At 36.8% G+C, this 288358-nt stretch overlaps 3 protein-coding genes and 1 long non-coding RNA gene across 7 annotated transcripts; 1 reads left to right on the top strand and 3 right to left on the bottom strand.

Annotated features, from left to right (window-relative positions):
- Positions 1–59693: 59693 nt before the first annotated feature.
- LOC149772551 (uncharacterized) lies at positions 59694–75367 on the bottom strand. The gene is made up of 2 exons (XR_016417667.1): positions 75121–75367; positions 59694–60221 (listed from the first exon to the last, which is right to left on the bottom strand). It is a non-coding gene; the product is annotated as an uncharacterized LOC149772551 (long non-coding RNA).
- Positions 75368–106370: 31003 nt separating this feature from the next.
- On the top strand, positions 106371–266519 carry LOC149772548 (uncharacterized). The gene is made up of 15 exons (XM_089947648.1): positions 106371–106383; positions 107742–108518; positions 114589–114666; positions 122705–122793; positions 146540–146618; positions 157071–157337; positions 199420–199998; positions 201125–201231; positions 202443–202691; positions 209796–209917; positions 230214–230374; positions 239820–239944; positions 262822–263385; positions 264341–264371; positions 265707–266519. The coding sequence occupies exons 1-15, from the start codon at positions 106371–106373 to the stop codon at positions 266387–266389; spliced, it is 3924 nt and encodes a 1307-aa protein (XP_089803774.1). The 3' UTR covers positions 266390–266519.
- LOC149772549 (uncharacterized) lies at positions 217148–224693 on the bottom strand. 4 transcript variants are annotated; one of them, XM_089947668.1, is made up of 4 exons: positions 224044–224693; positions 222503–222905; positions 220844–220935; positions 217148–218966 (listed from the first exon to the last, which is right to left on the bottom strand). In XM_089947668.1, the coding sequence occupies exons 1-4, from the start codon at positions 224293–224295 to the stop codon at positions 218961–218963; spliced, it is 753 nt and encodes a 250-aa protein (XP_089803794.1). In that variant the 5' UTR covers positions 224296–224693; the 3' UTR covers positions 217148–218960. The 4 variants fall into 4 exon arrangements, with proteins under 4 accessions (XP_089803794.1, XP_089803795.1, XP_089803793.1 ...); XM_089947669.1 differs by lacking the exon at positions 220844–220935 and having other exon boundaries at positions 224044–224691; XM_089947665.1 differs by lacking the exon at positions 217148–218966 and having other exon boundaries at positions 219879–220935; positions 224044–224310.
- On the bottom strand, positions 217798–220052 carry LOC149772550 (uncharacterized). Its single transcript, XM_089947670.1, is given in 2 exon segments — positions 217798–219523; positions 219525–220052. Coding segments are annotated over 2 exon segments (867 nt in total). The 3' UTR covers positions 217798–219184.
- Positions 266520–288358: the final 21839 nt, after the last annotated feature.

Genomic DNA, 288358 nt, shown 5'->3' with positions numbered 1-288358 from the left:
ATTATACTATATTCTTTCATTTAAATACTTGTTTTAATTATATGGATGAGTTCGAGAGATTAGCAGCAATTAAGCCCTGGAAAAATATTAAGTTCAATCTCGATAGAGTCCTCAGGGACACACCAAAAGCGTTAATAAACGATAGAACCCTGTTGAGTAAAATACGCGATTGTATCAATGAATTCAAGCGTGATGGCGCATCTCATAGTTGGTCAACATTTCGAATTGATGGCGTTGTTGATGCTACCATGAACGACAACCGCGCAGCAACGATAATATCACAACTTGACGGTAAAAAGTATTTCTTCAGAGTAAAATTCATTGTCCGGGTGGAATCAGGTAATTGGATCATACGTGATAAATTTGAACCAGTTCTCAGCGACAAGAAAACAGTCATTGTTAGCCGCGACTCCAAGCCCGGGCTGTTAACCGGAATTGACAGACCATACTATGAACGAGCGTATCCTGAAACAGCAGTTGTTTATGGAATATACCCGTTAAATAAGAAACCTGATATCGGAAAACTAGCGCCGATGAAACAGTCAACGGGGATAAATTGTGTAGCAGAACGAGTAACAGAGCATTTTACAAATGCGTGTCGAGGAAACAAATTAACTGATTTACGACGTAGCAAAATCAACCAGTGGGAGGAGACAGTGCGCGAGCGTGGAGCAACCATCAGCGACATAGCGAGATTAGAAACGTCGTTGAGATTTCCAATAACCGTTACAACGATAACCGGTGAAGTATTATACGAATCAAAGTACAAATCAAATGGGGCCCCAATCAAAATTATTGATCATAACGAACACGCATGGACGCCCGCGATCACAGTGTTTCCACGGGATAGAACGGTAAAGTATATACCCGAAGAATTCTCCCGGGATGGTTTTCTCGCGGAGAGGAAACTATTTGATGCTATCGCTTATTTGTGTAAAAACGACCCTGTATCAGTGTGGTTACTTCGCAGCGCTGATACCTTTGATCAGTTTGTAAGACCAAACGGTGAATTATATCGCACTGAAGCATTTCACAACAGGATGAAAAAAACCGCCATAGAATTTGAGGAGCATGATGAACAACTGCTAACAAATTGTTTTACGATTCCATCGGTTGCGGCTCATGTTGCAGCGAGGAAAAATGCGTGGAGTCCAACGCGCAAGGAATTTCTACCGGATGTACAATCCAGTTGTTTGGAATACTATCACGGTGGACTATGGAACACTGAATACAACCGCGACGCTATGATTTCCGTTGATATGGTTGCCTGTTATACAGCGAGTTTTCTCGGGTATGGATCCGCCGCTGAGTACTTTAGACGATTTGGACACCCCAGACATGAAATGACTCGTGTTGCTATTAATGGACCACTGCCCGATTTTGATTTAACCGGATTCGCTCGCGTAGTATCATTTGAGTTCGCGGCAGGACTTCATCGCTGTTGCTATATTTGGATCGGTAGACACATGGCTGAAAAGAAGTGGCTGCCAATAGCGCTGCTACGGTACATGATTGATTGTAGCATGCTTGTATCGTTGATTGTCAGTGACGCGATTATATCATACCGAGCGCAGACTGAAGTCTGGTTACCAGAACCGGAGCGTCTAGATAGCATAATTGACGAATCCAGAAAACACATCGATGCCGACGAGGAATATATCGTCGAATGGTCCAGGAGGATATTCAACCAACGAAACCACGAGGCAAAAGATCTCGGTAGAAGAATAATTGGTAAGTTCACACAAGGTGGAAAAAACTGCGACTACAAACGATATTGCTCACGGCTGATTATAGATGACGCAGAATATGATTTCGTAATCAAGGACGCAGTGGCGAAAAATAGATACGTGAACTGCGAAACAGCTTTCTTGTCCAATGGAACAAGGTTGGGTACAGTTGTTACCTACAGCGATGGAGACAGCCCGGCATACCCGCATTTGAGGGCGTCTATGCTGGGTTACGCCGCTATCAATTTATTCTCGATGATAAATAGATTCCCCGGCACCGCGGTTAGAGTAGCCGTTGATTCGTTTTATGTTGACGTAGCGTATAAGGAAAACGTAGCCGAGTTTACTAGTCCGGACGAGAGTTGGGGTACATGGAGAATTAAAAATGAAATACGACGCGATTATTCCCCGTCAGCAGATGTCACCGTTGAGAACAACTACTTACGCGGTGATAAATTATCGGAATGGTCTAATGCACCACCGTGTTCTGATCCAATTTGTAGACACAAGACGGTTTATTTAAGCGGCTGTGGCGGGTCGGGAAAAACGACTCGGGCAATTGAATTATTTCGAACGCGGGCAAGTATAATCGTGCTTACACCGACCCATAGACTAGCGCGAGAGATAAAACAACGAAATGTTGACGCCGTTACTTATCACAGCTTTTTTCGATACAGCGGCGGCGAGTGGACTCCTGATCGAATGGGTGAAAAATTTATTCCTGGGGTTATCATTTGGGATGAGATATGTACTGTTTCGTTAGATGTTTTACGAATGTTTCTTGATTGGTTGCTGCTCGCGAATACAGCGGTAATCATGTGTGGGGATCATGGCCAACCACCACCATTTGTCGGCGAGGGTCCACATGATTGGTTAAGGGGTTTTGTGGACTATTATGAAGAAACCGATACTGATTACCGGGCACTTGATGAACAACTGCGCGGGGTTAAAAAATTAATCAGATTACAGCCGGATAGAATTCAGTGTGAAATAATCCGCGAGGTGATTCCGGAAACGCCGTTAAATGAATTCTGGGAAACATGGAGACCAAACGATTTAATTGTAGCGAGTAGAAAGATAGTCAGGGACACACTTCAGCGGAAGTTGTTTACGTTGCATAAGGAAAAGTTTCCAACGCGTCCAGTGCCGTTATGTTATAGACCCGCGGACACACGGCGGCAGAACATTGAAGTTGAGATTCCAGGCCGGACAGAAAAACAAATTCTCGTGCTGAATGATATTGTGCTCGTTGATATCAGCGTCGTCGAGGACGCGCTACGTGCTGATAAATCCCCGTGGACGCTAGGATACGCAACAACAATACATTCCTCGCAGGGACTAACCATCACGGACACAATTGTTTGGATGGTTGATAATCGCATCGAATGGTCGAATCTAGTCTATCTTGCAGTGTCCAGAGTACGAAGGATAAATCAGCTTCGAAGAATTGTTATTGACGGAGTCAGTGACGGAGTCATTGACGGAGTCACCGACGGGGTCATCGATGCAAGCGTCATTGATAGAAAACTCTCGGGTTACCGCCAACAGGATAAAAAAAACAGCGGCGTTTCGATATTGATGCCGAATTAATAATTGCGTTACGACAACAACAGAATAATCACTGCGCGAGTTGCAATTGTATAATGAGTTGGCGTTATTCGGATAAAGACGCTCGCCAATTTACCGTGGACAGGATCGATAACAGTCTCGGTCATGTCAAAAACAATGTGAGGTTGACTTGTCTTGAGTGCAATAGACGCAAAGGCGCTAGTTAAGACCACGTGGGGGCAATTGAGTATCGTCAGGTATCACTTGTAGTTGCTCGCGTGTAAACCCGCGCTGAGGAGCAGTTGAATCCAGTCTATAGATCGGTGGTCTACCAGTTGATCGTGTTATCGTTGATATGTTGTGTGCGGTAACACTCCAAATAGGATCAGTAGCTCTTTTTTTACCGCCTTCAAGCTCTCCTGGTTCATATAGATATCTGACAGTGACATCGCCGAGAATCGGCTTGGAAACGCTATCTATTTTTGATCTTCCGGGTATATACTCGTATTTAATCGCGTCGCTGGGCTTCATGTTAATTGCTCGGGTAATCTCGTTATTTAACGCTGCAATTACGCCTGGTAACCTTTTGACCCATTCACGAGATCGTTTTTCTTGGATGAATTCCTTCGCGTATTGATATCCAAATAACCGTTCAGCAACAGTCCGATTGAATCGCTCAACAATTGCCTGATCACGATGTAGCGCAGTATGACCTCGTCGTATCGCGACGCTATGATGTTTCAGCGTTGATAAAACAGCGCCGCGAAATTCACTACCAGGATCAACTTGTAATAGATTTGGCCAGCGCAGAGGACCTCTTCGATAAATCCGCTCAAACGCATCAGCCACTTCAGTTGCTGACTTTGTTTTTAACGGCTCCGCTTGTTTGTATCGACTCGCAACATCAACTACGGTTAGCGCGTATTTGTAACCGTTGTCATGCGGCAGAAATAGTATATCAGCCTGATGAACTTCATTAGGTACGCTGACATCAAAGCGCGAGAAGTTGATTTGTTTAGGCGGTGGTAGATAGATTTGCCATATAGCCTGTTTGGATAACCAATTAGCCGCAACGGCCCTCGTTACTTTTGCAGCGCTTGCAAGCTTACCAATTGCGGCCTTCCCCTTCCAGTATCCTCTCGGAGAATAATAGATGGATTCCATGTTGTTATTATAAACGCTAGCGTTTTCAATTACCAGCGCGAGAAGCTCCGCTTCCAATCATTAATTTACCTTTCATAGCCGATTTTACCAACCATGAGGCCAATTTTTCTTTGACGGATTTATCAGGAATAGCATTTAACGCGTGAATTAATTTTACGTCCGCGATATGACGCTGTTGCAGATCGCTACTTTTGTAGTAGGCAACATCATGAGCATGACACGCCTTATCGATAGCGTTTATTGGATACTCACCGGGTTTGGGCTGATTTTGATCATCGAGTCTGATATCTAATCGTGTTCCGGGGCCACAGTAGTTATATCCTGGGAGGTGTTTTTCTCCTGGATACTTTGCCCACGGGGTTCCGGGGAGTTTTGATAACTTGGCTGCAATATCACCTCCTCGCGTTTTTTTAAAACATCCCCGGGTTTAATAGAAATAAATTTAAATTTCTTTATACCGCATTGTACACACTTGCCAGTAAGCGCCGATCTGTTATTTCTTGTTGTAACGGTTGTCATATCATTTGTGCCAGTACGCACTCTACACTTTACACAATATAGATCCATAATTTATGTATAGAGACATGAATATAATTGACTTTTCAGCGACTAAAACAAGAGAACCAGTTAAGCATGTTGCAGAGTTACCAAACTCGATCCGGATGATTATCATCGGACCATCTGGATCCGGCAAGACGCAATTGTTACTCAATTTAATAATGAGATGGATGAAGTGGGATAAGTTGTATTTAATCGCCCCTAGCGTAGATGATCAACGATGCTACGAGGTGTTGAAAGATTTCAACGAGAATGCATCAGCGATCGCTAAAAAAAGTGTCATTGAGTTTATTACAGATATCAATGATGCACCAGGTATCGATGATATTGATGGCGACGTTAACAATCTAGTCGTGTACGATGATGTTATGTTAGACAATCAAAAAAACCCAGCTAGGCTATTTTCCAGAGGCAGGCATAAAAACACTGACGTGATATATGTCACTCAACGATACACTCAGATTCCAAAAGTAATCAGAGACAACTGTAATATTCTTGCTGTATTCAACGGCGTTGATACACACACGCTACGAAATATTTGGCAGACATGGTGCGGCGGTGACATGGACTTTAATGTTTTTCGAAACTTTTTTAGTCATGCTCAGTCGACCCCACATGGATTTATAACGATAAATTTACATGATCCTCGGACACGATATCGTATCGGACTTGACCAAATATTTGGTTAAATTGTAAATAGCCCCTTAGCAGCAGGGGGGGGGGGCGATGACATCGACGCGGTCGTCGATGTGCTTACCGGACGCTGACGACGCTGGGGATCGGCGCGCAGAAGGTATTAATTAAACCAAATGACGTCCGGACGATCCCCTCGACGACGACGTCGTTTTTTTTTTACCAGGCGCTGACGACACCGGATCATTGAGTTGCAGAAAGTACTAATTAAGCCAAATGACGTTTGGACAAAATGTCGGATTCGCCCCCCCCTGCTGCTTGTTGACGGTACATGCCATTTATTCGTGTACATATCATGTGCTTTTCTGTTGAAATAACAGTGCATATCAGTTATGATTTGGTGACACTTTTCATTATTGTGATAACTAGTTATTTATATATTTTGTGTATGACATTTGAATCCTGGATAAATCAGGTTTTGTCGTTGTACAGTGCAGTCATTAGCAAGTAATTTGGTGATTAAGAAACCAGGATACAAGGAGTCAGTTTAGTGTGGCTGGCGGTCTACATAAAAGGACAATATTAGACTAATATCTTGAATTTTGCCTTGAACCCAATATTAGGATGCCAAGAAATTGGTCAGAGATTTTATCTCAAAGATTCAATAATTGCTAAAGTTTAGAAAACTGAATTATAAATTGTAGTACGATAGATAGTTCAGCATGTACAGAAAGGCGTGTGAGCAGAATATTCCAGACTCTTGATTTCGGGGAACATAAAAATGTTCCGACTAAAATTATGTCATTTTTTATGATCTCGAAAAGACAATGAAATTGTGTTATTGTCTTCTTCATAATACGTTTCTTATGGCCAATACATGCAATCGTTCACTTTTTAGGAACTACTGTAAAGGTTAACAACTGACTAGATCCCATTTTATTTGCAAGCAATATGTGAAGAAATCAGCTCATGTTCAGTGTATCCAAAACCACTTCTGCTTGTCACTGAATGAATTAGTCATAGGTGTCAATGGCATTTCATTTTCGTTATATACCGACTCCATGTTGCTATGCATTATATCAATGTCTTTGGAACAAACGTATGGAACAATTTGTATAAGTTGTTAGTGTATACTTATAAATGGTGCCTTTTATATGAGTGGAAAGAATAGGATATCACGATTGCAATTTCCTGATGACATTTCTCAAAAACAGAGTACAAGCCTCCACCAACCTGTACTGAACTGTGTATTACCAAAAGCTATTAAATCGATCACAATTCAACTGACAGCGACACTGCTTCATTGACAACATCACATAAAATAAACGAAAACAGTATGCGGTGATCTTTACATTCTCTGTGACATAATAGAACTAAACACAGTATGCTGTCATCTTCAGGTTCTCATTCACATATTATAAATGGAAACATTATGCTATCATATTCAATTTCTCATTGACACATTATAAATGGAAATAGACTGCTGTCATCTATACTTTCTCATTGACATAATATAAACGAAAATAGTATCATGCCATATTCGCGTTCCCATTGCCATAATATCATTGGGATCAGACTGATAATGAATATAATATGGCAGATCGAGATTCAGGAATGAGATGACAACAATAGTTAGGACCCACTCAATGTGTCTAAGCTGGATAGATGAGATGGCAATAACTTTTAGGACCTATAAAATGCGTCTGCATCAAATTGACAGAATAGAGAATCCATTAGAGGTACAAATTTTCACCTTTCTGTCATAATGTAAGTTGTGATAATAAAGTCGTTTAATTACAACTTTATTTTTGTATCATCTTTTTTATATCCCCACGTCACATGTAAATCGCGAGTGCACATTTTTTAAAAGTATATTTAGGAAAGAGTACATTGTCAGCAAATACTAGTTCTGTATTGAGTACAATGAACAGGTGAAAAGATGCTTCATGAGATTAAAGAGATTAAAAATATTTGCTGTTTGAATTTGCTAAATAATTAATTATGCCATTAATAATTATATGTTATATTATGCCAAAGATTTACCTTTCAATATGCACTCTAAGTACGAAACGATAATCTGATTAACAATTTGTCGTGCAAGGATACCGCCCCTTACTGAAATGGCATCATTCTTCTCTTAAATGCTGTGGGTATGTGAGAAAGGTCGTTGGGAGTATCCCCTTGGTGTGGTTCTTCCCGAGGTTTTCCCAGCTTCTTCCTCCAAAATATACTGGCCGTGATGTATAGTCTATCATTTGCTGAAAATGGTATTAAACCCACAACAAATTAAGTAGCTTATTTCAAAGACAAGCCATGGGATGGTGCGTGGATGTGACAATCATATTGTATAGATCAAGAGATACAATTGTAAAAAATTACGAATCACGGAAAAAGTGGGGTGGAGTGGACACGTTGAAGGTAGGATAGTGAACAAGACACATAAGTTCAAATAGGTGTTGCGGATGTCAGCTACCCTTATCTATCAGAAAAGGCATTTAGTGGATGGGTTGATGGTTGGATAACGATCAAAAGATAAAGTTATAAATATATGTTGTGGATGGAAGCTACCGTTTTCATGACCATTGGAGGACAAATAATCCATGCCGTCTAACGGGGATTCAACATTATGCCGCCATCTGGGAATGAATACGGGACGTATAATTCAATGCTGGTTTATAGTTGCTTTTCATTTTTGTATTACCCACGGGATTAGATGGTCTGATTGTAACAGTGTAGAAATATATTTTGGCTTGAAATCTGTGTTTGTCTGCCTATCTGTCGCATTTTTATCGTTCACAAAACTCAGACTGAATGGAGGTAGAGAGAAAGTTAATTGATTTACTGTTAGACCTTCTCTTTTGTCATAAGGCTGGAATATCTTTCTTTTATCAGTTTCTGACGACCAGTTTAATGCTGATACATTTACGAATTATGATTTGGTATGCTCACAAAAATTATATCATATCTGTGATATTTTTTTCACACTTGCGATAACTGTATCCTTACTGACTAAGGGTGGACAGTCAGCAATTACATTGTTACAGTCCATGATACTGACTGTAAATCTACGTTACGCATGGAACAAAATTAATGCTTCCCACAACTCTCTCTCTCGCTCTCTCTCTCTCTCTCTCTCTCTCACACACACACACACACACACACACATAATCTTATGTAACAGAAAAAAGCAAAGCCAGCAAGTTTTGTAAACTTAACAAACAATTTAATTATCAAAGTGATAAATGAAAAATATGAGAGGAACTTACAGAATAATGAAGTGAATCCAAAAATTCTCCATATAAAGGTCTTTCAAAGACAAACGAATGAAAAGTCTTTTATTATATCAATACCGGAAATTTACTGGTCCTCCAAGAAACGTCACATTGTCAATATAGGGTTGTCCAAAGTTTTATCGAATAAGGTATAACAGTTCCAGAATAATATTATTGTCCAAACAATGAGCACTTTGTCTCACCATTGAACAGTTCAAACAAATGCTTTTCCTCTCGAAAAACAGCTAAGTACAACATGAAACACGTCTGCAGCCAAAACGTGTGAACGACTCCTTAAATCTGAATGAAACTGTTTGATTGACTTTCTACCTATATACCCAGTGTAGAGGTACTATACTTCGCAATAGACTAAACGTGACTTAGTACACTATTGATTGTGAATCAATAAAGACTATGCATGTGACCTCACGCAACCAATGGAAAACCATTTAATTATTCTCGAGCCGTCCATATCCCATCAGTCACATGAGAAACTGAGTCCTGTGCGCTATTTTAAGTTTAATTCTTGCGATTATTATTGCTAATTTTCAACACGTGCGTAAACATCTATTTTATAAATCCTACGCAATTTTGCGCTCCTCACAAATGAAATTTACGTACACAATTTGTAAGAAATGTTATTCTATACACATTGCATCCACAAATAGGAATTATACTAATTAAATAAAATTATGTAATAGGAGTTGCAAAATATATATATTTACAGAACTCTCTCTCTGTCTCTCTCTCTCTCTCTCTTTCTCTCTCCTCCCAATCGGCTCTAGTATAATGCCCGACTTTATTATCCATGTCTACGCCACGTGATACAAAAATAATATTTTGCTCTACATTAACACAAGTAATGCAAAATATTATCTCACTTGTTTTTGAGAGAAGAAATATTTTTTAACCAAATTATTCTAAAATTCGGAGTAAATATACAAAGATTTGTGGATTCACACATAACCGACAAGATTTTATGACATATTAGATATAACTATTTTCTTCAAGTTAAGTCACAATCAATGTGACGTCTTATTTGACGTTACCTTTTACAATAAACAATGCATTTAATATCATAGTTTGAAATGTACCCTATTACGAAACATCTATCGTTTGTTATGTCTGGTACATTTGTTTTGTACATTTGAAGATATTGACTTTTATCTAGATTTAAGTCTTGACTTTTCTATGTCCCTCCAGTCTATATGAACCAAACATACCAACTAGATTTAAGTCTTGACTTTTCTATGTCCCTCCAGTCTATATGAACCAAACATACCAACTAGATTTAAGTCTTGACTTTTCTATGTCCCTCCAGTCTATATGAACCAAACATACCAACTAGATTTAGGTCTTGATTTTTCTATGTCCTTCCAGTCTATATGGACCAAACATACCAACTAGACTTATGTTTTGATTTCTGTGGAACATATATTCAATATTAAACAACCATGCCATATTTTTGTCTTTATTTATATGGACCTTTTATAGACAACAAACATACCAACTAAATTTATGTCTTGATTTATATGGACCCAACAGTCAATACGCACCAAACATAACAACTAAATTTATGTCTTGATTTCTATGGACCCAACATTCAATACGCACCAAATATACAAACTAAATTTGTCTTGATTTTTATGGACCCAACAGTCAATATTCACCAAATATACCAACTAAATTTATGTCTTGATGTATATGGACCCAACAGTCAATACGCACCAATATACCAACTAAAGTTATGTCTTGATTTCTATGGACCCAACACTCAATACTCACCAAATATACAAACTAAATTTATGTCTTTATTTCTATGGACCCAACAGTCAATACGAACCAAATATATAAACTAAATTTATGTCTTGATTTATATGGACCCAACAGTCAATATGCACCAAATATACAAACTAAATTTATATATATATATTTATGTATCAGTCTTCATCTGATGGACAAGGTATATCAATGTGGCCGTATACTTGTATCAGTATTCATCTGATGGATTGTGTAATATCAAACAGCCACACTGAAGTGAAAGCTCTTTATATATAGTGCGTAATATCAAACAGCCACACTGAAGTGAAAGCTCATAATACATAGTGTGTAATATCAAACAGCCACCCTGAAGTGAAAGGTCTTATTGCATAGTGTGTAATATCAAATACCACACTGAAGTGAAAGCTCTTATTATCTTTTGTGTAATATCAAACAGCCACATTGAAGTGAAAGCTCTTAATATATAGTGTCATATCAAACATCCACACTGAAGTGAAAGCTCTTAATATATAGTGTGTAATATCAAACAGCCACACTGAAGTGAAAGCTCTTAATATATAGTGTCATATAAAACAGCTACACTGAAGTGAAAGCTCTTAATACGTAGTGTGTAATATCAAACAGCCACACTGAAGTGAAATCTCTTAATACATAGTGTGTAATATCAAACAGCCACACTGAAGTGAAAGCTCTTAATACGTTGTGTGTAATATCAAACACCCACACCGAAGTGAAAGCTCTTAATGCATAGTAATATCAAACAGCCACAATAAATTGTATATCAAACATTGGTTTTGTTAAAGTTTGATATGACAGTCTGCCTGCATGCATACATACATACTTACATACATACATACATACATACATACATACATACATACATACATAATCACACGCATGCATACATACACTAGGGCCCCGAGTGGCCGAGTGGTCTGAAGCGCTATCCGTTATGGATCACTGCTATTTTACCTATGTCTGCGTGGGTTTGAGTCTCGGATTCAGACAATGCGGGTATGTGAGAAAGCTTGCCAGTAGCTTATCTTGGGTCAATCTTTCTTTCCGCGGGCTTTCTCTGGTTCTTCCTCCACCATTAATACTGGCCGCCATGTATAGCCTATCGTGTGCTAAATAATGGCGTTAAACTCTACAACAACAACAGTCAAGACACTTTGACTTATGACAATACCTGTTAAGACCGACCTATGTCAATGCACTTTTACACTGACCTATAACAAGACTATTTTGCACTGACCTGTACCAAGATTTTTTTCTCATCCATGCGACGGATAAATCTGCCTGTTTTGCTAACCTTACTTGTTCCATCTCAGTTTGGTTATCTCAGACCAGTCGCCTCAGTCATGGTGTCCACGCTCTAATAACTACTTTATCAAGGGACGCAAGCATTGTTGTCTTCTACTTGGCCTGAAGGAGTTGTTTTCCGATCAAACGCCGACACTTAAGGATATTTACCAAAATAGTTTTTGGAGGAATATAAGAAATAACTTTCAAAAATAAGAATGTTTTAAAAAACGATAAAAATAAAGCAAAAAGAAAATGGATTACAAGCTAGAAAGCATCTTGACTCTTAATGGTTACAGAGAAAAAATCGCAATTGTTTCCCCATTGTGCCCCAACTGAATCAAACTTGCACATGCAACCGATGATAACAAATAATGCACTTATCAGTCCGAAGAAATTATTTATCCGTCCACACGTTAATCCATAAGCAGATTTCCGTGTAGCATATGCCTCCACCACCAATAGCAACACTTGCCATATTTTCAAGACAGAAAAATAAATTTTCCAAGAAACCCGTGAACTTAATAAGCTCAATACATGGTTATCCGCCAGGGATTTATTTGGAGGGTGTTTCATAAACGGAGGTAATTTTACAATCAATATTATTTACAATAACAATATGTCACAAACCGTTTCACCTCCTGAAAAGAAAAGGAGAATTATATACGATAGTGACACAGATCTCTAATTACCCATGAATAATCAAATCATGGTCACTCATGCTATATGTAACTCTTCGTTATGGTCTATATAGAGCTGTGTACCCAGTGTCATTTCTTTATTTACAAACTGTTATACATTAGAACTGATGAAAATGATACATTTTCTTGCAATAACTTGAATTATGTATTGTTAATATCATAAAACATCCATTTATTAAATGTGATACTACCTCAATACTATCAAACGTTTTATGTAGGTATACTTTTGGGTCACGCGTACAAATTATGTACTTCGGATGGAACGTCAAATCACAGCCCTCATTAACGTATTTGTGCTGCTTTAAAACAGTTGCACGTGAACTATATTTCAAACGTGACGAATTCTTTTCACTTTATGGGAAAGTATTGGGTGAGCTAAACAATATACGTTGTGGTTTGCACAGAGACTAGTAAATCAACGTCGCGGGGTTACATTAAAGGCCTCCCCATAATGCTTTCCTAGTGGTGAGACAAATAATATAACCCCATGACTGGGATTTCTTTGTCTTGGTGCAAATCGCATCATAGATTATATTAACACTGACTTATACCAAAACTGTTTTATACTTACTTATACGAAGACTATTTTACGCTGACTTATACCAAGAATATTTTACACTGACGTATACCAAGAATATTTTACACTGACCTTTAACAAACTATGTTACACTGACCTATACCAAGATTATTTTACACTGACATATACTAAGAATATTTTATACTGACATATATCAAGAAAATTTTATACTGACCTATACTAAACTATTTTACACCGACTTATTCCAAGAATATTTTACACTGACATATACCAAGAATATTTTACACTGACTTATACCAATAATATTTTACACTGACCTATACCAAGAATATTTGACACTGACCTATACCAAGACTATTTGACACTGACATATCCAAAAAATATTTTACGTTGACCTATACCAAATTGTTTTACACTGACATATACCAAGATAAACTAAGACCAACGTATAACAAGACACTTTTAGACTGACCTATACCGAGACGTACTAAGACCGACCTATGACAGTAAACCTTTAGACCGACTTACATTAATACAATTTTAGGCAAGCCCATGCCAAGACACTTTTAGACCGACCTATGACAATACACTTTTAAACCAACCTGTCATGAGACTTTTAGACCGACCTGTCAAGGCACTTTTAGACTGACCTGTCAAGGCACTTTTAGACTGACCTGTCATGACACTATTACATTGACCTATACCAGACACTTTTACATTGACCTATACCAGACACTTTTACACTGAACATTTTATACAAAGAGCAAGGTTAGTTAAATTAAATGACTAATAAATATTCTTTTTTGGAAAAGGGCATACTCTCTTCGACGGAAGAGTTACCACTTTAGTTTCTTTTTCGTAAAATTTTAACGATTGTCTAGGAAAGAAAGCTCGTTTTCAACGAATACAAATAACCTACAAATTCATTACGATGTTCACGTTTAGTGAATGAATTTTCATAGTTTACATACACACACAGACACAGATATATATATATATATATATATATATATATATATATATATATATATATATATATATATGCCTTTCTGGCAATAAATGCGTGTAGTTTCATTGAAACTTGACGCGTGTTCAGACTATGTAGTCATTAATTGCCAGACAGGCTTCAAATATTCCCATTGAAAAATATTTGATGAATAATTACTGAGAAAAAATATTCGTCAAACTGTTTGACTTACACCTACAGAATAAAAGACGTAATGAACTATGGACTGTAAACCACATATACTGTCTTATATAGGTAGTACGTGTGTAATGCACTATGGAATGTAAATCACATATGCTAAGTGTGTAATGAACTTTGGATTGTAAACCAAATATGATGTCTTATACGTGTGCAATGAATTATGAATCGTGAACCACAGATACTGTCTTATATAGGTAATACATGTGTAATGAACTATGGATTGTAAATCGCATATATTGCCTTATATAGGTAATACGTTCCAATGAACTAAACAAACAACTCAAATATTGATCTTAACGAATTCCGACCGTATCGTAAAAGTTCCATTTTATTAATTTCAATATTCGACTCTTTTCACCCCCACCGCACCCAGCAGTGGAAGTATGAATGTGCCATGCAAAATGCATTCTATCTTTATAGTTTTAAATGTGATTGAGATTAATATCTTTGTTCCTTCTTTGATGGTGGTAATAAATTAAATTTATTTCACTTACTATCAAATAAACAGTAATTGATGATTGGACTTAGACGGCTGCCGATTGGATTATCACCATCTTGTCAGCCAGTACCAACCACAGTGGTGGTCCATGGGCAACAAAAAGTCTACTATGACCATCATATGTGGCTGTGTCATTAACTATACCGAATCAAGTATATTTGTATTGTGCTGACAGGGATATAGGAAAGGGGAAAATATAAAAATGCCATAAATATGGATTCATGTAAACCTTTTTTCATCTGCCAGGTCCAGACTTAAAAGACAAACAAAACCACGACAAAGCAGACAGGAACACAGAAAGAAAATACGATTGTTTATGGCACCATGTCCCTGTTAAGATTATCACGTGTTTGGCAGCCGATCCGGCTGTTTTAAGTCCTAATAAATATGTCGTGCAAAGATTTTGGATTGAAGTGTTTTGTTTACCAGAAGAGTATCATCATCAAATTGTAAATCATGTTTCGGAGATCCATCAAACTCAAGTTAACGTTATAAAGAAACCTCTACCATATTATGCCAACGTTACCAACGCTACTCAATCTTTGTACCTGAATAACTTAATTTTATATCCCCCATATAATGGCCTTATTGCTTTATACGACTAGACATGTTATCCCTCCCACCTCAGCGTTTGTATTTTGTGAACGACCACTTCAATTGTGGTGACATTGTATGGAATGTTTCCAAGTCCTAAATTTAAATAATACATGTGTGCATGTGTATGTATATAAGGAAAAATCAATTCGAACAAGTGCAGCAATTGAATAATCTGTTAAAGTGGACCGAAATAACATATTTAGCTTGACTGATTCAAATTCTAAGCCCTTCGAAAACTAGATTTACAACACATGTGTTACTACCTCCCTTAGAGAAGATTAAGTGGATTCAATATCAAATATTTACAACAATGATAAATTACAACTTTAACTGGCTTTTCCTGCAAACAGTGTTATGTTCGTTTGTGTTAAGATCAAAAGGGCTATTCTATTCCATACCGTCGACGTAATGGTTCGATACTGACAGACTACGATGACAATGCCGAATTATTTAATGATTTTGTTTTACAGAAGAAGAAACAAAAAAGTTTTAAATTAAACAAATGTTAACCGTCTAGCTATACCTGTACGTACCAATGCGAGTTTAAGTTCTATAGAACTAACGCCTAACAAAATATCCTTAATCAAAAGCCTTCCTCTTAGTAAGTCTTCTGTTCCTCATGGTCTGAATAACTGTATTCTGCGTCAACTGTATAATACACTCTCATATCACACTCTCATAGCACAAAGTCTCCATGGTCTGAATAACTGTATTCTGCGTGAACTTTGTAATGAACTCTCACATCACACGGTCCCCATGGTCTAAACAACTGTATTATGAGTGCACTGTGTAATGAACTCTCATATCACACAGCTTATATGGTCCAAATAACTGTATTCTGCGTGAACTGTGTAATAAACGCTTATATCACACAATCCCCGTGGTCTAAATAACTGTATTCTGAGTGAACTGTATAATGAACTCTCACATCACACGGTCCCCACGGTCTAAATAACTGTGTTATGGGTGAACTGTGTAATGAACTCTCCCATCACACGGTCCCCACGGTCTAAATAACTGTATTGTGGGTAAACTGTGCAATGAACTCTGACATCACACGGTCCACATAGTCTAAATAACTGTATTCTGCGTGAACTGATTATGGAATTTTCACACCTGCTTTCTTTACATTTTCATATGTTTTTAAAACATTTGGAAAAAACCCAAACCTTTGTCCATTTTGTTCAAATTGAGAACCTCATATTGTATCTAATTCCAGACCAATATCTCTTTTCATTACCGTTGGCAAAGGTTTTAAGGTAACGTTTTACATACATCTGAGATACGACATGACTCTTATTCAACTATAAAAGAGTTTATATAATGCTGTACATTCATCTGACGTATACAATATCAATGTACGGTGTAAAGTAACTCTTTAGATACATCTGACCTACGCAATGTCAGTTTATAGCTTACAGCAACGCTTTGCATATATTGGCATATGAAAGGTCAGCTTAAAGCGTATAGTCACACTATAGTCACACTTTACATACATCTGACGTACGAAATAGTTCTTATTCGGCTACAAATAGTGTCCGTGTAACGCTTCACATACATTTGACGTACAAAATGTCAGCTCATAACCGGTGGCGTAACTACCATGGTAGCAAGTAGAGCCATACCTGCTAACCTGGTCGTCTTGGGGGCCAGACCCAACCAGAAAAACATAAACGACAGTAAATGGGCTGGAGATACAAATCATTGCTGTTTGGCCCTTGGTGAGATAGTTACGCCAGTCCTAACAACGTAAACTAACACTTTACCTACGTCCGACGAATGAACATATTCTTATTATAGATTTAAATGATCATGTTTACATTTGCATTAGAAAGATCAGCTTAAAGCGTATAGTCACACTATAGTCACACATTACATAAATCTGACGTACAAAATAGCTCTTATTCGGCTGCAAAAAGTATCCGTGTAATGGGTCACATTCATTTTAAGTACGAAATGTCAGCTCATAACCGGTGGCTTAAAAATCATGTCAGCAGGTAGAGCCTTGCAAAGTCGTCTTGGGGGCCCGACACAACCATAAAAATATAAATGACAGTAATGGGGAGGGCGATACAAATCTTTGCTGCTAGGCCCTTGGTGAGACAGTTACGCCACTCATCACAACATAAACTAACACTTTACTTACATCCGACGAATGAAAATGTTCTTATTATAGATTGAAATGATGATGTTTGGGTGTTTATTGAGGTGAACATTGTACCTGAGCACTCACATTGTAAATACAATTCGAGGTACGAAACCAATCACATTCAGCTACAAAATTATCCATTTAACATACATCAGATGCCCCAAATCTCACTGTAGTGCTCTTATGCTTTACGTATATATTATGTACGGAATCTCATCTATAAAAGTGTCCATGTAACATACATCAGACGCACCAAAGTCTCACCTAATTGCGTACTGGTATGCTTTACGTGTATGTTATGTAAGGAAACTCAGCTGTATAGTATAAATTATCATATTAAATATTAAATGTAAGGCACAATCACCTACACACAATCCGGTTATTATAATGGGGTGTAGACATATACGTGTATCTATATTTCCCTAATGATCCAGTCTCCAAACCCGTTCGTCTGATTTTATTGATTTATAGATATTTATAAAGATTTATATATATATATATATATATATATATATATATATATATATATATAAAGAGAGAGAGAGAAATTAATAAAATCCTCTCTATGCAGATGCTAATGATGAATGTTTTCTGTCATAATTTTTACGGTAAAGTATAATGGACATTTTTCTACCGTCATGCCACCCTTAGTTACACCCTCTGTTAAATAAATCATGTTGAAATATTTGTTTGTGAAGATTAGGTATTATCTCTGCCATTTCCTTTAGATACATAATAGTAAAACGTGTCTTGTGATTTACGTTTCATATTGGCTGAAAAATCAAGCAGACGTGTTCTTTACTTTTATGAGGCCAAACGGTCACGAGTCATGCATGTAATGATGTAAAATCGTAAAGACTGTTTTTGTACGAGTCCCATCGGTCAACAATCCATTTCCTTATAAGACCCAACCTTTAAGAGTTCTTTACCTTAAGAGGCCGAAATAGTCATGAGTATTTCAACTAAGAGGCTCAACGGTTGAATGTCGTATACCTTTTCAGACCCAAACGGTCAAGATTTCTTCATCGTATAAGGTATGACGATCGCGATTGTTAGATGAATCCAAACGGTCTGGAGCCCTGTGTAGCATGAGGCCCAAACGGTCCATTTTCGTATGAGTCTCAAGGGTTAAGTGCCATTTATCGTATCAGGTCAAACAGTCAAGAATTCTCTATTGTATGATGTTCAAAGGTCAAAAGTCATTTGTAATATGAGACCCATTGTTCACGTGCCTTTCATCTTATGCCACCCAACGATCAGAAGTCCTTTATCGAATGAGTCTCAAGTTAACAAAAATTATTCAGCAACTTTATATATTCACCTCACCTGAAAGTTTCAGAGGACAACGTTGGAATGTCATGTCTCATTTTAAACGTTACAAGTGACCAGCTTGGTTTTGAAAAGAGTAATTTATTTTATTACTTCATTTGTCCTGTAATATAAAATCGATAGTGGTATGAACGTTCACATCCTGAGACAATTTATGATATTGACTTTTCTTTCAAAACGGATAACCACTTCATCCACGAGATTGACAAATTACTTTTTACACCGTAGCTATCTCAGTGAGCTATGAAGTCCTGTATTTGTGTATGCCATTATAAAGGTTTAGTATACTTATGGTTCTAACTGTATCCTTTTATGTGTGATTGTTCGGAATTTATTAAAGACGTTTGCTGGTTGCATTCCCACTGTCTGACTTGCCAGGATCAGCTATGGTGTTAGTATTCGTACAAGGAACCTTATCTGCTTCGTGCAGTGTAAAATTCACATGCATGTAGTCCTATTAAACACGCCACCAAATTAATGGAAATCAAATATATTTGTAGGCCAACGACGGGGATTTAGCTCAAGATAAAAAAGAATTACGTCTTACTGTAAACCTTACCACCTGCCAGGAACAGATTTAAAAATTAGCCAAAAATAACAAAAAACCTGATCAATTTGTAATTGACTGGGGTGTTTAATGTAGAAAAAGTGACAACTGCATGTTGAGCCATTTAGTTCAAATATTGCAATAAGTAAATTAGTCTTGATAAATATGTCAGCCAAAGATTTCTGACTGAGGTTAATGTTTGCCAGAAGATTAACAACGCTAGGCTGTAAATACAGTTTTGGAGAGATTTCAGACTGAAGTCAACTTTGGAAAGGTTAATCCGCCATACCGATTGAAATTTTAGTAAGTGTTATTTATACCCAACTCTGTATTCGTACATAACTCCTTGGCTCACTGCATAGTTAACTGGATATATTGTTGCTATAGTGCGCATTAACATCGTACTTTATCCATACGTGTTAAATAGTAGGACTTTAGTATTATCAAATATTGAACACCTAGAGGAAGGTGAAAACTTACTGACATCAGTCTATTCTGACATCTGGGCAACATGGTCATGAGATCATGAACTTAAGCTAGGCAGCAAACTCATTCGGAGATTTCGTCAGTTCTACAAGAGGCAGTGTTTGCAGGCATGATCTCTACCATACCAAACTTCTGCCAAATTAAGGATATATTCAATGTCAACTCAGAATTGACTTTGATGAATAATTTACTCCATGAAAGACCAATCAATGTCGACTTCATTGAATAATTAATCCGTTTCGTTATTAATGTATTTATGCATTTATGTGATCAACCCACTGTGCTTATTCATGGTAACTAAGAGATCACTATCTATCAATCAAAATGGAGACAGCTAATAGATAATTATGTATATAATATCATTACTAGCAAATCAACCTTGGAGCTTAGGAACTATTCTGTATTTGGGGCACTAGATGTTATTGTTTAGATTCACGATAAATCAGTCAAGACCTACATTTACGTGCTCATTTCACCTGCAGTGATTATGTTAATTTCTCTAACTGTTTTGAACTGAAACACTAACTACAATCCTCTGGCCCAACCCTAACTCATTATATGGCATACGCACGTTACAAACAAAGTTATCCGGTCATCGGCTTAACTGTCATAGGGGCTACTCATTCAGCATTCGGCCTCTGTTTTAATAGCTCTTTCACCTATCAATTTATTAAATACTTCATGATAGAAGATCACCCTCAATGTCCAACCTCTGGGAACAGCCCATGTCTCGGTAGGGATTATGCTGGCGTCACTCGAGTACAGACCACGGTATCATCCCAGGTCTGCAGAATATTAGAATAATGGGTTTCGGAAGGCTAGGAACAACAATCCTTATGCAGTTTCTTGGAGCACCGCAGCTCTAAAGTAGGGATAATACTATGATCTCCACAGTACAGATCTTGGGATCACACCAAGTCATTTGAATTGGAGCTTTCAGCTCTTAAGTAGGGGTCATTACCCCAGTACAGGCCTTTGTATCACCCAAGTACAGGTATTTGTATCACCCCAGTACAGTCCTTTCTATCAACCCAGTACAGGACTTTGTATCACCACAGTACAGGACTTTGTATCACCCTAGTACAAGTCTTTGCATCACTCCAGTACAGGTCTTTATATCACCCCAGTACAAGTCTTTGTATCACCCCACGATAATATAATAGTAATTAGATTAAGGGGTACAAGTACATTTGGGATTGACCTGCCTTAGATCAATTTCTTTACCTAAGTAGGTCCCAGAGAGAGAGAGAGAGAGAATACATTTTGCTGTAAGTAGAGATTATACTGGCATCACCCCAGTACAAGTCTTTTTTTATCACCCAACGATAATATAATATTAATTAGATTAAGGGGTACAAGTACAATAGTAAACGACCTGCCTTAGGCCAATTTCTTTACGTAAGCTGGTACAGAGAGAGAGAGAGAGAGCCAGAGACAGAGACAGAGAATATGTTTTGATGTAGTTAATAACAGTGTACCCGGTTGAACATACGCGTGGTCTTGAGTTGTGTATAAAGCACATCTTATCTTTGTACCACCCGAAAACAGCTTTAGTTCCTCCGTAAATATTAAAGAGGACCCACCAATCTTCAAGTATATTATTTGTATAGAGTGAGTTATGACTGCTTCAGTTGTTATCGCTATTTAAACAAAGCCACCAAAGCTGAAATCCACTATGCCGATATGTAAATGCAAGTTCCAGCTCTTATAATCAATAAGGTCCCGATGAGAATTTGCCCATTCGGAAATGCGTAAATGGTGATGGCCATGTCCCACAATTATCACGCCATTCTGTTTAAAGGACCATACACAAGTGCCACCTACATTTGCAAATGGAAATGTGCTACGTTATGCCATAAGGACAGGATACGCAGGATCTTGGAAAAGATTTCCAATAGACCCCCAGGAGTAGTAAATGGGGTCACCCTAGGGACAATGGGACTTAGCATTAAAAACACCCCTGGGTCACTCTAGGGACAATGGAAATTTAACATGGAGAAAAATCGTGGGTCACTCTAGGGACAATGGGAATATAACATAGAGTTTGGGTTTGTCTAGGGACAAGGGAAATTAACATGAGGAATAGAGTTTGGGCTTGTCTAGGGACAAGGGGAATGGAACAGGGGACTATAGTGTGGGTCTGTCTAGGGACAATGGGAATTTAACATGGGGAATAGATCGTGGGACTGTCTAGGGACAATGGGAAATTTAACATGGGGAATAGATCGTGGGACTGTCTAGGGACAATGGGAAATTTAACATTACGGAAACCCCTGGGGGATATAGCCTCAAGGGAATTTAACATATGGAAATTCAACATGGTGGATCTGTATAGCGTCAAGGGGAATTGAACATGGTGGGACTATCTAGGGACAATGATGGTAGAGGGTCAAACACAACAGAGACAGAAACATACATACACTAGTACAAGCGTGGGATTTATATATAAAGCATTACCAAGACCTGAAATCTTGCTGGGGTGTTCAAAAATTTGCATAATTGTAATGATGCTATAAATAGCTATAATCAAGGAAATGCTCAACGACAAAATGGATGTGACTAAAAGTAACGTTAAAATGACGAAATTGTCCCAGAATTTAAAGGAAAATAAACATATCCCCGAAAATTAAGTTACAATGGTTTAGACTAAAATGGATAAAATTAGTAACTACTTACAGTATCAACTTCTGTGACGATCGTGGATAAATACCTATGTATCTATAATCAGCTGAAATTCCTATGAAATCCCACTATCTATTTATAGCTCCAACTTGTGGGTTTTTCCTTTGGAAAATCCCACTATCTTTTTATAGCCTCAGCTTGAGTGACGTTCCTGTTTATGAATTCTAGTATATATGTATAGCTACAAAATGTGGGAATCCCCAAGTTGATATTTATAGTCTCAAAATTTCCAGCGTCAGTGACGTCACTGTACTGAACACTAGGGGATAAATGGCAACAGTGTTGCAAGTGGCTGACCTGAATACGCGCTACTGTAGGTAGGTAGGTAGAGTGTATCTGATAGGGATAAAGTGAGTTTTATAGGGACAAACAGAGACCAATACACACACACACACACACACGCACACACACACACGCACACACACACACAACGTACGCGCGCAGACTCACACACACACACACACACACACACACACACACACGCGCACGCACACACAGAGGGAAGAGAAAAAAACAAACCCCAAATATACTATCCACACTCGGGAGGAAGAAAAAAAAAACAAATATACGATCTACACAACGTACGCGAACAAACACACACACATACACACACACACACACGCACACACACACTATTAAATGGATAAAATTAGTAACTACTTACAATATCAACTTCTGTGACGATCGTGGATAAATACCTATGTATCTATAATCAGCTGAAATTCCTATGAAATCCCACTATCTATTTATAGCTCCAACTTGTGGGTTTTTCTTTGGAAAATCCCACTATCTTTATATAGCCTCAGCTTGAGTGACGTTCATGTTTATGAATTCTAGTATATATGAATAGCTGCAAAATGTGGAAATCCCCAAGTCGATATTTATAGTCTCAAAATTTCCAGCGTCAGTGACGTCACTGTACTGAACACTAGGGGATAAATGGCAACAGTGTTGCAAGTGGCTGACCTGAATACGCGCTACTGTAGGTAGGTAGGTAGAGTGTATCTGATAGGGATAAAGTGAGTTTTATAGGGACAAACAGAGACCAATACACACAACATACGCGTGCAGACACACGCACACACACACACACACACACACACACACAGAGGGAAGAGGAAAAAACAAACCCCAAATATACTATCAACACAGAGGGGAGATAATGCAAACCCCAAATAAACTATCCACACAAACGTACGCGAACGCATACAAACCCCAAATATACTATCCACACAAGGTCGCTAACGCATACAAACCCCAAATATACTATCCACACTCGGGAGGAAGAAAAAAAAAACAACCAAATATACGATCTACACAACGTACGCTAACACACACACACACACACACCACACACACACACACACACACACGCACACCACAGAGGGAAGAAGAAAACCATTATACACTATCCACACGGAGTGAAGAAATAACCCTTTATATATATACTATCAACGGAGAGTGAAGAAAATAACCCATTATATTCCATCAACACAGAGTGAAGAAGAAAAAGTTTTTGAAAGCACCTAAGCCCTCACCTGCAATGACCAACTCTGCCAAACACCTACACTCCACCCCCACCCCAACTCCCAACACTACAAAACCCATTTAACCCGTTATTTTATGGCATCAGTGTGTGCTTTAGGAAACATCAAGACACAAAATGATGGATGAATAGACTGACTATTGTTTACGGACTTGCATTCCTAAAGAGCGTGCGTGAAGGAAAACATCCTTCCATTTCAATTCTAACTAAAACATGATCCAGAGGGATAGAGAGAGGTGAAAGAGCACAATTTCATAAAGTGTGAGTAAAAACAAAACACGCCATCCTTATTATACAATGTCAAGACCAAGAGACACTTACGTTTTCTTTCTGGTCTATTCTCTTTTAGAAGGTAGTATGAAATTTCACATCAGGGCCAACGCATCGGCTCACATTGTCAATTTTTCCATTTCCATGTCTTTACTGGCACAAGTTCTTCATCATCTTCAATTTCTTCTTCTTCTTCTTCTTCTGAATCCCTCTTCTCTGTTTCGTCTTGTTTCTGTTTCTTCTCTTTTCTCGTAGGGCACACTGAATTCCAGTGTCCTTTCTCCTGACAACGATATTAGGTATCTTGACTTTTGTCTCTCTTTCTTAGACGAAGCAGGTATTTTGGAGACAAATACCCATTTACCTTTGCAGATATAGCAAACTTCATTAGCACACACTTTCGTATGACTCTCATCAAATCAACGACCAAAAGAGTAAGTTTTGTTGCCACTTTCGCCTGTGAATTATGCTTTCGTATGAATTTTAGCAAATATTTGACCAGCAGGTCGATCTCTGCTGACTCTTCCATCTTCTTGATCGTTTGAGAGTGGAATGAATACTCTGACGCTAAGACACTCTCCTTATATACAGGGACCTGCTGCGTATGAAACCTAGTCAAATCTAATTTTGCAATAAGATGAAACGATTTCATTGAGGAAGTAAAAGGCAATGATGTACCGTATCGCCTCACACAGAACCTGAAGTGTTAGCTCAGATCCGTGTCAGCGATTTCGAAGACGACATAACTGAGCTTTCATCAATGCTCTCCATTTATGCCACAAAACCACGAGTCCTGATTCACGCCAAAAGAAATTTCGTTCGGTCCATAAAAAAGAGTGCTGCATCTGAGAAACGCAAAAACGAACTTCCAGGAAACTGAGAATGACGGCTTACACCTACAACGTGAAATGTATGAGTTCAAGTAGTGCGTAAAACTTAGTCAAATTAAATTTTTATAGTCTAGACGAAACGATCTCTTTTCGAAGAAGAAAGCAGACACCAAGCGACAATGGCGATTCGTGTCACACAACACTTTTCAAAATGTATATGATCAGAGGTTTGTTCTAGCGATCTGCACGGTTAAATTAAATGTTGATGTATTTTGTAATAAGACGGACACAATTTCCATGGGATCGCCCATGGAACCATTGTTCGTGCATTAGTTTAATTTTTTAAAATTTTTTTTTATATAAATCGCCTATAGGATAGACCCAGTAAAGCATGGTCATTCTCGTCACTGTGTGAATAGCTACTCAAGTCAATTCGAAGTGAACGCGGTAAAAAAATAAGTATAGCCAATGAAATGGGTTACAACGGGTGATGCATTGTTTTGTTCTAGGACTGTGTGACATAATAATCCCTATGTTCTTGCGTTGTTACCATTACAGTGCAGACAGACTGAAATGTGAACTTACAAACCCCTATTTGTGTGTGTTGTACCATTTCTTCTTACCACATCAAAATACTGAGCGTCACAGTATGGGTTCGCGTTTTCAAGCTGACCATTTTTTTTTATATCTCACTTAAACATTTTAACATAAACACTCACACTCACATCGGTAAAGTCAGAACAGATGTGTTACAGTATTGAGGGGTATGTTATCTTTTTTTTTCAAACTAATAAATTTGGGGTTTGTATGAAGTAAAGAACCGAAAGTACAGTGAAACTCAAGGATGATGACCCAATCTGTCTGTCTATTGATGCGTGTATTTACTTAGGAAGAAATATGACCTCTAAAACACAAAGAGATACGGCAAGCATGATTAATATGAACATAACGATGTTTTCCTTCACGCCCGTGTAATTTAGAGCTTCAATCCTCTTTGAAGACAAACTTGGCCTCCTTTTGTAGGGCTTGAAATAATAAAAAACCTGAAAAAATCTTAAGCACTTTGCTATAGATAATTTCATCAACAGACTAAACAACATAAATACCGTTACAACACTAGAAAGCCTTAAATCTTCTATCAAAAAGAAATGCATAAAAAAAATTAAAGATTAACGATAACTAACCAATGAAACCGAATTTAACAAAGGCAGTGACATGTGAAGAAATGGCTCTCACTTTGGAAAGGTAGGCGAACGTACTCTGTCATGCACCATCAACTTGAAAAAAAATTATAAACAGAGAGAAACCTGAATTCAAAATTCAGTTTTTTTTTTCTTCAAAATTGTTACGTTTCTTTTTTCTTTTTTTTTTTTTGGAACAAATCTAAGCACTAATATAGAGTGGAAAAGGGAAAATGCACATACAAGCTTTGATATTTCTGAAAAAAATGAGGGGATATTCCTAACGTTCATAATCACCTATATATGCTTGGACTTGTCTGTGACTTATCCACAAAACAAGATGTACATATTTCCGGTCAAGCTGCAAGTGTGTGCGTGTTTTTGAAAATGGTAAAAATTGGATATACAATTTTCTCGTGACACTTATAAAGTGAAGAGTCTGTGCAAGTGTCAAAAACCAAAGTCATATAAGTTTTGTATTTTGTACGGCTTGTAAAGATTTCCACTTTAGAAAATGTGAAGTATCACAAGTTATTATCACAAACAGAAGTGGAACATTTCCGCCCATCATGGCTACGCATTTCCTGATATCAAGAATCATGAGACTAGGAGTGCGAGAAGGAACGTGAAAGCAAAAGAGAGACGTGTTACCTTCTAACAGAAAAAACAGCCTTTTTTAGGGCTCCAAAAGATTGCTTTTCATTAACTAGGGAACCATATTTGGCTTGATATCCCCTCTTGACTAAACTATTCTCGAAACAAACTTGACCCATTGGAACACCGCAACAAACTTAACTTTTTAAACCTAACAGTGACCAAACTGGTATATGTCTCTTAGACATAATAATTTAAATAAGATCAGTATGGCTATTTTTATGTACACTACACTAAGTACTAATATTAGATAGATATGTTAGGAAGTAGGAAATTTAACAGACTCGTTAGATTTGAACTAATTGCACAAGTGGTTAACACATTATTGGTACTTTTTACTGTCTACTAGCAAAAACGGGACTTGATTTGAAATAAGTACTGGCTAGCGTTCTGTTGAGTACTTAACACCCATGGCTGTCTTTTTGAGCACCTTTTTTCCTCCTTTACCGCGCTCGGACAGAAAAATGAGTGTGTGGTGAGACTATTCCCACTCATGTTTAAAGCCTTTCAGTCAGGTTGTTAAGGACTAGTTAGTCCTACACCTGAGTGGCTAAATTTAAAAGTAGTCTGTGAGTACATAAAAGTCTGGGGATGAGGCTCTCTTTCCTTCCCCAGGAGTAATTAAAAATCACGCGGTGCGTTATTAAACCAGTGATATATGCGAAAATCACTTTAATTCAAGTAAGCAATCAAGCAAGTTCGGGAACCATCTCTAGCACTCTTGATGACACCAACTGTCTGGGTTATTTTCTTTCTTGAAAGCCCCTATGTTCCACTTCTGTTTGTGATAATAACTTGTGATACTTCACATTTTCTAAAGTGGAAATCTTTACAAGCCGTACAAAATACAAAACTTATATGACTTTGGCTTTTGACACTTGCACAGACTCTTCACTTTATAAGTGTCACGAGAAAATTGTATATCCAATTTTTACCATTTTCAAAAACACGCACACACTTGCAGCTTGACCAGAAATATGTACATCTTGTTTTGTGGATAAGTCACAGACAAGTCCAAGCATATATAGGTGATTATGAACGTTAGGAATATCCCCTCATTTTTTTTCAGAAATATCAAAGCTTGTATGTGCATTTTCCCTTTTCCACTCTATATCAGTGCTTAGATTTGTTCCAAAAGAAAAAGAAAAAAGAAGCGAAACAATTTTGAAGAAAAAAAAAACTGAATTTTGAATTCAGGTTTCTCTCTGTTTATAATTTTTTTTCAAGTTGATTGTGCATGACAGAGTACGTTCGCCTACCTTTCCAAAGTGAGAGCCATTTCTTCACATGTCACTGCCTTTGTTAAATTCGGTTTCATTGGTTAGTTATCGTTAATCTTTAATTTTTTTTATGCATTTCTTTTTGATAGAAGATTTAAGGCTTTCTAGTGTTGTAACGGTATTTATGTTGTTTAGTCTGTTGATGAAATTATCTATAGCAAAGTGCTTAAGATTTTTTCAGGTTTTTTATTATTTCAAGCCCTACAAAAGGAGGCCAAGTTTGTCTTCAAAGAGGATTGAAGCTCTAAATTACACGGGCGTGAAGGAAAACATCGTTATGTTCATATTAATCATGCTTGCCGTATCTCTTTGTGTTTTAGAGGTCATATTTCTTCCTAAGTAAATACACGCATCAATAGACAGACAGATTGGGTCATCATCCTTGAGTTTCACTGTACTTTCGGTTCTTTACTTCATACAAACCCCAAATTTATTAGTTTGAAAAAAAAAAGATAACATACCCCTCAATACTGTAACACATCTGTTCTGACTTTACCGATGTGAGTGTGAGTGTTTATGTTAAAATGTTTAAGTGAGATATAAAAAAAATGGTCAGCTTGAAAACGCGAACCCATACTGTGACGCTCAGTATTTTGATGTGGTAAGAAGAAATGGTACAACACACACAAAGAGGGCTTGTAAGTTCACATTTCAGTCTGTCTGCACTGTAATGGTAACAACGCAAGAACATAGGGATTATTATGTCACACAGTCCTAGAACAAAACAATGCATCACCCGTTGTAAGCCATTTCATTGGCTATACTTATTTTCTTACCGCGTTCACTTCGAATTGACTTGAGTAGCTATTCACACAGTGACGAGAATGACCATGCTTTACTGGGTCTATCCTATAGGCGATTTATATAAAAAAAAATATTTTAAAAAATTAAACTAATGCACGAACAATGGTTCCATGGGCGATCCCATGGAAATTGTGTCCGTCTTATTACAAAATACATCAACATTTAATTTAACCGTGCAGATCGCTAGAACAAACCTCTGATCATATACATTTTGAAAAGTGTTGTGTGACACGAATCGCCATTGTCGCTTGGTGTCTGCTTTCTTCTTCGAAAAGAGATCGTTTCGTCTAGACTATAAAAATTTAATTTGACTAAGTTTTACGCACTACTTGAACTCATACATTTCACGTTGTAGGTGTAAGCCGTCATTCTCAGTTTCCTGGAAGTTCGTTTTTGCGTTTCTCAGATGCAGCACTCTTTTTTATGGACCGAACGAAATTTCTTTTGGCGTGAATCAGGACTCGTGGTTTTGTGGCATAAATGGAGAGCATTGATGAAAGCTCAGTTATGTCGTCTTCGAAATCGCTGACACGGATCTGAGCTAACACTTCAGGTTCTGTGTGAGGCGATACGGTACATCATTGCCTTTTACTTCCTCAATGAAATCGTTTCATCTTATTGCAAAATTAGATTTGACTAGGTTTCATACGCAGCAGGTCCCTGTATATAAGGAGAGTGTCTTAGCGTCAGAGTATTCATTCCACTCTCAAACGATCAAGAAGATGGAAGAGTCAGCAGAGATCGACCTGCTGGTCAAATATTTGCTAAAATTCATACGAAAGCATAATTCACAGGCGAAAGTGGCAACAAAACTTACTCTTTTGGTCGTTGATTTGATGAGAGTCATACGAAAGTGTGTGCTAATGAAGTTTGCTATATCTGCAAAGGTAAATGGGTATTTGTCTCCAAAATACCTGCTTCGTCTAAGAAAGAGAGACAAAAGTCAAGATACCTAATATCGTTGTCAGGAGAAAGGACACTGGAATTCAGAGTGCCCTACGAGAAAAGAGAAGAAACAGAAACAAGACGAAACAGAGAAGAGGGATTCAGAAGAAGAAGAAGAAGAAGAAATTGAAGATGATGAAGAACTTGTGCCAGTAAAGACATGGAAATGGAAAAATTGACAATGTGAGCCGATGCGTTGGCCCTGATGTGAAATTTCATACTACCTTCTAAAAGAGAATAGACCAGAAAGAAAACGTAAGTGTCTCTTGGTCTTGACATTGTATAATAAGGATGGCGTGTTTTGTTTTTACTCACACTTTATGAAATTGTGCTCTTTCACCTCTCTCTATCCCTCTGGATCATGTTTTAGTTAGAATTGAAATGGAAGGATGTTTTCCTTCACGCACGCTCTTTAGGAATGCAAGTCCGTAAACAATAGTCAGTCTATTCATCCATCATTTTGTGTCTTGATGTTTCCTAAAGCACACACTGATGCCATAAAATAACGTGTTAAATGGGTTTTGTAGTGTTGGGAGTGGGGGTGGGGGTGGAGTGTAGGTGTTTGGCAGAGTTGGTCATTGCAGGTGAGGGCTTAGGTGCTTTCAAAAAACTTTTTCTTCTTCACTCTGTGTTGATGGAATATAATGGGTTACTTTCTTCACTCTCTGTTGATAGTATATATATAAAGGGTTATTTCTTCACTCCGTGTGGATAGTGTATAATGGTTTTCTTCTTCCCTCTGTGGTGTGCGTGTGTGTGTGTGTGTGTGTGTGTGTGTGGTGTGTGTGTGTGTGTTAGCGTACGTTGTGTAGATCGTATATTTGGTTGTTTTTTTTATCTTCCTCCCGAGTGTGGATAGTATATTTGGGGTTTGTATGCGTTAGCGACCTTGCGTAGATAGTATATTTGGGGTTTGTATGCGTTCGCGTACGTTTGTGTGGATAGTTTATTTGGGGTTTGTATTTTCTCCCCTCTGTGTTGATAGTATATTTGGGGTTTGTTTTTTCCTCTTCCCTCTGTGTGTGTGTGTGTGTGTGTGTGTGTGTGTGTGTGTGTGTCTGCACGCGTATGTTGTGTGTATTGGTCTCTGTTTGTCCCTATAAAACTCACTTTATCCCTATCAGATACACTCTACCTACCTACCTACAGTAGCGCGTATTCAGGTCAGCCACTTGCAACACTGTTGCCATTTATCCCCTAGTGTTCAGTACAGTGACGTCACTGACGCTGGAAATTTTGAGACTATAAATATCGACTTGGGGATTTCCACATTTTGTAGCTATACATATATACTAGAATTCATAAACATGAACGTCACTCAAGCTGAGGCTATAAAAAGATAGTGGGATTTTCCAAAGGAAAAACCCACAAGTTGGAGCTATAAATAGATAGTGGGATTTCATAGGAATTTCAGCTGATTATAGATACATAGGTATTTATCCACGATCGTCACAGAAGTTGATATTGTAAGTAGTTACTAATTTTATCCATTTTAGTCTAAACCATTGTAACTTAATTTTCGGGGATCTGTTTATTTTCCTTTAAATTCTGGGACAATTTCGTCATTTTAACGTTACTTTTAGTCACATCCATTTTGTCGTTGAGCATTTCCTTGATTATAGCTATTTATAGCATCATTACAATTATGCAAATTTTTGAACACCCCAGCAAGATTTCAGGTCTTGGTAATGCTTTATATATAAATCCCACGCTTGTACTAGTGTATGTATGTTTCTGTCTCTGTTGTGTTTGACCCTCTACCATCATTGTCCCTAGATAGTCCCACCATGTTCAATTCCCCTTGACGCTATACAGATCCACCATGTTCAATTTCCATATGTTAAATTCCCTTGAGGCTATATCCCCCAGGGGTTTCCGTAATGTTAAATTTCCCATTGTCCCTAGACAGTCCCACGCTATAGTCCCCTGTTCCATTCCACTTGTCCCTAGACAAGCCCAAACTCTATTCCTCATGTTAATTTCCCTTGTCCCTAGACAAACCCAAACTCTATGTTAAATTCCGATTGTCCCTAGAGTGACCCACGATTTTTCTCCATGTTAAATTTCCATTGTCCCTAGAGTGACCCAGGGGTGTTTTTAATGCTAAGTCCCATTGTCCCTAGGGTGACCCCATTTACTACTCCCAGGTGTTGCAAATTGTTAAATCGGTGAACCCTCTGACCGTTGTGGGCCCCCTGAATTTGTCCTACCCTGTTCGTGGTCCTGGTTAGGCTTACAAAGTTCTATGATCCATTTCTGAAAAGAGAAAGGGATAGGTGCAATATATTCATGTGGCCAGAATTACAACTTTAAAATTTCATATCAGATTCATAAAATATAGTATATTTTATCAAGGTCAAATCATCCACTAATTAGCAAATAAAATATAATCCTTGTCATGGGGTTTACGTACAGCAAGTGCATACATCTTATCGTATTCCCTGCAACAAAACCAACCAAAAGTGAGCATTTTAAGTCAGTGTATTTATTGAATAACACTCCGGTAATTGCATGTTTTGGGGGCTTAATTCTTGAAACAGTCGCTACTGAATATAACCAGAGTTCTTGAGGCGTAATTTACATATGTGTGTGGTACATAAAATGACAGTTATGGGAAATGTGTGTGGTACATAAAAGGACAGTTTAGGGAAATGTGTGTTACATAAAATGACAGTTTAGGGAAATGTGTGTGGTACATAAAATGACAGTTTAGGAAAATTTGTGTGGTACTTAACAGGACAGTTTAGGGAAATGTGTGTGATACATAAAAGGACAGTTTAAGGAAATGTGTGTGGTACATAAAAGGACAGTTAAGGGAAATGTGTGTGGTAGATAAAATGACAGTTTAGGGAAATGTGTGTGGTACATAAAAGGACATCTTAGGGAAATGTGTGTGGCACGTGAAAGGACAGCTTAGAAAAATATGTGTGGTACATAAAAGGACAGTTTGGGAAATGTGTGTGGTACATAAAATTACCGTTTAGGGAAATGTGCGTGGTACATAAAATGAACGTTTAGGAAATGTTTGTGGTACATAAAATGACAGTTTAGGGAAATGTGTGTGGTGCATAAAAGGACAGTTTAGGGAAGTGTGTATGGTGCATAAAAGGACAGTTTAGGGAAATGTGTGTGGTACATAAATGGACAGTTTAGGGAAATGTGTGTGGTACATGAAAGGACAGTTTATATAAATGTGTGTGGTACATAAAAGGACAGCTTAGGGAAATGTGTGTGGTACATAAAAGGACAGTTTATTGAAATTTGCCTCGGCTTATCCAGATTGTGCAATGACTAATGATTAATGACTCAAAATGTATAAGTGTATGTTTAATCCAAAAGTAAAATGATATGAAAAGTTTATCTGTATTCATATTTTATTCATGTGAACCTGAAAAACAAATCGGATTGGTAATTGTCACCTAATTTCTCTTCCAGTAAAATCTAAGGACGATGTAACGACAGTACTGTAGATCATTTTTATTATTTATTTGTTTGCTTATTTTTTGTTTTATTGCACGGTTGTATCGTGCTTCCATTTGTGGTGTCATAACGATAATACTTATTTTTAAATATGGTAAAATGATGTTAAAATCACAAACAAATTAAAATGGTTATAGGGAGGGATTGATGCTACAAACGATTGCAATGTCGATAGCTTTACAAATATTTTAAATTTTTAAAAATATATTAATTTCATATTCAAATGTATCAAATGCTTGTGATACTGTGTTGTAACATTAATAAAAACAACGGAGCTGGTTGCAGGTAGCGATATCAACGATATTTATATTCATGCGTATATAACTGTTACCAATGGAGTCTGACGTTTTATCAGTGAAGTACCTTAAAATAAATCACCTTTTCTGTACTATAACAATAACTATATATATATATATATATATATATATATATATATATATATATATATATATATATATATATATATATATATATTATTTCGATAATGTGATTTCGTGTTGTCACAGATTTCGTTGTGCTTTATTGATAAAATGTCAGACTCTATAGCTATTACCGCTACGGGATACTCAAGGGAGAGAAATGAAACGATTTTCCAGTTACAGATGAGACTGAGGGTATGTTGGAATACTCGGCGAGACTGAAGCTCCCCCTAGTTCAGTTGTCATCACTACAATTTGGACAAAACTAAGTGTATTTAGTTGACTCATTAGGACAATATACAATATAAAACTTGTAGCTTACAAATATTTTGAAGCATATTATTAATTGCAGAGTGGATGGATGTATACTTGTTGCGTCAAAAACACGGATGAATACAGCATCATCAAAGCCAACGTGAACAGATCCCAAACCGTATCCGAGAAGCTACACGATGTTTGGGTAGTTTTACACACAGCTGATATACTACAATAACTGTCCGTTGCAGCTGTGTGACATGATAGGTTATCTCATCAGTATTATCCATGTTTATTCAAACGTTTAGCAACATGACAGAGGAGGGAGGGGAAGAGAGAGTAAATTAAATTGGTTACAGTCACTCCTGTGTATTATGTGCATGTTGTTTGATTCACATTCATTCCATTTACTGTTTACATCCAATTCAAATTTTTGAAGAATCTGATTGTTTGATACGTGATGTGCCTTTTTTGGTGTTCATTGTTAGCTGTTAGTCAGACAAGTTGATTATTATCGGCTATCTCACTACTATGCAGTCGTAGGGGACAGGAGTTAAGGCCAGAGTCAGTATGCAGCAACATAAAACAATAGATACCCATTTATTATTAAAGTACTTGAGGAAAACGTATAGATGAATTCAAGTACTCGTGTGATGGCATATTACTTTTTAAATCTAGCTGCATCAATAATGACAAACTCTATATTCATATAAGTCGTGTAGGACACTCGATTTGCCTTACGTCAAATGTGCATAACCGTACCGGATGAGACCACGGATAGAATGGAAAGCGAATATCGATCACTTATGTGCAATGGTAGTCAAAAGAATAACTCTTTTAAAATTGCTTTCAAAATTTCTACCTCCACAATCACTTGAAATTTATTTTTCGTTTTATATACTACCACTGATATATTACGGCTGTACCATATGGGGAAACACATCAAATTATAATATGTCCAGAATTGATAGACTCCAGAAAAGGGCAGCCCGAATAATACTGAAACTTCATGTTATGACTCCCTCAAATGTTTTGTTTTCACGTCTGAAATGGCTACCTATACAAAAACGTATTCTTTATTTTAAAGGAATCATGACATACAAGTCTTTAAACGGTCTTTCTCCATAGCATATCTCTTACATAATTGAACTAAGGTCATCAGATGCTGAGAGTAATCTCCGATCGACGACAAACAGCGATCTCCAGATTCCTTGGTCGAAAACCAATCATTACAAAAGCTCATTTTCTGTATCAGCACCTACTGTATGGAATTCCTTACCAATGAAGATACGTAATTCAACATCCCTTGCTTCTTTTAAATTATCATTAAAGAAATTCTTTCTAGACCAGCTGGAATGATATATTAAAAGCTCTGAATAGAAAACTTTAAAATCATATCCATAATTGATATATATTTGTATGTTTCCCAGTATAGTCACACATAGTCATTCATGTCAATTATGTACGAATGAGTGTGCGACGATATATGGTTATGTGCATGAACTTCTATTTTTATGGTTTTATTTCAAAAACTGAGGACCTCATGGCAGATGGGTCAGTCATGACCAAATATGTTATCCTCGTTAAAGATAGCTTATTATTATTATTATTATTATTATAGGCTTGGCCACCTAGGTTCACTCTGGATGATAAACCTATGTGTACATTACTACGAGATTTGTGTAGTTAGTATGTTTTATGTACAAGTGGTGAGGATATATTTAAACGTTTTTTTACGTCGATTTCACCGCAACATCGGACTTGTAATCCACTCGTAGTGGGTTCGTTAAGCGCAGCCGTGTCCTTGCTAAAGCTTCTTAACTCCATTTCCACCGTTTGGCATAACCAAACGATATGGTTGTTGTTGTTGTTATATGGTTTAACGCCAACTTTCAGCATAATATAGGTTATGCATGGCGGCCAGTATAAATGATGGAGGAAGAACGACCGACTCACGAAAGCTACCAGCAAGCCTTCCCACCTACCCACGTATCCAGTCAGGGTGGCCCATCGCTCTAAACTTCTGTTGGATTTTTATCCAGTTATTGTTCAGTCTCTCATATTCTTCCTTTTTCTTTCAATTCTCTTGTTCTTTCCTATCTTTTGCCCACCTGTCCTTGATTTTCTGCACTTCTTCGTCTATTACCTTTTCCATCTGTTCCTCCGCTTTCTTTAATTGTTCACTGCCCCTTTTCACAAACTTCCACTCTGACCATTTATCTAGCTCTTATAAATATTATCTCACTGCTTTTACCTTCTCCATAGACTCTTGTATTGTCCCCACTCTGACATACTCTTGTTGAATCAATCCTCTCATTCTCTTAACTTCTTCCTCTATCATCTCCTCTATCATCTTCCTTGCTAATTTTAGTTCATTTATATTGTCAAGACTTTTTCTTAACTTCCATTCTCTTTCTATCCTTTCAATAGCATATTCTCCATCCATCATCCAAAAGTAAACATTTCTTAAATCATTAAACAACGCTGACACTTCCATCTTGTATCGGTTGTTCCGTAAAATGGTGTGAATGACGAAATTTGGGGGTTCTTATATAAAAAGCGCGGACGTGAAGGAAAACATCCCCTAAAGCTCAAAACTTATATTACCTAGATCATCACTTAAAACGCGTGGACGTGAAGGAAAACATCCCCTACTTTTCTCATCTCATATTATCTAATATCCACATACGCGAAGCAGCAATAAACAAACCCAAACTATACCATCCACACACGCCAATGAGCAAAAATCAAACCCAATAATCTACTATCCACACAAACGTACGTTAGCGCTTACAAACACACAATCATATACATAAACACAAACAATCTTAACAGGAAAGAGTGAGTGTTTATAAATACACTACTTCACATACACACTCTCACACACACACACACACTCACACATTGGCAAATTGATTACTCTTTTCAATTTATTTGGCTAGCTCTGAAAAGTTCTGTTTATTTGAACTCCAGATGCACCTCCCTAATGCTGGCACCTTCCTGGTCTGGCACCGCACACGCATCTCCAACTCCAGTCTCCTTGCCAATTCAGCCTTGTCGCTGGAAGCGCAGAGGAGGGTTGAGTGGCTTCACTATTCCAATCTTCTGTCTCTGGAATAGTGAATACTTCCCTTTTTCTTCTTCTATTTCTAATTCTAGGATGAATTGGCATCCTTACCTCCTGTTGTGGTTGTGGCTGTGGTGCAGCTACAGGCTGTGAATATGTCCTTGCCTCAGGTGTCACCTTGCACACAAGGTTCATCATAGGATGACACCTGATCTCTCTCTTTTTTCTTCCTCTTCTTTCTTTCTTCTCTCTTCTTCCTCCTATTTCATCCTTCCCTCTTCGACGATGGCCTCCGCGGCCAGTTCATTAAGTAAGCGCCTGGCATATTCCAGGTGCATCTGGAGTTCTAACAGTTTAGCTAGTCTGGTGTTCATTTTCTAGTGTTGATCAATCAACAAGGGTAGCTAGACTGCAGAGCGATTTTCTATTTATACGAAAAGCGCGGACGTGAAGGAAAACATCCCTCGTAAGTTAGTATGATTATAGTGGTTTTCGTTCTTTTGAACATGTACCACCTGTTTATTCACGCACTGCGTGATTTTTCATTACTCATGGGGGAAGGAAAAGGAGCCTCATCCCCCAGGCTTTTATGGACTCACAGAGTACTTTTTAATTTAGCCACTCAAGTGTAGGACTAACTAGTCCTTAACAACCTGACTAAAAGCCTAATAAACATGAGTGGGCATAGTCACACCACACACTCAAGTTTCTTAGTTGGATTGAAATGCCCCAGGTGTCAAGCCAAGCAGTATGTGACGACCGCTACGATTGGTTGGCAGCGATGACGTCACATTAGGACGCCTGGTCTTGTTCCAAATCATATCCAGTTTTACTAATGGACAAAATATACTTATAATGTGTTAGCCACGTCTGCAATTAATCAAATCATAACAGTTAAAAATTTTGAATAAAATTTTCCGAACAAGTTTGAATTTAGTGTACACAGTGTACATACTTATTGAAATTAAAAACCAATCGGTCAAGTCTAAACGACTTACAGCAACTGAGTAACGCGTGGTAAAAGAGTAAGTGTGAGAATCAAAAGTTGTCCATATAGAGTTCTCGGATTTACAGCAAAATAAGACCATGTTATATCCAGTATGTCATTAATAAAATTATCTTGAGATAAATGAAAATAAAATAACTCAACACTAAAGAATATCTCCAATAGAAAAGAATTTCAGTATCATATAGTAGATGAATTTCCTGTGTGTATGCTAATGTTTGTATAAGTTGTAATATAAAAGTTGTAGCTAATGTAAGTCGATTAAGCTTACACTATAACGTACACTCTGTAACTAATGTGACTTGATTAAGCTTACACTGTAACGTACACCCTGTAACTAATGTGACTTAATTAAGCTTACATTATAACTTACACCCTGTAACTAATGTGACCTGATTAATATTACACTGTAACTTACACCTCTAACTTGACTTGATTAAGCTTACAATATAACTTACACCCTGTAACTAACGTGACTTGATTAATCTTACGCTATATCCTACACCATGTAACTAATGTGACTTGATTAATCTTACATTATAACTTATACCCTGTAACTAACGTGACTTGATTAATCTTACATAATAACTTACACCCTGTAACTAACGTGACTTGATTAAGCTTACGCTATAACTTACACCATGTAACTAATGTGATTTGATTAAGCTTCCACTATAACTTACACCCTGTAACTAATGCGACTCTAATAAGATTACACTATAACTTACACCCTGTAACTAATGTGACTTGATTAAGCTTACACTATAACTTACACCCTGTAACTAATGCGACACTATTAAGATTACACTATAACTTACACTCTGTAACTAATGTGACTTGATTACGCTTACACTATAACTTAAACCCTGTAACTAATGCGACTCTATCAAGATTACACTATAACTTACACCCTGTAACTAATGTGACTTGATTAAACTTACACTATAACATAGATCCTGTAACGAATGTGACTTGATTATGCTTACACTGTAACTTACACCTGTAACTAATTTGACTTGATTAAGCATACAATATAATTTACACCCTGTAACTAATGTGGCTTGATTAAGCTCACACTATAACTTACACCCTGTAACTAATGTGACTTGATTAAGCTTACGCTATAACGTACACCCTGTAACTAATGAGACTTGATTAATATTACACTGTACCTTACACACTGCAACTAATGTGACTTGATTAAGCTTACACTGTAACTTACACCCTGTAACTAATGTGACTTGATTAATATTACGCTGTAGCTTACACACTGTAACTAATGTGACTTGATTAAGCTTACACTGTAACTTACACCCTGTAACTAATGTGACTTGATTAAGCTTACAATATAACTTGCACCCTGTAACTAATGTGACTTGATTAAGCTTACACTATAACTTACACACTGTACACGACATTATGCTGACATTAGAGAGTTGGTTCATGAAAATAGGACGTGTTGACTCTGACATATTCCTTGCTATCCCGCTTAATATAATAGGCGGGCAAACATTGAGTGGGGTATCCCACCAACACAAGGGCAATAATTGTGTTAGAGAGTTCTAGTACCTTTGAGTGAGGTGCCAGCATCAGGGCAAGAAATGTATCAGAGAGGACAAGTAAACATAAACACATTTTCGTTAACAGACGAGAAAATATTTGGCGGCCTTGCGAAATTACGTAAAATTCAAACATAAAAGTACTTCTTCCTGAAACTCTTAAAAGTAATTATACAATTATCTGTTGTTTTAACCGATATTTTTCCAAGACCTGGATTTGGACCAAGTACTTTTTACATCGTCTTATTTGGCCACCACATTAGCTTACATGATATTTGTCAAACATATGATTAAAGGATCATAAATATTGCTATACTTGTAGTCTGAAAAAATAATTTTGGGACAAATACAATTGTTGGGTAAATAAAACTATACAAGAAAATTGGAATTGCTTTGTCATGATGCATAAAAACATGTTGTTATTATTACTTTAGTACATTCGTTATCGGCGTACCTGTACAGTTTAATAGTACTATGTTACGTCCACCGGAAAAGAATGCCCCAGTAACAGTTATATTGCTAAAGCCACACACCTGTAATACATTACACGTGTCTGTAGTGTAGTGATCTCCACAGTGTCATCTCTCTCTCTCTCTCTCTCTCTCTCTGTCTCTCTTTCTCTCTCTCTCTCTCTCTCTGTGTTTGTGTGTGTGTGTGTGTGTGTCTCTCATTTCGATTTCTATCGTAGCTGTAAAAAAATTCAGTCATATCGCTACGATGTCTGCAGTGTGGCAGTTTGAAGTGATGTCTAGCACTGGGGCATCATGCCGCAGACATGTAGCATGATGTCCCACCCAGTCACATTATCCTGACACCAGGCCGACCAGTCATAACATTAACCTCTTAATGCTGAGCGCCAAGCGAAGCAGCTGTTAATACCATTTTTGTAAGTCTTTGGTATGACTCGTGGATAGAACCCACGACCTCCCGCATCCGAGGCGGACGCTCTAACCACTGGGCCACCGGAGCGGTCATCATCTTAATGATGTAGGTACGTACAAGATTTTTGACAGATTTTGGCAGAAGGATTACGGAAATAAACTTTCCAACTGACAAACTTCTATTAAAACAGTTATACGCTAATTAAGACGCAAAACAGATTCCCGAATGTGGGTCAATCTTCTAGAAAAAAATAGAAGCTTGTAACAATTGAAAGCATGCTATTTGACACGTAATCCAGGTATGGCCTTGATTACTCTTAATGAATCTTACCCTGATAAAGAATGTTTGCAAAATGTTGTTTACCAAAACGGTCAGTGATTTTGAACGAGGTCAGAAACTAGATACAATATTTATATTAATTGTTGGTTCTCAACAACAACAAAAAATAAGTCGAACAGAACTGAACTGAACTGATGGACAATGTCAAATCCAGTGACAACGTTACGTTATAATAGCATGTAATGAAATTTTAAAAACATTAAAACTAACAAACAAATAATTAAATTAAATATACATAACACAATTTTATTTTGATTTAGGCTATGTGTACTTTAGGCATAAATGAAGACAGAGAAGAAGCGTGATATTAGATGTTGAGCATTGTTGAATTAAAATATTGTTTGTAATATTAATCTTTGGCAAAGTCAGTATTTTACCGTGGACTGAAGCATTCCCAGACGGTGATCAATCTGACAGTATGTTAAGCAAACTACTTCATGTAATTATTATCAGAACAATGGATATGTCAATGTGCCCACACAGTAGAAATATGCTATATCAAATCACTGGCTTCATTATATAGCATTTATTATAAAGAGATATGAGATAAGAGATATCACGTGACACATATTAAAGACTTATCGATTAAGACTAAACTGGGATAATATTTTTCATGTCTAAGCACCTTTATGCTGAAGTTTGTATAAAAATGCGCATGTATAAAAATAACCTTGATCTATTTCATTCAGTAAACACAAACTCACACACACTGCTGCTTTAAATTTAGGTCATGCATAGGCATGTTGGCATACGCGCTCCCTTAATTTGTGCGCATTTGTGCACTGATTATTTTTTTCGATGATCCGTCTATCGTTAATGCTGCCAAAGCAAGACACTAGACGAAAGGGAGCCAAATAGGTGACACACGTCCATCGGGTTCCGCCTTCTCCACTCATCGGATCCGTGGTCCTTGTCTTTCCTCCGTCCACCCATCCTCTCTTTCGCCTTTCAGTTGCTACAATTGTTGTGTTATGTCGACTCTACGTCCAGTTTTCTATCTATGTGGACACTCCATACCCTAACGCCAAAAAAATGCATTGATTTCATACCGGATAAAATATTTCTGAGTTGTCGATTTTCCTAAAAGGTTGTTTGTTTCGATTTTGTATTGACAATACTTGTTTTTCGAATAGATACTAATGAAGTTGTCTTATGGTATCACGGTACCAATTGTTTTTCCATATACCTCAATGCTAATGTTTTGTGAAATAAATATACTTTCTGTCCTACTTGGGCATGCATGTCACACGCTGTCATATAGAACAATGCTAGATTGTCAATTTGACAATGACATAACCAGGTACTCCATTGCATTTAAGAGAGATAACTCTACTGGAACTAGACAGGGGTAAGAGTTATCTAGTCACAACAAGCACATTTTCAGTCATGTGTACCATATTTTAAAAAAATTATAAAAAATACAAAATATGATCTAGATAGAAATTAACACAAACTCACATGTTGCCAAGAGGCTCAACTTTTTTTTAAGCCAAACAGAAAGTACAAGTCTTACATAATGCACCAATCACAGCTAGTTTTGTTCTTTAATTCTGAATACAATGTTCCATACACCTTAAGCTCCGCCCACCTGGACTTGCGCAATTGGTACCGTTATACCTTATGGTGGCCGTATGATTTTAATATCTTCATTTATTTAGTTTTCGCATCGCCGTTTGGTGATATCACCAGCAGTATATCATGCGCTTTAGTTTTCAGGGCCACTTAGGTTTCTCCTAAAAGAGGGCTTTATTGGGCTGGAATGAAAGCCGTATTTAATAATTGTGTTGTGCGTGCTATATTTTGTATCTTCCCTTTTCTTTAGGGTGGATTTGAAATGCTTTGTTTTGCATGTGAGTGCTATGATGGGTGTAAGCTATAGATTGCATGCTTCCCTTATATTATAGTTTGGGCGGGGTGGGGTGTGGATATTTTCCTTGTTTGGGGGTTTGTGAATTGATTTTATTTATTTGGGGTGGCAAATTCTTTTATGTTTTAGTCTGCAGGTGGACTATTGGGTTTTCTTCTTTCTTGATGCTGTCTTTCCAGATGAAATCGTCTTTTTATTGGTTGTCTCTCGTTGTCTTTCCTGGTGGGTTTCTTTTGTTTCTCCTTCCTACTTAGCATCTTCGTTATTCTCTGTCAGGTTGTCTATCGTCTTTTGCTTCTTACTTCCTGATCTTCTTTATTTCTGCACCTTGTTCACCGTGTTCCTTTTTTAAGGTACTGATTGTTCATATGGTACTGATGTTGTCTATATTGCCTTTACATGATTGTTTATTTGGTACTGATGTTGCCTATGTTGCCTGTACAGGATTGTTCTTTTGGTATTGATGTTGTCTATGTTGCCTTTACAGGATTGTTCCTTTGGTACTGATGATGCCTATTTTGCCTTGACAGGATTGTTCATTTGGTACTGATGTTGCCTATGTTGCCTTTACAGGATTGTTTATTTGGTACTGATGTTGCCTATTTTGCTTTTACATGATTGTTCATTTTGTTATTTAAAGTGAAATGTTTATTTTGATTTGCTAATCATTTCTTCCTGTTACCTATTTTGTTATTCTTTGTTATATAAAGGTGAGATTATTATATATGATCTTGTCTTTAATTTCTAATTTTTATTGTGTTATCTTTCTTTGTATATTTCTCTTGTTAACCTTTATTATTATTATTATTATCATTATTATTATTATTATTTTATCCATGACCATTTTCGTTTGTTCTTTAGTCATCTCCTCGACATAGCGAACTTATCATTATTATTATTATTATTACGATTATTATTATTGATAGTATCATTATTATTATTATTATTATTATTATTGATAGTATCATTATTATTATTATTATTATTATTGATAGTATCATTATTAGTATTATTATTATTATTATTATTATTGATATCGTACCCTTGCCCATCTCCTCGACATAGCGAACTTTGTGCTGGAACTGGGTAGCTGACATCTTACTTAAGTACTACTTCTCACCCTGTCGGGGTTAGTATTACACGGCCCTTCTCCCTAGGATTTGCGTTGATTGTGTGAGTTATCGTCATTATGTTTTATTGTTAGTTTTATATGTTTATATTTACTTTTTTCCCTGTTCACTTTCCTTTCGATCCGTCTCTTACACAAATCAAATTGTAGGATCATTTGGTTAAGTATGGTTTGGGTTGTTATGTTTAAGTTGATGTTATTGTTTTATCTTTTGTTTACATGATTGTGTACATTATTTCCCCCAGCTGGGCCGCGGGTGGCCAAGTGGCTGACGCGCTCTTCTTTACCTATCTCTGCCATCTCACTTGTGCCCGCGTGGGTTCGAGTCCCAGACGCGGCCACTGTGGATATGTGAGGAAGATGCCCGCAGGTCGGTGGTTCTTAACGGGTTTCCACGGAATGTTCATCCACCAAGTTATAATGGCCGCTATCTATAGCCTATCTTGCGCTGGGAAGTGGCATTAAATCCACACAAACACACAAAAACACATTTCTCAAAGTTCGTTTAACATTCTCTCTCTCTCTCTCTTCGACACATCGAGATGTTGGTGGGTGTGTTGGCGGTATGTTGTCGAAGAAATAGTTCTTAACATGGCGGGTATAATATTCATAGTCTCCTTAGGGTTGATGTTTCTTTCAAATGTATCCTCTTTGTCCGATGTTTTTGTATTTGGCTTGTAGTAACTCCGGGTATGTGCCTCGTTCTTCAAAGTTTTTTTTGTCTGTTGTTTGTGTAATTCTACCATTTCCTGACCGTACTAGGGGCAAATGTTTACCACATGTTCGAGCGTTTCCGGAGTCCGACAGTGAGAGCAATTTGCACTTGTTACCCTTCTTCTGTATTTTCATACGCATACTGCCAATATTTATTAAAACCTGTAGGTTGTCCATTACCGTAAATGTACTAAATCAAGACCATCTATGTTTTATCAGTAAGGTGTCTATTACCGTAAAGGTACTAAAGCAAGTTCATATACGTTTTATCAATAAGGTGTCCATTACTGCAATCATACTAAATCAAGATCATATATATTTTATAAGTTGAGTGTTCATTAACGTATAGGTACTAAAGCAAGCTCGTATCTGTTATGAAATCCGAGTTAAGTGGAACTTGTAACTTTATGAGACCTAGTGTGAAATGGTAATTATCCACTGTGTAGTTAACTGTCAAAACCATATTGGCTTGTAGGAGTCTGTGTAGCTAACTCTCAAAACAAGATGGGCTTTTCCTAATCCATTAGGATTAAATAACACCTGTGGCGAGATTCGAGATTCAGCCATGGCAGTTCCAAACACATTTTTGGTCATGACGCTATGTGTAACTTTGATGACACAATAAACGAAAAGTCACTGTCAGCCATCAATTTTCTACAGATGTTCCGCATTATAAAGACCCATTGAAGTAAGATTTTCATTTGGGTTCCTCAGAAATGTCCGTTATAAACGAGTATTTGCTATATGGATGCGACACTGTACATTCAAGATAGTGATCAATTAAGAACAATGTCTTACTTGGAAAAAGCCAGAAACAAATCACAGCTTGTAAAGACCAAACATTTCTCATTTATGTTGCCATGAGCCAGCCCTTTTCAGCATTAATGTGATGTGATGTGATTTATATTTTTAACGTAGCTTTAACAATTTTTCAGTCATATCGCTAAGATGTCTGCAATGTGGCAACACAAGCAAAAGATAAAACGTTTAGGTCATTTTGTATTCTGGAATCGGACATTTAAAGGTCAAAGTTGAAAGATAGATAATTGTCACTCATCAGAAGTGCGTCTACACCGGCCTGAAGAATAGCAGTATACACAAATTTATATATATATATATATATACATTTAAATTTGTGTATACTGCTATTCTTCATATATATAATTCCTAGTGCTCACTCTACTTAAAACACAGTCACATAAAATGTTTTTATATATCGAATACAATACCAATAACGTTTAAATATGACACATGTGCTGTCGAAGTACTCAGTGTTCTGTCTGTGGATATAAAGCCTTGTATGTGTCCAAACTGTATTCTTTGTAGGGGAGGAGGTTATTTAAATCATGTAACGTGATGTGTTTTGGATTTTTAAAGTAGCTTTAACAATTGTTCAGTCATATCGCTACGATGTCCGCAGTGTGACAGTGTGACATGTAGCATGATGTCCCACCCAGTTACATTATCCTGACACAAGGCCGACCAGTCCTAACACTAACCTCTTAATGCTGGGCGCCAAGCGAGGCAGCTGTTTGTACCATTTTTGTAAGTCTTTGGTATGACTCGGCCAGGGATCGAACCCACGACCTCCCGCATCCGATTCGTACGCTCTAACCACTAGGCCACCGGAGCGGTCATTTAAATCGTAGTGGAAATTATGCTTTTTGTCAGTCCAGCGTAGTTTTAGCATAGTTGCCAACTAGGCTCCGTATGTGAGTCTTTCAAAAAATGTTTTAAGTTATATCATAGTTATGTCCAATGTAAGAAGAGAAAATAAAACAGCATAGCATTATACCATTATACAATTGTATTTCGTTTCAAATACTGTTTAGATAACAGAAAGACAATAGACCATAGAGGAATGGTGAATTATGTCAAATTCTGGAAATATTTCAAATCAGTGTATGATTTACATGACGAGTCTTATCACCCCCACCCCTCCTTGCCCTTTGGAATAATCGACGTGAGGGATGTACAAGGTGATGTTTTATGGGATTACCTTTTGGCGGAGTGTATACTACTATGACCTGGTTTGTCCATCTGTCCATTAACGTTTCCGTGTCTGTACCAAACTTAGTGGATGGCTAGAACTTGTGGTGCGAAACAACCGATTTTTTGAACCGAAAAGTAAATTAACACGGCCTCTTTGACTGAAAGAATTAACTGATTTCTGGAAAATAAAACTAGTTCAATATAACATATCAAGACTAAACTTTGAATGCACCTTCAAGAGATAACTTGGAGCGATAACTTACGAACCTGTATTCAACTGGTCAAAGGTTTTATTAGTTTTCACTGAAAGAAGACAAATGAATTCCGTACAATACATTTAGTTGTTTCCCATTCCATAACAAACGTAAACGTTATGCATGCCTTGCACTTGGCTAAGAAAGAAACATATCGATCTGAGGGTCACAGAGTGAAGGGACAAAGTGAATGTGATAGCAAAACATGGTTTCTGTACAAAAATGCATTCCTTGACCGCGCATAATCACCAAGTTTTAAATTACTTGCACTTTGACTTTCTAGTTATCAGGTCAAATTTCAAAATCACATTCACCGAAAACTAAAGATGTTTTTTGCATATCAATTTTAGTTATGAGGCTCGTAAAAATTGCATGTAAGAGGCCTGCTGCATTTGGTGTATAAGTGTAAAAAATGAATGGTGTTATGATTAAGAAGAACTGGTTATGTAAAATAGCTTTTGTGCTTGAATAAGGTTCGTGATCGAAATATGTGTGGATGGTTTATACATAGGGTGGTAAACATTCTGTATATTATGGGTATAGAAGTCAAAGGTCAAGTTTAAAATTTATGCACGCTAACTTGCGTTCGAAAACAGCATACACAGACCACTAATTAAAACCCCATGGTCAAGTGATCCAAAAATTAACCATGCCATACAAATGATCCAAGACAAGAGATAAAATTAGCACTTGATTATTACCATGATCCAAGAAAATACATACAATTAGCACTTAGAATGTACCCTGATCCAAGGTAAGGCCTTCAATTAGCACTTATATATTACCCTGATCCAAGATAAAGCATTCAATTAGCAATTAATATCATGATCCAAGATCAGACAATCAATGAGCACTTACATGGTACACTTAAACAAGACGAGACACTCGGTTACCACTTAAATAGTATACTGATACAAGACAAGACATTCAATTAGCAACAGAATGTACCATGATCCAAGATAAGCCATGTAACTTGCACTTTGATAATACCCTGGTACAAGATCAGACATTAAATGAGCACTTATTACAATGATCCAGGATATGATATTCAGTGTGCAATTAGTATCACGTTCCATGATAATATATTATATTACATTTAGATGGTGCCGCGATCCATGATAAGACATACAAATAACACTTAGATAGTACACTGATCCAAGACAAGACATGCAATTAGCCCCTAGTATCCTTATCCAAGATAATACATTCAATTAACACTTAGATAGTACCTTGATGCAAGATAAGACATTCAATTAGCACTTAGCACACTGATCCAAGATAAGACATTCAATTAGCACTTAGTTAGTACCCTGATCCAATACAACACGTTCAGTGAGTACTTAGATTGTACACTGATCCAAAATAAGACGTACAATTGGCACTTTGCTAATTTCCTGGTCCAAGATAAGACATTCAATGAGCAGTTAGTACCCTGATCCTAGATATGACATTCCGTGTCAAATTAGATAGTACCCTGACCCAAGATCAGACATTCAATTAGCACTTATTGCCCTGATCCAAGATAAGACATTAAATTAGTACTTCGTGTCCTGATCCAAGACATTCGATTAGCACTTAGTACCATAATCCAAAATAAGACATACAATTGGCACTTTGATAATGCCCTGGTCCAAGATAAGACATTCAATAAGCACTCAGAACCCTGATCCAAGATATGATATATGTAATTATATAGTATCCTGATCCATGATTAAGTATTAAATTAGCACTTGGATAGTGCCGTGATCCATAAGACATAAAATTAACACTCAGATATTACCCTGATCCAAGATAAGACATTCAATTTGAATTATTGCCCTGATCCAAGATAAGACATTCAATTAGTACTTAGTTAGTACCCTGATCCAATATAAGACATTCAATTAGCACTTAGTACCCCGATCCAAGTAAGGACATTCAGTTAGGACGTAGATAGTACCCTGATCCAAGATAAGACATTCAATTATTATCACTAATGTTTCAAGATAGGACATTTAATGAGCACTTAGTACCCTGATCCAAGATAAGGCGTTCAATGAGCACTTAGATAGTACCCTGATCCAAGATAAGGCGTTCAATGAGCACTTTGATAGTATGCTGATCCAAGATAAGGTGTTCAATAAGCACTTTGATAGTACCCTGATCCAAGACCGGACATTCGGTAAGCACTTTCATAGTATGCTGATCCAAGATAAGACATTCAATTAGCACTGAGATAGTACCCTGATCAAAAATAAGACATTAAATTAGCACTTAGATTGTACGCTGATCCAATATGAGACATTTGCCCTGCACTTAGGTTGACACGTTTGTTAAGCGCAGCTATAAAGTCATGCATAAGCTATAAATCTACTGTCTTCAAAGTATTACCACGGTCATCTGTTTGATGTCTAAAGACTGCCGCGGGCTAGTGTTAATCTCTTACGTAAGGTGACATGACCGGCCAGAGACCCGTAATATTTAATCGGCACAGGTTATTGATCGTGCCAACTGGACAAATGTTTGCCGTATCACACCTACATGTGAATGGGCGTGCTTTTATCCGTCCCCACGTGAACAGAAAGCAAGAAGGACGTTTTCTGCTAAATTTGATTGGAACGGGTCACAGCGACATCCAGTCAGAACTGAGATAGAGGGTGTGCTTGCAATTTAGATCTGAATTATAACTTTCATAACTCGTAAGCAGATGGTTTCTCATTGGTGATTGTTGAGCAAATAGGGTTACTCCGAGAAAATTTGCATCATTACCTATTGAATTGTTATTAAATTGTTTTTCATTGAATTTCAAACTTGTTGTATATTTAACTATCTAACCGTCACCAGTGCTGACTGGAGCCTCGGAGATTTACATCTTTCACTAATTTAACTTCCATCCAAACTTTAATTAAACATCCCGAGCACCCCAAAAAAAAACATAACTACAAAATCCTCACATAGATAGTACACTGATACAATATACGACATTCAATTAGCACATAGATAGTACCCTAATCCAAGATAAGAAATTGAATTATCACTTAGACAGTACCCTGATCCAAGATAAGACATTCAGCTAGCACTTGGATAGAATCCAAGATATTACATTTAATTAACACTTATACGGAAACCTGATCCATGATGTGACATTCAACTAGCACTTAAGACTGTATCCTGACCAATGATATGACGTTCAATTATCGCTTAGAGTACCCTGATCCAAAATAAGAAATTTAATTATCACTTAAACTGTACCCTGAACCAAGAAAAGACATTCAATTAACATTTAGTATTACCTTTGACCAAATATATGACATCGAATTAGCACTTAGATTGTACCCTGATCCAATATATAACATTCAATCAGTACTTGGATAGAACCCTGATCTATCAATTAGCACAAAATACCCTGATCCAAGTTAAGACATAAAAATGGCATTTAGTAACATGATCCAAGATAAGAAATACAATTAGCACTTGAGTAGTACCCTGATCCAAGATCATAAATTCAATTACTACTCAGATATTACCCTGATCCAATATAACATATTCAATTCGCACTTGAGTAGTACCTTGGTCAAAGATATGTAATAAATATTTAGATAGTATACTGATCCAAAGGAAGACATACGATTAGCACTTAGAGAGTATCCTGATCCATGATATGACATTCAATTAGCACTTATACAGTACCCTGATCCAAGATCCGACATCCAATTAGCACTAAGATAGTACCCTGATCAAAGATAGAACATTCAATTAGCATTTAGATAGTGCCCTGATCCAAGATAAGATATTCAGCTAGCACTTAGATATTAACCTGATCCAAGATAAAACATTCCATTAGCACTTAGTACCCTGAGCCAAGATAAGACATTAAGTAATCACTTAGATAGTACCATGATCCAAGATAAGACATTACGTTAGTACATAGATAGTACCCAGATCAAAGAAGAGACATTCAATTAGCACTTAGATAGTACCCTGATTAAAGATATCACATTAAATTAGCACTTACTTAGTGCCCAAGATATCCACGATAAGACATTCAGTTAGCACTAAGATAGTACCCTAATCCGAGACAGGAAATTCATTTAGCAGTTAGATAGTACCCTGATCCAAGAAAAGACATTCAGTTAGCACTTAGGTAGTACCTTATCCAGGACAGGACATTCACTTAGCACTTAACAAGTATCATGATCCAAGACACGACATTCAATTAACACTTAGATAGTACCCTAATCCAAGATAAGAGTTTCATTTATGACCAAAGTATGTGACTGATCCAATACATGACATTCAATTAGTCCTTAGATAGTACCCTGATACAAGATAAGACACTCAGTTAGCACTTAGATAGTAACCTGATCCACGATATGAGATTGAAATATCACTAAGGTAGGTCCCCGAGGCAAGTAATAACATTCAATTAGCTCTTATATAGTACCCTGATCGAAGATAAGCCATTCAGTCAACACTTACATATTACCCAGATCCAAGATAAGACATTCAATTAGTACTTAGATAGCACCCTGATCCAAGATATAAAATTAAATTAGAACTTAGATAGTACGCTGATCCAAGATAGGACATTCAATTAGCACTTAGACAGTATCCTAATACAGGATAAGACATTCAATAACCATTTAGTTAGTACCCTAATCCAAGATAAGACATTCAATTAGCGCTTAGTGCCATAATCCAAGATAGGACATTCAGTTAGCACTTAGACAGTCCCAAAATCCAAGATAAATCGTTCAATTATCACTAAGATATCTCCTTGATCCAGGACATGACATTCAATTTGATCATAGTACCCTGATCCAAGATAGGACTTTCAAATAGCACATAGATAGTACCCTGATGCAAGACGTCCAGTTAGCACTTATTTGGTACCAAGATCCAAGATAATTCATTCAATTAGCACTTAGTACCCTGATCAAAGATAAGACATTCAATTAGCACGTAGAGACTACCCTGATCCAAGATAACACGTTTGAGTATCACTATAATATGTCGCCGATCCAAAAATAGACATTCAATTAGCACGTAGTACCCTTATCCAAGGTAAGACTTTCAATTATCACTAAGGTATGTCCATGATCCAAGACATGACATTCATTTAGCACTTAGTATTTCCTGGATCCAAAATAAGACATTCAATTAGCACTTAGATAGTACCTTGATATAAGATAAGACATTCAATTAGCACTTAGATAGTACCTTGATATAAGATTAGACATTCACTTAGCTCTTAGATAGTACCTTGATATAAGATAAGACTTTCAATTAGCACTTAGATAGTACCTTGATATAAGATAAGACTATCAATTAGTACTTAGATAGTACCTTGATATAAGATAAGACTTTCAATTAGTACTTAGATAGTACCATCATATAAGATAAGACTTTCAATTAGTACTTAGATAGTACCTTGATATAAGATAAGATTTTCAATTAGCACTTAGTACCTTGATATAAGATAAGACTTTCAATTAGTACTTAGATAGTACCTTGATATAAGATAAGACATTCACTTAGCTCTTAGATAGTACCTTGATATAAGATAAGACTTTCAATTAGCACTTAGATAGTACCTTGATGTAAGATAAGACATTCACTTAGCTCTTAGATAGTACCTTGATATAAGATAAGACTTTCAATTAGCACTTAGATAGTACCTTGATATAAGATAAGACATTCACTTAGCTCTTAGATAGTACCTTGATATAAGATAAGACTTTCAATTAGCTCTTAGATAGTACCTTGATGTAAGATAAGACATTCACTTAGCACTTAGTACCATGATATAAGATAAGACATTCACTGAGCTCTTAGATAGTACCTTGATATAAGATAAGACTTTCAATTAGCTCTTAGATAGTACCTTGATATAAGATAAGACATTCAATTAGCACTTAGATAGTACCTTGATATAAGATAAGACATTCACTTAGCTCTTAGATAGTACCTTGATATAAGATAAGATATTTACTTAGCTCTTAGATAGTACCTTGATATAAGATAAGACTTTCAATTAGCACTTAGATAGTACCTTGATGTAAGATAAGACATTCACTTAGCTCTTAGATAGTACCTTGATATAAGATAAGACTTTCAATTAGCACTTAGATAGTACCTTGATGTAAGATAAGACATTCACTTAGCACTTAGTACCATGATATAAGATAAGACATTCACTGAGCTCTTAGATAGTACCTTGATATAAGATAAGACTTTCAATTAGCTCTTAGATAGTACCTTGATATAAGATAGACTTTCAATTAGCACTTAGATAGTACCTTGATATAAGATAAGACATTCAATTAGCACTTAGATAGTACCTTGATATAAGATAAGACATTCACTTAGCTCTTAGATAGTACCTTGATATAAGATAAGACATTTACTTAGCTCTTAGATAGTACCTTGATATAAGATAAGACATTCAATTATCACTTAGATAGTACCATGATATAAGATAAGACATTCACTTAGCTCTTAGATAGTACCTTGATATAAGATAAGACTTTCAATTAGTACTTAGATAGTACCTTGATATAAGATAAGACATTTACTTAGCTCTTAGATAGTACCATGATATAAGATAAGACATTCAATTAGCACTTAGATAGTACCATGATATAAGATAAGATTTTCACTTAGCTCTTAGATAGTACCTTGATATAAGATAAGACTTTCAATTAGCACTTAGATAGAACCTTGATATAAGATAAGACATTCACTTAGCTCTTAGATAGTACCTTGATATAAGATAAGACATTCACTTAGCTCTTAGATAATACCTTGATATAAGATAAGACTTTCAATTAGTACTTAGATAGTACCTTGATATAAGATAAGACATTCAATTAGTACTTAGATAGTACCTTGATATAAGATAAGACATTCACTTAGCTCTTAGATAGTACCATGATATAAGATAAGACATTCACTGAGCTCTTAGATAGTACCTTGATATAAGATAAGACATTCACATAGCACTTAGATAGTACCTTGATATAAGATAAGACATTCACTTAGCTCTTAGATAGTACCTTGATATAAGATAAGACTTTCAATTAGCACTTAGATAGAACCTTGATATAAGATAAGACATTCACTTAGCTCTTAGATAGTACCTTGATATAAGATAAGACATTCACTTAGCTCTTAGATAATACCTTGATATAAGATAAGACTTTCAATTAGTACTTAGATAGTACCTTGATGTAAGATAAGACATTCACTTAGCTCTTAGATAGTACCATGATATAAGATAAGACATTCACTTAGCTCTTAGATAGTACCATGATATAAGATAGACTTTCAATTAGCTCTTAGATAGTACCTTGATATAAGATAAGACATTCACTTAGCACTTAGTACCATGATATAAGATAAGACATTCACTTAGCTCTTAGATAGCACCATGATATAAGATAGACTTTCAATTAGCTCTTAGATAGTACCTTGATATAAGATAGACTTTCAATTAGCACTTAGATAGTACCTTGATATAAGATAAGATTTTCACTTAGCTCTTAGATAGTACCTTGATATAAGATAAGACATTCAATTAGCACTTAGATAGTACCTTGATATAAGATAAGACATTCACTTAGCTCTTAGATAGTACCTTGATATAAGATAAGACATTTACTTAGCTCTTAGATAGTACCTTGATATAAGACATTCAATTAGCACTTAGATAGTACCTTGATATAAGATAAGACATTCAATTAGCACTTAGATAGTACCTTGATATAAGATTAGACATTCACTTAGCTCTTAGATAGTACCTTGATATAAGATAAGACTTTCAATTAGCACTTAGATAGTACCTTGATATAAGATAAGACTATCAATTAGTACTTAGATAGTACCTTGATATAAGATAAGACTTTCAATTAGTACTTAGATAGTACCATCATATAAGATAAGACTTTCAATTAGTACTTAGATAGTACCTTGATATAAGATAAGATTTTCAATTAGCACTTAGTACCTTGATATAAGATAAGACTTTCAATTAGTACTTAGATAGTACCTTGATATAAGATAAGACATTCACTTAGCTCTTAGATAGTACCTTGATATAAGATAAGACTTTCAATTAGCACTTAGATAGTACCTTGATGTAAGATAAGACATTCACTTAGCTCTTAGATAGTACCTTGATATAAGATAAGACTTTCAATTAGCACTTAGATAGTACCTTGATATAAGATAAGACATTCACTTAGCTCTTAGATAGTACCTTGATATAAGATAAGACTTTCAATTAGCTCTTAGATAGTACCTTGATGTAAGATAAGACATTCACTTAGCACTTAGTACCATGATATAAGATAAGACATTCACTGAGCTCTTAGATAGTACCTTGATATAAGATAAGACTTTCAATTAGCTCTTAGATAGTACCTTGATATAAGATAAGACATTCAATTAGCACTTAGATAGTACCTTGATATAAGATAAGACATTCACTTAGCTCTTAGATAGTACCTTGATATAAGATAAGATATTTACTTAGCTCTTAGATAGTACCTTGATATAAGATAAGACTTTCAATTAGCACTTAGATAGTACCTTGATGTAAGATAAGACATTCACTTAGCTCTTAGATAGTACCTTGATATAAGATAAGACTTTCAATTAGCACTTAGATAGTACCTTGATGTAAGATAAGACATTCACTTAGCACTTAGTACCATGATATAAGATAAGACATTCACTGAGCTCTTAGATAGTACCTTGATATAAGATAAGACTTTCAATTAGCTCTTAGATAGTACCTTGATATAAGATAGACTTTCAATTAGCACTTAGATAGTACCTTGATATAAGATAAGACATTCAATTAGCACTTAGATAGTACCTTGATATAAGATAAGACATTCACTTAGCTCTTAGATAGTACCTTGATATAAGATAAGACATTTACTTAGCTCTTAGATAGTACCTTGATATAAGATAAGACATTCAATTATCACTTAGATAGTACCATGATATAAGATAAGACATTCACTTAGCTCTTAGATAGTACCTTGATATAAGATAAGACTTTCAATTAGTACTTAGATAGTACCTTGATATAAGATAAGACATTTACTTAGCTCTTAGATAGTACCATGATATAAGATAAGACATTCAATTAGCACTTAGATAGTACCATGATATAAGATAAGATTTTCACTTAGCTCTTAGATAGTACCTTGATATAAGATAAGACTTTCAATTAGCACTTAGATAGAACCTTGATATAAGATAAGACATTCACTTAGCTCTTAGATAGTACCTTGATATAAGATAAGACATTCACTTAGCTCTTAGATAATACCTTGATATAAGATAAGACTTTCAATTAGTACTTAGATAGTACCTTGATATAAGATAAGACATTCAATTAGTACTTAGATAGTACCTTGATATAAGATAAGACATTCACTTAGCTCTTAGATAGTACCATGATATAAGATAAGACATTCACTGAGCTCTTAGATAGTACCTTGATATAAGATAAGACATTCACATAGCACTTAGATAGTACCTTGATATAAGATAAGACATTCACTTAGCTCTTAGATAGTACCTTGATATAAGATAAGACTTTCAATTAGCACTTAGATAGAACCTTGATATAAGATAAGACATTCACTTAGCTCTTAGATAGTACCTTGATATAAGATAAGACATTCACTTAGCTCTTAGATAATACCTTGATATAAGATAAGACTTTCAATTAGTACTTAGATAGTACCTTGATGTAAGATAAGACATTCACTTAGCTCTTAGATAGTACCATGATATAAGATAAGACATTCACTTAGCTCTTAGATAGTACCATGATATAAGATAGACTTTCAATTAGCTCTTAGATAGTACCTTGATATAAGATAAGACATTCACTTAGCACTTAGTACCATGATATAAGATAAGACATTCACTTAGCTCTTAGATAGCACCATGATATAAGATAGACTTTCAATTAGCTCTTAGATAGTACCTTGATATAAGATAGACTTTCAATTAGCACTTAGATAGTACCTTGATATAAGATAAGATTTTCACTTAGCTCTTAGATAGTACCTTGATATAAGATAAGACATTCAATTAGCACTTAGATAGTACCTTGATATAAGATAAGACATTCACTTAGCTCTTAGATAGTACCTTGATATAAGATAAGACATTTACTTAGCTCTTAGATAGTACCTTGATATAAGACATTCAATTAGCACTTAGATAGTACCTTGATATAAGATAAGACATTCACTTAGCTCTTAGATAGTACCTTGATATAAGATAAGACATTCACTTAGCTCTTAGATAGTACCTTGATATAAGATAAGACATTCACTTAGCTCTTAGATAGTACCTTGATATAAGATAAGACATTCACTTAGCTCTTAGATAGTACCTTGATATAAGATAAGACTTTCAATTAGTACTTAGATAGTACCTTGATATAAGATAAGACATTCACTTAGCTCTTAGATAGTACCTTGATATAAGATAAGACTTTCAATTAGTACTTAGATAGTACCTTGATATAAGATAAGACATTCACTTAGCTCCTAGATAGTACCTTGATATAAGATAAGGCATTATATTAGCAGTTAGACAGTACCCTGATCCAAGATAAGACATTCAGTTAGCACTTAGATAGTACATGTACTCTGATCCAAGATAGGACATTCAATTAACACTTTGACAGTACCATGGTCCAAGATGAAACTTTCAATCATCACTATGGTATGTCCCCACTGCAAGCCATGTCATTCAATTGGCACTTTGGTAACACAATGAGCAATAAGACATTCAATTGGCACCTATACATCACCCTGATACATGGGAAGTAGCATACTAATTGGGCTGGACATAAGGAAATAATTGTTTCATTGTCCAGGTGAGCACACAGTGTACAATAGTTAATAACCTGCATCACTATTTACTTCCAATTGCCGATTCATAGGTATTGAGTACAATATTTGTATACACATAATATTAATGTAGTTTCAAATAATGTTCAGTGTTGTTGCTGCAACACAATACAAATGATGAAATCAAACATGAACATGCATCTGCAAACAAAATAATTCAAGCCGGCACAAGAATGCAATGAATCCCACAACAAGGGCAGTGTCACAGAAGCAAGTCACAGTGGTGTGGAGAAACATGATGTAATGAACATAGAACAGGGGCAATGTCATGTAAGCAATTGAAAGTGGTCTGGGGTAGTATAATGGAATGTACCTCACAACCACTGTAGCATCACCGATGCAAGTCACAGTGATCAAGAGTAGTATAATGCAATGAACCTCACAACAACTGTAGTGTCACAGAAGCAAGTCACAATGGTCTAGAGTGGCATAATGGAATGAAAAACAACAAGAACTGTAATGTTACAGAAGCAAGTCACAGTGGTCTAGATTAGTAAAATGGAATAACTGTAATGTCACAGAGGCAAATCACAGTGATCTAAAGTAGTATAATGGAACGAACAACACAACAACTGCAATGTCACAGAAGCAAGTAACAGTGATCTAGAGTAGTATAATGGAATGAACCTCACAGCCACTGCAGCATCACAGGCACAAGTCACAGTGATCTACAGTATTATAATGCAATGAACCTCACAACAACTGTAGCATCACCGACGCAAGTCAGTGATCTAGAGAAGTATAATGGAATGAACCTCACAACAACTATAGTGTCACAGAAGCAAGTCACAGTGGTCTAGAGTGGCATAATGGAATGAAAAACAACAACAACTGTAATGTCACAGAAGCAAGTCACAGTGGTCTAGATTAGTGTAATGGAACAGCAACTGTAATGTCACAGAAGCAAATCACAGTGATCTAGAGTAGTATAATGGAACGAACAACACAAGAACTGTAATGTCACAGAAGCAAGTCACAGTGATCTAGAGTAGTATATTGGAACGAACAACACAACAACTGTAGTGTCACATAAGCAAGCCACAGTGAGCTAGAGTAGTATAATGGAATGAACCATGCAACAACTGCAATGTCACAGAAGCAAGTCACAGTAATCTAGAGTAGTATAAGGTAATGAACCTCACAACAACAGTAGTGTCACAGATGCAAGTCACTGTGATCTAGACTAGTGTAATGGAATGAACCTCACAACAACTGTAGTGTCACAGAAGCAAGTCACAGTGGTGTAAAGTAGTATAATGTAATAAACTTCACAAGGTTAGTGTCAAAGAAGCAAGTTACAATGGTCTAGAGTAGTATAATGGAATGAACCTCACAGCAACTGTGGTGTCACAAAAGCAAGTCACAGTGGTCTAAAGTAGTATAATGTAATAAACCTCACAACGAGGGTGGTGTGACAGCAGGAAGTCACAGTGATCTGGAGCAGCATAATGCATTCTGTCATATGACAAAGAAATGGCCATTAATCCATAAACATGAATTCATTTGTCAATAGAGAAAATTTGTTGACAATTCCTTTGTTGAAATTTAACGTAAAAAAAAAAACAAGCAATAAAACAACAACTGAAAATATTTATTCAAATAAAGCATCTCTGACACAGCTAAACCATGACCAAACAGTTCCACACTCTCACTGTACCAACTCGCTCGCACAAAATGGTTTAAAATGACAATACTGCATAGTGATACTTTAAACAAAGATTGAGAACCTTTTTAATTAACACAGTTTTGACTAATGCAATGAAAAAGGTGGTGGTGACACAACTGACAAAATAGTTTAATCCTATTTCTTTATTGCGAATGCATTGTTTTGATTTATTCTACAAAATTGTAATTAGTCCTAAGATATTGGCCCTTCATAGGTCATGCCTGGCCTTGAGTGCAGTGCAACACAGGAGGCTAGGGTACCAGACAAATATTTGTCATATTTTTTTAGCTAAAGTGAGACAACAGAACAAATGTCTCATACCAAACTTATCACAAATAACCAGTCTCTGGATGGATCGCCTACAGCCACACTGTCTCATACCAAACTTATCACAGTAGCCAGTCTCTGGATGGATCACCTTCAGCCACATCATGTATAACTGCCAAATATATTATAAAGTGTTTAGAAGACTGCAATCATATGATAGATAGATAGATAGATAGATAGATAGATAGATAGATAGATAGGGCTAAAGTTTAACTACATGTGTTAACTGTTATTTATCATTTGGGATCAAAACATAAAATATGTCAACATTCCTTATGTTGTATTTTCTGAACTTATGGTCTCTCAAACTGACAAGCCATCCTCCATCTCACCACAGTCAATGGCTTCAAGGCTACATAGTACCATTCTGAGAAAGAGTACTACACCATAGCTGATTGAGAAAGACTACTATACCATAGCTGACTGATAAAGACTACTACACCATAGCTCACTGGGAGAGACTTCTACACCACATCTGAATGGGAAAGACTACTACACCACAGCTGAATGGGAAAGACTACTACACCACAGCTGACTGGGAAAGACTACTACACCACAGCTGACTGGGAAAGACTACTATACCACAGCTGACTGGGAAAGACTACTACACCACAGCTGACTGGGAAAGACAACTACACCACATCTGACTGGGAAAGACAACTACACTACAGCTGACTGGGAAAGACTACTATACCACATCTGACTGGGAAAGACTACTACACCACATCTGACTGGGAAAGACTACTATACCACAGCTGACTGGGAAAGACTACTACACCACAGCTGACTGGGAAAGACTACTACACCACAGCTGACTGGGAAAGACTACTACACCACAGCTGACTGGGAAAGACAACTACACCACATCTGACTGGGAAAGACAACTACACCACAGCTGACTGGGAAAGACTACTATACCACATCTGACTGGGAAAGACTACTACACCACAGCTGACTGGGAAAGACTACTATACCACAGCTGACTGGGAAAGACAACTACACCACAGCTGACTGGGAAAGACTACTATACCACAGCTGACTGGGAAAGACTACTACACCACAGCTGACTGGGAAAGACTACTACACCACAGCTGACTGGGAAAGACTACTATACCACAGCTGACTGGGAAAGACTACTACACCACAGCTGACTGGGAAAGACTACTACACCACAGCTGACTGGGAAAGACAACTACACCACATCTGACTGGGAAAGACTACTACACCACAGCTGACTGGGAAAGACTACTACACCACAGCTGACTGGGAAAGACTACTACACCACAGCTGACTGGGAATGACTACTACACCACAGCTGACTGGGAAAGACTACTACACCACAGCTGACTGGGAAAGACTACTACACCACAGCTGAGAAATACTACACATGGATGACTGAGAAAGATGACTATACCATAACTGACTGGGAATCACTACAATACCATAGCTGAGAAAGACTACTACACGACAGCTGACTGGGAAAGGCTACTACACCATAGCTGACAGGGAAATACTACTACACCACAGCTGACTGGGAAAGACAACTACACCACATCTGACTGGGAAAGACAACTACACCGCATCTGACTGGGAAAGACTACTATACCACAGCTTACTTGGAAAGACTACTACACCACATCTGACTGGGAGAGACTACTACACCATAGTGACTGGGAAAGACTACTATACCACAGCTGACTGGGAAAGACTAATACACCACATCTGACTGGGAAAGACTACTACACCACAGCTGACTGGGAAAGACTACTATACCACAGCTGACTGGGAAAGACTACTACACCACAGCTGACTGGGAAAGACTACTATACCACAGCTGACTGGGAAAGACTACTACATCACAGCTGACTGGGAAAGACTACTACACCACAGCTGACTGGGAAAGACTACTATACCACAGCTGACTGGGAAAGACTACTACACCACAGCTGACTGGGAAAGACTACTACACCACAGCTGACTGGGAAAGACAACTACACTACATCTGACTGGGAAAGACTACTATACCACAGCTGACTGGGAAAGACTACTACACCACAGCTGACTGGGAAAGACTACTACACCACAGCTGACTGGGAAAGACTACTACACCACAGCTGACTGGGAAAGACTACTACACCACAGCTGACTGGGAATGACTACTACACCACAGCTGACTGGGAAAGACTACTATATCACAGCTGACTGGGAAAGACTACTATACCACAGCTGACTGGGAAAGACTACTACACCACAGCTGACTGGGAAAGACTACTGTACCATATCTGACTGGGAAAGACTACTACACCACAGCTGACTGGGAAAGACTACTATACCACAGCTGACTGGGAAAGACTACTACACCACAGCTGACTGGGAAAGACTACTATACCACAGCTGACTGGGAAAGACTACTACACCACAGCTGACTGGGAAAGACTACTACACCACAGCTGACTGGGAAAGACTACTATACCACATCTGACTGGGAAAGACTACTACACCATAGCTCACTGGGAGAGACTTCTACACCACATCTGACTGGGAAAGACTACTACACCACAGCTGACTGGGAAAGACTACTACACCACAGCTGACTGGGAAAGAATACTACACCATAGTTGACTAAGAAAGACTAATACAACATAGCTTACTGGGAAAGACTACAACACCATAGCTGACTGCGAAAGACTACTACACCATAGCTGACTGTGAAAAACTACTACACCACAGCTGATTGAGAGAGACTAATACACCAAAGCTGACTGACAAGCCTGAAAAAACAAAATTTGTTTTTGTATACAACTGAACATCATATACAAAAAGGCACATGATATTAGGAACAGTTGTTGATACTTGGTACAGTTACTGATACTTGGTACAGTTGCTGATACTAGGTACACTTGCTGATACTAGGTACACTTGCTGATACTAGGTACAATTAAAATACTAGTTACAGTTACTCAGGAAGACAAAAGAAAATTTGCAAGATTTAATCATTAATGACTGCAATTTGATGCAATAGAAGCTGATTGGCTCAAATAAATCTGTAATTAATCAAATTTAACTAACAGGAATTTGGGACAAGAGGATTGGCTCAAATAGATCTGTGATACTTCGAGTGTATTTAACTGGCATATGGGACAAGCTGATTGGCTCAAATAGATCTGTGATACTTCAAGTGTAGTTAACAGGCATTTGGGACAAGCAGATTGGCTCAAATAGATCTGTGATACTTCTAGTGTATTTAACTGGCATTTGGGACAAGCTGATTGTCTCAAATAGATCTGTGATACTTCAAGTGTAGTTAACAGGCATCTGGGACAAGAGGATTGGCTCAAATAGATCTGTGGTACTTTTAGTGTAGTTACCTGACATTTGGGACAAGCTGAATAGCCTAACATTAACATAATAATATGACCACAAAGTTATGACATTTCCAAATCGAAATTCCATGTCTAACAGAAAAATCGGTATTCCTGATGTCGTAGTCATGACACTTCCAAACAGTGTGACTATGGCAATCGGTAACACAACTAATTACCTTATAGTCATGACACTTCCAAATTGAGTATCTATGGCTAACACCAAAACAGTACTCCTAACCACATAGTCATGACACTTCCAAATCGAGTATCTATGGCTAACAGCAAAACAGTACTCCTAACCACATAGTCATGACACTTCCAAATCGAGTATCTATGGCTAACAGCAAAACAGTACTCCTAACCACATAGTCATGACACTTCCAAATCGAGTATCTATGGCTAACAGCAAAACAGTACTCCTAACCACATAGTCATGACACTTCCAAATCGAGTATCTATGGCTAACAGCAAAACAGTACTCCTAACCACATAGTCATGACACTTCCAAATCGAGTATATATGGCTAACAGCAAAACAGTACTCCTAACCACATAGTCATGACACTTCCAAATCGAGTATCTATGGCTAACAGCAAAACAGTACTCCTAACCACATAGTCATGACACTTCCAAATCGAGTATCTATGGCTAACAGCAAAACAGTACTTCTAACCACATAGTCATGACACTTCCAAATTGAGTATCTATGGCTAAGAGCAAAACAGTACTCCTAACCACATAGTCATGACACTTCCAAATTGAGTATATATGGCTAACAGCAAAACAGTACTCCTAACCACATAGTCATGACACTTCCAAATTGAGTATCTATGGCTAATAGCAAAACAGTACTCCTAACCACATAGTCAAGACACTTCCAAATCAAGTATATTTGGCTAACTAATCACATAGTCATGACACTTCCAAATCGAGTATCTATGGCTAACAGCAAAACAGTACTCCTAACCACATAGTCATGACACTTCCAAATTGAGTGTCCTTGTGTTAAGACAAAGTAATACTATAACCTTCTGGTCATGACACTTCCAATGCCTGGGTTAACAGTAAAAGAGTAATCCTGCAATAAGAATAACTGTACTTCTATATGGACTGTCCATGCCAAACAACAAAACAGTATTCCTGACCCCCAGTCAAGACACTCCCAAAATAAGTGTGAATGCCAAAAGTACAGTAATATTCATCACTCCCAAAATAAGCATCCTTACCAACAGTACAGTAGTATTCTTGACACCCAAAATAAGTGTCCATGCCAACAGAACAGTAGAATTCATGACACCCAAAATAAGTGTCCATGCCAACAGAACAGTAGAATTCATGACAACCAAAACAAGTGTCCATGCCAACATCACAGTAGTATTCATTACCCCATAGTCATGATACTTCCAAAATGAATTCCCATTACAAGCACTTAAACAATACTCATGATTGCATAATAATGACACTTTGAAAAGGAGTGTTGATGCCTAACAGTAAAACAATATTCCGCCTCATGAATCATGACACTTCAAAATGGAGTGTCTGCGATTAACATTAGAACAGTATTCCTGACACTTATTCCCTTGTCAAGCATTAAAACAGTGCTCAGCCCCAGTATTTGTGAAACTAATACATTTCCAAATGTATTGTTCTTACAAAACAGTAAAACATGACTTGGACCACATAGATGTGACAAGTCTAAATGGAGTACCCTTGCACAACAGTACTCTGCAAGATGACTGCAGAGCAAACAATACTCCTTTTAATGTACTCTGCAAGGAGAATACAGAGCATGTAAATGGTATGCATGTAAAAGGTTTGCATGTAAAAGGTATGCATGTAAATGGTTTGTATATAAATGTATGCATGTAAATCGTCTGCAAATAAATGACATGCATGTAAATGGTATACATATAAATGACTGCAGGTAAATGGGATGGATGTAAATGTTATACATGCAAATGGTATACATGTAAATGGTATACATGTAAATGGTATACATGTATATGGTATACATGTAAATGTTATGCATGTAAATGGTATGTTTATAAATGGTATACATGTAAATGGTATACATGTAAATGGTATACATGTATATAGTATGCATGTAAATGATATGCATGTAAATGGGATGTTTGTAAATGGTATACATGTAATTTGTATGCATGTAAATGGCATGCATTTAAACAGCTGGTAAAATAGATCTAGCAAGCTAATGTCTCTTTAAATAAGATCTGTCATAGCCATTAGTTGTACACTCTTGTGATGTCATCTCACTTAGCCACTGGTTGCACATTCTTGTGTTGTCATCTCACTTAGCCATTGGTTGTACAGACTTATGCTGTCATTTCAATTAACGATTGGTTGTACCCTCTTGTGATGTCATCTCACTTAATTACTGGTTGCACACTCTTGTGATGTCATCTCACTTTGCCATTGATTGTACACTCTTGTGATGTCATCTCATTTAGCTGTTGGAAGTACTCTTTCTCATGATGTCATCTCATTTAGTCATTGGTTCTACACTCTTGTGATGTCATCTCATTTTGCGGTTGGTTGTACACTCTTGTGATGTCACCTCACTTAACCATTGGTTGTACACTCTTGTGATGTCATCTCACTTAACCATTGGTTGTACACTCTTGTGATGTCATCTCACTTAATCATTGGTTGTACACTCTTGTGATATCATCTCATTTAATCATTGGCTGTACACTATTGTGATGTCATCTCACTTAGCCATTGGTTTTACACTCGTGATGTCATCTCACTTAGTCATTTTGCTTAATCATTTCTTGTACACTCTTGTAATCTAATCTCTCTTAATCATTGGGTGTACACTCTTGTAATGTCATCTCACTTAATCATTGGTTCTACACTCTTCTGATGTCATCTCATTTTGCCATTGCTTGTACTCTCTTGTAATGTCATCTCACTTAACCATTGGTTGTACACTCTTGTGATGTCATCTCACTTAATCATTGCTTGTACACTCTTGTGATGTCATCTCACTTAATCATTGGTTGTACACTCTTGTTATGTCATCGCACTTAACCATAGGTTGTACACTCTTGTGATGTCATCCCACTTAGCAATTGGTTGTACAGTTTTGTGATGTCATCTCACTTAGCTGTTGGTTGTACTCTCTCGTGATGTCATCTCGCTTAATCATTTCTTGTACACTCTTGTAATCTAATCACACTTAATCATTGGTTGTACACTCTTGTGATGTCATCTCATTTAATAACTGGTTGTACGCTCTTGTGATGTTATCTCACTTAACCATTGGTTGAAAACAATTGTGATGTCATCTCACTTAACCATTGGTTGTACACTCTTGTGATGTCATCTCACTTAATCATTGGTTGTACACTCTTGTGATATCATCTCATTTAATCATTGGCTGTACACTATTGAGATGTCATCTCACTTAGCCATTGGTTGTACACTCGTGATGTCATCTCACTTAGCAATTGTTTGTACACTCTTGTGATGTCATCTCAGTTAGCCATTGGCTGTACACACTTGTGATGACACATTACTTAACCATTGGTTGTACACTATTGTGATGTCATCTCACTTAGCCATTGCTTGTACACTCTTGTAATGTCATCTCACTTAGCCATTGCTTGTACACTCTGTGATGGCATCTGAAATTATCATCAGGAACCAACAATCAAATAACAGCTGTTTAAATATCCTTGTCTGCTAAAGTGTTCAACAAAAGATAAAGACGACAGACATGGAAAATGTGCCATTCATACATACAGATATGGAAATTGACCATAAGCATATACAGACATAGAACACATGCCATAGGTACATACAGATAAGGAACTTGACCATAAGCATATACAGACATAGAAAACATGCCATAGGTACATACAGATATGGAACTTGACCATAAGCATATACAGACATAGAAAACATGCCATAGGTACATACAGATATGGAACTTGACCATAAGCATACACAGACATAGAACTAAGCCATCAGCAAATACACAGAACCATGCCACAACCACAAACAGATATTGAATATGCTTTAAGCACAAACATACAATTTACCATGCCACAACCACAGACGTTGTTGTTGTAGGGTTTGCTGCCATTTTTCAGCACAAAATAGGCTATACATGGCAGCCAGTATTAATAGTGGAGGAAGAACCCGCGAAATCCCCGGAAAGAACTGACCCTCGAGAAGCAACTGGCAAGCTTTCTCACATACTCACATTGGCCGAATCTGAGACTCCAACCCACACAGACAGAGGTCAGATGGCATTGATCCATAATGGAGAGTGCTTTAGACCACTCTGCCACTCGGGGTCCCCAAACAGACATTGCACATGCTTTAAGCACACACATACAGTTAACCATGCCACAAGCACAAACAGACATTGCACATGCTTTAAGCACACATACAATTAACCATGCCACCACCACAAACAGACACTGAACATGCTTTAAGCACACATACAATTGACCATGTCACAACTACAATCAGACATTGCACATGCTTTAAGCACACACATACAATTAACCATGCCACAAGCACAAACAGACATTGCACATGCTTTAAGCACATATACAATTAACCATGCCACCACCACAAACAGACATTGAACATGCTTTAAGCACACATATAATTGACCATGTCACAACTACAATCAGACATTGCACATGCTTTAAGCACACACATACAATTAACCATGCCACAACTACAGACATTGCACATGCTTTAAGCACACACATACAATTAACCATGCAACAACAAAATAGACAATGAACATGTGTTAAGCACACACATACAATTAACCATGCCACAACTACAGACATTGCACATGCTTTAAGCACACATACAATTAACCATGCCACAAGCACAAACAGACATTGCACATGCTTTAAGCACACACATACAATTAACCATGCCACAAGCACAAACAGACATTGCACATGCTTTAAGCACACACATACAATTAACCATGCCAGAACTACAAACAGACATTACACATGCTTTAAGCACAAACATGCAATTAACCATGCCACAAGCACAAACAGACATTGTACATGCTTTAAGCACACACATACAATTAAACATGCCACAATCACAAACAGACATTGCACATGCTTTAAGCACACACATACAATTAACCATACCAAAACTACAATCAGATATTGCACATGCTTTAAGCACACATACAATTAACCATGCCACAAGCACAAACAGACATTGCACATGCTTTAAGCACACACATACAATTAACCATGCCACAAGCACAAACAGACATTGCACATGCTTTAAGCACACACATACAATTAACCATGCCAGAACTACAAACAGACATTACACATGCTTTAAGCACAAACATGCAATTAACCATGCCACAAGCACAAACAGACATTGTACATGCTTTAAGCACACACATACAATTAACCATGCCACAATCACAAACAGACATTGCACATGCTTTAAGCACACACATACAAGTAACCATACCAGAACTACAATCAGATATTGCACATGCTTTAAGCACACATACAATTAACCATGCCACAAGCACAAACAGACATTGCACATGCTTTAAACACACACCTACAATTAACCATGCCACAAGCACAAACAGACATTGCACATGCTTTAAGCACACACATACGATTAACCATACCACAACTACAAACAGACATTGCACATGCTTTAAGCACACACATACTATTAACCATGTCACAAGTACAAACAGACATTGCACGTGCTTTAGGTGGTGCTCACCAATTAAAATGGGGGCCCCCGAGTGGCCGAGTGGTCTAAGGCGCTCACCGTTACGGATCACTGCCATCTCACCTCTGTCTGCGTCGGTTCGAGTCTCAGATTCGGCTAATGTGGTTATGTGAGAAAGCTTGCCAGTAGCTTCTCGTGGGTCGGTGGTTCTTTCAGGGGGTTTTCCGGGTTCTTCCTCCACCATTAATACTGGCCTATCTTGTGCTGAAAAATGGCGTTAAGCCCTACAACAACAACAACAACCAATTAAAATGTACTTCAGAGAGAGTGACGTATGCAAGGTGAAGTAGTTTACATTTAAAACATGCACAATGGAGAGAATGTTCACATACCTATATGCTACAGTAATGTAATGTGGATGATATTTCTTTGGCTATTGTACTTTTGGAAAGTTTACATGATTTAAGCACACTGCTAACTAAAATGACTGCTCCCTTGTGTTAAAAGATCAGCCTGAATTAGTCTAAATTACACTATACATAGCAGCTATTAAAATAGGGAAAATGAATTTTGCCAGACTAGACAATACCAGCTTCTGAAAGTGCAATGAATGAATTACCAAATATATCAAATGTAAAAAAAAGTTATTGGCTCTTTTTCATACAATTTACCTCTGAAGATCAGGAAGTGAAAAAGACCAAGTAGAGCTAGCACTTTTTTGAAAGGTTCACATTTGAAGTAAGGCCAAGCTGTACACTCTATAACCCATAGTACACCCATCAATCATACACCAAAATAAAGGGAATTAAAGGTTCTTTGCATTATACCTAAGATATACAAGGTCTTTTTTAAATAACCAGTATAACCAGTGAGGAAAACCGGGGAAATACTTTTTCTTTAAAATCTTAACCCAATGGAAAATGCGAAAGTGTATAGCTCCACCTTAAGCACACACATACAATTAACCATGCCAGAAGCACAAATAAACAATGAACATGCTTTAAGCACACACATACAATTAACCATGCCACAAGCACAAACAGACATTGAACATGCTTTAAACACACATGCAATTAACCATGCCACAAACACAGACATTACACATGCTTTAAGCACACACATACAATTAACCATGTCACAAGCACAAACAGACATTGCACATGCTTTAAGCACACACATACAATTAACCATGTCACAAGCACAAACAGACATTGCACATGCTTTAAGCACACACATACAATTAACCATGTCACAAGCACAGACAGACATTGAACATGCTTTAAGCTGCCAAAAGCACAGAAAGATACTGAACCATGCCATAAACACACAATGACTTGGAAACCAAGCCATCAGCACACAGAGAAATAGAAACCATGCCATAAACACACAGACACTGAGCCATGCCATAAGCACACACATACACTGAGCCATGTCATAAGCACACAGAGCCATCAAGACATGCCATACACGCAGAGACATTTAGCCATAATATAAACCCATTCAGACATTTAGCCATGCCATAAGCACACACAATGAATGATACCATATACACACACAGACACTGAGCCATGTCATAAGCACACAGAGACATCAAGAAATGCAATACACACACAGACATTCAGCCATGATATAAAAATATTCAGACATTGAGCCATGCCATAAACACACATAAAACATTGAGCCATGCCATAAGCACACACAGGCATTGACCCATGACATGAGCACACACATATACTGAACATGCCATAAGCACACACATATACTGAGCCATGCATAAGCACAGACACTGAACAATATCATATGCACACACACAGATATTGAGCCATGCCATAGGCACCATCATTGAGTGATGTCATAAGCACACACATACATTGAGCCATGCCATAAGCACACCCATTGAATTAGGCATTGAGGCATGCCATAAGCACCCACAGGCATAGAACCATGCCATAAGAACACACAGACATTAAGCCATGTCATAAGCACACACAGGCAATGTGCCATGCCTTAAGTACACACAGGCATTGAGCCATGCCATAATCACACACATCGAACCATGCCAGAAGCAGAAATACTGAGCAATGATACAAGCACACAAATACATGGAACCATGCCATAAGCACACACAGGCATTGAGCCATGCCATAAGCACACACAGGCATTGAGCCATGCCATAAGCACACAGGCATTGAACAATGCCACAAGCACACACAGGTATTAAGCCATGCAATAAACACATACATACAAGGAAACCATGCCACAAGAACACACAGACAGGGAAAGGAACCATGCCCTAAGCACACACAGGCATTTAGCCATGTCATAAACACACACAGGTACTGAAGATGACATAAGCACACACATGCAATGAGCCATTCCATAAACACATACATACATGGAAACCATGCCACAAGCACACAAAAACATTGAACCATGCTATGTGGATACAAAGACATGGAAACTATGACATCAGCACACACAGGCAATGAACCTTGCCAGAAGCACAAACAGATACTGAACATGCCATCAGCTCAACGACAATGAAACATGCCATAAGCAGGCTCAGACATAGAGTGTGTGTGATTTGGATTTTTAGCTATGATTTTGCAGTGTGGCAGTTTATAGTGATGTCTAGCACCAGAGCTTCATGCAGTAGACATGTGGCATCATGTTCCATCCAGTCACCAAGTTATCCATACACCAGGCCGTCCAGTCCTAACTTTAACTTCTTAATGCTGCACGCTAAGCAAGGCAACTGCCAGTCCCATTTGTATAAATCAACTCATGATCTTCATCCAAGGCAGACACTTTTACCACTTAGCCCACTGGAGTGGTTTCACACAAACAGGGAACCATGCCATAAATAACACACAGACATGGAATGGAACCATGTCATAAGCACACACATACATGGGAAACCATGCCATAAGAACATACAGACATGGAATGGAACCATGTCATAAGCACACATATATATGGTGTGATATGATTTTGATTTTTAACGTAGCTTTAAAAAAATTTCAGTCATATCGCTATGATGTCTGCAATGTGGCAGTTTATAGTGATGTCTAGCACTGGGGCATCATGTCGCAGACATGTAGCATGATGTCCCACCCAGTCACATTATCCTGACACCGGGTCGCCCAGTCCTAACACTAACCTCTTAATGCTGATCGCCAAGCAAGGCAGCTGTTAGTACCATTTTTGTAAGTCTTTGGTATGACTCAGCCGGGGATCGAACCCACAACCTACTGCATCCGATGCGGACGCTCTAACCACTAGGCCACCGGAGCGGTCACACATACATGGAAACCATGCCATATGAACACTGACATGGAAAGGAACCATGCCATAAGCACATAAAGACATACATGGAACCTTGCCATAAGAACACACCAACATGGACAGGAACCATGTGACAAGCACACACATACATGGAACCATGCCATAAGCACATAAAGACATTAAATCAAGCAATAAGCACACACATACATTAAATTCTGCCATAAGTATTATCAACCTTCAGCCTGGAAAATAGTTCCTATAATTAACACTGGAATAAATCAAAATATTTTGACATATCATACCACACTGATAAAAGATATCTATTGACTCATCAAATCTGAATTATCCATCAATGCCATATGAACGGTTTCCAGGTCATATTTCTCAGAGGTGATAATCAATGCTGTCCACTCATCTTAGAATTTAGTATAATGGTGCTGAATACTTGCAAGCCCAAAATAAAATCCATATAAAATTATGAAATTCTATATCGGTCTTTTCTTTCACTGCTAATTAAACCATGATATTTCCATGAAAACCATAACAATTTACATAAATGCATCATCATTGTTATTGGTTAATGAATGAGAACTACAACATAGTTATTACTGGTTAATGAATGGGACCACATCATCATTATTACTGGTTCATGAATGGGGACTATGGGTCATGTGCCTTGTACCCAATGTCTGACTAATTCCTGACATCAGTACAATAATCATACAGTCCTATACCTAAATATTTTCTAAAATCAGCAAAATAATTATACAGACATTTGCCTAACTAATTTCTAATATCAGCTAAATAATCAAACAGTCCTTGGCCTAACTATTTTCAAATATCACCAAAATAATTGGAAAGCCTTATTTCTAATTCCTAACATCAGCAAAATAATCATAATGCCCTATGCATCAGTAATTTTTAACATCAGTAAAATAATGATACAGTCCTAGGTCTAATTAATTCCTAACATTAGCAAAATAATTATACAAACCTATGCCTAATTAACTACATCAGCAAAGAAATTATTCTTTAACTTGTTTATGATTTTAGCTGAAATATTAAAATTATTATTACTCTGAGATGAACATATTTACTGAGGTTAAAGTCTATTTGTTTTAGAAATCAACTAATTCCTAACATCAGCAAATAATTATACAGCCCTATGCCCAATTAACAACATCAGTAAAGTAATTATTCTTTAACGTGTTTATGATTTTAACTTACATATTAAAATAATTATTACTTTGAGATGAACATTTTCACTGAGGTTAAAGTCTATTTGTGTTAGAAATCAAGTATATTCTAGAAGCAAGTTAGTTATGAATTTGACGAAAAACTGGACATTACTCTGGTTCTGTTGTTGTGTATTAGCTTTTTATAAAAAGTTGTTTACTTCAGAATTACTCATTCCATATCTTAATATCTGTTGCTAAATTATACTCTTGGAATTATTGTGATTTCATTCATGAACATTTTACATTTTATCACTGTGATACATCAAGACTGTTAGCAAATCAACACTATTCCAGGATAATGGCATATAACACATACAAGACTGAAATTTATTTGGAACACCAATGAAATTCATTCAGAATGATCTAAATTTTTGTACTGTGACATAATATTTTAGGACTACTTGAGATTTAAATCACAATATTCTAAGTTGCTTTTTAAATTTTCACTTTGTATTGTATGGAAATAAATCATTTGCTAAATCTAATAACACTTTATTGGTTTTACTGTTTTCTGTTACTTAGTTTAGGACCATTCACTCATAAAATGATGGATTTTTTTCATTAATTAGTTTAAGACTAAAGACTCATAACAGGAATTAGTGCCATCAATGACATTTACTACATATTAACTTCTATGCAGCTTGTTAAATTGAGGAGTCACAAGAAGGCTGGCTGCACTCCATGAATATCCAAATTAAATATAATTGGGTGATTTGATAATAATTCTTCTCTTTAATAATTAATTCAATTCCACATCAACCTGTGCCACACTTAATGATGTACTTTAAGCTAGTATTTACCTTTTGAAATGAATACATTATTACAAGTCATTATTTTTTAACACGAGTATTATGCACAAATCATGAGAATATTGGAGACAGAAATAGTTTGTAATGATTTCCTTTTAGCTGCCATATTATGATAAGAAACTATTACACACTGTTCAGTAAAAGATATAAATAAATTAAAAAAAAATAAAAGGTAGATGCATCTGCTTAATCTGAGTTAAGCTTTTGCAAGGACCCTGCACACAACATAGAAAGTAATGAAACAGGCAGTTTTCTAGTCTTTACGGTAATTGCATCCTTCAAAATCAGGACCAAGTCTCTTTGTCAATTACTACAATCAATGACTTGCAAGATCACCATACACCACTATATACAAGCGATTTGGAAATAGCATGAATCCGTCGCCAAACCCGGTATAATACGGTCAGCAAAACCTGAGTCAACCGATACCGTAATCATGAGAATGACCTAATTGATTCAAAATGAATACGTTGATAATAATTACGGAATCAAGTAGATCTGACTTCACTTGTGTGTATAACGGGAATGGGGAAGGCTAAACTGGTTTTTGTTTTTTTAAACGATATACAATTTTCTGATGGGAAGAAAAACAGTTAAAATTACCCTAATAAAGGCTGCCGGAAGCAAAGATCAGCTGATTACAGATGCGTATACATGTACGTGTAGCCTCCTGATGATCTCGAAAGACACAAGTTTGACATGATAAGGAGACATTTTCTAGATGGGAGCGGAGATAACGTGTGATCACTAGAGATGATATTTAATAGATGTCACAGCTTCTTATACAACATACTGGACTTCGTCATATCGATCACTGAATGAACCCGTCCTAAGTCGCTTTCATCGCTGTTAAAACTCAATGGGCATGCGCAGGACTGGTCGAGACTAATAAGCCTGTATCGAAGGCGGCACGAGTTACCAAATTCTGGTTAAGCAGCAAATTGTGGATAAATTGTGAATAAAGTATTTTCCCTGGTATCAATTTCATATCCATTTTGTTGTATACATTTCTGTTTACATACGTTTATCCTCTTATTGTTCACATATTCCAAAAGACATCCAAATTCCAAGCCTTAGCTAAGTTCTGACTGTAGAATATTTAAGGCCTGGGAATTTTCGATTTTGCATCGAACAAATCGATTCACAAGCGACGAGACCCCTAAATTCCCTTCTCAAGGAGATGTAATCCACCCGGCTTTACCTAGTCGGTAACACCCTAACTAGCCTTCGATTACGAATCGGAATGAATGCTTTATATAAAAGATAACCTAGCTAACCGTCGATTACTAATCCAGATTAATGATTTATATAAAGATAAGCCAGCTGACCTGTGATTAAGAATCCGAATAAATACTTTATATAAAGATACCGTCATCAAAATTAGGATGATATAACACAGAGTGGATATTTAAAAAATTCCTTACAATTACAGCCTGATGCCGTCATATGTGATTTTTGCCTTATTCGCTCCATCATCACAGTAGGGGAAGGCCATATTTCCTTTTATATGGATGTGAGGCTTTAGCGGTCGACAAGTAATTGGAACCATTGTTTTGGGGTAACGCTGGATCATTAAGGCACGAGAGAATAATAATAATAATTGTATGTATGTATGTATGTATGTGTTGGTAACTTCTATATGTTATTGTTCGTCGTGTCGTCATAATTCTCCACACCTTCTCTTTATTAGTATTAAAATAGAATAAGTATATATCTAGTATGCATTTACCAGTCGGCAATTTCTATATGTAACTCGTACTAGTAACAGTATGCATGTACCAGTCGGTAATTTCTATATGTAACTCGTAGTGATAACAGTATGCATGTACTAGTTGGTAATGTCTATATTTTAACTCGTACTAGTAGCATTATGCATATACCAGTCGGTAATTTATATATGTAATTCGTAGTGGTAACATTATGCATGAACCAGAGTGTAATTTCTATATGTAACTCGTACTGGTAACGGTATGCATGTACCAGTTGTTAATTTATATATGTCACACGTACTAGTACCAGCTGCAACAGCATCTCAGTATCAATAAATTAATAATAGTAGTAGTAATAGTTCTCACGTAAGGGTAGCAATACGGTAGCAGTAGTAGCAGTAGTAGTAGTAATAGTTCTGACGTAATGGTAGCAGTACGGTAGTTGTAGTAGCAATAAGATAGTAGTAGTAGTATTAGTATTAGTAGTAGTAGTATTAGTAGTAATATTATTTTTAAAAAAGTTATCGGCTCTTCTTCATACAGTTTACCTCTGAAGTTCAGGAAGGGAAAATGACCAAGTGGAGCTAGCACCTTTTTTGAAAGGTACGCATCTGGAGTAAGGCCAAGCTGTATACTCTGTAACCTCATATTACACCAATAAATCATACACCGAAACAAAGGGAAGTAAAGGTTTATACCTAAGATACACAAGGTCTTTTTTAAATAGCCAGTAGACCTAGTGAGGAAAGCCGGGGAAATTATTTTCTTTACAATTCTACACACACACACCCAGCAAAATACGAAACTGTAGGGCACCACCATAAGTAGGAATACGGTAGTAGTAGTAGTGGTGGTGGTTAGTAGTAAACAGATGATTGTGAGCTAGCTAGATGGCTATAGTACCTCGATGCTAGTGGTCGCGGGTTTGAACCCAGCAGATTCATACAATTGGTTTATAAAAGTGGTACTTAGCAGCTGCCTCTCACTAGCACCTGCTACATGTCTGCGGCGTAATGCCCCAGTGCTAAACGTCACATATAAACTGCCACACTGCTGACATCGATATGACTAAAATCGATAAATCTACATTAAAATCCCACAACACAAAACACACTCCCCTGAGCTACCTACCTGTATAACTAACTTGACGGAAACCTAGACTTAGGTAACTACTATTACACACTGATACTTGCATGCCAGCACTACACATTTCCGTTATTATTAGAATTTATTCATTTTTTCAGAGTTATTCTCTCTATCAGCCATGTTGTTCACTCAAGTAAACCTGAAGAAATAGATACGCATGTTGTAACTAAGTCAGTTGAATATCCATTGTAGTATTTGTCTGTACACGCCAATAGCTTGCCAGATACGGTAAACACTTAATAACATGGCTTGTTGTCATGTAATGATTGGTTGGTTTTGTGTATGATAACAAGAATTTGCTTGGAGACAAGTACAATCATTACAGAGAACACCGACTGGTGAACTTCGGAAAGTTGCATTTTAAGGGATTTATATATATTCTGTAAGTATCAGTCTACTATTTATTTTTATGAAACATTTTTTATTGAGTCAATGCATGAAAATGGAATAACGTTGTACTGAATGTGCAGAGTCCTATATTTACTCAAATCAAGGTCAACGACACTAGTCTCTCCAAGAGTTGTTCAGTTAATGATACATTATCAATTAAATTCACAGAGTTTTTGTTTTCAAACAGATGTTACTGATAATACAGAGAGCTGAACAGTCTCAGTGAGTCAGATTTCACATACTAAATTCCCTTTAACTCACACGTAGGTTATTTAATGCACAAAAAGTTGTTTATTTTTAGTGAGTGCGATCATAAGGTAAAAATATCATGTGCACGTCATTTCCTGTAACAATGAGGTCAATAAGAGCAGATGAAGATTCTTTAAAAGAAATCATTACTGGTATTGACACGGATTGCTAACCACCACTATTATTATACTCACCACTAACACCCCATCTACATTATTTACACACACCACTAACTCTGCATCTACACTATTTACACACAACACAAACTCCCCCAAACTATTTACACACTCCACTAACTCTCCATATACATTATTTACAATCACAACTAACTCCCCATCTATACTATTAACACACTTCAATAACTCTCCATCTACACTATATACACACACCACTAACTTCACATCTCCACTATTTACACACTCCACTAGCTCTCCATCTACACTATTTACACACACCACTAGCAACTCCTCTACACTATTTACGAGCACCACTAACACCCCATCTATACTATTTATATACCACTAACGCCCCTTCTACACTATTTACATCACTCACTCCTCCTCTACACAATATGCACACTCCACTAGCTCTCCATCTACACTATTCACACACAAACGACTAATTATCCATCTACACTATTTCAGTGCACCACTAACTCCCCATATACACTATTTACATCCTCCATAACTCAGTCTACATTATTTACACACCACACGAACTCCCCATCTACAGTATTTACACACTCCACGAACTCTCCACTTACACCACTTGCACACACCCCTAACTCTCCATCTACACTATTTAAGCACACAATTAACTCCCCATCTACACTATTTACACACATCACTAACTCCCTTCTACACTATTGACACACACCACTAAATCCCCATCAGCACTATTTACAAACAACACTAACCCCCTTCTACAGTATTGACACACACCACTAAATCCCCATCAGCACTATTTACACACTACACTAACCATCCATCGACATATTTGCACACACCACTAACTCCCCATGTATATTATTTACACACACCACTAACCTCCATCAACACTATTTACACGCTCCACTAACTCTCCATCTACACTATTTACACACACCACTAACTCACCCTCTAACTATTTACAGACTCCACTCTCTGTCTATCTACGCATTGTACACACAATACTAACTCCCCATCTACGCTATTTACACACTCTACTAACTATCCATCTACACTATTTACACACACCACGAAATCCCCATCTACACTATTTACACACATTACTAACTCCCCATCTACACTATTTACACACACCACTAATCCCCCTCAACACTATTTACACACTCCACAAACTCCCCATCTACATTATTTGAACAGACCACTAACTCCCCATCTACACTATTTACACACACCATTCTAAAGTGCCACACAGCAGACATCGTAGCAATATGACTGAAAAATTGTTAAAGCTACGTTAAAATCCAAATCACCCACCCACACACACCACCATCATTAGCTCCATATTCTACCTACCGCTAATTAACTCATATAATTCAGTATTTATCCCTTAAACTGATCTCCCCATCCACATTATTTACACCCACTAACTCAAAATCTATAGTATTTTCCCACCTCTAATTCTCCGTCAACAGTATTTATACTCACCAATAACTCCACACTTACATTACTAACACTAACCAATAACTCCCCAAACACAAAGGTACAATGTTTCGTCCAGTCATTTTTACAATTAGCTGCTCTAATATGTACAATATCACATAGATCACACAACACAGCTAAGATCACACAAAACCACAAGATCACACTATACCTCTAGGATCACATAAAACCACTAAGATCACACACCACCTCTAAGACCACATAAAACTACTAACATAACACAAAACTACTAAGATCACACAACTACCCTAAAATCACACACCAGCTCTAACACATTAGGATAACACAACACCTTTAAGATCACATAAAAACATTAAGATCACACAACAAAAGATCACACAACACATCAAAAATCACACAAGCCTATTAAAATCACACACCACCTCTAAGATAACACAAAACCAATAAGATCACACAACACCTCTAAGACCACACAACACCTCTAAGATGGCACAAGATCACTAAGATCACATAAAACCACTAAGATCACACAACACCTGTATAATCACATACATCAACTAAGATCACACAACACCTCTAACATCACATAAAACCACTAAGATAACACAACTTCAATATGGTTCTAGATCACTAAGATCAAACAACACCTCTAAGATCACATAAATCCACCAAGATCACACAACACCTCTAGAATCACACAATACCACTAGGATCACAGAACACTTCTAAGATCACGTAACACCTCTAAGATGCCACACGATAACTAAGATGACATAAACCACTAAGATAACACAACACCTCTCTGATTACATGAATTAACTAAGATCACACAACACCTCTAAGATCATATAAATTAATTAAGATCACACAACACCCCTATGACAACATACATTAACTAAGATCACACAAAACCTTGTAGATCACATAAAACCAGTAAGATAACGCAACTTGAATATGGCATAAGATCACTAAGATGAAACAACACCTCTAAGATCACACAACATCTCTAAGATCACATAAACCAATAAAATCTCATAAACCAATACAATCATACAACACATCAGAGATGGCACAAGATCACTAGGATCACACAACACCACTAATATCGCTCAAATCCACTAAGGTCACAAAACACCTCCAAGACCACACAATACCACGAAGATCACATAAGAACTCTAAGAATGCACAAGATCACTAACATCACACAACACCTCAAAAATCACACAAAACCACTATAATCACACAACACCTCTAAGATCACACAAAACCATTAAGATCACACAACACCTCTAAAATCACACATCACCTGTAAGATGGCACAGTATCATTAGGATCAGACACAACCTCTAAGATCACAAAACACCTAAGAACACACAAAACCTCTAAAATCACACAACACCTCCGGGGTGGCAGAAGATCAGTAAGATCACCAAACACCTCTAAGATCGCACAACACCTATAAGATCACACAAAACAACTAAGATCATACAACACCTCTAAGATGGCACACTATCACAGATCACACAACATCTCTCAGATCAAGCAACACTTCTAAGATCACAAAACACCTCTAAAATCATACAAAACCACTAAGATCACACAACCTCTATAAGATCAGGCAAAACCAATAAGATCACAGTACACCTCTAAGATCACACATAACCACTAAGATCACAGTACACCTCTAAGATCACACAAAACCACTAAATCACAGTACACCTCTAAGATCACACAAAACCACTAAGATCACACAAAACCATTAAAATCACAGTACACCTCTAAGATCACACAAAACCACTAAGATCACACAAAACCATTAAAATCACAGTACATCTCTAAGATCACACAAAACCTCTAAGATCACACATAACCACTAAGATCACGGTACACCTCTAAGATCACACAAAACCACCAAGATTACACAACACCTTTAAGATAGCACAATATCAATAAATATCAATATCACAAAACACTAAGATGACTAGGGAACTTAAAGATGATTACATTTTGCGTGTAAAAATTAGTATATGTAATTGCAGCTTCAATTAGCTCTTTACACACCAAAATGTTTACGCGATTTCATTTGTATAGATATTTCATGTCACAAGCAAGTTGATCTCTGTACTAAATATTAGTTATTTATATTACATCTATACGGCTAGAATAGTCCTGTCTATATATTTTGCAGCCCAGTCATCGTGTCAGCATTGTTAGGTTGAAAACTCCTTTCACTTGGAGTCAATAACCCTGAGGCACAATCATATAAAAAGATAAAATGGCTACAGGAGGAGAGGAAAAAGTTCGTTACAGCCTTGCCAAAGTTGGGACTCTGACACTTGAAACCAGTAAGTGATCCATAAGTTACATATAAAAATCCAGTGGAGTTTGTCAATGAATATTTTCATTATCTGCATATGGATACTTGTACTATATTCATTACATGGTGGAAAATGTCAGTTTCTATTTTAAACTCATTTGTTTCCTAAGGTCTGACATACCTAATGGAATATGACAGTTAATAATTTCATATTTTTATAGTCTGTGTTACTTAAGTGTGGCATATGTAATATAATATGACAGTTAATAATTTCATATTTTCGTAGTCTTTGTTACATAAGTCTGGCATATTTATTCGAATATTTCAGTAAATACTTTGAATTTCGATCTTAGTTTCATACTCTATTATTACCTATTGTCGGGAACACGTAATGAAATTTGTCAGTAAATATTTTCATACCCTGCATACAGATGCTTTTAATACATTTATTAGAAAGGAAAGACAGGAATGACTGTGTGTACTAGCAATACAACAGCCAGTGGGAACCACATCAGAGTTGCCTAAGCCTAAATATGGAATTACTAAGTAACCTTAAAACTATAATGTAAAACCATAATCTCATTGTTTGGTAATTCGATATTCCAACTGGCTGCAATGCAAGTCTTTTCATTGGTCATGCGTGTAAGCTTTCACCATGACACCTATTACACTGGCTTTCTGTATGATGACATAGTCTGGTGGCTATACATACACATATAAAAGAGATGAATAACTGAACACTCTCTTTCTTCAGTGTAGTGTGTTCCTAAATAATGTTTATTCATATGCAATATGAACCGACCGATAGCGATTGTGACTGCGTGTTGACAGGTATGAACATGTTCTTGTCACTGTTCGTAGGTAATCTTACCACCGCGAAGATAGGTTTTGTTCTTAACAAGCTTAAAGAATTATTTACCTTTATGTATAGCGCCAAAATATCTGCCCTTTGGAGATTTTTGTAAGAAAAGGGTCAACTATCTATGTATTCTTTTTATCGCACGGACGAAGTTCAGACTACCTTTCTTGGGATGATCTCGATCTAGAAGCTGTTCTTACGGAGTATAGATATTATGAACACAAAGAAGACTGCGGTAACGATATCGACGATTTTGTTGATAAAGCATCCCCAAACAGATGTATTGTTTGTCTCTGGCACAAAATAGATTCAAGAAAACATACAAATTTTATGCATGCGCGTTATAAACATGTTGGAAATTAGACGTCACAAAAATAAAACTTTGTATTTGTATGTTTCCAACTAACAAATATCTAAACCAAAGAGTCTCATTTTGTTCCTATTTGAGTAGAATTACGTTGAGGAATAATGTTCTAGTTAAGGTCTTCAAGAACATATTTTGCAAGATCGTTCGTAAAAGAAATCCTGTCTTCCAAATCCAGCATAATTTAGTCTATAGTCTACTGTGTTGGCATAAATCTCAAAACTGTATTGTTATTAATATTTGTATTTATCACAAGCATGAGTCCGGAAGAGGGCAACATAAGGCTGCATTGATCGTGTAATCATATGAGGTGCCGTTTTATTATTGTATGCTGTAAAATACATTCGGTGTATTATATACATAGTCTCGTGTATAATAGCATAACTTTAAATTCATTATATTAATATTTCTTTCAATGTATTGTTTTATTAATCAGATGCATATCTTAAATTTGTCTAATGAATGATTTACATTGACGTCCGAACTGAGTGAAATGTGTTGGATATAGGCGATATTTCCCAATATTTAAAAGAGAATTCAAGTGTGAAGAAATAACTCGCGACTAAAACTTAAATTTGGGAATTTCATGTACACTAATTAATTAAGATTTTATACTCGTCAATATTAATTACTAATTCAGTTAATCGATATAATAAAATGAAATGATATCACAAGATAAATATAATATCATACAATAAGGGAAAAGGGTAAAATGGCGCCTCATATTACTAGGTCTGATATGGTTCGATGATCAAAATATTTCGATTTATCTATGAATATTATAAAAACGACATTAGTCTGACAATGGTTCGGTAATTGCCCTACCCACCCCACCGTCAACAAGGGTTATTATCCAGTACAAGAATATGCTTTTATTTTGACATGTGTAGAATTAGAGGTTGAATAATCTCCCACACAACAAACCGTCACTCGTGGGTTGTATCCAGCATATTATATGTTATTATTTGGACATTTGAAGGAAGTTAGCGATTTAATAATCACCCCACTCGCGCAACCATCAAACAGGGTTACAATCCGTCAGTGTGGACTGGTCAAGCACACTCTGAATCGTGCAATCAGAGGCTTATAAACGCATTTAACACCTTGACCTCCAGCCAGTTCGATGTCGCTTGGACCACAGAAGTCACGTTTTATCGTCAGCCAGAACGTCAGACTCCTGTGGTTGGACCATATCACACACACACACACACACACACACACACGTGTGTAAGGTATTGTTTATTAAATTTTAATCCGCCTATGGCATTTATAAACATTGTTTCGACCCTGTCATCAATTCTATAGATCGGTCACGAATTTCCATTGATCACCGACTAATCACTAGTGACGTACGAAAATAACGATACAAATATCAAGAATTTCCAGCATCCCACCTTATTCATAAAGGACAGAGTACGCAGGAATCTGGAGTGAGAGAGAAAACTTATTTGAAACTGAACCTTAACCAAGTAGCTTACTATAACTTGGATAGTTGTAACGGTATGTGTACACTTTCCGTGGGATTTATCTACAGTGTTCATAATATCAGTGACACAAATTCGCAATAATCTGTAGAATAATCTGTAGAAATTATAAGGTCATTTTCTTGTTTATGAGGCACACACATACTGTAATTTATTTAATGCTTGCTTTTGTTGCTGTTGTTTTTTTTTCTCTTAAACCTATAATTAGGTTGTAAAACAAAATTATTTTTAAATATCAAAATATCCGAAAGGTGCCCACTACCTACTCTCTCTATTTTGGTGAGTCAGGCAAGATCCTTTTCTGGGTGGTTGGTGGGTGGCACCAGACAGATGCCCCCATTCCAAAAAAATATAGAACGTATTTTATGTTTGTATGTTTCCCCCTTAGATATATTGTATGTTTAATTTAAAAAGAATTTTATTATAACAAATTTATTGTTACAGGTCCCCTAAGTCTCAGTGTTTGCTATTTGTGTTAATGCTATATTGTGTGTATGCTATATTTTCTGCATGTTTGAGACAGCAAGTATAAGTCAGAATTTTCCCCCAGTTATCTTATTTCAATTCTTTGGGTATAGAATACATTATAATATATTTTATATTATTTATCCGTTAATTTATTTTCAATTTAGACTTTTAGCGATCGGAACAGTGTGCTATATTAGTTTAAGAAAAAAATTCTATGTTTTATTCAAGTGTTAATCTGTGTCGTTTCTCGTAATATGTTCCTTAAATGTATAGGTAGGCTGTGCTCGATTCACATTTCTTTATTCTCCTTGTATTTCTCCTGATTCGAGTTAGACCTCCTTTAGTTATTTAAACTATTTCTTATAGCCTTCGTTATCTTCAAAGAAGTAAACTCACTTGGCCATTTGTTTGGAAAGAAATGATAATTTTTTGGGCCATATTTGTGTTATAAAAGATTACTCAGTTAATATTCCTGGCTGCAAAATAAATAAAAACATAAAAAAATTTAAAAATTATTTTAAATTTTTTTTTTCGCCGACAAGTAATTGACTCAAAGTCATATGTCAACGTCGGTGCGATTAGCAATTATAAGTATTGAATATCTCAGGCAATATATTGATCTTTCTCAAAAGGATGAAACCCTATTGACGGTTGTGCACAATTATTGACAACCCATATTATTCGATTTATCGACACATTATGTTTTGATAGAACGATATTGTTTGATTTCATACATACTAATAATTCCATTAAACAAGATATGTCGTTTTTCGATTTAGTACTTCTTTATAATGTATATCACTTAAAGGGCACCGTAGTTTTGCAAACATATTGATAAGAAAGATTTCGTATGCATAAGAAAATAATCCGTGTCAGTTACCCTTTGTCGAGGGGATACGGTACAGTGGGTATAACTGTGTGCAACGTATTCACGGATTGACTGTTATGTAAAGCCGTATAATAGTGTTTCGTAAGCTGTGAAACAGATGACGTTTGCATGTGTTTATTTCTCACGGGTTGATCTACCTGAAACCGTAGCTTCCACTTCTGTTGATCGGTTTTACCATTTAATGTATTGATGGAATCGGGGGATTAAGATTGGCTGCTATATGGAGTAGCTCTTTACTCGAGACTGGCAAAGAAACGAAATAACAGACACACAGAAGTCGGAACGAACTTTAAGTTCAATATTATTTAGTAATATTTGAAGACTTGTCAGCAATATGGAAGGCAGGCGAACAAGTCTCATCCAATATGTACTTAACTTCTTAAGCTGGAAATCTGTTGTGTCAAAGACTAGTTTTTTTATTTTTTTATAATTATGTTTTGCTTCTTCTATTACGGCGATATGACCTATGACGAATTAAGAGAAAAACGTAACAGAATGCGATTTCATACCCGGCTAAAATAATTTTGAAATAGAAGGGTCATTTGAACTTTATTTTAAAAGACAAGTCTAAAATGTATAAGGGATGAATATTATACTGGAATTGTTAAACGAGTAAAATTTTTGCTTGTACTATCGTTAACATATAAAGAGAAATAATCATAAAATGTATGTATGTATGTATGTATGTATGTATGTATGTATGTATGATTCTAAAGTGCATTTGTTTATGATTTGGACATTTAACGCAGCTTAAAACAATTTTTCAATCATATCGCTACGATGTCTGCAATGAGGCAGTTAATAGTCAGTTTATAGTGAGGTCTAGCACTGGGGCATCATGTCGCAGACATGCAGCATGATGTCCCTCCCAGTCAAATTATCCTGACAGCAGGCCCCAGTCCTAACACTAATCTCATAATGCTTGGCACCTAGCAAAGCAGCTGTTAGAATAATTTTTATAAAAAAAAAAAAAGTCTTGGGTATGACTCGGACAGGGTTCGAACCTACGACTTCACGCATCCGAGGCGGACACTCTAACCAGTACACCACCAGAGCGATTTTAACGATATGATTCCGTAACAATATGTGATGCATTATGACAGCGGTTGTTTTATACGCTCAAACACCGCAGTGATAGGCATGACGCTGTATTAGGACGTCGTAATATCAATATTATTCATCATTATTTGTACTTTCTGAGTTATGGGACGTGGTGGTAAGCATGATGCAGTAATAGGCATGACGCGGTAATAGGACGTCGTAATATCAATATTATTCATCATTACTTGTACTTTCTGAGTTATGGGACGTGGTGGTAAGCATGATGCAGTAATAGGCATGACGCGGTAATAGGACGTCGTAGACTCAATCGAATCAGCTTTTATCATTACCTATAGTTTCTGAGTTATGGGATTGGACATTACACATTCATTTCAAATGACGACAACAATGACAAAATGTGTTGGCTTCGCTGTACATTTCCTTCGCTGTTCCAAGTGTCTGGGAGAGGCTTTTGCCTAAACTTGGACATTTTTATTTTAATTTGCAATTTAATTTGTTTAAGTCTAAGTTTTGTAATATGTATTATGCAATATATTGCCAAACTATGTATGTATAATAAAATAAATTATGATTTGCTGTAACAATAGTTTGCTCAGTTATAAAGTTTAATTTAGAATGAACAATGCCAGTATAAAGTTTGTTAATCACAATGTTTGTAATTTTTTTGAATTATTGTAAAGATTTGGACTTTATCGAAGTGAGAATGCTATCTTCTCAATTGGATAATTATGTTCAAATAAAATATTGTGTAATATCCAAGTGGAATTTATAAATGGCATATACATGTATATATATATATATATATATATATATATATATATATATATATATATATATATATATATATATATATATGTGTGTGTGTGTGTGTGTGTGTGTGTTAATTACATATATGAATGTTTACGGTTTTTCTAAAAGAGGTTGTGTAAAGCTATATGTAAAAATATATACAATGTAACATTGCTGCAGAACATTCCACTGGGAAACGGTATTTTGTAATGTCAGGGGGCATCTAAAAAATGCCCCCCCCCCCAAATTACCGACACTGCTTTTAGCTTGTCAGAAATTTGCTGTGAAGTTACGTAAAGAGATAAGGGAAACTCGAAGAAAAAGTATATAAATTGTGTTAGTAAAACACACGTCATCAGATATGAAAGTGTATTTCTCATGGAAGACCAGTGATTTATTTTCGTGAATATACGGAAGTAGTAAATGGGGTCACCCTAGCGACAATGGGAATTAGCATTACAGAGACCCCTGGGTCACTCTAGCGACAATGGAAATTTAACATGGAGAAAAATCGTGGGTCACTCTGGCGACAACGGAAATTTAACATAGAGAAAAATCGTGGGTCACTCTGGCGACAAGGGGAATTGAACATGGAGAAAAATCGTGGGTCACTCTAGGGACAAGGGGAATTGAACATGGGGAATAGAGTCTGGGTCTGTCTAGGGACAAGGGGAATTGAATATGGGATTTTTTTTTAAAAATTTTTTTAAATTTAAATTTAAATTTAAATTTACAAAAAGGGGTAGGCAATGGAAAGGCTATCTCTTTTCGAGAAATATGGCTGGCCCTGAAAAGGGCCTTTGGGTTTTCTTCTTCTTCTGCTTCTAATTTCTTCTTTTTCTCCACCAAGTTCTTATTTTATCTCCAACACTCTTTCTCTTCTTCTCTTTCTTTTTCTCCTGCTCTTCTTTCTTCTTCTTCTCTTCCTCCTCTTCTTTCTTCCTCTTCTCATTTTCTTCTTCTTTTTCAATCTTTTCGTTCCATTTGCTTATTCTTATTCTTTTCTCTTCATCCTCCTTCTCCTCCTTTATCTCTTTCATGACACCACTAATCTTGTCCTTTACCTTTTTTAAGTTATTAATTTCCATCTTTACACGATGGGGACTATAGGAATAATGGTCTTCAACCAGTCTTATTAACATCTGCTCCATCATTCCTAAGTTGTCTAAAACGTCTTGTAATGTTTGTATTTTGTCCATTTGGTTAGAAGCCATCTTCTTTTTTTATTCTTTGCAGAATGGTTTGAACGACGAATACTGTGGGTTCTTATACTTAAAGCGCGTACGTGAAGGAAAACATCCCCCTAAAACGTAAAATTGATCTTACCTAGATCATGACCAAACAACGCGCGAACGTGAAGGAAAACATCCCCCTACTTTTTTCATTTCATATAACAAAACCCAAACTATACTTTCTCATTTCATATAATAAAAACCCAAACTATACTCTCCACATACGCTAAGAAACAATAAACAAAATCCATAATCTACTATCCACACAATCTTACGTGAGCGCTTACAAAACCCAAACTATACTCTTCACATACGCTAAGAACAATAAACAAATCCATAATCTGCTATTCACACAATCGTACGTGAGCGGGTACAAACACAAACACACAAACACAAACACACAAACACATACGCTAAGAAACAATAAACAAATCCATAATCTACTATCCACACAATCGTACGTGAGCGGGTACAAACACAAACACACAAACACAAACACACAAACACAAACACACAAACACATACGCTAAGAAACAATAAACAAATCCATAATCTACTATCCACACAATCGTACGTGAGCGGGTACAAACACAAACACACAAACACAAACACACAAACACATACCCTCACACTATCTTAAAAAAGAGTTAGTGTTTATATTCACACTACTCTACCTACACATTGGCAAATTGATGGTTATTTCTTTTCTAGAGTATTGGGTAGCCCTGAAAAGGGCTGTTTTTTTTAACTTCATGGACACCTGGTTAATGGTGGCACCTTCCAGGCCTGGCGCCACATACACATCTTATCCCCCAGTTACTTTTTACTTTTTTGGGGGAGAGAGCAGAGGCAGGATATGTCGCTTCAGAATCCCAATTTTCGCTCTCTGGGATTCTGAAATTTATTCTTCTTCTCTTCTTTTCCTTCTCCTCCTCCTCTTCTTTGTTTCTTCTCTCCTCCTCTTTGTATCTTCTTTCCTCTTCTTCTTTATATCTTCTCTCCTCCTCTTCTTTTTTTCTTCTTTCCTCCTCCTCTCTTATCCTTCCCACCTCCACAATGGCTTCCGCGGCCAGTTCATTCAACAGGCGCCTGGCATATTCCAGATGCACATGAAGTTCCAACAGTTTAGACAGTCTCGTGTTCATTTTTGGTGTTGATCAATCAACAAGGGTAGCTAGACTGCCCAGCGAGTTTCAATTTATAGTGAAAGCGCGGACGTGAAGGAAAACATCCCCCTAAAAAAACATAAAATTGATGTTACCTACATCATGACCAAAAACAACAACGCGCGGACCTAAAAGAAACACTCACTCACTTTTTTATGCTACCCATCACTATTTTAAAATTTTTTATAAATCACTTCATTAGACTATCCACATACGCAAAGCAATCCAATCTAACTCCAAATATACACCTCAAACACCAAAAAAACATGATTTTAATCTACTATCCATACCAACTTACTTAACCACTTACAAACACAAACACACAAACACATACACTCTCACTATCAGTAAAGAGTTAGTGTTTATTTTCACACTACTCTACCTACACACATTGGCAAATCGATTGTTATTTCTTTTCTAGAGTATTGGGTAGCCCTGAAAAGGGCTGTTTTTTTTTGTTTGCTATGGCATTCTTTTTAGTTTCTAAGAATGCGATGTCCTCTGAGGATAGACTTTCTGGCGATAGGTCTGCTTCTTCGGAAAGAGAAGAAGAACTCTTTGGTGTCGATACGACAATCGACAAAGCCTCTGTCAGCTTCAGGTTGCTGCTGCTGCTCTTGTTGTTGTTGTTGCTGCTGTCTCTGAAGTCTGTACTTCTCTGTCCATTCTTCTTTTTCCCTGTTCATTTCTTCTCTGAAGAGCTCTTCTATCAGGTCTTCAGTGATTTTTAACATTCTCACATTCTCTATTTCTTCTGGCTTCGGTATCAGACTGTGTCTGACCCTATGCAAATTCACGTAGGCTTCGTTGAGTTTAGCTAGTTTGGAGCACATCTTCTTAGGAGGATGAGTCGACAATGGATGGTTAGACTGGAAACAACCCGGTTCTTAAAGTCAAAGCGCGGACGTGAAGGAAAACATCCCCCACACGGTTTTTGAGTCGCAACGTTTAGTGAGTGTCATGAGAGGGATAGTAAGAAATGAAAGAGCATCAATCCAACATTCTTATAGCTAAACAAAAGACAAAGGCATTTTTTTCAAAACACAACATTTTTTATTCAAAAATCACTTAACACTAAACAACAACTCTAACATTTTTAACAATAATCCAACAATATAACATCAAACAATTTTTTTCAAAACACAACATTTTTTTATTCAAAAATCACTTAACACTAAACAACAACAACTCTAACATTTTTAACAATAATCCAACACTAAAAGTTTCTCCACTAGGTAAAGAGGGATAACAGTCTTCCATGGTTTCTAGTAATCTAGGATGACTTCTCTCAAACTGTTGATTTATATGGTATTATCGAATTCTGCATACAGGATGACGTTCACCGTTTCATCAGGGTCTCGGTCTTTAAACTGAATTTCCACACGAATCTGGCCGGATTTTGTAGGGTGGAAATGTCCCTCGTCGCTGCCTTGGTCTGGAGTGAAATCGAAAGCCCACAAAGCGTAGCCTCCTGCATAATCCTCGTACGTAATACCGTGACTGGTATTGGTTCCTAACTGTCCGGTGGCTTCGTACAGGGACAAGTACGATCTCAAGTAATTCTTCTTGGTAAAGTCAGGTTCGAAAGGTCGGGTACACAAGGTCTTGCCATCGCGACTGACTTCGATTTTGGACACGCCAAAGTGTTGAAAGTAGAAAGGATTTTTTTCGGCAGCTCCGTTGAAAGCTGTATTCTCGACGATACCAACGATCAAACGTTTGGGTAACTGTCCTTGGAACAGATGATCTTCGATCATGGATCGCTGTCCCTTGGGAATGGTGAAGGTTTTCACTTCCACGCGTCGTATGGGATACTTGGCAGTCGTTCTGCTCAACGTCTGACTGATGTCGTTTCCCACTTTAGGTAACACTTCCACACGGCGTACGTAGAGTCTGGCTTCTAGGATTTTGGTTTTGTAACCGTCACTATCAGCCATCAAATGGAAAGCGGCACTGCTACGATTCAGTCTCAGGCGGACATCCACCCCGTTCAGCAAATACTTTTCTTGCAACCACATGTCCAAATGCAAACGATCCATCAGTTCTAAACTTGTGTCGGCTCCCGTGATTCTCTTTCTTCGTTCTACAAATCCATCATTGTTGTCTTTCTTTTCATCAGTTTCCAATATTTCAAACTTGGTAGGTTCGTCAGCTTCCCATACCACACAGGCATTGAGATGAGTGTTCTTGGCATCTATTCCGTACGTCAAGAGATTTTCCAGGTAGGCACGATAAGGGTAAGTATCCATGCTGCTACTGACCAGTTTGTTATTCAAGTACAAGTCCACTCCACTGAACAAGGAATGCATGAAATTGTTGACGGGAGCTACTGCTTCATCGTCTATAGCACCTCCAGTCTTATCTAGAATTTTGACTTTCAGGTACAAGTAACTGCTATTCAGATCGATGTAATCTTCGGGCTGTCCTTTGATTTCAAACTCGATGGGAGCGGAATCGGTCAGTGAGGAGACGGGGTGAAATTCCACCCACTGGGATTCTTGCATCGTCATCATGGTGGGGGGCATCGCAAACAGATCCAGTTCGCTCTTGGAACAAGCGCAAGATTCTCGGTGCATCATTTTTTTGTCTCTTTTCTCAATAATCGAAAACGTCTAAGTCTCGAACGGTTCTTCTTTTCTTGGCCTTTCTCGCTTGAAGTCTGGTGAAAGGGTGTTTTCTTCGTCGTCTCTTTCTGCCTTGTCCTTGCTGAATGCCTGACTCGGTAGCGTGCAGGGCATTTATAGGTGTTTCTCGTTGGCCTAAAATGTCTTTGCCCGTTTGCAGCAAGACATTTTTGCCTGCCCTCATGAAGGCTTCTTTAGGGTTTTGTTTGTCGATGATGACATTTTGGAGAAATTCTTTGCCTTGCGTCAGTGCCGCATCTTTCAAGGCGTGCAATCCGCGTGTCACCATCGGTTTCAACACCGGGGCCACCGAACGAAAGGCCGATTTTAACATATCTCCTAAACCGTGTCCTCGCTGTCGAGCAACCCCTCGGTACACTGGATACATGACTTAAGAGTCGTGAGAGAACCGTTTTCGAAAATGGAGTTTCACCGTGACTTTTCCTTTGGTGAATGGAATATTTTGTCCCAGATCTCCTTTTATAGCAATGTTGACCGTGTCCAAATACGACTTACTGACAGGCAAATAGTGAGGATGGACAAATTCGCGGTGGACGTGGTAAGTGTTTCCACCTTCCTCGTCAGCGTTCGTGGCAGAATCCACTTTGAAAGGAATGACACGCAGTAACGGTACGGAGGTGTGTCCCACCACGTTGTACTCCACCACATCGGAATACACGAACATCAAATTCAGTCCTTGGTTCAGTTCTACCGGGGCACGAAATAACTTGCTAAAAGACTCGTTGTCGTAAACGATGGGTAATTCGTTTTTCTTGAGCATGGCCTTTCTCATGTCCATGTCTCCGCCCAACATGTCAAACAATTCAGGACAAAATAAAATGGACATGGTTTTACTTCGTTCAAATTTCATCAAGAAGCGACGAGCTGCTTTGTGGTACTCCATGGTGACACTTTTGTTGACATGCTCCAAAGCTTTCAGAAACACGACATTAAACCTGGAGGCTATGGTGCTGACCAAATGTTGACCACTAAAATAATAGCCTGGGGGAATGAACAAGTGATAGGTGGTGTACTTTTGTGTACGGGTTTTCTTGTCATATTTGACATTGCTATCCATCCACTGTTGCATTTGCTCGTCATGAACTTCCACATCAAAAAAATTTTGATTGGGAAGGACATTGAGGACTTGGGTCGGGTGAATCATTTCTACTAAAGCCACTTCCCAATGGGCTTCGTGATCTAAGGGGATGGCCTGAGGTAATTTGGCCGTGTAACAGCACAACGTGTTCTTGGGAAACACCTCCATGGAACTGTCACTGGGTAAAGTTAAGTAAAATTGGCTTTGGTGACTCATAATTCCAGAGTTCTGTGGCTGTCCGAGGGGTTAGTGGACGTCAGAGGCGTGTCTCCGTCTAAAATGGGGTTCTGGTTGTGGTTGAAGTGGTGACTGGCACTGGCACTGGACACAAGGTTCCCGGGGTTCCCGTTCGAGGTGAATTTCAGGGAGGGATTAGGAAGCAGGTAACCGATGCAACTGCTGAATAAAATGGTCCACAATTGTTTGTCTCCTTGTTGCAAACTCAAATTGGCAATGGCTGCCCCGATGACACAATACAACACGAAGATTTGGCAGAAAAAGACGATTTGCGTTTTAGGCACACGTTCTCCACACCACACCCACAAGGGTTGTTTTTGTAAATCTTGCACAGAAGAACTGGGTGAAGGAGGAGTGGTCGACGTAGCTGCGTCTGTGTGAAAAGGCATGATGGTCACTTCTTTTTATAGTCGATGACTTGCGAAGCGTCGATCCAAGAATCAAAACTGGGCGGATATCCTTTCCAACGTACTTTGACTTCTTTGACACGTCCTTTGCCCACTTTACGGGTTCTGCGTTCGAGAATGCTTTCGATGTCGTACACGTCGTCTTCTTTTTTGGTCACACGTTGTAACTCGGGCAAATAAAACGTTCCTTTGAGCACTTCTCCGTTCATGTCTTCCAATTTATAGACGGCAGGATGACGGCCATGCACTCGTCCAGTGACGCGAAACAGTTCGGTCGTCCAGTTAGGTAAGTAACCTTTGTCAAAAGTGCGTTTGGTTTTGCCAATGCGCACCCAATCTCCTACGGCCAACTCTCCACTTTTCTTGGGGACAGCCCTCGTCGGGGACGTACCAAACAGACGCTCAAACACCAGCACTTCGTTGTCGGGAGTCACGTCTTGCGGGGCACGTCCGATGCTTCGATGGTAAGATTGGTTGTACGCTTGCACCAGGTGCGGTAAGATGTCGATGTACTTCAGAGTGTGGTGATGCGTAAAATATTTCCACATGCGTTCTTTCAAAGTGCGTTGAAAACGTTCCACGATGCTGGCTTTGGTTTCGGGATTCTCGGTGGTAAAAAAATGAATGTCACGTTTCTTTAATTCTTTTTGGAAAGCTTGGTTCAGAAATTCGGTGCCTTTGTCCGTTTGCCATCGAAGAGGGTGACGACCGCTTTGTTTCAACACCCGTTGCAGGGCTCGCACTAACTCGCTGCTCGATTTGGAAGTCAAGGGCACGACCCAGGCAAATTTGGAAAAGACGTCGATGACACAAAGCAAATATTTGTAGCCACGATTGTAGCTGGCCAAATGAGAGACATCGGCTAAATCGGCTTGCCATTGATGATCGATGCCTTCCACTCGGGTGCGACTTCTGGCAAACTTGCGTCGAATGGGTTTGTGTAAAGTGTAGGTAGCTTGTTCTTGTAACCATCGTTGCACTTGAGGTAAACGGAGACTTTTCAGTCGCGTTTTGGCAGCACGATACAATTTTTGAACTCCTGCGTAACCTGCAGGATGGGAGGGATCGTAGTAAATGCTGGCTAAGACTTTTTCCATTTTTTGTGTTGGTTGGTGTGTTAATAAGACACCCACTCTTGGAGGATGCTACTCTTTTTCTCTTGGGGTATTTTCTTGGATTGCAATGCTTTGCGTGTGCGGCCAGCAATAGGTGTCGAAGAGGAGAAGGATGTCTGAGCGGGGGATATCGGTTCTTGTTTCACTTCTGTCTTCACTTCTGTCTTCACTTTCTTTTTCTCTTGTGAGGAAGAAGGGGTGGCCATCATCTTTTTAATCCATCCAATTCTGGAGGTAGGTGGTGTTGTTAACTTGCGTACTTTTTCTGGTGGAGTTTGAAACCCTTCCTCTTCTTCTCCTTTCTCTGTCTTGGTCACGGGTACTGGTGGTACTGGTACTGGTACTGGTGCTGGACGTTTCATCAAGGTCTTAAAATCTTTCAGAGTGGGTAGAGCTGTTTCGTCTAAAGCTTTCTGGTGAAAGAGTTGCAGTCGTTGCAAGAGCTGACCGTACTTTTGCGATTTTTCTGTTTCGGACAAATCTTGGCGATCCATCAAGGATTGCAATTCGTGTTGTAACTGGGACATCTCGCTCAAATGGGGATTGGGAGGTAAATGCGGGGTGTGTTGTTCTTGCCACCGATGGTATTCCATCCATCGTTTGTAAGGCACTAAAGCTAGTTTTCGTCCTTCCATGGGGTTGTCAGGGGTCGATTCTGAGATCTTGGGACTTCCGAGGCCTTTTTATCTTGCTCCCATCAGTCCTCCCAACATGGTTCCCAAGACTCCTTTCAGTATGGGGCCTAACAAGAGAGGTAAAATACCTCCACGTTGCACTAACATCTTCTTTTTTTGACGAATGGGAATTTTCTTTTGAACCATTTGGCGAAGAACGTGACGATGTTTGCCTAAGCATTGTTTCTGGTGTTTGGACAAAGGGATCGTGCCTTTCAAAACGTTCAAACAACATTCGCACACGGTATCGATGACCTCTTTTGGAGGCTGTTTGAATGAGTTTTTTTCGTAGGGGTGGAGAAGCTTTGGACAGGACAGATAACATGTCCCCATGTTTGGCTAAACGTGGTGGCAGTCCTTTCCTTTTCTTTCCTTGGGGTTTTCTGGAGGGTGACATCTTTGAGTCTTCAGGAGCACCAAAAAAACACTGATACCCGACTTGGTCACAGGCCTTTTATATACTGGAACGCGTCGCCACTGATTGTCTTTACGTCGTATTAGTTTGAGGACAGGCATGACACGTCGTGCAGGGGTACGTAACGGACTAAATCGAGCCAGTTCTTGCTTGGACAAATCCAGTAAACTTTGTAACATGCCCGATCTTTCTTGAACTTTGATTTTGGGAGAAGGTACTTTGTGAGCAGCAGCCACTGCCACTAAATTGGAAGGTCCTGCCACTGGGGAAGTTCTTTTGGGGGTCATCAACGGAGAAGTTCTTGGTGTGATCAACGTCTCCAAGTACTCTTCAGTTCTGGGTGTCATTAACGGAGAAGTGGACAAACGTGAAGCTGCCGGAGACGCAGTCACCGCCGTGGCAGGTCGTGGTTTGCGAGTGTAAGGTTGCGTCCTGGCCGAAGTGCCTCTCTTGCGACTAGTTTTCTGTGGACTTTTCTTTTTCTGGGGGCTTCTTTTCTTTTGCCGGGGTGGTGGTGGTGTCTGGTCAGAGGAGGGTCCTGCCACTGGAGAAGTTCTCCTTGGGGACCTGGTCTTTTTCTTCTTGGGGCTTCGTTGGACTTTTGTCTTGGGTATAACTTTGGGGGCATTAGGATCCCATCTTAAGAGTGAGCGAATGATGACCCCTCCTAGAGTACCGCTCCCTCCAGGTTTCAAAATGATTTGTTTTTTGGTTTGAGTGTCGATGCGGGGATCGGCCAGTTGGACCAAAGCGACTTTGTTTCGATCGAAAAAGCGTTTGGTTTGATGAGGAATCTGAATGATTCCTTGGAGTAATTGACGTGCCGTCACCGTGAACCATCGTAAGACTTCTTTGAGACTAGCTTCTAAGACACGAGCTCGTGTTTGTGGATCTTTTTCTCGACTGATGCCATACAAGGCACGAATCAATTTGACGGGAAGATGCGACTGAAGGGACGTCATGTTCGCACTGAGAGTGAGACAGACGAAAAAGGGTCTGAGGTTTTTATAGATTTTTTATGGGGAGTGAAATGAAGTCGAGGACGGAGACGTGTACAGGACAGGCCCTCCGTCTTGGCACCAGTGGTGAAACAAGTGGGTACGAAATCGCAAATCCTCGGGAGTCGTAGGTTTCAAATCGACGAGTAAATAGGCGTGTGGCGTTTGAGTGGCATCGTCGTACGCCTGAGTCAGCCAAGGCGTTCCTAACTGTTTGGCTAAGACTTGCACTTGCGATTTATCTCGAGGGCTTTTAAACAAGACCACGTAATGCGCATTGAGACTGATGGTGCGATGGGCTTTACTTTGTTGAAACAAATTTTGGGTGATGTAAACGACACTGGCATTACGGTGATGCCCTTTGCGCGTGAACCACAGTTTAATTTCTTCTTCGTCTTCTCCTAACATGTCGTCGAAAATGACCAAATGGGTTAGACGGGAGTCAGAGACGATGCCGTCGTCTTCTTTAGGAATGCCTTCCACAAACACGACGGAATCGCCTTGACTTTCTCGCAAGAGGCTGTACGCCGATTGCCACTCTTTGTAACACCACACGATTCGTTGAGGGGGTCGATCGATCAAATGATGTTTATGTTCGATCAAACGTTTGACGAATTCGGTTTTGCCTGAACCGCTAGGTCCAGCAATGAGCATGTTAAAGGGATGGCGAAGATACAAAGCCTCCCAACTGGCACGATCTAAGTGTTCGTCGATGACTTTGACAGTAGAGGAAGAGGGAGCAGAGACAGCAGAGGTAGCCATGGTGTGAGAAATGTCACTTGTGACACGAAAAACAAACAAGACAAGAGTTTATATACTTTTTCAGAACACGTTTATTGAATGTTTCAAACATGAATACGAAAGACAAAAATAGATAAAAGCCAAAGGCTTAAGTACAAGAATAAAAGGCACATGATAACCATGAACGTGGAATAAACACAAGTGTCTGTACAACATGTTTTGGGTAAAGTTAGAACCAGTTCTATAGTAGGGGTAAGGTCACACAAGTGTCCTCCCGAAAGGGTCTTTCAGGCCTGTCCACGACAGTCCTGTCCTGGGTGACGGGTTCTTCTGGCACCGTCACTAACACGGGTTGAAAAGTAACTTTTTTCCTTGAATAACTCTCGTGCATACTGGGTCGCCTCTTGTGTCCAAGCCTCAAAACCCTGGTCTCGGTGATGTCCAACATTTGACTCCTAACCAATCTGGTTTCTTCTTCGTCAACGACATGGTAAGTTACTTCAATGAACAATGAACTATCGATCTTGCCTAGGGTTCCTTTTTATATACAGACCAATACCGACGTGACCGTACGGTAAGGTGAAGTGATTGGGAAGTCGCACTCGCTTCTGGTATACAATTTGATAGACTTTTTCCAAGGGTCGACTGACGATGTGGTGAGTGGGTAAACGTACAATCTTGTTCGGTTGATAGGTGGTCACTTTAAAGTTTCCATCCTCTCCCGATTGCAAGGCTTCTTTCAATACCCCAAAGTTGACCACTCGACTGGTACGATGATTCAGAGTCAGTCCTTTCACTTTGCACGTCGTGTGCACTTCTCCTTGTTTGTCCCGGTATTCGTAGCCGTAATTTTTGGGACCACCACTGACGAAACTTAGAATCTTGTCGTCGGGATGCTCGTCTGTCCAGGCTCCTAAACGGTCTCCTTCGATGTCAGGGTGCTGTTGAATCGGGTGATGGATGTAAATGCAACTGTCCGTGTCAAAGTACAGGACGCGTTCTTCTAACAGTTCTAAAGCTTCGTACAATTTTAAGCGAGCATGAGCTGTCACGTAAGCCGCAATGATGACATTTCCAAAAGGGTCGTCTTGTACAAAGTCCAGATCTTCTTCGTAATTGACCAAGATCAAATCCTCTCGAACGACGTCCACGTGTTTCATGTATTTGGTTTTGTCGTGAATCATCTGGAAGTAGATGGAAGGTTCTGTCAAATATTCCGTCTTGGGTAAACACGGTCGTTGTGCCATTTTACCCCACAAGCAATTTAACATCACTTTGGCAAACGATCGCCTGCCTTCGTTTTTTTCGATGTGGTCTAAAGAGATGCCTTCTTGTGCGTAGTATTTCTCTTTGAATTGTATTTGGTCTTCGGGAGTGTGACACCAGGAAGGATAGCCGCTGGCTTCTTGTTTCAGTTTCAAAAAGGCATCCACGTAGTCGGCGAAAATGCCTTTCTGAGTAGGGTCACCCTTGTGGTACTGTTGTGTCTTGGGAAAGTGGCAAATTTCGTACACTTCTAACAGTTGGTATCCCATGTCCAGAGCTTTGAACAATTCCACGCTGACCCAGGTTCCCGTCAAGGCACGTTCTTCCTGGCTGTGATGGCAAGGTTGGTCCTGGTTGCACGTTTCGGCACAAGTACGGCACAAAGGAAACATCAGTTTGCCTTGACAATGGTGAGGTAAGACGGGATGGTATAGGTTCGTGGGAGGCAAAACTTTACACTTGATCAAGCCTTCGTATTGTCGAATGTTTTTCAGGTCGATGTGTTCCGTGAACAATTGCGGGTGCCCTACAGGAAAGCGACAATATTTGCACACGTAGGGATACAGCGAACACACGTCCAAGTATTTGATTTCTTCTCCTTTCTCTTCGTCGGCTTGGTACAGCAAACAGGTGGCATTGGTCCTTCCTCCGTACAAACTATCCCTCGGGTTCAGCGGGTCCATGAACTGGTAACTTTCCACGAGGCGTTTAAACTCGGGATCGGTTTTCAAACGGTGATCGTACTCGTGTTCCCACATTTCCACCACTTGGTATCCTTGCTGTTCTAACTTTAGGCGTCGCTGACAAGTGTCCTGGTACAAGTCTTCCATGGTTCGTTGCAAAAACTGATTTTTAGTGTCACGGTCAGGGTAACAGACGGGACATCCGTGAAATAAGCAACCGTTAAACTCGTACACGATCTTGGGGTTTTCTAAGTCCCAGCCATCTACCGAATACGTTCCGATGGTCTTTTCGCCTCCTCCGTTGCGGGCATGCTGAATCCATTTGTCTTCCTTGTCGCACAAGTAATGTAACCAACGTAGGGCTTTGACCGAGTATTGACGCTTGACATAGTGGGTCGTTTGAGGACTGATGACAGCCACGGTCTTTTCAGGCATGAATCGTTGGCGGTACACTAAGGAACACGCTTTGGCAATGGTGCAAGCTTCTTTCAAAGGATCGACCCCTCCGTGTTCCATGAACAGTTCTCGAAATTTTCCACAGCAACGTCGTAAAATGTCCACGTCGGAACGACAATACTTTAACATTTCTTCCTGAAAGTCGAAGGGGTCAGAGGCATGAGCCTGGTACCAAGCGTAGAAAGCTTCTCGTTGTTCGGTACGCATGTTGTCGGGGTCGTAATAGTGAGCCTCAGGTAAATGGGGTAGAACGGCATGTTGATTGGCTTCCGTATTGAAAAAGTGTGGAAAGTACCCTTTAGCCATTTCTGTCATTCCAAACGTTTTAGGCATTCGACTCAAAGGCATGGCCAAGTAACTCATCGAATCTTTAAACTGTACTTGTCCCACTTGCATGAAAATGATTTTGGCTCCGTTCAATGTGACTTTAGGACGTTCGGTGCCTTGTTCCGTATAGTATCTGAGAAGAAACTGTCCATCGTATCCGGAGAAATTGTGAGCCATCACCGTGGCATGACGATGACAATCTCCGTAACGTTCGATGTCCTCTTGGCTCCACGTCTTGTCGATGGGGTCTAAGACCCATTGGGCAAAATCGGCTAACGTGTTTGGTCCCCGAAAGATTTTTTCACGTCCTCCAGGAATCTTGCTGCAGTGAGGGCAATGACTGAAGATAGGTTCTTGAATGCACTTCTCGCACGCTCGATGAGCCACGCAGAAATTAGGAATGTGAATGCCAGTCTCTTGCATGCATTCGAAATCGAAAAAGATGAAATTGCCTTTCTTCTTGTGACCGTCCTCTTTCTCTGGTGGGGGTTGGTATTTTTGCACGTAGCATTCGTGTTCCAAGTCCACGATGTGGTGACAAATGTGACATTTTTTCTTTCCTCGACATACGTGTGCCTTGGTACTATTGGTACGTATGCCTTGTCCACAGGTAGGGCACATTCTCAGCAGTTGACAAGCACATTTCTTCTGTGAACCTTGTGTTTTCAAATGTTGTTGGTAACAGGTAGGACTGACAAACGTGCGCAGACAAGTTGAACAAGGCACTGGTTCTTCGCTCAGACAGGGTGGAGAGGCTAAACATCCTGGGCATTTCCATCCACAATGTTTGTGTTGCTCTCGATTGTTATAACCATAGTCACATTTCTCACAATAATAAACATATCCCAGGAATCCGGTGATACTGGTAATGGTATCGAAATGTTCATCGTGATGATAGACATGAATGTATTTTCCGTCCTTAAAATCTTGGCCTCGAAACAACAGAGACCCACGCATTTCTTGAGGGTGCACTTTCAAGGTGTAGCGTGGAGCTAGGGCATCTTGCAATTTTTGCATCTCAGGAATGCCACAGGGTGTGTCTTTGGACAGTCCGGCTTGTTGTAACAGGAGTTCTGCTTCGTTTCGTTGTTTGGCTCGGTCCGATCGTTGAATAGTTTTCCAGGTTCTTTTCCATTCTACCGTGTCGTTCTTGTTGGCATAGGTTCGTCCCACCACGATGGCACGGGCTAAACACATCTGGTCTTGAGGGTTGTGAATTCGGACGAGACTTGTTTTGGTGTTGCGAAGGTCGTCCACCAATAACATCTTTTTGCGTCCTGTCCCTTGAGGAAGAGAGACGTGGGCCATTTTCAGTGTGGCTTTACCATCGGTGATGTCAAACTGGTCATTAGATTGTTGTACGTGTTGAATCTTGTCCATGATTTTGGAAGGGGTTAGTTCTGCGGGTCTGCTAAACTCGATCCAAACAAGGGATTTCAAACCGTCGTGATCTATGGATAGTGTCAAGCGATCGTCTTCTTTGGGTTGACATTGTCGCTTGAGTGCGGTGAGCAAAGAATCCCACATCTCGGTGATAAACCCTTCTGCTTTCTCCAAGGGTACGTCGGCCTTGAAATCTTTAAACTTCACCGTGTAGGTGTAAGCCGTGGTTCTAAATTTTCTAGAGGAGCGCTTTTCCGTCTCTCGAATGGAATAGTACTTTTCAGGGTTGACTAAGGGTGGTGAACTTGGTTTAGAGGGTTCGGATTCTGGTTCACTCATGTCCTCTTCAAAATCACTGGCATGAATTTGTGCCAAGATTTCAGCCCTGGTACGAGGCGATAGATCACGTTTCTGCCTCTTACTTTCTTCTTCTTCTTTCTTCTCGAATGAATAGGATCGTTTCATCTTGAGTGCAAAACGTCAAATGACTCAAGTTCAAACACCATAGACTAATTTATAGTCATGGCAAACCAGCGTATATAAAAAGGGTGTGTCTTGTCCTTTCACTATTCATTTCACTCTCAAACCGAGGAGAACGATGGAAGAGACTACCCAGATGGAACGTTTCGTCAGAGCTTTGCGAGGGGTCATTAGAAAATTCTCTTCAGACCAGCCGACGGACTATTCTCCTTCCTTTCGAGATAAAAGTCAAGATACTTGCTATATCTGTCAGAAGAAAGGGCATTGGTCTTCAGAGTGTCCAGACCGTCAAAAAAGAAAAAAAACAGGGGCTAAAAAAGACAAAAGTCAAGATACCTGTTATTATTGTAAAGAAAAAGGACATTGGTCTCCAGATTGCCCAAAAAAGAAACAAGAGGAGTCAGAAGAAAAGAAGGATTCTTCAGAAGAAGAGAGGGATTCTTCGAAAGAAGAGAGGGATTCTTCAGAGGAAGAAGAGGAAGAAAGAAGACAATTCTATTTACAAGAGGCAAAGAAACAGGAGAAGAAAAGAAGAAGGGAAGAAAATGAGGAGAAAGAAGAGGAAAAGACGGTGAAGAAATTCAAAAAACAGAGAGACTAAATAAGGAGAAAGAAGAAGTCAATGAACTTTTTATTAAAGTGTTGTGTTGTGAATTGTGGATTGGATTGTAAAAAATGGAGAGAAGAATACATGAATGATATAAGGTAAGTGTCTTTGAGTTTTGATTTTAAAATAAGAAGCTACACTCACGCACTCATACACAGACACGTACTATAAGGGTGAAATGGGTGGGGATTATTTTTGAGTTATTGGCAAATTGAAATTGTATTTCTTTTGGAGAAATGTGGGTGGCCCTGAAAAGGGCCTTTTTTGGTGTAGGGGTGAGTTTAACCAATCAACTTTAACTGCCTTAAGCCTTTGCCACGGCCAAGGCCTACTTCTGATGATTGGGTTGAAATCACTAAGGGTGGTACGATAGGCTTAGTCACAGGGTTGGCGTGTTTAGCTCGGGAAGGTCGTATTCTCTTCGGTCGTGATAAAGAAGTCTGATACATTTGTTTCAGACTCCTTAACTCCGCTAAAATGTCCAACAGTACCGTAGTCGTTTGATTTTCACCCTCTTGTTTCTTTGCTGCTACTTCTTCTTGCTGTTGTTGCTGTTGTTTTTTTCTTACCTCTTCTTGTTGCTGTTGCTGTTGCTGTAGGAGAAAAGCTTGTTCCGCTTCCTTTTGTCGTTGCATAAATTTCTCCAATTCTTCTTTCTGTCTCTGTCTAAAATTCTCCACTTGCGGTAATGAAGAAGGTAACGAAGGTTCCGGAACAAATTCTTGCGAGGTAAGAAAATCCACAAAATCCCAATGTACCTCTTCTGAAAGTAAGTCCGGGTTCCCTTGGGCAGTCTCCCCTGCTGGTGCACCCCAATGGATCGTTTTCTGAGTTTCCGTCATGTTGAATCACTGTCGCATAGATTGACTGCACACAAGCGCTAAGGAATCTATATAGACCACGTGACGTCACAGACTGCTCTCTTCGGATTGGATGCGAGCTGACTGAATTTTGTAACGCGTGTTCGGATTGGTGAATGAATTCAATCCGTTTCAATCCTTCCTGTACCTACAAATAAGCGCAGTTCACTGCATTGATTCACCTATTCTCGTCGCTTCAAGATGTGGACCACAGTTGAGTCATCCACCCTTGTGTCTTCCATGATGTTTAGGACGGACATGCTCATGTATGTCAGGTCCAAGTGGACTGTTGTTGATAGGACAGATACTAGTCAATGGATGAGGAGAGTTTACATAGAAAGACAAGGATGTCTCAAGAGGGTACTTGTGTATGGACCGGCAGTTAGAAGGAGTTTAAGAAGAAGAAGAAGAAGATGTGACAGATGCCATCTATGTTAATATTAACATAAACCCAAAGGCCCTTTTCAGGGCCAGCCATATTTCTCGAAAAGAGATAGCCTTTCCATTGCCTACCCCTTTTTGTAAATTTAAATTTAAATTTAAATTTAAAAAAAGTTAAAAAAAAAAAAAAAAAAAAAAAAAAAAAATCCCATATTCTATTCCCCTTGTCCCTAGACAGACCCAGACTCTATTCCCCATGTTCAATTCCCCTTGTCCCTAGAGTGACCCACGATTTTTCTCCATGTTCAATTCCCCTTGTCGCCAGAGTGACCCACGATTTTTCTCTATGTTAAATTTCCCTTGTCGCCAGAGTGACCCACGATTTTTCTCCATGTTAAATTTCCATTGTCGCTAGAGTGACCCAGGGGTCTCTGTAATGCTAATTCCCATTGTCGCTAGGGTGACCCCATTTACTACTTACGGAACTCGTCATAATAATTTATCCATGAGAATATATATATATATATATATATATATATATATATATATATATATATATATATATATATATACGGCCATGATACACGCGTTTAAAATTAAAAATGCCTTTACTTTCCTCCTGAAAATAGCCACTTTCTTCGCAAACAGTTGTCTTCGTGAAAAATCATAACGGAAATTACATGCACGACATTTGACATGATTAATTCTCTACTATTCTTGAACATGATGAAATGGTGCAAGACCCTTTAGGGAAATAAAACTCGACACATCGATAATTATATATATGGAGTTCGGAACTTCAGGCCTGGTAAATATTTCTCTTGAAAAAGATGATAAATTAACATCAGAACTACTATACAAAAAAGTGATAACCCCAGACACATTTACACTGCCCATGTTTAAACATCTTACAAAATTATTACTTCGATAGCTGCAAATGTTTGCCAGGAGTTTGCACTTAACACCATTAACAACCATGATAACCACTTGGTTAAAAGCTGACGATGTATATTTTGTAATATTAAAAGTAGCCTAATTTACCAATAAATGCAATCTTGAAAACATAAACTTGTGTATAATCTGTTTTCCGTTATGTTTGTCTGACTTTTTTTATTTTTCCCAGAGAGTTATTTTGCAATCGGAGTTTGTGTGACAGTTGAAGACACGCACTCTGTCAAACATCGATACTAAAACTCTACCGCTGTTTTGACCCCTGTGTCATGTAAACTTTAGTACATCGGGCTTCGCGGATTTGTAAATAAGTACGTTTCTCCATGTTGCATGTTTCCGTCAGCGTTCTTTTCAGTGCAGACGTCATAATTCAAGGCAGGCATACCAATGTAAGAAAATGCAGCAGACAAGTAAATGAATGAAGATGTTTATTAACAGGGACTTTCACTGAAATACTCAGGATAGTACATACATATAGGGTAACGACTAAATGTTGAGTATGACAGGGAAATGTTAGATGAATGATTTATTATTATTATTATTATTATGATGTTATTATTATGTTATTATTATTATTATCTAGCGAGTTTCGTTCACCTGCCCTTCTCCGCGATTCCCCGTTTGCATGGCCAACTCCAATAATATGGTTAAACAACTTTTCAAAGAATGAAAAAATTGGCATTCATCAGGTTAAATTCTTTATATTTTCTCTATTTTTTCGGCTTTTAATGGAATTTGAAACAGAATTGAAATTTTTAAGTGTTACTATTATAGTTGTAAACTAACGAAGTGTTTCTAATTTTGTTTTGGTTTTATTAACAAATGTAAGTTTAGTTGGCTAAATTTAATATAGTGTGCTATCATGCTTTCTTATTGTTGTACTCGTTAAAATCGACAGCCGTTATTCTGTTTGCAAAACTGGTCTATCCGTTTTATTCCTAGTTTTGACTAAAATCCCTTTTTTTATTTTAAAAATGTACCCCCCCCCCCCCTCATTTTGGTGTATGTCCCTGTTTTGTGATCAGTTATTACGTGGTAGTGGGATGACGACCTTCACTCTATAGCTTTCAATGAATGATGCAGAGTTATTTAATGTAAGGATGGACTCCGTGTCTGAATTTGTCTTGTCCATTTTTTGGAGGAGTATAAGATTAATACACACGTACGAATGCACGTACGTAACATGATTAAAAATGAGAGACGATAGCAGTTTCCACACAGAACCTGTTAACACACTATTATTGGTATCTTCAGTTTACTAAAATACTGTACAGAACTATAATAGTGTGATTACTGGGTCTGTGTGATGTCTGCTGTAAATCTCTCTTGTAATAATAATAAAATGATGACGCCATTACGACGATTGTAATGGTCAGTTATTTAGTATTTAAATTATACATGTATAGTATTTTTGTGTAGATGTGTATCAACGTTTATATTATGCATTATTTTAATGTATATATCACGTAAATATACAAGTTATTTTAGTATTTTAATATAAATATACATATGCAAATTTAGTAATATATACGACGACAACCACCATGACCATCGCATTTTTGTGAGAGCTAAATTTAGAACAATAGAATAAGTATAATAAATTTAACAGGAATTAATTTTTAAAGTCATAAATATAATTAATTAAATTATTATTAATGTATTAGTACCTACACACTGCAAATATACAAGTTATTTTAATATAATTATATATGTTTAATATTTTTGTGTTTAGATGTGTATTCATGTTTATATCACTTTATTTCCACAGCCGACAAGTCCCCCATCTACAGCTCTATTGTCGTCTGCCAAGACAAGATATTCGTCCTAGACATCAATACGTGTAAAGTCAAGATACATCGACTCCATGATGGAAAATTCCTGGCATCGTCAGACAGACTGAAGTCAGGACCACGTGACATGTGTCTGATAGACGCCATGACAATTTGTGTCCTTCAACAAGACGGTCTGATAAAAATGATGGCCATTAATACTACAGACATGTCACGTGATATTAAAACGACCAGGACTTTACGTCTGGAGGGAGTAATGGATAAATATGATGGTGTTGTCAGATTGAATGACAGTCTTGTTGTCAGTGGTGTAAGACAGGACACGATGTACTGGTGTGTTGTGTCACTTGATGACGGACATGTTGACACAATTAACCGGATTTGTGAAGGGGTCGGATTGAGTAGAGTGACAACAAAAGACAACATTATTTATGTCTCGTGTCGTGCTGGTTATAAATTCCCTGATAACGGTGTATATGGATTCGGCATTTTGAATCCCAGTCAATGTAAATATACATACAAACATCAACGTCTACAAAGTCCGACATCAATCGTTATAAATGAAGACGGGAATATTTTCGTATGTAACTTTGGATACCCTGATTCCTGTATTCATCAACTTACAGCTTCATGTCAACTTGTCGCCATTTTCACACAGGAAATTCCACTCTATGCCATATTCTGGGACAATGGACGTCTATATGCCACACGCTGGGGGAGTAGTGACATTACTGTATTCCGTCACGAGTATCAAGGTAATTCATATTTCTTATATTTTATTGACATAAAAAACTTTTAATGACGTCATAAATAAAATTACAAACTTCATTTATTGAAAATTCTCAAAGATTTCATTTTAAATTTAGAAAACAAAATGTCAACATGAAAATTTAGTCATGTTGATATGAAGTTACATATAAATAAAACAGTTTTTTGTTGTTATAACATTTATATTAAGTTCATTTTAATATTGTTAAGTGATTTACATTTATTTATGCTATTTATTTATAATATATTTATTTATATGTAAATAATAATAATATACATTTTATAGACATAATTTATCAACGACTGAAAAGGACGACGAAATTTTATACCGAGTTTGTCCACCAGGTGTCGCTTTCATTCCAAGCGCGTGTCATTCAGTCTGGCTAAATATAGATTACAAAGATGGCCGTTGGATGTATTCACTTGTTCTGTATAAGGTTTTATGATTTTTTTTTTTTTTGTTGTTTTTTTTTTTTTTTTTAAATTATTACGTGTTGCTTTTATTGCATTTATAAGGCTCCAAATTGGAATAAAGCAACAATTCGGAAATTACACGATTGTGTCTAGCAATATAAATAGACAGAGCGGCTGGTTTGTGTAATTCTACGAATTCTCGCACACGTCGGAAATTAAAGATAAGTAAGTGGTTTTGTATCACTTCCATTAGTGCCTTTTCAGTGATGCATGTTAATAGATACATTTTTTAAATTATTTTCTGCAGGGAAAAATACGTGAATAATAAAACAAATAAATTTCTCACAAGTGATTTTGACAATATCACATTATATACTGTAAGGTGGGAAACCTAAAGAAGTGTCAGGTTTTTGCAGCTATTGGCGAAGTTAGCAAAATTAAAGGACAATTTCATCAGTTTCGAGTGAACTCTTAGACAGATGGTGAAGTTTAGTTTTATAAAATGTTTTCTAAGTACAATATACATGTAGTAAATTGTATAAACTGTATTAATGATTTCATATGATTTTTCTGTCTTTCCTAATTATTACAGTAGTGCCGAAATACTAAAACTTTATATTGGTTCAATCTGGAAATATTTTTAAAAAATAAATTCATTTTGATTTACACGAATAAATAATAAACTTGTTTAGATACTGCTCATGATTTTATCTAATAAATGAATTATTTGTTTGAAATGAAGATACTAAATGAATTATTCCGCTGCTTAAAGAATAGATGTAACAACTGCATAGTCCTATGGTATTGTAATACACAATCTGCTCTCTTAGAGAAATTATAACAAACTTAAAAGTTCATTTACAACAGACTGAACCATTTTACAGAATTTAACATTGTAAGAGATATTCAGTATAACACATGACAACTTTAACCTGTAAATGAATATAGCATACAACAGTTACAACTAAATAGAACTCATACAATGTGTCCCTTTAGATTTTTAATATGTTCAGAATATTCATCTTGTGCTACATCTCCAGTCAAGACCTTTCCTACCTTTAAACCAATCTTTTAGGTTTCATGGTCTTTCACACTGCTATTTTTGTATCAAGATTGTCAGGTAAATGTACTTTACACACTCAATGAATCAGGAAAATCATTACCTATATGAGGATTGTCAGGTAAATGGACTTACATACTTCAGTGTATTAGGGAAATCATTACCTATATCAAGATTGTCAGGTAGTCAGGTAAATGTACCTTACACACTCCAATGTATTAGGAAAATCATTACCTATATCAAGATGAACTAGATATTTTTATTTTAGGAGTGAAAATGTGTCAGTAGTAAAATAGAAAATTACATCAGCTGTCTGAGAAAGATAAATACATTATATTTCACAGGGATGGAATTTAATGTATATCTAGATAACATACATAAACATTCACACAGATATTAGGGATTTGCATCCAATTAGGTAAAATAATAGAGATGTTAAGGATTTGCATCAAATTAGGTAAAATAACATAGATATTAAGGATTTGCATCAAATTAGGTAAAATAATACAGATGTTAAGGATTTGCATCAAATTAGGTAAAATAACATAGATATTAAGGATTTGCATCAAATTAGGTAAAATAATACAGATGTTAAGGATTTGCATCAAATTAGGTAAAATAACATAGATATTAAGGATTTGCATCAAATTAGGTAAAATAATACAGATATTAAGGATTTGCATCAAATTAGGTAAAATAATATAGATCTTAAGGATTTGCATCAAATTAGGTAAAATAACATAGATATTAAGGATTTGCATCAAATTAGGTAAAATAATACAGATGTTAAGGATCTGCATCAAATTAGGTAAAATAATATAGATCTTAAGATTTGCATCAAATTAGGTAAAATAGCATAGATATTAAGGATTTGCATCAAATTAGGTAAAATAATACAGATATTAAGGATTTGCATCAAATTAGGTAAAATAATACAGATGTTAAGGATTTGCATCAAATTAGGTAAAATAATACAGATATTAAAGATTTGCATCAAATTAGGTAAAATAAAACAGATGTTAAGGATTTGCATCAAATTAGGTAAAATAACATAGATATTAAGGATTTGCATCAAATTAGGTAAAATAATACAGATGTTAAGGATTTGCATCAAATTAGGTAAAATAACATAGATATTAAGGATTTGCATCAAATTAGGTAAAATAATACAGATGTTAAGGATTTGCATCAAATTAGGTAAAATAATATAGATCTTAAGGATTTGCATCAAATTAGGTAAAATAGCATAGATATTAAGGATTTGCATCAAATTAGGTAAAATAATACAGATATTAAAGATTTGCATCAAATTAGGTAAAATAATACAGATGTTAAGAATTTGCATCAAATTAGGTAAAATAATACAGATGTTAAGGATTTGCATCAAATTAGGTAAAATAATACAGATGTTAAGGATTTGCGTCAAATTAGGTAAAATAATACAGATGTTAAGGATTTGCATCAAATTAGGTAAAATAATACAGATGTTAAGGATTTGCATCAAATTAGGTAAAATAATACAGATATTAAAGATTTGCATCAAATTAGGTAAAATAAAACAGATGTTAAGGATTTGCATCAAATTAGGTAAAATAACATAGATATTAAGGATTTGCATCAAATTAGGTAAAATAATACAGATGTTAAGGATTTGCATCAAATTAGGTAAAATAACATAGATATTAAGGATTTGCATCAAATTAGGTAAAATAATACAGATGTTAAGGATTTGCATCAAATTAGGTAAAATAATATAGATCTTAAGGATTTGCATCAAATTAGGTAAAATAGCATAGATATTAAGGATTTGCATCAAATTAGGTAAAATAATACAGATATTAAAGATTTGCATCAAATTAGGTAAAATAAAACAGATGTTAAGGATTTGCATCAAATTAGGTAAAATAACATAGATATTAAGGATTTGCATCAAATTAGGTAAAATAATACAGATGTTAAGGATTTGCATCAAATTAGGTAAAATAACATAGATATTAAGGATTTGCATCAAATTAGGTAAAATAATACAGATGTTAAGGATTTGCATCAAATTAGGTAAAATAATATAGATCTTAAGGATTTGCATCAAATTAGGTAAAATAACATAGATATTAAGGATTTGCATCAAATTAGGTAAAATAATACAGATGTTAAGGATTTGCATCAAATTAGGTAAAATAGCATAGATCTTAAGGATTTGCATCAAATTAGGTAAAATAATACAGATATTAAGGATTTGCATCAAATTAGGTAAAATAATACAGATGTTAAGGATTTGCATCAAATTATGTAAAATAATACAGATCTTAAGGATTTGCATCAAATTAGGTAAAATAAAACAGATGTTAAGGATTTGCATCAAATTAGGTAAAATAACATAGATATTAAGGATTTGCATCAAATTAGGTAAAATAATACAGATGTTAAGGATTTGCATCAAATTAGGTAAAATAACATAGATATTAAGGATTTGCATCAAATTAGGTAAAATAATACAGATGTTAAGGATTTGCATCAAATTAGGTAAAATAATATAGATCTTAAGGATTTGCATCAAATTAGGTAAAATAACATAGATATTAAGGATTTGCATCAAATTAGGTAAAATAATACAGATGTTAAGGATTTGCATCAAATTAGGTAAAATAGCATAGATATTAAGGATTTGCATCAAATTAGGTAAAATAATACAGATGTTAAGGATTTGCATCAAATTAGGTAAAATAATACAGATGTTAAGGATTTGCATCAAATTAGGTAAAATAATACAGATGTTAAGAATTTGCATCAAATTAGGTAAAATAATACAGATGTTAAGGATTTGCATCAAATTAGGTAAAATAATACAGATGTTAAGGATTTGCGTCAAATTAGGTAAAATAATACAGATGTTAAGGATTTGCATCAAATTAGGTAAAATAATACAGACGTTAAGGATTTGCATCAAATTAGGTAAAATAATACAGATGTTAAGAATTTGCATCAAATTAGGTAAAATAATATAGATCTTAAGGATTTGCATCAAATTAGGTAAAATAATACAGATGTTAAGGATTTGCATCAAATTAGGTAAAATAATACAGATGTTAAGGATTTGCGTCAAATTAGGTAAAATAATACAGATGTTAAGGATTTGCATCAAATTAGGTAAAATAATATAGATATTAAGGATTTGCATCAAATTAGGTAAAATAATATAGATCTTAAGGATTTGCATCAAATTAGGTAAAATAGCATAGATATTAAGGATTTGCATCAAATTAGGTAAAATAATACAGATGTTAAGGATTTGCATCAAATTAGGTAAAATAATACAGATGTTAAGGATTTGCATCAAATTATGTAAAATAATACAGATGTTAAAGATTTGCATCAAATTAGGTAAAATAAAACAGATGTTAAGGATTTGCATCAAATTATGTAAAATAATACAGATGTTAAAGATTTGCATCAAATTAGGTAAAATAATACAGATGTTAAGGATTTGCATCAAATTAGGTAAAATAGCATAGATATTAAGGATTTGCGTCAAATTAGGTAAAATAATACAGATGTTAAGGATTTGCATCAAATTAGGTAAAATAATACAGATGTTAAGGATTTGCATCAAATTATGTAAAATAATACAGATGTTAAAGATTTGCATCAAATTAGGTAAAATAATACAGATGTTAAGAATTTGCATCAAATTAGGTAAAATAATACAGATGTTAAGAATTTGCATCAAATTAGGTAAAATAATAGAGATATTAAGGATTTGCATCAAATTAGGTAAAATAATACAGATGTTAAGGATTTGCATCAAATTAGGTAAAATAATACAGATGTTAAGGATCTGCATCAAATTAGGTAAAATAATATAGATATTAAGGATTTGCATCAAATTTTGTAAAATAATACAGATGTTAAGGATTTGCATCAAATTAGGTAAAATAATACAGATGTTAAGGATTTGCATCAAATTAGGTAAAATAATATAGATATTAAGGATTTGCATCAAATTAGGTAAAATAATACAGATATTAAGGATTTGCATCAAATTAGGTAAAATAATACAGATGTTAAGGATTTGCATCAAATTATGTAAAATAATACAGATGTTAAGGATCTGCATCAAATTAGGTAAAATAATACAGATGTTAAGGATCTGCATCAAATTAGGTAAAATAATACAGATGTTAAGGATTTGCATCAAATTAGGTAAAATAATACAGATGTTCACTCAAGAAAATGGGGAATTTTACAGCTGACTAAAACACCTGTACGTAGCTGCATGTCTCCATGGCACAGTCTGTCCCGTCTTTGAGAGACTTATCTATTTCTGTTTCCCATACAAAATGTGTGTTTGTATATAGATGTCTAAAATTAACTTGTTATATGAGTTATTCTTATTTTCTTTTAATCGGTTAAGGATATTTGAAAATTGTTTATATATTTTGTCATGGCCAGAAATTGTTTCGGTATCTATCTCTGGCAGCAATCAACTGCATATACTAAGTCTAGTTAAGTTTTGTATTTAAGAGACAGTCCAATCTAGTTGTGTTTAAGAAACAGTCCAACCTAATTGTGTTTAATTTTTTCAGAAGGGTTGATACGTAGGTTGATGCATTCTTTGGGTCTTGGTCGCTCCCAAAAGAAACTTGACAAACAGAACAGTCAAGGTAAGGGTTGCATGAGATAGCAGTTTTGTTTTAAAAGCTTTTTTTAACCAAAGATCACCTTGCTAAAGGCCAGTCAAGCTTATGTTCTGACCATGCGTCCTTTGTGTATTGTACTCTGCCTATCATCCATTCATCAATATTTGTTATGTCAAAACTACATGTATAACAATGCCCATATATGTTGTACTGTCCATTTGAATTTAAGTGGGAGCATTGTCCATACTATGTTGTGATGTCCACTTGAATTTCAGTGAAAGTTTTGTGAATATTACTATTAGATTGGATATAAGTGGGGTGGGGGTTGGGTAAAATATTGCTGAGCTATTTTTATCAATGTGGTTCTTGTGAAAACTCCTTGGAGGATTTATCAAAATGCCAATTGATAACATTACTAAAGCACATGTATGCTGATCTATGTTTTCATATTAGGATATTAGCTGTGTTAATCATAAATGGAAATTTAGGGAATCAAGATTTGCTTTTGATTGATAGAACTTTATGAAGAAATAAAGATAAATAGTTTGATTACTTTATATTATTATGTATAATGTATTTATTTATATTTTTAATTGTTAAAATAATAAAGATAATCATGTAAATTTCAAAGTTTTTAATTGTTTAATTGCTGCGTCAGTATCCAGTTTTTAAATACAAAATGTGTTTCTACAAACCACCCGGGGCCATGAGTGGCCAAGTGATCTAAAGCACTTGTCATTACAAACCACTGTCTGCAATGGTTCAAGTCTCACATTGAACCAGTGTGGGTATGCAAGAAAGCTTGTCAGTAACTTCTTGTGAGTCAGTGGTTGTTTCTGGGGCTTTCTTGGTTTTTTCCACTACCATTGATAATGGCCACCATGTATTGCCTATCTTGTGCTGAACAATGGCGTTAAACCCTAAAACACTAACAACCCTCAAAAATAAAGCTAGAGTGAAATTTGAGTTATGTCCCTTGGTACCATTATTTAAAAAGAATTAAATATTATTCAAACTTATATAATAAACATAAAGGATGAAAAAGTGATAAAATCATTATCATAATACTTTTAATAACTTGGTTATAAATAGTTATATATAATGAAATTATATTATAACAATTATTTATTGTATAACTACTTATTTATTTCTATTAATGTCAGTATTATGCAAATAATTTTTGAATATAATTTGTGTTACAGAGGCAAGGCATGTTATTCTTATTATAAACAAGAACACATGAATACAGATATAAAAACAGCCTAAAAGTCTTACACTTCTGAAACTCATTCTTGTTACATAGGCAAAACAACTACATTTTTGGAATATTTGTGCAACAATCTGATGAATATTTGAAGAAAAAAATACTACAAATAATATATAACCAAAATAATCCAAAGAAGAAAAGTGAACGAGCTCACAAGCTGAAAGAAGAAAATCAAAATGGCTGCTGCACACAAAAAATCAGAGTTAGAAAAATATTTCAAGACAAGGAAAATAGAGACAGAGGAAGGATCCTTTCTTGAATGTGCCTACAAGGAAGATACACAAGAAATGGAAAGAAGACTGGGAATGGCCTCAGTGATGACATCACTACAAATAATGAATAAAGATTTTGTAAGCCTAACTCAATCCCTCAAGAGGAAGTGCTTTCAAGGCTAGATACTACGACCTAAAGGGAACCAGCCATTCAGAAAATTAATCATTGGAAGAGAGACAGTAAACATCAAGAAACTGTCACCAGCATTAAGAAAAATAAAAAAAAAAACAGACCAACGAGCTACATTTATCAGATAAACCTCTAGAAATACCTCTGCAAACAATAGTGGAGAGATTTGATAGAAAATTTTACATAAAGGTGACCAAAGCCAGAATGGGCACCCACCCATTAGGCCCAGTTCTAAATGGGATAAGAATACTGGAGACTGAGAAGACAGAGCTACAGAAAATAAAGGCAGCCATCTTTTTGTATCGATTTTTAACAAAATAATGGTACAAAGGCTGTATCCACCACAGAAGTGCAATGGATGTGGGAACCCATATGAAATTTTCCACATGGATTGGATATGGAATCCACACGTACTTTTGCAGAAATATCCATTTGGACATTTTTATTCTGTTGCTGAAGCACTCTTATGGATTTCAGTGTATCCATATGGAAATGTTATGGATTCCTTCCGTACTCCATATGGAAAATCTCATGGAATATGCAAATTAGTTCACAAGATATATAGGTTGTCCATAAGGAATAAAATTAAAATTCCATATGGAATTTGTGAATAATCCATATGGAATTTGTGAATAGCTCATCCCGTACAAAATTTTCATGTGCTTGTAAATGCCTTATACCGACAATGTATGCACCATCAACTAGTTTTTCTGTAGTTTTGTAATGATTACTTAAGTTTTTGAAAGAATGGATCTATATCTGTTTCAATAACAGTCTGCTGCCAGAAGAAAACAAATAATTTTGTCAGTTATTTAGATACTACATAAAAATTAAAATACGTACAGTTGTGTATAGATCCATCCCATTCTGCCAGCATTCAATAAAGAATTGATCTTTGTGAATTTTGATATTTTTTGTAGAAAGAATTCATGTAATAAAAGGCATGCAAGATTTAATGCGATTTTCCGTGACAGAGACTTGATTCAGTATTGAGGCCTAATGGCAGTTACTTCCCTTTTTTAGTCAGGAGACTGGTTTACGAATTTGCAGATATGTACACAAAATATTTGAGGCACAAGAAACCACAAAATGACCATGGTAGTCTTGTGTTTAAATTAGGTGGAATTTTCAAGATTGAACCGTCTTAAATGTAGCTCATTAATTTGGGAAATTTCATTGTAAGCAGAACCAATATATATGCAGGAACCTATTCTAGGACCAAAAATAATTTGAAATCATGGAGTTATCATGTTGGTGAGTAAACTTAAAGAGTGTGTTGTATTTTGCATTTACGATCTCGTGCTAATTAAGCTACGCGGCGGTGGGGCGGAAGTGCAGTTTCACGTTTACAATTTAAATGCGTCCAATAATGACTTTATAATGTATCTTTAACAATCCTTGAGATGACAACTATAAAGATCATTATTATTTACTGATGTGGTTGCCAAACTGCAGTACCGTAATCAGTGCAGTGCTGTCACTTATCGACAATAGGGTTACGAGATTATAAAATTACACATGCTTGTTAATCATATTTACATTATTCTTGTGATCATTTTATTCCTCTCACATATCAGATTGAACCATTGTACATCTAACTTCTTTCATTCCCAAAGAAAATGGCAGTTATTAGATTTCAAAATGCACTATAGTACTAAGTTTCAATGCATTTTGTGTGTTTAAACCTCGAAAGTACCAGACATTAATTTGACGTTTGTCTTAACCATTTCAAAATGGATGGCAAAGCCAAAACGTATGATCTCCTTAAATGATGATCTTGAATAACACAGATGTTTCTTAGACATGTTAAGTGATTTTTGAATGTTGAACTAAAAACGAAATATCTTTTGCCAAGGAGGTAAATAGTCAATATTTTTCCTGGTTACATAGTACAATGTGGCTGTAATCATTTTCAATGGATGATACCTGAATCATACTAGAAGCAGAGGAGGATGCATAAGTTTTTGCTGAAAGGATTTTGCTTAGAAGAAGTTATTCAGTGTACTGGTAATTCAAATGGCTAACATTCTTGTTCTTCAGCTAATAGTGTATGATTTTGACAGATGAGAGAGAGAGATGATTTTGACAGATGAGAGAGAGAGAGAGATGATTTTGAGAGATGAGAGAGAGCGAGAGATCCTAACCATTTGACACTATCCTTCCCCCAAATGGATTTCTATATGGAAGTGAATTAGTAAAGACATTTAAAATGCCATACAGAACAAAACTGTAGAGAGTTTCCCCACACATCCCATTCACATGTTCTTATTTTTCTCTGATTAAATATTAAATGATTTGATGATGACTGTATTCTTTCTTTCATTGTGACAGAAAGATCTCTTGCCAATTAATGTAAACCATATATTAACATTTTCATTTTAATATGGGATATTACTGATACTTTTCGGACATCAAGAGTTAGAAAATGGACGTATGTGACTATGTATAGAATAATTAAATTGATGTCATATTAGTTCTTCTGATGCATCTAGATAGGCCAGCTTTGTTTGCAAGATTGCGTAAGGTTGTAATTAGTAAGATTAGGCAAGCTTGTAATTAGTAAGATTGTGCAAGCTTGTAATTATTAAAATTGTGCAAGCTTGTAATAATTAAGATTGTGTAAGCTTGTAATTAGTAAGATTATGCAAGCTTTTAATTAATAAGATTATGCAAGCTTAAAATGAACAAATTAAGCTTCTGCAAGCTTGCTGCAGTTTCAAGTCTGAGTTTGCAGTACAGTTGTATTGCATGCTTACCACTATCTTAAAAATAAGCTTGCCATTTTGGTTTGGCTAACCTGACATTTTAGCAAGTTATTTTGTTGATACAAATCTAGACTGGTGTAAGCAACTGAAGCACATTTGCTCTTGTAGTAAACTCCACAATTTACTTTTTGCAGAGAATTATATGTTATCTATCACTCAACCATTGAAAATTATTTTACAGTGCATTATTTTACAGTGCAAGGTTGGGACAAACTTTATGGAAAGAAATGCTGCAAAATCTTTCTTTATGTACTTTCCTAAATAGTTTGACTTGATTTTTGTCGGCCAATATGATAGACTTGTTGGTATTTAAAACATGTATTCATTTTGCTTTATTAAAAGCTAAGTGTGTGTTTTATGGTAAATATATCATTGTTTGTACACGTAGTTAGCAGATCTCACAATGTATACTATAAATTGGGTTTTGTTTGCATCATATTCATTTTTTTAACCACTTCTGCATCAAAAATAAACACCATGCTAATTATATGCAATTTACAACACGCTCTTTTTTGCTTTCTTATGCACCTTTTGGCTTTTAATCACCCTCTGTCTCATGCTAACCTGCTTTGTAACATAACTGCATGGTGAGTGGTATCTGTTCCATATAAGCCATTAGCCAGGAAACCTAGAACAGGACCTGGGGGTTCGGGTTAGAGGAAGACATGATTAGTTTGGCTTGTGGGTTTTAACACTGTTTTTCAGTAATGATAGCATATACTTGCTGGCCAGTATATTTGGTGGAGGAATAACCTGGTATGCTACCAACAAGCTTTTTCACACACCTAAATTGGCCGAGCTGAGACCAGTTCATGCAGAGTCATCTATAAAGGTGAGAGCATTAGACCACTCGGCCACCAGTGTGGCTCCAGGAGTGGGTTAAATGTGGAACTGATTACATAGATGTACAGCGAATGAAATTGAGAATACAAAAACTACAGTTATCTTTTTTTATTGTCAGTCACTGCATCTTATGTTTATCATGTTTGTCATGTTGCCACACAGTAAAATGCACCGACACTAATATCCAATAAATATCCATTAGCCCAGACTTGATGTTATACTTTTACACCAGGTACACATGCAGGTGACATATATCCCATGAATAAAGGAACCAGTCATAGATACATGTAGCAGACTTGGGTTCAGATATAATGTAATTGTATAATTAAGTAATTAATTACAATTATACTGTATTTGCATCTGTAATTGAATATCAGCATTATTGTGATGTCCTTCAGTAGCATGTGTATAGCTTTCATGTCCAGCATCATGCCCAGTCAGATTAACTTATAGGAGAGGGGGTGTTTATATGCCTAACCCATTGCTCAGTGTTTGTGTCGTGCAGACAGAGCATAAATATATATATATATATATATATATATATATATATATATATATATATATATATCATCCTAGTGTCATGCATGTAGGTGAGGGAGTGTTTATATGCCTACCTGTTGCCCAGTCCTAATTGTCCTGTGCTGGCATAGCATATTTATATTCATAGCACTCTAGATTCGTATATAGGATGGAGTGTATATATGCTTACCTGTTGTCCAGTCTTAGTGTCATATGCAGGCATAGGGTATTGATATGCCTAGTATGTTTCATATTTTAGTATCATGTGTATATACAGGATATGTATAATGCCAAACCTGTTGTCCAATCATCATGGTACATGTAGAGAGTGGGGTGTTTATGTGCCTACCCAGTTGCCCAATCCTAAAATCATGTGCATTCAAGAGGTATTCATATGCATAGCATATCGCTTGATTCTAGTGTCATGTGCATATATATATATATATATATATATATATATATATATATATATATATATATATATATATATATATACTGGTATATATACATGTTCCTGATCTTAGTGTCCTTAGTATGGAGGGGATAATTATATACCTGCCTGTTGCCCAATTTCAGACTTAGTCAAAATAAACATATAAATGATGACAGGGAAAACTGAAAATCACTTTCAAGTTTCGACTGATATAAAAGAAATGTAGAATTTGTTTTAAAGAACCTCCCAAAATTGATTAAGCCACGTAAAGCGATTTGTTGATGTACAAATGGACATAATTATTAGAATGCTCCAATCACATGACTGACTTTGCAATTAACAAAATTATTCTGGAAATTCTATACAATATTTATAGGTTACTGCATTTTTATGGGAAAATATGAACAAGGTTTTCATATATAAATACTGCACAACCTTGGGAGTGTATTATATCCATCCAACAAAACAAATTTATATTTTCCCATACAAACACAGTAATAATTATGTACAATATACACAGCATATACAACATGATGTGAAGAATCTGGCTTGACATTAAATAATTAAGGAATTTTAAAATTCAAATTATCAGGCTTGGAACACATACACAGGGATCTGTGAAAACATAATATCATCCTGCATTGAAAAATTCAACTATGAAAATGATGTAAAATTACAGAAAAGCAGGCGGTACATTTTGTATTAGAACTGTTCAATTTTCTAAAGATTTCATCCATTGAAGATGTTGATTAGGAAAAGACGAAATGATAGGAGCCTGCCTTATGTCACTGGGAGTGTCGTTCCATACTGGTGGACCAGTATATTGAAAACTTTTTTAAACAATTTCTTCTTTGGCCTTGGTATAATGTAATTCTTACTTCTTACGGACCTTAAATTTGGAGTACCATCAGCATCACTTTGGTGAAAGATATTGCTTAGATAGACAGGAATTACTTTTTCTAGATACTTTATACATTTATTTGGCCTTTCTAAGAAATATTTTTTCATGTATTGTTAAAGTTCCCTTTATATTATTCACTGCATCCTGAAAATTGTCTATAAGTTGATCTAGAATTAAATGGCAAGCCCTCTTTTTGGAGTCATAAGAGTGTTGTTATGTTTGAATTAGAGGTATTACCCCAAATTACATTACAGTAGTCCAGATATGGCTGAATATAACTTTTATAAAAGATGGCCACATACTGAAGAGGAATGTATGTTTTTTTATTTTCCACAGTAGCCAAAGATAAGAATTAACCTTTTTTGAACAAGTGAATAGACCAAGTAAGATTGTTATCTATGAATACACCAAGAATTATATCTTGAGAGGTCATATTAAGGCTGACACTGTCAAATAGGACATGGAGTTTGTCCCTCTCTAGCCTTGCTCATTTTTGTTGTGTTGTAACTAGTAAAGCTTTCGGTTTTTTTCTTCTGTATTTATTATCATATTGTTTTTCTTGCACCATACTTGAAGTCTGTTGAGAGCATTTTGTAAGTTATTTTGAAGTATCATTTTGGTTTTACCCATCCCAGACAGTGTAGTATCATTTGCATAGAAGTCAGTCGAAGAAATTGAAATTCCAATCCTAAGAGGTAAATCATTGATAAATAGAATGAATAACAGAGGTCCAAGGATAGAGCCCTGTGGTACTCCACAATTATTACGTGCATGAGGAAACTTTGATTTGATATTCCATTAGAAAGGAACATATTTGAAATATTCATATTTCACAAACTAATTTGACTGCAGACTTGTTTATTCATATTTTAATATCTTCATTTAAATTGTCCCTATCAGTAAAGCTGACAGCTTGTTCTGTTTTTGTGTAGGAGAGCACAGAGTTCCTAAAGTTCTGGTGAGTGATGAAAGAAAACAGCCTGTTACTGAGAAAACCTCAGCTGTCAAAGAACAGGGAGATGTAAGTACTCCTTATCATGGACCATGTACAGATTTTCACCCACTCAATATTTGTAATGTTGTCATAGTAACAATTTTAAGCATTAAGATATCAAACAGGATTCCTGGATATATCATAGTGTTGCAGATTCTCATGATGGAAGAAAATGAAACATTTATGTTGGGTTATTGTTTTTCCTGAACAAACATTTTTGACAACAGACAAAAATCATGAACCAAATATTGCTTCTATTTTCATTCAGATGCTAGCAAGCTGTATTCATCTGAATATTTGTGGTTTGCTTTATATAAACAGTGTTTGATACATTACAAGTTTTGTATTTTTTTCTTTCCCATATGTTAGATTTAATTGCCAAGTGATATTTTCCAAGTTTTCTTCCAGAGCACATGGCTTGATAAGCTCATGGCTTGTAAAGGCAGAACTCTGTTTTCAGTTTCACAATACTTTTGATTGAGTCACAAATTCAAAACATGAACTTGATTAGTGCCAAGTAGAGTTCCACAGCTTCCTGAGAATGTTTGACTTTACTCCTTTGACTTGTAAAGACAGAACCCTCTTTTTATCTCATGTGACAACATTTGGATTGAGTTTTATCCTTGCTCTGTTGACACTCCTAAGCTCCATCCCAGCATATATAGTTGGTTAGAACTTTGAAGTGACACCCTATTAATCTCTAAAAGTGTGTTTTGGTATGGATTTCCCCTGTCACCCTTAGAGGTCTGCAGGTGTTATTGTTTAAAAACAGTAATGTGATATAAAATTTTGCAGGGTTCATTTCTTTTTTATCCATCAGATTATTAGAGTTTTTTATTTATCCCAAGAAGAAGCAGACATTGGTATAATTTATTTCCCTTTGTCTGTGCTGACAGTGGGCCTGATTTCTACAATTGTTGCTTCAGATTTAGGGTTGTAGTATTACTCCAAAGGCTAGTTACAGCCCTGGAATAGTTTTCCTTCCCTCTCCCTATAATAATTTAAATGTGACTTTGCTAGAGTCGTTTTGTTGGAGTATGTGTTTTTCTTTCTTCTTTTGTTTGTGTAATGTATGCGTGCATTATTTTTTGGATAGCATAGCTAGGTCAAATCTAAGATTTGTTTATATCCTATCTAAAACTTCCCAAGAAGAATAAATGTCTAAAAGCAGTTTTTCTATTTGGTGAGTGTATGTTAATGCATATATATAATAAATTATGCCTTAGCATAGAAAAGAGGGGTAGGATACTTTTTCTATATTTGTATAGGTATAACTCTGTCTTAATTAAGTTTTACTTGTATATGCCTTAGCATGTTATTTTGTCCATTTGGATTTGGAATTTTCCATTACAATGCTAAATTTCAGACATTTTAAGTTTTACTTGATTGTGCTATAGCACGTAAATATGTTAAATTGGTTGTTCAGTTGTTATAAAATTTTAAATCATATTGCACCTTGGTGCGTAACCGATAATGAGATGTATCCTTGCTTTTGATTGGTGGGTTTAAATCCAGTCGTATTTTGGACATTCAGTTGTGTTCATTACAAAGAGAATGTATGTTCATGTTATTGGACAGTTTCATTGCCCGATTGAATCGGTATTCAAATCTGTCTTTGTTATGTCGCCAGCCAAGTAATATTTTGGTCACCATGGATGGACGCCCCCGGGGCAAGAGTGGTGAACTTTATTTCATGGCCAACAACTTTGGATCCGTTGCCGGATATTATTTTTATCAAACTGGGTGAAAATGGTATAGGGGCCCTTGAGCCCAACATAGTGGTGAATCAGTTATTGCAATTGAGTAGACAGTTTTTGGCTCGTGTTGTCCAGTTTGTTTTAATTGGAGCGTTATTGCCTCGGTTCCATCCATGAGGGATGACCTGTTCTCAGTATGGATGGAGGATCCACCAAGTGAATTTGGAGTTATGTCAAGTTTTGTCGGCCAGTAGCCGAATTATATTTTGTAGGACGGATGGATTCCATGGTGTTTACATGGACCTAGATGGTGTGCATCTGAATGCACAGGGGTGCAGGTGGTTTGACACCAGACTATTGTCTTCAATTCAAAGACATATTCAATGACTTTAATTAAAAATTTTGAGTTGAAATTTTGAATGTTTATATTATGGTGGAAAGTCCAAGAACAGAATCTTTATTTGAAACTCTCTGCTTGAAATCTCCATCATATTTTCTCAACATTAACATTTTTTTGTTTTGTATTCTTAATAGCCAAAGATATTTTTTCTTAAAAGTGTAAGGTTAAAATATTATGTGATTTATATAATCAGGTCATGTTTGCTATTCTTTTGAGCTGTTAGTAGAGGTGTCAATGTGGGTCCTTTTAAGGTGTCAGGTTATGACATCCCCACTATTTTACTCTGCCACTATATTCTAATTTTGTACAATTTGGTTTATAATGAGTTGTTGATGTCTGTGTATCTAGGATTAAATCATGGGGTGCCCGCAGCTAGAGTCCTCTTTAGGTGTCACGGTTGACATCTCCAGTGCGGGCCTGTTGTGATTTTTCTTTTTTCATATGAATTATAAAATTTAAGTCACTTGAAGTATGCAAGACTTCATATTTTACAGTTAAAAATTTTGAAATAAATTCTAAAGTTCAGCTGTATTTGTTGTTTTCTTTTTGGTTATTAATGGAGAGGTCAGTGTGGATCCTGTTAAGGTGTAACTTTTGACCTTCCCATAACCACACCCCGCTGTAATTTTTTTGTTTTTTAAAGAATTGTCAGATTTTTTCTTTTAAGGTTGTTGATTTAAATTTCTGTAATTCATGTGTAATTCATTTATTAAAGAGAGGCTACAGTGGCAGATTCCAAAAATCTGTAGGTGTATTTATCCTCTTTTTCTTGAAGAAAGAAGTATGTGTTACAAGTGATGTCATCTAATGATTGCCACCTAGTTCTACAACTGTATTCTAGCTTGCAACTAGTAAGGGATTGAAATCTTCCATCATGTGGACGTGATGGTAAACATCCTAAAATGAGATTGTAGGTCTTGTGTTTTTAAACTAGCCTTTAGGCTATCCAGACTGTTCTAATGTGTTTTTCTGTAATTAAATTTCCTAGTGTAGGGTGTAAGTCTGGTGTTTTTGAACTAGCCTTTAGGCTATCCAGACTGTTTTGATGTGTTTTTTAATAGGGTTTTAGTAACCTTTTTTATTCCTTCTCTCATTTATTGCCATAAATATAAAGTTTATTGTTTTGATGTATAATTGTTTGTCATTAATTTGGTTGGTGTAGGGTAGCTTAAGTGGATTGAAATTACCTTGTTTTCTAATAATTTTATTTATTAATTTTTGTATTTGGTTGGTGAGGTGTGTACAATCTAGTATTATGTGATTTTTACTGTCAATTGCAGTTTTGCAAAGAAAGCATTTAGATAAGTGGGGTATCGTGTTTCTATTGTAGGCTTCTTCATCTGTCCACCACACATTGTGTAAATAAAGATACATGTTTGCTTGTTTGTTGGGCTCTTTGATCCCCTTGCAATGTTTCCATATACTTGGCCAATCTACATTTGTTACTTTGGTTTCAGTATGGTTGGGTTTGTAATTAGTTGTGTCTATTATTTGTTTTTCTATAATCTTTTAATCAGTAGTTTGCCAAAAAATCTTTATTTGATTGAAATTTTTTAATTGTCAAGGTTATTTTGCATGTACATTTGTGGGGGGGTGTGTTAACTGATATTTTTAGCTTTATTTCTTTTTGGATATCAATTTTATTAGTAAGTGATTTTCCAAACCAGTAAATATATAGTCCTTGCCAAAAGTAGGTAGGTTTAGGGGTAAAACTATTTAGTCTGTACATTATATTAGTTTGTTGTTTTTGTGTCAAGTTGGGAAGTCCTTGCCCTCCTAATTCTGTTTATTTTTTGTAGTGTGTCCTTAGATATTCTATAAACATTATTCCAAATAAATTTCAATATTATTGATTCCAATTTTTCCAGGTATATTTTTTCAAAGTCTATTACATTAAGTTCATACCGTATTGAATTGTAAAAGTATGACTTAGCTATTTTAATTTTGTGTGCAAAACTGAGATTTCTGTCTGTTCAGATTTCCTTATGATGTTCTAATTTCTTTTTAATTTGTGTAAAATTAAGTATTTTATTATCCTTTCCTAAAATTATTCCCAGCACTTTTACTTGGTGTCTTATTTGCTCATTGGGTAGTCCATATCAATTATTTTTCCAGTTGTCAATTAGTAGGATTTCTGTTTTATTTGCATTAATTGTGAGCCAGAGGCTTTTCCAAAATTAGTATATTGGTTGATAAGATGAAAAAATGATGATTTGGTAGTTATAATATTAGAGCAATCATCCGTGTGTTGAAAAGTTTTACATTCTGTATTCATGTTAGGTATCTTAATTCCTTTTATTTGGTCATGTTGTTGTATTGCTCTTTGTAATGCTTCAATTCCTAAAACATATAACAACATGGATATGGGGCAGCCTTGCTTGACTGACCTTAATATTTTAAAAGACTTAGTTTTAGCACCATTTGTTTGGACTTGGGAGCTTATGTCTTTATAAAGTGTCAAAATCCAATTGCTAAAACCTTTGCCAAAATCAAATTTTTAAAAACGTTTATAATATAATTTATTTATATCCTATCGAAGGCTTTTTCCTGGTCAAATAAAATGAGAGCACCTTCTATTTTATTTTCCTCCATGTAGTCTAAAATGATTTTGATTGAAAGTGTGTTATTTAAAATGTCTCTTTTTTTCCCCCACCACATGTTTGTTGGGGATTAATTATTTCTTCCATTGTCTCTTTTATTCTGTTGGCTAGAACTTTGCTAAGAATTTTAGAATCTAAATTAAATAGGGAGAATTATATCTTCTGGTGATAGCTTGTATTAATGGCTATGAAACAGAAAGTGACTGCTTGTATTAATTGCTATGAAACAGAATGTGACTGCTTGGATTAATGGCTATGAAACAGAATGTGACTGCTTGGATTAATGGCTATGAAACAGAATGTGACTGCTTGTATTAATTGCTATGAAACAGAATGTGACTGCTTGGATTAATGGCTATGAAACAGAATGTGACTGCTTGGATTAATGGCTATGAAACAGAACGTGACTGTTTGGATTAATGGCTATGGAACAGAATGTGACTGTTTGGATTAATGGCTATGGAACAGAATGTGACTGATTGGATTAATGGCTATGAAACAGAATGTGACTGCTTTGATTAATGGCTATGGAACAGAATGTGACTGCTTGGATTAATGGCTACGAAACAAAAAATGACTGCTGTTATTAATGGCTATGGAACAGAATGTGACTGTTTGGATTAATGGCTATGAAACAGAATGTGACTGCTTGGATTAATGGCTATGAAACAGAAGTTGACTGCTTGTATTAATGGCTATGAAACAGAATGTGACTGCTTGGATTAATGGTTATGAAACAGAATGTGACTGCTTGTATTACTGTCTATGAAACAGAATGTGATTGCTTGGATTAATGGCTACGAAACAAAAAGTGACTGCTGTTATTAATGGCTATGGAACAGAATGTGACTGCTTGTATTAATGGTTATGAAACAGAATGTGACTGTTTGGATTAATGGCTATGAAACAGAATGTGACTGCTTGTATTAATGGCTGTGAAGCAGAATGTGACTGCTTGGATTAATGGCTATGAAACAGAAAGTGACTGCTTCGATCAATTTCTATGAAACAGAATGTGACTGCTTGGATTAATGGCTATGAAACAGAAAGTGACTGCTTGGATTAATGGCTATGAAACAGAATGTGACTGCTTGGATTAATGGCTGTGAAACAGAAAGTGACTGCTTCAATCAATTTCTTTGAAACAGAATGTGACTGCTTGGATTAATGGCTATGAAACAGAATGTGACTGCTTGGATTAATGGCTATGAAACAGAATGTGACTGCTTGGATTAAAACAGAATGTGACTGCTTGGATTAATGGCTATGAAACAGAATGTGACTGCTTGGATTAATGGCTGTGAAACAGAAAGTGACTGCTTCAATCAATTTCTTTGAAACAGAATGTGACTGCTTGGATCAATTTCTATGAAGCAGAATGTGACTGCTTGGATTAATGGCTATGAAACAGAATGTGACTGCTTGGATTAATGGCTATGGAACAGAATGTGACTGCTTGGATTAATGGCTATGAAACAGAATGTGACTGCTTGGATTAATGATCAGAGTTGGCGGGGATAAGGGACTGTAACTGTATGAAAAAATAACTCAGCTTCTTACAGACTTTAATGTTGAGATAGTTAACCTTTAAGATTTAAAACTAATTGTACAGTCTGTGGAAGGCAGATGCATTTAAATGAGAGGACAACTGCTTCACACAGTGTAGTCTAAGATGACTGATGGTGGATTTATTTGCAACAAGGTGGAAAAATAAACTGCCCACCTGTTTCTTGCTGTTACCAGACCTGATTGCATGGGCCAACAATGATCTAGCTGTTCCCAGACCTGATTGCATGGGCCATCAATGCTCTAGCTGTTCCCAGACCTGACTGCATGGGCCATCAATGCTCTAGCTGTTCCCAGACCTGATTGCATGGACCATCAATGCTCTAGCTGTTCCCAGACCTGACTGCATGGGCCATCAATGCTCTAGCTGTTCCCAGACCTGATTGCATGGGCCATCAATGCTCTAGCTGTTCCCAGACCTGACTGCATGGGCCATCAATGCTCTAGCTGTTCCCAGACCTGATTGCATGGGCCATCAATGCTCTAGCTGTTCCCAGACCTGACTGCAAGGGCCATCAATGCTCTAGCTGTTCCCAGACCTGATTGCATGGGCCATTAATGCTCTAGATGTTCACAACCTGATTGCATGGGCCATCAATTCTAGCACTCAACTGGGAGTGACTTAAGGTGACAAATCATGGGTAACTGGTGATAGATATACACAAACAAGTCCTAGTGATCTTAATCAAACAGATGAATTCACTGATCTCCCATCCATATCCATAACAAGTATGCTTTCATGCATGGCTATTTTCTTGCATGCAGTGAATAGAAAGAAGTTGACGATGCAGTTATGGAGATGATATTGTAATATAGATGACTGTACACTTAAAATGTATTTAAGGAAAAGTGATGAAGTTTCACGGCCAGGTGTCACTGAAATGTCGCAACCCTATTGGCTCACATTCCACAGTCAGATTCATCACAAAGAGAGAACATTTCAACATTTAGTCACATAATACTACAAAGATATCCAGCATGGCCATTTTTGTATAATTCTGACAGTCTTCTAGTTACTTCTTCTAAATTAAAAGACATATCTGCATGAAGTTTAATTCTAGAAGACTTAATTTGATTTCAAGTTGGTCCTAAATAAATGGTGTTGATCTGATCTTGAATATGTTGGCCCTCTAGAAACTCATATCATCACTATCTCTAATAAAAGCTATATCAACATGAGGAGGTTTTCAACAAAATACTTCTTTTGATGTATTGCTGGTTGAATGAAAGTTTTGCTCATCTGTCATCCAGTATGGCCCCATTGTACTTGTCATCCAGTGTGGCCCCATTGCATCTGTCATCCAGTATGGCCCCATTGTACTTGTCATCCAGTGTGGCCCCACTGCTTCTGTCATCCAGTATGGCCCCATTGCATCTATCATCCAGTATGGCCCCATTGCATCTATCATCCAGTATGGCCCCACTGCATCTATCAGCCAATATGGCCCAATTGCATCTGTCATCCAGTATGGCTCCATTGCATCTGTCGTCCAGTATGGCCCCATTGCATCTGTCATCCAATATGGCCCCATTGCAGCTACTGTGAAATCTTGCTCATGCTACTACCACTCCAGTGACCTAGTGGCTAGAACATCCACCTCAGGTATGGGAGGTCGCAGGTTTGAACCCGGCCAAGTCATACCAAAGACTTATAAAAAATGGTAACAACAGCTGCCTCACTGGGCACACAGCACTAATAGGTTAGTTTTAGGACTGGTTGGCCTGGAGTCAGGATAATGTGACTGGCTGGAACATCATGCTACATGTCTGCAGCATATAGGTTTAATTCGATGAAATCTCTGACATCATAAAATCACCTTATCGGTACATGTACTATAAATTAACACAAGGGTGATTAGTGGATAGTCCTACAATGTAAGACATAGCACATTCTGTTTTCGTTTAATCTCTTGTTTTTGGGGGGGGGGTGCACCAGACACTTGGCCCCCACTTAACCAAAAAATAAAGTGTTTTCATGTATTTTTGTATCCCCCAATGTGTGCGTGCTTGTTTTATTTTAGAAAAGAATTTTCATCAAAATTTTAGTCCTAGTGTTTTCTAAAGGGTCGTAGTCTAAAACAAGGGTCTCATCCCCATTTTAAGATTTTCTATCCTTGATTTTTTTGGTGATCTTTGCCAAGGATCTTCTTTGTCCTGTGTGTGCTTTGTGTGTCAATGCTATAGTGTGTGTATGCTATATAGTCTCTATGTAGGGACGGCAAACATCTCTGTCAAATTTCCCCCGTTATCTTATTATATATATATATATATATATATATATATATATATATATATATATATAGGGACTATTCAAGTCCATTTGTATGCCCTGGTATGGTTTAATATGCATTTTATAATTTTGGCGAGTTAACGGTGCACTACAAATGATAATAAAATAAAACCTAGTGTTTTATTGTAGCTTTCCTCGTATTAAAAAAACCTATTTTCACAACATGAGGCAGGCTGTATTCGAGTCGGAGTCCACACTTCCTTTATTTAATTGTGTTTCTCCCAACTCTAGTTAGGCCTTGTTATTATTTACATTATGAAATTAAAAAATTCCAAAAGGGTTTAGAAATTTATTAGTGGGTTAGTAGTGGGTAACTTATTAGTCCCCATGTTTTTTTTGTGGTGTTTATATACTTCATGGGTTCGAGTCTCGGATTTGGCCAATATGGGTATGTGAGAAAGCTTGCCAGTAGCCTCTCGAGGGTCGGTGGTTCTTTCCGAGGATTTCCTGGTTTCTTCCTCCACCAATAATACTGGCCGCATTATATAGCCTATCGTGTGCTGAAAGATGGCGTTAAATCCTACAACAACAACAACAACAACAATATATACATCTACTTCATGTGGGTTAGAAATTTATTAGTGGGTTAGTAACTTATTAGTCCCCATGTTTTTGTTGTGGTGTTTATATACTTCATGTGGGTTTTACTGATATGGTTCTGCAGGCCTGTCCACTTCATGTGGTGCCTTGTGACATAGCCCTGCGATGTCTACGCATCGTACTTTATCCACATAAAGGTACCCTGTTTCCCTTCTAAGACTTAAACCTTTTTATTTTGTTAGTTCCCTACTCTGTGAGTTACCCTTTCTGTTTTTAGGTGTTGGTTAGATAAAATGGAGAAAAAAGAAAAAAAAAGAGTCATTTAGAGGCATCAGAGTGGTTGAGAAAAGTCTAGTTATTTGTGATCATAATTTCCTCCATGAGGTGAAAGATATGGATAGGGATCCAGTCCATGCTTGATGGTACAACTCCCCTAAGTGGGAGGTAAACTGGATCCCCATCCCCCCGAGTCTAGAAAGTTCTTTTAGTTGAAAAAATTATATTTTCTGATGTGAGAGATGAGGCCGGGGCTCCAGCCAACATTTTGTGGTACATGCCCCAAGGTGGGCAGTAAAGTGAAGCTCCTTCCCCATCTCTCCCACCCACCAGGGGGAATGTTGCCCAGGCCAGGTCATCTTCCAGTCGTGATGACCTGCCCACAAGCCATCATTGTATCAATTATATATTCTGTGATTTTGTAAAACATTTCCTTGTCAAAATGTTTGTAGAGATATAGTAAATTAGTCCTCCAGTACCTCTCTTTCTTGTTTTTTTCTAGTATAACTTCTACTCTTTCTTTTTGTCTTTTTCCACATTGTACCATAGTATGGAACTTACTAAATGGTGTTTTTTTGCACAGTGGACATTTTGGCAATACTCTGATAATATGCCATCTCACCGCTACCTCTCCTGTCAACCATGCATTGTGCATGTATTTGAAATAGAGGCTTTGTATTTTTACGGAGCTTAGCTTGGACCAGTGCCCCCATGCTCTATCCCAGTTTATTGCAAGATTTTCTTGTTCTACCTTACATTTAATTTTTGTGATTTCCTCTCTTATCCAAGTATGTTTTTTTCTTGTCTTGTAACAATAAATCCTTCCTATCAATATATTTAGCTAGTACATCCTTAATATTTCTGAATTTTCTTGGAACTTCTAATCTTTTTGTTAATTTATTATTTTTGTAAATATCTCCTCTATTTCGCATTTGAGAATATGTAGAGGCCCTCCCAAGGCGATTTTTGTTCGAGTTAATGCTTTTAAATCTGGTTAAAATATAAGTGCATTTCAATAAAATTGGGCTGGATAGAGCTAGACCACTCCGGTGGCCTGGTGGTTAGAGCGTCCACCTTCGATGCAGGAGGTCGCTGGTTCGATCCCCGGCTAAGCCGTACCAAAGACTTAAAAAAATGGTACTAACAGCTTCCTCGCTTGGCACTCAGCATTAAGGGGTTAGTGTTAGGACAGGTTGGACTGGTGTCAGGATAATGTATATATTATGTTCTAATCTGTCAAAAGCTTTCTTCTGGTCAAAAAGTACCATGGCACCTTTTTGACCTGTTTCTTTTAGGTAGTCTGATATTGTTTCTATACTTAGAATATTATATTGGATATATCTTCATTTCACTCCACAAGTTTGGATATAATTAATTATTTTATGCATTCCATTTTTAACTCTTTCAGCTAAAATTATACGTAGGATTTTGTATTCTGTATTTAGGAGGGAGATGGGCCTGAAGGTTTTTAGTTCTTCCCTCTCCCATTTCCCTTTATAAATTAGAGTAATTAATCCCTCCCTCATTGTTTTTGTCATCGTTTCATTACGAGAAGTATTGTCACAACTGTATTATTAATACAGTATTAAAATTTAATTACTCAAGAGCCCCCAGTCAGCAGTTCCAACTCTCTAAATACACATAATAACTCAAAGTTGAATAAATAACAATTTTATCAAATATATGAATGCAATAATTTCATGGACATAAATCTTCAGCTCAATATATCATAATACAATAATGGCCGGGTTGACCAAATGCCCTTTGCTCTTTACTTCGTCATATAGAAATTACTGTCCTATTGTGAGAGAGTCTCTATTCAGTGAGTTTTCCCAGGTACTCATTTAATTTCTCTTCTTTCCTTCTTCCTTCCTCTTTCTCCTTCTATACACTGTGCCTCTTGTGTACACACTGGAAGTCTCCATGGCTTATTTCTAAATCTCTTGGTCTCGTCACTTCGTACACCCTGGAATATCTCAACACCAACTCTCACTGCACCCTGGGAGCTTCCTGAAGAAATATAAGGGATGTACACCTTTGTCTCCCTGCTCTACTCTTCGAAATTAACCACTCTCTCATGGACCTTCCATCAGACTAATGGGCAAACAATTTTACCAGGCCCTATGTACATATAAATTTCCACTTATCGGATTCATGCCTTGCGCTCTATGCATGTATAGCATTACTCATAAATATTTGTAACACACTCACACTGTGTCTAGCCATCGTTATTATGTAATCATTCCTATTGCATGCATCCTAAGAATGACATAATTATACATATAAATACATATGCACATAAATCCAACTCCATCTAATATTGCATAGTGCTCAATCTACAATCTGACAGATGTTAAGTAAATGTCATAATTCAATTATGTAATGAAATCATCACATAAGTTTTTTATGTTCTGATGATATCATGTTGCATGTTACTCCATCTAAATATTTCTCTGTAGCTTCAGGTTCTATTTTTTGTGATTTATATAGATTGCTATAGAAATCTTTAATATGGTTTAGTATTTCTGTTTTTCCCCATTAGCTCTCTTCCTTCGGTATCCCTCTGTTTTTCCATAAAGCCCCCCCCCCCCTTTCCATTGCTCTTCTCTTTTATATAAACCTTCAGGTTAGTTTGCCCTTCTTTGCATGGGGTATAAAACCCCGTTTTTGTGGGGATTAAGTACTCTCTCCATCCTTGAAAATGTGTGTTTGTAGTCTGGCTTCTTGCTCCTCCATATTTGGAATTGGGGGTGGGGTGGTTGCTTGCAACCATAATGGCATAGGTAGGCGCTGCTGGGGGATTCTTGCAATCTTTGGGTCCATGACCCACTTGACTGCACCATGGGCATTTTCTGTCCCATTCACATCCCATATACCATGACCTCATTTTAAAAAAAAAAATAACAAAGAAGAAAGTAGGGATTTTTTAGCATCTTCTTTTAAGACTGTTATGACTCTCACGCTCGATATGACTTAAAACGGAACTCCTAGACCGGCCATTCTGTTTCCCCTCACTTTAATGTTTAGTTTGGTTTCTATTTTATCCACTATTTCTTTATTGCCACATCGAGAGGGAGCCCAGAGATAAAAACATAGGTGACCTTGGCCTCTACCTCTCTAACTATTGGCTGATCTTTGTTGACCTTTGCTGTTTGTCCTATGACTTCTGTTGGCAGCCTTGATTAGTGGTGTGTCATACATTTTTGGGTACAGCATAAATTTGCTCTTCCCTGCATTTTGAAGTCCATCAATGGATTCATTTTCAATGCCTACAGTTATCAGTGCCATTAGTATTTCAGACTGTCTGAGGCAGTTTGAAATATCCCTGAAATCAATAGTCTGACACCCCAAGGGGTGGAAAGCCAATAGTCTCAAGTATCCTCCACTCCCAACCAATTTGCATGTGAAAGTAGGTATTTAGTTTGGTTCCAGTTGACTGTGCAGGCCCCTGGCCTACTGTGGCTAATTCCTGTTCCATTCAGGGAGACTGAGTGAAATTCACTAGAGCTAATTTATGAAAATGGTGGTCTCACACCACTAGTGGGATTAATGCAAAACAAAAAATGCAAACATTTAAGAAAACAAGGCGGTAATGTAGGTCAAAAGATTTGTGCAGTTTGCAAAGGGCAAATGACACAAAGTAAGAAAAACTGTTTCACAGAAACAATTGTCAAACAAAATTGTAAAAAATAGGAAAAATGAAAAAAGGCTATGAAAAAAGACAAAACTAAAAAAGACAAAAAATAACTAGAAAATACCATATGAGATTGTGTGTGCAATACTCAACACAGCTCAGGTGGTTAATATGTCTGTTTTGTTCATGCCATGGAAAGGGCTTGAGTAAAATCATAAGACTTTCCTTCTCAGTCAGTTTTTGTTTAAGTGTTATGTCTTATTATTCAAATAACGGGCTTGGTTAGCATGTTCCGATATCGGTACTATAGCAATTGACAGTGTCTGTCGATCTCTGCTATAATTTAACACAAGGAGTGCAAGCGTGACACCAGACTCCACTCCATTCGACTTTTGTCACGCGTCTTCTATTGCATTATAATTGCCAAAAAATTTAAAAGCTACACATGTACATTCAAATTTCAGTAACCTACCAATGCATAACTCTTGGATGGCTATCGCATAATTGTAATCCAGTGAATTAACCTTTATTTTCACTATTACGGTCGCAAAGTCTGACTACTTGACACTATCAGGCAGAATTAGTTACTCTTCATGCATGGATGGACATAACTAACTTTGGATTTTCACTTCAAGACTTCTTGTGGTATCTGTTTGGTTCTAAATGAAAATGTTGTCATTTCTACTTTTCATTATTTGGCTGGATATTGTTCACTTGAATTTTCACTTGAACACGTCTTATGACATCTGTTTGGCGCTAAATGAAATGTAGATGAGACCTCACATATGGTTGCCTGGACAGTCATATTAAATATCTTGCTACTCCTTATTTGAAAGGAACATTGACATGGGTTTACATCAAAAGATTTCTTATAATATGAAGTTGCCTTTAAAAAAAACCAAAATATTGTGTTGTTTCAGGTATAATTTGTTTTGGGAGGTCTTTTTTATTAGAACTTCTTTGATCTGGAAAATAGTCAGGATTTTTAGACTTTCCAGAACTTAAAACTAGGAAAAGGATTTGACTGACTACAGACTGGTATCTTATCATATTTATTTTCTCATGATAATATGAAAAGAAGTAATCTCTTTGGAATTTACAAGCTGAGTCATAAACACAGAAATATAATTCCACACATATAATACTAATATTTTAGTTCCTGTTAATGAGTCATAGACACAGAAATAGAATAATAATTATAATAATAATAATACAAACTTTATTTAATAATAATAATAATAATAATAATGATGAGGACTTTATATGGCGCCTAATCTTTAGAAGCTCTTGAAGCGCTTTACAACATTAGACAACACCTATAACTTAAAGAAACATATATAATGATACGATTACAAAGAACAAACACCATGAAATTCGAAAACAAAAAAAAAACGTGATGAAAATATTTCAGGTAGGAAACATTATTAGGTCTTTAAGTTTGTTCTCGCAGTCGAAATAAGTGAGTTTTAAGAACACTCTTGAATGGGATCACTGTGTCAGTTCAGTGGGCATATCATTCCATGTTGCTGGGCCCTGGTATGCAAAATAAGTCCCATTGATTTCATTTTCATAGTGGGAATACTGAGTAGGTATACGATTGTCAGAAGAGGAGCATAAGTACCTTGCTGGTGTGTACACATGGGTAAGGTCGGATAGGTATGTTGGACTGGAGTCCGTCAATGAAACGTAGCAGAGAACAAATTTTGTGTTTGATTCTGGAACGAATGGATAGCCAGTGTAGGGTACAGAGCAGCGGGGAGTAATGGAACTAACCTACCTTGAGGTCATTTAGCTGATATGTATAATAACTTATCAGGTATTTATCTACTGTTTCAAAAGTTTCATGAATTCCTATTTCAAACAATGAATCGGTCCATTTGTAAACAGTTAATAATTTAGAATTTAATGAGATAATTTAAAGTCCTACTATCTTAACTCAAAATTCACAGGAAAAGTTTATCTGCTTTTGTGACGATAAATAATTAGGTTCTAAAATTTAATGATTAAGAAATTTTGTGAATGAAATTTCCTTTTCAAATCTTTAGCTCTGTAGCCCTGTTATTTGTGGACACCACACATACCCATCCCATCACACTGAGCTTTAAGGGATGTCCCTTCATGTTTTCTAAAAAAAAGGCTTTTGTTTGTTTATCCCTGTAATTTTTTTGATAATTGAATATTTTGTCTATAAAATGAAAATAATTTGAAAAACAATTTTAATGGAGGTTTTCCTGAGTTTTATGTTATCTTCCTTATCATATTTTGCTATTTGGCTAATCCAACATAGATTTCTATGTCAGTATTTTATTCCGTTCATGCATGATTGTGTGTACCAGGCTCCTTGCCTTAAATCATTAAGTGTCCTTGTTCCCGAACGTCTGACAAGTTTTGTTACTTTGTTCCCAGTGATGTGGTGCTTGTGGTATTGCATCTGTTGTATGTTCTTTACTACTCTGCTCTTTTAGGGGATGTAGTTGTGTTGTGTATATTTAATTTAATTGTTTGTCTGTTAGTTTTACATTTTTTTTATTTCATGCTGTTGTAATGTAACATTGTTTTCTGGACTTTATCCTGTCCAAAACTGAGTTCATTTTTGCTTGATCTGATTGACTTTTTAATTTTTTAAAATAAATTTCATAATGTAAACAAATAATGATAGCTTCATTATTCTCAATGTGTATGATCTTATTAACATAATTATTATTCATGTAAACAAGATATATATATTGATCTGGGTCAGGGTATTGGAGATTCCTATCTGAATTTTATAGGATATTGTATTGTAATTAAGCAAGGTTTATTAGATCATTCTAGAATGTTATTTTCCATTAGGTAATGGTTGTTTCTAGAAAATACTAATTGTGATCTGAGATCAAGCAGATAACTATATTGTCTTGTGGCTGCGAGGATTTTATAAGTCTGCTTTAACATCTGGCACTTTAAGTTGTAATTATGTTGTGACCAGTTTTGGCTGAGTTATATTTTCTTCAAATTATTGAATTCAAGTGATTAGTTTCCCTGGAAATACAAAAGTGCTCTTTCAAAACTCTTGGATAAAGACAGTAATTGGAATTTATACTGAATTCAAACCTGGAATAATATTTCTGTGACTCAACATGAGACTGTTGACACATCAGTAGGCTATAACTGGCAAATCATCACCTTCAACTTTAGATCTCTTCAGGACTTGATCTGAGTTTTATTCAGGACTTTTTATTGCTAGGACTTGCAGGGGTCTGGAATTCTTAAATTTGAAAATTGCTTTTCCAGACTTGGAAAAGGTCTGGAAAAATTTGAAAATAACTAAACAATCCTGGAAAACTTCTTAAATTTACATTGTTCTGGAAACCGGAAATGTGACTAGTATTGTCAGAGTTCTTCCGGCGTGACTGTAAAATGCAACATCTTAAGACGAGTGTAGCTGGAGAAGGTCATGCAATTTTGACTGGTGTTTGTTGACTCGTTGAGGATTAATCTACCTTTTTCATTTCATGGATTATTTCAGTAATTTAAGTTTTGTGTTGTGTATTAATTTTAACTTCGTTGGATATTATTTGATATCACATTCTTTGACGATCTTTTGCTAGCAAGAACAGTAACTCTTCCAAGTATGTGGGTCATTAAAAATGTAAATAATTATAATAATACAGCATAAATTGAGTTTATAAACACACAGAAACACATTTTATGACAAAGAGAACATTTATACAGAGGTATCAGTTGATACACACTTATTTATTATACTAAATGTTATAAAAACATTGAGTACAGTTTTTTTGTGTAATGTGTTTTCAAGGTTAGACTTGGACCTGTATTTACAAATGATGCTTGATATCTAGAGGCATTGGTAGACCTAATTAATTTAGCATTTTACTGTTTAGTCTCCCGGTTATTTCTTGAGTCCACAATATAAAAGACCATCCTAACGTAAATCTTCAAATAACTAGGATTCTTGAAATGAAACCGTTCTTGTTTTCAATTTTTCTTGTAAGGCCTTTCACCACTCTGGTTCATAACATTTCTTCTGTCATTGACCCTCGTCTCTATGGACCATCTAGCTTACCATTATATACCTGAACTTCATAGACATAGCCAGCTTGGGAATGGTCTTTCCCAGACTTTTATGCCAAATGTTGTTGCATTGTTTCAATAGTAGTCTTCCTTCATATACAATATACAATCATCCCTTCACAGATTAACTGAATGTTTAGATGGTCATACTTTTCCAGGCATTTCTGCAGGACTGTGTATAGAAAGGTTTTATATTGCAAATGTTGTCATGCCCTGGTTGGCCTCTGGGTGGGTTGGAACTTGTGTCATTGACATGTAAATATTTGCCTACAATTTTCAAATCTCTCTCTGTTCATGATTTCTGGTATTCCTCGGATCCCAAAATGTCATCCGGACAATGGGATATGTGGGTACCTGCATAATGCTTATGACAATGTAGATTCCAACAAATGCCCACATCTTGATGTTATAGTGTTACAATGTAAGACATATCACATATGTTTATTTTCGGTGTAGTTGGTGAACATGAAGACATCACTCCATTGTGCAAGTGGACCCATGACCTCCTTTGTAATCTCTAATTTAAAATCACTTGCATCTAATGTGTTGAAACTGGACTGACATCAGTAAGTGATCCAGTTTCTAAAGTGATATATAATTAAATTCTTCTATATCACTTGCATTCAACCTTGGCTTATATCTTGAATTGGAATCCATCTTTGTTTACCTTAACTAATTTGGAAAACAGATTTTAGAATGGAACTTTTTCTTTGTTTTAGATTATTTTCAAGTTAAAAGACAGATTAATACTGCTACATCTTATGAGCTAAATGTCCTAAGAAAGATGTAATGTGTTTCTTATACAGACTTGATTGAAAACATGGTTGTGGAGAGAAATGTCTATACTTGTTGATTAAAAAGTGTTTCTTACATTGACTTGATTGAAAACATGATAGTGCAGATAAATATTTATACTTGGTGATTAAGAGCAAATTAAGATTGCTGAATTCATGAGTTGGATTGTAAGTTAGTAACATGAAAATGTTGGACATTTAATGCGTTAAAGGGACAGAAAATGTTTTTGGCATGGACATAATTGAAATTTATGGTCATAGTCAAACTTTGGTATTTCAAAAATGGGTTGAAATTACTCTTGACTCAGATGTGATTGTTGTTTGTTGTAGGGCTTAATGCCATTTTTCAGCACAGGATAGGCTATTCATGGCGGCCAGTATAAATGGTGGTGGAAGAACTCAGGAAACTCCGGAAGGAAACACCGATACAAGCTACTGGCAAGCTTTCTCACATACCCACATTGGTCAAAACCCAAGACTCGAACCCATGCAGACATATGTGATTAAATAGTATGTTTGACAACTGTCAGCGTATACCCTAGGTGTGTAATCACCTTGGTGTCAAAACTGGGTGTCAACCTGAGTAAAAATAAACAAAAAAACTTTGGTATTCGAACTGGTGAAATACAAAAAAAAATATGGGGTCTCTAAAGCACAAATCAGGGTAGAGGGAAAACAGAGTAATTGGATTGAAATTATATATGCTTTACACCTTAAAAACAAAAGATTTAAAAAAAACTAACCACGACTGACATCCATCTACTGATGCGTTGCAAAATTTCTGCTGACAATTCTGATTAATATGATAATAAAAAAATATAATTATTGACCTGGAGTTGTAAACTACATTGAAGTGGTTTGTGCTGCATAAATTATTGTTGTTGTGGGGTTTAACACCATTTTTCTGCACATGATAGACTATACCTGGCGACCAGTATTAATGGTGGAGGAAGAAACCGGGAAAACCCCGGAAAGCACCACTGACCCAGAAAAGCTACTGGCAAGCTTTCTCACATACCCATGTTGTCTGAATTCGAGACTCGAACCGATGCAGACAGAGGTGAGATGGCAGTGATCCGTAACGGAGAGCACTTTAGACTGCTTGGCCACTCGGAGCCCCCAGAAATAATTGAAAAACACTGCTAATTCTGTAAGGTTTGGAGTTAAGTAAGATTCAGTGTTATCCTTTATGCATATGTAATTAAGTTGTTTTGTGTGGGAGGAAGGATGTGGCCTGCACTATGGAAACCTATCTTAAGGGAGAGATATAACTGTCCTTCCCTCAAGAATTCTTGTTAAAATAACTGTAATGGCTAATCTAAAATATGAACAAGAGTTTGATCTGAAAAGGAAGAATATACTTTTTGAGCATTTGAACATTTAGTTTGTAGTACTTAATTAAAAAGTGTTTGTTGGGTAATTGGCTTAGATTTCATCTCCAAAGGGATGAAAATGGAGCATCCCGTTAAACACGCATACCCATTAAGAAGGTATGTGTGTGTGTGATTTGGATTTTTAACGTAGCTTTAACGGACATGTAGCCTGATGTCCCACCCAGTCACATTATCCTGACACCAGGCCGACCAGTCCTAACACTAACCTCTTAACGCTAAGCACCAAGCGAGGCAGCTGTTAGTACCATTTGTGTAAGTCTTTGGTATGACTCAGCTGGGGATCGAAACCGCATCCGACACGGATGCTCTAACCACTAGAGCACTAGAATGGTTCATTAAGAAGGTAAATACAACTGTCCTTCTCCTGACTCAAGTTACTTTTCTTAATATTTGTTGAACTGAAGTACATGTTTTCCTGATCTATTCATTTCCAGTTTATCTCGTGTTTGATTAAAAAATTTATTTGGGTAGTATTTAGAATATTTTGGTGTTAGGACATTAGGAAGATTAAACTGTCCCTTTCCCCTCGCATGAATTAGATTTCTTCATTTTGATTAAGCTGAGTTAAAAATATCTTTTACTAAATTCCATTGTTTTTCTCATTAATCTTCCCTTCTTGCATCCATGATTTCATATATATTGTTATGTATATTTAATTTGCTTTGTTTGCTAGATTCATTTTATTAATTATATGCTATGGATAATTGTATAAATTTGTGTGTTGACTTTGTCCAGAATTAGGTTCATCCTCTACCTGACCTGAATCATTGAATTTGGTTTGATAAACAACATATTTATCTCATTCTAAGTCTAGAACTTTGGAAATAACCCATGAATTGCTAGGTCTACCTGTTGTTTACTACATTTTATATTATAATTTTAGAAACAAACCTATTAATTATAACTAGGATTTTATCTTGCCAATTTTAGAACCTTATAGAATGAACTTTTCCATTAGGTACAAGTTTTATATAGGAAAATGGTATGAGGTCAAGAAGAGGACAATATAATCTTGTTTTTCTAGAAATTATTTATGTATGCTTTTATATCTATATATAGTATAGATGTTTGTGTCATTAACATGCTGTAGGTGGTTCATGAATTATGTGTTATGAATTTGTATGTTTGTACTGTCTTTCATTACTCACATTGAATTATAACATGTAGCTTAGTATCCTGCTGGTTCTTACACAGTAATCATGGGGGTTAATTTTTCAAGTCTTATAAAGTTATTTCCCCTGTCCACCATGAATCATGTAGGCATCTTAGTAATACTGGTTGAATTTTAGTGGCTGTTATTTAGCAAAGAATATTTTGTCCATGCTAGTTTAAATTTTATATTTAAATGTTATGATTCTACCTTACGTTTCAGTTTCTCCAAAACATGTTTTTCTGTATCTAATTGCATATATTTTCATCTTTTCTATTTTCCATATTTTAGGATCCAAACTTCTCTTTTATTAGTCTTTTATTTTATTTTTTTACATTTTGAGGGGATGATTTTGTAAATTTGATGGAAGTTTTTAGGTTTATCCCAACTCATTATAGCCATAATGAAATTATTTTGCAATTTGTAAAACACAAAGTTTATAAATATCTTGTTTTCAAGTGAATACATGCTTTTGAATTTTGTCAAAGTATATTTTGAAAATTACAAATTCATTTGTTTGTGGTTGTAACCATGTTATTCCTAATGCTGTTGTGCATTGTTTTTATGAGTTCTTGTGAAGTCCAAGACCATTCCCTATTTATTTTCCTTTTAATAATATTTCTGTATTAGAATGGTTTATTTGTAATCCAGTTGGAAACTAAATTGCTTTATTGCTTTACCAGTTTGACTGTATTTTTCCATAATTCATAAGTTCTAGATATGATTGTATGTCTTTTATGAAATTAGTGCTGTTCATTTGTTGCAACATTTTTTCTTCATGTGCCATACTGGGATTTTAATTAAAATTTTCATGATTTCTTATTCTAAGACTTAGAGCCGTTACGACATTTAGTAACATAGACATGCTATTTCTCTGATTTTTCTGAAATTTTGGATATCGGTCTAAACCTGTACTCTACCGACCCATTCTTTTCAAGTCCGAAATTTGGAACTTCTGTAATTTGACTATGCAATGTGTGCAGACATTCAATGATGTACATAAAGTAAGCACGTGTACGTATTGTGGTTTGCAAAGCATTGATTGGTGGGCATGACAATCAATCAACCAATCCGAAATGACCATGCAGTGCGCGCGGAATCTATCCTGTTGATCACATATTGTAAACCGTGATTTAAATGACCAAAATTCTTACAGTAATCGGAGATATCATCAGTAATGACAACCTTACCCGGATATTTGGATGTAACCTTTGACTGATTGAGGAGGTAATTATATTTGACACTCTTGCATTGTTGTACAAGATATGCCAAAAGTTAACGATCATGTTCTTTTACCAGGGGTCATCTCAAAATGTTTGCGTATTACTCCAATAACAATGCTTGCTACTAAAATCAGCTGATCGGGAGAATACGCAAGGTTGAGGCATAACATTAAGAGTAAATTGGAGAACATTTATTTCAATAATTAAAATGACGACAGCCTACTCTATACGTATTATAACACGCGTTTTAAAGAGCAACATTTCCGCAAGAAAAATAATTAATTTTTATATTTCATAATATAATACAAATTTCTATGCTTTGCACCCCTCTCCCTTCCGATTCATTAGTTTCTGAACTCATTTGTACATGGCACTACTATTTCTGAGATTTCTGAGGCAAGAAAATGTATTTGCAGTTGGCCGACCATCCTTGTTTCTCAGTGCTACCGTAACAGTTTCTCCCCATGATAAAAACGTTCAATACCAAAAAAAAAAAAAAAAAACGGAACACAAAAATAAAAAAAAATAATAAATAAAAAACAGCAAACTACAATCACATTTTTTAAAATAGGCTTCGAAGTTGCCTACCATAATTTCAAAACCAGTGCAAAAGGAAATGCATTTTTTCCCATGATGTACAGAGTTATGATAAAGGGAAACCACTCTTTACGTATTATAGCCCGAACCGTTAAAATGCATATTTCCTTATATTTAGAATGCTTAATACGATAAAAATGAAAAGCCATTTTCCAAAAATGTAGAAGTAGTCAAAAAATTGATTTGTTTGCTGAAATATCAATGATAAAATAAAGATTTCCACAGTTGGATGATTTTTTCTTTATCTTCAGTTGAGCATCAGTCTTCATGTTTGAAACGTATATATATCATGCATATTCATGCAATACTTTTAGAACTTATAATATCGTTGTTGCTCACAAGAATCATGGATGTAAAACAAGACCAAATGAAGGTTAAAAGTAAGCATCTAGGAACACAAGTTGTGCATATGAAAATACACTCTACAACAGTTGCTATTCAGCCGCTTACCTTGAAACTGCTCGTCTCGACACAAGTCATGCATATAGATATATCGTAGCACTTATCACAACTTCTTTTTTGTAACTGTCTACACATCTGTCTTCTTTGTCTTGACATGACTTGTACATGCCAACCATTATGTTTTTGGTGAAATTATCCACTTTTTTTTACACCAAAATACATCTTACTCTTGCCTGACTATAGGGATAATGCTTTTCCAGTACATTTAAAAATAAAAATACAGCCATAACAAGTTGTGTTTTGTAATTTTTATTATCATCTCTTTAATCCCACTCATCATATTAATTTGAAAATATTATAGGATTAAATGATCATTGTTGGGTATTTATCGATGTGTAAATTTGTGATAGAATACATATCCCTATATTAGCTAGCCAAGATTCATTGATTCTATATACTATGATACTGGGTAGAATATCGTAGCGGGTCATGCCAGTGATATACACAGGAGTGGGTGGGTGGATGCTTGTTGTTATTATTATGGTGTAATATGTTGATATAGATAAAAATTCGCATCAAATGAACTGGTAACAGGGAACCAAAAGTAGTTCGCAGAATTTGTTGATGTGTGAAAAATTCCAGATCAGTATCATGTGACCATTTGCATCCATCAAAAGTGAAGAAAACGCTGCCAATTCATAAAAATTGGAATTACTGTTAAATGAAATATTGCTTTGTCAGAAGAATGTAAGAGTTATTTTTTCCATTATAGGCCACATAAGTCAAATGTTTTATCAGTAAAATATGATGAAATATGTGACAACACAAAATGACCTTGTCTGTTTTTTTTATTGATAAAACATCAGACTCTTGTGTCTAGACCTGTATATACTGTCCTTATTTTATATTTATAGCAACTCTATATGACTCATTTCAAAGAGGGCATTTTTTTTAAATTTGAAACTTTGCCTTGCAGATCTGTTATATTGATAATCAAGTTAGCGGACCAATCTGTACTTTTTAAGAATTGGTTCCAGATGTAACATGAAAGGTTGGCGCTCTACAGGATCATATCACAGAACATTGATAAACATAATAAGCTTCAAGTTTGCTAATGATTTCTTCTGTTTGTCATCTAGGTAAAGAAAGGGCAGTCACGTGTAGAGACAGAAATGCCTCCATCTGTGTCATTCCCTGGGGATTCTGAAGACAAACGAGGTAATTCTAACTACACGACATTGTTACATGTATAAGATTTGATGAATTTAGGAGTGTTTAGAACAAATTGTGAATTGTAAGGGTTTGCCTATATTAGGTACATTTATGTGACATACCGATTTACCAAAGAAACAGTTTATTGCATTTATTGCATACCACCAGTATATGAAAAGTAAAGTGATAATACAGTAGTTTGCTGATTGTTATTCTGTATAAATTACATTTATTTTCAAAATGTCTGTCTATCATCCGATGAATCGATAACATGGTTCCACCTGGTTTCAGCAACCAACATGGTACACACATCTTTTTGTGTATAAAATCACCGCTTTTTGTTTTCTTAAGTAGTTTGGGTCCTGGATTGGTGTGTAATTATTTTGTGTGCAAAACATGGAGTCCAGTAAACAGGGAACCAGACTAACTGTTGATACACTACAAAACAAGATACCTTTTTATCAAAATATGCAACATTTATTTTGTGAGACAATCATCTACATTGAAACTCAATTTTTTTATTGTTCAGTTAGTAAAATAGCATGCCGTGATATCATTGCAAGTAACAGTGAAACATTTAATCAGCCTTGAAGATATTTCTACATGCAAATTCTGGTATTCTCTGAAACTCTATTCCCCACAAAGTTCTTTATTTTTTAAGGTTGTCATTTTGCTTGTTTGTCTTGATTTCTTTGGTTACAGTTATGAATGAGTCTGTTAATGTACTATAAACATGGTCAGTACTTAATTACAAGAGAATACATTGCATTTATGATTACACTTAAACGGAACTGAAAGATAGAACTAGAACCTAAATTTCAGTTGATAAAAAATATTTAATTGGTGTTTATTAATTAAAGTATGTACTGCCTCCACTAACATTTTCATTGATAGAAATTTCCTTGAATATCAGTAATTATGGTGTACTATTAATGTTGGTTGGAGAGAAAATGTAACAAATTATGGGACTTTTTTGGGTATTGTCTGGTTTACCAAATGGGATCCACGCCTGACCCCACATTATAAGCGGGCTTGCAATATATCAGAGTAGTTAAACTCGCATGACTTCCAGCTTTTGAAAACTGACAGCCCTTCTGATTGATAATGAGTCCTTCTCGTTTACGGTTATACTTACTGTAAAATATGTAATCTATACAATAAAATAAAACAGTTGTACAAGATTGTATTTTATTATAGTTTATATTAAATTCATCAACAATATGTATGATTTGTTTTGTAATGCTGACAAATCTTGTCAGTTGTATTTATGATCAGCGTAATTATGAGTAGCATCAACTTCACTGACGCACCATCCTTTCTCTTTCCAGCAAACTGTTTCATTCATTCATTCCATACATTTCTCTGACATAAGGTCCACTATAACACGACTGCTGGTTTCACTGTATAACTTGGGTACATTTTCTATATCAGTAAAGTGAGTTTAAAGCTATTAAGAAAGTATTGCAATCTTAAATTACTGAATTAACAATATTAAATAAACTAGAACTGATCTAAAGTTAAATTGGTGGTTTAAAAGTTTCCATCATAAATGGAATGGATCTAAAATTAGGCTGGTTTAATGATTTAAATTTAATAGTATAAAATGAAAGTTAAGAACATTCATCTTGCACTCAAAAGCATACATACAATTTCTGCCTCTTTGTTAGACATAGAGGCATTATGGTTACTAATAACTGACAAAAACTGCCGGGTGGAAATGATACATACGCCCCAGATATATGTATAAGCGTAATTATTGCTATTATAAGTGGAAAAAAGCGTAATATGGGTGTAAAATTTCTAATCTTATTACATGCCGGAATTACAGGACGCATAAAAAAGACACATTTTTACGATCAACCTGATTCTGCAGCTGGTCAAAATCAAAGTTCTGGTCACGAAGGGCAAAATCCACATGGATTAGAACCGGAATCAAAACACAAAATATACTGAAAATTTATTTGTATTCAGCAGTCATTTCAACTAGTCTTCAGTGTAACTTTGAATGATTGTGAACAGGAATTCTGCAATGATCACAGTCAGGTGCTCAGAGTGATGTATTATATGTTTCCAAACCTTGTCCACCTCCAATAATTTCACATTATATGGGCAACCATGCTTGTTACACACATATATTGGGTTTATTGTCTTTTGTGGGGAGAGACATCAAGAAATCTCCACGTTCCAAACATTCAAAGCCTCATAACACAAAGTCAGTTGCCTAAATGCTTGATGCTCTTATATGATTAACAAAGTAAGCACCCAAATGACATTGATACCTTGGATTAAATGGCATATGCAAGATCTTTGTTTTATTTTTTTTACTTCCTTTCCCTTTTGATTTTTGTCATGGTTGACAATTATAATTAAAAGAAAGATTGATACAATCCTATAACATGAGATAAATATATGTGTAATATCCACAGTTTAAATAGCTAGCCCGAAAGACCACCCATCTTTGGGAAAGTGGTGCTCCTTCCGAAAATCTGGTGGCCTTGGGCCAGTGTGCCTGAATTAGTGTCGAACCCTGCAGATCTGGGGTGGGGGGGTGGGGGTACCAAGGCTCCTATTCTACAATCTGGGCCTTGGAAAAATGCTGAGGTCTTTAATTGCCTAAAGCTGTTCCGAGCTTTTTATGTAAGCCTGGTTATTAAGATCTTGGTGGTGTTTTGAAATCCACGGGGCCCAACCATTTTTTAAAACTGAAGAGCCACAATCACCCACAACATGAACAGTGCCCAGTATGCTCCGATGCAGTCTCGAGCAGGTGCCCAAAGTTAATACATTATTAAGGGCAAACCATTGTTTAGCCCTTAAAACACTCGTAAACAAATCTAAGCGAGAGATAATTCATGCTCCTGGCACCAATCATGAGGTAACCAGCATTATTATAAAAGCCAAGAGGTCCTCGCTGTCAGCAATGTCTAATCACATCCAGGCTATTTGTCTTTCATTCATGGTTTTGGCCCTAAACTCCCCCGTCAGACACTTGCTAAATGATATCCACAATTCTCATTACAGCATAGTTTGCCACATGGAGTTGTTGATCCAATCAAAAGCCACTTACAACCAAATTGTTGCTCATGACATTATTATAATCTGGGATGATCTTTAAATAGAGAAAAAACTTGCCATTAATATATAACGAGTAAGTGGAGTGTAGCAAAACTAGTGCAGTATAAATATTTTCAGCTAACTTGAAATAAAGTTCAGTTTCTGAGACCAAAGGATGCAGAAGAAAATTTGTGGATCAGATTAAATTATTAGAAACTGAGAGTTTGCAAGATTTTCTATCATTAACCCATTGACCACAAGGTTTGATTTTGATAGAGAAGCCAATAAGAAAAATCACCCAGCATAAGATTTACAATTACATGATTAAATCAGAGTGGTTATCGATGAGTTCAAGCTCGAATGTGCAGTTTATGTTTAGTCAATGTTCCGAGATCACGGTGGTATTTTCTTTTTGCTACAATGAATGTCCACAGGGTATGAATTGATAATTTAGTTGGTGATGAAAAGTATTTATTTATAATTAAATTTGTTGTCGAACATGATGGTGCCATTGTGATGGCATGACATGGATTATCCAGAATAAACTCGACCATATTTGGAAATCATGAGCACGTGGGCTGTATATTGACGTTGCAGATACAAATTCTGAACTAGGAATGCTGACGGGCATTGACAGGCTATATTGTATGGACTGCCAGTGTAACAAAAGTTATGCCAATAAAAGCTACTAGATTTTACCATGTTAATACTTTTGATTAAGTTTATATTATTAGTAAAAGCAATCCAGTTTAATTCTGGCTCTTTCATTGTAATCCAGAATCTGGATCCAGCAGATCTAGGTTTGATCAGTTTGTGCTGCCGTTGGGTTAACTTTATTGCAAAGAATCTCTTCCTGTGCAGATTAAACATCTGGCACAAAAATATACAGAAGACATAAATGTTGTAGATGAGTCGGCAAATATCTGTTTTTCAATCTCGTCTGTAGTTGCTTGTGTCTCCCGACAAAAAATTCAAGGCCCCGATTCCTGGGGAATTTCTCATTATATCGCTTTCATGTATTTAATTAGCCTAAGGACATGGAGATCTCTGGAACACTAAATATAATCCAGATGATGTAATTTTTGTTGATATTATAGCTTGCTATCGTGCTAGTTTTCTTGAAGCTGCTGAATGTGAGCCACATTTCTCATGGTTTGGTCATCCAACACACGAAATGACCCAAGTTATAAAACGGTCCTCTGCTAGCATATTTAACTGGATTTGCCTAGATTGCATGATTGAGTTTGCAGTAAACATTTGTCAGATTATTCTAGTTTGGTTTGGTTGTCATTTTAATAAACCAGGTCCAGGGAAAGATGGCTGTGAAAAAAGAAACATGGTTGGGCTCCAAAGGTGCTATCAAAATATATGTGCATAAGGGGATATTGACATTGCTGACAGTAAGTGAGGCAATAATTTCATATAGGCCAAAGAAAAGGCTTGGCTGACAGGGTATGATTATATATCGTTTGCAAAAGGCATAAGCCAACTAATTAATGGCCAGTTTTACCCATTGTGGCTCATCTTTTAACAAGTTCTGTTCCACAAGGTTAATTATGGACCAAGCCGAATTTGGTATTATAATCACAGATACATCAGTGAAAGGTTTGTTAGATACAAGCATTGTGTCCCCTTTGGGGTGAAAGTCTGAGAGTCAAAAATCCCCTTGGTGTTAGAATTGGAGGTCAGTTTGAACAAATTATTAACTTTGGTAACAAAACTGGGGGTCAGATTAAAATTTTGGGGGTCCCTGAGGCACAAATAAGGGTAAAGGGAAACGCTGTAAAAGGGAAGCATGCAAACCTACCACATGGAATCACAATCTGCACCATCATCAGTTACTATGATGGTGGTTCACCCCAGTTTACTCATTGACATCATCACTGCTTGAATGCACATCAATGAACCTGTTATTGATGATTAACCTATTTCCATTGATGATATTAGAGTTGCCACAGATTCATTTTCTATAAGTAAATCAAAAGTAGATCTTTTAAAAAATCTTCCAGTGATGCATATTGACTGCAATTCTGCTTGTGGAGTCTTTGGAGAAAATACATAATTATTCTGAATTCGCAGATTATACGCCACTTGGTGTATATTACTGCAATGATAAATTATCAGAATGGTCAGTGGCGCCAGCAGTGAATGATCCTATAACATGACATAAAACTGTCTTAATGGTCCTGGTGGTTTTTGTAAAACAGTGCATGCATTAGAATTATTAAGGGATTCTGATATGGTTGTGCTGACACCCACTCACTGACTTGCTAGGGAGATGATACAGAGAAGTGTTAAGGCAGTTACTTATCACACCTTCTTTCGATGGCATGGTGATGCATGGACTTCTGCTTGTATGGATGAGAAACATTTTCATAAAATCAACATTTAGGATGAAATAATTACCATGTACAAAGAAATATTAGAAATATTTCCTGGTTGGTTAGAAACAAAATATACTACTATATGTGCGGATATCATGGGCAACCTCCTTTGTTTACAGGAGAATTGTCAGATAAATGGCTGCGAGATTGTGTCAACATTTACTAGAAGATGTTGATAGATCACAGGGCCAGCAATGAATCACAGAGAGAGCTAAAAGTATTAATTAGACTTCAACCTCACAGGACTCAATGTGAGATAATGTGCAGTGTAATTCAAGAAATGTCGATTTATGGTTTCTGGAACTTATGGCATCCTAATGATGTGATAGTTTATTCAGGAAAATAGTTTGCATTTCACTTTGGTGTGGATTATTTGAGCTTCAGCATGAAAGATTTCCTTGGTTTCCAGTTCCACTACGTTGTCATCCAGTGGATACACATTGCCGGAATATTCTCGTGGCGATACCACGTTCGGCGACCTAGCAAAAACTCATTCTGTCGATTGAGTCCACTGGTAAAATTTGGTGTATCTAGCAGTATATATAGTTACAAAAATATCTTAACTGCATAGGACGGGTTATAACCAACCTCAGGAAAAAATTTACTGGCTATCAGCGAGATGACAAAAGAAAAAAAATAAACATGAGATGTTGAATTTGTCGTGACACTAAAACAACGTCAAACTTGTAAGTTTTCTTGTTCTTACACCACAATATTGTTGTGGTATTTTCCATGGACAGAATTAATAGTAGTTTGCGCCATACACATGAAAATCTCAAACTGACTTGTCTTGAGTGTAACCAATGTTGAGAAGCTAGTGTCCTTTGCTAGTACATGAGGTATGATGGCTGACAATTATATATCACCATACCCATGAGGCAGGAGGACTTGCAATATTTTACCTTGTACATGCATACAACTATTAAGGAAAACACGCCGGATGTGAAAATTTGCAATTTGATCAATACAGTATGGACAAATGGACAGACCATACAAAACATATTGCACTAGCTGGCCAGACTGTAAAGCATATATTATCTGTTTCCACTGCCAGCTAATCTGTCTCACCATACAAATGATCTGTGTATGGTTACTCTGTTTGCTCCAACTTGTGATTCATCCTTCCAAACAAACCACATAGTTGACCAACCGTATCAAACATAGACCATGCTGCACCAGTCAGCCAAGACCACAAGGCTTATACCATCTTTGGTATGCCTTTCTGACTGCAAACAAATCATTCCATCCATATGAATGAACTTTGTTATGTTTACAGTTGGCCAAAGCCTGTTATGTGACTGGTGGGTCGGCCAACTGATTCATCGGAATGATCATTCCTATGAAATTCACAGTGAACCAGCATTACTTATAATGCTGTCCAATCGACTCAAACCATTCATGCCTGACCAGCATTCCATAATATTACCACTACTAATGGCGTATAAATATATACAAAATTGGGCAAAATGATGTATGTTGATTGTGCTTCATGATTAATTCCCACTAATAAGGTGATGAATCACATTCCAGAAAATGCTGATCTGACAACGGAATAGACGGGATCCAGTTCATGGTAGCTATAGAGGAAATGTATAGATTTTATATCAAGTGACATCTTCTGCCTTTGATCAGTTCTACTTAAGGTCAGCACCTCCTTATATGTAGGTGATTATGAGAGCAACATCATTCCACAAGTGCTAATGATTGCAAAAATTACTGGGTATTTGTTGGAGCATTTTCAATCCAGATGACACGATAGCATCTTTATGGCAAGTCGGTTGCATTCTGTTTTCTCACCCACTGGTAAAAAGTGACATACATAAATGTTCTCTTTATGTATACCTTTTCTAGAAGTTGATAAATTGCATCTACATGTCTTTATAGACCCATCAAACTTGGGAATGTTGTGTTAACTTATTCCATACTTGAAAGCAAGAGTAGAAATGTTGCCCCTGATATAGTTGACTATCTTGGCATGACCCTGTTAGGGAGCATACATGAGAAGGGGATTTTTGTTGCCAGAGAATTTACTGTGTCAGTTTTCAGCAATCACATGTCATCTGGCCCTATTTTCACACATGGGCATGGAGGAGAGAGAGGAACAGTTTCTCCTTCCCCATTTCTTCATCAATTGACACAGGTATACTGTCGCCCACATACTCTGGTGAGCCACCTGAGGTACCAGACTACTCACTTTTATCAGATTGGACCAACCATTCTTGCAAAACAATAGGTGATCCGAACCATGTCATGGGGCCTCCATTTTTTTTTTTTTTCTGTTTCTAGCTTCTGTGCTTGTTAAGGGTGGTGTAAATGGTACAAACACTGCACAAGCAGGGCGTCAACACCAGAACAATTTTGGTCTCAAAGTCCATTGGCACTTGAGACCAGTGATAATGATAGTAATTAATGTTAACAGATTGAAGTAACTCGATTCCAGTATTGTGATTGCAATTTCTTAAGAACGATTAATCAACTACCATTTAAATTTATATATATATATATATCAGTAGAAAGATTTATAACCTGTTTTGAAACAACCCCAGTAAAACAATATATGAGAGCAAAAGATTAATGCAAAAGTGACTTAAGTTAGACCATATTGTTGGTCTCAGTTTCACTTGCACCGAAAAAATATTGCATGAATAGATAATAAACTGAAGTATCAAGTCGATATATCAATGAATTAAACCCTTTTTCCAATCGAATCAACACAACCAAGAACAAATATGGCACCATGCTTGACATTTGAGTGAGTCTAATTTTTAGATAGAGGGATATTCTCTATATCATTACATCACTAGTTTCGTTACAACAATATATTTAGGGGCCCCAAGTGGTCTAAAGCGCTCTCCGTTATGGATACTGCCATCTGACAAGGTGTCTGCGTGGGTTCGAGTCTATGATTTGCCCAATGTGGGTATGTGAGAAAGCTTGCCAGTAGCTTTTTGTGGGTCGGTGGTTCTTCCTTGGGTTTTTCCAGGTTCTTCCTCCACCATTAATACTGGCCACCATGCATAGCCTATCATGTGCTGAAAATATTTGGCGTTAAACCCCACAACAACAACAGCAATATATTAATGTGATAGTTAAGTTAAGGTTTCATTTTATATGAACTTGTAGTTCACTTTTTTCAGTCATGAATAAGTATCAGTATTTGTTTAACTGCTTCTTTTGTATTTCCACAATAATGACTGGTGTCAGATACAATTTTGACCATACATAGTTTTTTTCCTGAGCATACCAGTAGTCATGTTGTAGAGCACAGGACAATGGTGTTTGTGTTATATTACTTTGACACAACCTTGACAAGCTCACTACTGGATGAATCTGGCTTTGTCCAGGTTGTAACATCAACAGGTATCTGGTCATTGCTCTCAGAATAATTATGTCGAGAATTGTGTGTCCTTTTGTAATTTGTCAAACAGTATTTTCAAAGTTTTCTACAAAAACATTGGAAAGGGGTTTATTGATGATATCACATGACTATTGGACCTGATGTCATGGTCATGTGATTAGTAATGACAGTGGCAAGAACCAGGTCACATTTCATCAAAACTATAGTTTCATCTTATATGTGAGTGGAATAAACACACTACGATTAAGTGAGATTTAAGCCAGAGCTGTTCGTGAACTGAATCATTCAGGCTTTGGGATGGATATCAGCGTGCCCATTCTCTCTCTGTCTTGTATCATCAAAGTTTGTCATCCCAGAGGGCACAGTTCTAAATGGTAGGACCTATATTTGCAGCTCAACAGGTCACCCTTTTAGATTGATTGACAGCTGCATGTGGCTTCTCTACTTCCACTGGATTTTGCTGGGGTGGGTGGGTGTTTCCTTTTTGAAACCGTGCCTCTTTAGATGGAGTCCCTTCCAGCCAGTTTATCTAGAAGCTATCTTAACCTTAGGGTACTGGGATAATATCACATGTGTAAGGGGATGTACCTACTTCCACCTCTTACATATTCTCCTAAGATATTAAGACTGAATATGACTGGATAACTTATCTGAAGAAGAAACCAATTTTTCCTATTAAAATATGTTTCTTCATGAATATTTACCCAATGATAATACACATACACCCTCCCACCTTCCCCATAGTTACATCCATAGACTGTGCCTTGTGCTTCAGTAGTAACAGACACGTTTGCAGGTTTTGCCGCCAGGTCTTATACCTAAGTGGAGATCACTCTGTCTGACTCACATAGGCCAACATACAATTTTTAGCTCCCTTTAGCTAAACATAGTGTCTGGGAGGGCATGATCTGAGCGGTAGTAGTAGTACTCTGATAGTATTATGATTGGGTTAGTATTCTCAAAGAAACATATTTTCTAGGAAATATTGGTTTCCTAACAGAAGAAATTGAAGTGACATTTTTAAGGCATGATCACAGATGTAGGGAAATTAAAGTCACAATCTCCAATGTGTACATTGCCAATACAAACAACTTGTATTATACCAGGCCCTCTCTCAGAAGTGTATACTGAATGTAGAGTGCTGCCATAAAGACATAATAGTTATTATTGTTGTATGATTAAAACTTGGCTGTATAGATGAAACATTAAGTTGCACTTGTCTAAACATATATTTGAATACTTCCCATGTTTTTCGTCCATGGAAGATTATCTATTCATGGCAAAGTCTCAGATTAGCCTAATATCCCCCTCCCCCACTACACCAAATGATGAAAAGTGGACTTTCTCAAAACAACACAATGCATATTCTCAATATAGAAACAAATATTAAGCTACAAGACAGCAAAATGAAACTTTATTCCTGCAATGTTGTTAAAAGTTTCACAGTTGTATATGGATATACCAGATAAGGTTCAAACAGGTCAAATGGTACAAGGGTTTGCTAATTCTTCTAACACTACCGGTAGTGCATGTACCTAGAAGAAAGTGAATATTGTTTGTCTTTTTTCCCCCTTAATGGTATTACAACTTTATGAAAAGAAACACTGGTTTACTTTTTTTTCTCCACTTAATCCATATGTTGTTGATAATGTCTGTTTTCAGACCCTATTATTCCTGTGGAGATCCTTCATATGGATAATGAATCCCTTATGTTGTACAAAAAGGCTCTGCAAGATGGAAAGGAGAAAGTTTATAACTGCAGAGTCATGGTGGTTGGTCAGTTTGGCGTTGGAAAGACAACATTAACAAAGCGCCTCCTTGGACATCAAGTTGATATATCCGAGAGGATGAGTACAGAGGGAATCAATGTATATAAACATTGTTGCAAAATCTCTCTGGACACTGGGGAATGGATAGTACAGCACGAAGGTAGGCCATCATTATCCATGAACCTTACGTGTAGGTACTATGAACAAAAGTACAACTAGAAGGTAGGCCATTATTAACTGATAACCTTATGTGTAATCACAAAGAACAGATGTACACCTTGAAGGTAGGCCATCCCTATTTGTGGACTTTTTCTGTAATCACATGGCCAAATATACAACAGCCTATGTTCTTCATCTTATTCATATGACATATATTGGTTATAGGATGTTACACCTAGTCAGATCTTGAAAATGCTTGAGATTCTAATTAGTCATTTCAGTGTACCAATTATATGAATGTCAGTTTTAAAGTTACTAAATGATCTTGGATGTGTATATAAAACTGATTGGAGAGATTTCAATGTTATCTTAAAAGACTTGTTTTGATTATCAGGGGGGAAAACTTGTACCAGACATGACTTTCAATATATTTTTATGATACCTTGAGGTATGTTCTTTAGATTGTCAGAAGGAAAACTTTTTTATATGGCATGACACAACTCAATGATTTAAATATTATTTGCAGTCCTTATTTTATTAAAAAAACAGGACATATTCCAAATCTGATTCAAAGAGCTATCGTGTCATATGGACAGTATGTTGCAAAAGTAAGTTGATCATAGAGTAGGCATATTTGCAACCATGTATGGCTAATGCCCATCAATCATATAGCACAGTCCTGTGTACATAGCACAGTCCTGTGTACACGCTTTGTGTGTCTGGGGTAATGCATTCGTGCAAAAATTACTCATGTATCTACCGAAGGCTTTACTGACATAAATGTAAAGATTTTGACAGAACTTGCAATGCAACTTTTGATCCCTTGCCATTATAGCAAGGGGATGTAGAAATATTTTCTGCCAGTGTAAAAACGTATCACCACCATCTGCCAATCCACCAATATCTGTACATAAGCTTATCACCTCCATCTGTCCATCCACCAATATCTGTACATAAGCTTATCACCTCCATCTGTCCATCCACCAATATCTGTACATACGCTTATCACCGCCATCTGTCCATCCACCAGCCTGTCTAAATGTAAGCATGTTGCCACATCTTGTGATCCGCCAACCTGTCTGTGTGTAAGCATGCTACCACATATTTTGATCCGCCAACCTGTCTGTGTGTAAGCATGTTGCCACATCTTTCAATCCACCAACCTGTCTGAATGTAAGCATGTTACCATGTCCTTCCATCCACCAGCCTGTCTGAATGTTAGCATGTTACCACATATTTCCATCCGACAGCCTGTCTGAATGTAAGCATGTTCCTACATATTTCCATCCACCAGCCTGTCTGAATGTAAGCATGTTACCATATCCTTCCTTCCACCAGCCTGTCTGCATGTAAGCATGTTACTACTTCTTTTGATCCGTCAAGCTGTACATATGCATGTTACCACCATCTGTCAGTCCACCTCTCTGTACATAGGCTTGTTGCTAACTTCCATAATGTAGCATCCATGGCTCTTTCTGGAGTACATGTATCACCCATTCCATCAAGGGTTGGATGGCTTGAGTGGAGGAAACTGTCGATACCCACGAGGTAGGGATATTTGGCACCCCCAATTGGACGGAAGTTACGTACATCCATTAGCAATCCCCACCTTCCTGATACAGGTCTTCTCACACAAGGATAACTATGAAGGGTTGATGCAGTCTCATTTGTTGGACTATTGTTTCCTGAACAGAGGTTCACCAGTGTAACACTTTTGAATCAAAATTACTGAATTATACTTGTTGTTGTTGTTGTTGTGGGGTTTAACGCCATTTTTCAGCACGATAGGCTATACATGGCGGCCAGTATTAATGGTGGAGGAAGAACCCGGAAAACCCCGGAAAGAACCACCGACCCACGAGAAGCTACTGGCAAGCTTTCTCACATGCCCACATTGGCTGAATCTTAGACTCGAACCGCCGCAGACAGAGGTGAGATGGCAGTGATCCGTAACGAAGAGCGCTTTAGACCACTCGGCCACTCGGGGCCCCCCTGAATTATACATTTATATGGTAAATTCTTTCAGTGGAATTTAAGACATAAGTTGTAGACCTGCCAACCATTACAATTCCGCAGTAAGGTTTTATGGAAATGACCCTTAAGATATGAACATACAGAATAAAAGCACAAATTACAGAACTATGATTGTTTGTGGTAAAATCCAGATACTGGCTTGTCTGTGTCTGATTCAAATCCTGATTCCATTTTAGATTCGTTGGAGTTGGTCGGGGTACCAGACTAACTTGACAGGAGTACCTCAGATGCTTTAAACTGCACATATTTTATGATACAAAATGTCTGATCAGGGTATTTATTTTTTTCTAATTTTCATCTAACGAAAGATACAGTGCACCTATTAAAAAGTTTGAACAGTACAGAATAATAAAAGGGAATATTCAGATCATTTTTGAAAATAGAAGGAATGGCAGCAGTTACGTTTTATTGAACACAAAACAGGTCATTCCTTACCCATGTCGTTTGGTTATTTTGTACCCAATGCTGCAGGCATTTGTACACAAAACTAGAATCGTTTATTGTACACATTTAAGTACAAAATTTAACCACCATTTTATTTTCTACGTATTTTATTTTAAGCTCTTATAAATTCATTTACAGGCATTGCCCTGGTGACAGATGCATGCCATATTACGTGGAGTGCATTATATATTTTTTTGCTGCTATAATCCAAGCATGCCTAAACTTAATCAGTTATTTAAAACATTAAATATATAGCTTTAAAATACAAAAGTATATATATGTGAAATGCAGTGTCAAGTTAAATTTACTCCCACCACTGCATGAGTATTTATGTGTCTTGTTTTGAGGAGGATACCAAAATAAAACAGATTGTGCCGAGCAATGAAAATAAATTTTCACTTGCCAAATTAAGTTATTTCAAATGAGAATTTCAGTTATGTCACTAACATACATGCCAACCCTTGGTGAGGAACAAGTTTAATCCAAGTGGACAAAAAAAGTAATCTGAGCAGAACAAGAGTAATCCATATATAATATGATAAAAATTCAATGAGCCTAAATAGATTTCTTTATCCCTCTAGACCAGGGGTGTCAAACTCAATCGCTCAGCGGGCCAAAACTCAAATCACACGTAAGGTTGTGGGCCGAACAGGATAAACATTCAATAATCGGAAAATCAAACCTTTTTTAAACATTAATATAAATTAAAACAGAAAAAAAGTTTTAATAATAAAAAATCATTGGCATACCCATTTTCGCTCTTGTGCCAATTTGTCAGAGCTGGATGTTTGGCAAGGCTGCTAATTAGGGAATTTGATTTGTACTTTATATCGCATGGCCATTAAAAAATATTTTTGCCTAAAATTCTCTCTCGGGCCAGATATAATTGTACGCTGGGCCTGATGTGGCCGCGGGCCTTGAGTTTGACACATGTGCTCTAGACTTTTAACATCAATTACAGCTTCAAATTTTCGTATATAACACTTTGAGTTTTAAACAGCAAAAGAATCTCGTATTGCATTTCAAGACACTTTGTACCAGCTGAGACAATGATTGCTATGCACAGGAGTAGAGCACTGAATGCTGGGTTACTGAGCCTGGATCTAAATTGTTTTATTTTTGTTAACAATACTTAATAATCTCTCACAATTATGTTTATTCAAAGCATTATCAAGCAAATAAAAAAATGTTTTTTCCAGTGCAATCCACTGTTAATTCTGGTAATGAAAGAAGAGCACTCAAACTTTGCCATTTTCGTTGTCAAAGTCTCTTACACATTTACCCCAGTGCAGTGCGCTATAAATAGAAAACCTGTTACTGATTCAACTCCATACACATAGACCTGCCTCTTAACTGTTAAGCAGTGCAGTGTATGTTACGTTTAATATATTACATTTAACAGCAGTTTTAACCATTTTACATTTTTATTACACATCTATTATGTATGGAAAAATTTAAGAGTAAAGTCCGATCGTTATAGCTGTGTAATTATTTTTCAAGGAAGAATTTTTGTATGTGCTTTAAAATCTTGAGAGAATTCGTTCACCATCAAGTCAGTGAAGCAGCGTGACCAACCGTAGCTGCCATTTTTCATGCTACATCACCAAGTCCTCTGAATTTGATGATTTATAAAAACTAATTGCTGCCTACAATAATATCAGAGCTTTTACCTAAGTTATTGAAGCTTGCATAGTTGTGATTCTGTTTATGAAAAGTTTTGGAGAGTGGAGAGTCATCATCATTGTTTAAATTATAGACGTTTTTGCCAAAACCGGCAAGGAAAAAGTGCCTCTCCCTTCATGTATTTAATATGTGCTATGTATGTTTCTTAATTTAATGTCCGGTGGTGGCAAGGAGGAAGGTTCGGTCAGGAAGGAGCCTGCTCACTAGGAAGGCATCTTGGTTTGTCCAGGATATAAACTTTAGACTCCATTGCCAAAAGGTTAATGAATTGTCTTGAAGGAATTTTGGAAATATATTCTGTGCTGATTTTTTTTTTAATGATAGTACAGCACGAGTGATCCCATAGTGATATGATGTAGGGTTATTTAAACTTTATCTGTTGAATCTGATTCGGGTGGGATAGTTCTTGGTTTGGGTTCACCCATGTGTGTGTGGTTGTTTAAACTATCCTAGGCTTGATGGTGCGCCGCTTTGTGCAAGCTGGGTCTGATGGTCCTTGGGGTTTGGACTTATTTTCCTAGCATTTTGGATGAAGCTATTACTATGTTATTGTATTTTCAGGCAAAGTCTGTTTGATTAAGACAGATATCTTTGCCGAATACTCTGGTCGCTAAGACATGTCAAAGACGTCTCATCTTACTTATTCCCTAATTTTAAGTTTATTAGCCTGTCTGCTAATTATGATAAGTGTTTCTATTTTGTTTTATTTGTGTGATGTTATTTTATTTTCAGGCTAAATCTGTTTTGATAAGTCAGATATCTTTGCAGAATACTCGGGTCGCTAAGATTTGTCAAAAACATCTGTTCTTATTTATTCCCTAATTTTAACTTTGTTAGCCTGTACTACTAGTTTTGGGAGGCTGGGACTCGTTTTGTTTTGATTATTATCCTAGCTTGTGGATAGAGTTATTTATGTGATGTTATTTTCGGGATAAATCTATTTTGTTCAGACAGATATCTTTGCCGAATATTCGGGTCGCTAAGACATGTCAACGACATCTGGTCTTGTTGTTCCTTACATTTAGTTTGTTAGCCTGTCCCTAGTTGTAATTAATTGAATGGTATTTATTTATTGTTTAGCAGGTCATATAGTTTTGTTTAAATCCCCCTTTTTTCTCAAAGTCGGTGAGGAAGTTTATAATATTTTTATAAGTAATGTCCTTATTTAAATTTTGTTCTTTGGGGAAATCTGGATAGGTCAGTGGGGACCCTATTTTATGTTGTTTAGTCCTAAACCAAGTTATTTAGGTTCCATTCGTATGGCAGGTGTTAAAAGCATGTTCTAAATCTTCTTGGAGTGGACTGTGTGTGCATTTGCCATTTGAGTTTATGTTGATAGTCAAATATTTCCCAAAGCTGCTGGCTAATTTAGTTTTGCCTATTAGTATCCTATTGATAAGTTTATGATCCTGACTTCTAACGAGTTGTGGTGGGTTGGTATGTCTTGCAACCTTTTTTAGTATGTAGTATAGCTTGCGTCCCTTTTTGCTGCTATTCCATTGTTGTTGCCACTTATTGTCGCTTTTAATTTTGATGATGCTGTACAATTCTTGGACGCTGTAGTATAATGCTATGGAGTCTGGTTCGTGGAGATATTGTTTAGTTACTTCATCTGCTTTATGTTTACCTGCTAGTCCGATATTGGAGGGCACCCATGAACTGTATTATATGTTTGTTATTTAGCAGCTGTTTAATTAAGTGGTTGGTTTCCTTCAGGAAGTTGCTTCTTGTGATAGTGGTTTGATTTAATCGAGTTGATTACGTTAAGGGAGTTGCTAATGATAACTGCTTGTCTAGTGTTTGTTAGTTGGATCCACATAATGGCCCAGAATTCAGCTGTGTAAATGGAGCGGGTGTCTTGTAATCTAACTCAGAATTCTGTCCTGGTTTCAGGGTTTATTGCTGTACGGTTTTGTAATTTTTGAGCCATCAGTGTATGTATTTGTGTACCCTGTGTATTTTTCTTTTGTCTTGGCAAATATATTTGACCTTATATCATGTACCTGTTTGTTGCCATAAGTAAGGGCTATTGTGTTACAATTTGGGTTACCTCCCATCCATGGTGTTGGGTCAGGGTAACTGCATTGTTCAGCTTGTAGAGTGGGTATGATAAGATCTTTAGTTAATTCATAAATTTCTTTTGCACCGGGTGGTTGTGGTTTCAGTTTTTTATATTACTTTCTTGGATACTTTTCCTGGTGGGGTGGCTTGTTTTGTGAATCGAAACTTGTGCGGCATATCTTAATATGCTTTCATTTCTTCTTACTTGCAGTGGTAGTTCTCATGTCAGTATTTGGAGCTTTTCTAGGGAAGTTGAGTTTAGTACTCCAGTGCAAATGATTATTGCCTTATATTGTATGGAATCTAGTTTACTAAGTGAGGCTTGGTTAGCTGATGCATAGACTTGGCATCTGTAATCTATTTTTGCTCTTATAAGTGCCTTATCTATTGTTAAAAGCATTTCTTGGTTGCCCTCCACCCCACCCCATGTAGTTCCCTTGAGATTTCTTAATAGACTTAGATCAGCTTTTCATTTTTGGGTGAGCTCTTTAATGTGGTGTTCCGTGTTAGGTTTTCGTCAAGGAAAATTCCAAGGAATTTGGCTGTTTTGACAAATTTTATTATTTTCCCTTGTATTTGCAGCTTAGGGTATTCTATGGTATTTCTGTTGTGTAGCAAGAACATAATGGCTTCTGTTGGATGTTTTAAAACCCCATTTATCTGCCCACCAACCTATTTGGTTAAAACTATCTTGTATTTGAGCATCCGCCTCGGATGCGGGAATTCATGGTTCGATTCCCGGCCGAGTCATACCAGAGACTGACAAAATTGGTAATAACAGCTGCCTCACTTGGCTTTCAGCATTAAGAGATTAGTGTTAGGACTGGTCGGCCTGGTGCCAGGATAATGTGACTGGGTGGGACATTATGGTACAGCTTTGCGGCATGATGCCCCAGTGATAGACATCAATATAAATTGCCACATTGCAGACATCATAGTGATATGACTGAAAACTTCTTAATGTTATGTTAAAAATCAAAATCACATCATGCACACATCCTGTATTTGCCCTATGACTGTTTTGCTGTTTGGATTGGCTTATTTCCAAATCCCACTATTGTCAGCAAATTGGGGTAGATCTACCTTATTTTTGTTAATGATAGTGTCACGGTATGATGGTGAATAACATGGGGCTAAGAATGCTACCTTGTGGCGTACCATTTTCTAGGTTATATATATCTGAATATTGATCCCCTACTTTTGTCAGTATCTTCCGATCTATTAAGGAGTCTGCTGTCCAGTTATGTATGCGGCCAGTTATTTCATATAGATTAGGTTTTGCATTAAGACCTTTTGTTCAGACCAAATCAAATGCTTTTCTAGATTGAGAAATACTGTGATTAGATGTCTATTGCATTTGCGTTTTGCATTAAGTGGTAGCTTGATGCTTGCTTCGAGTCTGAACAATTGGCCCAGGGTGGATCTTTTGTTGCAAAAGCCGCTTTTTTTTTCTGCAATGTAGTTGTTACTTTCTAGATGGTATTTTAGTCTGTCATTAATCATTGTTTCCATTATTTCGCATATGTTATCAGTGAGCGATATGGGACTATACACACTGATGTCATTTGGGTTTTTGCTAGGTTTGGGTATTGGAAAGACGATAGCTTTTTTCCAGCTTTTGGGTAGTTGGCCCTACTGCCAGCTATTAGTATGATTTCAGTTATGTTTTCTGGGATTTGTTTGTATATTTCATAGCCAATTTGGTCTTCTCCAGATGAGGTTGCCTTTTTCTTAGCAAGTGCAGCTATCCATTCTGCTATTGTGAAGTCCTCGTTTAATTTAGATTGTTTGGATCCTAGGTCAGAGAAGAGGTTTGGATACTTTTGTTCTATGTTTTGGCGGTGCCTTTGGAATTTTTGGGTATTTTTGGAGTTGCTGCTCATGCTTGCAAAGTATGTTGCTAAGCAGTTTGCCTTTTCTTTGTTGGGTATATTTCCAGACTATTTGGGAGTTGGTTGCTTGCTTTTCCCCTTTATTGCTTTTATCTTGTCCCATACCTGTTTTGTGTTGGTTTTGACGTTTATGTTAGAGCAGAATGCTTGCGAGGATTTTTCTTCTGCATTTTGGATTATTTTCATTTCTTTTTCCATATTTTTTAAAATCCTAAAGTCATTAGAGTTGCCTATGTGTTTAAATTGATTAAGGGCCTTTTTTTCCAGTTTTTTGAGCTACTTTACTTTCCTTGTTCCAGCATGGGACAGTGCTTTTAAGTTGTCCTCCTGTTCTGGGTATACTTATTTTAGCTGCCTCATTAGGGCGTTCATTACATTTGGATTGTATTGATCGATGTTATCATTATAAAGATCTGCTAGAGTCATTGTAGAGAGGGCGAGTCTCGTCGAAATTAACAACCCTCAAGACCAGATGTGTTTAGCCCGAGCCATCGTGGTGGGACGAACCTATGCCAACAAGAACGACACGACAGAATGGAAAAGAGCCTGGAAAACTATTCAACGATCCGACCGAGCCAAACAATGAAACGAAGCAGAACTCCTGTTGCAACAAGCTGGCCTTTCCAAAGACACACCCTGTGGCATTCCTGAGATGCAAAAATTGCAAGATGTCCTAGCTCCATTCCACACCTTGAAAGTGCACCCTCAAGAAATGCGCGGACCTCAGTTGTTTCGAGGGAAAGACTTTAAGGATGGAAAATACATTCATGTATATTATCACAATGACCATTTCGATACCATTACCACTATCAATGGATTCCTGGGATATGTTTATTATTGTGAGAAATGTGACTATGGCTATAAAAATCGAGAACAACACAAACATTGTGGATGGAAATGCTCAGGATGTTTGGCCTCTCCACCCTGTCTGAGCGAAGGACAAGAAAGAGTACATTGTCCTGCTTGTCTGCGCATGTTTGTCAGCCCTGCCTGTTACCAACAACATCTGAAGACGCAAGGTTAACAGCAGAAATGTGCTTGTCAGCTGCTGAGATTGTGCCCTACGTGTGGACAAGGCCTACGTACCAACAGTACCAAGACACACATATGTTCAGGAAAAAAAAATGTCACATTTGTCACCACATCGTGGACTTGGAACACGAATGCTACGTGCAAAAATACCAACCCCCACCAGAGAAAGAGGACGGTCACAAGAAGAAAGGCAATTTCATCTTTTTAGATTTTGAATGCATGCAAGAGACCGGCATTCACATTCCTAATTTCTGCGTGGCTCATCGAGCGTGCGAGAAGTGCATTCAGGAACCTATCTTCAGACATTGCCCTCATTGCAGTAAGATTCCCGGAGGGCGTGAAAAAATCTTTCGAGGACCAAACACATTAGCCGATTTTGCCCAATGGGTCTTAGACCCCATCGACAAGATGTGGAGCCAAGAGGACATCGAACGTTACGGAGATTGTCATCATCATGCCACAGTGATGGCTCACAGTTTCTCCGGATACGATGGACAGTTTCTTCTCAGATACTATACGGAACAAGGCACCGAACGTCCTAAAGTCACTTTGAACGGAGCCAAAATCATTTTCATGCAAGTGGGACAAGTGCAGTTTAAAGATTCGATGAGCTATTTGGCCATGCCTTTGAGTCAAATGCCTAAAACGTTTGGAATGACAGAAATGGCTAACGGGTACTTTCCACACTTTTTCAATACGGAAGCCAATCAACACGCCGTTCTACCCCATTTACCTGAGGCTCACTATTACGACCCCGACAACATGTGTACCGAACAACGAGAAGCTTTCTACGCTTGGTACCAGGCTCACGCCTCGTACCCTTTCGACTTTCATGACGAAATGTTAAAGTATTGTCATTCTGACGTGGACATTTTACGGCGTTGCTGTGGAAAATTTCGAGAACTGTTCATGAAACACGGAGGGGTCGATCCTTTGAGAGAAGCTTGCACCATTGCCAAAGCGTGTGCCTTAGTGTATCGACAACGATTCATGCCTGAAAACACCATGGCTGTCATCAGTCCTCAAACGACCCAATTTGTCAAACGTCAGTACTCGGTCAAAGCCCTATGTTTGTTACATTACTTGTGCGACAAGGAAGACAAGTGGATTCAGCATGCCCACAACAGAGGGGGTGAAAAGACCATCGGAACGTATTCGTTCGATGGCTGGGACTTAGAAAACCCCAAGATCATGTACGAGTTTAACGGTTGCTTATTTCACGGATGTCCGTCTGTTACCCTGATCGTAGCACTAGAAATCAGTTTTTACAACGAACCATGGAAGACTTGTACCAGGACACTTGTCAGCGACGCCTAAAGTTGGAACAGGAAGGATACCAAGTGGTGGAAATGTGGGAACACGAATACGATCACCGCATGAAAACCGATCCCGAATTTAAACGCCTCGTGGAAAGTTACCAGTTCATGGACCCGCTGAACCCGAGGGATAGTTTGTACGGAGGAAGGACCAATGCCACCTGTTTGCTGTACCAAGCCGACGAAGAGAAAGGAGAAGAAATCAAATACTTGGACGTGTGTTCGCTGTATCCCTACGTGTGCAAATATTGTCACTTTCCTGCAGGGCACCCGCAATTGCTGATGGAACACATCGACCTGAAGAACATTCGACAATACGAAGGCTTGATCAAGTGTAAAGTTTTGCCTCCCACGGACTTGTACCATCTCATCTTACCTCACCATTGTCAAGGCAAACTGATGTTTCCATTGTGCCGTACTTGTGCCGAAATGTGCAACCAAGACCAACCTTGTCAGCACACCGAGGAAGAATGGGCCTTGATGGGGACGTGGGTCAGCGTAGAATTGTTCAAAGCTCTGGACATGGGATACCAACTGTTAGAAGTGTACGAAATTTGCCACTTTCCCAAGACACAACAATACCACAAGGGTGACCCCAGTCAGAAAGGCATTTTCGCAGACTACGTGGATGCCTTTTTGAAACTGAAACAAGAAGCCAGCGGCTATCCGTCCAGGTGTCACACTTCCGAAGACGAAAAGACATTCAAAGAGAAATACTATGAAGAAGAAGGTATCTCTTTAGACCACATCGAGAAAAACGAAGGCAGGCGATCATTTGCCAAAGTGATGTTAAATTGCTTGTGGGGTAAAATGGCACAACGACCGTGTTTACCCAAGACGGAATATTTGACAGAACCTTCCCGCTACTTCCAGATGATTCACGACAAAACCAAATACATGAAACACGTGGACGTCGTTCATGAGGATTTGATCTTGGTCAATTACGAAGAAGATCTGGACTTTGTACAAGACGATCCCTTTGGAAATGTCATCTTTGCGGCTTACGTGACAGCTCATGCTCGCTTAAAATTGTACGAAGCTTTAGAACTGTTAGGGTAATGTGTCCTGTACTTTGACATGGACAGTTGCATTTACATCCATCACCCGAGTCAACAGCACCCTGACATCGAAGGAGACCGTTTAGGAGCCTGGACAGACGAACATCCCGACGACAAGATTCTAAGTTTCGTCAGTGGCGGTCCCAAAAATTACGGCTACAAATACCGGGACCCACAAGGAGAAGTGCACACGACGTGTAAAGTGAAAGGATTGACTCTGAATTATCGTACCAGTCGTGTGGTGAACTTTGGGGTATTGAAAGAAGCCTTGCAATCTGGAGAGGATGAACACTTTAAAGTGACCACCTATCAACCGAACAAGATTGTACGTTTACCCACTCACCACATCGTCAGTCGACTCTTGGAAAAAGTCTATCAAATCGTGTACCAGAAGCGAGTGCGACTTTCCAATCATTTCACCTTACCGTATGGACACATCGGTATTGGTCTGTATATAAAAAGGAACCCTAGGCAAGATCGATAGTTCATTGTGACTACCAAGACCAAGTGAACAAGATGAATACTTTCAGAGAAACACAAAACAAGTTTAGAAAGGCACAATTCAAGTGTGGGGCTTCTGAAGTGGAATGCAATTGTGAGCCTTGCGACTTTTCAACCTGTGTTAGTGACGGTGCCAGAAGAACCCGTCACCCAGGACAGGACTGTCGTGGACAGGCCTGAAAGACCCTTTCAGGAGGACACTTGTGTGACCTTACCCCCTATAGAACTGGTCAGAACTTTACCCAAAACATGTTGTACAGACACTTGTGTTTATTCCACGTTAATGGTTATCATGTGCCTTTTATCCTTGTACTTAAGCCTTTGGCTTTTATGTATTTCTTTGTCTTTCGTATTCATGTTTAAAACATTCAATAAACGTGTTCTGAAAAAAGTATATAAACTCTCGTCTTGTTTGTTTTTGTGTCACAAGTGACATTTCAGACACTATGGCTACCTCTGCTGTCTCTGCTCCCTCTTCCTCTACTGTCAAAGTCATCGACGAACACTTAGATCGTGCCAGTTGGGAGGCTTTGTATCTTCGCCATCCCTTTAACATGCTCATTGCAGGACCTAGCGGTTCAGGCAAAACCGAATTCGTCAAATGTTTGATTGAACATAAACATCATTTGATCGATCGACCACCTCAGCGGATCGTGTGGTGTTACAAAGAGTGGCAATCGGCATACAGCCTCTTGCGAGAAAGTCAAGGCGATTCCATCGTGTTTGTGGAAGGTATTCCTAAAGAAGATGATGGCATCGTCTCTGACTCCCGTCAAACCCATTTGGTCATTTTTGACAACATGTTAGGAGAAGATGAAGAAGAAATTAAGCTGTGGTTCACACGCAAAGGGCATCACCGTAATGCCAGTGTCGTTTACATCACCCAAAATTTGTTTCAATAAAGTAAAGCCCATCGCACCATCAGTCTCAATGCGCATTACGTGGTCTTGTTTAAAAGCCCTCGAGATAAATCGCAAGTGCAAGTCTTAGCCAAACAGTTAGGGACACCTTGGCTGACTCAGGCGTACGACGATGCCATTCAAACTCCACACGCCTATTTACTCGTCGATTTGAAACCTACAACCTCCGAGGATTTGCGATTTCGTACCCACTTGTTTCACCACTGGGGCGAAGATGGAGGGCCTGTCCTGTACATGTCTCCGTCCTCGACTTAATTTCACTCCACAAAAAAATCTATAAAAACCTCAGACCCTTTTCGTCTGTCTCACACACATTTTGAACATGGCGTCCCTTCAGTCGCATCTTCACGTCAAATTGATTCGTGCCTTGTATGGCATCAGTCGAGAAAAAAATCCACAAACACGAGCTCGTGTCTTAGAAGCTAGTCTCAAAGAAGTCTTACGATGGTTCACGGTGACGGCACGTCAATTACTCCAAGGAATTATTCAGATTCTTCATCAAACCAAACGCTTTTTTGATCGAAACAAAGTCGCTTTGACCAAACTGGCCGATCCCCGCATCGACACTCAAACCAAAAAACAAATCATTTTGAAACCTGGAGGGAGCAGTACTCTAGGAGGGGTCATCATTCATTCTCTCTTAAGATGGGATCCTAATGCCCCCAAACTTCTCCCCAAGAGAAAAGTCAAACGAAGCTCCAAGAAGAAGAAGAAAAAGACCAGGTCCACAAGGAGAACTTCTCCAGTGGTGGGACCCTCCTCTTACCAGACACCATCCCGGAAGAAAGAAAAGAAGCCCCCAGAAAAAGAAAAGTCCACAGAAGAAAACTAGTCGCAAGAGAGTCACTTCGGCCAGGACGCAACTTTACACTCGCAAACCACGACCTGCCACGGCGGTGACCGTGTCTCCGGCAGCCTCAAGTTCATCCACTTCTCCGTTGATGACACCAAGAACTGAAGAGTACTTGGAGACGTTGATCACACCAAGAACTTCTCCGTTGAAGACCCCAAGAAGAACTTCCCCAGTGGCAGGACCCTCCAATTTAGTGTCAGTGGCTGCTGCTCACAAAGTACCTTCTCCCAAAATCAAAGTCCAAGAGAGATCGGGCATGTTACAAAGTTTACTGGATTTGTCCAAGCAAGAACTGGCTCGATTTAGTCCGTTACTTACCCCTGCACGACATGTTATGCCTGTCCTGAAGTTGATACGACGTAAAGACAATCAGTGGCGACGCGTTCCAGTATTAAAAAAGGTGTGTGACCAAGTAGGGTATCAGTGTTTTGGTGCTCCTGAAGACTCAAAGATGTCACCCTCCAGAAAACATCCCTCTTCTAAACAACCCCAAGGAAAGAAAAGGAAAGGACTGCCTCCTCGTTTAGTCAAACATGGGGATATGTTATCTGTCCTGTCCAAAGCTTCTCCACCTCTACGAAAAAAACTCAATCAGCCGCCAAAGAGGTCATCAATACCGTGTGCGAATGCTGTTTGAACGTCTTGAAAGGCACGATCCCTTTGTCCAGACACCAGAAACAATGCTTAGGCAAACATCGTCACGTTCTTCGGAAAATGGTTCTAAAGAAAATTCACATTCGTCAAAAGAAGAAGATGTTGGTCCAACGTGGAGGCATTTTACCCCTCTTGTTAGTTCCCTTACTGAAAGGAGTCTTGGGAACCATGTTGGGAGGACTGGTGGGAGCAAGATAAAAAGGCCCTCGGAAGTCCCAAGATCTCAGAATCGACCCCTGACAACCCCATGGAAGGACGAAAACTAGCTTTAGTACCTTACAAACGATGGATGGAATACCATCGTTGGCAAGAACAACGCGCTCCGCATTTACCTCCCAATCCCAATTTGAGAGAGATGTCCCAGTTACAACACGAATTGCAGTCCTTGATGGATCGCCAAGATTTGTCCGAAACAGAAAAATCGCAAAAGTACGGTCAACTCTTGCAACAACTGCGACTCTTTCACCAGAAAGCTTTAGACAAAACAGCTCTACCCACTCTGAAAGATTTTAAGACCTTGATGAAAAGTCCAGCACCATCATCACTACCACCACCACCACTACCACTACTACCATCCCCAGGGGTCACCAGAGATGCTACCCCACGAAGACCTGAGGAAGAAGAGATGCGAGAAGTGTTTCAAACACCGTCAGCAGCTCCCATTTCGAGTAAGATTGCAGCATCCTTGTTGACCCCGTCCCCCACACCCCAACGAGAAGAAATGAAAGCTTGGGTTAAAAAGATGATGTCCACTCCTCCTTCGACAGAAGTGAAAAAGAAAGAAGGGAAACCAGAAGTGAAAAAAGAAAAGAAGTCCAAAGCCATTCCATTGCCACCTCCACCACCACTACCTTCGACTTCTACTCCCGTAGCCCATCGGACACGTAAATCCGTTTCTAAACCACCCTTTCATCCCACCCAAAGTAGCATCACCGAAGAGTGGGTAACTTATTAACACACAAACAAACACAAAAATGGAAAAAGTCTTAGCCAGCATTTACTATGATCCCTCCCATCCTGCAGGTTATGCAGGAGTTCAAAAATTGTATCGTGCTGCCAAAACTCGACTGAAAAGTCTCCGTTTACCTCAAGTGCAACGATGGTTGCAAGAACAAGCTACCTACACTTTACACAAACCCATTCAACGCAAGTTTGCCAGAAGTCGCACCCAAGTGGAAGGCATCAATCATCAATGGTAAGCCGATTTAGCTGATGTCTCTCATTTGGCCAGCTACAATCGTGGCTACAAATATTTGTTTTGTGTCATCGACGTCTTTTCCAAATTTGCCTGGGTCGTGCCCTTGACTTCCAAATCGAGCAGCGAGTTAGTGCGAGCGTTGCAACTGGTGTTGAAACAGAGCGGTCGTCACCCTCTTCGATGGCAAACAGACAAAGGTACCGAATTTCTGAACCAAGCTTTCCAAAAAGAATTAAAGAAATGTGACATTCATTTTTTTACCACCGAGAATCCCAAAACCAAAGCCAGCATCATGGAACGTTTTCAACGCACTTTGAAAGAACGCATGTGGAAATATTTTACGCATCACCACACACTGAAGTACATCGACATCTTACCGCATCTGGTGCAAGCGTACAACCAATCTTACCATTGAAGCATCGGACGTGCCCCGCAAGAAGTGACTCCCGACAATGAAGTGTTGGTGTTTGAGCGCCTGTTTGGTACGTCCCCGATGAGAGCTGTCCCCAAGAAAAGTGGAGTGTTGGCCATAGGAGATTGGGTACGCATTGGCAAAACCAAATGCACTTTCAACAAAGGTTACTTACCTAACTGGACCACCGAATTGTTTCGTGTCACTGGACGAGTGCATGGCCGTCATTCTGCCGTCTATAAATTGGAAGACATGAACGGAGAAGTGCTCAAAGGAATGTTTTACTTACCTGAGTTACAACGTGTGACCAAAAAAGAAGACGACGTGTACAACATCGAAAGCATTCTCGAACGCAGAACCCATAAAGTGGGCAAACGACGTGTCAAAGAAGTCAGAGTACGTTGGAAAGGATATCCACCCAGTTTTGATTCTTGGATCGACGCTTCACAAGTCATCGACTATAAAAAGAAGTGACCATCATGCCCTTTCACACAGACGCAGCTACGTCGACCACTCCTTCACCTAGTTCTTCTCTGCAAGATTTACAAAAACAACCTTTGTGGGTGTGGTGCGGAGAACATGTGCCTAAAACGCAAATTGTCTTTTTCTGCCAAATCTTCGTGGTGTATTGTGTCATCGGGGCAGCCATCGCCAATTTGAGTTTGCAACAAGGAGACAAACAATTGTGGACCATTTTATTGAGCAGTTGCATCGGTTACCTGCTTCCCAATCCCTCCTTGAAATTCTCCTCGAACGGGAACCACGGGAACCTTGTGTCCAGTGCCAGTGTCAGTCACCACTCCAATAACAACCACAACCAGAACCCCATTTTGAGCGGAGACACGCCTCTGACATCCAGAAACCATTCGGACAGCCACAGAACTCTGGAATTACGAGTCACCAAAACCAATTTTACTTAACCTTACCTAGTGACAGTTCCATGGAGGTGTTTCCCAACAATAAGTTGTACTGTTACACGGCCAAATTACCTCAGGCCATCCCATTAGATCACGAAGCCCATTGGGAAGTGGCTTTAGTAGAAATGATTCACCCGACCCAAGTCCTCAATGTCTTTCCCAATCAAAACTTTTTTGATGTGGAAGTTTATGACGAACAATTGCAACAGTACTTGGAAACCCATGGCAAATATGACAAGAAAACCCCTGGCACAAAAAATCAGAAGTACACCACCTATCACTTGTTCATTCCCCCAGGCTATTATTTTAGTGGTCAACATTTGGTGAGCACCATAGCCTCCAGGTTTAATGTCGTGTTTCTGAAAGCTTTGGAATGTGTCAAAAAAAGTGTCACCATGGAATACCACAAAGCAGCTCGTCGCTTCTTGATGAAATTTGACAGGAGTAAAATTGTGTCCATTTTATTTTGTCCTGAATTGTTTGACATGTTGGGCAGAGACATGGACATGAGAATGGCCATGCTCAAGAAAAACAAATTGCCAGTCGTTTACGACAACGAGTCTTTTAGCAAGTTATTTCGTGCCCCGGTAGAACTGAACCAAGGACTGAATTTGATGTTTGTGTACTTCGATGTGGTGGAGTACAACGTGGTGGGACACACCTCCATACCGTTACTGCGTGTCATTCCTTTCAAAGTGGATTCTGCCACAAGCGCTGACGAGGAAGGTGGAAACACTTATCACGTCCACCGCGAATTTGTACATCCTCACTATTTGCCTGTCAGTAAGTCTTATTTGGACACTGTCAACATTGCTATAAAAGGAGATTTGGGACAAAATATTCCATTCACCAAAGGAAATGTCATGGTGAAACTCCATTTTCGAAAACGGTTCTCTCACGATTCGTAAGTCATGTATCCAGTGTACCGAGGGGTTGCTCGACAGCGAGGACACGGTTTAGGAGATATGTTGAAATCCGCTTTTCGTTTGGTGGCCCCAGTCTTGAAACCGATGGTGACACGCGGATTGCATGCCTTGAAAGACGCCACACTGACACAAGGCAAAGAATTTCTCCAAAATGTCATCATTGACAAACAAAACCCTAAAGAAGCTTTCATGAGGGCAGGCAAAAATGTCTTGCTGCAAACGGGTAAAGACCTTTTGGGCCGACGAGAAACACCTATAAATGCTCTGCACGCTACCGAGTCAGGCATTCCTACTTTCCTGACGCCACAGCAAGGACAGAAAGAGACAACGAAGAAAACACCCTTTCACCAGACTTCACACGTCTAAAGCTAGAAAGACAAAGAAAAGAAGAACTGTTCGAGACTTAGACGTTTTCGATTATTAAAGTATTGAGACACAGAAAAATGATGCACCGAGAATCTTGCGCTTGTTCCAAGTCGGAACTGGATCTGTTTGCCATGCCCCCCCACCATGATGACCATGCAAGAATCCCAGTGGGTGGAATTTCACCCCGTCTCCTCTTTGACAGCCTCAGCTCCCATCGAGTTTGAAATCAAAGGACAGCCCGAAGATTACATCGATCTGAATAGCAGTTACTTGTACCTGAAAGTCAAAGTTGTCGATGAGGACAATTCGCCCCTAGATGGCGATGAGGTAATAGCTCCCGTCAACAATGTCATGCATTCCTTGTTCAGTGGAGTGGACTTGTACTTGAATAACAAACTAGTCGGTAGCAGCATGGATACTTACCCTTATCGAGCGTACCTAGAAAATCTCTTGACGTACGGAATAGACGCCAAGAACACTCATCTCAATGTCTGTGTGGTATGGGAAGCTGACGATGTGGGCAAATTTGAAACATTCGAAACTGATACAAAGGATAAAACTAAACCAAAAAATGATGGATTTCTAGAACGAAGAGACAAAATCAAAGACGGTTAGAGTTTAGAACTGATGGAACATTTGCATTTGGACATGTGGTTGCAAGAGAAATATTTGCTGAACGGGGTGAATGTTCGCCTGGGAATGAATCATAGTAGTGCCGCTTTCCATTTGATAGGTACTAGTGCTTGCAAAACTGTCATCGAGGAAGCCAGGCTCTACGTACGACGCGTGGAAGTGTTACCTAAAGTGGGAAACGACATCAGTCAGACGTTGAGCAGAACGACCGCCAAGTATCCGATATGACGCGTGGAAGTGAAAACCTTCACCTTTCCCAAGGGGCAACGATCAATGATCGAAAATCATCTGTTTCAAGGACAGTTACCCAAACGTTTGATCGTTGGTATCGTCGAGAATACAGCCTTCAACGGAGCTGCCGATAAAAATCCTTTCTACTTTCAACACTTTGGCGTGTCCAAGATCGAAGTCAGTCGCGATGGCAAAACCTTGTGTACCCGACCTTTCGAACCTGACTTTACCAAGAAGAATTACTTGAAGTCATACTTGTCATTGTACGAAGCCACCGGTCAGTTAGGAACCAACACCAGTCACGGCATTACGTACGAGGATTATGCAGGAGGCTATGCTTTGTGGGCTTTTGATTTCACTCCAGACCAAGGCAGCGACGAGGGACATTTCTACCCTATAAAATCCGGTCAGATTTGTGTGGAACTTCAGTTTGCAAACCGAGTCCCTGATGAAACGGTGAACGTCATCCTGTATGCAGAATTCAATAATACGATAGAAATCAACAGTTTGAGAGAAGTCATTCTAGATTATTAGAAACCATGGAAGAATGTTATTCCTCTTTACCTAGTGGAGAAACTTTAGACATGGAATGTGAGGAGACTGTGAAAGAAGAAGTTATCATGATGAAGTCGAGATGGCCAGAACAAGAAGCCCATTTAGTCTCCTGTTTTGCCAAACACTTGGTCAAAAAAATGACGGAATTGATCAAGAAAAATTGCTATGGATGTCAAAACGATCATCCCAGTCAAATTCAACACGATAAATACCTGATGCTGAGTCAAGAAAAATTGGACGAGTATCTGGACGAAGCTTGGAGTCTCATCTCGGACGAGGTCGTGTTGCACCAGTGGTATAAAGACTTGTGTGAACATTCTTGTCCACCATTGACCACTCAAGAGATCGATCGTATCGAAGGTGTCCTGAATCAGAGTGAGGAGACGAAGCGAAGAAACGGTTATTTGTCAGACATTTTCAAACAAAAAGTCAGGATCGAATTAATCACTTATTATTATCTGTGAAGAAGAAAATACACAAATCAATGGATACCTGGGAACTTTATTACCTTTTGAACCACAGTTCGTATACGGCTTCTTGGAATCCTGTCGTCTGTGCTAAAGATGAACTCCCTCATCGCAAACCTCAAGACCATCTAGCTTATGTGATCAACACAGACGACAGTCATCTCCCAGGAACCCACTGGGTAGCTGTCTACTTTCCTCAAGAAGGATGTGTGGAATATTTCGATTCGTACGGATTGCCCCCTTTGGAAGACGATATCATTGACTTTATGAGAAGAAATGCTCAGACCACCCGATTCAATAATGTGAAATTACAAGGCACAGATTCCTTGGTGTGTGGACAGTACTGTGTGTATTTTCTGCATCATCGCAGCCTGGGCTATTCCTTAGAACATTTAGTGACTCATTTTGATCCTCGTTCTTCTTCTAGAAACGATGTGAAAGTAGATCGATGGTTTTGTGACCATTATGCTTATCTTTTGTCTCAAGCTACGAAACGTAGTGTCCATCAATGGCCTAATGACTTCCATCAGTGGAAATCACAATTTCATTCACAACGTTGTGAACCCTGTTTAAATTAGAGTGTTAATTGAAAAAAATGTTTGAGATTTGAAAAAAATGTTTGATGTTATATGGTTGGATTATTGTTAAAAAAATGTTAGAGTTGTTTGTTAGTGTTAAGTGATTTTGAATAAAAAGATGTTGTGTTTTGAAAAAATGCCTTTGTCTTTTGTTTGGCTATAAGAATGTTGATTCATGCTCTTTGACTTCTTACTATCCCTCTCATGGCACTCCTTGAACGTTGCGGCTCAAAAACCGTGGAGGGATGTTTTCCTTCGCGTCCGCGCTTTGACTTTAAGAACCGGGGTAGTTTCCAGTCTAACCATCCATTGTCGACTCATCCTCCTACGAAGATGTGCTCCAAACTAGCTAAGCTAAACGAAGCCTACGTGAATTTGCATAGGGTCAGACACAGTCTGATACCGAAAGCTGAAGAGATAGAGAATGTGAGAAAGTTAAAAGTCACTGAAGACCTGATAGAAGAGCTCTTCAGAGAAGAAGTGAACAGGGAGAAAGAAGAATGGACAGAGAAGTACAGACTTGAGAGACAGCAGCAACAGCAACAAGAGCATCAGCAGCAGCAACCTGAACCTGACAGAGGCTTTGTCGATTGTCGTATCGACACCAAAGAGTTCTTCTTCTCTTTCCGAAGAAGCAGACCTATCGTCAGAAAGTCTATCCTCAGAGGACGTCGCATTCTTAGAAACTAAAAGATTGCAATAGCAAACAAAAAAAACCAGCCCTTTTCAGGGCTACACAATACTCTAGAAAAGAAATAACAATCGATTTGCCAATGTGTGTAGGTAGAGTAGTGTGAATATAAACACTGACTCTTTTTTTATAGTGTGAGGGTATGTGTTTGTGTATAGAAATGTGTGTTTGTAAGTGCTAACGTACGTTTGTGTGGATAATAGATTAAGATCATGTTTTTGGCTGTTTGAGGTGTGGGGAGAGTAGATTTGGGGGTTTGATTGGATTGCTTTGCGTATGTGGATAGTATATTGAAGTGATTAATGAAATTTTTTTAGAATAGTAATGGGTAGTATAAAAAAAGTGAGTGAGTGTTTCTTTTAGGTCCGCGCGTTGTTTTGGTCATGATCTAGGTAAGATCAATTATGTTTTAGGGGGGATGTTTTCCTTCACGTCCGCGCTTTCAATATAAATTGAAACTCGCTGGGCAGTCTAGCTACCCTTGGTGATTGATGAAGAGAATGAATACCAGAATTGTAAAGCTTCTAGAACTCCAGATGCACCTGGAATATGCCAGGCGCCTGTTGAATGAACTGGCCGTGGAGGCCATTGTCGAAGAGGGAAGGATGAGAGAGGAGGAGGAAAGAAGAAAAAAAGAAAAGGAGAGAAGAAATTTCAGAATCCCAGAGACAGAAAATTGGGATTCTGAAGCCACATATCCCGCCTCTGCTCTCCCCCAAAAAAGAGTGAAAAGAGACTGGGGAAGAAGATGTGTGTGTGGCGCCAGGCCAAGAAGGTGCCAGCATTAGATAGGTGCATCTGGAGTTAAAAACCAACAGCCCTTTTCAGGGCTACCCAATACTCTAGAAAAGAAATAACAATAGATTTGCCAATGTGTGTAGGTAGAGTAGTGTGAATATAAACACTGACTTTTTTTCATAGTGTGAGTGTATGTGTTTGTGTTTGTGTTTGTGTGTTTGTGTTTGTAAGCGCTCACGTAAGTTTGTGTGAATAGTAGATTATTGGTTTGTTTATTGTTTCTTGGCGTATGTGGAAAGTATAGTTTGGGTTTTGTAACCGTTCACGTACGATTGTGTGGATAGTAGATTATGGATTTGTTTATTGTTTCTTAGCGTATGTGGAGAGTATAGTTTGGGTTTTGTAACTGCTCACGTACGATTGTGTGAATAGTAGATTATGGGTTTGTTAAATGTTGCTTCACTTATGTGGATAGTATATTATATGAAATGAGAAAGTAGGGGGATGTTTTCCATCACATCCGCGCTTTTCGTATACGAACCCACAAGGATTGATGTTCAAATCATTCTACAAAGAATAAAAAAGAAGACGGAAGTGTCCCAACTGTTCAATGATTTAAGGCATGTTTATTTTTGGATGGTGGATGGTGAATATGGAGTTGAAAGGATTGAAAGAGATTGGAGGTTAAGAACCAGTGTACACTATGTGAACGAACTAAAATTAGCCAGGGAGATGATAGAAGGATTAATTGAAGAAGAAGTGAAGAGACTAAGAGGGCTAATAAATCCCCCTTATGTCAGAGTGGGAACATTAAAAGAGGCCCTGGAGAAGGTAGAAGAAGTAAGAAGGTTTTTGGAAGAGATAGAAAAAAGGTCAGAGTGGCCCTTTGTCAAAAGGAGTGTTGAAAGATTGAAAAAAGGGGAAGAAAAGATGAGAAAGGTGATAGAAGAAGAAGTGGAGAAAATAAAGGAGAGGTGGGCAAAAGATAGAAAAGAAGAAGAAAATAGAAAGAAAAAGGAAGAACTAGAGAAGCTGAACGCTAACTGGATAAAAATCCAACAGAAGTTCCGAGCCATGGGTCACCCGGACTGGATACCGGAAACAGAAAAGAAGAAGAAAGGAATGATGGCAAAAGTTAGAAGATGGCTACAGAAGTGGAGGAAATAAAAGAAGATGATGATGAAACCAAAGGCCCATTTCAGGGCCACCCACATTTCTCGAAAAGAGATTGACTTTCCATTGCCTACCCCTTTTTAAAAAATTAAAAAAAAAAAATAAAAAAATCCCATGTTCAATTCCCCTTGTCCCTATACAGGCCCAAACTCTATTCCCCATGTTCAATTCCCCTTGTTCCTAGAGTGACCCAGCAATATCTCCCATGTTAAATTTCCATTGTTCGAATGCCTTTGTCCTCAGAATGTCCCTAGCATGGATATTTCCTTTCTCCAATGTTAAATTCCCTTGTCGCCAGAATGACCCAGGGTTTTTGCCCATGTTAAATTTCCCTTGTCGGTAGAGTGACCCAGGGTGGTTAATGTTAAATTTCCATTGTCGCCAGAGTGACCCAAGGGTGTTTTTAATGCTAATTCCCATTGTCGCTAGGGTGACCCCATTCACTACTTAGAACCGAAGATTTAATAAAATCCTTACTATTCCCGTTTTGATTAATACCACCAAACAAAAGTAATCATAGATTAAATGGCGGTGAGGCGGGCTGGTAGGCAGTGGGGCTGGTTGTGTACACTGCGGGGCTGACTGGTCCTGCTGGTAGTGGTGGCTTTCTTTGAACTTCGCTTTGAGAAAGAAAAAAAAAATTTTCCCTGTGGCAAACATTCCCTGTCTCCAACAAGAGGAATTATGCAGACATTGTCTGAACAAAGCTAGAAAAAGTGTTTCTATCACCCAGTTCTTGAACTATCAACATACAGCCAAATCCATTAGAGGACAGAATTTATTTTAACTTTACTGTTCCATTTGTTTTGCCTGTATCATCCAATTTCTGTAAACTGATACAACATTGCAAAGGCTATCTAAATGTCAGCACATGTATAATTTTTAGTCCATTACTTTATACGTATGAGCATCTAAGTTGTACTCAAAGGTTATTTTCTGCATTCACGGTGACCGATATAACTACTCTTAGTGAGTGAGAGTGGAGTATACGACCCAGTTACTTTAAATAGAAGATTTCGACCAAAGCATAAACAGCGACCATGTGATGGTCATTCACAGCAATGAATGTAGTATCTGATAGGGTTTTTTGCCCTGAAGGTGGCGCTACGAAAACCCGCTCAAAATGGCTGATACTTACAGCAGGCATCGAAAGGCGCTTCTATGAGAATGGTGTAGAGGTGTCAAAAATCGTTTGTATGCGAATGGAGAAGAGGCATCCAAAGCGCTTGCATGAGAAAACAATTTATTATTTTTTTGGGAGGGGGATATACTGAAAACGCATAATCCGAACACAGATATGTGTAAGGCGTAATTTAGTGTAAAAATGCGTAATGATTGGCATGTACGCACAAATGTGTGAGCTTCTTGTGATTGGTGAAATTGTCCAAAATTTTGTGCATAAGTATGTTTTTGTGGCTGGCAGTCTACAAACAATTTCTTGTCAGTCGGGATTGTTTACAACGGTCAACAGTTGGAGTACCAGGGAGTAACCAGTCGACAAAAGTTGCAAAATAATACCAGTAATGGTCATTGGAGACAACAAACCTAATTAAGCAACACCTTTTTATCTGCTTTCAGCCCGTTACTAATAGATCGCCAAATTTATAGTTGACTTTGGTGGCTAAACATTTGTAATTCTTTCAGTCATGATAGTCATTACTGAATTAAACCAAGAAAAATTGGAATGTTTGTTGATTTGAAGGACTGCAAAGGAAAGGACATATTCAATTATTTTAACCTGGTCAGCTTTGTCCTTTTTTGCAATGTGAATATAGATGGATAGATAGATAGATAGATGGATAGATGCTTCTATTCAGTGAAAAGAATACAACTGTTTATCAGTGCTTGGGCAAATTGTTTTGGGATTTGCTTTACTCGTGCAATTTGTATGGCAGGAACAGTTTATTAGACAAAATATAGATTTGTAATTAGAGAGGGAGTGGTAAATATGACAATATAGTATGTTTGACTGTGTACAGTAATGGGTACGAATTGGCCATGACCTTGGGTATGAAATGACAATCACGTTGGGTACAAAACGATCAATTTCTACTGGGCATGAAACGACCAATTTCTACTGGGTATAAAATGACCAATTTCTACTGGGTATAAAACGACCAATTTCTACTGGGTATGAAACAACTTGAGTACAGATTGACCATAAGCCTAATGGACATCATGTGTTGATTTGTTCACCTCACATGATGGGAAATATGATCCTATTGGATATCATGTGTTGATTTGTTCACCTGACATGATGGAAATATGATCACTGCCACCACCACGGAGATTCGTATCGTTGCTTACAAGTTAAATATCAGTCATCCATGTACTATATTATATTACACAGTACACATACGATTTACAAATTATAAGCAATGATACGAGCCCTGTGGTTATGACAGCCGATATGAATTTATTTTTATTTTATAGATTAAATCAAGTTGAGATGTAGCAATAATCCATTGATCAACATAGGGTTTGGAACTGTAGTTTTTGAAATTACTGAGAGTAATTACGGTTCAAGCAAACTTTATAAACCTTTTACTTGAACAAAATGTTTACAGTTGCTGCCTCAGGCTTGAATCTCATTTCTGGACTTGTTTTCCAGCATGACAAGATCAAGACATGATATATATATATATATATATATATATATATATATATATAACCTGTCAAAAGTAACCACCCTTGGGGAAATGCAAAATTGGCCTAATTACACAGGTGACCTCTTTACAGAGGTTTATCTCATATTATTCTTACACTGTCAACAAAGTTGTTTAATCTGCATTATTCAATCATAAACTGTGTAAACAGTATGTTGTTGTATGCAGTTTAAGCAGACAAATAAAAAGGCCGTAAGAGTGATTTGTAATGCCACACCCTGTGATTTAAATAAGAAGATAAAGTACATGAGAGCATAAGCATGAGCTAATAAGTGTTTTGCACATTGATTCACATGAATTTTCTTTATGAAAACAATAGCAGCAGGGAAGTTTAACAGACCATTTTTTCCAAGCGAAATAAACGCTCCTACGAGAACTTTCTCCGTAGAAACCTCAGAAATCAAAAATAAAGCCTTCCACGAGATCTAATTTTCATGTATTCCAGACTCGGTGCATCTGGTGTGTGTGCCGAGTGTGTCATAAAATATAATATCCGAGACAGAAAATAAACTAGGCGGAATAAATTTTTGTTTTTGTTGTCACGCGGGGGCTGCATTCTCATGAATACATTTGATCAAGACCGATACAATACCGACTACGTGGATCATAAAGATTTATCGTGATGAAACCATGCGGCGTCATCTGAGCGCGGCTGAACAAATTTTTAAATTTATTTATATCCATGTCACCGTTGCACCAGGTCTGATGGATATTTCTCAGCGTGTGCGTATCTACGCCATTGAATACCGATAAAATATTACAATTGTCCCTGATCACCTTTGGAATTTGCGTATATCTCTGTGTCACGTAAATAACATCGGTATTCTTGTGTCTGCCACGCGAGAATATTCTAGCTGGGTTGGTCTGCTTTTCCAGCATAACATCGTCGAACACAACAAGATTATTAGTATCACCGTCCAAATTATCTACGGAATGATCTTCGTTGATATCTGTAATGAATTCGATCGTGCCCTCATCGGTATTGTCGCTAAATTCCTTTAAAATTTGATAACAACGCTGATCATCGACGGATGGTGCAACCAAGTATAACTTGTCCCATTTTAGCCATCTCATGATCAAATTCAGTAATAATTGCATTTTACCCGATCCTGATGGACCAATGATTATCATTCTAATCGAATTCGGTAATGCTGCATGATGTTTCACTTGTTCGCGTCGCTTCGTGGCTGAAAAATCAATTACATTCATGTTAATAAAATACATAGATCTATATTGTGTTAAGTGTCGTACACACACAGCTACAATAAATCCAACCGAAATTGTTACACGCAACAACAGAAATGCAATCGCAGGAGAGTGCGAAGTTTGTAAGACAGGCAAGCTTAGATTCACAAAAAAAAAGTAGAACCGGAGGAGATATCGCAGCCTCCTTAAAAAATCTACCTGGATTACCCTGGGCGAAATATCCTGGAGAGAAGCATCTACCAGGGTACAATTATTGCGGACCTGGAACAAGACTCGATATCAGACTCGATAATAATAAACAACCAAAGCAAGGCGAAAATCCAATAAATGCCATCGATGGAGCTTGTTATGATCACGATCTCGCATATCGCAGCGGAGATTTACAACAGAGGCATCTTGCTGATATCAAGCTAATTCACGCATTAGACGTGATTCCTAACAAAAAATTCAAAGAGAAATTAGCATCCTGGTTGATCAAAGGCGCGATGAAAGGCAAATTAGTATTCGGCGCTGGTAAATAATATGGAACAGATATATTATTCTCCACGAGGATTCTGGCGAGGAAAATCAGCGATCGCCAAACTCGCCAAAGCCGCATCGGTAAAACAATCCATCGCTGAATCGTGGTTATCAAAACAGGCAATTTGGCAAATATATCTCCCCCCACCTAAAAAAATACCATAAGCGAGTTTTACCGTCAGCGTCCCCAATGAGGTCCATCAAGTGGATCTAATGTTTCTTCCTCACGATACCGTCGACGGAGTCACATATAAATACGTCCTGACTATCGTCGATATCGCCAGCAGGTATAAAGAAGCAGAACAATTATCGAATAAAACAGCAACGGAAATTGCTAAGGCATTTAACGAAATTTATTCCCGATCCCCATTAACATGGCCGAATCTTCTTCAGGTTGATCCAGGTCGAGAATTTCTTGGCGCGGTTACTTCACTGATGAAAAAAAATAACGTTAAAATCCGACGCGGTATTGTAGGTGTTCATCGCAATCAAGCTATCGTCGAAAGATTCAATAAAACGCTCGCAGAACGATTATTCGGATATCAATACGCGCGTGAATTCATCCAGGATAATCGATCTCACGATTGGGTATCGAGATTGCCTCATGTAATCAGCGTGCTAAGTAACGAGACAACTCGAACAATATCAATGAAGCCTGCAATTGCAATTACAAAATCGAATATACCACTAAAGCGAGATTCCACAATTCAGCCTGTACTAGGTAGCGTCACAGTTAGATATTTATATAAAGAAGGCGAGGCCGAAGGAGGAAGAAAAAGAGCAACCGATCCAACTTGGAGCGTCACAACACACAAAATATCCGCCGTAACAAGATCGTCAGGAAGGCCGGCAATTTATATTCTAGATTCGTTAGCGCCACAACGTGGATTTACCAGAGAGGAATTACAGATAGTACCCGAAGATACTCAACTACCACCAGCGTCATTAAGATAATTTACTCGAATTCGTCCCAACTGGGATAGCTTTCTTACTCTCGACACGGCCAAATATACCAAATTTGACCAGGAGATTCTATCATCGACGATCCAAACCTGACCATCGACGGTTAATCCCTGCGATGAGTGTATCGTTGTTGCGTAACCTAATTTCCACGGTGATTTTTCCGCACTCAACGCGTCATTGACAAGATTAATATCAACGAAGATGATATCATTCAGGACCAAGTTTTTCTCCTCTCCGCAAGGCAAAGTAACATTAATATTTTGTCGCCGAGTATTAGCTGGCCTATAGCACAACGGTACCTGTAACGTTGGAAATTTCTCACAATGCAGCTTGAATAACATTTCCTGGATAATATCACGAATAATTTTCCTACTAGCGACGATCAAATGATCAGGACGCCACAAATTTAGGAAATCGCTCATCGGAGTCTCATCGATTATTTTTCTCATGACGTCGCACTGAATCTTATTCGGTTGTAATTGAATTATTTTTTTAAACTCGGTCAACAAAATATCCGTCGATCTATGATCAGCGTCAATTTCCTTGTAATAATCAACGAAGTTTCTGAACCATTCGTGAGGCGATTCACCATCGATAGGATTAGGTTGGCCATGATCACCGCACATTATCACGGCGGTATTTTTTTCCCCCAGCCAAGCTAATATCGATTTTAATATATCTAAATTCACCGTGCAAATCTCATCAAAAATTATAACCTTATTGATATATTTATCGCCCATGCGCACCGAGTCCCATGATCCACCGCTGTATTTGAAATAGCTATGGTACGTGCAAGAATTAACGCCATGCTGCTTTATTTCTCGTGCTAATCTATGTGTCGGAGTCAACACGATCATATCGGAGTTCACAAATAAATTTATTACTCGCGTTGTTTTACCGCTACCGCCAGGTCCATTTAGGTAAACGAATTTGCTGCGTGAAATTGGATCGAACGCAGATGCGGCTTTGGAAAAATCTAGAATCGAAGATTCCTCAAATCTACCTTGGTGAAATTCATCGCAATCTTCAACGTCAGCGTCCTCACAATAATCTAAAATATCTTCGTTTTTTATTCTCCAAGTTCCCCACAAGCTACCATTGGTAATTAAATTTTCCAACTTATCCAAATGTGTATATTGCGCTGATTCTCCATCAAGATAGCTAATTACGGTACCTAACTTTGCTCCATCAATGATAATATTCTCTCTGTTACAAAATATTCCTCGTGATACCGTATCGGCGATTATAAAATCCATCTCGGTGTCATTGATAAACAATCTAGCGTGTCGATGCTTGTGATCAACGGATCCACCCTGAGTAAATTTACCGATTATCTTTCTTCCTATATCTTTCGCGTTATCACAATCCGTCGGCAGCCACACATCGGTCTGTTTCCTGTACGATATAATCGCCTCACTTATCGTCAACGACACTAACATCGATGAATCTAGCATATACCTCAATAACACCGTAGGAACCCAACGACGCTGAGAGAAATGCCTGCCAAACCAAATGTAGCAAATTTTATGTAAATTTTCAGCAAATTCGAACAACGTAACACAAGCGAATCCGGTCATGACAAAATTAGGTAACGGTCCGTTAATTGCTACTCTTGTCATCTCGCTGGTAGGATGACCGAATTTAGCAAAATAATCTGCACAATCGCCATATCCGAGGAAACTTCCAGGATAACATGCGCTCATGTCAATGGAAATCATATCTTCGAAATCGTACCTGGTATTCCATAATCCGCCATGGCCGTATTCGATACAGCTACGTTGAATATCAGCAAGATATTCATTTCTTATTGGCCTCCATGAGTTTTTCTCTCTAGCGGCATGAGCGGCCACAGACGAAATTGTAAAGCAATTCGTTAGTAATTGATCGGGATTTGACGAATATTTCACCGCGAGTTTTCTCATCGACTCGTGTAATATTTCGTTCCTGTAAATATCGCCACATGGCAGAATAAATTGATCGTATCTTTCCGCGCTCGAGAATAACCATATCGATATTGGATCAGATGCGCTTAATTTTTTAATAAATCTGAACATGTCATCGGAATTATTATTCTCCGCGAAATTCGCGATGTCCACAGGATAAAATTTAACCACACGATCCCGCGGAAATATCATCACCGAATGCGACCACGCGTGAGAATTGTGATCGATAATCTCGATTGGCGCTCCTCGGGATCTATACGGCGACGAGTATAATATTTCTCCCGATAATGTTTTCACCGTAATTGGAAATTTTAATTTTTTACTCAACGCAGCCACGTCATCTACCGATGCACCATCAGCGACGGTTCTAGCCCACGCGTTAATTTTATCCAACCTCAATTGAGTCAAACCAGATCCACGTCGAGCGTTTTTCGTGTGTTCGATAACACGTTCAGCCACGCAATTTATCATCGGTGATTCTTTCATCGCAGGTAGGTTTTTTACATCCGGATTGTTATTTAGCCGATAAATTCCATAAACAACAGCGCTAGATGGATACGACCTAGCATAATAAGGACCATCGATTCCCAATAACAATCCTGGTTTGGAATTTTTTTCGAGAATAACGTTTTTCTTGCCGCCACGCACAGGATCTCGTTTATCGCAAATAATCCAAGTATAATCGGGCATTTGTGCGATAAATTTTATTCCAAAAATAAATCGCTCTTCGGGGTGTTCGGTTTTTATGTGCTCGATTATTTTCTTAGCTCGCTCCAGGTTCATCGTAGCATCGATGGAATTTGTTTTCCAGGTCGACCAAGTGTGAACCGCTCCATCGTCGAAGAACTCTTTCTTAGCTCGGTCAACTTCAGGGATAATATATTCTGCCTCATCAAGATCAAATGCATCCATTGATTATATTTTAGACAAATGTTTAAATAATATGAATCAATGCAAATGGCTATTAATCGGTTCAACAAATTTCTGTGACAAATCTTGCAGAGGCGATTATTGCGGCGCTCATATACATGCGATTCGGCGTGGTAGTAAAGGACCACAACGATGCCTAGTTTGCCAAGTTGGCACGCGAGGGAAAACTCGATTGTGTCTGGCGTGTGGAGGAAAGAATTATCGGGAATTACGGCGATATTACGAAAAAAAATCTTCCTCGGTTATAACATGTGAAGAAGATTATATTAATCGATTTCAAACTAATAACGATTTAGACAAAAGGAATATTCTATATGAATCCAAAATCAACGATTCCAGAATCAACAATTCCGGAGAAAGTGACATACGAGTTTAAATCTCATCGCACAATTATCGGATACGAGGCGTCGTCCGATGGTATCGTTAGGAATATTAGAACAAAAAAACAAACTGGTAATGTCAATAATTCGGGTTATCTTATTTTTACTATCAGAAAAAAAGGAGAAGAAAGAATAAAATGTTATTACAACCATAAGTTCGTATACGAGTGTTTCTATGGACCAATCAAAATCGGTCTTGTTATTGACCACATCGATGGAAATAAACTCAGTAACAAAATATCCAATCTCCGGGCGGTAACCCAGAGTGAAAATTGTAAATCTGGTAATACCGGCGGACAGCGACTAGCTAAGGCGGTCAAATCGATAAATCGAGAAACAGGCGAGGAAATTGTATTTACATCGATGAGTGCCGCTGCAAGATATTTTGGTATTCATCCAGCCTCGGTGCAACGTGCGACAAAAAAAATAATCAACGCAATGTTCTCATATAAATTTGGCGAGTGGATCGAGTTTTATTATATTCCAATAATATCAGATTCGGAAATCTGAAATTTAATTAAATATTACAAATTTGTATAATGAACGAGGAAAACATAAACAACATCATCGAAGCCATCGAGGATTTGAAAAATAAAAATATAAATTTATCTTCGGATTTGGACGCAGATAAAATCCGGTCCGAATTTGAGACGATCGTCCAAGGAAAACTCGAATACAGGTACACGCTACCATCCGAATACAAGTTTATAAAGAAAATCCAGATTGCGATGTATCAATCGCTCGCGATTGTCAGTGATGATCAAATCGAGGATTTTGTTAAATTATCGATGTTGGTAGAAAAAGTAAGGTCGAGTTTATCAGACGAATATGAATCAAGAAAAATTGCTAGCTCGCGCGTCAGGCAGCTAAAAAAGCTAGTAGATGAAAGTAAAAATTGAATCGAAGATTCTTAAATATAACGAAATTGCTCAATTTTCTTGATTTTGACTACCAACTACCCCGTCAGAAATAAGAAAAATTTATATTTTATTTTACAAAATACAAGAAAAATGTACAATTTTCTTCATTTTGACTACCAACTACCCCATCAAAATCAAGAAAATTCTAACTTTGTCAAATTATTTTTATTTTTCGTGAATAAATTTTATTTATTAAGAATATTATTTTTGCTGAAAATTTATTTTTTTTACTAAATAACAACGAAATTGTTCAATTTTCTTGATTTTGACTACCAACTACCCCGTCAGAAATCGAGTAATTTGTGTTTTTCTTTGATTTTGACTACCAACTACCCCGTCAAAATCAAGTAATTTGTGTTTTTTTCTTGATTTTAGTAAAAAAAAATAAAATTTCAGTAAAAATAATATTCTTAATAAATAAAATTTATTTATAAAAAATGAAAATAATTTGACAAAGTTAGAATTTTTTTGATTTTGACTACCAACTACCCCATCAAAATCAAGTAATTTATATATTTTTCTTGTATTTTGTGAAATAAATATTATTTTTTTCTTATTTTTGACGGGGTAGTTGGTAGTCAAAATCGCGTATTTTGTAAAAAAATATTATTTTTCCTGGTTTTTGTTTATTTTTTTGCCATTTTTTTTCTGGCGGGCAGATTTTTACGATCTCACCAGCAAGTTGATACTAAGTGTTTCCCCGCGTATATCAAGTAAATTTCCATTCTGATCCGTAAGTTTGAAATTTATCTTCGACAATAATCGATTGTGACATCGCAGATAAAACGGATTTACTGGCTCTTTTATTATCAAATATCCCTTAGAGGCGCTAGGTGAAAACGAATACAAGATAAATCCCTGCTGTACCTGTTCTGACGTAGACGCATCTGCGTTGTAGCTACCTTCAACAACGTCCGCGTGAAGATTAATCGCGATAACCTCAGTTATATTAACGATACCCGGCGAGATATGCCGTCCCTGCCCGGTTGGATCATTATCATGTTTGAGAATCGATTCTGATTGTATTTTTTTAGTCCATGCGGCATGTAATTTCGGAAATAACTCATCGATGGTATCAGTGACGGATTTTCTCATTTTATCAATGTCATAATCAGGAAATTTGAAATCTGGTAGCGTTTCCTCGGTTAATCCGAATACTGTCATGAATTTTTGTTTTTCTCCTGAATTTTTGATCAACTTGAAGCTGCTAATAGGAAGAACATAATCGGCAATTGATATATCATCAATTATCGCCCGAATGAACATACCGTGATAATATTCAATATCACTCGCAAGTTGATTTAAAATCTTCACGCGTTCGATAATTTAGCTGCATGAACCTGATTTATTTAAGATACATTCATGAAAGGATTCCCGCAGTAAATTTAATTGTAATTTATGTTCTTGATTAAATTCGTCGATGGTTCTTCTTATCAAGATACCGTCTATGGGGGCTATTATCCTGTTAATGTTGGTAGCGTCGAAGATTTCGGCACCGGGGGGGATTTTGGGAAGAGGCAACCACGAGAGAATTCTTTTGTCCCTGAAAGTAAAAGCGAACATTACCAAGTCAAATTTGTGGCTATTCATGAGATTGATGGCATCGTGGATTAGAGGCTTGTGTCTGATATCTCCGTACCATCCTTCATCGGTGATAAAATCAGATTTTTTTGGTTCCGGTTGCTCTGGAGGAGCTTCTTCGTGCCAACCTGGAATAATAAAATCAGATTTTTCTGGTTTTGCCAGAGGTGCGATTTCGGGCCAACCTAGCACTGTCCTGATCGATGACTGGTAAATATCGACGATATATGGCGATTTTACTTCGATGATCGATGACAGCGTTGGTTCGTGCGCGGATATTTTTATTCCTGGCTTATCATCGCCGGTTATATTTGATATTCTACTGGTAAATTCCTTATCGATTTGCTCAATTTCGTAACTGCCTGTTGGTATGCCAACGACGATCCAATCGGGAGTTCCATCGGGACGGTTTTTATTGGCAAAAACAAGCGAATTATTCGATGATAATCTACCAAATGATTTCGATCTAACATTGGGCCAGCTGTTATAGACGCGTAACTGTGACAGCGCAATTTCTTTAACGCTAATTGGTATTGGAAAATCGATACTAAATTCTGGCCTGGTTGAGCTTACCGATATCAGCGTTGTTATCGGCGGTGTTGTGTTTGTCACGATTTGAGCTAGTTCCGACATTATTGATATTCATTTGTTCAATTTCAGAATAGATATTTACCATCACGGAAAATTCGAGATCGGATATAACTCCGTCGTTGAGACTTTCAGAAAGCAACGATGATAATTTCGAATACGCCTTGTTGACCTGGGATAGTTTGCTCGTGTACAGGAATAATTTTTCACTCGTGCATGAGGATATTTTTTTGCGATAATATTGAGAACACCCGCGATTGTTGTTGTTGATGATATTATTATCGTTGCTACGATCGGCGCGATTGTTGTTACAGCGGATAAGATTATACCTGCGCCGGCGATGATTGCGCTTACCGCGTACACAGCAACATCGATGGCAACTAATCTACGCTGATATTTTTTTATTTTTATCTGATATTCGTCGAGGAGTTTTTTTAATGAATCCTGCCATGAACGCGCCTGATTGTATCAGTAATCCGACGCGGTCATTTATTAATTAGGTTATCTAACCAATTGCGTGTGTTCCGGATAAATATTCGAAAATTGCATAATAATCGATCGGGTTTGTCACGGAATTGGATGCAATCCGGATAAATATTCGAAAATCATATAATATTCAGTTGGTTCTGTAGTGGTTCTATCTGGTGGTTCCAGCCTGAATGTCACCATCTCATTTTCATTCATCGAAATAATTAAAAATCCAGGATAAAACTCATGGATTTCATGATAGTCGGCTGTTACCTTGAATTTTATCCTGGAGATAAAATATATTCGATATACGTCAGCAATTGGCGCAGCAAAACCATTAAAATTTTTCTCGGGTGTCCATGTGCTATTTCGTGTCAATAACACAAATGGTACATAACAACGAAGATTTTTTACTTTTTCTACTTCCGATGGTATAATAATACGCGCTAGTTTTTCAAGATTCACTGACGATATTTTTGTGCTAATATCATTAATTTTTGTAGCTGCATCGAGAAATTTCGCGTTTAAATCTCGAATTTCTCCGTCGTACAACGATACATCGACCTTTTGACGCGCCAAATCACGCGTTGTGGAAATTTCCTCGTTGATTTTAGTAATATCCTCGTTGATTTTTTTCACTTTCTCGCCAAGATCGTCGTGTGATGTTTTATCGCTTTTCTGACTCATTACGGTATTTATTTCGGTAATATCAGCGAAAATATTAGTAATATCCTTGCTGATTTTTCCTACCTTTTCGCTGAGATCATCGTGCAATGCTTGATCGTTTTTTTTCTTTGCTAGTTCTTGCGCGGCGGATGAATTATCATCGGATGTTTTTATATCATCCTCAAATTTTTTACTAAATTTACCTAAGGTATCGTCGAGTTTTTTAAGATCGTTGTTTAGCCTGTTAAGTCTTTTTGTCACTCTGTCCTGAAGATCGTCGTGTAATGCTTTATCGGCCTTCAGAAGCAACGTTGCTGATAACTCGCTATCTCTTTGTTCCACATCCGCGATATCGGCCTTTAAGGGTAACTTCGCCACAAAATCGGCGATATCAGCGATGGATTTTGATACCGATTCTGACAGGCGAATAAATTGATTAATGCGATCGTTATATTCGTCCCGCTTGATTATATCGGTTATTTTCACATTACTTGTTTGTAATCTTCCTTCTTTGTTCTGAAAAATGGCAACTTCGCCAGGATCTATCTCTGACAGCGACAGAAGATTATTAATATCATCCCTCGTGGCGAACTTTGATAGATCAACGTCAGCTACTTCCTTCTTCCTGTAGAGGAATCTTCCGTAAATATCAACCATGATACTTATCTACGGCATATTCAAATACGATTCTATGATACGGACTGGATGATTTTGAAATTGCGTCGAGAACGTTAATTGATTCAGGACCACATATCGGTGGATCCATTAGTGTCTGCGTCGGAAGTGTCGAATACCAAATTGGAATATTTAACTTTGACACGTAATCGATAAATTCTTTTGGTGGAGCTAGTCCGTACGAGTCAAAGTAAACAACTTCGCGAGGATTAATCGCGTAGGCGACCCAATGTGTGCCAGGACCGGTATTTGAATCGAGATTTATTATTCCCGTCTCTGTGGAATTTGGTTTTTCTGGTAGTTGATCCCGCATAAATACGCCTCTGAAAAATTTTATTTTTTTATTCTTTGCTTCGCTGAATAAATCTAAATTTGAATAGGGCGTGCTAATCTTAGGCCGGATCCGTATGGAGGAGGGCGTCTTAGATAAAGGCCGCTTCCCTTTTTTTTACCGTATCGCCCTCCTATTTTTTCTAGTAGTTTTTTGCCTGCGTATCCAGCTGCGCTTGATGCTAGACCGGTTGCTATCGACGGGGCAATTGCGGCTAATAATCCGGGAATAGCGGCTAGTAGAGGGAAAAATCCGCCTGTTTTGACCATATCTTTGATGGCACCTATACTAAGATTCACATGAACTCCGGAATTTGCTGATTTGGCTTTGGTAAAACGTCCATGTTGATTCTTAGTTAGTGATAGTTTGTTAGGTCCGCCCTGAATTTGATCATTTTTCAGGGTTAATTTCACACCGCATCGCTTTGCTGTTGCTGTTTGAAGCTTTTTCATCTGACCCGGGGTCAGAGTTACGCTGACGTGTTCGTATGGCATATTAATATCGTTTTAATCAAAATTTAGAAATCTTAAAAATCTTAAAAATCTTCGATTTTCACTTTCAATTTTACAATCCTCGATTATTACATTTTCTCGACAGGTGCGTCGATGACTCTCATTCTGCCACTGATGCCTTCCAGGATCATTGTTCTGTCGCTGAGAATCACCGCGACTGCTTTATGTAAAGCACCTCCAGTGGTAATTCTGGCTTTGAAATGGATATCAACGACGGATTGTTTTACCAGATCAAGATGCTCCAGGGAAAAGTAGTAGATAGGATAAAGGGTATTAAAATCCAGCTGTGATATTTGCAATCCGGTATCGATATTTTGATCGCGACCCATGAAACACAATAATCGATGATATGCGCGAGCCGTCGAATAGTTGGCAAAATCAATTGATATTTCCTCGGATGGTTCTTGTTGACCATTTACTCTTAGCGACACATTTGTTGCTTGGATACTATCAAATATCATATGGCTGTATAATTGACGATATCTTCCGGTACGCAAAAAAGCGATGAAGATATGCCTAGGTGCAGAGGTACCTTGCTGCGATGCAATTCGCCAGGTAAAATCACCATTGATATCGGTATTTGTAGAATCTGTTGTTGTTGTCAGCCATGACATGACAGATTTACCACCCTGGTTCATGAACGATAATAATTTTTCTTCTTCGATTATTGATGGAGTTATCGATGGCATCCACAAGGTAAATTTAAGTAATCTTACTATACCGTTATTATTCGCGGCATCATTAGGACCTATCACGCCAGTAGCGTAATCGATAGCACCTTCTCGCCAGATAGCATTGTCGCTATTTCCCTACCTGACAAACATTACGGTATGTTTTGCTCCGTAGATAATTTTCCTGAAATGTCTGCAAAATCCAAATATATGGGATAGCGGAATAGCACAAGAGAATCTTCTGTGACCTCCTGCTAGCGTGTGTTTTCGCGTGGCAAATCCGAGATTATAATCAGGATAAGGTTTAATGATCATATCTTCGATACCAGCGGGACCAACATTAGGAGCGGCGCGATCATTTGGCTGTCTGATATCGAATGGTCTGCTTTCGGGACGATTAGAATTATCTTTGGCAAACATCATACTAGGGCCAGCTGATCTGGTAAAATCATCCGAGCATCTGGCTAGGCCTATTATCGTCGTTGCCAAATCAACATCATTGGTAATTGACTCAATCTCTCTTCCATCGATCATATAAGTGGCACTCTTGAATAATGCCATAATGCCGTTGTTAACAAATCCGACTCTAAAATCTGCTGCATAGGCGGTACTATCCGCTTTAACAACTTCCCCGACAACTTCGATATATGCCTCAGATGGAAGAAAATATCTTGTCGTATCGTGAACTTGAATTTCCAAGCGATTAGGTGTGTTTGGTTCAACTGCGTCGTACGAGTAATACTGGAAATCGCGCACGGATGTGTCCTTGCCTACAGGTTCGTCCATGTCGAATACCTCATTTGACACTTGTGCGAACATTTATTATTAAAATTATCGTCTAAAACGAAGACCGCTACCCGATATAAAACTTGTATTTGCAACTTCCTGTGCTAGGTCATTTATTTTTTTATTTGCTGCGTCATTTATAGCTTTACTGACATCGGTGGGCATTTCGCTGGTGCTAGGTAATTTGACAGGTTGATTTTTTTTACGCATTAAGTTTGATATTTTGCTTCTGACAACATCGAAGCCTTTACTGGCCAAATTACCAACGCCGGAGATAACAGTCTCGCCAATTTTTCCTATTGCTTTTGATGCAATTTGCTTAGCTGTGGGTCCAATTTTAGGGACTACCCTTGTAACGAAACTTTTGACGATGTCGCCTAATCCGTTGCCGTGAATATATTTATATACGGGCAATCGAGAATTAGCCACGCGAACCTGCCTAGGTCTACGTTGATGTTTATGAACGATCATGTTATTTCAAGTGTATTGTTTTAATCGATAAGTTCGTCGACAAGTTCTTTATAAATGTAAGAATTAATAACACCGCCGCGAAATAATCGCTGGCAAATATCAGAGGCTTCATTGATTATTTCGGAGGAATTGCTTCCGACTCGCTTTCCTCCGATTAGTATTTCGAGACGAGATACGTCGTTGACAACGCTGTCGGGGCAAATGGTATATCCGCTTCCTGTTTTTGGTTCTGGTGATTTTCCAATTAGTTTTTTGTATTCATCGACCTCCCTTAAAAAATTTAAATATCCAAGATCGTATAAATCCATCGGCCTCCTTAAACTACCAAAATAAATTACCGCCGGCCATGTTCCTGGTCCGAATGAATCAATGAAATTTTCTCGCAAGAATGTTCTTCTATTCCATGGAGTATAATTCGAAGCAACTTCCAATCTTGTAAAATTATCTTTGAGCTCATCAATGTTCTTTTTTCAAATAATTATCAGCAGAAATATTACTAGGATCAGATAATCTTCTTAAAAGAGCTGCAATTTCTTCCTCAGTTAATTCTCGAACTTCCTCGTCCGCAGGTGCTTTAGGTAATGCTCTTTCCCTTGGTCTTCTTTTCCGCGCTTGAATTTCTTCTGTCTGTGGTTGAATTTTTTCCGGTAATGATCCTAAATCTTTTTTATCCATTATTCTTGTTAATCTTTCCATTCTTGTCTGAGGTTGAGCTTTTTCCTCCGGTATTGTTCCTAATTCCTGCGGCCGAATTCTTATTATTTCTGATATCGGTCTTAGGTCGCCCTTATTTTTTTTTGATTTTTTTGATTCTTTCCGAGGTTGACTTCTTTCCTTTGGTCTAGCTCCTAATTCCTGTGGTTGAAATTCTTCTTCAAACTCCTGTGGTTGAATTCCTTCTTCAAACTCCTGTGGTTGAAATTCTTCTTCAAACTCCTGTGGTTGAAATTCTTCTTCAAACTCCTGTGGCTGAATTTTTTCTTTTGGTTTTGCTTTTCTCCGTGGGGATTTAGGTATTTTTGGTAATTCCGCCTGTTCTATATTTTTATTATACGTGTCCTGTGCAGCCCTGAAATATCTTCTGTAATATGAATCCGTTTGTCTCACCTGTGATTTTCCCGTGTAAACTTTATATAGCATTTTATACCAAACTTCACGTTTTCCGAATCTTTTTTTCCCTTCTTCCGTTAGATATCTTTCTCGATTATGAAAACTATTTTCCACGAGTTCGCCAAGTTTATCTATATTATAAAGTGTCGAGAGTGGCTGTGATATCATTTGCCATCCCTCATCGTTAAAATTTCCTCTTATATTCTCGAGATTAAAAGATTTCGCTTCAGTTTTTTTTTTTTATTTTAAAACCAATTGCTTTTGTTGGTTGTGCTTGATCATGTTGTTGTGCTAGTATTGCTAGTCGCTCCGGTAATACTCGTGAATGTTCCTCAATACCTCTCAACACGGGAAGAATTCCACGTTTTCTGATATCTGGATCTTCCTCGTCGCCAAAAAAGACTCTTTTGGTTGCTTCGGTAACTGGCTTTAACAATTTCGAAGATAATTCGGTAAACCCCTGCTCCGCGTCTTCGTATTCACGTACATTTTTCTTGAATAATTCCTTCGTGGGAATAAGTTTCTTTAGTGCTGCTAATTGTTCTCGCGCTAATCTAGCAGAATGCGGTTCTCCAACTGTACTGGTACTCGGACTCATATTATTTTCAAGTATATTATTTTAATGTGACGTAAAATGAAAAAAGCAGCCCCGCGTGACAACAAAAACAAAAATTTATTCCGCCTAGTTTATTTTCTGTCTCGGATATTATATTTTATGACACACTTGGCACACACACCAGATGCACCGAGTCTGGAATACGTGAAAATTAGATCTCGTGGAAGGCTTTATTTTTTATTTCTGAGGTTTCTACGGAGAAAGTTCTCGTAGGAGCGTTTATTTTGCTTGGAAAAAATGGTCTGTTAAACTTCCCTGCTGCTGTAAAGCAAAAGTTCAGTTTAATTGCACTGGTAGAGTAGTCAGTATCGCTTGACTTACTGATCATTGCCATCTCAGCTCTGTCTGCGTGGGTTTAAGTGAGAAAGATGCCAGTAATTTCCTGTTGTTTCTTCCTCCACCATCAATAATGGCCACCATATATATAACCTGTCTTGCAGAGAAATGTTGTTAAAGCCAGAAAACAAGCAACCAACTCACATTGACTGCCTAATGCAGTGAGAAACCATTATTAGGTTACGTAAATCCTGATGTCTGACTGCAGAAACCAGGTGAGCATTATATATGTGACATTGATGAAGGAAATTAGAATGGGGCAAATTAGTACATCCTTTGAGGCAAGGTGATATGCTAAGGTCAATGTTTGGACACTGTATATATATATATATATATATATATATATATATATATATATATATATATATATATATACACAAAGAAAGACATGTTACATTTTCTCTTTTTTAAGATTCTGATCAATTGTCCAGACTTCAACGGCTGATGAAACTGTTGTCTGGACCAGATCAGAAGTCCGATGTCAGCCAGGAACAGGAAGGTCATATAGACTATATCTACCAGAGGGAACCAGCTTCTGAAGATGACATAACTCATAGCAAGGATACATCAGCTAGTCCAATACCAGACCAAGAAGTTAAATTAGAATACTCCCAGCCAGCAGAATTGTCTGTTACCAAGGTGGATAGTGGACATGGTGTGGAACATTCAGACCAAACAACAAGCACTGCTACTGTTCCACTGAGTAAAGTAAAGTCCAGTGAGAAAGAGAAGAAGATGGATGCAGTGATGGAAATCATCCATTTGATAAATGAACATGCCGACAAACTAGAGAAGGATACAGTGAAATATGCAGTATTGTCAATATGGGATTTTGCAGGGCAGTATGCCTTCTATACTACTCATCAAACATTTCTGACAAGTCGTGCACTGTATCTCCTGGTCATAGATCTTAATCAGCAAATCACAGATCTCATAGAAGATGACAAATGTTTCCTTGATATGGAGGGGATAAAACCATGTAAAGTTCATGGTAAGTAGAACGCTTTTAGCCATGAATAACAAACCAAGAGAATGGGAGTGCACAAAGAGCTGGAGAGAAAGGTTTCTCTTGAAGCTTGTAGGTAATGAACTAAGACTACTGTAGTTCTAGGGTGCTGTTTTGAAAAAAACTTTAAAATTACATATTGACACAAGTTTTAAAAAGGCATAATAAAGTAAAGGGTATTGCCATTTGCACTAATGTATAATGCATATTGGAACAAATGGTATTGGTTATTGACACTACATGTATAATGCATATTGGAACAAATGGTATTGGTTATTGACACTACATGTATAATGCATATTGGAACAAATGGTATTGGTTATTGACACTACATGTAAAATGTATATTGGAACAAATGGTATTGGTTATTGACACTACATGTATAATGTATATTGGAACAAATGGTATTGGTTATTGACGCTACATATATAATGCATATTGGAACAAATGATATTGGTTATTGACACTACATGTATAATGCATATTGGAACAAATGATATTGGTTATTGACACTACATGTATAATGTATATTGGAACAAATGGTATTGGTTATTGACACTACATGTATAATGCATATTGGAACAAATGGTATTGGTTATTGACACTACATGTATAATGTATATTGGAACAAATGATATTGGTTATTGACACTACATGTATAATGTATATTGGAACAAATGGTATTGGTTATTGACACTAATGCATAATGCATATTGGAATAAGGAATATTGTTGTTTGCACTGAATGTATCATGTATACTGGAATAAAGGATATTGGCTTTTTTACATGAATTGTTAATGTGTATTGGGATATAGGATGCTGGTTATTTACATTAAATGTGGAAAACATATCAAAATAGTTCAAAAATTGATTATATCTTTGATCAGAATATATTTACGTTGTACAGTCTAAACTATCAGATATTTAGCACACCACAAACAAGTTGTAAAATATAAAATATGTGCATTTTCCATAATTATTTGCTTGCAGAACTGAAACTATGTGTGTTAACGGATGATCATAAGGAAATTCATCTAGAAATGAAAATTATTTATTTATTTATTTATTTACTTGATACAGTTACATAGTAAGTATTTCCTGTTTTCTTCAGACCTGGTTGAGATTTGGATGAACTCAATACACACCTGTGCATCATCACTTCATGCCAATATTCCTCATGTGATTCTGGTTGGCACACATGTGAATAAGCTTTCAGAGGTATATTAAGTTATAACTTAATTCTTAAAATTTGCATTAATGATTTACTTATTTATACACAACTTTGTCTGTTGTATATTATTATCTTTTGTCTTATATTTGAGGATATGATGAGGAGATTATGAAAGGATTTATTGAAAGTAATAAAAATTGAATTGAAAAGATTTATATTTTGTTAATGTCCATAGAGACAGCATCAAGTCAAGACCCACCATGTCCGATCTTAAAACGGTTTCTGAAATGAAAATTGGACGCATCATCAGGCTTTAACATCCCGGATTCATTATGACCACTGTGGATAAATATTTAGTTCCATATGTTTGTCTTCCTCATTCATGAATGTTGTCTCTAGAAGAGACTTGAATACTAGTTTCATTTATTTGAGGTACGGACTGTCATGGTAACATACTAAGACTAAGTAACACCAGAACACCTGATTAGTAGGTGTGGAATTTTTTAATTGACATCAACCCAGATTAGTATTATTATATTTTCTTACCAGAGTTTTGAAGTAGGCTTTGCATCCTGCCAAGTGTGTTTGAGATCATGCTACGTGTTGCTCATTAGACAGCATTAACAAACATGGACAATTTAAGTTTTATAGAGAGGTTAAACATTTTTGAGGTTCGCGGTCCCAAGCTTTCTACAAAATACTATTGGACTTGCATGTTTCCAAGGAATGAATCTGATAGACTTCTGTATGAAAACAGTTTTAAAGGGGTTTCATAGAGGCATTTGCTCTTGACAAGACATCATTTGGCCATGACCATTGCTGAGGACATTTTAGGGGAAAAATAGTGAAATTAAAATGAAAATGAAACTCAGCAGTATGCATTACTTGTGGAAATGCATTATTTAGTATTGAATTACTGAATTCCTATATTTAAATAAATAAGCATGAAAAAGGGTGAATAATGAAATAATACAATAATTGATATGTATTGTCTCTGGAGACAGGTGGTTTTAATATGGAGGTAATAACTATATTTAGGATAGATTGAAATAGAGAGAAGTGCAGGCATATGTGGAGGGACAGACAATTAAATGTAAACAGTCTGACAGAGAAGTATACAATAGATAGGTTGATAAACATAATGTCATGTTGCTAATAAATAAGCAGCATTGGTTATAAGTATGCTTGATTTAGAATGTAAATGACACTCACAAAACTGCATGTATAATGACCACAGTTTAATTAATTTTATTTACAGAAATCTCGAAAAGATGTAATTGAAAAGTACTTTAAGGACCTCCGCTACATTTTGAAAGACAAGCCAACCATACGCCACCTGATGGATGATATTGCCATTGATAACACCCATAATGATCCTATGCTGGAAACACTGAAAAGAAGAATTTTTGAATTAGCATCAGAACAGTCGCATTGGGGGGAGGAAAAACCAGCCCGCTGGATTCCCTTGGAACAAGCAATCATGACGCTGAAAGATTCTGGTGTGAAGGTAAAGCTAACAGGAAAACTTATGACATTTATTCATTTTCCATAACTTAAAACATTTATTCACCTTCAAACGCCCATGCATTTTCATACACCTAATATATTCATCCATATTTTGCATTTCTCATTTCTGTAATCTATGTATAACTTTGCTTTACATGATCTACTTGTTCCGATCTTACTTGATGTCATGTACTTGGGGTAAAGAAGAATCCTATTGGTTTTAAGGTCAGAGGTCAGAGACTCTGCAGGTGAAAAATAAAAATAGTTTATGTGCAAACACTTCATTTTTCAACCATATATCTTCACCAAAGATTGTATATGGCTTACTATTTTGGTAAGGTTTAATTCTACTATTATTGGAGTTTAAAGGCTAAAGGTCATGTTCACATGTTCACTAAGTGGAAGAAAAAATATTTTTGCATAATAACTTGATTTTGGAGGTAAAAGGTTAAAGGTCATGGTCTTTGTGGCTGGAAGAAGAAGAAAGATTTTTGCATAATAACTTGAATTTCGGACCATGCATCTTGACCAAAATTTGTGCACTTGAAGTTTTGGAAAGAACTATTGATTTTGGCACAAAATGTCCAAGGTCAAGGAAATTGTGACTTGACAAACAAATGGAGTTTTGCACACTTATGTTCAAGATCAAATTCCTTGATAATATAATTCCTTGATAATATAATGTGTATGGCTTTCACTTGAGTAACTTCTTAGATTCTGGGGTTTAAATTTCAAAGGCCAAGTCATGGAAATCTAATACCAAATCATGGAAATCTAATACCAAGTCATGTAAGTCTAATACCAAGTCATGGTGAGTACGATACCAGGACATTGTTAATCTAATACCAAGTCATGTAAGTCTTATATCAAGTCATGCAAGTCTAATACCAAATCAAGATAAGTCTAATACCAAGTCATGTAACTCATGTACCAAGTCAATATAAGTCTAATAGCAAGTCAAGGTAAGTCTAATACAAGTCAAGATAAGTCTAATACCAAGTCAAGTAACTATTGTACCAAGTCAAAGTAAGTCTTATAGCAAGTCAAGGTAAGTCTAATACCAAGTCATGGCAAGTCTAATACCAAGTCTTGTAAGTCAAGGTAAGTCTCTTACAAGTCATAGTGAGTCTTGTACCAAGTCATGTAAGTCTATTACCAAGTCATAGTGAGTCTTGTACCAAGTCAAGGTAAGTTCAATACCAAGTCCTGTAAGTCTAATACCAAGTCATGTATGTCTTGTACCAAGTCAAGGTAAGTCTAATACCAAGTCATGTAAGTCTAATACCAAGTCAAGGTAAGTCTAATACCAAGTCATATGGAGTCTGGGGCCCAGAGTGGCCTAGTGGTTTGAAGCGCTTTTTGTTACGGATCACTGCCATCTCACCAGTTTGCATGGGTTCGAGTCTCGGATTTGGCTGATGTGGGTATGTGAGATAGATTGCCAGTAGCTTCTATTGGGTCCTTGGTTCTTTCTGGGGTTTTCCCGGGTTCTTCCTCCACCATTAATACTGGCCTCCATGTATAGCCTATTGTGTGCTGAAAATGGCGTTAAACCTACAACAACAACAACATAGTGAGTCTAATACCAAGTCAAGGGAAGTCTAATACCAAGTTATTGTGAGTCTAATACCAAGTTACATAAGTCTTTTACCAAGTCAAGATTATTCTACTACCAAGTTATGTAAGTCTTGTATCAAGTCATGTAAGTCTGATAGCAAGTCATTAAATCTAATACCAAGTTTTGTTAAGTCTAATACCAGGTCATGTAAGTCCTGTACCAAGTCAAGGTAAGTCTAATACCAGGCTATGATAGTCTAATAGCAAGTCAAGAAGAGTCTAGTACCAAGTCAGGTGAGTCTAGTACCAAGTCAGGTGAGTCTAGTACCAAGTCATGTAAGTCTAATACCAAGTCATTTAAGTCTTGTACCAAGTTATGTAAGTCTAGTACCAAGTTATGTAAGTCTAGTACCAAGTCATGTGAGTCTGATACCAAGTCATGTGAGTCTAATACCAAGTCAAGATAAGTCTAATACCAAGTTATTTAAGTCTAATACCAATTCATGGTGAGTCTAATACAAAGTCATGTAAGTCTTGTACCAAGTCAATAATAAGAAAATAGAATTTTCTATTCAGTTCATGTTCATGTGGATATGTTGGTTACTAAATCACCTGTCAGCATTGCTGTGATTTGTGTCTACATGGATGACTCTGTAACGAAACAAAATACCTTGATAATTTCAACTAATTTATAAAGTTGACCTGTTTGGAATATTTAGGATGATTCAGTCCATATGTCTTTTGGAATGAAACAACCCTAGGCCAGTGAAGTTGACTCTATTAATTCATTTACATCAAATCATCTTGTTACATGGGACAGCCCATCCAAGTCAGTGCAGTGGATGATTATGTAATATAGTTAAGTGATTTCAGCTATGAAATCAGTGTGATGTGATGCAGACATAGATTTTAGCATTCAAATATAGTTGAAGTGATTTCAACTAAGTGTGGTGTGATGCATATTGGAACTCTAAAGGATGTTAACTACAGCATTAAAATACAACCAACTACATCATTAAAATACAACCTGCGACATTAAAATACAGCCAACTACAGCATTAAATAAAACCTGCATTATTAGAATACAACGAACAACAGCATTAAAATATATCCAACTACAGCATTAAAATACAATCAACTACAGCATTAAAATACAACCAGCTAACTTCAGCATTAAAATACAACATTACAATACAACCTGTGGCATTAAAATACAACCAACTACAGTATTAAAATACAACCAACTAACTACAGCATTATAATAGAACCAATTGCAGCATTACAGTACAACCTGCAGCATTAAAATACAACCTACATCATTAAAATACAACCAACCACAGCATTAAAATGTATCCAACTACAGCATTAAAATACATCCACCTACAGCATTAAAATACAACCAACTACAGCATTAAAATACAACCTGTAGCATTAAAGTGCAAGCAACTACAGCATCAAAATACAACCTACAACATTAAAATACAACCAACTGCAGCATTAAAATACAACTAGAATACAACCAACTACAGCATTACAATAAAACCTGCAGCATTAAAACATGTCCAACTACAACATTAAAATACAACCACTGCTCCGGTGGCCTAGTGGTTAGAGCACCCGCCTCGGATGCGGGAGGTCGTGGGTTCAATCCCCATCTGAGTCATACCAAAGACTTACAAAATGGTACTAACAGCTGCCTCGCTGGGCGTTCAGCATTAAGAGGTTAGTGTTATGAGTGGTTGGCCTGGTCTCAGTATAATGTGACTGGGTGGGACATCATGCTACATGTATGCGGCATGATGCCACAGTGCTAACCATTGCTATAAACTGCCACATTGCAGACATCATAGCGAAATGACTGACAAATTGTTAAAGCTATGTTAAAAATCCAAAGTCACATCACATGACATTACAATACAACCAACTACAGCATTAAAATATGGCCAACTACATCATTAAAATAGGACCTACAGCATTAAAATACAGCCAACTACAGCATTAAAATACAACCTACATCATTAAAATACAGCCAACTACAGCATTAAAATACAACCCACAGCATTAAAATGCAGCCAACTACAGCATTACAATATAGTTCTAAGTGATTCTGAAAACTAGGATCTTTATTGAGTGAGAAATGAGTAGGGAGTAAGACAATGTGACTTGAATCCATCTTTCACTTGGGATTGTCTCCATTAAGACAATGTGACTTGAATCCATCTTTCACTTGGGATTGTCTCCATTAAGACAGTGTGACTTGAATCCATCTTTCACTTGGGATTGTCTCCATTAAGACAATGTGACTTGAATTCATCTTTCAGTTGCGATTGTCTCCATTAAGACAATGTGACTTGAATCCATTTTTCACGTGGGATTGTCTCCATTAAGACAGTGTGACTTGAATCCATCTTTCACTTGGGATTGTCTCCATTAGGACAATGCGACTTAAATCCATCTTTCACTTGGGACTGTCTTCATTAAGACAGTGTGACTTGAATCCATCTTTCACTTGGGCTTGTCTCCATTAAGACAACGTGTCTCCATTAAGACAACGTGACTTGAATCCATCTTTCACGTGAGATTGTCTCCATTAAGACAATGTGACTTGAATCCATTTTTCACTTGCGATTGTCTCCATTAAGACAATGTGACTTGAATCCATCTTTCACTTGGGATTGTCTCCATTAAGACAATGTCACTTGAATCCATCTTTCACATGGGATTGTCTCCATTAAGACAATGTGACTTGAATCCATCTTTCACTTGGGATTGTCTCCATTAAGACAATGTGACTTGAATCCATCTTTCATGTGGGATTGTCTCCATTAAGACAATGTGACCTGAATCCATCCTTCACTTGGGACTGTCTTCATTAAGACAGTGTGACTTGAATCCATCTTTTACTTGGGATTGTCTCCATTTAAGACAATGTGACTTGAATCCGTCTTTCACTTGCGATTGTCTCCATTAAGACAATGTGACTTGAATCCATTTTTCACTTGGGATTGTCTTATTAAGACAATGTGACTTGAATCCATCTTTCACGTGAGATTGTCTCCATTAAGACAATGTGACTTGAATCCATCTTTCGCTTGGGATTGTCTCCATTAAGACAATGTGACTTGAATCCATCTTTCACTTGGGATTGTCTCCATTTAAGACAATGTGACTTGAATCCATCTTTCACTTGCGATTGTCTCCATTAAGACAATGTGACTTGAATCCATTTTTCACTTGCGATTGACTCCATTAAGACAATGTGACTTGAATCCATCTTTCACTTGGGATTGTCTCAGTAAGACAATGTGACTTGAATCCATCTTTCACGTGAGATTGTCTCCATTAAGACAATGTGACTTGAATCCATCTTTCACGTGGGATTGTCTCCATTGAGACAATATGATCCATCTTTCGCTTGGGATTGTCTCCATTAAGACAATGTGACCTGAATCCATCTTTCGCTTGGGATTGTCTCCATTAAGACAGTGTGACCTGAATCCATCTTTCACGTGGGATTGTCTCCATTAAGACAATGTGATTTGAATCCATCTTTCACTTGGGATTGTCTCCATTAAGACAATGTGACTTGATTCCATCTTTCACTTGGGATTGTCTCCATTAAGACAATGTGACTTGAATCCATCTTTCACTTGGGATTGTCTCAGTAAGACAATGTGACTTGAATCCATCTTTCACGTGAGATTGTCTCCATTAAGACAATGTGACTTGAATCCATCTTTCACGTGGGATTGTCTCCATTGAGACAATATGATCCATCTTTCGCTTGGGATTGTCTCCATTAAGACAATGTGACCTGAATCCATCTTTCGCTTGGGATTGTCTCCATTAAGACAGTGTGACCTGAATCCATCTTTCACGTGGGATTGTCTCCATTAAGACAATGTGATTTGAATCCATCTTTCACTTGGGATTGTCTCCATTAAGACAATGTGACTTGATTCCATCTTTCACTTGGGATTGTCTCCATTAAGACAATGTGACTTGATTCAATCTTTCACTTGGGATTATCTCCATTAAGACAATCTGACTTGAATCCATCTTTCACTTGGGCTTGTCTCCATTAAGACAATGTGACTTGAATCCATCTTTCACTTGGGATTGTCTCCTTTAAGACAATGTGACTTGAATCCATTTTTCACTTGGGATTGTCTCCATTAAGACAATGTGACTTGATTCAATCTTTCACTTGGGATTGTCTCCATATGAAAAAGGAACTTGTTTACAGGCATTCCAATGTGATTCCTATTTTTTGATATGGAGTATTGTATCATTATGTATAATTACATTTTATTCCTCAGGGAGAGATTGAAATTGTCTGATTTTTCAACATTTTTTCAGAATGTTTACAATGAAAACTTAAGTGTGCAAAATATAGATTAGTATGTATCAATCTTGAATGTGCTCATCACATATTACAACTTTTCTAATGTTAATTGGATCTCACTTTAGTTATTAGGCTATAACTCTTTACATGTCATTCCACCAGGTTGTTGGATTGTAATAATTCTTCATTTCCTTCCACCGGGTTGTTGGATTGTAATAACTCTTTACATGTCTTTCAGTTTCCATCAGGTGGTTGGATTGTAATAACTCCTTACATGTCTTTCCATCAGGTAGTTGGATTTTAATAACTCTTTACATTTCTTTTCATCAGGCACTTGGATTGCAAGAACTCTTTACATTTCATTCCATCGGGCTGTTGGATTGTAATAACTCTTTTCATTTCTTTCCATCAGTTGGATCGTAATAACTCTTTACATGCCTTTCCATCAGAATGTTGGATTGTAATAACTCTTTACATTTCTTTCAGTTTCCATCAGGTTGTTGGACTGTAATAACCCTTCATTTATTTACATCAGTTGTTGGATTGTAATAATTCTTCATTTCCTTCCACCAGGTTGTTGGATTGTAATAACTCCTTACATGTCTTTCCATCAGGTAGTTGGATTTTAATAACTCTTTACATTTCTTTTCATCAGGCATTTGGATTGCAAGAACTCTTTACATTTCATTCCATCGGGCTGTTGGATTGTAATAACTCTTTTCATTTCTTTCCATCAGGTAGTTGGATCGTAATAACTCTTTACATGTCTTTCCATCAGGTAGTTGGATCGTAATAACTCTTTACATGTCTTTTGGTTTCAATCAGGTTGTTGGATTGTAATAATTCTTCATTTCCTTCCACCGGGTTGTTGGATTATAATAACTCTTTACATGTCTTTTGGTTTCCACCAGGTTGTTGGATTATAATAACTCTTTACATGTCTTTCCATCAGGCTGTTGGATTGTAATAAGTTAAATAATGTTTTACATTTCTTTTCATCAGGTTGTTATCAGGTTCTTGGATTATAATTACTCTTTACATGTCTTTTGGTTTCCACCAGGTTGTTGGATTGTAATAACTCCTTACATGTCTTTCCATCAGGCTGTTGGATTGTAATAAGTTAAATAATGCTTTACATTTCTTTTCATCAGGTTGTTATCAGGTTCTTGGATTATAATAACTCTTTACATTTCTTTCCATCAGGTTGTAACACTCAGTCTCATTGAAGAGATGAATAGATCGGGATCTGTGAGGATTGAGGACAGAGATGAACTGGATCTATTCCTTAGGTTCCATCATGAGATGGGCACAATCCTCTACTTCAGGTGAGAGAAAGGCTATTATTTTCCAGTTGAAATGGAAATGTCTATTAATTCACTCTTCATGTGAGATAAAGGCTGTTGTTCCCTGTCGGAATTGTAATGTCTATTAATTGTCATTTAAGGTGAGATTAAAGCTATTTTTCCCAGTTTTAAAATGGGAATGTTTATTAATTCATTCTCTGCTAAGTTAATGATGCATTAAATTGCATGCTTAACTTATTCCATTTTTGTATATCATTTAATATAATGATTGTCTGTTATACAGTGGTCTGTACCTTGTAGGGAGCCCCAAGTATCCAAGTGTAGCTCATGACCACACTGTTGTATTGTGTAAGGTATAATACTTCCATGCCTGGAATCATCTAGCTCATGACCACACTGTTGTATTGTGTACTGTATAATACTTCCATGCCTGGAATCATCTAGCTCATGACCACACTGTTGTATTGTGTACTGTATAATACTTATAAACCTGGAATCATCTAGCTCATGACCACACTGTTGTATTGTGTACTGTATAATACTTCCATGCCTGGAATCATCTAGCTCATGACCACACTGTTGTATTGTGTACTGTATAATACTTCCATGCCTGGAATCATCTAGCTCATGACCACATTGTTGTATTGTGTACTGTATAATACTTATAAACCTGGAATCATCTAGTTCATGGCCACACTGTTGTATTGTGTACTGTATAATACTTCTATGCCTGGAATCATCTATCTCATGGCCACACTGTTGTATTGTGTACTGTATAATACTTCCATGCCTGGAATCATCTAGCTCATGACCACATTGTTGTATTGTGTACTGTATAATACTTCCATGCCTGGAATCATCTAGCTCATGACCACATTGTTGTATTGTGTACTGTATAATACTTAAAAACCTGGAATCATCTATCTCATGACCACACTGTTGTATTGTGTACTGTATAATACTTCCATGCCTGGAATCATCTAGCTTATGACCACACTGTTGTATTGTGTACTGTATGATACTTCCATGCCTGGAATCATCTAGCTCATGACCACACTGTTGTATTGTGTACTGTATAATACTTCCATGCCTGGAATCATCTAGCTTATGACCACACTGTTGTATTGTGTACTGTATGATACTTCCATGCCTGGAATCATCTAGCTCATGACCACACTGTTGTATTGTGTACTGTATAATACTTATAAACCTGGAATCATCTAGCTCATGACCACACTGTTGTATTGTGTACTGTATAATACGTACATGCCTGGAATCATCTAGCTTATGACCATACTGTTGTATTGCGTCCTGTATGATACTTCCATGCCTGGAATCATCTATCTCATAACCACACTGTTGTATTGTGTACTGTATAATACTTATAAACCTGGAATCATCTAGCTCATGACCACACTGTTGTATTGTGTACTGTATAATACTTCCATGCCTGGAATCATCTAGCTCATGACCATGTTGTTGTATTGTGTACTGTATGATACTTCTATGCCTGGAATCATCTATCTCATGACCACACTGTTGTATTGTGTACTGTATAATACTTATAAACCTGGAATCATCTAGCTCATGACCACACTGTTGTATTGTGTACTGTATACTACTTCCATACCTGGAATCATCTAGCTCATGACCACATTGTTGTATTGTGTACTGTATAATACTGATAAACCTGGAATCATCTATCTCATGACCATGTTGTTGTATTGTGTACTGTATGATACTTCCATGCTTGGAATCATCTATCTCATGACCACACTGTTGTATTGTGTACTGTATAATACTTCCATGCCTGGAATCATCTATCTCATGACCACACTGTTGTATTGTGTACTGTATAATACTTATAAACCTTGAATCATCTAGCTCATGACCACACTGTTGTATTGTGTACTGTATAATACTTCCATGCCTGGAATCATCTAGCTCATGACCACACTGTTGTATTGTGTACTGTATAATACTTCCATGCCTGTAATCATCTAGCTCATGACCACACTGTTGTATTGTGTACTGTATAATACTTATAAACCTTGAATCATCTAGCTCATGACCACATTGTTGTATTGTGTACTGTACAATACTTCCATGCCTGGAATCATCTATCTCATGACCACATTGTTGTATTGTGTACTGTATAATACTTATATGCCAGGAATCATCTATCTCATGACCACACTGTTGTATTGTGTACTGTATAATACTTCTATGCCTGGAATCATCTATCTCATGACCACATTGTTGTATTGTGTACTGTATAATACTTCCATGCCTGGAATCATCTATCTCATGACCACATTGTTGTATTGTGTACTGTATAATACTTATATGCCAGGAATCATCTATCTCATGACCACACTGTTGTATTGTGTACTGTATAATACTTCTATGCCTGGAATCATCTATCTCATGACCACATTGTTGTATTGTGTACTGTATAATACTTCCATGCCTGGAATCATCTAGCTCATGACCACACTGTTGTATTGTGTACTGTATAATACCTTTATGCCTGGAATCATCCAGCTCATGACCACATTGTTGTATTGTGTACTGTATGATACTTCCATGCCTGGAATCATCTAGCTCATGACCACACTGTTGTATTGTGTACTGCATAATACTTCCATGCCTGGAATCATCTAGCTCATGACCACACTGTTGTATTGTGTACTGTATAATAATTCCATGCCAGAAATCATCTAGCTCATGACCACACTGTTGTATTGTGTACTGCATAATACTTCCATGCCAGAAATCATCTAGCTCATGACCACACTGTTGTATTGTGTACTGTATAATACTTCCATGCCTGGAATCAAAAATATAGCAAGAGAGTACATCTTGATAAATGCTACACCATCCTTAAGTAACTTGCTGTGACCCATATGTACATTTTTACTGTTGATACTGTTCTCCCTAAACTGGATTGTATGTATCTTTCTTAGTACCACACTTGTGTCAAGAAAAGGTCACTGTGACCTGTTTTTCTCATTTTACTGGTTTAGGTTAGCTCACGACCACATGCATTAGGCTGTATGCATGCATGCTATCCTGGATAAACTCATGAAACGCTGTGATGCATCTTCATGAGCACTATGACCTCATTTCAGTAGATCCAAATTAACCATATTTTGTACTTCATTGACATTGGGTTATTTTTTCTTTAATGATTATTTTTCACGGTTGCTATTTTTCACACTTGTGAACTTGATGATATGTGTTTCTGTTAGTACCACAGTCTTAAAACAGAAAAGGTACAATGTAAATTTTTTATTTTATTTTAATAGCATAGGTCAGGTTTTTCATTTAGTTCATGACCACATGATATTTTGATTGTTATGCATACAATCAAGAAACTTGGTGAGTGGATGCATCTTGATAGGGTCAACATTTTTTTTTGTCAAAGGAGGTCTGTGTTACCTATATAAACCTGCCAGTTCTTAAGAAATTTACCCTTAAAGTATGGACTTACGGCATAATAGAAACAACTACAGAAAAATGATCGTTGCCAAAAATTACAGATAATTGGTTTATCCATGTTTTATTTTGATCCGGGTTTCATTATACAATTAGTGAAATTAGTCAGGGAACCACACTAACTTGCTTTACACTGCACTTACTTGTTCATGTGAAGCGTCTGCTTGATCAATTTGTTGATTATAAAAAATTAAAAATCACACCCAGAAAGTGATGAATGTTTAAGACGTAAGGGAAAATAAGTTCCTAGAAAAGTGTTAATAATCAGCACAGAAGAATAAAAAAGGAGTATTCAGATTCTTGGGAATAAAAGCTGGAAAGGACACGATTACGTTTATATGACATGTGCCAATTTGAGTAGTTTTTCATCGCAGGAGATATGACTGCCATCGTCATGTGAAATTTAAAAGAATTTCCAAGAATTATGTCAAGTTGAGAGATAGCAACGTGCAATTGAGTTGCATAGGCTTTGGAATTAGAGGTTTGTGCAACTGTACTAGTGGTAAATAAAGTCTATGCGTACTTACAAACTTTTCAGTTGAACATAATATTTATCATTGCTGTGTCAAAATTTTAATTGTGTTTTCCAGCTTTACAATAGTAGTTATTGATATTTTGTTACACCTTACTGAAGACTTCTCAGTCTTACGGAAAAAAATCGACTGCCTTACTGAGACGGACTCGACAGAGTATGCAGGTCTGCCTATATTTCATGCACAGTGACCTTACGTTTGGTTTTGAATTGAACATAAAACTATAATTGGCAACAGGAGCAATGTAAGTAGATACAAGTCTTCTTATTTCTTGGTAGAATGATATAGCAAATGTTTGACGATCAGGTACTTTATTTCTCTTTCACTTTACAACCTCAGATGCTACTGATATGTTATTTGTTAAAGACACCTTATGCACTAGGCTGGATTAAAAGTATGACATAGTCAACCTTTGTGTGCATACTATACACATTTTATTGCAAGACAAGATTAAAGTAAATCATAACAATAAGTTGAATAACCATCAGTCGTCTAGATTCATGGAAATATGTCATGGTGGTGGAGATGTGAACCTTGACGTAGGGTCTGATGTTCAGGTATTTCACTTGTACTGTTGATTTTTATCCTTGCTTGTAATTATGGATATACAGGGGAAAATATCACCAATTTGTATCTGTGCAGTGCTCAAAGATTTTTTCTCTCAATATTCTGACAATTTAAATGATTTTGCTTTGCATTTTCTATATGCAGTAAGATCCTCATTTATAGCAATGATATGTAATACTTTTGTTCTCCTACACGTATCTAGATTATCTTTGATTCAGCTATATTTGGTTGTTCCACAATCTAATCGTACCTATGAAAATTGGCACAATAAGCAGTCTGATATACATCTCACTAGCTATTGTTAGCCAATCAGGTAATATGGTAAAGATGATTATACCTTATCTCTTTGCTTTTTAATTGTTGCTATTTAAGCTGGCTAAAGGATAGTTTTGCCTCGGCTCCAATCATGACTGTTTACCATTTCTTCATACTACATGTAACCGACATATACTGAATGTGGTTTTTGTTTTATTTTTGAAGATTACATAAAATTGCGTTCTCTTGAAACACAACCAATTCGGAGTTTGGTGCATTACGAAATCATGTTTTAGCATGACATGCCATGTTATAGTTTAATTAAAATCAGATCTCCTCTTCACATAGGACAGGGGTGATCTTGCTTTTAAACAGATTGCGCCGTATTATGGCAGGTTTGTCAACATCTTGAAAATACATTTTGCATGTCGTTAGTGAGATCAAAAGTTTATCTGGCAAATTGTATTATTTTTTTGACAATCCTGACAGGCACCTCTTTTGGAGTACAGGATAAGCCTGATCCGAAATTAGAACCCGGGTATCTGGGATTTTTTTAGTACTGCTGTGTGACTGTGGTCCAAAACATTGGATCGCATTAATATTAGGTCACGTTAATGTGGGGTTTTACAGTATTTTACTTTTTTTCAGAGAACAACTCATTGTCACATATACCGTGTATTCACGTCTAATGTGTATGATGGATGGGGTATCAACACCGTTTACTATTGTGCCGTCGTGGCATGCTGTTCATCTATAATGCATGTAATTGCATTGAAAAATTGCACACAGATTTACAATATTAAATATTTTTTTCCCAGATCATTGTGTCTGAATTAAATGTCTAATATACAGCATGAACAGAGTATCAACACCGTTTACTTGCCGTCTGACATCGTACCGTCGGTGCTTGCAATTAATCCATAAAATTTGTAATTGCATTGCAAAAACTGCGTATATATTTAAACTATTCAGTAATTTTGTCACACATCATTTTGTATCTGAATTCAATGGGAAAATTAACAGTACAATTAGGTTAAGAAAGATGAAGCACATGTATAGTTCATTATTGTTCCAGGGTCTATGAACAGTCCACAAAGTTCGTAATGCTAAAATTTTCTCGTACGAGGTTTCGTGGACATTTATCCATTGCAAATTTCCAATAATTAACGCTTGTATGCCTATTCGTTGAAACGACTACATCAAGAATAATTAACAATCAACATATTCTTTGCATATAACTTCTACTTCAGATTTTGTGAATAGCAAAAGAAATGTGTGAAAACTACTATACTAATTATTGTGCAAAGTGCAGAGATCGACTTGCGTTTGTGAACTTGCTTTTCCATAACAGTAAAATATTTTTATAAATTATAGTAAATTAATAAGGAGTTCATAAACAAACAACATACCCATGAAAAACAAGAGAACTAAGTGCTGCGGACTTCTAATGGTCACGAGTCACTTTTATATAAAAAATTTAAGCTGAACGCATGTAAATTTTCATACCTTTCCAATTTCCGGCTAATAAAGTGGACATTGTTTACTGGTCAGCTTATTGAGTCTAATAATGCTGCCAAGCCCAGCAAACATGTTGGCAGCTTTTGGTTTTTGATTATTGAATTGTGAGGATCTTTTATCAACCACCGCATTGTATGCTACTTAGTTTTGTATGCAGTTAAAGAAGAAACACATTGCGGCTATTGTCTGAGCAACGATTATTTATAGAATTAATTGAAGACAATCACAAAGATGACTTACTGGCTTCACTCATGGATCAGTAATAAGTAACATTTCCGGTAATGTTTATCTTGGCATAACACTTCAAGAACCTGGTGAAATTGTTATACTTCAGAAGCCAAGCCACAATCGTATTAAATCTGAATTCATTCTCGAACATTTTACATGGTATTTCTCGTACTTTAAAAAAAGTATTTTTCCGGGTACAAGAAAAATACACGTACATGTATTTAAAATTTCCAGAACCATGCCATGATCGTATTATATATCGTATTGCACTCAAATTCCTACATGATCAACTCCCCCAAAATGATAATAAATTTTGTTTGCACAAAGTACAGAGCTAATTGCGTTTGTGAACTTGCTTTTCCAGAACAGTAAAATATTTGTATAAAAAAAATAGGAAATTAATAACAAGTTCATAAGCAAACCCCATACACGTGTAAACCCTGAGAACTAAGAGCAGTGGGATTGCATCATATCCGAATTTGTGTTATGGGGGGATTGCACTGTGTGTGTGTTTGTATATACACACACACACATACACACAGAGAGTCAATGCAATGATCACATATACATTTGTGATGAAGTGTGTGTGAGAGGATAACAAAATTAAGGAGGAAAGTAAGAATTTGAACATAATGAATAACACTGAAAACGATTTGTTGATGCAGGCCACATAAGTGACAATTGTATTGAAAATAATAATATATTCATATGATCTAACATGCATAAGGTTATTTACAAAATTACTTTAACATAGTATGTGATAAACTACATAGTTTAAATTCAGACCTGAATGTAAATTTGTAACCATCAAACCAAAAAACAATCCATTTGGGAGCTGAGACCGCCTACTGCTGAAAAATTCATATGACACTAAAACCAGTTACGTCAAATGATATAACCTGTCTACAATTATTTTATCAAATTTAACTACCACCTAGGGAGCTATAACCAAAGGCGGTTGGTGGGGTGGTGGTGGAAAATGTAAAATTTATGATCTCTAAATATACTACCCGTATCTCCAAGAATTCTTTGCAAGTGACGCTAAGGATGCTGACCCATATATTCATACTCCTTAACTATCTTCCATTGGCTAAACGAGTCATGTTACCTCATTCCTGGGTTCAGCTGGCCCCCCAATGGTCAATATTGCTTTGTTTCAATTGCATAACAAGACCCATTCACCTCTCATCACAAATATCCTTGCACTAGTGCAAATAGTTTTGTGATGAAGTGTGTGTGAGAGGATAACAAAATTAAGGAGGAAAGTAAGAATTTGAACATAATGAATAACACTGAAAACGATTTGTTGATGCAGGCCACATAAGTGACAATTGTATTGAAAATAATAATATATTCATATGATCTAACATGCATAAGGTTATTTACAAAATTACTTTAACATAGTATGTGATAAACTACATAGTTTAAATTCAGACCTGAATGTAAATTTGTAACCATCAAACCAAAAAACAATCCATTTGGGAGCTGAGACCGCCTACTGCTGAAAAATTCATATGACACTAAAACCAGTTACGTCAAATGATATAACCTGTCTACAATTATTTTATCAAATTTAACTACCACCTAGGGAGCTATAACCAAAGGCGGTTGGTGGGGTGGTGGTGGAAAATGTAAAATTTATGATCTCTAAATATACTACCCGTATCTCCAAGAATTCTTTGCAAGTGACGCTAAGGATGCTGACCCATATATTCATACTCCTTAACTATCTTCCATTGGCTAAACGAGTCATGTTACCTCATTCCTGGGTTCAGCTGGCCCCCCAATGGTCAATATTGCTTTGTTTCAATTGCATAACAAGACCCATTCACCTCTCATCACAAATATCCTTGCACTAGTGCAAATAGTTTTGTGATGAAGTGTGTGTGAGAGGATAACAAAATTAAGGAGGAAAGTAAGAATTTGAACATAATGAATAACACTGAAAACGATTTGTTGATGCAGGCCACATAAGTGACAATTGTATTGAAAATAATAATATATTCATATGATCTAACATGCATAAGGTTATTTACAAAATTACTTTAACATAGTATGTGATAAACTACATAGTTTAAATTCAGACCTGAATGTAAATTTGTAACCATCAAACCAAAAAACAATCCATTTGGGAGCTGAGACCGCCATAACACAGGAACCATGCAAGTCACCCACTTTGCATGGGGCCTGTGCAGCCCCAAAATGGACAGTGGCCCGCATCAACCGTGCCTTTCTCAGCCTGCTCCCCGACATTTGTGACTCCCACATGAGAATGATAGAAGTGCCAACTGTGAAGATTGCACCTAGTGAACAAATATCAATGCTGTTATATTCATGTTTAAGTTATATTGTTCTTGACTTCAGCTGAGGTTTCAACGTGTGTACTTTTCCTGTCATATTTATCAGCAGTGAACCCACTTGCTATTCTGATGTGATTATACAGAGTGTTCAGGTCTGTGAACTCACTAGACCTGAAATGGAAAGAAATGTTTGCGCAAGTATTTATGTGACATGAAAATAATGTGATATAACATATCTATATATAATGTTGGGATTAGTGGTGAACCTGATATTTACCCAGGTTATGATCATGATGGAAAATTTACTTGAAGATGGATTTTAAACAAAATGTAACTGAGAACACCTCATACCTCTTTGTGTGCAAGCTTAACTGAAATCCCAAAAGAAATTAGAGGTTGGAGTGACGTTCAGAACATCTAATATATCGTTTGAAAGCATCCGATTTCCATCGCCCTAATTCACGAATCTGACTATCGGACAAGCCCTGCGCAGCAGCAGTTGTTGCTGCTCCGGTTCTAAAGCTATGACTCTTGAAGCATTTTGGATCAAATCTGCAGAACTGCAGAGCGAGTTTTAGCTGTGCATTGAATTCTGCCCGAGTTATAGGTGTGTTTGAAAGATACATGAATATTGGGCCTGGACCCATACCTCGCTTTTGGATGTATCGCTGGAGATTTGAGACCCGACACACTGCAGTATTATTGTTTTTTTTTAATTTTTAAAGTGAACTTCTGACCCTGACTGTGTTTGAAGGTGTTAAATATCAGAGTGATGGAATGGTGATCAAGAGCCAACTGATCAATGTGCAACAGATTAGGGTTATGGAGGCTAAGGGACTGCACTGTGATCTCCCCAATTCTCAGGAAGGCATGGAATGCCAAGGAAAACATAGCTCGAAATAGGAGCTGTTTGTACCAAGAAGTTATAGTGCAAGTTGTAGCGTGGATAAGTTTTTCTAACATACACTTATCGATTGGCAATCTCACATCACAAGAAACTTTATTTCTGTGGCATGCTTGCAGCAGTTTCTGTATTAGAAAAGAGTTTGTAGGGTCTGTATAATTATTGATTTTGTGTACAAACCCAATGGCAGATACATATGAGGATATTGTTGTTGAAGCATAGTGCTTGTTCACCAGATAAGAGATGAAAAGTGCCATATTAGCCTGAGAGACTGGGATTGAGGTTTCCAATGTATATTCTGCAGTGAAAGCTCGATATAAGTTCCAGCTGCGTCGGTAGGCTGCTTTTGACATTCGTGTCAATGTACTATCCAGTAGCGTATCAAGTGTGTTTGTTAGTGAATCAAGTTGGGAAGTGCCGGTATTGACACTGGTTCTGGGTCTGCATGTGGAGCCAAGGTCCGGAATCTGTGCACCTGCAATCGAGAAAGAGCATCAGCCAGAACATTTTTCTTTCCCGGGATGTGACAGGTTTGAAATAGTATGTTGTATCTGAGGCATGCAAGGACCAGGTCTCTAACAAGGTACATAATGGAAGGGTTCTTTGAGGTTTGCTTATTTACAATATCAACCAATGCCTTGTTGTCAGTGTGAAAGTAAATGCAATTGTTTGCAAGTTGAGGAGCCCAAATTTTGATGGCTAGAACAATTGGATATAGCTCAAGGACTGTGATATCTAGCGCTTGCCATTCTTTATTCCATGTGCCATAGAACCATTTGCTGCCTAGTACACCGCCATAGCCAACTGTGCTTGATGCATCAGTGTGCAAATGAATGGCATCAGAGTGCAGCCAGCGATCAGGGAGGAATAAAGATTTACCATTGAATTCTCTTAGGAATGTGTACCACAGCTGCAGATCAGCCCGAACGTCCTTCGTAATGCGTATGAAGTGATGTGGTTTTGACACACCCACTGTCCGATCAATCAACCTTCTCAAGAAAGCTCTGCCTGGCAGGACAACTGCACATGCAAAATTGAGTGTACCAATTATGGATTGGAGATTAAGGAGCGTCATTTTTGTTTTTTGTAGGCAGAGTGTTATCAGACTGTAGCAGTTCTGGAGTTTATCTATGGGAAGTCTTACCTCCATCTTGATTGTATCCAGTTCATAGCCCAAAAAGGTCAGTGTTGTACTGGGAAGAAATGTTTTTTCCTCAGACATGGGAACCCCAATATCTGCACAAAGAATTAAGAATTGGTCTAATTTCTCCTTACAGGTGTTATAGTTTGATTCCAACAGAAGAAAGTCATCTAAAACATGTACCATGTGACCAATGCCCAATTTGTGTCCCGCCACCCACTGTAATGCAGTGCTTAAATATTCAAAGATTTTACAACTGGAGCTACAGCCCATGGGAAGGCACTTGTCATAATAATATAGGTCATTCCAAGAGAAGCCAAACATATGATACTGAGTCGGGCAGAGTGGAACAATTCTGAAGGCACTAGCTATGTCAGTTTTTGCCATAACACAACCTCTACCAAGTTTTTTAATGATTGCAATAGCATGTTCCACAGTTTGATATTGAACAACACTTTTTTCTGGGGATATACCATCATTTATAGAAAACCCTGGAGGATGTGATAAATGGTGAATCATGCGAAAAGTACCAGGTGTTTTCTTTGGAACCAAGCCAAGTGGTGATATCTGAAATAGCGAGAAAGGGTGGCTCTTGAAAGGCCCTGCAAACCTGCCAGCCTCAAGCTCTTTGTCTATTTTGTCTTGCACGATCTGTGGATTTTGTATGGCTGATTTCAGATTATGTGATTGAAATGGGGACAGAGAACCCTCGTGCCCCACTTTAAATCCAAATGTAAACCCATGTATCAAAATTTGTATCATGGCAGTGTTGTACCCTTCCAACCAATGTTGTAACCTTTCAGCTTTAACAGGAGTAGGAAGCTTACTGTTTTCGCAGTTCCCCTTTTCCTTGCTGGCTGTGTTGAAGGGAGTTTGATGTAGGTCCTTGGGACTGAGTAGGTTTGTAGCTACCACGAAAGGGCTGCATGCTGTCAGTTCTAGCTTGTTTTGGGGCATATTTTGGCAACAATTTGAATGGGTGTTGAATGGGCAGTTTGCATTTGCTGAACGGATGGGCTTCCAAGCAATTGAAACAATTATGCTGGTATTTACAAGCTAGCCCTGCCAAACAATGCAGCCCCTTATGGTAGTTAAAGCAGGCCCCTTTTGGGGGATTTGATTTTGAGACTGCAGACGGTAATGTGGCAGTACTGGTGGCAGTCCTGTCACCAATGCTGTCCAGAACAGATCGCATGTAAAGTTCAAGGTGGGTGGAACCCCACTTTGCCTCTCCCCTCTCTATCATGCGACGAAACTGCTCATCATAGTATCTCCAATGAGCCCTGCGCTCAGACAACTTCATGACGATTTCCATGTGGTGAGATAACACTGTGCTCAACCTAGGGGATTTCATGCATATTACTGTAGCAAATCTGTTCCATGCTGTCAACCACTGATTGATCGAGAGTGGGGACTTCCTGGCCATGGGGACTAGGTTAAATTCAGATGTGTCTGAAGTGATATTGCACTGTAATCTATATGTATTGTCCATGGATGTCGAAAGGAGACTTTGAAAATCTATGTATGTCCCAGCCCAAATCTGCTGCTTAATTTTATCAGTTATAGAGGCAGTTATATCAATTGATGTGCTTACAAAGTTGGACTGACTGTGTGTATCTAATATGTTAATAGGTGCTAATAAATCACTCAGAGTACCTATACCTGTATGACAGACTCCAGTTAAGGCTGAGGTAGCCTGTGCAATGCTTCCCCCAATGGATGTTTCCACATTTCTTTCTGTTTGGGCTCTTGAGGAGGCAGATGGCCCTTGCTCTGTTTCCTGCGACAACATGGCAGGTTGTTGTGGACTAGTGGTCCCATGCAGTATCTCCAAGATGTGGTCCAGCTTTCTGTCCACTTGCGCAGTGATCACAGGTGTAATGTGCTGTACTACCTGCTGTGCTATCCGGTCAATGGTAGCTTGGTCTACTGTATCTGCATGTGTTGCTCCCGTTCCATGCTGCTGTTTTTGGCGATCAACTGCTCTAATCCGTGAACCAGATGACTGAACCCTCTTTACAGCCTGTTCAACCCCTGCTGATGCTTTGCGCTTGGGTGGCATGATCTGGTTAGGTTAGAAAAATGAATGTATTAAACATAATAGTAAATAGTAAGAAAGAAGTAAAATGGAATACCACGTATGGTCCTATGCACAAGGCATGTTATTATTTAATGAACAATGCACAAACATATTATCATTGGCAAACCAATGCATGTAAGGTTACCTGATATAATTTCTTCATTGATAGACACAAATATACATACATATATATACATATATATATATATATAAACCCTTTGTCCTTAGCAAAATGGCTTATGTATAGAAGGTGGCGGTCTGGTATGCAACCAGACCTGTTATCAGGCCAACCGGCTGATGCAAAAGTGCAAAAGAAAAAGAGGACAGGTACGGGACCTGGCCTGTTATCTCCCAAAGTGAGCAGATAACAAAAGATATTGAAACATGTTCCAGGAAGCCACTCAAAAAGGACCTCTTGTGAAATAATTAATACTTACGAACAAGGATTTGGTATATAATCATTTAACCGGGGGGGGGGGGCACCAAATATATTAAGGGGAACCCCTATTATGTAGAACAGAGTGGCTTGCCAGGAACAAGTCCCAAAAGGATCAGGTACGGGACCTGACCCAGTGCCTCCACAATGGCAGACACTAAGGTTGTTTACGAAAAACAAAGGAACAGGTACGGGACCTGGCCTGATATCTCCCTTTGTGGGCAGATACAAATAAAATTAAAAGCAAAATTAGTACAAGAGCTAACCTAGCCTAGTTATCGTTGAATGATTGTGCGTTATTTTATAACATGCATTGAGAAGAGCTCCCCGAAGTGACTTATAAAGGTGCCACTGTCCTTTAGAGGACAAATGAATGCCATCTGAGTGAAACTTCTCCCTCACATGAGGCCTATCGAAGGCAAATTTGCTATTATGGTTCCAAAATGTTAAATAAGGATAAGCAGACACTTCAGATCGCACAATATCATTGACCTCCTTTGCTAAGTGACAGTACATCTCCTTATAGTTTTTATCGGCTGCTTCATTGTTATGGTTTAGTATTCCTGCGACCCCAACTTGGTGTAACGTTGCCGGGAATCTAGGCATAAGCTGACACAGAACGATCTGTTTAACCTTATATTTCTTATGTAAAAGCGTAGCCAATGCGACCATCTTATGTGCAATTACCTCTGGCGATGTCTCTGCGTTTACATCGTTGTCCCCAATCAGAAGAATTACAATATCGGGGTTTCTTAAGCGGACTTCATTCATGTCAAGGCGCAAAAACTTATCGATTGTGCGCCCCCCGATACCCTTCATGTTTACATTACAAACTTCCGTTACATTAAAAGACGGACTTAGTCTAAGATCCGTCCCGGACCTCAAATACCGATCTAACCATTTACAAAGTGAATGGCCCATAATGATTGCTTTTGTCATTGTCTTTCCAAAATTTAAACGATGGCTATGTACATAAAGAAAATTCTACTAACCTTCTTCTTTCCAAAGTGCGAGCAAGAAAATGATCCTCAGAATTATGAGAAATAATCGTGCAAAAAAACAAGAACAATTAAAAGGATCGAAAGGAAAAAAAAAAAGAAAAATGTAAAATTTATGATCTCTAAATATACTACCCGTATCTCCAAGAATTCTTTGCAAGTGACGCTAAGGATGCTGACCCATATATTCATACTCCTTAACTATCTTCCATTGGCTAAACGAGTCATGTGACCTCATTCCTGGGTTCAGCTGGCCCCCCAATGGTCAATATTGCTTTGTTTCAATTGCATAACAAGACCCATTCACCTCTCATCACAAATATCCTTGCACTAGTGCAAATAGTTTTATTGAATTAAATTCATGCGATATAAGGATAAATATTTTTTATCTAATAATCACAAAATCTTTACTAGTAAAAGCGACTGAAGAGAAATTGGGTTCATTCAGTGACCCCTCACAATTAATAAGAAAGGGGAGATACTATCCAGTTATATTTTCGTGCTTAATATACATACTTATGTGAATATTCCATTCAGCATTGTTATATATAATTATACAGTTAAAAAGCATTGTAGGTAATAGTTACCTATTCCTTTTGTACTTATACTATTCATTTACTTCAGCTTGTATCATACACTTCTTGTCGCATTTGTATATTTAGAAAATTTGGGATATTGCTTTTCAGTTTAATGGGTTTATCTTATTGATGTATAGTTTTAAATGAAGGACTTTCTCCAGCATGAACTTCGTTAGAAATGAAAACGATGCTATGGATGTTTACCAGACTTTATATTTTTATTTGCATTTCTACAAAAAAGTGTTTCCACTCCGGTGGCCTAGTGATTAGAGCATCTGCCTTGGAAGCGGGAGGTCGTGGGTTCGATCCCCAGCCAAGCCATACCAAAGACTTACACCAAAGACCTAACACAAATTGTACTAACAGCTACCTTGATATGCATTCAGCATTAAGAGGTTAGTGTTAGGACTTGTCGGCCTGGTGTCAGGATAATGTGACTGGGTGGGACATCATGCTATGTGTCTGCTGCATGATGCCCCAGTGCTAGACATCGCTATAAACTGCTCCACTATATACATCGTAGCGATATGACTGAATTTTTTTAAAAGCTACATTAGAAATCCTAATCACACACACACACAAGTTGATAGTGCACTGACATTGATTTTGTTATAATAAACTTTTGACTTACACTGACTATGATTTTGTTATAGAAACTTTTGACTCTGGTCAAATCCGTTGTTTTGGATTTATATGAAGATTATCTTGACGAAGTGCCTTTTTAGGCATTGTGACTTGATCTTTTCATATATAATGGTTCATGAGTAACACAGTTCAAACATATACATAAGATATAAAAATAGCAAACGAGGATGTCTTGTGTCAGGACTGGTTGGCCTGGTGTCAGGATAATGTGATTGGGTGGGACATCATGCTACGTGTCTGCAAGGAGGTCTTCTGTTGGGACTGGTTGGCCTGGTGTCAGGATAATGTGACTGGGTGGGACATTATGATATGTGTCTGCAAGGAGGTCTTGTGTTGGGACTGGTCGGCCTGGTGTCAGGATAATGTGACTGGGTGGGACATCATGATATGTGTCTGCAAGGAGGTCTTGTGTTGGGACTGGTCGGCCTGGTGTCAGGATAATGTGGCTGGGTGGGACATCATGATATGTGTCTGCAAGGAGGTCTTGTGTTGGGACTGGTCGGCCTGGTGTCAATATAATGTGGCTGGGTGGGACATCATGATATGTGTCTGCAAGGAGGTCTTGTGTTGGGACTGGTCGGCCTGGTGTCAGGATAATGTGACTGGGTGGGACATCATGATATGTGTCTGCAAGGAGGTCTTGTGTTGGGACTGGTCGGCCTGGTGTCAGGATAATGTGGCTGGGTGGGACATCATGATATGTGTCTGAAGGAGGTCTTGTGTTGGGACTGGTCAGCCTGGTGTCAGGATAATGTGGCTGGGTGGAACATCATATGTGTCTGCAGGGAGGTCTTGAGAATATGAGGCAGATTCAGCAGTATTTGATCCATGACATCAGGTTCAAGGTCGAAGGCCATGCTTATAATACACCTGTCTGACGACATGGAATAAAGCAGTGTTGATTTTTAGAATATTATTTGATGTTGTTGTTGTTCTAGGTTTTAACGCCATTTTTCAGCACAATATAGGCTATACATGGCTGCCATTGTAACTGGTGGAAGAAGAACCCTGGAAAACACAGGGAAGAACCAGCGAGCCACGAGAAGCTACTGGCAGGCTTTCCCACATGAACATTATTTGATATGCATGAGCTGACAGACTGGCCAAAAAGTAAGTTTATTTCCAGTACACTGGTTGACATGCATGAACTAACAGACAGGCCAAAATTACATTGGTTGACATGCATCAGCTGACAGACAGGCTACAGTACACTGGTTGACATGCATCAGCTGACAGACTGGCCAAAAGGTAGGTTGATTTCCAGTACACTTGTTGACATGCAAGAGCTGACAGACTGGCCAAAAAAGTTTGTTGATCTCCAGTACACTGGTTGACATACATTACCTGAGAGACTGGCCAAAACGTAGGTTAATCTACAATACACCAATTGACATGCATGAGCTGACAGACAGGCCAAAAATTAGGTTGATCTACAGTACACTGGTTGACATGCATCAGCTGACAGACTGGCCAAAAAGTAGGTTGATATCCAGTACACTGGTTGACATGCATGAGTTGACAGACTGGCGAAAATGTAGGTTGATCAACAGTACACTGGTTGACATACATGAGGTAACAGACTGGCCAAAAAGTAGGTTGATGTCCAGTACACTGGTTGACATGCATGAGTTGACAGACTGGCAAAAATGTAGGTTGATCTACAGTACACTGGTTGACATACATGAGCTGACAGACTGGCCAAAAAGTTGGTTGATCTACAATAAATAGGTTGACATGCATGATGCATGAGCTGACAGACATGTCAAAAGGTAGGTTGATCTACAGTACACTGGTTGGCATGCATGAGCTGGCAGACTGGCCAAAAAGTGGATTGATTTGCAGTACACTGGTTGACATGCATGAGTTGACAGACAGGCCAAAAAGGAGGTTGGTTTCGAGTACACTGGTTGACATGCATGAGTTGACAGACAGGCCAATTGGTAGGTTGATTTCCCATACATTAGTTGATATGCATGAGTGGACGGAATGTAAAAAAGGTGATTAGTGTCGCTAATTAATTTGAAGATTGTTAAACCCAGGATGATTACTGTCCCTGATGAAAATGATGTACATATTGTCCGACAAGAATGATTTGTAAGTTGTCCGACAATCCTTGTGACTGTTATACATCTCACAGGTTGTATGCTGTACAAAATTGATCAAAGACAACAAGCCCTGTCATTGTTTGAGATACAATCAGCCCTGTCATTGTTTGGTGTCTTGAGATATATAGAATCTATATTGGGGTTTGGACCAAGACAAAAAATTCCATTGAAGGGGTTACATTATTTATCTCCCCACAAGGCTTGCCTTGTTGGGAGACAAATAATGTAACCCCACAACTAGGATTTCCTTGTCTCGGTCCAAACCCCAACATAGATTATTTTTCTCACCAAATATTTTCCTTTACAGTAAAATGAACTCTTCACTAGTGTTATGTAGTTCACATGCACATGTTTACATGCGGCTCATTAATACAGATATGTCAGTGAGGGCTGTGGTATGACCGTTACATCCTAAGTACACAGTTTATATATTTAGGCAAAGAAAAATAACAACATAAAATATCACATAGTAATGAGGTATTATCACGTGTAATATATGGATGTTATACGGAATTAATAAATAATTCATATTTATTACAAGAAACTGTTTGATTTTCATCAGTTCCAATTTTGAAAAGTTATATTGTAAATAATGAAACACTACTAGGAATTTAGTTCTACTGTAGTTATACTTTGTAACAAAGAGTAACATTTTGCATTAGATTATTCATGGGTAATTAGTGATCTGTGTCACTATTGTATATAACTCCTTTTCTTTGGAGGAGCTGAAACTGTTTGTGACATACTTGTGTTGTCCTTAAGATTGATTGTAAAATTACCTCCATTTATAAAAGATCCTTCAAAATTGGACCATAGCGGATAACAATGTGCCAAACTTTCAAGTTCACGGTTTCTTTGAAAATGTATTTTTCTGTCTTGGAAATATGGCAAGTGCTACAGTGAAATTTGCTTATGGATTAATATGTTGATGGATAAATTATTCCTTCTGGTTGGTAAATACATTATTATGATGTCATTTAATATTGTAGGTATATTTTTGATTCAACTGATGCACAATGGAGATGCTTAACAAAATTAGAATACAGCATGTTTGACATACAGATTTTTAGCTATTACAAAATGTTCTGTAGTTAAGAGAGTTGGAAGGCTATGAAGTGTATATGTCTATGGTCTTGGGAGGCTATGAAGTGTATAGGTCTATGGTCTTGGAAGGCTATGAAGTGTATAGGTCTATGGTCTTGGGAGGCTATGAAGTGTGTAGATCTATGGTCTTGGAAGGCTATGAAGTGTATAGGTCTATGGTCTTGGGAGGCTATGAAGTGTATAGGTATATGGTCTTGGGAGGCTGTGAAGTGTATAGGTCTATGGTCTTGGGAAGCTATGAAGTGTGTAGGTCTATGGTTTTGGAAGGCTATGAAGTGTATAGGTATATGGTCTTGGGAGGCTGTGAAGTGTATAGGTCTGTGGTCTTGGGAGGCTATGAAGTGTGTAGGTCTATGGTCTTGGGAGGCTGTGAAGTGTATAGGTCTATGGTCTTGGGAGGCTATGAAGTGTATAGGTCTATGGTCTTGGGAGGCTGTGAAGTGTATAGGTCTATGGTCTTGGAAGGCTATGAAGTGTATAGGTATATGGTCTTGGGAGGCTGTGAAGTGTATAGGTCTATGGTCTTGGGAGGCTATGAAGTGTGTAGGTCTATGGTCTTGGGAGGCTGTCAAGTGTATAGGTATATGGTCTTGGGAGGCTATGAAGTGTATAGGTCTATGGTCTTGGGAGGCTATGAAGTGTATAGGTCTATGGTCTTGAGAGGTTGTGAATTGTATAGGTCTGTGGTCTTGGGAGGCTGTGAAGTGTATAGGTCTATGGTCTTGGGAGGCTATGAAGTGTATAGGTCTATGGTCTATGTGCATGGATCAGTGTTTTCTGTCATAGTTCTTTTCACACAGCATTGAAAATTTTTTCCTGTCTGTAGCACAGTCATTTTTCAGGTTGGCATCGCTAAATGTAGCTAATAGTATATAATGTTTTACAGATTATTTAAAACTAGTTAGGTAGCTTTTTTTTGATGATGTTGACCTGAAAATGCACTGAGCTAGGCCTGCGTATAGGATAAAATTGACCATGCTGTGTGGAACGAGCTAGCATAATACCAAAAAGCTTGTCATCATATGCATGTGTCTTTGTCTATCTCAGAATGTTCTTGTATGGTGTGTTCTCAAAGATGGATTGACCTTAAGTTACTGTGTTTTTATATATTTGTTGTTGTTGTTCCATTTTAGAATAACTACATCAGGCACAGCAGAAGACAAAGGTTTTTTTTTTTTTTTTTTTTAAAGTAGTTCTGAGCACTTGGCTGAGATGATTGGTCTGAGATGACCTGACTGAGATAAGAAAAGTAAGGTTAGCAAAACAGCTAGATTTCTCTGTTACATGGGTGAAAACAAAATCAGCCCTGTCATTGTTTGCAGTCTTGAGATAAAATCAGCCCTGTCATTGTTTGATTTCTTGAGATAAAATCAGCCCAGTTCTTGTTTGATTTCTTCAGATAAAAATAATTTTATACATTTTTTCAGTGTTGAAGCATTGAGAGAGAAGATTGTGCTGGATCCACAGTGGATGATTAATGCCCTCAAGTCCCTCATCACAGCTGAAACTTTCGTCAAGAAATACTCTGCTATCACTAGCAAGTGGTATGAATTCAAAGAAACAGGAAAACTCACTCATGAATTGATAGGTTTGTACATATTTGCCTTTTTAAAAGAATCCTAGTCTCTTGTTCTATTAATTCTGCATCATATCCTTAGAAAATGTTTATTTACAAATCCATTAATAGTCCAAATTTGTGTTATCACTCTACTGATGATAAACCGCTTGTCCTTGAGAAAAAATCTAATTTTTGCTCCACACATTGGGTGACATTCACCAGGATATATAAATAATCATTCCAGAAGTCATGCCATTTTTCCATGGAGTCATAATTAGTTTGCAAAATGTACATCAGCATGTGAATCCTTGTGCATGGGTTTAGAAGTTTGCTATTTCTTAAAGCAGGCAGGTATTGCTGATTGTCTGCCCTTTGATAACCAATCTTGTTATGATTGATGCCACCTTTAAGATTCACTCTACTAGCATAGCTATGTGAAGGATGTATTCTAAAAGATTCACCACCAAAATTTATTTTAGAATCCCTCTACCAACATGTACTTGTACTAGTTGTTTTCCGCCCATATATGCTAATTGATTGTCTATATATCTTTACCAAGTAGAAGTTGTCCAACCATATGTCTGTACCAATTATTATCAATCCATCTGTATGTATCAATTGTTGTTGTTTATCTATCTGTCTGTACCAATTAGGTGTTGTCTATCCATTTGTACCTATTAGTTGTTATCCATTCATCTGTCTGTACCAACAGTTACCCATCATCTGTCTGTACCAGTTAGCTGTTATCCATCCATCCATCTGTTTGTACCAATTAGTTGTTATCCATCCATCTGTCTGTACCAATTGTTATCCATTCATCTGTCTGTATCAATTAGTTGTTATCCATCCATCAGTCTGTAGCAGTTGTCATCCATTTATCTGACAGTACCAATTAGTTGTTATCCATCCGTCTGTAGCAGTTGTTATCCATTCATCTGTCGGTACCAATTAGTTGTTATCCATCCGTCTGTAACAATTGTTATCCATTCATCTGTCTGTACCAGTTTATTCCACGTAATAAAGTTAGTTTTCCACAATCAGCAGATTCCAAACTTTCAGATAGTTTGGACTTGGGAAGAACCCCAAATTGATTTTTGGTTAGAAACACTTAGAGGTCAAAGGCACAAACTGACAGAAGGAGAAGGGTTTATGCAAAATGGTATTAAAGAAAATAACTATTGGACATCAGAATACTACGCAGCTCTGACAAGGTTTAGGAATTACACTGTGATGGTTTTATAATAATTCCTGGCAAGGTTTAGGAATTACATTGGCAAGGTTTAGGAATTACATTGCAATAGTTTTTACATTGCGATAGTTTTATAATAATTCCTGGCAAGGTTTAGGAATTACATTGCGATAGTTTTATAATAATTCCTGGCAAGGTTTAGAATTTTCATTGCAATAATTTTATAATAATTCCTGGCAAGATTTAGGAATTACATTGCGATAGTTTTATAATAATTCCTGGCAAGGTTTAGGAATTACATTGCGATAGTTTTATAATAATTCCTATCAAGGTTTAGGAATTACATTGCAATAGAAAAATGAGGGAAAAAAAAGAACTTATGGTATTGCGAATTAAAGTAAAAAATAATCCAAGAATTAAATACACAAGTCCTTGTAATACAAAGTTTTGAATAAAACTCATTCTATTCCACCAATATAAAAAACTTAAACAATGTCTGAGTGAACTTGATACCAAGAAAGCTACAGGACTGGATCAGATTGATCCATGACTCATTAAATCTTCTGCCTGTGCTCTTTTAGATAGCATAACATTCATAATCAGTTTAAGTATTGCAACCTCATCTATCCCCAAAATATGGAAAACTGCAAAAGTAACTCCTATTCACAAATCTGGTTCCAAGGATGATACTGATAACTACTGACCAATCTCAATACTATCAAACTTGTCAAACTTGATTGAAAAAAACATGTTCAAGATTCATTCATATCATATTTATCCAAACACTTGCTGTTACTCCCTAAGCAATCAGACTTTAGACACAAACTATTCATGTGTGACTCCCTTGATCTCCGTACCTGATAAATGGCTTCAAGCACACACAAACTATTCATATGTGACTGCCTTGACCTCCGTACCTGATAAATGGCTTCAAGCACTCACAAACTATTCATGTGTGAATGCCTTGAGCTCCGTACCTGATAAATGGCTTCAAGCACTCACAAACTATTCATGTGTGAATGCCTTGATCTCCGTACCTGATAAATGGCTTCAAGCACTCACAAACTATTCATGTGTGACTGCCTTGACCTCCGTACCTGATAAATGGCTTCAAGCACTCACAAACTATTCATCTGTGACTGCCTTGACCTCCGTATCTGATAAATGGCTTCAAGCACTCACAAACTATTCATGCGAGACTGCCTTCATGCGAGACTGCCTTGATCTCCGTACCTGATAAATGGCTTCAAGCACTCACAAAACTATTCATATGTGACTGCCTTGATCTCTGTACCTGATAAATGGTTTCAAGCACTTGACCAAGTTAGAATAATAGGATCTGTGTTTGTAGATTTTAGGAAAGCTATTGATATAGTGGATCAAAAAATCCTTTTGAAGAAACTGAAATTCTAATAATGTGATGAAAGTACAATTAGATGGTTTACTTCATACTTAAGTAAGCGAACACAAGATGATTATATAAATAATGTTCTGTCTGAACCTGGAACAATTATATATGGAGTACCACAAGGCTCAATTGAAGGTTTATTACTTTTTTATTTTTTTTATTAAAGACCTACCACTTTTGCTAAGGGACTCAATCTCATCTACATATCTCTATGCAGATGACACAACATTGTCAGACATCCAAAACAAAGGATGAACTAGAAATTTCTTTACAGAATGCCCTAAACAAACTGGACAACTGTTGCACATGCAATAGCATGGTGGTAAATTCTGGTAAGACTAAAATATTACTTATCTCAACACAACGAAAAAGGACAATCTTGATAGTGATGAGCTATGTCTGACATGGAAGGATAACAATTTGCAAATGGTGTCATGATAGACTACTTGGTGTTTTGGTAGATAATAACCTATCATGGACCGAACATATCAAACATATCAGCAAAAAAAGTCAACTCAAGTTTATGGCTTCTCAGTAGGATAAGACATTTTCCCCCTGAAAGGCACATACAGCTATTTTATAACAGTTACATACAACCCTATTTAGACTACTGTAATAAAGTATGGGGTAATTCAAATGATAAAAACATAGCAAAGCTGGCATATCATCAAAAAAGAGAATTTGGGCTAATATCAACCCAGAAAGAAATCAATGAAAATTTAGCTGGTAAGCTAAAAATATTACCAATTAAAGACTCAATCAATCTGAGAAAAGCCAAATTAATATACAGGATATCCAGTAATAGTGCTTCTGAATATTTACAATCATTGTTCCATTATAGGCTGCCTGGCAATAATCCCCACCTGTGATCCATGTCTACTAAACTGTGTAAAATAACCAAACCAAATAAGGAATTATTTTTAAAAAGTTTCCAATACTCTGGAACTTTGTTCTGGAATAGTATTCCAGTTGAGATTAAAAACGCTGACTCTTTTTCCTTCTTCTAAACTCTTTGATATTAATAATATTGTGGAAAAGGTACATGTCATTCCTCTTTTTAAAAAGACACAAAGTATCAGCTGGAGAGAGGGAGTGTCAGTGTCAAGTTTGCATCTTTATATTATAATAACAATCTTGAATGAACAGTTGTTGAAACTGGCATATTGAAAACACATTTGAACAAGTTAAAGGGATGATCTTGTGAGCAAAAGCAACATGGAAAGTGGAGGGGGAGAGAAGCTCTAAGTTCTTTGGGACCTGAGAAAAAGGCATTACCTTGAAAAAGTAATATTCTTGATGATGCAAGTGAACTAGCAGATCTGAAGAGCACAATAATTGAACAGGAAATCTTGTACAGAAACCTTATTCCATTATAAATTTTCAGTGTGGCTACTCATTTGAATATTTTTTTGACTCAATGAATCCTTCTTCTGACTGTACAAATCTTTTTTCGTCCCTTAGTAGATCTCTTTATACGCAAGCTGTCTGCGATGAGAAAGAATCACTTAAATTCCCTCTATCGCTGCAAGAATGTCTAAATGCATTGAAACAAAAAATGAAGAATGGCATGTCACCTGGCCTAGATGCTTTTACTACATGTTCTATAAATCTTTCTTCATTGAACTGGGACATTTTGGTTGGAGTCCTAAATCAATCATATGAAAATAATAGTAAATCAGCTACAATAGTCTATCAGCTACATAAAAGCAAGGAGTTATCACCTATTTTATTAACAAAAATCAAACTTTTATTTAAAATATTGGCAAGCTGTCTCTATTGTTGATCATAAATTGTATTGGCAGCTAATGCTCACACAATAAAGAAGACCTTACCTCAGATAATAAGTGAAACAAAAGTTGGTATTTTAATGGTGGATGTATCAGTGACTGTACATGCCTTAGATTTTATTTAGTTGAAGGAAAAAAAAAACTGACGAAGTTGATATGCCAGTACATGTAGCTGTTTATTTCAAGAATGTTTTTGATTCAGTAGAATGGTCTTTTATAGAAAAGTCTTAAGTTTGTTTTGATCCATCTGTTTTGGAATGGTTTCAAACCATTTATCACAATATATCTATCTAGCTGTGTGCTAAATAATAAACAATGCTTTCAGTTTTCCCACTACAGTAGAGGGTCAGGCAGGGTGACCCAATTTCTCCATATACTTGTAAATTAATATAGTTAGATGCTGTTCTAAGAAGAACAATCCATATATAAACAGTATAAAACACTGAATATCTAACAAGTCTGTATGATAACAATTTCACTTGTATTAAAAGAATATGACACTCAGCACTGAATTGAATATTTTTGATAGCTTTTTCCACTGCTCTTGGATGGAAGTGAACTTTGATAAAACTCAGGTCATATAGCTTGGTTCAAAAAGAAGTTGGGGTGGAAAATAAAAACTATGAAAATATTACTTGGAATCAGTTCAGTAAATTTTGACTTTATAAAATTAAAATTGAGCAAAATCAATGTTGCCATATTAAATTATACAAAGATCAAATGAATAACTTCATTGCTAAGTGGTCTTTAAGAAATCTGTCCATGTTCACATTAAATAAATCTTTAGCTTTGCCCATGCTTGCTTACTGATTTATGGTGTTTCCTTACCCTACAAATGAAATCATGTAGCATATTCAAACAGTCTTTTTTAAACTTATTTTAGGGTGGAAAAGGTGACAGAATGGGAAGAAACATTCTCGTCAATAACTATAAAGATGGCGGACTGAGGATGCCATACTTTCAGTCTTCTTGTGATGCACTTAAGATAAATGATAATAATATCCGTCTGAAGAAAATGGCCTGAAAAGTCTGTATTTGCTATTAATGGCATTATTTACGAAGATGGCTTGCTCTTGCATAGAACAAGTGCATACACATTTTATATCAATATTACTTTTGTAGAATTTTATAGGGTTCATCATGCCATACCAGGAACTTAGAAAAACACAATTAGAAATAATGTAATGTGAAATTATAATTTCCACAAGATGAAAGTATAATTCTTCTCAAGAAGTGAGACAAACATGCATAATTACTTAATAATTTATATATTAAATGGGAAACAGACTTCAATTTAAATTGAAACAAAATGGAGCTATATTTTAAATCAAATGGAAGCTGACTGGAACTATATTTTAAATCAAATGGAAACTTAATTGAACTCTGTTATAAATCCAGTGGAAACTAAATGGAACTCTACTATAAATCAACTGGAAACAAGATTGAACTCTAATAAAAATCAAATGGAAACTTAATGAAATTATATAATAAATCAAATTGAAACTTAAATGAACTCTGTTTTAAATCAAATTCAAACTAAATTGAACTGTTTTTTTAAATTAAATATGAAACTAAATTGAACTATATTTTAAATCAAATGATAACCAAATGGAATTACATTTTCAGTCAGCTGGAAACTAGATGGAACTCTTATTATAAATCAAATAGAAACTAGATGAACTCTACTATAAATCATCTGGAAACTAGATGGTACTCTATTATAAATCAACTGGAAACTAGATGGAACACTTATTATAAATCAAGCGGAACCTAGATGAAACTCTACTATTAATCATTTGGAAACTAGATGGAACTCTGTTATAAATCAGCTGGAAACTAGATTGAACTCTTATTATAAATCAGCTGGAAACTAGATGGAACTCTATTATACATTAGCTGGAAACTAGATGGAACTCTATTATAAATCAGCTGGAAACGAGATGGAAATCTTATTATAAATCAGCTGGAAACTAGATGGAACTCTATTATAAATTAGCTGGAAACTAGATGGAACTCTTATTATAAATCAGCTGGAAACTAGATGGAACTCTTATTATAAATCAAATGGAACCTAGATGGAACTCTACTATATAAATCATCTGGAAACTAGGTGGAACTCTTATTATAAATCGAATGGAAACTAGATGGAACTCTGCTATAAATCAGCTGGAAACTAGATGGAACTCTGTTATAAATCAGCTGGAAACTAGATTGAACTCTTATTATAAATCAGCTGGAAACTAGATGGAACTCTATTATACATTAGCTGGAAACTAGATGGAACTCTATTATAAATCAGCTGGAAACGAGATGGAAATCTTATTATAAATCAGCTGGAAACTAGATGGAACTCTATTATAAATTAGCTGGAAACTAGATGGAACTCTATTATAAATTAGCTGGAAACTAGATGGAACTCTTATTATAAATCAGCTGGAAACTAGATGGAACTCTTATTATAAATCAAATGGAACCTAGATGGAACTCTACTATAAATCATCTGGAAACTAGATGGAACTCTTATTATAAATCGAATGGAAACTAGATGGAACTCTACTATAAATCAGCTGGAAACTAGATGGAACTCTTATTATAAATCAAATTGAAACTAGCTGGAACTCTACTATAAATCAGCTGGAAACTAGATGGAACTCTATTATAAATCAGCTGGAAACTAGATGAACTCTTTTTATAAATCAAATAGAAACTAGCTGGAACTCTATTATAAAGCAAATGGAAACTAGATGGAACTCTACGATATATCAGCTGGAACTCTATTATAAAGCAAATGGAAATTAGATGGAACTCAACTATAAATCACCTGGAAACTAGATGGAACTCTATCATAAAGCAAATGGAAACTAGATGGAACTCTACTATAAATCAGCTGGAAACTAGATGGAACTCTACTATAAATCAGCTGGAAACTAGATGGAACTCTGTTATAAATCAACTGCAAACTTTTTGGAATTATATTATAAATCAAACGGAAATTAATGGAATTCCATTTAAAATCAAATGGAAACTTAATGAGTCTCTATTTTAAATCTGAATTACTCTCATAAGGAATAGGAATCGATACTGTTCCATGCTGTCTCTACTACTGGACTAAGGACTTCACAATTTTCCATACAAAATTCTCCACACAATTCTGCATTGATAATAGTTCAAATTGAAACTCTCAGAATTATCATTATATACTTTTTTATTATGAAGCTTAACAGACTGCTTTATTTATTTATTTTTTGGGATGTCACATTTTGAAAACAATATTGGTAATTTTTAGGTCAGTTAATAGAGACCGCTCCGGTGGCCTAGTGGTTAGAGCATCCGCCTTGGATGCGGGAGGTCGTGGGTTCGATCCCCGGCCGAATCATACCAGAGACTTAAAAAATGGTACTAACAGCTGCCTCGTTTGGCGTTCAGCATTAAGAGGTTAGTGTTAGGACTGGTCGGCCTGGTGTCAGGATAATGTGACTGGGTGGGACATCATGCTACATGTCTGCAGCATGATGCCCCAGTGCTAGACATCACTATAAACTGCCACATTGCAGACATCGTAGCAATATGACTGAAAAATTGTTAAAGCTATGTTAAAAATCAAAATCACATCACATCACATCAGTTAATAGAAACAATTGACACATTGGCTGATTTTATAGAAGTGAACATATTACTTGGATTTAGAAAGTAGCCAAAGTTGGATATCATTAATGTATGCTTAATGTTCATATCAAATGTACATATACTAGTGTAGAATCCAGTGAATTGCCTCACTGAAGTTCTGTGGTTTGCATAATACAAGTCCAATTTTATAAATATCTAGAATATTGTATACATGTACTCCTTGGCAAGGGCAAAAGAAAAAGAGAATGGAAAATACTTGGTGTCAAATCAGCATAGACAGCTATTCAGTAACCATATAACAGTTGTGTGTGTATTTAATGTGTGTAAAATGGTTATATATGTATACATTATATATTGTAAATGTTAAAAAACAAATATTCCTGAAGTCATTATGCACGTCTTTCTCCATCCCTGTGAAATTTCATCTGTCCGTTGCCAAAGGAATCAAAGAGGCATCCCAGATTGCATGGCAAGTTGGCACAGTGTCCCTTTCCCATAGAATCCTAGTTGCAACACTGAATAATTATGAGTACTTGTTGTACTTGAGAGACTACCAGATGAAAATTTAGTTTTGAGTTTGTGCTTGTTGTACACTTAGGACTGGCCTTTCGATTAAACAGTCCTTAACTGGACCAAATTATTTTCCTTGTACAAACTGCAATAAAGGAAATTGTTTTCCTATGAATGGCATGAAAAAAATCATTTCTCTTCTACAAAAGGCATGAAGCAAATTATTTCCATGCTAAAATCAGCATGAAGCAAATTGTTTCCCTACCATAAATGGCATAAAGGAAATTGTTTCACCACTGACAATGGCATGAAGCAAATAGTTTCTTTGCTACGATCTGCAATATACTAATTGCTTTCCTTCTACAAACGGCATGAAAAAAGTTATTTTTCTACTACAATTGGCATGAAACAAGTCATTTCTGTACTAAAATCGACGTGAAGCAAATTGTTTCCATATTAGAAATGGCATGAATCAAAATTATTTCCCTTCTACAAATGGCATGAAACAAACTGTTTTCCTCCAACAGCTGGTATGCTTTATCTGATTGGGTACTAAAATAAATGGATCAGAAATTCCACAGAATTTAATTAGATTGATAGTGGGCTAAGTTAATTATTATAGTTCTGTCAAGTATTCGAGTGAATTTAAACTTAGTTAGTCATCGAAGTGATGCTTAGTATTAGAATCATATAAACCTTAATTAGATTGATACAGTTGATGCCTAGCAATCGATTGATTTTTTTTAGATTGAAATTAACACCATGCTGTTTCTTTTTCTTCTTCACTTACTATCTGGAAATACGTTCACAAAATGTATGTGTCATTTGTTTTTTAAATTGTTGTGACCATTGACTGAAATGTAGAGAGAAGATAAAGGTTGTGAATAGTATGCCAACTTGACATATTTAATCATATTGCCACGTTTTTCATGATCTCATTTTTATCATGTATAGATGCCATCTGGACCAAGAAGGAGAACCCGGATTTCCATGACAACAAAGAACATATCCTGCTTCTCATGGAAAAGCTCAATATCATTGCCATGCCAAGGTCATATGGTGATGATGAAACGATCAAGGTAATATAGACAAAGCATGAAGTTTTAATAATGCATTTGTGTTTCATCTACAATTTTCTGCCGAATAACTGACATAGTGCCGATGGACATTGGTTGTGTTTCCATTCCAACTGTACATCATATCAGTCATTAGATCATAAAATTCATTAGACAAATGAATAGGCATATATTATTGATGATGGACAGTGGCTGTGTTTCCATTTCATCTGTACATCATGTCAGTCATTAGATCATAAAATTCGTTAGACAAATGAATAGGCATATATTATTATTGATGGACAGTGGCTGTGTTTCCATTTCATCTGTACATCATGTCAGTCATTAGATCATAAAATTCATTAGACAAATGAATAGGCATATATTATTATTGATGGACAGTGGCTGTGTTTCCATTCCATCTGTACATCATGTCAGTTATTAGATGAACAAATTCATTTAGGCAAATGAATTGGCATATATTATTGATGGACAGTGGTTGTGTTTCCACTCCATCTGTACATACTCTCAGTTATTAGATGATACAATTCATTTAGGCAAATGAATAGGCATGTATTATTGATGTACAGTGGCTGTGTTTCCATTCCATCTGTACATGCTGTCAGTCAGTAGATCATAAAATTCATTTAGGCAGAACAACAGACATGCAGTGTTGATGGACAGGGATTGTTCTATGACTATATCTGTACATCATGTCAGTCCACAGATCATAAAGAAAAGAAACCTGAGGATTTCAGAGAGCTTAATACTAAAGAAGGCAAGTTCAGTTTTCAGTATATTGCCCAGGTTTTCAATTCAGGCTGGTAGGCAATCATTTTCACCCATGTTTGTACGGTATGTTTACAGTTCCTAGAAGGCAAGTCCAGTTTTCAGTATAGTGACAAGGGGTTTCAAACCAGGCTGATTGCCAGACATTGTTCACCCCTGTTTGTACACAATTTGTACAATTCCAAGGATGCAAGTTAAGTTTTCAGTGTAGTGCCCAGGGGTTACAGTTCAAGCTGGTAGTCAACAATTATTCACCATGTATGTTGTACAGGAATTGCCATCTGCACTTAGAGAATTTTACAATAGTTATTAAAATATTTGTAACACATTGCAATAATCAGTGGGAAGACAACTCATCCAATTATGATTAACATTTGTGTCTATTTGATGCAGATTGGTCTAAGTCTAGAAGACACTTCCATATTTGCATCATGAAAGTACTTGCCTGACATGATTCAGTCAGTATCAAAGAAAATCAGACATACACTTGACTTTTGGTTGAATACAAAATCAGAAAGTGATATTTAAGAAAGTGAGACAGTTCTAGAATTGTGCAATAAACATAAAACAACATGCAATATAAATATAACAACACAGACTAACTGATGTTTATCGTTACAGTATATGAAAGATGCCAAAGACTATAAACATATCAACCCTATACAATTTACAACAAATAAAAGGACTCGATGCTTCTTTTATAATCAGTGTTTATATAGAGTTTGTGTCAGCTAAGTAATTGAGAATTATGCACTCAATTCAAAGAACTATGGACATATTGCAGGGGTTTTGTATAAAATATCAGTGAAGCTAATGATTAGGTATGCTTAATTTGTCTTTATTTATCAGATGGACCCCATCAGGATAAATAACTTAATATGAATTATCATTATGACATTTTATAGAATTTTATAATACAGCAAGATGACTTTAAAACAAATTTCATACTTCCCCATCAAGGAGTGTACCAACACCATTTTAATTTGTTGTACTGCAAAATATCCCATCGACAGCCCACCAGCCAGCCTTGCCACTACTCACCAATAATGTTGTCACCTAGACCATCAGGTTTTTTTTCTCACTGCCCTCTTCACATTGCTAATTTTTCAACTTCTCTTCTGCTTCTTTTAGTTGCGAGATGCTTAGTCCTACAAGACCGCTAACATGAGTCCTAAAGAAAAAATGCATTATCACATAGTCTTTACACTTTGCCTACAGTATAATGCATTATCACATTGTTGATACACTTTGCCTACAGTGTAATGCATTATCACATAGTCAGTACACTTTGCCTAAAGTGTAATGCATTATCACATAGTCAGTACACTTTGCCTAAAGTGTAATGCATTATCACATAGTTGATACACTTTGCCTACAGTGTAATGCATTATCACATAGTCGGTACACTGCCTACAGTGTAATGCATTATCACATAGTCGGTACACTGCCTACAGTGTAATGCATTATCACATAGTTGATACACTTTGCCTACAGTGTAATGCATTATCACATAGTCGGTACACTGCCTACAGTGTAATGCATTATCACATAGTCAGTACACTTTGCCTGCAGTGTAATGCATTATCACGTAGTCAGTACACTTTGCCTAAAGTGTAATGCATTATCACATAGTCAGTACACTTTGCCTAAAGTGTAATGCATTATCACATAGTCGGTACACTTTGCCTACAGTGTAATGCATTATCACATAGTCGGTACACTGCCTACAGTGTAATGCATTATCACATAGTTAGTACACTTTGCCTACAGTGTGTGCTGTTTCATATTTTTTGATATACATGTCAACATAGTACTTTATGTGATTCTGATTGGTCCAAATAAGCCCATGAAATTATTGCGCAGTATTCTCTTTACTGATGGGCTGCAATCATGGGAAAACTTTGTAACCCCGCCTTCAGGAATTTTTTGTTTTCATTGAACTGTTTTGTCTGCCATTGTTTTATTCGACTCGCGAAAGGGAATTGGGACAAAATGGTCTCGTCTGTTTCAATATTGCCAGTTTATCCCCACAGGTGTTTGTTATGTATTATACATGAAAAATGGGAAACCACCAAAACAAGAACAATAACAATTAAAACTACCATTATAGCTTAGATGATAACGAGGGTGTGGGTGAGGATGGATATGCGGTATATCTGTAGCATAGAATTCACCCTATATATAAACTTGGCTTAAATGTGGACTTATGGAAGTAAATAAACTCACCATTGTTCACAGAAGAACATAAACCGGTCTCTGCAACTGACAGAACTTATCCAACTACAGCATATTTACGAGGTAAATATCATATGTGATGCAAGTCCAACTCAGAAAGAGGTTTGTTTACGTCTTCTGTACAATCTAATGTTCCAAATCAAATCCTAACAATAACATGCATTACAAGATAGGGACCTGTGTGTTATCTCTTTCTAAAGCTTTTAATGGGAGTCCTAAAGATAACATACGTTACAAGATACGGACCCACATGTTGTCCCTTTATAAAGCTTCTAATGTGAGACAGGACGAGATAACATGCATTGCCAGATAAGGACCTGAGTGTTGTCTCTGTGACGCTGATAATCTGAGTCCAAAATATAACATGTATTACAAGGTAGGGATCAGCATGTTATCTCTTTCTAAGGCTTGTAATTCACGTACTAAACAAAAGGGGTATTACAAGATAGGGACCTGAGTGTTATCTCTCTATAAAGCTTAATGCAAGTCCTAAAAATAACAAGCATTGCAAGATATGGACTGGGTGCTAACTGTATCTCTTTCTAAAGCCTTTAATGCAAATACTAGACATAATATGTATTACAAGTTAGGGACCTGAGTGCTATCTCTAAAAAGCTATTAATCAGAATCCTAAAGATAGCAGGTATTGCAAGATAAGGATATTTTTACTGAAGGCTGTCGTTAAATAAGTGCTTTAAGATCACAAATTTTATACAGTGTGATTCAACAGGGCAGTGTTTGTTATAAAAGTACTTTAAAAGCACAAAGGATATACAGTACAGTCCTTAAAAACAGAATTTTCAGTATATCAAAGACCAATTTGTTGTTAGTGTTGATTTTTATTCTTCTTTGATATCATATTTCCCAGCAAACCAACATCCATCAGCTACAGAATACTAAGCAAATTTCGAATCCAAATTTTCAATTTTTTGCTGAAAAAGTACAATAGGACCATAAATCAGTTCTATCCGGTAAATATAATGTACCTGCTTTATTCCTGACATTATGTTATTATTATGCTTAGCAAATATAGTAGTGGACTGATCCTTGAGGTGATGATCCAGATTAGGGGCGAATTATCAATAACTAAATGCTTTTATGTATGCAATGTTAGAAATATTATGTAATTGATTCTATTCATTGTGTATACATCATCAACATAACATTGTGTGTTTGTTTATTAATTTATTACCACGGCTTTTTTGAGTAAGCATGTGGCCTTGCTCTTGATGCTTTGCCAATGGAGACTGACAAGGCAGTATTATTAAAGTCTGAGTCATTCAATAACATACCCAGAAGTTTTAGATTTTATACAGAGATTAAAATACTTTGTGATTGGTAAGGATGAGCATTATTTGGCTTTGGCAGAAGAAATGGACTTAAAAACACAAGCCACGTTAGTGTAAAGAAAAATGTAAAGAAAATTAGGCAACACTGTTTTCCTCAAGTGAAGTCCTTGGAATGATGTGAACACTTTGAATGATATGGAGTATTTAAACGTGAATTCTATGGAGTATTTAAACATTATGAATTACATAGAGTGTTCAAACATAAATTAGAGGGAGTACTCAAATACTATGAATTACATGGAATATTCAAATACTATGAATTACATGGAGTATTCAAACTTTATGAATTATATGAAGTACTCATACATTGTGAATTAATGGAGTATTTAAACATTGTGAATTACACGTAGTATTCAAACATGAATTACAAGTCGTATTTAAACATTATGAATTACATGTAGTATTCAAACATGTAGTACGTGTCATATTTAAACAAAAATTATATGAAGTATTCAAATATATATATTAAATGGAGTATTTAAACATTATGAATTACATGGAGTATTAAAACCTGAATTATATGGAGTATTCAAATGTTATGAATTACATGGAGTACTTGAACATTATGAATTACACGTAGTATTCAAACATTATGAATTACACGTAGTATTCACATGAATTACACATAGTATTCAAACATGAATTACACATAGCATTTAAAGATTATGAATTACACGTTGTATTCAAACATTATGAATTACACGTAGCATTCAACCATTATGAATTACACGTAGTATTCGAACATGAATTACATGGAGTATTCAAACATTATGAATTACATGTAGTACTTGAACATTATGAATTACATGTAGTATTCAAACATTATGCACCATTAATACTGGCCGCCATGTATAGCCTATCGTGCTGAAAAATGGCGTTAAACCCCACAACAACAACAACAACAACAACAAACATTATGAATTACACGTAGTATTCACATGAATTACACATAGTATTCAAACATTATGAATTACACATAGCATTTAAAGATTATGAATTACACGTAGTATTCAAACATTATGAATTACACGTAGCATTCAACCATTATGAATTACACGTAGTATTCGGACATGAATTACATGGAGTATTCAAACATTATGAATTACATAGAGTATTCAAACAGTATGAATTACATAGAGTATTCAAACATTATGAATTACATAGAGTATTCAAACATAAGTTAGAGGAGTATTCAAACACTATGCATTACATGGAATATTCAAATACTATGAATTATATTACATGGATTATTCAAACACAATGGGGGCCCCGAATGGTCTAAAGCTCTGTCCGTTACGGATCACATCCACCTCACCTCGGTCTGCGTGGGTTCGAGTCTCAGATTCAGCCATTGTGGGTGTGTGAGAAAGCTTGTCAGTAGCTTCTCGTGGTTCGGTGGTCCTTTCCGGGGTTTTCCTGGGTTATTCCTCTATCATTAATACTGGCCTCCATGTATAGCCTATCTTGTGCTAAAAAATGGCGTTAAACCCTACAACAACAACAACAATAACAAAGACTATGAATTACACTATGAATTACATGGAGTATTTAAACATTATAAATTACATGAGTATTCAAACGTGATGGATTACATGGAGTATTCAAACATTATGAATTACATTGAGTATTCATGCATTATAAATTACATGGAGTATTCAAACATGAATTACATGGAGTATTCAAACATTCTGGATGGCCACGAGTGGCCGAGTGGTCTAAAGAGCTCTCCGTTAATGATCACTGCCATCTCACATCTGTCTGCGTGGGTCTGAGTCTTGGGTTCGGCCAATGTGGGTATGTGAGAAAGCTTCCCAGTAGCTTCTTGTGGGTCGGTGGTTCTTTCCAGGGTTTTCCCAGGTTCTTTCTCCACCGTTAATACTGGCTGCCATGTATAGCCTATTGTATGCTGAAAATTGGCATTAAACCCTACAAAAACAACAACAACAAACATTATGAATTACATGAAGTGTTCAAAGATTATGAATTATAAGGAGTATTCAAACATTACCAATTACATGGAGAATTAAAACATAAATTACATGGAGTATTCAAACATTATGAATTAATGGAGTATTCAAACATTATTGATTACATGAAGTATTCAGCCATTATGGATTACATGGAGTATTCAAACATTATGAATTACATGGAGTATTCAAACATTATGAATTACATGGAGTATTCAAACATTATGGATTACATGGAGTATTCAAACATTATGAATTACATAGAGTATTCAAACATAAATTACATGGAGTATTCAAACATTATGGATAACATGGATTATTCAAACATTAAGTATTACGTGGAGTATCCAAACATTATGGATTACACGGAGTATTCAAACATAAATTACATGGAGTATTCAAACATTATGAATTACATGGAGTATACAAACATTATGGATTACACGGAGTATTAAAACAGTATGGATAACATGGATTATTCAAACAGTGTGGATTACACGGAGTATTCAAACATAAATTGAATGGAGAATTAAAACATAAATTATATGGAGTATTCAAACAGTGCATCTCCCAGGGGTGTAAAATCGAAGGTACAAAAAACCCTAGGTGTCAAAACTGAGGGTCAAATAAAAAATGTGGAGGTCAAAAATGTACTGACAAATTTTCAGCTTGAAATAGGATATTGCAACTTGCACAACTCTCTCTCTCTCTTTCTCTAAACATAAGAATACACCATCATGCACAATTAACAAACAAATGCATTGTCCATTCAAAGATTAATTTTATTAGTTCATTTTTTTTATAAAGCCGTACTTTTAACAGTCTCCTCAACAATGTTATAGCCCAACACATTACATATAAGCCAATACAAAAAGCCAAATAAATCTTTTTAACCAAGTGGGAGTTAATTTACGGTCTTCCATCAAATGTGTACTATCATATGTTTCATTGTACTTAATCGTAGAACAATTTATCCAAATATCAAGGAGGATACTGATTCATCTTCCATCTAATAAGTTGCACTTGAACTTTAAGATCTTTCTTTTATTGCAGTTAAAGTTAAAAACCAACAAAATATGCAATGACCCGCTGACTTTGTAATCCAAATAACGCATTTATGTCTGCAAGTTTACTGATTTCTATGTTGTGAAATAATGTCTTAGGTTATAATGTGCTTTTTCTAGATATCTTATGGCGAACGAGGGCCTATTTTTCAAAATTCTAAAATCCTGTCACGAAAGGATTATTCACTTTTGCAGTCTTTGCAATCACGCTTTCGTAAGTCACACCAGTAATCCTAATGTATGAATACCGTATTCCAGTCAAGGGAATTATTTTCTCCATTTTTCATTAAAGTTAGATCCACATTTACTCTTTTGTGTTCTGCTTCTTTCACTTTCTTCGCTAATTATTTTAGTACATTGCATTTTAATCTGTAGATCACTTTCAAGTGCAATGAACCTTGATGATAAATATCTAGAACAGCTTGCTGTGCTCGATGGAAATCGCGAGAAGCTCGTGAGATTAGGGGAAGCTACTCCATCATAACATTGCCTTTGCTAGTCTGGTTCATTGTTTTATATGTTCCCTGCGTTGCACTTTGCTATACGAATAGAGGAGCACAAGGCAGGGAGCAGACAAAGCGGGGAACCAGTCAATGCCTATACGCAAAGTATATACAATGCCATCCATCGTCCAGTGCATTGGGTATTAAATAAATCATGATCATAATATAAAAATCCTTTGCGTCAAAATAACGCGCGGTAACAAAATGTGTGCATCAATTTTCTCCAGCGTGCGTCCCTGAGGCACAAATGTGCGTAAAGGTAAACACTGATTCAAATATATGTAGTACATGGAATATTCAAACATTATGGATTACATAGAGTATTCAAACATCATGAAATAGAGGGAATATTCAAACATTATGAATTACATGGAGTATTATGGAGTACATTATGAATTACATGGAGCATTATGGAGTAAATTATGAATTACATGGAGTATTATGGAGTACATTATGAATTTTATGGAGTACATTATGACTTACATGGAGTATTATGGAGTACATTATGAATTACATGGAGTATTATGGAGTACATTATGAATTACATGGAGTATTATGGAGTACATTATGAATTACATGGAGTATTATGGAGTACATTATGAATTACATGGAGTATTATGGAGTATATTATGAATTACATGGAGTATTATGGAGTACATTATGGAATACTATATAAAGTTATAGTCATCTCATTTGTCAGATGTTTCTTTGACAATCATTTCAAGGACTGAAAACTCTGTAAAATCAACTTGTCTTCTAGTAATTCGTTAAACCAGTCCCCAAACCTGTATTGATACAGGGGCTCGTATTGTTTTTTTATATATATACCACCATGTCGGCCAATTCTGCACGTCGGGTAATTGTGCACAATGACATGTCATTCCTGTAAACATTGGATCACATGTTATTTTGGGTCAAAAATCCATTTAGTATCAAGAAAGAATGATCGCAATTTAAATAACAAAAGTGATATTCATAAAATGTACAAAAATATCTGGCATTTCGACTTGAAATGCATAAGAAAATGTGATTTCTATGTCAACATGAAGACCACTCCATGACCTTGAACTGGCAACCCAGAAAATCCGGTTTAATATGTATCTTTTAGGAATGATACAAATAAATACATTAAATAAAAGATGGAAATGTATACCTTAAAACAATATACATTTTAATCCAAGTTTCCAGTTAAAACTTGCTTGCCTACTATGGTCCGTATCTGTGAAATCAAGCTCTTTATTTTACGAAGTATTCTTTTCGCTTTGCTGCCTTGTTTGCTTTGATCACAGTTATGAAAGAGTTGGTTAATTTAAGGTAGTTTCTGTTACATACACAATAACGTTTATTACAGTGTTCGATTGATCAAATGAAGTGAGTTCACCCGACATACGACAGAGGCTGCTAGATTTTAAGTTAGTCCAATTTTTGTGCCTTTTAACTTTTCTTTTATTCCACCTCCTTTATGTAATTCAAAATACATAATTGACATGATAATGTTAAGGAGGCCAGCTTTTAATTCAGTGCAACAATACAACAAATACTTCTGCACCTCAGTTATCCAAACACGGTTGGCACTTAATCAGGTTCTGTGAGAAAGGCTCGCGGACATAGCTGTTACTGTAGATTGATCCATTTTACATTTAATTACAATAGGACACATTGCACTTATGATGATTACACTTGAAAGGAACTAAAAGATGGAACAAGAACACAAATTTCAATTGATAAAAAATGTATTTAATTTGTATTTATTTATTAAAGCACTGCCTCCACTCGATGTAAGTGACATTTTCATTGATCAAAATTTCCTTACATATCGTTAATTGCGGTGTACTAGGACTGTCGTTTGGAAAGAAAATGTAAAGTAATTGTATGAGTTATTTTTAAATTTGATATTTCGTTGTGTTTATTAAAATTTCCAGGTCCTATCTACCGTTTTCAACAATAAAACGAGCGATACATCAAAGTTTGCTTTACCAATTTTGATCGTGATTTTGTTCAATTTCAACAAATAAGGATGCATTTTTTGGGCATTTGCGAGTTAAAAATTGGGATCCACGCCTGACACTATGTTATAAGCGGGTGCGCGAGTTATTGAGGGAGTGGGGTATATATATATATATATATATATATATATATATATATATATATATATATATTGCTATAGAATTCTGTAGAATTAAAGATTTGAAAGGAAACAAAACATAATTTATGTTCATTATGTTGTTCCCACTTAGCAACATAATGCAACACAGTAAGTTAGAATTTGTATTCCGTACAATGAAATGACTTTACATGCCAATTTATAGAAATATAATCAAACTTATTTCGTGTGATACATTTTGTGTTTTTATACATGGTCATCTTTTTTGACTTCACTGTTTTTGGAGAGCCTTGAAAGAGAAACATTTTAGATTTAGAAAATGCACGTTTTATGATCTAAAATTTCTTTAATTCCATTCAGTAATGGTCATATGTGAACCTTGAAAAAAATACTTTCATCCTGGAAAAAGCGTGGGAACCATGTATTTAACAACCTCAGCAAAACAAAATCTGCTCCCACAAAATGGATTCCAATGGGTTCTTCGTTTTGAAGGCTTTCAGTGTAGTAATGTATTTATTAATAAGAAATGGATTCCCATGGGTTCTTCATTTTGAGGGCTTTCAGTGTAGTAATGTATTTATTGATATGAAATGGATTCCCATGGGTTCTTTGTTTTGAAGGCTTTCAGTGAAGTAATGTATTTATTAACATGAAATGGATTCCATGGGTTCTTCGTTTTGAAGGCTTTCAGTGAAGTAATGTATTTATTAATATGAAATGGATTCCCATGGGTTCTTCATTTTGAAGGCTTTCAGTGTAGTAATATATTTATTAATATGAAATGGATTCCCATGGGTTCTTCGTTTTGAAGGCTTTCAGTGAAGTAATGTATTTATTAATATGAAATGTATTCCCATGGGTTCTTCATTTTGAGGGCTTTCAGTGTAGTAATGTATTTATTAATTTGAAATGGATTCCCATGGGTTCTTCGTTTTGAGGGCTTTCAGTGTAGTAATGTATGTATTAATATGAAATGACAGTGTCAGTCTAGTAATGTATTTATTAATATCAAATGACAGTATTTGGGTCTTATTCATCAGCAGCTAAACTAAAATTCATTCAAGACGCAAATGATAAAAAATAATTTGATGATCAATACTCATGTAAAAGGTGTAGTGACATATTGAAGAAACACTTCATTTAAAGTTTTCCGTCACACTTTCCTTCTAATGTTGAAACCCATATCACATTATATAATGTTTAGTGGTATTGTGAAGGGTGTTATAGTGAGGGATAACATTTTAATTCTTCTTTATCACACTTTCCTGTGCACTGTCATTACCACTACCATGTCATAAAAGAGGTTATGTTATAATGAGGGAAAATGATATTTAGTGTTTTATTCACAATACCTTTGGACTCTGTGGACACTTACACCACAATGTCAGAAGGGTACTGCTATACTTAAGTGTGTTATAATGAGGGAAAACATATCTGATGTTCCTGAATGCAATTTTCTTTCAATGCATCAATTCAGAGTTCTTTGAGATTAAAGGTCATCATGGAACGTGTTATTCTTATCCATGTTATCACCATAATGTGTGCCATGTTTGACGTCAATGGTCCTCTCTCAAAAGTCATCCTGAAATATGGTATTCTTATCCATGTTATCCCCATAATGTGTGTCATGTTCAACGTCAATGGTCCTGTCCCAAAAGTCATCATGGAACGTGTTATTCTTATCCATTGTATCGCTATAATGTGTATCATGTTTGACGTCAACGGTCCTGACTCAAAAGTCATCATGGAATGTGGTTTTCTTATCCATGTTATCGCCATAATCTGTCCTCTTCGATGTCAACGGTCTTGTCTCAAAAGTCTTCACAGAATGTGGCATTCTTGTGTTACTACTATAAGGTGTCCTATTCCACATTTTGTGTCCTATGTTAAAGGTCTCCATGAAGGGTGGTTTTCTTAATTCCAGTATTGGACTTGGTTTTCTTCAAGCTGCTTCATATTGCTGCAGACCGATCCAGTGGCCTAAGTGATTAAAGCATCCACCTTGGCAAATTTTACATGTAGTGGAAGCGTATTCCATAGAACTATACCAGAGTATTGAAAACTCTTTTTAAATTGCTCTGTTCTTGGTTTTGGTATTAGAAGGTTTCCATGTGATATTGATCTCAACTGGTATTGTGTTGAAAAAGGCCTGAATAAGTCCTGAAGATACTCTGGTGCAGTTCCACGTAGACATTTATATAAAAGAACTGCCTTGTGAAAATCTATCCTGTCGTATATTGTGAACCATTTGAGTTCTGTAAATAATGCTGTTGAGGGATGATCAACAGATGCAGCTAAAATTACACGTGCTGCTCGTTTCTGAAGTTTATAAATCTTGTCAAGCTCAGATTTAGCACAGTTTCCCCATACATATGAACAATAATCCATTGTTGGAAGAATATATGACTTGTAGTATAGATTGCGAGTTTCCATAGGTAAATATTTCTTGATTCTGCTGAGAAGGCAATTTTGGATGACACTGTTTTACAAAGCTTATCAATATGGTCAATCCATAATAAATTGGTATCTACAGACACACCTACAAGCCTTTCATGTTTGACATTTTCTAATGGATGATTATTTATTGCAAGAGATAGTTTTGGGTTCCCTGACCTGTGTAGCTTTTGGGATGTCCCCAAAATCATACATTTTGTTTTACCTTCATTAATTACCATCCTATTTTGTTGTGCCCAGTTCTGGACTCTAATAAGGTCTGAATTTAATCTCATTTGGATAACTTCAGTGTGAGAACTAGATGTATACAAGGTTGCATCATCTGCAAACAAATCTGTGTTTTTGGATTCATTATTTAATGGTAGATCATTGATAAAGATAAGGAAGAGGAGAGGTTCCAAAACTGAGCCTTGAGGGACTCCTGAATGAATAATGCGAGTTTGAGAGCTAATATTGCCAATGCTTACTTGTTGAGACCTTTGGTTTAGGTATGATCTAAACCAGTTTAAAGAAGGATTGTCAAACCTGTCACAGTTCAACTTTTGCAGCAGAATTTCATGATCAACAAGATCAAAGGCTTTCTTGAAGTCAAGGAAAACGATCCCAGTCATATGTCCATTTTCCATTTCCTTCAGCCAAAGATTAATCAATTTGGTAAGTTCTGTTTGGCACGAGTGATACTTTCTAAATCCTGATTGTGCTTTATGAAATAAAGAGTATGTTTCGAAAGCTATATAGACCTGAATAGCTACATGCTTTTCAAATAGTTTTGACAATACAGGTAGAATTGATATTGGTCTGTAATTTCCTGGATCCTCCTTTTCTCCTTTCTTAAAGACAGGTGTAACCTTTGCACATTTCAGCGTTTCTGGAAAATTACCACTCATTATACTTAAATTTATGATATGCGTTAGTGACTTTGTTATTACTGGTAGAGCAATTTTAAGAATTCGTGGACCAATACCATCCAATCCAGAGGATTTATTAATGTCAACCTTAATTAGCATATCAAAAACATCAGCTTCACTAACATTAGCTATTGAAAAATAATTATCATCAGGAGTTTTAGCTCTTATAAATAATAGAAGAGCATCAAGTTCAATTGGGGTGTTAGTCTGGTTCTCAATACTGTTACTGGAGATGCTTATGAAGAAATTGTTGAACATTTCCACAATGTCTTGTACAGATGTTGCTATATCATCATTTTGCTTAAGTCTAGGGGGAAGACAACTGTTCTTGGGTGGGTTCAGCTCTTTTAGATGCTTCCACAATGTTTTGGTACTCTTACTTTCATTAATAGCCTGTTTATAGTAGTTCTCTTTTGCCTTATCTATCAGGTGCTTAGTTGTATTTCTCCACTTTCTATACCTTTCATGTCTTTTTTCCTGTGGAAACTATCTCTTAGGTACCTAGCCTCATTGATCTCAGGGGTAATCCTCTTGGGTGTAATTTGGTGTTTAACCCTTTTTGTTTTAATTGGGGCATGCTTGTCTAAGGCTGCATTGAACATCTGATACCATTTGTCCAAGGCAGTGTTGACATCAGCTATAGTGCAGACTGATTGGAAGGGTTTGCAAACTAAATTATTTAAGAACATTTCCTCATCAAACTATTTGATGTCCCTGTATTGTATTTCATGCAAATCTGTATTTATATCCACAGACTGAGTTTGCTAAGTTACCATGACACTTTTTGCACTGCCTAAATTAGTTGCTGGTAGCACTTAGAACTAGTATATTTTCTTCTGTACAGCTGTATTTCCGAATGTTTCAGGAGCTGGTTAAGAGTCTCCTACCATGGTGGCCATTTTAAGTATTTCATCAAATAAATATTGCAAGTTTGTGTAGAGAAAAAAACAAGCTTGTGCAAGCCTGCATGAAACATGAACGAGCTTGCTCAAGCTTGCATAGACAAATGAGCTTGTGCAAGCTTATGCTTGGTTCATTGATATAAACGTGTTGCATGAAGAATGACATTAAGGCCATTCAAGAATACTGTTCCTGATAAAATTGTTGTAGTTAAATTAGAAAGGAAATTATATATAAAATAAATCTGAAATCAAAGGAACAGATTTCATCTATTTCTGAAGTAGATTTATTAAAAACAATACACATATCTTGAAACAGCCTTCTTTCAAGTAAAACGTTCTCAAAATGGTTTTATGAAAATATGAACTTCTTAGAAAATTCTTCTGCAAATTATCTGCATTGTGAAAAGCACATGTAAGTAAATTTACATCAGATACTGCATTTACCATACACTGTAAAACAACTTGGACCATTAATGGTGTATTCAGGTTTTATTTGAAATTATCATAATACTTTATGGAACGCAAAGTCATGTTATTCAGATTACAAATGCCGTATCAGCTTAGTTTAAATTACCTAGAAATTTCCTTCTTCCAAACCCAATATATCCAGTGGCTTCAGAGATGCAGCTAAAATAAATAAATTCCTTTGTATGAGGGCCTCAAGGTAGATTAGTTCTTAGCTAATTGTGTTACCCTCTTTAAATAAGGTCATTATTATTATTATTATTACCAGTTTATAAAGATCATGTTAAACAAGAAAGTACTCTGGAATAGTTTTACTGTAAGATACAATTAAAACTACACCAAGATTGGCTGCCTTTTTGCACACATTATTCTCAAATGAGATCTAACTCATGTTAGTCTTGTGTTCATTTTAACATGCAAATTAGGTAGAACTCACATGACCAATAGAATCTAGCCAATTCTGAAATTCACATGAGCAGGATCATATCCAATGTATTGAGGAAACATTCCAGAAATTCTGACAGATAAACAGAAAGGCAAGCTGTTCAGTCTGAGGAATCTCACATGGACATTTTCTTGAATATGTGGGAAAATCTTCACATTTTTGCTGCATGGCTTCAGAAACATTTCACTTCACATTCATATAGAAATCCAGTTGGGGAAGGATGCTGTCAAACGGTTACATTCCCCTCCCTTCTGTTAAAACTACACTATTAGGTGAAAAACAAGAATGTCAGCCACTTGAATTACACTGAACCACCTCTTCTAAACAAAGTCCTCTCAGTATAAAATTATGCATCCTCCCCTACTTATTGTAGAATCAGGTATCATCCACTGAAATAGATTACAGCAACATGTAACCTGGACAACATATTTGACAATTTACCTCTTTGGCAATGGTATTTCATAGACGTTCCACATTAGAGATATATTTCACAAGTTATAGTATAATCGGCCACCAAACTACAGTCTGGTAAATGGGCAAAATACAAAATGTTTGATTTTATTCACCAACATGATAACTCCATGATTTAAATTGTCACTGGCATTCCATGATCGGTTACTGCACACGTATTGTTACTGCTTGCAATGAAATTTCCCGAAATAACAAGCTAAATTGTGATGGTTCAATTTTGAAAATGGATCCTCTTTGAAACCGAGGCTGCCCTTTGTTTTGGTGACTCGGGTATGTTTTATGTAGATCTCAATTTGTAAACCAGTCTCAAGACTGAAAACAAGGGAAGTAACCACTGTTGATGTCACGATGCCAAATTAGGTGTATGTCACTGTATTTCATCTTGCGTGATTTTATTATTTGATTTCTTTTTGTTTAGAAAAGCAAAATTCATGAACCTTAATTCTTTATAGAATGTTGGTAGGGGATGGGTCTCTCTCTGTCTCTTTCTCGGAAAACATTATATATATTTTAAGCTTTTTTTTAGTATGTGAAGAAATGACAATAATTTGTTTCTTCTGGCAGCTGAAAATAATAATAGTAATAGTAGTGATACTATTTCATACTATTCACAACAACATTTACAGTAACAACAAAAGGGACACATAACTATACATGATGACAAGCAAAAGCTTCAGAACAATATAATTTTATCATTAATGGCTGTTTTTTTCTTCCCCTTTTTGTTAAAAAAATTCTCATTATTTGAGCATTGATATTGCATAGAAATATATAATGACAGGAAATAAAATCATAATCATCTACTTATCTTGCGTCTGTAAATAATGGACTTTATTATTATTATTATTATTATTATTATTTATTTATTTATTTTTACGGGGCCCCGAGTGGCCGAGTGGTCTAAAGAGCTCTCCGTTATGGATCACTGCCATCTCGCCTCTGTCTGCGTGGGTTCGAGTCTAGGATTCGGCCAATGTGGGTATGTGAGAAAGCTTGCCAGTAGCTTCTCGTGGGTCGGTGGTTCTTCCCGGGGTTTTCCAGGGTTCTTCCTTCACCATAAATACTGGCTGCCATGTATAGCCTATCATGTGCTGAAAAATGGCATTAAACCCTACAACGACAACAACAGTTTATTTATTTTTAGTATTAGTAGTAGTTGTAGTAAGTTTTGATACTTACCACATTAAAAATATATATATTTGGTAATATTAATTGTAACAAAATATAATTGCTGGAAATGAAATAATCCACATTATTAACTTAACTGAGGTCACCTTTAGCATAAAATTATTTATTGTACATTTGCTATCTGAAATGTTTAAGACGTATTTGCAGTTAATATGCATACAGCAAGCAGTGAACACAAATTCTTTAGGAAATTGAGTCTGAGAATATATGGAAGCCTATGAATTGTGCAAACTTGTTGATACTGGCAAGAAAATGACCATAAATGGTGCCATGCTTGTACAAGCTAACAACTATTTATTGACAAGCTTATTTTGATGATACAAGCTAACCACGATGATGCATTTTGGTTTGGGAGTTACTCCATTAGATTTGGTATACAGAAAGCTTACCACAAGGATGCATTTTGGTTTGGGAGTTACTCCATTAGAATTTGGTATACATAAAGCTTACCACACGGATGCATTTTGGTTTGGGAGTTACTCCATTAGAATTTGGTATACAGAAAGCTTACCACAAGGATGCATTTTGGTTTGGGAGTTACTCCATTAGATTTGGTATACAGAAAGCTTACCACAAGGATGCATTTTGCTTTGGGAGTTACTCCATTAGAATTTGGTATACAGAAAGCTTACCACAAGGATGCATTTTGGTTTGGGAGTTACTCCATTAAATTTGGTATAAAGCAAGCTAACCACAATGATGCATTTTGGTTTGGGAGTTGCTCCATTAAATCTGGTATGCAGCAAGCTTGCCACAATGATGCATTTTGGTTTGGGAGTTACTCCATTAGAATTTGGTATACAGCAAGCTAACCACAATGATGCATTTTGGTTTGGGAGTTACTCCATTATAATTTGGTATACAGCAAGCTAACCACAATAATGCATTTTGGTTTGGGAGTTACTCCATTATAATTTGGTATACAGCAAGCTTACCACAAGGATGCATTTTGGTTTGGGAGTTACTCCATTATAATTTGGTATACAGCAAGCTTACCACAAGGATGCATTTTGGTTTGGGAGTTACTCCATTAGATTTGGTATACAGCAAGCTTACCACAAGGATTCATTTTGGTTTGGGAGTTACTTCATTAGATTTGGTATACAGCAAGCTAACCACAATGATGCATTTTGGTTTGGGAGTTACTCCATTAAATTTGGTATAAAGCAAGCTAACCACAAGGATGCATTTTGGTTTTGGAGTACTCCATTAAATTTGGTATACAGCAAGCTAACCACAATGATGCATTTTGGTTTGGGAGTTACTCCATTAAATTTGGTATACAGCAAGCTTACCACAAGGATGCATTTTGGTTTGGGAGTTACTCCATTATAATTTGGTATACAGCAAGCTTACCACAAGGATGCATTTTGGTTTGGGAGTTACTCCATTATAATTTGGTATACAGCAAGCTTACCACAAGGATGCATTTTGGTTTGGGAGTTACTCCATTAAATTTGGTATACAGCAAGCTAACCACAAGGATTCATTTTGGTTTGGGAGTTACTCCATTAGATTTGGTATACAGCAAGCTTACCACAAGGATGCATTTTGGTTTGGGAGTTATTCCATTAGATTTTGTATACAGCAAGCTTACCACAAGGATGCATTTTGGTTTGGGAGTTACTCCATTAGAATTTTGGTATTATATTGATACATTGAGTTTGGATTTTAGCTGACCTTGCCTTAATACCAATTACACACATGGTGGTGTCCTTCATCTGTCATGCATTGTCCTCTGGATATAAGACCAATTATAATAATAGTACTGTCCTTCATCTGTCATGTATTGTCCACTGGATATAAGACCAGTTACAATAAGAGTATTGCCCTTCATCTGTCATGCATTGTTCTCTGGATATAAGACCAATTACAATAATAGTATTGCCCTTCATCTGTCATGCATTGTCCACTGGATATAAGACCAATTACAATAATGATATTGCCCTTCATCTGTCGTTCATTGTCCTCTGGATATAAGACCAATTACAATAATAGTATTGTCCTTCATCTGTCACGCATTGTCCACTGGATATAAGACCAATTACAATAATAGTATTGTTCTTGATCTGTCACGCATTGTCCACTGGATATAAGACCAGTTACAATAATGGTACTGTCCTTCATCTGGCATGCATTGTCCACTGGATATAAGACCAGTTACAATAATAGTATTGTCCTTCATCTGTCATGCATTGTCTGCCAGATGATATAAGATCAATTATATCCATATAATGTATTGTCCTTCATCTGTCATGCATTGTCCATTGGATATATAATAAGTTACAACAATAGCCTTGTCCATTATTTGTCGTGCATTGGTACAAAGGATGTTGACGACCTTAAAAATGTGGCCACCATTAGAAAAAGGAATGCTTGAAATAATTGGACCAAAGCATCTGTTTTAAATCCATTATAAAGGTATTTAAAGTGGGCTCAAAATTATATGCCGTCATATATGGTAACCATTTCTAAAAAATGAAGGAAAAAGAAATGACTTCTGAATTTATACATTTTAGAAGAGAATATATTTTTCAAAATGGTGCTTACTGGCTGTCATAAATGCCCACCATTACTAAAAGAAATTTTAAAAAAATGAAAAATGACTTCTGGTTTGTGGCTGTTACTAACAGTAGACAAACATTTACCAAACTTTATTTAGAAATGCATAGAACAGTAAACAGTTAACGAACTTAATGTAATAAACTTTTACCAAAGCTTGATGTGATTAACACTTACACAAGTTGATGTACAAAATGCACACAATAGTAGACATTTACCCAACTTCATGTACAAAATGCACACAATAGTAGACATTTACCAAATCTAATTTACAAAATGCACATAACTGTAAAAAAATTATTTACCCAACTTAATTTAAAAAATGCACAAAATAGTAGACATTTTCCCCATTTCATATACAAAATGCACATAATAGTAGACATTTACCCAACTTAATGTACAAATAATGCACAATTATATCAACTCTGACAGAAAGCATTCACTGTTCAGGCCTGTAAATGAGGGGGAAATGATGTTGATGTGGCATCATGGGGATACTTGACATAAATCAAATACTGCTAGCTTAGTGACAGGTCTAATGTGAAGTTTCTTGGAGGTCACTCATCAGATATCACATACTTCTAACATAGTGACAGGTCTAAGGTGAAGTTTTTTGGAGGTCACTCCACAGATATCACATACTTCAAACATAGTGACAGGTCTGAGGTGAAGTTATTTGAGGGCCACTCCACATATATTTATATCTCAATGTCTTTATGAATAGATATATCAAAGGTTCATATCTCAGTGGTATTAACAAGTAGTTAAGTTACTGGTTCAGATCTCGATGGCATTATCAAGTAAGTTGTTGTTGTTGTGGGGTTTAACGCCATTTTTCAGCACACAATAGGCTATACATGGCGGCCAGTATTAATGGTGGAGGAAGAACCCGGGAAAAAACCTGAAAGAACCACGAGAAGCTACTGGCAAACTTTCTCACATACCAACATTGGCTGAATCCAAGACTCAAACCCATGCAGAAAGAGGTGAGATGGCAGTGATCTGTAATGGAGAGCACTTTTGACCACTCGTCCACTCAGGGCCCCCATCATATAAGTACAATACAGGTTCATCTCTCTTCGGCATTGTCAAGTACGATCAAGAAGGGTCCATATCCCAATCGCGTTATAAAGCAGGTACATTAAGGGTTAATATTTAATTGACATTATCAGGTATAAGGTAAAAAACAGGGTTCATATATCCGTGGCATTATCAAGTAGGTAAAATAAGGTTTCATTTCTGATTGGGATTGTCAGGTAGGTACAATAAGAGTTAATGTCTCAATAACATTATCAGGTAGGTAAAATAATGGTTGATGTCTCAATGATATTACAGACCTGCCAACTCTTAAAATTTTGTCATAAGTCTTAAGAAAATTGCCCTTAAAATACGAACTTACAGCATAATAGCAAAAACTATGGATAAATGATCATTGCTGCAAAATCCGGATAATTGGTTCATCCTTGTTTTATTTGGATCCTGGTTTTATCTTAGAATTAGTGCAATTAGCCCGGGAACCAGACTAACTTTATAGCAGTACCCCAGATGCTTTAAAATGAACATTTTGTTCATATCTAGCGTCTGCATGATCAAACTGTTGATTATATAATTTTTAAAAATGGCATCCAGAAAGAGATGCATTTTTAAGAAGAAAGGGGAAATAATCTAGAACTAGAAACGTGTTAATGACCAACAAAGAAGAATTTAATGGAGTATTCAGATTCTTGTGAATAAAAGCTGGAAAGGACACAAATATGTTTATTGGACATCACATGCCAATTTGTGTATGACTCGTGGCGGGAGATATGATTGCCATCGTCATGTGAAATAGAAAACAATTTCCAAGAATTATGTCAAGTTGAGAGAGAGCACCAGGCCATTGAGCTGCATAGGATTTGGAACTAGATTTTGTGCAACTGTACTGGTGGTAAATAAAGTCTACGCGTACTTTGGAAACATTTCAGTTGAACATAATGTTTATCGTTGATGCGTCCAACTTTTAATCACATTTTCCAGCTTTACAATAGCAGTTATTGATATTTTGTTATGTCTAACTGAAAACTAGTCAGTATTACGGACAAATCAATTGCCTTACTGAGACTGACTCTTCAGGTTTGGCAGGTCTGATGTTATCAAGTAGGTAAAATAAAGGTTCATATCTCATGGAAGCAATTATTGTTTGAAAGGTTGTTTGGGTACCTACATAGCTGCCAACCATCACAAATTTGGCATGAATTTCACATTTTCAGGGATTCATGCCGCAAGCCAAAAATTCACAAATTCTCCAATTCTCAATTATTTTAAATCTTTAATAAAATAACCGATTTCCCGTTAAGCGCTAGTCGTGATATTCGCAGTTGCCGAAACGGGCCGGTATTGCTGTTCGCGATATCAGTAGAACTACAGCCAATTAATACAGTTGGCCCGGTAGCTAGCATTTTAGCCATTTTAATCTATATGTATAAGAGTAATTTTACAAATGCTTTTGAGAGAAACTGAGGCCTAACCGGAATTTTGCTCTGCGCATGCGTCACCAACACTGATTTGAGGTACCGATCAGCATTGCATGTAAGATTTTGAACATGTCTTCACCACCAAGGAAAAAGAAATGTATTGCTCAAAAAGTGAAGTTTAATTTGGAATGTACATGATATGAGATCAGTTCATAGCCTCAACAACAAATCAAGTTGAGGCTACAACACTGTAGCTAGGTCCCAGAGACTATATGAGGAAGCACATCGGTTTCAAAAACACGTAGAAGTTGGGAAAATTAAGAATTCGCATATTTCAGCTCTGGAATATTTTAAGCCATCGGCTGAAGACCTGAAAGCTACCAACACTGAAGCATTATTTGTGAGTTTTCATGTTGAACACAATCTAACTTTATCAGCTGGAGACCATACTAAACATTTGTTCCGACCAATGTTCCTGGACTCGAAGATCGCTTCCAAATTTTTCTGTGGAAGAACCAAAAGTGCTGCAGCTCATGTGCATTCCTCACAGCAACAGTGACAGCAAAAGAGTATTTTCTCTTGTGAGGAAAATTAGACAGACTTTAGGGCCTCCTTAGCTGCAGAAAATTTGTCAGCAATTTTAGTCACCAAGATCAACCAGCAGGCAAGAAGTCTGAACTGTTTAGAAAACAAATTTACGATCAAGCAGTTGAGGAAGTTCAAGTCTGCCACAGTATCATGTCTTGATAAATAACTACAAGAACAAAAGAAGTTTATGAATACCATAATAAATAGAAGTGCAGATATATTTCTGCATATATGTAGTGTTTAGTTTTATATTGCGATCTTGATATAGTGTATTATTGATGGTCAGAGTGGATGGAGTTATTGTCATGGTATTTTTCACTAATTCATGTCCTAATTCACGACTTTTTATCCACATTTTCACTAATTGTGAGCCTGGCAGCTATGTACCTATCTTAATTTCTTTAGTAGCATTTGATTCATGATTCTAAGCCTCTCTCACTTTCTTGTTTTCCAGGAAGAGAATTACTTCCTCGTACCATGCATGCTTCACCAGGCAACACCAAAAGAAATTATCTCCCCTGAATCACACCCCGAGGATCAAAGTACATCAGTCCTTTGTTTCATGATTACGGAGAAGTTTCTACCACCACCTGTCTTTCATAGGCTTATTGGAGCCTGTTTGACACATTGGCCCATTGCCAAACAGGAATCTAAGAATCTAATCTACTGTGGATGTTGTATTTTTGACCTTGACCTTCATCACAGACTGACCCTGTATTTCAGAAACTATGTTGTCTTTGCTCAGGTAACAGGAAGTGGAGTCACAGATACAAATAAGTCTTCAGAGCGTTGTCGTGAAGCGAGAAAATTTATCTTCAAGAACCTGTCCGAGTTAATTGGAAATGTTGGCAGTAGTCTACAGCTGCATGTTCAGTGCCCTGATTCCGATGCAGACAGTCTTGAGAGTCTGATTCCAGTGTCTCATCTCAAAATGCATGACAGAGTACCCTGCCGTTCCCATAAGAAGAGCCATATACTTGTGTCACAACCACTCCTTAAATTTTGGTTCAAGGAAAAGGTGAGTACATGCAAATAATCCCTTAAATTTCTGTTCAAAACAGAAGTCTTGTAGACATTAGGTTAATTTTAAATATTTACTAATGGTGTTCTCATTAGAATGTAACACAGCCCCGACTGAAATAATTATTTTTACCAGACCAGTTTTATTTGTGCACAAAATAATAGGAAATGTTGGTGGATGAGAATGATGTTACTATAACGGGGTTTCTTTTTCATTTATATTGGTGCATATTCAAATGTGAATATAATATACATGTTCTGACACACTGAATTTTAAAGAGAGGAACACTGTACACGAGACATTATGTAAGCATAATAACACAAAAGTGTGTGAATGAATTTTTATCATTTAACCCTGTTTTGGGATATATCTGTAGGTTATATTGAATGATATGATGTGGTAAGATAATACAGGGTTGGTCCCCTCTCACAAAAAATTATTTTTCTAGATTTTATCCACGGTGTCAATTCAGGCCAGAGTTCATGATTAAGAAATTTGTATTGCATATGCAGGTGTTTCATGTATTTGGAGAACCTAGCTAATGTAAGAGCATGATTTTATTACTAAATTTGGTATGTAGAATTTCAGCAATTAAAAAGAAGGAATCGTCTTGAGTTTCCTGAAAATTATTTCTGGCCACCAGAGCATCAGTCCCTTCTTGGGACTCTTGTTCAAATTATTCAGTAGTTACTAATAAGGACTGTTTTTAAGTCTAAGGTTTGTCTTGCTTTGTACTCTGTAAAATTAAACTTTGACCTTATCTCCTTTCCTTACATTGAATTAAAACTAATAACAGACAATTGCATTACATTTCAGATTTAAGTGATGACTCAAATACAACCTAACATTTAAATGAACATTAAACCTTAATGCTAATTAGGTAATAACATATTATAGAGATGAATCTATAACCTTTATTGAAACTTTTAGTACAATACCATTTCTGTTTCAGGTGAATCAAGGAGAAGAAGCAGAAGAATCTGGTAAGCATTAAGCAAGAAAACATGTAAACTTAGTCAGTTTCTCATACAGACACTGGCATGCATTTCTTTATTGAGTCATGATGAGATAAGTCAGCTTCCCTTTGTCCGTTTCATACAGAAGTTTGTATGCATTTCTTTATTGAGTCATGATTAGATAAGTCAGCTTCCCTTTGCCTGTTTCGTACAGAAGTTTGTATGCATTTCTTAATTGACTCATGATTAGACAAGTCAGCTTCCCTTTGTCTCTCGTACATAAGTTTGTATGCATTTCTTTATTGAGTCATGATTAGACAAGTCAGCTTCCCTTTGTCTGTTTCATACAGAAATTTGTATGCATTTCTTTTTTGACTCATGATTAGACAGATCAGTTTCCCTTTTTCAGTTTCTCATACAGACGCATGCATGCATTTCTTTCTTGGATAATGATTATATCAGGCAGGATGCCTTGGCCAGGTCTTGAATGATTTTAATATGAAGGCAACCATATTTACTGCTCAAATGCTGCACTTGGACAAAGTTTGTAGATGTTTAATGACAACAATAAGGCATAGTGGCAATCAGTTTTTGTTTTTGTCAAAGCGAAAAGCAAATATTTGAAAGCAATGGGATCAGATAACGTTAGTGTAGTAAAGTCTGTTGTGGATGTTTAAAACAATGATCACTTAAGAAATATTAATATTGGTCTTGTTGCTGTTTATTACAATGATCACTTAAGACAGATTAATATTGGTCTTGTTGCTATTTATTACAATTATTACAAGGAATTAGCGTTTATAGATAGTCATATTAAATAATCATAATAATAATTATGGATTTTTGGAAAGGAAAAAACAAACAACATCTTAAATCAGCAGTAACATCCATTTTTTTTAATTGGACAAAATTGAATCAGAAGGACCTTCTATATCATGAAATTCATGTTAGATGATTTTGCATATAATATAATCTAAGTTGTAAATTCAGTATAAATCTAGTATACTTTCTTAATATAGTCTTAGGAAATTCAATATAAATCCAGTATACTTTCTTAATATAATTTTAGGCAATTCAGTATAACTCCAGTATACTTTTTAAAAATAATTTTAGGCAATTCCGTGTATATCCAGTATGCTTTCTTAATATAGTCTGAGGAAATTCAGTATAAATCCAGTATACTTTGTTAATATAATTTTAGGAAATTCAGTATGAATCCAGTATACTTTCTTAATATAATTTTAGGAAATTCAGTATGAATATCCTCTATTTTTTTTTTTTTTTTTTTTTTATAGTACAGATACATAACCTGAGGAAATTTTCTTTGCATTTACAACGTGTACACTTGTTGTTATCTTTCAGCTTCTGCTGTTCCCATGCCATATCCGCCAGCTGGTGACACAGACAGATTCATGCGTCTGACATATCTGTTGGTTGATGTTGGATCCAGGATTCTGAGACAATTGTTAAGTCGTCACACAGTCACTCAGAACTGCACTTTGGACCAGTATCTTGCCAAAAACAAAAATACCATCAACAATCTTCTTAAACGAAAGGTATTACACCAGTCCCAAATGGACATCCTGTTCCCACCAAATGGAGGCAATACAAACATAGAAGACTATGATGTCACACTTCTCTCCGCTCTCTTTAACAATATCATACCTACCCTGACTCAGCAGGAAGAGGGCATGATAAAAAGTTTGCGAGAAGACAGAAATAAACTGTACGGACATGCTAAGTCATGCAAGATGACTGCCATGGAGTATCAGACCTGCTGGAATAGCATCAGCTCAACATTGACAACCCTCAGTCAGCAGTGTGGAGACCCCAATTTTCACAATGAGATATCACAGGAAATTCAGCAAATTCAAGTTTCAGCAATCCCTACTGGATCCTACCTGGATATCCTCAAGACCTGGTTCAGCACAATAGAAACAGTAAAGGGATCATTAGAAACTGCTGAAGGTGCAATACAGGCTTTGACATCTAGGGTAGAAGCACTAGAATTGAAGCAAACAGCTGAGGGGAGTGAGGGTAAATAATGGGGAAAAAATCTGTCACTATAAGAAAGCAATATATAAGAGAGAATATTTGTCATAAAGATTATATGGGTTTAAGTTGTCTTAAAGAACTACTTGCAGCCAGAACATACTGAGTAGGAAAGGAAATTCTTTACCCCAAGAAAGGGTGTGGCATACAATTACAGATGCCAGGTCTGTATTATAGTGAATATTATTCCACTGGTTTGACAAAAATCATCATTTTGGATACAGTTCTACAGTTGGTGTAATGACTGTTTTTTTGATACTGCCAATTCTGCAATCCCTACTCACTCCAACCTCTAGAAAATAAGCAGTTTGTTTGGTCAAAGAATCTATGGCCGGAGCTTGAAGATTCAATAATCCCTTCTCACTCCTACTGCTAGAAAATAAACAGTTGGTTTGGTTAATGAATCTATGGCCAGAGCTTGAAGATTCAAGAATCCATTCTCACTCATACCTCCAGAAAATAAACATTTGGGTTGGTTGAATCTGTCTCAGAAGTGCTCTTGATTTATTAGTGCATCACATAAACTTGAGTTACGAACTGTTATTACTTGAAACAAGCATGTCAGCAGAATTGATGTTAATTCATAAAAATGTGGACCATTGAATCAGAATAAATTTCTCATTAGTAAATCATGAACTAATATACCTTTAAGCCAAAGAAACCGTCTCACCGAAGTGAGGCATACACATTGCATGTGCTTGCCAGCCATTGAAGGAAAGGTTTAAGAACAAGTCTTAAACATTTGTTCTACTAAGCAGACAATTCTAGGAAGGTGAACAATAAACATGCCATAACTTGATTATAATGAGTAATTTAAGACAGCTTGTACAAGTCAGAACATGTATTCAGACTGAGTGGTAAACATGCATGTGCTAAATGGAAGGAACTCTTGTATTCAGACTGAGTGGTAAACATGCATGTGCTAAATGGAAGGAACTCTTTAAATCAGGTTGTTGACAATCATTATGACCATAACTATGGACATATTCAGATTTACTTGAATAGAAGGAGTCAAACCCTAACTCAGGATATAGTCCAGTTTACTTGAATGGAAGGAGTCAGACCCTAACTCAGGATATAGTCCAGTTTACTTGAATGGAAGGAGTCAGACCCTAACTCAGGATATAGTCCAGTTTACTTGAATGGAAGGAGTCAGACCCTAACTCAGGATATAGTCTAGTTTACTTGAATGGAAGGAGTCAGACCCTAACTCAGGATATAGTCTAGTTTACTTGAATGGAAGGAGTCAAACCCTAACTAAGGATATAGTCCAGTTTACTTGAATGGAAAGAGTCAAACCCTAACTTAGGATATAGTCCAGTTTACTTGAATGGAAGGAGTCAAACCCTAACTCAGGATATAGTCCAGTTTACTTGAATGGAAGGCGTTAAACCCTAACTCAGGATATAGTCCAGTTTACTTGAATGGAAGGCGTCAGACCCTAACTCAGGATATAGTCCAGTTTACTTGAATGGAAGGAGTCAAACCCTAACTCAGGATATAGTCCAGTTTACTTGAATGGAAGGAGTCGGACCCTAACTCAGGATATAGTCCAGTTTACTTGAATGGAAGGAGTCAGACCCTAACTCAGGATATAGTCCAGTTTACTTGAATGGAAGGAGTCAGACCCTAACTCGGGATATAGTCCAGTTTACTTGAATGGAAGGAGTCAGACCCTAACTCAGGATACAGTCCAGTTTGTATTACATTCAACCTGAAGAGTTTAATTTTTACTTTTGGTTAAACCAGTTTAGTTATTTCACTAGCGATTAAAACTGAAGTTTATTTGTAGAGTACTGATTAAAGTGACTTAGATTGTGTGTTGCATTTGTAGAGTACTGATTAAAGTGGCTTACATTGTGTGTTGTATTTGTAGAGTACTGATTAAAGTGGCTTAGATTTGTTTTATTTGTAGACTACTGATTAAAGTGGCTTACATTGTGTGTTTTCTGCCAGCAAAACAAGTGATTCATGAGCATGCAAACTTGGGATATGATTTTCAAAACCAGGGGCTAGTTGGTAAATTGTAGTATAAATTCCTGATCATTTGCATGGAAAATTTGAAGAACAATTATAGGTTGAAAACTTTATTTTTGAAAACTATTAATTTATTCGTTTTGTACGTAACACAGTGCATGCTGATTCATTGACTGTTTTATTGTAATTATAACATTTTCAACTGTGTATAAACATTTATGTGATGTTTTTGTTTGAATTCTTTAAAACTAAGATTTCATTCGGAGAGGAAGTTGTGCTTTGGTAATTAAATGATTCAGGATAGCATATAGTTTTAATTTTTTATCCAATTGCTATAGTCTGACTCCACATGCCCGTTTGTTTGTACCTGTAGCTGCAGTCGTGATACACCCCTTTGCTGAAAATGGACTTGTCCAGAAACTGGAAATGGATCCGAGCATGTCCGTCTATTACACTGAAAACTTCCGTTAAGCATGAAACATGCATATGATGGCGGTGTTAGGGCCACTCTACTCAGAGTCAGGTTAGAAACTATAAATCAATGATTGAAAACTATAAATCAATGAATGAATTGACTAAGTTCCTTGCACTTTTGATAACATTAAAGGTTTCCATTACTTATATCGGTGGGTGGGGGGGTACAAACGGGTTTGTATTATAGCTGACAGTTTATTACTTTAATTTATATTGTATGTAGTGCTGAAGACTTTTATGATAGAGAGCAGTACAAAGTTAAACTGTTGTGAGTAACACTGATACTGTGTGATAACTTAAATAGGTAATACTGCTACTGTGTGCAAGCTGTAACAGATAATACTGCTACTCAATTCACACTATAACGGGTGATGCTGCTACTGTATGCAAACTGTAACAGGCAATACTGCTAGTGTATGCAAACTTTAACAGGCAATACTGTTACTGTATGCAAACTGTAACAGGCAATACTGCTACTGTATGCAAACTGTAACAGGCAATACTGCTACTGTATGCAAACTGTAACAGGCAATATCGCTACTGTATGCAAACTGTAACAGGTAATACAGCTACTGTATGCACACTGTAACAGGCAATACTGCTACTGTATGCACACTGTAACAGGTAATACAGCTACAGTATGCACACTGTAACAGGCACTATTGCTACTGTATGAAAACTGTAACAGGCAATACTGCTACTGTATGCAAACTGTAACAGGCAATATTGCTACTGTATGCACACTGTAATATTTGTTACTGCTACTGTGTCCTAACTGTAATATGTAGTATTGCTAATGCATGCTGACTGTAACAGGCCAAGGGTTTTGCTGCATCATTGGCTTTTCCTCTTTGGATGCAGTCCTGACTAGGAGGTAATGTATGGCTGTTAATAACTTGTAGTTTTTACCTTGCTGGTCATATGGCAGAAGAGCTTATGGGGTATTATGTTGTCCATATCTGTCCATCCATTAGTACAAGTTTGTTATCGCTACTCCTCCTAAACTTCTTGTCACTGCTCATGGATGATTGCTGTTCGTTGTGAATGGATGGTCCATACAATATGTGGCTGTCATTAAACAACTTCTTGTAATGTCTGATTGGTCCAAATACAACTGGTGTTAATCTGATGCCCACTATGACCACAATGGTGGATATCTTGAAAATCTTGTTGCTACTTTTCTGAATGGAAAATCTTATTAACATTGGTTTTCTTTCTCAAATACATGCCCCAGTCACAATAACATTAGGAATAAAGTATGCTACCTCCCAAATCCAACCCTACTATATCATATAGACAAAGGACAGTAACTCTTGCTCATTACTTCAACATGCTGCCATCGGGTGTCTCCAGTTTTAAACTCCACTTCAGTACACAGCATCATACAGAATAAGCATTCCATTAATCCAAGTGTCTTTGTGTCGAAATCAATCTGTCATGTAGACAAAGGGCTGTAACTTTCTCCTTACTTCCTCTTGCTTCCTTCAGGTGTCTCCAGTTTTAAACTACACCTTAGTACACATGATCATACAGAATAAGCATTCCATTAATCAAAGTTTATTTGTGTCCAAATCAACCTCTATCATATAGACAAAGGGCAATAACTCTTGTTCATTACTTCCTCTTGCTTCCACCAGGTGTCTCCAGTTTAAACTCCAATACACATCATACATAATAAAGCATATCCATTAATCCAATAAACTTTGTGTCAAAATCAATCTGTCGCATTTAGACAAAGGGCAGTAACTCTTGATCATTATATTCTCTTGCTTTCGTCAGGTGTCTCCAGTTTTAAACTCCTCTTTAGTAAACAGCATCACAGAATAAGCATTCATTTAATACAAAATTTCATTGTCAATATCAATCTATAGTATATAACAAAGGGGAATAACTCTTGCTCATTACTTCCTCTTGCTTCCATCAGGTGTCTCCACATTTAAACTCCACTGTAGTACACAGCATTGTACAGAATAAGCATTCCATTAATCCAAGTTTCTTTGTGTCAAATTTGATCTATATCATATAGACAAAAGGAAATAAATCTTGCTCTTTACTTCCTCACGCTTCCATCAGGTGTCTCCAGTTTTATTGTTGTTCTAGGGTTTAACACCATTTTTCAGCACAATATAGGCTATACATGGCAGCCAGTATAACTGGTGGAGGAAGAACCTTGTAAAACCCAGGAAAGATCCACTGACCCACGAGAAGCTATTGGCAGGCTTTCCCACGTACCCACGCTGGCCGAGCCTTGGACTGGAACCCAGGCAGGCAGAGGTGAGATGTTACTGATCCGGAACAGTGAGCACTTTAGACCACTTGGCCTCTCGGGGCCCCATCTCCAGTTTTAAACTCCACTTTAGTACACAACATCATACAGAATAAGCATTCCATTAATCCAACTTTCTTTGTGTCAAAATCAAGCATACACTTAAAAGGTGTGGATTTGTTTGACCTAATACTGATCAATACACATGTTACTTTACAAATATGTGGATATTTTGCGAAATTTATCACTTTCTTTGACCTTTTTTAGAACACGTACACCATGCCATTGTCGATGAATGTTAACTTTGAAGTGTTCTCACACACTGTCTATAGTATTTGCACTCTGTTTATAACAAAGTGTTATTTACAAAATTATTTTTAAAAAATATTAACACTGACATGGTAATTTTTCTAATGTTTATGTTTCTCTATTGTTTTAGAAAGATGTCTTCTAAATGCAGCAAATGCATGACATACAAGACAACAAAGCATGTACGAGTTCTGCCTGACATGCACAAAGCATACCTCTTCTACCCATTGCAACATGTACAAATCGTGGTCTGAGGACACCTAATCAGCCATTCTCTAAAAAATCAGCAAAAGACACAGATAAGAAGGGAAAGCATGCAGGACCAGTACAGATGTACTAAGTTTACATTTGAATACAGAATCAGTTCTGAGCCTTCTTGTAGACCCTACTGGTTCCCCATCTCCACACCTAAAAATTGGAAGGAAGATGCCTGACTTGGGTGGGAGAGGGGATGAATGCAAATATGTTGCATTCACATTTAGATACACAATGCTTTCAGCAGCATATGAGTCAACTGGTACTGGAGACTATGGCACAACTCCTGTGGTCTTCAGATCACATTTTACCCCTGTTTCATCTTCTGCCGATAATTTAGATACTATGTGTGTCGCTCCCTCATATTTTGGTGGCATAGTGGGCATAAACCCCATCACAAAATAAAGAGTGGGTTTCAGGAATGTAAGAATGGGCACATGGGATATTGTTCAGATCCAGTGGAAATTAAGGATCAGCTGCTGAACATATATGTGACCAGGCTAACCCTAAAACCTTTGTTTTGTTTAGCAGACCAGGTACCAATTATGTTCCTGTTTCGTTGGTACAGACACCTCCTACCGCATGTGATACTGAACTCCCAGCATTGGATAACAGTGTCACAGTGGTCAGCATATCAGCACCGCTGTTTTATAAGGGGTGTAAGAATGTATCTCTTGCCACATCAAAACTGATTATACATATTTGTGCCGTGTCTTTAGTGATTTTCGAACAGCAAACCAACACGCCAGGGAGTCAAAAGCCTCCATTACTCTGGTCACTAGCAGAGCAACTCACCATTGCAATGGCTTATGCATTGCCTGTCTCTGCCAATTTTGATATGTATTTAGGTCCAAGTCACTTAAACTGCATTACGTCTCTGCCATTCTTGATATGTTGTGATGCGTGTTTAGCTCCACGTCACTTACACTGTGTCATGCCTCTGCCATTCTTGATATGTTGTGATGCATGTTTAGCTCCACGTCACTTACACTGCATTATGTCTCTTCCAGTCTTGATATATTATGATGCGTGGTTAGGTCCACATCACTTACACTGTGTCATGCCTCTGCCATTCTTGATATATTGTGATGCGTGTTTAGGTCCACATCACTTACGCTGCATTATGTCTCTGCCATTCTTGATATGTAGTGATGTGTGATTAGGCCCACATCACTTAAACTGCATCATGCCCTGGCTGTACAAAAACATCCTTTTGCCTCACTGTTGCTAGTGGTGACAGGGGATTGAGCAAGAGTTACTGCCCTTCATATATATGGTATATACAAAAATATCAATCTTCATCTTTTACTAGGGCTGGACCTGGAGGTCGCTGGCTTATACATGTATTCCCAAAGTCAATGTGACCAGGTAAGCATTCTAAGAGAAATACCATTTGCTGTAACATTTACTTTATCAAAAAGACCTTATAATGCATAGATGGTTCGAAATAAAACTGGTGTTGATCTTGCATCCAATATGACACATCATATTGTTATCACTATTCCTCTTGCATGCGTGGCCATGTCAGATGGGGTTTTCATTAAAAATAAGTTTATCGTATACTGATCCTAATGAAAGTGGTGCCGATCTGAAGTCAATATGGCCTTTTGAGTAGCCATCTTGAATGTCTTGTATCGCTACTCCTTCCTGATTGGATGGTCATGTCATCATGGGGTTTCCACTAAATGACTTTACGATGTCTTGCTGGTCTTGAATGAAAATGGTACCAATTTGACATTACTTGTGGCTTAAATGAATCTGATGCCAATCTGATGTTAATATCACAGGGCAGCCATTTTAATAATCCTGTTATCAAAAGGTCATTGAAATGTGTGCTTGTGTGTCAGACTGGGATCATGCTGTTAACTTTTACTAAAGTTCAGACATTGTCTGTTTTACGTAACAGTTGTATTTCGATATGAAATTGACTGACTTGGTAGATTTGCATATGTTGAATAAAGTAAAGGTTGAAAAATGTCTTGGCTATTTACAATCCAATGTAATTATATTTGTTGTAGATAGATTGATGTATATACTTGATTATCATGCAGTTCCATGTAGCCATTCTTGATATAAAAGTATTCATGTCTCACCAGGATTTTTACCTGTATGCATATGTAATGTGTCTTGTGGTACTTTTGCCAAAACACGCTTGTGGTTTTGGTTCATGTACTTCATAGTTTAGTTGTGTGTATTTTTTATGGTGCCTGGTAGTATTGGTCTTGCAGAGTGGCTCAATGGGAGGGCAATGTTCAACTTGTGTTCATATTTATGCAAGTTTCTAGGTCCTTTGTATAGAAATAATGTTTTAGACACATCCTTTCTGTGAAAGTAATGTTCTAGGTTCTCTTGACAGAAGTAATGTTTTCGGTCCATTCTGTGAAATCAGTGTTTTATGCCCTTTCTGTAGAAGCAAGACTCTAGGCTTGTCCTTTGTATAGAGGTAAGATTCTAGGCTTGTCCCTTTTTGGCACATTAGTTTCATATTCTTCAAAGCATTTATGTATGTTAATATAATTCTTGTTTATTATTTGCTCATTTTAATGTGTGTAATTAGCCGGGCAGCATGGATATGCCTATCAATATTTTCATTTTGAATTCACTGCCACAGACAAAGCAGTATTTAGTGCATGTGTACACAAAAACAGTGCTCAATATTTGTTTAAATAAAATTGTGACCAAGATGTCAGAATGCAATCATAAATAAATTTATAATGTTCATGACTAGTCTTTGTCTCTTCATGAAATCCAAACCTACTCAGAACAAATAGCCTTGTGCTGTAGAACTTGTGTTGGAAAACCAAAGCTTTGGAGTTGATGAGTATTCAGGGGCCATAACTCTTCATGAAATCCAAACCTACTCAGTACAAATAGCCTTGTGCTGTAGAACTTGTGTTGGAAAACCAAAGTTTTGGAGTTGATGAGTATTCAGGGGCCATAACTCTTAATGAAATCCAAACCTACTCAGTACAAATAGCCTTGTGCAATAGAACTTGTATTGGAAAACGAAAGCTTTGGAGTTGGTGAGTAATCAGAGGCAATAATTCTTCGTCAAATCCAACCCTACTCAGTAAAAATAGCCTTGTGCTGTAGAACTTATGTTGGAAAACCAAAGCTTTGGATTTTATGGGTATTCAGGGGTCGTAACTCTTCTAAATGAAGAGGTGACAGCCAGGAAATCCAACTCAGTCAAGGTCTCAAACAAATAATGGTGTATAATAATATATTCAAATATAATTTTATTGAATCAAGTTATGGTGCAGGGTGCAAAATTAGAAAGATAGGCAATCAAGGGACATAACTCTTATAACGGATAAATTTGAAGCTTTGACATTAAACTCATTTAAAGTCTAACCAGTATAACTTGCAAAATCCTCTGGATCACTGGCAAATAGACAACACAAAAGTTAAAATATTTCAGAGCATTTTTCAGAACATGACATTAAAATGAGTTGAAAGTATTTTCGAAGTCTGTCAGTAGGAGAACACCAAAATCATGTTTTCTCATGATAGTGCATCAGGTCATACAATGTTCTTGCAGTTCATTCACTAGCTTTGTTTTTGGTGTACAGACTGCAAGAGCAATACAAGGTAGATTCAATTTTTGGATGATTAGTCAATATATTTAAGAGTTTTATTGTTTGCTCTACATATGTAATTCTCTCCTGACCTGTGATGCGATACCTTTTCTGTAAATTCTCAGGTGCGAGTCATGGCAATTGGAAACATGCATCATAATGTAAACAAGTTTGCTTCGCGAAAATTCTAAGCCTGCATATAAGGCTAGACCTTCAAATCAGCTATTACTAAATTACAACAACAAATGTAAGTAGGCAAAAACTGCATGGACATAGTCTGGGAGGCTACAATTCTCAATTATGGACAAAGGTCAACCACACAATATAAATTAGCAAAAACAGTATCCAGCAGGAAATCCACAATTTTAGTGTTTCGAACACAACACTTGGAAAAAACATTTTAAAACCTGCATGACTTTTCAAATCCATTTCACTGACTACCCAGTACAAGCTTAAATTCGGCTTGGGAAATCTCATGTTTACAATGTACTTGCCCATGTACAAACCAAAACAAACGAGAGAGGCTTTGTTCCGTGTCTTATCCTTCATGTTCTGCATGTTTTATACACCAATATCTCTCCCCAGCACATGTATCAGCACCTTTATTGCATGTGTATATATACTACTTTGTTCAAATACATACGTGCACAGTTTCTTTGATCTAACAATCATTTATTTTACATAATGTGCTGACGGTATGTCATTTCTTTATAGTCATTGTTAAGGTCAATCTTACATTTACTGACACAGACAGGGGGCCAGTGAATGTACCATTTACATGTACTTAGCCTGAAACAAACTTTATCATGTACATGTACTTAGTCTGAAATAAACATTATTACGTACAAATAAGTGTAATAAAACCTGAAATAAACTTTATCATATACAGGTACATGTAATTAACCTGAAATAAACTGTACAATGTACATGTAATTAAACTGAAATAAGTACATGTAAATATAACTAACCTGACAAGAACTGTACCATGTAGATTAATTTGTCATTCAGGACTGTACCATGTACATTAATTTGTCATTCACTGTACCATGTACATTAATTTGTCATTCAGGACTGTACCATGTACATTAATTTTCCATTCAGGACTGTACAATGTACATTAATTTGCCATTCAGGACTGTACCATGTACATTAATTTTCCATTCGAGAGCTTGTTCTCATTTAACTTTAGTGTACAGTGTAATCTACCAGAATTTATTATGATAAATACCTACGTATTCTGATTTAACTTTAGTGTACAGTGTAATCTACCAGCATTTATTATGATAACTACCTACGTATTCTGATTTAACTTTAGTGTACAATGTAATCTACCAGCATTTATTATGATAAACACCAATGTATTCTGATTTAACTTTAGTGTACAGTGTAATCTACCAGCATTTATTATGATAAATACCTACGTATTCTGATTTAACTTTAGTGTACCATGTAATCTACCAGCATTCATTATGATAAATACCTACGTATTCTGATTTATATTTCTTTCCGAACTTATAAATCATTAATAAATGACAAAGTGTATATTTGTATAAATTCATCCCTTTTGTCAGTATTTCAGACTCAAAAGAAATTAAATATTCTTTGCTGACCACAATATTCATTCTTCTATTAGATACATAGGCATTCAACAGTATGCAACTTTTACCGTTACTGATAGCCCTCTACCTCCCTTTGAGTTTTTGCTTATATTAGATATATAAGCATTCAACAGTATGCCACTTTTACCGTTACTGATAGGCCTCTACCTCCCTTTGAGTTTTTATTATATTAGATATATAAGCATTCAACAGTATGCCACTTTTACCGTCACTGATAGGCCTCTACCTCCCTTTGAGTTTTAATTATATTAGATATATAAGCATTCAACAGTATGCCACTTTTACCGTTACTGGTAGGCCTCTACCTCCCTTTGAGGTTTAATTATATTAGATACATAAGCATTCAACAGTATGCCACTTTTACCGTTACTGATAGGCCTCTACCTCCCTTTGAGTTTTAATTATATTAGATACATAAGCATTCAACAGTATGCCACTTTTACCGTTACTGATAGGCCTCTACCTCCCTTTGAGGTTTAATTATATTAGATATATAAGCATTTAGCAGTATGCCACTTTTACCGTTACCGATAGCCCTCTACCTCCCTTTGAGGTTTAATTATATTAGATACATAAGCATTCAACAGTATGCCACTTTTACCGTTACTGATAGTCCTCTACCTCCCTTTGAGTTTTAATTATATTAGATACATAACCATTCAACAGTATGCCACTTTTACCGTTACTGATAGGCCTCTACCTCCCTTTGAGTTTTAATTATATTAGATACATAAGCATTCAACAGTATGCCACTTTTACCTTACTGATAGGCCTCTACCTCCCTTTGAGGTTTAATTATATTAGATATATAAGCATTTAGCAGTATGCCACTTTTACCGTTACCGATAGCCCTCTACCTCCCTTTGAGGTTTAATTATATTAGATACATAAGCATTCAACAGTATGCCACTTTTACCGTTACTGATAGGCCTCTACCTCCCTTTGAGTTTTAATTATATTAGATACATAACCATTCAACAGTATGCCACTTTTACCGTTACTGATAGGCCTCTACCTCCCTTTGAGTTTTAATTATATTAGATACATAAGCATTCAACAGTATGCCACTTTTACCTTACTGATAGGCCTCTACCTCCCTTTGAGGTTTAATTATATTAGATATATAAGCATTTAGCAGTATGCCACTTTTACCGTTACCGATAGCCCTCTACCTCCCTTTGAGGTTTAATTATATTAGATACATAAGCATTCAACAGTATGCCACTTTTACCGTTACTGATAGGACTCTACCTCCCTTTGAGTTTTAATTATATTAGATACATAACCATTCAACAGTATGCCACTTTTACCGTTACTGATAGGCCTCTACCTCCCTTTGAGGTTTAATTATATTAGATACATAAGCATTCAACAGTATGCCACTTTTACCGTTACTGATAGGCCTCTACCTCCCTTTGAGTTTTAATTATATTAGATATATAAGCATTCAACAGTATGCCACTTTTACTGTTACTGATAGGCCTCTACCTCCCTTTGAGTTTTAATTATATTAGATACATAAGCATTCAACAGTATGCCACTTTTACCGTTACTGATAGGCCTCTACCTCCCTTTGAGGTTTAATTATATTAGATACATAAGCATTCAACAGTATGCCACTTTTACCGTTACTGATAGGCCTCTACCTCCCTTTGAGTTTTAATTATATTAGATACATAAGCATTCAACAGCATGCCACTTTTACCGTTACTGATAGGCCTCTACCTCCCTTTGAGTTTTTATTATATTAGATATATAAGCATTCAACAGCATGCCACTTTTACCGTTACTGACAGGCCTCTACCTCCCTTTGAGTTTTTATTATATTAGATATATAAGCATTACACGGTATGCCACTTTTACTGTCACCGATAGCCCTCTACCTCCCTTTGCTGCATGTTACACTACTCTTAGTACAACAGTGTAAATGTTGCAAGGTTTTATTGATCAGCTCCTTTTAGCGTATTACTAATCTAAACAAGCTATGTAGAGGAAGTATCATCAAGCTTTTACATCACACAGAGGAAGTATCATCAAGCTTTTGCAACACACAGAGGTAGTATCATTCAAGCTTTTACATGACACAGAGGAAGTATCATCAAGCTTTTACATCACACAGAGGAAGTATCATCAAGCTTTTACATGACACAAAAAGCTGGCTCAGACATTTTACATCCTACTGTTTATATTCAACAAGAAGCATTCCCACATATTTCACATTCTGCTATTTTCATTCAACAACAAGCATTCCCACATATTTCACATCCTGCTCTTTTCATTCAACAACAAGCATTCCCACATATTTCACATCCTGCTCTTTTCATTCAACAACAAGCATTCCCACATATTTCACATCCTGCTGTTTTTATTTATCAACAAGCATTCACATGACCTAGAAAACTAGGATATGTCACATCATAGTACCTTTCCTTCAACAACAAGCAAATGAAACCTTCTATTCAATTTGATAAAGTTTCATGTCCTTTTTTATAATGCAATCAATAACTTCACATCACAATTCAGTGACAAGCAGACAATGCAAAGAAAGCTCTATTTCTTTGAAATATCATTCTGATTCTTGTCAACCTGGAGATGGGGAGGGTGGTTAATTGTGATCTGTGACCTATCAGTTTAAACTTGTTGCAGCAAATTTCAAATTAATATATTGTCAATGAAGGTATATTTTAGATGCACTTGCCAATTTTCATACACTAATTTCAGGTACCAATAAAGGTATTACCCAAGTAGTTGTATGCATCACAAAATGCATTAGAAAGTGTCATATAAAAATAAGAAATGTATAGCCATCTGAAATGATGTACCATGTCTGTTCAGTAAGGTGACTGTGACTTTCTTTTCCATTTATTGGATTATTTTCATGCAGTAAAACTAAATTTGAACTCTGGAATAATCTATATCAAAAACCTTTAATCAACTGTGCTCATGGTAAAAAATGTAATTTTAAAACAGAACTTTAAAAATGTTGGGAATTTTAAAAAATAATTTAATTTATTTTCAATCATAATAAAATATTTCAAGCAGATGCTAAGCAAACAAAACGTTACTCGTATTGGATAAAGGTCATTCACATTAGATGATTATACTATTGGACATGCTGGGTATTAAATCTCATGGCAGTGGTCACTCATACACAGGCTAGATAAGATATTAAATCTCATGGCAGTGGTCACTCACACACAGGCTAGATAGGGTATTACATCTAGTGGCAGTGGTCACTCACACACAGGCTGGATAGGGTATTAAATCTAGAGGCAATGGTCACACACAGGCTAGATAGGATATTAAATCTAGTGTCAGTGATCACTCACACACAGGCTAAATAGGGTATTAAATCTAGTGGCAGTGGTCACTCACACACAGGCTAGATAGGGTATTAAATCTAGTGGCAGTGGTCACTCGCACAGGCTAGACGGGGTATTAAATCAAGTGGCAGTGCTCACACAGGCTAGAAAGGGTATTAAATCTATCGATAGTGGGTGCTCCCATATGGGTTAGATATGATATACAATTCATCAGGTACTCCCATATGGGTTAGATATGGTATACAATTCATCAGGTACTCCCATATGGGTTAGATATGGTATACAATTCATCAGGTACTCCCATATGGGTTAGATATGGTATACAATTCATCAGGTACTCCCATATTGGTTAGATGTGGTATACAATTCATCAGGTACTCCCATATGGGTTAGATATCAGGTACTCCCATATGGGTTAGATATGATATACAATTCATCAGGTACTGCCATATTGGTTAGATACGGTATACAATTCATCAGGTACTCCCATATGGGTTAGATATGGTGTACAATTCATCAGGTACTCCCATATTGGTTAGATACGGTATACAATTCATCAGGTACTCCCATATGGGTTAGATATGGTATACAATTCATCAGGTACTCCCATATGGGTTAGATACGGTATACAATTCATCAGGTACTGTACAAATACTGGCACTTACCATGTGGTAGTTGCAAGGTGTCAGGAATGTACATAATTGTCATGATACCAAATATTACATATAAATATGATAAATGCACCATGATTTATCAGATAAGTGCAAAGTGCAGTATATAAAGCAACGACGAAAGGTGATCTTAAGACAAGAGAAACACAGCTCCAGGGAGGTAACTCTCCATGGAATAAGGACATTACTATGTTGTAGTGAAGACTCACCACTGTCGGTTTGACTAAAGCCCCGGATTGTTGCAAGAATGATTGAAGCTGTGCTCGTTGGCTTTAGGACTGACTCACTATTTTTAAATTATAGTGAATTCATTCAAGGACCTTCTTGGTCAAACTACGGTGATACATCAGGTCATGGCGCATTGACATATTCATGGATATTGATACATTCATGGATATTGACACATTCATGGATATTGGCACATTGACACATTCATGGATATTGGCACATTCATGGATATTGACACACTGACACATTCATGGATATTGACATATTCATGGATATTGGCACAATGACACATTCATGGATATTGGCACATCAGCACGTTCATGATTTGAATTCGTTCTTAATGCTACTGGAATTTGTTCGGAACATTCTATACTTTTGTACATGTTATAAAACTTAAGACTACTGGAGATTTAATTCACAGCACTAAACTCCTTTTATATTTTCAATTTGCATTCTTTTGTTGAATTTTACAAAACTTTTTTGTTTCCTGTTACTTATTTTAAGACCTTAGAGATGCAACCATAATCAAAAATAATACATTTAGTAAAAATGTATATATCAGTAATACAAATTTAAGGTAAACTTAGCTTTTTAGAACATACCTTTCCAATAAGATAAATCAACATTAATCATCATATATTTCCCAAAGAAAATACAACATGATGCTATTATGTTAGTCTAACAAATGCCACATATTTATCCTGTCGGTCTAAAACATGATACATATTTATCCTCTCTGTCAAACACATGATACAGATTCATCCTGTCGGTCTAACACATTATACAGATTTATCCTGTCGGTCTAACACATGATACAGATGTATCCTGTCGGTCTAACACAGGATACACATTCATCATGTCGGTCTAACACATGATACAGATCTATCCTGTCCGTCTAACACATGATACAGCTTTATTCTGCCAGTCTAACACATCATACAGATAAATCCTGTCGGTCTAACAAATGATACAGATTTATCCTGTCGGCCTAACACATGATACATATTTATCTTGTCGTCCTAACACATGATACAGATTTATCCTTTCGGTCTAACACATGATACAGATTTATCCTTTTGGTTTGACACATGTCACAGACCTATCCAGTTGGTCTAATGTGTGCCACAGGGCTATCTCGTTGGTCTAACAAATGCCACATGCCTATCCTGTTGGTGCAATACATGACACAGGTGTATCCCGTTGGTTTAACACGTGGCCACTTATCCAGTTGGTCTAACACATGTAACAGATATATAATTTAGGTCTAACATATGTCACAGATATATCAGGTTGGTCTACCATTACACATTCAAAATCCTTTTATAAAATCGTCTGGTCGTTGACTTGCTGCTGTTTTCGCATTCATTTCAATTTTTATTTTCGATTCTTTTTAAATTCACTCATTAGCAACATGTTAATAAGTAAATGTGGGAAAAACTCCCTTGTTTTGTATGATAAGCAATTACCAGCAATTACCAGATGTTGGTGTTCCACTGAAAGGAATGTTAAGTCCTTCTTCCACGTGGTTGTTTACCATGACAAAACCATCCCACCTGTAAACATTGCCATTGTTACAAGCACAAAATCTAAAGGAACAAAGATGAACAGTTTTGAGCTGACTGTTGCAAGCTTAAACCAGTATATTAAAATTAGAACTTTAATAAAGTAGGGTCCATTAAGGGTTGGAGAAATTAGCGCTAATTTGAACACACACACACACACACACACACACACACATGCGTTTTTATTTCTTTTTTTAGGAGATTAAAGTCCACATAGTCAAAAGGTACAGATGTGAGAATCGGTAGGACGTGACATGTACTTTTACTAAGGCATAACTCTATACATATAAAGACTTATAAATCTATACATATATAGACATATAAATATATACATATATAGACATCTAAATATATACATATATTAACGTGAACAGGCCATGCTTTATTTTGTTTGTCTTATTGGCCTGATCGATCCTGACTTGTTTCTGTTTAAAAAAATAAAATGTTCTTTACTACATGAGCACTAGCGATTGTCGTGCCAAGATTCCTTGGAATCTCATATGATATACGACAACGATTGCAACATAAATCCGATATGAATTTAAATGAATTTATATGGATTGATAATATATTTGAAAAGAATTTATAACTACATTAAATCTGAAATGCCCTACTCCAATTAGCATTCATTCTTATACAAACTAACTCTATCTAAAGATTTTCTTACTCAATTGCAGCAGCAGAGAGGGCGAACAGACCATAGAATTCCGACAAACAAATAAAACAAACAAAAAATAAAATCTCGTAGAAAGGTCCAGATTTTCACAAATAAACGTTTCCTGGTAGGTTTCTATTTTTTGTTGAAACCAACCCCATCAATAAAACCCTAGTTTGAAAAGGTAGCTGAAAAATAAAGTACTCTACGTGTTTATTTATTTTTTTGTTTAATTACTGGACGACCAACGTTGGTAGGCGCCCTCTCTGCTGCTATATTAATTAAAAGATTTTATCAAGACCCACACGATATCTTGTTCTTGGATCATGTAAATTTATTGTTATAAATCCATGCGGAGTAGCTTGCGCTCGTGAGAAGAAATTTCTGAATTTAATTATATCCATGTCACCACCACACCAAGTTTGATGAATATTTCGCAGCGTGTGTGTGTCTACACCATTAAACACAACTAAAATGTTGCAGTTGTCTCTAATCACCTTCGGAGTTTGTGTATATCGTTGAGTAACATAGATCACATCTGTATTTTTATGTCTACTTCGGGAAAATATTCTGGCTGGATTTGATTGTTTATTTGGCATCACATCGTCGTATACAACTAAATTATTAATAAATCCGTCTAAAACATCTACGGACGGTGCTTCATCAATATCGGTTATAAACTCTATAACATCATTACCTTCGTCCAGTAATCTTGCGTTTTCATTGAAGTCTCTAAGTACATCATAACATCGTTGATCATCAGCGGATGGTGCTACTAAATATAATTTATCCCATTTTAACCATCTCATTATCAAATTAAGTAATAATTGCGTCTTACCCGATCCAGATGGTCCCATGATAATCATTCTGATGGAGTTCGGTAGCGCAGGATGATGCTTAACAGGTTCTCGTTTTCTTGTCGCCGAGAAATCAATTATATCCATATATATTATATCATGAATTTATATTGCTTACGCTGTAGATTTAAAACTCCAACTACTGATTTAGCTACGGTTACAACAAAAAATAAAAAAATAGCGTATGTTGGAAAATGTTCTGTATGCGGTAGGAAGAAATTTTCGTTTTTACCTAATAAGAGCGGTGGTGATATTGCTAATTTGATGTCCAAGTTTCCAGGTGCTCCATGGGCTAAATACAGCGGAGAAAAACATCTACCAGGATATAATTATTGCGGTCCTGGTACCAGACTTGATATCAGGCTCGATAATCAAGATCAACCAAAACCAGGCGAGGAACCAGTAAACGCTATTGATCGAGCTTGTCACGCTCATGATGTAGCTTATAAAAGTAAAAATCTACAAGATAGACATATTGCGGATGTGAAATTAATTCATGCGCTAGATTCTATAAAAAATAAAAATATCAAAGAAAAATTAGCTAATTGGTTAGTAAGATCCGCGATGAAAAGTAAATTAGCGTTTGGGGCTGGTAATTTATAAATGGAATCGATTTATTATTCACCAAGAGGATACTGGAAGGGTAAAGCAGCAATTGGTAAACTTGCTGATGCAGCAGTGGTTAAACATTCTACTGCTAAAACGTGGTTATCCAAGCAAACAATATGGCAAATTTATCTACCACCACCGAAACGAATTCAGTACGCGTATTTCGATGTCAGTGTTCCTAATGAAGTTCATCAAGCAGATATTCTGTTTTTACCGCATGATACTGTACGTGGAAAAACGTACAAGTACGCGTTAACCGTAGTTGATGTTGCAAGTAGATATAAAGAAGCAGAACCGTTATCGACGAAAACATCATCTGAAGTAGCCGATGCGTTTGAACGAATTTATCAACGAGGTGGTGGACCACAAGATGGTCTGCGATGGCCACAATTATTACAGGTTGATCCGGGTAAGGAATTTCTTGGTCCAGTATCATCGTTGATGAAACACCATAATACCAAAATACGACGAGGTCATACTGCAATTCATCGTGATCAAGCAATTGTTGAGCGATTTAATCGAACACTCGCTGAGCGGTTATTTGGATATCAATACGCGAGGGAATTTATTCAGGATAAAAGATCTCGCGAATTTGTTGCAAGATTACCAAGCGTGATAACTGCATTAAATAATGAGATCACACGAACAACCAACATGAAACCCATTAGCGCAGTCACAAAAAAAAATATACCAACACAACGAAAAGATGTTGAAAAACAGAAAATATTGGGTGATGTCACAGTCAGATATTTATATGAGCCTGGTGAACTTGAAGGTGGTAAAGCGAGAGCGACTGATCCTATTTGGAGTGTTACCACACACAAAATATCCACCGTGACAAGATCCTCAGGTAGACCTGCAATCTACAGATTAGATTCGGCTGCTCCTCAACGTGGATTTACACGTGAACAACTACAAACAATCCCCACGGATACATAACTACCACCCAGATCACTTAACTAGCACCCCGACGTCGATTACATTCGAGACAGGTAAGCATGATATTTTCTCGTGTATGACCACGACTATTATCTTTTCTATCTTCGGTAAATTGTCTTGAATCATTACTCGAATACCGCCATAACATTATACAATTGCAACTTGTGCAATGATTATTCTGCTGCTGTTTTAACTCAATAATAAATTCAACATCAAAATCAAAGTCACGTTTATATTTTTTATCAGATTGTTTATATCCGATTAATTTTTTTCTTATTATATCATCATCGATGATGTTAAATTTATCAACGATTTCAGGAATTATAATTCTACGTAATTGAGATATCTTTCTGACCCTCGATACCGCTAAATAGACTAAATTTGACCACTCGATACGATCGTCCACAATCCAGACTCGTTTGTCAGAAATAGTTAATCCCTGAGACGAGTGGATCGTCATAGCGTATCCCAACACCCATGGAGATTTATCAGCGCGTAATGCATCTTCGACCACACTGATATCAACTGCGACAATATCATTTAATACGAGATTCTATTTTTCAGTCTTTCCTGGAATATCAACATTAATATTTTGTTTTCGTGTATCTGATGGTCTATAACACAACGGTACGGGTAATTCTGAATATTTTTCTTTATGTAGTTGAAATAACTGCTGTTGTAAATCGTCTCTGATTATTTTTTCTGCTTGCTACGATCAAATCATTGGGTCTCCATAAATTCAAAAAATCACTCATTGAGGTCTCTGAGATCACTCCGCGTATTATTTCACACTGAATTTTTTTTTATTGTAATCTGATTAGTTTTTTGAACTCCTTCAAATTTGCATCGAGAGCTCTATGATCATCATCTATTTCTTCGTAATAATCAACGAAATTTTTTAACCAATCGTGTGGAGATGGTCCAACAAAAGGCGGTGGTTGACCATGATCGCCACACATTATTATAGCGGTATTTTTCGTCAACAATTAATCAAGAAACGTTTTTAATGTATCTAATGACACCGTGCATAACTCATCCCAAATAATTATTTTAGGTATATATTTTTCTCCCATTCGTTCAGGAGTCCATGTATCCCCGCGCCACCGAAAGAAACTATGATACGTGCACGATTGTACTTGCGTTGTTTCATCTCGCGTGCAAGTCTATGTGTGGGTGTCAACACGATCATATCTGAATTTCTAAAAACATTAATTGCTCGAGTCGTTTTGCCGCATCCACCAGGTCCATTGAGATATACTGTCTTATATCTAGTTATTGAATCACTCAACGATGGCGCTTTCGACATTTCTGATATTTTATTACCCTCACGATAAAAATCTCTCATTGGAACATCTGCTGATTCTGTGTAATTGTGTAATATTTCCTTTTTTATTCTCCACGAGCCCCATCGTTCATCATTACTTGTAAATTTCATAACAGATTCTAAATATTTACTCGAAATGTAAAACGAATCTGTTGCGACTCTGACTGCGGTCTCAGGAAATCTATTAATCATCGATAATAAATTTATAGAAACATAAGCCAGCATGGAAGATCTTAGATGAGTATACTGTGGGGAGACGTCATTCATGTAACTAACGATCGTACCTAATTTTGTTCCGTCGGATAAATAAACACTTTCTCGATTTACAAATATATTTCTCGCTGTTGTATCAGCGATTATAAAATCGTACTCGGCATCATCTAAAATTAATCGTGCGTGATGTCTTTTATGATCATATGCACCACCTTGAGTAAATTTACCTATAATTTTTCTACCGAGATCTTTTGCGGTTTTGAGTTTAATCTCGAGAATTTTAGGAGCTTCTTTGATAATATCATCTTCGGAAACATCAGGACATTTTTCCTTAAACTCGCTAATAACTTCATCGAGATTGATATAATCTGGCATGGGCAACCAAACTTCGGTCTGTGCATGATATGATATAATTGCCTCACTGACCACCAACGATGTCAGTATCGCACAATCTAGCATATATCGTAATAAAACTATAGGTGCCCAACGTTTTTCACAAAAATGTCTACCAAACCAAACATAACAAATCTTGTGAAGATTTTCGTTAAACTCGAATGATTCAACACAAGCAAATCCAGTCAGATCAAAATCGGGTAATGGTCCATTAATTGCCACTCGCGTCATCTCGTTTGTAGGGTGACCGAATCTTTTAAAGTATATAGAACAATCTCCGTATCCTAGGAAACTTCCTGGATAACATGCAACCATATCAACCGAAATAACATCATCGTAATTATATTTGGTATTCCACAATCCGCCATGTCCGTATTCCACACAACTTGCGCGTACATCTTCAAGTAAATCAAATCGTGTTGGTTTCCATGAATTTCTTTCTCTGGCGAAATGAGCCGCAACAGATGGAACGGTAAAACAATTAGTTAGTAATTTGTCAGTATTTTCCGTGGAGTGCTTGCACTCTAAAAACTTTTCCGCGAGATTTTTCATCTCGTCATGGAGGGATTCTGTTCGATATATTTCACCATTTGGTCTAACAAACTGATCAAATCCACCTTCTTCATTACTTTTAAATAACCATACCGATACAGGATCATTTTTACTTATTTCGTTGATAAAATCAAACATGCTATCTGAGGGGTAAAATC

The sequence above is a fragment of the Sinohyriopsis cumingii genome, unplaced genomic scaffold (genome assembly GCF_028554795.1).
Source record: "Sinohyriopsis cumingii isolate HCF-2022 unplaced genomic scaffold, ASM2855479v2 utg001397l, whole genome shotgun sequence".
Taxonomy (NCBI): domain Eukaryota; kingdom Metazoa; phylum Mollusca; class Bivalvia; order Unionida; family Unionidae; genus Sinohyriopsis; species Sinohyriopsis cumingii.
The sequence above is the reverse complement of the archived record's forward strand: the minus strand, read 5'-3'. Positions and strand labels throughout refer to the sequence as shown.

Coding starts and splice junctions, on each gene's coding strand:
- LOC149772548 (XM_089947648.1), top strand. Junction 157,338..199,419: donor ATGGATAGTACAGCACGAAG/GTAGGCCATCAT, acceptor CTCTTTTTTAAG/ATTCTGATCAATTGTCCAGA. Junction 199,999..201,124: donor AAAACCATGTAAAGTTCATG/GTAAGTAGAACG, acceptor TGTTTTCTTCAG/ACCTGGTTGAGATTTGGATG.
- LOC149772549 (XM_089947665.1), bottom strand. CDS start 224,295: ATGACAAAAGCAATCATTATGGGCCATTCACTTTGTAAATGGTTAGAT. Junction 222,906..224,043: donor ACGCAGAGACATCGCCAGAG/GTAATTGCACAT, acceptor TAACCTAACCAG/ATCATGCCACCCAAGCGCAA. Junction 220,936..222,502: donor AACTGGAGTCTGTCATACAG/GTATAGGTACTC, acceptor TTCTTTGTGCAG/ATATTGGGGTTCCCATGTCT.